At 41.8% G+C, this 262,191-nt stretch overlaps 6 protein-coding genes across 22 annotated transcripts; 3 read left to right on the forward strand and 3 right to left on the reverse strand.

Annotated features, from left to right (window-relative positions):
- The first annotated feature begins 716 nt into the window (after positions 1-716).
- Positions 717-8,059, forward strand: LOC133367773 (transmembrane protein 14C-like). 3 transcript variants are annotated; one of them, XM_061591878.1, is made up of 5 exons: positions 717-834; positions 3,558-3,634; positions 5,214-5,315; positions 6,026-6,113; positions 6,495-8,059. In XM_061591878.1, the coding sequence occupies exons 2-5, from the start codon at positions 3,559-3,561 to the stop codon at positions 6,550-6,552; spliced, it is 324 nt and encodes a 107-aa protein (XP_061447862.1). In that variant the 5' UTR covers positions 717-834; position 3,558; the 3' UTR covers positions 6,553-8,059. The 3 variants fall into 3 exon arrangements, with proteins under 3 accessions (XP_061447862.1, XP_061447876.1, XP_061447869.1); XM_061591892.1 differs by lacking the exon at positions 717-834 and adding an exon at positions 1,257-1,558; XM_061591885.1 differs by lacking the exon at positions 717-834 and adding an exon at positions 2,045-2,068.
- Positions 8,060-8,360: 301 nt separating this feature from the next.
- On the reverse strand, positions 8,361-59,986 carry MAK (male germ cell associated kinase). Of its 7 annotated transcripts, XM_061591847.1 has the most exons (15): positions 59,754-59,986; positions 52,178-52,486; positions 51,154-51,208; positions 50,037-50,158; positions 48,475-48,554; positions 47,965-48,097; positions 47,635-47,806; positions 45,156-45,323; positions 43,325-43,618; positions 39,586-39,776; positions 38,724-38,854; positions 36,803-36,931; positions 17,140-17,265; positions 15,717-15,809; positions 12,165-12,246 (listed from the first exon to the last, which is right to left on the reverse strand). In XM_061591847.1, the coding sequence occupies exons 2-14, from the start codon at positions 52,276-52,278 to the stop codon at positions 15,718-15,720; spliced, it is 1,794 nt and encodes a 597-aa protein (XP_061447831.1). In that variant the 5' UTR covers positions 52,279-52,486; positions 59,754-59,986; the 3' UTR covers positions 12,165-12,246; position 15,717. The 7 variants fall into 7 exon arrangements, with proteins under 7 accessions (XP_061447836.1, XP_061447844.1, XP_061447824.1 ...); XM_061591852.1 differs by lacking the exons at positions 15,717-15,809; positions 50,037-50,158 and adding an exon at positions 49,951-49,985 and having other exon boundaries at positions 8,361-12,246; XM_061591860.1 differs by lacking the exon at positions 15,717-15,809 and having other exon boundaries at positions 8,361-12,246; positions 50,037-50,065.
- An 11,276-nt stretch (positions 59,987-71,262) lies between these two features.
- Positions 71,263-81,808, reverse strand: GCM2 (glial cells missing transcription factor 2). The gene is made up of 6 exons (XM_061586804.1): positions 81,701-81,808; positions 80,509-80,611; positions 78,546-78,798; positions 77,162-77,274; positions 75,761-75,886; positions 71,263-72,357 (listed from the first exon to the last, which is right to left on the reverse strand). The coding sequence occupies exons 2-6, from the start codon at positions 80,605-80,607 to the stop codon at positions 71,470-71,472; spliced, it is 1,479 nt and encodes a 492-aa protein (XP_061442788.1). The 5' UTR covers positions 80,608-80,611; positions 81,701-81,808; the 3' UTR covers positions 71,263-71,469.
- A 10,275-nt stretch (positions 81,809-92,083) lies between these two features.
- SYCP2L (synaptonemal complex protein 2 like) lies at positions 92,084-137,793 on the forward strand. Of its 5 annotated transcripts, none has more exons than XM_061591914.1 (36): positions 92,084-92,378; positions 93,794-93,847; positions 94,438-94,575; positions 94,751-94,870; positions 96,351-96,455; positions 97,568-97,592; positions 98,424-98,509; positions 98,617-98,705; positions 102,250-102,284; positions 104,571-104,713; positions 104,810-104,862; positions 107,305-107,350; positions 109,321-109,413; positions 109,495-109,555; positions 109,903-110,051; positions 112,231-112,288; positions 113,986-114,089; positions 115,490-115,562; positions 115,841-115,943; positions 117,673-117,730; positions 119,444-119,505; positions 120,574-120,625; positions 121,620-121,669; positions 123,392-123,440; positions 124,047-124,206; positions 125,505-125,554; positions 127,457-127,571; positions 129,247-129,326; positions 129,793-129,862; positions 130,247-130,381; positions 131,754-131,878; positions 131,983-132,077; positions 134,984-135,083; positions 135,173-135,243; positions 136,428-136,494; positions 137,584-137,793. In XM_061591914.1, exons 1-36 carry the CDS (start codon positions 92,367-92,369, stop codon positions 137,644-137,646), a joined length of 2,949 nt encoding a protein of 982 aa, XP_061447898.1. In that variant the 5' UTR covers positions 92,084-92,366; the 3' UTR covers positions 137,647-137,793. The 5 variants fall into 5 exon arrangements, with proteins under 5 accessions (XP_061447898.1, XP_061447885.1, XP_061447891.1 ...); XM_061591901.1 differs by lacking the exon at positions 92,084-92,378 and adding an exon at positions 92,451-92,584; XM_061591907.1 differs by lacking the exon at positions 92,084-92,378 and adding an exon at positions 92,451-92,584 and having other exon boundaries at positions 113,989-114,089.
- Positions 137,794-142,684: 4,891 nt separating this feature from the next.
- On the reverse strand, positions 142,685-204,692 carry ELOVL2 (ELOVL fatty acid elongase 2). Of its 2 annotated transcripts, none has more exons than XM_061591933.1 (8): positions 204,344-204,692; positions 170,665-170,728; positions 165,557-165,744; positions 157,798-157,875; positions 150,926-151,097; positions 148,467-148,591; positions 145,902-146,036; positions 142,685-143,128 (listed from the first exon to the last, which is right to left on the reverse strand). In XM_061591933.1, exons 1-8 carry the CDS (start codon positions 204,344-204,346, stop codon positions 143,003-143,005), a joined length of 891 nt encoding a protein of 296 aa, XP_061447917.1. In that variant the 5' UTR covers positions 204,347-204,692; the 3' UTR covers positions 142,685-143,002. The 2 variants fall into 2 exon arrangements, with proteins under 2 accessions (XP_061447917.1, XP_061447919.1); XM_061591935.1 differs by lacking the exon at positions 204,344-204,692 and adding an exon at positions 173,918-174,072.
- On the forward strand, positions 174,574-237,247 carry SMIM13 (small integral membrane protein 13). Of its 4 annotated transcripts, none has more exons than XM_061591962.1 (3): positions 174,574-174,592; positions 224,601-224,811; positions 231,550-237,247. In XM_061591962.1, exons 2-3 carry the CDS (start codon positions 224,736-224,738, stop codon positions 231,720-231,722), a joined length of 249 nt encoding a protein of 82 aa, XP_061447946.1. In that variant the 5' UTR covers positions 174,574-174,592; positions 224,601-224,735; the 3' UTR covers positions 231,723-237,247. The 4 variants fall into 4 exon arrangements, with proteins under 4 accessions (XP_061447946.1, XP_061447941.1, XP_061447933.1 ...); XM_061591957.1 differs by lacking the exon at positions 174,574-174,592 and adding an exon at positions 224,033-224,100; XM_061591949.1 differs by lacking the exon at positions 174,574-174,592 and adding an exon at positions 224,069-224,250.
- The last annotated feature ends 24,944 nt before the right edge of the window (positions 237,248-262,191 follow it).

Below are 262,191 nucleotides of genomic sequence, written 5' to 3' on the forward strand. Positions count from 1 at the left end.
TTAAAACCCGAGAAGAAGAAGCCTTGTTCCCTAAAAGTGGGTGTGGTGAAGAACTTGCACTCTGCACATCCTCCCAAGCACTCTTAACATTTCACCGAACTTCAGAGAGCTGAACCCTACCATTCAAAGCAGACTCTGCAGACATGTGTGCTTTGATGGTTTTCTTAAAAAACAAATACAAGGAAAGAAATCCAGCTTCAAAAGCCCTTCCTCTTGGCGGCTGTGTTGCGATGGCTACGCGGGGGCCGCAGGTGGGGCTATTTGCTAAAAGATTTCCAATTTCGTCATAAATTATTCTGGACCTGCGATATCAGCGCTCTCGCTTTCTCTCTCGAGAAAAATAATTAACCATACAAGCCCGTTTTGCTGAATCGCACAATCCCAGCAAAAAGTCTGATCACGTAATATTAGAGGCCGTTTCACAAGACCGGCACTCAAATATAACGTTTCCGTAGTAGTAACAACAGAGAGCAATCCTCTCCGATCCCCAAGACTATCTGCTCGGAAAACGACACGTCCCGTCGGTTTTTAAGGAATTTATTTCCAAACCGGCATGTTTAGGGATTGCAGCCCAATGGGCCGTTAAGCACAAGCATAACCGCGTTGACGGAGCGGGGGTCTGCCCAATGGCTGAAAGGAACTCCGAGCAAAGTGCCGCTCGTCCTTCACTCTCGCTGCAGAAACCTTCGAGCGCGTGTCTGGTCGTCCAACCTTACGCGCTCCCTATTGCAGGAGGAGTCGACTTTGGGACGTTGAGTTCATCGGCGGGTGTTTTTTTGGGGGGGGGAGGGGGAAGAATTCCAGGCGCTCCCGGTGGCGTGACCTTGGCGAAAGGTCAGTCAGCGCAATGCCCTGCTCTTTGTCGGCGGAATCCTTTGACGGTGTAGCTGTTTCTTTCCTCCAAGTTAGAACTTAGCCGGGGCCCCGGAAGGAATCATTTCCTTCCGCCTCGTGCAGCGTCCGCGGCTGCTGCAAATGTGGGGCGCTCGCATCAGAGTGGATCGATTTCCTTTGGGAAAACAGATCCCCCTCCTTTTCAGGAACATTCGGGAGGGTGGGGAGGTGCATGCTGCCCTCGTTTGTAGCAACGAACCGATCACAAAGGTTATGCTGACTCGCTCGACAGGCCTCCTCCGCCCCTCTCCAGGCAGGCACATGTCATATTAAGAGGCTGCGTTACCGTTCTAGCTCTGGGATACAGTTTCTTCCTCGCCGGGACACTGTTTCCTTAAGGGCTGCTACATAGTTTTAGAATCTAGTTTCCCAGCATGGAGAACGGGTGCACGGGAAGCTCTGCGCCGGTTGAATGTTCCCCTTAAGGCACTTTCCAGGGGATGGATCACCTAGTGCCTGCTGGTTAGGGAGATCCTCGTACTTGCTCTAGGCAAGTCTTGCTCGATCTAAGCCGAGAAGGCCCTTCTTGCCTTCTGAATTGCTTAACACGGATTAGCCATGCTTGCCGCTAGAGCCCGAACAGGCGTTGTACATGTTAAAGCAGACCTTGGGGGTTCTAGGATAGCAGGAAGAAGACCGGTCAGCTCACCGACAACAAAATAATGTAATCGCCTTTTTTGCTGTTTGGTATCCTCTTGGTGCCTTTCCCCTGATATAATTAAAAAGAAAGGAGAAAAGTGGTTTGGTTGCTTTTCTTCTGTCAGCTCATTCCAGGGGCAGGCAAGCTACCGTTTACATGACCTTCATTTTCTTGGTAGAGAGGCTCGTTCACTGGCACTGTTGGTATCTTGCCTGCCTTCCTCCAAGGGAATCAAAACAGAGTTTAAGCCACAACACCACCATCCTCCAAACTCTGTGATTCTCTGAACTTAGGCATGGCCTCACGCTGACTGTTGCTCACATGTTAGGGTGAAGAAACAAGGCATTGTGCTACTTGGAAGTTTTTCAGTGTGCAGGTTAAACCCAAGGGTAAAAAAAAAAAGTATGTGTATGTTTTACTTGCTCAATACATTGAATGTGTACATTTTTCACCTCGTGCCTTTGGCTCCCTTTGGTGCAACATCACCTCCAAGAGAGAAGAGGGGAGAAGCATACGAGTCCAGAAATATTGCTGGTAAAGAACGGTGCAAGAGTGGAAAGTGGAACAGTGTCCCCTGGCAAACTAACAGACGAGATGTTGGGCTCAAGTTGCAGGAAGCTAGATTTTGACTGAACATCAGAAAAAACTTTCTGTTAGAGCCACACCACGATGGAACCAATTACATAGAGAGGTGGTGGGCTCTCCGACACTGGAGGCATTCAAGAGGCAGCTGGACAGCCATCTGTTGGGAATGCTTTGATTTGGATTCCTGCATTGAGCAGGGGGTTGCACTTGATGGCCTTATAGGCCCCTTCCAACTCTACTATTCTATGAGAGTCAGAGGAAGATGAGAGGTAACTTTTGTTCAAAGTTACCTTTCACCACCCCTTGCAAGAAGATAGGTGTATAGTCTTTAGGCTTGCCTCTCATACTATCATGTGCACATGTATTGCACTAAGGAATGCATGCTAAATGAGGGCCTGTTTACAGTAGGGTTGCCTGCTTTCCACCTGGAGATTCCCTTTTCTGCTTTGATCTGCTGCTGTATCAGCAGAAGTAGCAGCTGTAGTTCCTTCTCTCTTTTTCACCTTGTCCTTTGGGGAGGCCGCCCTGAGGACCTGCTTGGGACAACAGGTGAAATGCGGGGAGAAAGGGATGGTGGGACCTGAGGAGGACTGAGTAGGAGAAGCTGCAGCTCTCTCATCTCTCAGTTAAGCAGGGATGGGAAAATTGTGGCCCTCCAGATGTTCAACTCCCATCGAGCCAATGGTTAGGGATGATGGGAGCTGGAATCCAACAACATCTAGAGAACCCCAGGTTCCCCATCCGTACTGCAAAGGGGAAATTTCTGATTCACTGTCAGGTGATCCGTCACACGCACACGTATCTCATGTCTCTTGATTACTCAACAATTTGATGGTTTGTGGTAGGCTGACTTTGCTGTGTTGTTTAAGGTGGTATTAAGCTTCTGTGTTTACTTTCTTTTTTGCAACATCAAGTGATGACTTCTGGGAGGAAAGGCAGGATATAAATTTAACAAATAAAACAAATAAAATGTTTGATTCACTGAGTGATGAATGTGCATGCGTGAACAGGGCCATAGATGGCACAGCAGTGATAGGTGTATGCTTGAGTCAAACGCATTCAGAGACACCAGGTAGTGAAGTTGCCTTTGATTTCCTAATCCATTAAAGGTGAACTTACCTTTTATTTCTTTGCCAAGATTTTAATTCAAATTATCCTTTGTGATTTAATAATAATTTCCCATCTGTCAAGGTGACATCTCTTTCAGAACTCAAACAAACAAATTTTGGGCACTCTTTTTCATATTTCAGAGAGCTTAAATCAATCAGTTTGATTAATTAGGCATTGCAGCCTCTTCCCTTTTGTAAGGTTTGTTATTATGGAATCCCTCCCAATCAGTTAGTTGTTCACCTGAAAAAAGATATTTGAGCATTAAGAAAAAAACCATTCCTGGATCTGGCATGTGCATAATGCTCCATGTCTTTTTTTTATTTTCCAGAATGAGCATGGACTGGCTTGGCTATAGCTACGCAGCATTGGTTGCTTCAGGTGGAATAATTGGCTATGCAAAAGCAGGTATAGTATTAAAACCCCAGTCCCTTCTTCTGTTTTCTCCATCCTTCTCCATTCAGCATTATGGTATGAATGTTTGTTTGTGCTTTGTAGCCTTCGCTGGTACTACACATTCAAATTTTGTTGGTAGATACTTCGTATGAGCCAGTAAAGACATGCAGTCCTCACTGTGCCAAAGGTACAGGGCAGATATCAGCAATATATCAATTCAAGTAATTTAGAAAATAAAAAGCTGCAGCTTGCTTTCTTCATGGTTCACAATCCACGTTAACTTGTAGGAGGAGCAACAACAAATATCACAAAACTCAGAAATCACTTCATTCATTGCATCTCATGATTGCTGAATGTTGGGGGATTCAAGTCAGGCCAAAAGAAAGCACTTCTTCACACAGCACATTATTTAAATGAAGGTTTTGAAAGTATCATGAGTATGTGATCTGTATTTTAATGAACTTATGTTCAATATCTTCACTTGGTGAAGGACGCATTATAAATTTTACCACCAAGTGAACAGTTGAACTGTGTCATTTGCTACCACAAGTCGGAGGGATGGCCACCAGTATGGACATCCCTTTAAAAGAGGATTAGACAATTTCATGGAGGATTAGGCCGTTAGGGGCTATTGGTCATGATGGCTATGTGCTACCTGCAGGGTTGAGTCAATATGCCTCTGAATACCTGTTGCTGGAGATCATGCACAGGAATGTTTAGCCTTCTGTCCTGTTTGTGGGCTTTCCATAGGCATCTGGGAGAACAGGTTGCTGGACTAGATGGGCTTGATTTGATCCAGTAGGGGGAGGAGAGGGGTCTTATGTTCTTAGAACTCCATAGTTCATTTAATCTCACTTAAAACAAATAAAAACACAGCTTTTCTAAATGTTTGCATCCCTTAATAATATTCTGGTGATTAGGAAAAAGTGAAATGGAATGGTAGGCGGCAGGGCATGACTCTTCTGTGGTATGAATGGAACTGAGTAGCAAAATGAGAGATACCATTAAAAGATGTCCATGAAAAAGACATGCCCAGAGAACTATATAACATATTGCAGATATCATCTCGGAACTGATATTGCTATGTCACGCCATTTCTAGCAAGTCATTCATCATGTGTCTTTAATTGTTCTGTTTTACTAAATTTTCCCTCTTCCTGTTGTGCCTGTACCCAAGTTCTTTTTTCACTAAAAGGAAGGCTAGTTGATAGCTTTAATAATGGTACCTACTTTCCAAAGAATCTTATTAGGCCACCTTGGCTCTTCCTTTTAGAAAAAATATTTTTCTGATCCAATAGACTCTTGGCCTTGGAAAGTGGCATGTTCTTAATAATCTGAGCATCTTTTGATTTGCTGTTGATGTACTGTTTTTATACTTTTAGGATCCTGGTTTAACGGTCATGTTATTTTGTCTGTTGGGATATGTGGTGGGGTAGAAATTTAAGCAGAAGCTGAATGGTAGGGCCCCCAACATATATCTGTGACTTCCCCCACTTTAGGAAGCCTTTGAATACTGAATAAATGTGAGGCGATTGAAGTTTTGCTGCTGCTACTAACTAACTTTACGCATTCATCTTGTTCATTTACTCCAGGTAGTGTTCCCTCCTTAGCTGCTGGTCTCTTGTTTGGTGGTTTAGCAGGAGTGGGTGCTTATCAGCAGTCTCAGGATCCAAAAAATGTTTGGCTTTCTCTGAGTAAGTATTTTATTTAGATTTCTTTGACCAAAACATACAAAATTCCTTCTTCCACCATCTCCTCTTCCCCAAAGCACAAGCTTATGGTTAGCTATTGCACTTATAAAGTTAGCGCTTGCTGGGATGGAGAGGCATGGTGCAAGGTCATGGAACCCACCTGTGAAGCACTGCAGCCACTCTGCCATTCCTCTGCCATTCTATTTTCCTAAGCTGCATTCAAAATTCAAATTCTAGCGCTCGGGCACAATGCAGAACCAGAAATGGCAGAATTTGGAGTTTTGAAGTAAAGAATTCAAGACCCTTGACTCTAAAGCCATGGCTATGGTCTCAACGTTACAGCAGGGATTCTTTCTTTGCAGCCTCAGTTTGAATTTTCAATGACCTGATGTCTTATAATGTCAGATGATTTGACAGGTAGGCCACCCCACCCATCTCTTAAAGTGTCCCATGGAGGGATGGCCACCCCTGGTTCCAATTTCCCTCCCCTGGTCTAAGGCACTCGATGTAACAACTTGGTTGAGGCTAGACAGCTCTGGCTGCATGGTAGACCACCTGGGAAACTTACAGCTGCTGTCTTGAACTCTGTTGAACAAAAGGCAGGAAATAATGTTAACATTTTAAAAAAACTTTAGCTAGCTCTAAGCCTTACAGGTAATACGGACTAAAATATATTTTATCTCCCTTCAATCATTGCGATTTCCCCTCCTTAGTTGCTTCTGGAACCTTAACTGGTGTGATGGGAATGAGATTCTATAACTCCAGGAAATTCATGCCTGCAGGGTTAATTGCTGGAGCCAGGTACAAAGTTCTACTCTTGTTCTCCATTTGTTAAGTTCTGAACTATTGTTTGTTTTAAGTAAATAGAGAACGTGGGTATACAATAGGGCCCCGCTCATACGGCTGGTTACGTTCCAGACCCTCGCCTAAAAACGGAACTCCTTCAATAAAATGGTGCCCAACGCCTGAAAAACGCCATAAAAGCAGAACAAGCACCGTATGAGTGGGGCCTTACTCTTAATTTTAGCCGCTGTATTAGCGGAACGCTGAAAAGCAGGCCCCTACTGTACTTAAGATATGGATAATCTTGAGTCCATGGAATGACAGTGTTATTGTAAATTACAGTAATTTAGCTTTTAGTATTGTTTACTGAAATTCTGACTTGTATTTGAATTTAAACAGTCTCTTAATGATGGGCAAACTTGGACTCCAGCTGATGGAGAAACCCCTTCAGCCATAAGCCTGCAACAGAGAAAAAGCAAGTAAGATGCCTGGAGACAACTTTCAGAACAAGAAGCTTTGAAGCAACAGACACTAGAGAAGTTCTTGAAGTTGTTTTTTTTTTTAAAGTATTAGCATCTGCAAAGATACGTAACTGCAGCAACAGTGCATTTTAGTGTAACCAGCATATCTTTATTGGCACCTTTCACACAATTCTAAAGAGTCATAGAATTACAGCTTTCATGTCTCATTTTTTGCAAATGTACCAATTTCTTCCCATAGCTCTGCACACTTGAGAATAATGAATGGGGTGAACTGATAGTGATAACCAATGCTGCTGGTGACTTGTCATAAACGCTTGCCTAATTCATATTTTATTTTCCCATCCTTGTCTATCTCTTTGTCTTGACAAACTGAAAGTTGGGATGCTGACTACGGGGATTTCTTTGAATAAATTTGTATCTGTACTTACAAGGCTGCTATCAACGTAAAGAGTTTTTTAAAAGTTTATGAACAGTAGTTCTTTTTAAAATCAGGTAAATGTTTGCTAAATCTGTTTTTAAACAGCACAATTGGACTAATGGCTTATTTACTAATTAAAAACAGTGAGTTCCCAAATACCTTTCAGGGCTGAAAGCAGATTTTGTTTCGTACAATTTCTGTGTGGATATTTACGTTTTCTCTTGGCCAATAGCACCTGAAAAAAGGCAAAAAGTTTTCACTGGTATTCCTTGATGGCTAACTGACTTTAAGGAGGTGATGGTTCTGATCCAGAGATTATGTAGGTGCTATGATATATACACACAGTTATTAAATGGAAAGTTCACTTCAGGGAAGAAATACTTAATTAGACAGTAAGCATTTATATAGCTCTGAAGAGCGTACAAAACATTTCACATATATCATCATAGTAGTATTTGGACCCCACTGAAATGGTTGATTCTTTTGATGAGGATGGTGTTTTGCCACCAGGCAAGAAAATTCAAGAGAGGCAATGAGCACTCAAGTGGAAAAAAAGACTTACAATGCTTTAATTGAAAGATTTAGTGTTTTATTACAGGCAAGACACTTAAACAGATAAAAGCTGCTCTTGAGCATAGTTTTTATCTCACATCTCCTTTGTGTTGTCCGGGAACCCCGGATAAGAACAGAGAGATCCCAGTTAGCCATGCTTACACAACACCGCAGCGATGGTCTGTGTTGAAGCCCCTGAGCAGGAGTTAGGGACCCTTATTTATACCCAAAAGAGCCCCTGGATTTGGGTGCAGGTTTGCACCTGTGCCTTTAACCAGCTAGACCAGTGGGGATTTTTTTGAGTCTTGCGCTTCTGCGTTCATCCTTTTTTTGGTCAGTGTCCTTGCTTTGTACAGTCTTAGTCATTGCAGCTGCCATTGAAGGCCAAGTTCCCAGCGCTTACCAGTGCATGTGAAAACATCTTTCCTAATGATGTAGGCATCCACTATCTATTTTTGCCAATTAAGAGCCTCTCTTACCTCATCTGCGTTAAATAAACAAAGCTTCTCAGAGTTTTGTATGTACTTTTGTATTCTACATAGGCCGGGTGAGAAAGCATGCCCAAGGCTGACCTGGCTGGGATGAGAGCATGGGACAGGGGAATTGAGCATGCTATCCTACACTTCTTCACTATATCAAGATGTCTTGCAGTCATTTTCCTGTACAGATGGGTATTCTGTTTGAGACTATTAAATGTTACACACTGAGAGCTGGTTTGGGGCATTTCCAAGGGCATTCCCCTTTCCAAGAATCTTTCGTGATGAAGGGTGTTTTTAAACAAAGTGTACAGTGCTGACTCTCTTTTGACTACTGAACAAAATTCTCAACACAGCATTTTTTATTATGAAAAAATTTAATGTTTTTAGCATTAAAAAAGCAATCGTTTCTAGGAAAATGCAGTTGTTCACCCCACCCCCACCCTGTTGCCTCAAACTGGCTCAACAGCAAGCAGTGTGGTAGTACAAGAGTCACTGGTACATATTTTATAGAATGATGATGAATAAAAGCTCCTCATGCCATTCTGTTAAAATGTTTTCAAACAGTTCAAACAACTTTCCATTGGACTACTCATGGGCAGGAGCATATTTTGCAAATAAAAAGCCAATGCTGTCCAAACAAGGCTACAATTTGCCCCCTATAGCACTGAATCTTCTTTAAAAAAAAACACTCTAGCCAAAATTAAGCACTTAAATCGCAATGGGAAACATTTAAGCACATCCTTAACATTCCCATTTACTGCAGAGGAACTTAAATGCTTTGAACTTTGGCTGGATTGTAGCCACATTTTTGCAATTGCTATGTGTTTTCCAGCATCAGCATCTTGTTCCCCAGATATTTAAAAAATGACAGAAGCATGTACTTCTCTGCTACAGCAAAGCAATGCCCCTTCTCCCAATATTGCATGAAGACTGAACTGCACTGCAGTCACTGAGGCAAAGGGAAAACATTGTTTTCATAATTAACTGGAAAGACCCTCTCGACAGATACAGAAGAACACTGAAGCAGCCCTAAATGACTTCACTGAATATGTAACGCTTACTGCTGAAGTAGCAAGAAATATGTTTCTGTACCCTTGATCTGATTCAGTCAATTTTAATAACACCCTCAAACATATTTGGGAAGTTCTAGCTACAGTCAGGAAATTAAGTAATCACAATTACAGCTGTTCTGAGTTTTTAGAATTTTCTGCCAGAACCAACATTTCCAATTTGAACTCATGTACCCTGTTAATTTCTGGGAAATGGTACAGGCACAATATTCTAAAAGACACTGTCAACCTCCCCATCCCCAGCTTTTCATAACATTAATTTGCTCCATGCATTGAGGTCAATTAGAATTACCCATTCCACTCTACACCATTGGCAGGTAGGGGTGGCAGCAACACATGTGAGAATGATATCAAGATACAAAACTGAAGTGTGAGAATACAACTGTGAAGGCCCGGGGGGGGGGAAGGAGGGGGGTTTCTGAGCTTTTTCCAGAAAAAAAAGGGGGAGGGAAACCAGCTTTTTTCTAGGCCATCACATCTGCATGTGGGGCTGCCAATTTTGGCAGCAGTTCTTTGTAATGTGTAGCTCCAGCCTAAAATTGGGACCTAATGTAAAAACTGTGGTTTTTTTAATAATGGAAAACTATTATAGTCTTGTGTTCCTGAGAAGTTAGCTTTATTATAAAACAAATGATTTTCAGCTGAAGAACAGGCCAGTCAGAAAGGCAAGTTTCTTGCTGTTTACGTATACGTGAAACTTGTGAAAACTTGGAGAGACTGCAACAAAAGTATTCAACAGGGAATGAAAACCTTCAACCAGTAGCACAGTATTAGACTGATATTTCTTCAACTCGGCATAGGACCATAATATTGCCTGAATAACAGCAGCTTAGAAAAATTATTGAATTAAAATCACTTGCCCCTTATGCTACTAGTTAAATCAAGGTTTTAGTGTTAAAACACATCTAACACATCAGTAAACCCTACTGAAATAATGAAAATGTATTCAAATGAGTTATAGGTTCAGTCCTAATTCAAGCTTCAAACCAACCAATAAATATTCTACAACAGAACTGTACATTAGAAAATACATAACAATACTTGTTAGCCTACAAATAACTCTTAACATTTTATAATTCTAAAATATGTAATAACAATATATGCTAGTTTTAAAACTTTGGATTGTCAGATTTAATATAACATTACATATCACAACATTTATCAATTAAAGCAGTATATCTTATAGATCTCTAGAGTTTGGATCACTTGTCTGCTATTATTAGTAAAGCTACTAAAAATAAATATTGAAATAGGACATAGATTTTGGGCCACTGTGTAATTTATGGCATCCAAAAGGGGAAAGAAAGTTGTAATTGTGTCCCAGGCAAGATAACGCAACTAACTCTATGCTACAAGAATGAGATTTTAATAAACACATTTCAGGAACTGGTAGGAAATTCTGTAGTTGTTCAACTTTGGTTACCAAAAGAAGGCACTACAGTGAGTGGAACTAACTGAAGCTACTAATTCAAACAGATTAGCAAAGAGTCAAAAAACACAGTGGCTTAGACTTCCTGCAAACGATTTGTGACACAACACCAGAACTCTGATTCCATAAAGGAAGGGAGGTTATAGGGGAAAATGCATGGGGCAGGTAGGGATAAAAGGAGTATCCTACAGAGAATAAAGATTAAAGAGCTACTTCCAGCAATTACAATTAAAATATCTGTCTATTTCCTGGCTTAGCAATTATGCTAACTGGCTTTCTGGGTAGGAAACGATGCTTCCTCAACACCATTCACGGGTTATATTTCCCAGTCATAGGATCAGCCCTGCAAGTGATCTCCAAGAAAACTTTAATCATGATCCAGGGGCTCCTTGGGTTTCCAGTGCTCATGTTCACATATGTCTTGTACAATGAAAGGCTTCTTTCATTTCAGTGTCAAGCAAAGATGAGCCACCTACAATTTGTTCAGAAAATACATGTATCCAGTTTACTATCACATGAGGGTCTGTGGATCAGGGCCAAAGTGCTTACAGATTAATCTCTTCCCTACTCACTCAAAAGTCAGACCTACAGACAAGCTATACATGGGTTACCAGCTAAATAGTTTACATGTATCATAGCCTTCACAATACTTCCACAGGATTTACATGCAAGAAGTGATCCCGTGCCCACAAAATGTAACATGAAATTAGCTCTTAGCGATACATCACCTTTGTAAAACACTTATTTTAGTTGGCTCATTGACTACAGATGACATATGTAGGGAACCTGTGGCCCTCCAGATGTTGTTGGTCTACAACTCCCTTCAGCCCAAGTCAGCATAGCCAATGGTCAGGTTGATGGGAGTTGTAGTCTAGCAACATTCAGAGGGCTACAGGTTCTCCACCCTGACCTGTGGATTCACTCATGGCAATCAAAAGGTAGTAAGGACATAGGCCAAACTGAAACAATGTCAAATAAGTGTAGTTTAGTTCTGAATCCTTTGACGCTAGCAACAGTGTCAAATAGAGTGCGATAGATAATTCCTCTCCATCAATTGTTTTTGTTTTGCTTTCATTGTTCAAATCTGATTTTTTTAAAAATCTTCTGGTAGCAAATCTGCTTGAAAGTCACCCTTTACTCCTCATTTTGCCCATTCATTACTCTTCATATATAAATTACTCATCATTGTTGAATGGCCAACATGCGCATTTTAGATTTTATGCCATTTAAAAATATTTTATAGGAAAACAAAGGGATCCAATAAGACTTACCATCCATCTAGAAAGAGTTCAAATACTCATTAGCTTTGGCAAGATACTTTGTAGAATACTTGGTAATGTAAACAAAATAAAAACCCTATCTTAGAGACACTATTTTGAAGAATGCTTGCTAAATAAAATGTATTTATTATATTATTTTTTCCCCTAGAGATAATAAAATACAGGCTCTTGGTTCTTTCCAGAATTGGTATTCTATTAGTAGAAATGTGTTTTAAACCGTCCCAGAATAAAATGAAGGAAAGTATGTAACAGTCACAGTAAGCACAAGTGGGGTGATAAAGCCCTTTTATCGATGCCCTCCATACTTGGCCACCCAGTCAATCCTTCCGTGCACTGGTTGTACTGGAGGTGGACGAGTTAAAACGCTCATGCCTTTTGCTGCTGGGTTGTATGTAGGTCCTGGTAACTGAGCACGAGCAGCTTTTGTTTTCCAAGCATATTCTGAAGGAAAAAATCACAAAAATCAACATAAGCCAGAGTCCAGGGACTAAAAGATTACTTCTCTCACTACTGAACAGAATAATGTTTTTAAAATCTCACTGCATTTATAATACATGATACTGAATAATGCTATTGACCTCAAAGGGGGGGGGAGTCTACTCTAGTTGTAATAGCAAATATTAGTAATGGGTGGGGAAAGGAAAGGGGCACTTTATGTCATTTTTTGCGAAAACAATGACATGTGCTTCATTTCCAAAGCCACTCAACTAAGTATGCCAAAACCACACCGTTATATACAGCAGTAAAAGGACAGACACACAATAAAACTGCCTCAGGATGAGCACTTTCATCCCGAGACAGCTTGGCTGCAGGTAACATAACTGCCATAATAGGAATGTCTCTGGAACTTTTAATCTAGCCTTCCCCCAGCAGTACTGAGGCATCTACCTCAAAATATACGACTGATTTACTTGTTGTCACTCACAACTGCCCAAACACCTACACATCTCTATAAAGACGGTGAACAAACATACACAGCTCATGTAAATGCCATGAAAATAAACCTTTAATAGCATCAACATGCTAAATACTACACTGTACAAGTTGTAAAACTTTCATATTTTACCTCCCATCTTATTGAACAAAAATAAATACATCTAATGCCCAGCCACACAACCAAAAGACATAGATGAATACAAACAAGGGATTCCTTTCTAAGTTAACTTTAAAAATTCTTCAAGTATACAAATAGGACTAAAAATAAGCACATTAAAAATATTTATGACTCCTCTCTGTGGCTATTAAATATCTCTGGTTTTTACTCTTTCGAATAAGTTTGATCCAACTTGACATATGCTATGGGCTAATCTGACTGTTTATGTGAAGAGGACTTTCAGCATAGTCCTAACAGGTCTACTCAGAAGAAAGCACCACTGAGTATAATGGGGCTTACTTTCTGGTAAGTGTGTACAGAAGTGGCACGTAACCTGTCCTTTTCTAAAGAAGTACTGCCCAGCTTGTAAAGACTGTTGTGCTGTGAAGGTATTTGAAACAAAAAGTTGATGGAGAGCCACATCAGGTGGCAGGGGTGATGTTGGTAGGAGTGGTTCTTAATGACAGAGCAAGGTAAAGCATGTTTGAACTTCCCTAATCCAAAAACCTCCCAGAAGATGGAGAAATCCAAACTATCCCCAGTTGTACGCCCGAGAACTGCACTCCTGTGCCTTCAGCCTGTTGATCTTGATACTCCCCAGAGATCACCACGATAAAGCTTGAGGCTGATAAATATGATTTTGCTTCTTCATTCCTTGAGAAGTGCAAATGTTGGCACTCAGCTCCAAAGAAGCAAAAAGCCTCAGTTGGTCAGTATTTGACACTTCTCATCTGTGATCATTCATATTAGTCAGGGGCTCCAGGGATGGGAAGAGAGAAAGATGTGGCAGGTGATGTGGTCAGACTCAGCAAATGCAGTTGCAACTGGTACTTGTCGCTTGTGGCAATGACAGACAAACGCATATAATGAAGGTGTTCCAGGAAGCGATCCACTCTACGCATTTCAGCCAGCATTTGTATGAGCAGCTGTGCCAGAAAAGTGGTTTCCATATACTAACCCCAAAACTTGCTTTCATGAGGATATGCTGGAACCCTTGCTTTCATTGCTATTCATTACATCAGCAACATGTCTAAGCAATAAGTTTACAGCTTAGCTTCATAATTTACTTTTCTTTCTGTCACAGATAGCAGGAAGATCTGACAGGCAAAGTGATAAAAAAGGATGAGAGCATGACAAAGAAATGTACATAAACATGTTTGCTCTGAAAAATAGAAAGAAAAAGCTGGAATACAATAGAAAAGTTGAATGTTTACACTGGTTGTTAAAGATGAACAGTTTGATCTTCAGCTTTTTCCTGACAGAGCTTCTGTTCAATTAATAGCAGTACTACGGCAGAAATTCCAATGGCAAAGTTTTCTATATTGTGGAAATGTGATGGGAAAACTGTACCTGTTGGAATTTCTGAATCAGGTAAGACCAACATCTCCATCAGCAGGGCCGGCTCCAGTAATGCCAGGGCCCTTGGGCATCAGCTTGCCCTGGGCCCCAGCGTGTATGTGTGTGTGCGCGCACACACATGCACGCGGTCCCCCCACCTACCTATCTGCTGTCTTTTACCATTGCTCTTAACGAAGATGGTGGCTGCAGTTTCCCTAAGGGGATGATGCCTCCGCCACCATCTTTGTTGATGGCGGCAGGGGCTTCAGTACCTTAGGGAAACCACGGCCGCTATTTTCGTTAAGGGCAATGGTAAAAGACAGCAGATAGGTAGGTGGGGGCGTGGATCAAGGAAGGGGATCGGAGGGGCAGCTGAGGGGCCCCTTGTAGCTCCAGGGGCTGTCGGGCCAGTGCCCCACCTGGCAGCCCTTTTGAACCAGCCCTGTCCATCAGAAAAAAAAAGCTGGTGGACAAAAAAACCCCAGGCAATTTTAGCTATGAGGCAAGGGATCCCACTGGTAACTGTGTTCCTAAATGTTATGGAGTCAAATATCAGTTTTGTCTATCAGACGAACAGCTACCTCTAGTCTGTGCATCGAAACAAACGGGCACTAAACCATTGCGTTGAGGATGTTAAAATGTGACTAGATATGGTACTGGCCAAATAACACATCTTTTGGACTATTGTGTGTGTGTGTCATGGGCCTTCAAGTCGATTACGACTTATGGCGACCCTATGAATCAGCGACCTCCAATAGCATCGGTTATAAATCATCCTGTTCAGATCTTGTAAGTTCAGGTCTGTGGCTTCCTTTATAGATTTTGTGGCTTCCTTTATGGAATCAATCCATCTCTTCTTTGGCCTTCCTCTTTTTCTACTCCCTTCTGGTTTTCCCAGCATTACTGTCTTTTCTAGTGAATCATGTCTTCACATTATGTGTCCAAAATATGATAACAGTTTCATCATTTTAGCTTCTAGTGATAGTTCTGGTTTAGTTTGTTCTAACACCCAATTATTTGTCTTTTTCACAGTCCATGGTATCCATAAAGCTCTCCTCCGACACCACATTTCAAATAAGTTGATTTTTCTCTTACCCACTTTTTTCACTGTCCAACTTTCACATCCATACATAGAGTTTGGGAATACCATGGTCTGAATAATCCTGACGTTGGTGTTCAGTGATACATCTTTGCATTTGAGGACCTTTTTTAGTTCTCTCATAGCTACCCTCCCCATTCCGAGCATTCTTCTGATTTCTTGATTATTATCTCTCTTTTGGACTATACAGAAACTGACATGCCACACATACACTAGACTGGTATGTCAACTAGTTTGGGGTGGGGAACCCACCTCTGTCATTCTACCCTTGATGTCTAAGTTTTAAGGTGTGTGTTTTTTCCTTATTGCACGTATCCAGGACCAAGCAAAATAAGGAAGTCAGGCCTTTTCACCCAGTATGGCAGCTCCTAAGTTTCCTACCTCAAGACTGTTCTGCCCTCACCCTGGGTCCGCTCTCTCTCTCTAAAAAGCCACTTCCACAGCCCTTACATCCAGGTGGAGATAACGAGCCACCTGCAATAGCGAGTCAGTAAAACACACAAAGTTCCACATCACCTTCCAAAACATGAACTATATTCCTAGTTCATTCCTCTGTAAAGTTAAAGCCTTGTCAAAATAAAACTACACTTACATTATGTAACACTGAAAAGCATAACATAAAAGTGTGGGTTCAGAATCTATATGATATTCATTACTACGAATATGTATAGTGGCCAAGTGGTCCAGACATTTCACTATAATCCTGAAAGGTGAAGTAAGAGGTGCCATACTCTTCAATCTACCGTTATAGGTTGTGGCTTGAACAGCAGCAGTTAACAAATGATAAGTTTTATCTCTATACTGTGAAAAGCTTACTCTGCTAATTTCTGCACATCAAGCTGCTTTTAAAAAGTGACAGCTACACAGGCTGACTGAAGAGTTGGCAATGCTAGGGGGAAGACTCCAAGTCTTATATAGCATGACTGCACTGCTGTACTCTACACATCTATCACCACCCACTTGCTCAAATAATTGCTGAATACTTCTACCCGATTATTGTTTTTATTCTTTAAAATACACTATAATTAATCTATAGTTCTCTGGCAAAGGGGATTAAGGTATTTATGGCTTATCACAGACCATAAAGTAATAAGTTATTAGTCAGACTTTGATATGGAGCCAAATTTGTATGTCATTACAAAAAAAAACCCAATCATACATTTAACAGAAATCAAAAGTTAATGTATGGTTGCACTTCTGGAATTTACTGTTAACAAAATAATGTTATTTTGGTCCCCCACCCACCCACCCAATAATTGGAAATCTTAGGAATATATTTTGCTAGCTCCTACATAATGAGATAAATAGGAATTTTATATGATTGCAAAACAGAGTCAAAACTAAAGATACCAAGCTGAAGTGTTTATATGAAGGTGAAGGAAATTATAGTTGAGAACAGCTTTTCCACTGAAGGTCAATTAAATTGTTTATTCACTTATGAGTGGTATGTGTATGGTGTCTTATAACATTAAGTTCTTTGTGCCTTACAATAAAGAAAACAACTTATATACATAATAAGACCTAAAACTATCAAATCCAAAGCAAAACAAATGCAACAAAAACAAAACACATACACCTCCCAAATTAAAAAAATCTTTGCACTGTTATTACTACTGTTAGGGGAGCTTAAGTCTCCAATTAACGTCCAGTCTGATATTTTAGATAAAATGCATTACATCAGTAAGTACAGCTTTAGCAATCCAGCCCAAACCTTTCAAGAAAGCCCAAGAGACAAAGACTTCAGAAACATGTAACAGTTCCCCCCCCCCACTATACTATAGGTTACACTATCATGCAATCTTACCAGTAGCTGATGGACCAAGAGGTGCTAGTTGTATCCTTTGACCTGCTGAACCCACCTCTTTTTTATGAAAGGAAGGAATATATCCTCCAGGAGCATTGTAAGCAGCACCTACAAAGCCAGGATTTCCTGTGGATATAAAGTTTTAAAAAAATAAATCAGAGCGGAGGGGGAATTCAAGCAGCCAGCACATTTCTTCTAAACATTTGAATGACAATTTTAGGACCGTAGTAGTCATACAGAGGCATCATAAGATATTTTCATTGTTCATAATTTCATATAAGTTAGTATATTCTTCCTGCCTAGAAAATGTCGGGAAGAAGTTTCCTATGTGCGGGAATTTTTTTGTATGGAAGAGCATTCAGTCATAAGTGTCCCCAGCTCTAGTGGTACATACATAAGCATACAAAGAATTACCAGCTTGTTAAGAAATAGACATATGTGTTACATTTTACATAAACCGTAGGCAAACCATAAAGTAGTAGAAATGCTGTGACAGAACACTGTTAGATACAAAGCCCAAGAAGCAGCTCACCAAGCGTACACAAAAATTGCAAGCATTTGCTGCAGCTTTCCACTCTTCAGGTATGTCTAATTGTTTCGTTTTTTTAGCATCAGTGTGTACACACACAAAAAATGCAATCCACTGTAAAGCTTGTATTGACAAGACATGGCAAGTTCCAAGGTAAGTAGCACCGTTCCCAGAGGAGGAAATGCTGCTCCCTATATGAAGCTTTCATCCCAACATTATCCAGGCAGTCCTGGTGTGTGATGCCATATTAGACCCATCATTATAACCATGTCAACTATTTATAGGCTGCTTAGTATAAGAAGTATCTCAAAGCATAAGAGAAAACTCTAATTATAAGACATACACTAAAACACAATACAGATTGTGTTGACCACAGAGGTGGCACCTTCGCCTTTTCTTGGTGCCAGCAGTAGTAGACTACTAATTCTAAAGCTGCCTCTCACAACGTCCCAAGGATGCTGGCTAGATTCAACCCAAAGGATGATCAGCTCTAGACCAGGTCCAATAAGAGGCATTATTTGAGATATTCATTTCATTGTGGGTTTTTCAACTGCCAAACAATGAAAGGCATTTGAAGAGGAAATGTTCATTAAAGAAAAAAGCCATGACTGCTTGTCATTTGATCATGCTTTTGGAAGTGCATTTGGAGACAATCTGGTCACAGGTGTCCACACCACCTTTGATTTCATTATCATAAAGAATGATCTCAGGCTTGAAATTCAAGGCTAAGATTGCTGCATTGTTATGCTTTGGAGAAAGGAATCACTGTCCTTTTCTTTAGCACAAAACTTACCAGTGTCAAATGTTTTCAAAAATAAAAAATTGTGGGCCAGGAACTGTGGAGAAATACCTGGCTTGTCAACCAGAATCAAGTTTTCTTTTACTAATCCCAGCCAGTGGCACACTGGTGAAGAAGTTATCAGTTGCTATATTCCATCCAGAACCTGTAAATGTTTTGTTAAGTTTCTCAACCACAGGTTGGCCTAGATTTCTTGCTGATGGGGCACCTGCTTCCTTCTCTACATGTGTGTCTGCCTCATAAACATACTATGGGCTTATCCACACAGGAGCCTAACTTCATACTAAAGGTGCTGCTTTTACCATCGTAATAGATTTTTAAGGTCCACACTTCTTGCTCAATGGTAGCTTCCAATCTGCTGTTTTCCATTCATACAAGTAGGCATTCCTCTGGGAAAGATTAGTGTTGCTGTTTCCTTGTGGCCCCACCCCAATTTTACATGTGTATTCCCTCAGGAGTATCTATATGGAAGGCAACAATTCCCTCAGTTGCAATCCCCATGACTGTTTGGGCTTCAAGACTGAAGTCGGGAGAGTGCCTTGGTGGGCAACTGATAAGAAACAATGAAACTGACTAGACCCCTCCTCCCCTTCTCCATTGACCAAGCCTGAGTAAAAGGGGGACTGGGGGGGATGAGTGACAGGCAAAGTAGGCAGTGGCTGCGGCAGCTGGGAACCACTGAAGTAAGGATTCACCAGCCCACTAAAAAACATTGAAGCAAAGCACCTACAAGAAGGAGAGCAGCGCAGCTGAGACAGTGTTTCCATGAGCGGATTGGATTAATACGGATTTAAAGGGGGAAACTGTGTGATAGCTTCTGCTTGCCTGCAACATCATGTGAACCATGTGAATTAAAAGGGGATGCAAGTAGCACCAGACACACAGTAAATAGCCATGTGGATAAGCCCTATGTTTAAGAATTGCAGCATATGAGGTTTGGGAATTTTACATCATACTTTTTGGGTTTGGCTGGCATATACTGCCTCATTAGACATTGTCCTTTGAATAGCATAAATTGATCATCTGCTGCTAAATTCTCATATGCCATGAACCACTAGGAGAAAGTGATGATAAACATATTCTCTAGGTTATCTGCAGGAGAAAGTATGTTTCTCTCATTGGTAGTCTGTTGTTGAAGCCAATCCTGAGAACTTAATTTTTTGAAGGAGGCGAGTGACATTGTGCCCTGGAAGTGTTGAGAGCAATCCTCAAGAATATTTGCCATAATCTTTCTAAGAACAGAGAAAAGTGGTGATCTAAAGGTCCTTGATCAAGAGTTGCTATTAAATCTTGCCACCTGCTGCTGCAAGTTGCTTGTAAACACTTGCAGATTCAGTTGGAGTTTCAATGAACCCCAATGCTGGATTAAGCGTTGTGCAAAATGATAGCTATTTTGACAGAGGGGAAAGTGTTTAAACAATCCAGTTTGCAAAGGTGTTTTATAAACCTGTGGGTTACTACTGGCCCCAATACCATTTGTGATTATGTTAAGGAAAGTGAGTGATCCATCTATCATTTTTTTTTCCCTCTACACTTCTTTCCCATACAGAATAGATGGAACAAATTCTGGGCTAAATATTAATTATTCATTATGTCTACAGATAACTTTAAAACATGTTGTGGGGTCACTTTGACCCCTAGAATCTTACATGTAAGTTCTTTCCCCATTTTCTCAGCCATTCTAATAGGGGGAGAATTGATCTCAAAAGTCAAAAGAATAAAAACATTTTATTTTTCACAAAGTTAAGGAGTGGGGGCCCTGAAACACAGCACAGCAATTCACACCACACCTCAGTTGGGGACTACTTGGAACATGATGTTGTGAAAGACTGAAACAAGCATTTTATGAATATTTTTCAGTGCTGTCTGGTTGTGTTTAGCTTCACCTGTCAACAACAGGTTAAAGTCTTTTGAATAAACACAGCATTTACAAGATAAGAGAACAGGTTGTCTTATGGTTTAATAACTGGATTAAAAAAACCAGGAAACAGAGAGTAGGCATAAACAGGCAGTTTTTACATTAGAGGAAAGTAAGAAGTGAATTTCCCAAAGATTTGGAGCTTGTTCATAAATGATGTGGAGTAAGTGGGTGAGCAGGGAAGTTGCTGGCTTTTTGCCCAATTATTCAGGATGGTGAAAATCCATGCAAACTGTTAAGAGCTTCAAAAGAATCTCTCTCACCAGGATGAGTGGGCTACAAATTGGCATATGAGGTTCAAAGTAAGTATAAAATAATTAGGACACAAATGCCAACTTCACACATACATTGGCAGGGTCTGAACTGGTGGGGAATAACTAGGAGAGGGATCTTGAGGTTGTAATAGAATTAAATCATCAGTTCAGAGTGCAGAAGCTGTGAAAAATGTCAATTTCCATGCTAGGAATTATGAATAGACTGAAAATTTGAAAACAGCCAATACTGTTTATAAATCTATGGTGCACCACATATGGCATACAATTTGAATAACTCCTTTTCAAAAACAATATAATAGAGCTGGGAAACCGGCAGAAAAGAGCAAGTAAAACAATTGGGGGCTAGAATACACTGTCGATGTGGAAAGATTAAATCATTTGGGGCTGTTAAATTTAGAAAAAACAAACAGGGGGTGATGATAGAGGTTAATAAAATGATAAACTTACAGACCTATAGCACTCTTGAACCAAGATTTCAAAATCTGGACCATCTTGGATTTATTAAAAAAAGAAAACTATATTCAGACATGGGGCTTGTAAATGTAATTAATACAATTAGTAAAATAAAACAGCCATATGAGACAATATTTTTGGATTCTGAAAAAGCTTTTAACCGTTTAGAGGTGAGGGGGTTATATCAGATCTCAAAAAATATTTGATTGTGCAGGGAATTTTTAGCTTGGATTCGGTTACTCTATAACAATTCAACAGCTTTTGTGTCACTGAATGGAATAAATTTAGACACCCAACATGGGAGGTCATCTCTCCCATTATTTGTGCTATCCATCAGGCCACTAGCAGAAACTATAAGATCTAACAGATCTATTAAAAGCCAAGAAGAATTTAAGATCAACCTCCACACAGATGATGTGGTTTTATTTGTGAAAGACCCAGAAAATACATTTGGAGAATTACCAGCTTTAATTCAGTAAGGTATAAGGCTTTAAAATAAGCCTAAAAAACTGGAGTGGACAGGCCTTAATATAGATAAATCTATAAAGGGGGGGGCATAACAATACAAAATACTATGGACAGACTCCCCAATAAAATATTTAGGAATTTAGACAATGCAAAACTTAAGAAAACTTCACAAAATATAACCATGAAAAACTAATACAAGTAAAAAATGCATTGAATCATTAGATACAAGTTTTAATAGATCAAAAATATTCTTTGGCATTGTACCCCATTTGATTGGATTTAATCAAATCATGTTCTTGCACTTAAACCTTTTAAAAGTTTGGATTAAAATTAAGCCCAGTTTTATTACCTGTAACCGTTGTACATTATAATAAGGAAATGGAAGAAGAAATTTTATTGGGTAATCTTTATTTCTGGAAAAAATATGAATTAACAGAATGCAGAAAGCTATTTAAAGATGGTATGTTTAAAAAGTATAATGATGAAATGCAACAGATTTGCCCACTTTCCCCCCTAATATTTGCAATTAAGAAATATAGCCCTGGTATAACCAAACATACTCTTATTATAAAGCATAGTCCCCTTCAAAAAATGTCAGAAATTAAAATCTGATAATGAATGCTAATTTTTGTGAGCTATTAAGCAAATTATACAAAATTATTATGAATACAGAAATAATAGTTAATACTTACCAAGATAAATGAGAAAGAGATCTTGGATATAACATACTACTTAATACTTGGAAATGGCTTTGTCAAACGGTCTCTCAAGAAAAATGTTAATTCTGAAGAAAGCTTTTACAAATTTAGTTTTCAATGGCATTTGACACCATCACAACTATTAATTAATTACATTTACATCCCCCTGCTTCCTCGAAAAGGAGCCCAGGGTGGCAAACACACAAGTGATAAAACATCTAAAAATTGTTTCCAACACAGAAACAGACTGGGAAAGATCTCTACTTAAAAGGCTTGTTGAAAGAGGAAGTTGTTCAGTAGGCACCAAAAGATAAGAGAGATAGCGATTTAGTCACATTTATGGATAATAAGGGATGTATGAGAAATGTAGACATACAAAGTATTTGCTGGACATGCCCTAAAATCAATTCTGAGATAATGTAATAAAAGAAATAGAAATAATATCTGGATATATATTCCAAACAAATCCATTAGTTATCTTATTTGGATATATTAAAGACTTGGTCTTGGTGGAAGATAGAGAAATGGTTTTAAACTTATTAACAGCTACTCAATTATCTGTCATAACTGAAAAGAGGCAAGCACTATGTTCAGAGTTAGAGAGAGATTACAGCCATACAATAATTTTATTGAAAAATGGAAAATTAGAATGTATTGGAGCAACAAAGCACATAAAAATGTAAATCCATATACACTACTAGGTATCTGTGAAGTATTTTTTGTGTATATAAATTTATATTCTCTTTAATTTTGTATATGCCCCTCACTGGATCGTCACCTTGTAGTGGTGAGTGGGCTTGCGTGTTCCAATGTATCCTGTGAGCGATGCTGTCGGGAGTCATGTACTCCCAGCAGGGTCTCCCATGGCGGTAAGGTCAAGGAAGAGGAACCAGACAAAGAACGATCCAAGAAAGTCCTCAACGGCAGAACAGGTGGAGGATAACAATGTGTATGTTACAACGGCTATGAATGTGGATGAAGGCTGCAGCAGATAAAAGACTTCCAACTGTCATGGTATCCATGCCATTGGATCAAAGCCTTTTTCTGTCAAGATTGTGTTGATCGTCATGCGCCAATCTCCCCACATAAAACAAATTCACACACAGGTGTCTTCTAACCAAACCAAACCAAAAGTCCCATGGTGATCGGTGAATGGTGATAGGGGCAGGACTGTGCAATCCAGAAGCCCCTAGGCATGGACCAGCACATGGGCAGTGGATACAGACTCAGTCGTCCTGGCTCAAGGACTGAGGCAGATGAGTAGTTTGGCAGCTATATCCACGACTGAGCAGTCCTATTCAGGATCCACTCTGCTCACCCCGTATGGGGAGGGGGCTAGAAATGGTGCCCTAAACATAGTCAGCCTCATCTCTCTCCCTGACTGGATTACCGCGTCCAGTGGGGTCACCACTTAGCGGTCACAAAAGACAATTGAACTTTGGAACATGGAATATATGGACATTGCTGGACAATACAGGTAGTGAACATCCTGAACGCAGGACTGTCGTCATCACAAGGGAGTTGAAACGTTTTAATATTGACATAGCAGCACTCCAAGAAACTCAAAGAGCAGGAGGACAACTGAAGGAAGAAAAAGGAGGTTATACCTTCTTTTGAAAGGACTGCCAGAACAAGAATGACAAATACATGGAGTAGGCTTTGCTATTAAAAATAATCTTGTGAAGCTCTTGTCAGAAGTTCCTATTGGCATTAATGAACGACTCTCAACTCTCCGGTTAAAACTTGCCAAAAACCAGCAGGCAACTATTCTAAGTGCTTATGCACCAACGTTAGATGCTGATGAAGACATCATGGAAATTTTTTATAACCAGCTGGACACCATCATATCAGAGATACCTAAAGAGGATAAAATTATCCTCTTGGGCAATTTCAATGCAAGAGCTGGGCGTGATTTCGATTTATGGCCAGAAACCATTGGGAAAGAAGAAGTTGGCAATAGCAACCTGAAGGGCATTCTACTTCTGACTATATGTGCAGAGCATAATCTTGTTATCACAAACACACTCTTTCACCAGAAAAATAAATTTAAAACATCATGGAAGCACCCTCAGTCAAAACACTGGCATCTCCTGGATTACGTAATTGTCCGTGCCAGAGATTGTCGTGATGTACTCCTCACTAGGGCCATGACAAGTGGAGATGACTGCTGGACAGATCACCAATTAATTTGATCCACTATGGCCATTCATATTGTTCCTCAATGTAGGCTCCAAGGAAGAAAACCAAGGTGTAAAATGAACATCCATGCCCTTCAAGATCCTATTAAGTGACCCTGCTTTCAAACAACTCTCACAAAACATCTACCTATGGAACTCCCTGAAAATATTGAGGAACACTGGATTAAACTGAAGACTTCCATTATTGCAGCATGTGAACAAACTATTGGATACCAAATTAAGAAACATCAGGATTGGTTTGATGAGAATGATAGTGAGATTGAACATATCATCGACAAGAAAAGGAAAGCCTTCCAGATATGGCAGAAAGACATTAACTGTGCTGCTAAGAAAAAAAATCTATGCCAGTGCAAAGGCTGAAGTCCAAAGAAGAACTAGAGAACTTAAGAACACCTGGTGGATAAAGAAAGCTCAAGAAATCCAGCACTTTGCAGATGCTCACGATGCCGGGGGCTTTTTTAATGCCACAAAGGCCATCTATGGACCAACAAATCACAGTACAAATCCCTTACGTTCAATGGATGGTACCATACTTCTTAAGGATAAAGAGTCTATTGCACTGCAAAGAGCATTACCACAGACCTCCTTAATCGTAACTCTGTTGTGGCTGGTGAGGTCTTCTCGCAAATTCCACAACAAACTAGAGACGAACTTGTAGTATCCCCTAATTTGGATGAAGTCAGTAAAGCCATCAATCAAATAAAGAACAACATTGCTAGTGGACCTGATGGGATTCCTGCTGAAGTCTTTAAAGAAGGTGGGCATGAACTTACACAACAACTTCATAAGCTCATCGAAAAAATCTGGATGAGGGAGGAGATCCCAGAAGACTTTAGGGATGCCACAATTATCACCCTTTTTAAGAAGGGTGATAGAACAGATTGTGGGAACTATCGAGGTATCTCTCTTCTTGCTAACGCAGGTAAAATCCTTGCAAGGATCCTCGCAAATTGCCTCTTACCGATCTCAGAGGATGTCTTCCCAGAATCTCAAAATGGTTTCCACCCTTCCAGGGGGACAGTGGACATGATCTTCACTGCACAACAGCTTCAAGAAAAATGCTGGGAGCAGAATCGACCTTTATATATGGCGTTTATTGATCTAAGGCCTTTGATACTGTGAATCGAACAGCTCTCTGGACCATCCTTCTACAAACTGGATGCCCTGATAAACTGGTGAATATTTTGCGAGTCCTTCATGACAATATTACAGCAACAGTTTTGGATAACAATGACTTTCAGAGCAATCCATTCAGAGTCGGATCAGGCGTAAAACAGGGATGCATCATTGCTCCGACCTTATTTGCTATCTTTATTGGTATGATTCTACACCTTATTGAGAGGAAACTTCCTACTGGTGTGGAAATCATATATCAAACAGATGGAAAGCTTTTTAATCTCAGTAGGCTGAAAATAAAAAGTAAGGTAATGTCAACCTCTGTCGTAGAACTTCAATATGCTGATGATAATGTGGTCTCCGCAAATGCAGAGAAAGATCTTCAAACTATCCTAAATGTCTTTGCAGAAGCATATGGAAAGCTTGGGCTCTCACTTAATATTAAAAAAAACCAACAGGTGCATCAACAGGTGTGAACTAGTCCCTCTGAAGCACCATCAATCCAGCTTAATGGTGTGATGCTGGAGAACGTTGATCGCTTCCCTTATCTTGGCAGCCATCTCTCTGTAAAAGCTGACATCGATGCTGAAATTCAACATCGTCTGAGCTCTGCTAGTGCTGCATTCTGCCGAATGAAGCATAGAGTGTTGGAGGATATTCGCAGGGAGACCAAAATGATTATTTACAAAGCCATTGTACTACTGACCTTACTGTACGTCTGTGAAACATGGACCAGCTATAAACACCACTCCCAACTTCTTGAAAGATTCCACCAATGCTGCCTCTGGAAAATTCTGCAAATTACTTGGGAAGACAGATGGACTAATGTTAGCACTTTGGAAGAAGCAAAGACTACCAGTGTTGAAACAATGATCCTTCAACATCAACTTCACTGGACTGGCCATGTCGTTCGAATGCCTGATCACTGTCTTCCAAAGCAGCTACTTTACTCCCAACTTAAGGATGGAAAAAGGAACATCAGTGGACAGCAAAAGAGGTTTAAAGATGTTCTTAAGGTGAATCTAAAAAAAATGTAACATGAACATCGAGAACTTGGCAAAGCCAAACAAATCCTCATTGCAACCATCTTCCATCTGGAAACCTATGTCCTCACTGTGGGAGGCTGTGTGGATCCAGAATTGGCCTCCACGGTTACTTACGGACCCACTGTTAAAGATCTTATCTTGTAAGACAATGTTACTCGGCCACGAGTGATCGCCAATGAAATGAATGAATTTTGTATAAACCGATAGGTTTATTGTTTACAACAACTACAACAACAAACTACATGGGGAAAAATAATGTATGGTTTAGAGAAAGAAGATAGAAAGATTTTCTCACTCACAATACAAGTACTTGGATTCACTGAATGATGTCAATTAGCAGCAGATTCAGGGCAAAGCAAAGGAAGCATTTCTTCACATAATTAATGTAGGATTTCAAAGAAGTGGTGACAGCACCAGTTTCACAGATTTTTAAAGTTGGCCAAAGTTGGGGAAAACAGGATGCTGAATGAATGGACTTGTGGTCTGATCCAGCAGGTCTCTTATGTTCTTATCTTTGACCAGTGTGTCAAATGGACTCCAGCTAGGACAGGGAAGAGTTTGTGATTTTCTTGTGGCGTTGTACAAAAATGCAATAGAAACAGAAATACACTGTTTAGCAAGTCTCAGCCTCACCAACCTTTCTTTCAAGCAGCTGTCTAAATAGTTGATTTGACTTCTCCTACTGTCCTTACTGAAAACCTGTGTCCAGACAGTTAAGTAACACAATGGTAAAGATTAAAACACACCTTTAATGAAGCATGCATGCAAAATGTACATTTTTTTAATTCTTTCCCTCAGAGACTACCCCAAAAACCAATATAAAAAGGCAGAATTTTTTTTAACAGTGAACACATCTCAGAAAGGATATTATAGAGTTGGAAAAGGTTCAGAAGAGGGCAACCAGAATGATCAAGGGGATGGAGCGACTCCCTTACGAGGAAAGGTTGCAGCATTTGGGGCTTTTTAGTTTAGAGAAAAGGCGGGTCAGAGGAGACATGATAGAAGTGTATAAAATTATGCATGGCATTGAGAAAGTGGATAGAGAAAAGTTCTTCTCCCTCTCTCATAATACTAGAACTCGTGGACATTCAAAGAAGCTGAATGTTGGAAGATTCAGGACAGACAAAAGGAAGTACTTCTTTACTCAGCGCATAGTTAAACTATGGAATTTGCTCCCACAAGATGCAGTAATGGCCACCAGCTTGGACGGCTTTAAAAGAAGATTAGACAAATTCATGGAGGACAGGGCTATCAATGGCTACTAGCCATGATGGCTGTGCTCTGCCACCCTAGTCAGAGGCAGCATGCTTCTGAAGACCAGTTGCCGGAAGCCTCAGGAGGGGAGAGTGTTCTTGCACTCGGGTCCTGCTTGCGGGCTTCCCCCAGGCACCTGGTTGGCCACTGTGAGAACAGGATGCTGGACTAGATGGGCCACTGGCCTGATCCAGCAGGCTCTTCTTATGTTCTTATGTTCTTAAATTCACATTTTAAAACATATTTACTTCATTAGGAATATTAGGAAGGAGGGTGGACAGTTTGTCAGCTTATCCTGCAGATCTAAATCTGAAAAAGAAGAATATAAGAGGGCGGTTAATTAACTGAAAACCAGGTATATCTCTATTTTACCAGCTTTATTTAGGACACTAAACAAAATAGCAACCTCAATATATTCTCCACCATAATTTGGTACCTTTGAATCCTTATTGCAGAAGGGAAAGCACAGAGATCAAAGGAAAGCAGTCGAATCTCTTGCAAGAACACAGAACACCTCCATCTCTGGCTTCTAGACAGAAACACAAGGAAGAAACAGACCGTCAGTGTATTGAAAAGGAAAAGCAATAATAATAATATAGGAAAGAAAATTAGAAAATATTAAATCTAAACCTACAAAGTGTATGGAAAAAAATAGAAAAGTGAATCCCTACCTCTTCAAGCACTGCAATTCAAAGGCTTACATGGCCCCCAAACCTACAGGTAGTCTGGAAGTAGATGCAGAGGGAACTGCTTACTCTCCGTAATGATGCCAGCAAAAGTTAAGGGTGCAACCCTTCCCATCCTAAATTAGGCAATATTCTTCTTGCATGAAAGAGCCATCATTATAAGAAACAGAAGATGGAACAATTCAGATGTTTGAAAAGATACACATTATGCCAGATACCCTGCAGTTGATGTACCTTCAAAAATAACTGCTAAGGATCCACAGATTTGCATCAAGTACTGTGTTTAGACACACACAAACACGCACATGTAAAACATGCTGCCTTCATTTCTGACAGGACAGGAAACCAAAGTGGTGTGTGTTACACTTTGTAATTATCAGGACACGTTTGCATGAACATAAAGTCTCTCACATTAGTGTAAGTGCTTCAGCATCCCAACCTCAACCTTCTAGCATTGGAAAAACTACAGAAGGAAACAATACAGCCTACTAGAAGTAAACAGATGTCTACCGTGGTCTGGTAGTCACTGTCATACAGCAGAGTGTATTATTAAAATGAATGGCATGAAGCCATGCATCCCCTTTGTCCAGAGCGTATTAAAACAAACCAGCGGGAAATAAGTAAAGGACTCCTTAAAGTCTCACATACAAAACAAGTCTGTGTACACAACCAGGAAACTCTTGCACGCTTCCCATACATTTGTGGTAGATTGTGCCCTTTGCAGATTCAACAAAATAATATCCTGTCTCAGTCACAAATGTGGATTGGAGTGCAGCCCTAGTTACAGTAAATTATAACCTTTCCCAAGAACTCCAGAAATCCTGGCTTATATGTGTTAGGGAATTACAGGATTCATATACTTATGTTTTTATAAAACTAATCAATACAAGAATTACATTGGCAATTGTTATCCTTGGTTTTAAATAAAAACTGCTCAGATGGCTGATGTCAGACCTGCCCTAGATGGGGTTACACTCCCCCTAAAGGAACAGGTCCGTAGTTTGGGGATCTTATTAGATCCGCTTCTGTCACTTGAGGCTCAGGTAGCCTCGGTGGCACGAAATGCGTTCTACCAGCTTCGGCTGGTAGCCCAACTACGACCCTATCTGGACAGGGAGAACCTAGCCTCAGTTATTCACGCTCTGGTAACCTCTAGATTGGATTACTGTAATGCTCTCTACGTAGGGTTACCTTTGAAAATGATTCGGAAACTTCAGCTAGTGCAGAATGCTGCGGCCAGAGTTCTTACTGGGACGAAGAAATTCGACCACATAACACCTATTCTGGCCCAACTGCACTGGCTTCCAATATGTTTCCGGACCAGATTCAAAGTGTTGGTCCTTACCTATAAAGCCCTTAACGGCACTGGACTGCAATATCTGATGGAACGCCTCTCTCGCTATGTTCCTACCCGTTCACTCCGCTCGACGTCTAAGGCCCTTCTCCGGGTCCCAACCCATACAGAGGCCCGGAGAACAGTAACAAGATCTAGGGCCTTTTCGGTGGTGGCCCCCGAATTATGGAATGCCCTCCCAGATGAGATACACCTGGCGCCTTCCCTGTCATCTTTCCGGCGCCAGGTAAAAACCCACCTCTTCACCCAGGCATTTTAATGTATTTTATGCTTTTTAATCTTTTTTATTTTATTTCTAGTTTTTTTTACTTTGTTTATATAATGTTTTATACTGTTTGCGCAATACACACTTGCTGTATTTTAAATATTGTGGTTTTATCATGTTGTACACCGCCCTGAGAGCTGCTAGCTATAGGGCGGTTTAGAAATGCAACTAAATAAATAAATAAATAATAATAACAAAATTATTGTAAATAATTGTTTATTCATTTGAAGTGTCTACCTGGAGCCTTAGGAGGGCTGTTTTGATTTAGTTTTCTTTCATTTTGATAATATATAATTTATGTTGTTCTTGAAATATAAGAAAAGTTCTTAAAAAAATAAACCTAAACAAAACAATTTTTACTTGACTTATAATGCGTGATGCAAAGTTATAGAAGACCAAGTTCATCTTGGAACATATTATTTACATTGCATGATGACCGACTGCAATTCTATATGCATTTACCAGTGAGTAATCCTTACTTACTTCTAAGTAGATTCACTAATCAGCAAAAAACCTTGCGGTTTAAGAACATACCTATAGCCCACAGACATTTCTATCAAACTTTAAAAAGCAGGCAAATTGGGCAGCTATAGTGAATGCACCAGGGGAGCAGGAGACCTGACCTCCTCTCTGAGATATTGGACTGCCCTACAAATTTGTCAAAATGCAAACACAATTTGGGTTGGTCTTTCAGTCTAATCCACTTCCTGTGTAGCTTAGAAGAATTTGGTAGCATGTGCCTCTAAGCATATGGTGAGTGATGGCAACACCTGCCATCTCCAAAGATGGAGAATTACATTTTTGTATGTTTGTTGGTATTCTTTTTACTTTGCTTTTCTGTGTTACTACCGTTTCTACAGAGAATATAACCTAGAAAATTATATTTCTCTCATCATTCATCATAGAAATCTGTTAAATTTATTTTTATTAATTTCAAAGCCTTTTTATTGGTCAGTGCTGTATGGTGGTGAAGACAGCCTTTTGCATTTCAAACTGGAGGTTATGCTCTATTTCTATTTGGGTGCATTAACAGTTGAATCTGAACCTGCAGTTTGATGTAAAAGATGGATTATAAAATGTTACTACTTAAGCAATGACTCTAGCTATTGGAAAAAACAAACTTAGCCTGCCCAAGATGCATGTTTTCAGCCTGCTATGCTTAAACTACTCCACTTAAGGAAAGGTGGGCATGGTCAATTAAAACATAAAGCACAACTAGAATTTTGCTAGAATATATTTCACCTCCCACTGTTTTATCTTGTGCAAACTGAGATACTCCTCATGTCCATTGGAGACTATTCTGCAGAACAGTCAGTGCCATTATTCCACAATTGTTTTTGGAGCTTTTTTTTAGTGTTACAATGTGTTGCTGTTGTTCACATATTCATAGAAACAGAAGCAAAATAGAATGATTTACTATAGGAAACTTCACTAAAATTGCAAAGTCAATCAAACATATTTAAAGTGACTATCTGAAGTATATAAACTGTTTCAATATAGTTGCTTCCTCCCTGCTAAAACAAGATCAGCACAGGACTTCTTGTTTCTGTTATTTGAGCTGATTGCAGGTGTTGCCATCACTCACCATATGCTCAGAGGCGCATGTTACCAAATTCTTCCAAGCCACACAAGCAAGTGGATTGGACTGTGAAAGACCAACCGAAATTGTGTTTGCATTTTGACAAATTTGTAGGGCAGTACAGTATCTCAGAGAGGAGCATTCTCTATAGCTGCCCAATCCCCCTGCTTTTTAAAGTTTGATAAGAAATGTCTGTGGGCTATAGGTATGTTCTTAAACTGCAAGGTTTTTTGCCTGTTAGTGAATTTCCCTGCTTTTTAGTCCAGGAGGTATTGTGCAAGATTATTTTAATCTAGACTCTGTATGTTTTAATTATATTTTTTTATCTGGAAGCCGCCACGAGTTCCAGTTTTGGAAGGATGGCAGGGTATAAATAAAGACAATAATAATAATAATACTAACGTTTGCTGAGAATGGAATGATCATTTGCATGCTTATTGAGTTCAGTGGGATTTACTCCCCTGCAATCATGCTTAGGATAGGTGAAACTGACCACAGGGGATGGGGAGGGAAGGAAGGGGAGGGGAACAGGCAGGAGGAGGAAGAGGAGAGTAGGTTTGATCATTTGCATGTGTATTGAGTTCAGTGGGATTTACTCCCATGCAATTATGCTTAGGATAGGTAAAACTGACCATGGGGGGTGGAGGGAGGGCTGGAGTGGGCAGGGGAGGAGGAAGAAGAAGGAGGAGGGGAGGAGGAGGAAGAAGGGAGGGGAGGGGAGGAAGAAGGGAGGAGGAAGGGAGAGGAGAGGGGAAAGGCAGGTCTGATCATTTGCTTATTTGCATAGTTCTGGCAGTTCTGATCATTTGCACATAGTTCTGTGCAATCATGCTTAGGATTGGTAAAACTAACCATGAGGGAGGAGGAGAGGAAGGGGAGAGTAGAGACAAGGAAGAAGGGGGAGAGGTGAGCAGAAGGAGTGGGAGGGGAAGGAAGGAATTGGAAGGTGAGGGTTTGTCAGGTCCAGGATGAGACTGAGGAACCAGACCAGTGGGTGAAAGCAGTTCAGTTTTTATTAGAGTGACATCCACACGAACGCTGCGCCTTCTCATAAAGCGCCACTGACTCACAGATCCTGCGACATGGAAAGATAGTTGACAGAGCGAAGTGCACTTTCCCGCCCAACTCTTAAGTAGGACCCAAACGGGCGCGAAGCCTTTCACTCCGCCTCAATCCACCCTCAGGGGCCACCTGTCTCCCCCTCCCCCTTTCTTGTCTCTTCACTCGTCGTCGAGTACGCGGTGAGGGGGGAAGCGCCGGCCCCTCCCCTTCTGAAGATTCCGACTCCGGTATGGGCGTAAGGGGAGGTCCGGGCGCAGGGGGAGGCGTGTGAACTTTCAAGGTTGGCTCCGAGACTCTGGCGCTCCCAGGATCTCCGTTGCTGGGCAACCCTATCTCTGGACATTCCTCTCCTTCTCCTTTGCTCAAGTCTGACAGGGGGCTCCCCTCCCCCTCGTCTTCTGACTCTAACTCCACGGGACCCCAATTCCGCGTCCCGACAGGGTTCAAGGGAGAGGGAAGGGGCAAAAGGGAGGTGATGGGCGTGAGGAGGAGGAGGGGAGGGCAGGTTTGATCATTTGCATGCTTTTTGAGTTAAGTGGGATTTACTCCTGTGCAATCATGCTTAGAACAGGTGAAACTGACCTGAAGGAGGGGCGGGGAGGAGGAGATTGGGTGAGTGGGCACCGGGCAGAAGGAAAGCTCCTTTCCTTTACAAAAGAAAACACTGTGAACAGTACCATTCTTTTTCAGGGTTTCCCCCACCTTTTTACTCTACAGTAGGCACATGTAGCCTCCCACACAAATTTAAACTAAAGCTGTCCCTGGCCACATCCACACCAGACCTTTATTTCACTTTGGACAGTCATGGCTTCTCCCAAAGAATCCTGGGAAGTGTAGTTAGTGAAGGGTGCCGTGAGTTGCTAGGAGACGCCCTGTTCCCCTCACAGATCTTCAGTCAGAGCAACTGACTGTTAAACCACTCTGGCCACTGGAGCTCCATCAGGGGAATAGGAGTCTTCTCTCAGCACCCTTCACAAACTACACTTCCCAGGATTCTTTGGGGAAAGCCATGACTGTCTCAAGTGAAATCAAAGTCTGATGTGGGAGTGGCCCCGATTAGCCAAGCCAAGCAGTTGTGAGTCTGGCTTTTCGAATACTGACAGTTGGTTCTTACTGAGCATGCCTGTGCTCGTCAACTCCAATGTTAAATTTCTTAATTAAAAATCAGCCAGGCATTTTTTAACTTTTAAACTGCAGAAGATGAAGGTCAGATTATGGGGCAAGGTCAGTAACAGAATTACAGGTACGCTGTGAACATGGCTGATTTTTAATGAATTTCAATAGATGAGAACTCTGACAGAAAAAAGTCCAAAAGGGGTCAGTTTCCCCCCCTCTCTTTTTACACTTTGAACTCTCTATTCTCTCTGACTGTTTTGCGTATCACCATGAAAATTTAGAGGGTTGTTAAGCAAGCGTTTCTGAGTTCAGGACTATAAGTTTTGTAAGGTTTTCTTTTGAGATGAGTTTATGGGAAGGATCAGAATGGCAGGGGGGGATATTTTCAATTTAACATTGCGGAATGCAAAAAATCCATGCTGACTATAGTATACAGTCACTCTTGTGGCTGTATAATATGTATAGCATTGCACTGTCAAGCTTCAATTCTATGTACATGTACCCAAGATTAAGTCCCATTTTACACACATAGGATTGCTCTGTAAAGAATAATCGGGCCTCCTATCTGTTTTTCAATTACAACTCACCTTTCAGCAGAGAAAATGCATGATTCTGATTCTATCTCAATGTTCAAAGGATTCTGATTCTGTCTTCCATAGCCTTGGGACAATCCATTTCTCTACATGCTCAGGTACCTCCTATTCGTACACAACAAGTCTGGCTTGGTTGGACTGATTGAATAATCTGGACCTACTTAACTTGGAAACATTTTCTCTGTGCTTGTGGCCCACTGTGATCCAGATTGGATGGACTGGTGATGGTTGTTGATTTTTCATTTTTGGAGCAAGTGTTTTGATCAGATGGCCCTTTAGAAGCTTCCAAATCGAAGACCCTCTTATGATCTTGTTCATAAAAGGAGTCAAGGAACCTGCACACACAACATTCTCTGTGTATGTTAGAGATGCTAGACTAAAGCTGTAGCATATGTCAAACTAAAATACTAAGGACCAAATGCTACAATAATGCCTTTTCAAAATAAAATAAAGATGTAGGATTTGAATGGTAAAAAAACCCCTAAACCTGCACAAGATTAAGTGCTACCAAACATAATTGCCATGAATTACCTTTCGGATCCTCTAATTTTTCATTCACTCTTTCTTTGCATGACAGTTTTGCAATTGTCTTAATTAAGTTTTCTTCTTCAGGGGAGGCAGTAAAAAGGAGGAAAAGAAAAGGATGAAAATAAATACCTTAGGAAAACAGAATGAATGGATGAAATTAATGGAAGACACACAAATATTAAAGAAGTAATCTGGAAAGAAAGCATGTGTGAGTCTCAAGGATGCTGTATTAGTTTCATATCTGTTGAAAGAATCAACTCTAAAACAGGAGCTAGAGCTGTAAATACTTATTACCAAGAATCAAACAAGCAAAGCAAAAGGTAATTTATGTCTATTAAGATCATATGCAATAATGCAGCAAACAGGACACTGTAAGATTGAAATACCTTTATTAATCCTAGGAAGAGAAAACTACAGAATTCTAACAACTTTATATTTGAAAGCATAGTGTACCTTTCTCGTACAAAAATGGTTACAGCACAATCCTACACGTCTTACTCCCATGTAAGTGTATATAGGAGAGCAGCCTTAATATCATGTGTAGCTAGCTAATAATCAACACAATAAAATTAATATTAGTTACTAATGGAATACTTAAAATAGGTTAAAGAAGACACTGGGCAAAGCTGATTTATCTGCCTCTGAAGCCTATACACAGTTATTTACAGTATTTTGATATGCATTTTAACCTCCTATTTATACAGAAAAATAAAGCAAAAAATATACAGAAAAATAAAGCAAATCACGCCCTACGTAGGGTCATAGCAAGATCAGCTATACTTGGTGCTGAAAAGGCATATAGTGAATGATTCAGAGGAAAAAACAAACAGAACTTCACTTACCAGAAAACCCTTATCCTTCAATTTCACACTATATACCATGACACTGTAACTCTGCACAAAGAAGCAGTCTGCTTTATTTGGATTTTTGATTATCTTAATATTTGGGATATTATGCAAGGGTATAAAATAAACTGTCATGTAATTGTAATCATAACTGTAAAAATCTGATAAAATTTTTCTGGACAGAAATAGAATATAAATTGTTCATGTTATTTTCAATAATTTAAAATGTTTTAAGAATTAGTATGATCTATAATTCTATAGTTTTAATTTTGAAGTAATTTTGTTTCTTCTGTTAACCTTTATAAAAATCCTGTTTAAAATCAATGGAAGAATAATGGAGGTCAAATTACTTGCTTAAATTAACACAGGGTAAAAATGAAAACTTTCCAGGCCATGTTCCAGCATTATACTTAGTACATACCTCTTTCACACAATAAAATGGAATTTTTAATGTATGCCGCTTGGAATGCAATAAATCAAGCAGGGCAGAAATACTCCCAGTTAAATATCTTACTGTATCAATATGGAATCCACTCACCACATCTGGTTTGAGAACCACTCATTCACACCAATGTGTTTGGACACATCTATATTACAATGTGCGTTCAGATAAGATGCATCTGACACAGACTCTTTTTGCACTATAAGATGCAATGCCGATAATAGATAGACACCCTCAACCACTGTCTCTGGCCGCACGCTTCTTGTTGTGCACATCTATAGCTCAATCAGGTCCACTATTCAAAATTATGCATGTTAAAACAGTGAAAACGCACTGTGTTCAAAAACACACAAAAGTAACATTGTAAACTAATTTCATGAACTCTGTCAAAAGCATCTGGGGTGCACAGGTTTTTAACAGTATAAGTTTTATTAATTACCTGCATTGACTCTGCTGAAAGACAGACCTCCAACTGGTGCTATCGGTTTTGAAAACAAGTGATTATTCCAGGCACCATGGGCTCCTTCTTTATTGGCTGCTCCTGAGGAGACATTCTTAGGGTTTACACCTTGGAAAAATAATCATTTCAAAGGTTAATAAATAACTTTCAGTTCAGGGCACAGCCTACCAAAAGAACTGGAGTCACAACATGCTTTTCAACATCTTTCACTGAATGCTGTGCCTATGGGCTGTCTGCACGCATGACTGAGTACCACTGACAAACAATAGCCACTATTTCCTTTAAAAACCCATTTTAGATCCTTATATGAAAATTATTACTTAACATTCCAATTTTTATACATACATGTGTGGCAATCCACAAGATATTAAGTTGGATTCCTGCAGTGAGCAGGGGGTTGGATTTGATGGCCTTATTGACCCTTTATAATGATTCTATTTATGTGTCTGACTCTCTTCACTATTCTTCTACAGAGGTACCTACTCAACAAACCCTCATCCTCCCCCCCAAGATCCTTTACTTTATAAAGAAAATTTTGGTGTTGGGAACTATTGTGAAACCCCCCACCCTGAAAATAAAGTTATATTACATCATTTCAGATTCCTAGATGTCAAGAAACATCAAGCTCTTCAACACTAAGAGGTTTATGAAGGAGATTGTAGTTGGGACTATTCTAATGCCTTAAATTGGTCAGTATAACTGGCTAAGAAATAAGAACCTTACAATGGCTTTATCCTTTGACGTATGTGTTTCAAAAATAAACAACAAGAATCACATATACGAAGCCAGCATACACAATCAGACTGCTGATGCATCTAGGCCAGTATGTGTGGGCAGTTCACAGCCTGAGGGCCACTTGTGGCCAACTGGGGTCTTCCCTGTAGTCTCCCATGTCCCCCCATCAAAAACAGATTGGAGCTGGATGGTGCTCTTCCCACTTATTCCCTTCCCTCTATAAGACTTTTCCGTGCCAAGGATCAGCAGCAAATTGAGGAAGGCGGGAGTAGAGCTGGCGGGCAGGCAGCCAGGGGAGGGTATGGATCCCAATGTGAGAGAGGGAGTGAGTTTGTGAATGAAGTGGGGGCTGCAGAGAGAGAGGAAGGGAGATCCCCATCCGCTTGCCCCCCCCACTGGTACATACAGGAAAGTGGCCCTCAACCCTGAACTATACCTGATCTGTAGCTCTACTACTAGTAGAAGGTCTCCAAGATCTTTCTTACCAACTATTAAGTTCCATTTAAACAAGCAATGCCAGAGGTTGAAACTGGGACCTTCTGCATGAAAAGCACGTGCTCTACCATGGAACTACGGCCACTATCCCATGCAGCTACTTCAGACACTGTTGGCTTTTCTTCTTTGAATAGCAAGCCCTTGTGCCATGTTACAAACTGGTTCTGATATATGTATGAGATTCAAGAATAATGCACCATGCAGAAGGGGACTGCTCTTTGAGAAGCAGACACAATTCTAAAAAATTTTTTTTCTAGACATAAGGAACAAATTGCCTAGCTCTCTGAACTGCGGCTAAAAGCCCATGCTGCCTGAGATCTGGCACAGTTTCACCACTTCTGGTCATGAGAAAAATGACTTGCCAAAGGACTACCCGATATGGAGGGTACTACTTTAATCTATACCTATATATTCTTCTGAAAAACCAACCATAAAACCAGGGCAATACTGATGGCAAGCAAAAGGAGAGAAAAATTCCATGTGCTCCAAATTAAATTTATTCCAGGCCCTGGTTTTCCTCTGCTTTTTAACCCTCACATTCTTCTGACCTATGTATGTTAGCAGGAAAAAAAAGGCACAAAAAGCTTCAGAATGTAAAGTTTCTGTCAAACAGAATAAAAAACAAACAAACCCCAAAGTAATCGAAAGCATTAAAGAATTGCCCCCTTACCAGGTAGATATCTTGATTGTTTTAAGTAGTACTGTTTTGCTGATGTTGTTGATACTCCAGAGTCATTTCTCTTCAGAACCCTGTTTTCTCCTTCTAATTGGCCAGACTGGGGGGGCATAGACACAGGAACACTAAAAGTAAGGATACCCCATAACACAAATTATCTCTTGATCCAGAACAATACAGTTTTCTAGTGTCTTAGGGATGCTGCATTATCACATTCAGTGGAGAGTTGAAGCAGACTTAAAATACAGATGACATGTTGTGTGTACACTGAAAAAATGTGTGGGCAAGAATGTTAGGAAATTGAGTGGGAACAATTCAAAGTGTACCACTTTTGAAATTAAAACTAGTCAAGATTCAAAGAAATATGCAGGCAGTAATTTCACAACAACCCTGCAGACAAAGTGTATGAATAGGGCCAGTCTGCCTTTCAGTCCTCTCTTGCCTTTGCTGCTTTTGTACAAGAGGCTCTCTAGATAAAATTGCTCATCCTGTAATAAAACTGCTTCTAGTCAGTGTGATTTCACACTGCAAATATTACAGGCTTACTTCCTCATCATCACACATAAAAGTTATAAACTAAGGGTGGTATTCAACTAAATTCTTGCACTAGCACAAGGCATAGTGCAGGCACAAAGGATTTCCCCCTTCTCCCCCATGGTCATCCCATGCCATTCCTAAATCTGCTCCAGAGGGTTGGGGGAACCCCCAGAGCAGATTTAGGGGGCACGCAGGGAGAAATAAGGGGGACATGATTTCATTGCACAAGAAGAAATCTTTCTGCTAACAGAACATTCACTTTAGTGCGACGCTGCATTCAACCCTATCTGTGAAAGTAGTAGGAAATATAATGCCTTACCTAAAAAGAGATTCCTTTGTTGTCTTTTCATTTAACATGGTAATGCTAGGCTTTTTAGAATATGAGATTCCAAATTCTGAGTCATCAAAATCATCCCAACTATCCATAGCCTTTAATATAGTCTGGCCCCATCGGCGCCGACAGTTTTTTAGGCCTACTGCACCATTGGAAGGTCCTATGGTTGTTTGTTTCTGTTTTGATGACACAAAAAAGGCTACATTATTTCTGACACATCTAACAACTTGTACATTACTACCTTAGATCGAAAAGTGGTTGAAAATACTTATAGGTTTTAGGAGGTCTGATTCTGTAGTAAATCATACCTGGAGCAAATGGAATTGTTGGGTTACAGAAAAGATCAACTAATGAGGGATATAGTTAATTTATAGAAATGTGAAATCTGTAGATGAAAATGTGTAAAGTAACTGAGAAGTTACATGGTGTTAGGAAATCAGAAGGGAGGTGTGCACACTGTTTGATTGGCTATGGAGATTACAGAACTTCAATATGATAGGGTTTCTTTTGTCAGATGAGATTGGGCAGTGGGGTTCTGTGAGAAATTGAGGGCAAATAGAAGATTCACCTAGGACAGTAGGAAGCTGAGTTCTGAAAAAAAGGGAGGACTCACTGGAAAGGAAACAAGGGTGTACATTGTTATATAATTGGGTGGCACCTAGGTGTAGCATCCTGTTTGCACAATGGACATCTGCTTATACAAATAGAACCTGCCCTTCCTCTCCTCCCCCTGCAGTCCCACACGCACCTCCACATTTTGGTTTGGAAGGTTTGGAGATGTTGGAGAACAAACTGAGGGGGGTACAGAGAGTTGCAAGCTAGAAGGGGAAGGAAGGAGAATTCAATTGTTTCCACTGGTATGATGCTGAATCTTGCCCTGTGATAACAAGGTCTGGGTCTTGTAGTTTAAAGAGGGAAAGTAATAGAAGGAAGTTAGGCTTAGTGTATTTTGTGCCAAATTATATCAAATTGTTACTGTTATTTTAAAAGAGAATTAATTTTTTATTACTTATCCATTGTGCCTTGTACAAATTCAATTCCCATATCATTCGTCTGAAGGTTGCTCTGAATTTTTCAGAGCAATAGTCAAGTTTATCTGTGTATAATTGAGGGTATAGAGTAATGGAAGGAAATTCTTCAAGTTGTGGAAACAGGCTGGTAATACCAGCAATAAACCTCTCTCACCCGACTAGGGTTCGGTGTCCTAATACTCTGAACTGACCCTAAGAGAAGTGTAATATAAGAATTGCTGTAATTAAAGCTACTCAAAGCATGAAAGACAGAAAAATTGCTGAGGACAGAGATGGAATTCCAGATTTGGGCAAACTGCTCCTCTGCTCCACCACTGTGTCAAGCAGGAAAAGGGGTGTTTGTTAGGATGGGATGTGTTGATTATTTGGCGCTGAGTAGGGAGTCCTGCTGGACTGGCAGAGAAGGATGGATTGCAAGAAGCAGCTCTAGTATGAAAGAATGGGATGTTTGCTTTTCTGTCTTGCATTTTGCTTCTCCTCCCTAATATTGTGTCCAGAGAAGATTATGAGACCTTCAGAAAGGAACAGTTCCTCCAACGAAAGGTAATTTTCTCTGGAAAAGTGACATATAAAAACCTGAAGCCATAGCACAGATTGGTTTTTCCCCAGATGAGCTCCTCCATTCTTTTTTGAGGAATTTTTCTTTAGAAGCTGTAGATGGTTCAGAATGCATCAGCAAGGATGTTAGGACCATGTTACACCAACTCTGTGAAATGTCAGCACTGGTTGCCAATTTGCTTCCAGACCCAATTCAAAGAGTTGGCTTGGGTCCAGGATACCGGAGGGATTATCTCCACTCATACCATCCTGCCTACTCTGTAAGATCCAAAGGAGAGAGCCTTCAACTCTAAGTGGGATGCAAAGGAGGCATGACTGAGGACGATAAGAAACAGGGCCTTTTCAGGGGCTGCACCAATACAGGGAAACACTTTGTGCTGTGAAGCATGGGGCGACCACCCTCTCTGGCTGCCTTTCATCAGCCAGTAAAAAACATTTTATTCTGGTACGCTTTTGCCTGCTAAGGTCATTTTTACTTGTGATCTGTGCGGTTGTTGCTTTTAAATGGACGTGAATGTTATTTCATGCATTTTTATTGCTGTATTTTGTATTCTAATATATTTTTATTGTATTGTGAATTTACAGTGCTGTAGCTGCACTGCATGATGTATGGACACTACAAGGGTGGGATATACATTGATATATTACGTTTGCTTTGAGTCTTTGCCGCTTCCCTGGGGTTCTCATGTACCAACACAAGGATGGACAAGCAAGCATGGCTAATGGCCAGGGGGAGCTGTAGTCCAGTACTATTTGGAGGGCAACAGATTCCCCATCCCTGCCTAACAATTCCAAATGCCAATTATATGTGTCCTTTTCCCCACCTCTTTGAAACAATCTTGGCAGCATACCCAGGCCAATCAGCAGTGGGAGGCAAGGATAGAAAAATGCTTGCATAATATTCTGCACTGCTCCTCTTCTGCCTGGATTCAGAAACATGTGGTGTTGTTGAACATAACAATATAAGAAGAGCCTGCTGGATCAGGCCAATGGCCCATCCTGTTTTCCCAGTGGCCAACCAGATGCCCATGGGAAGCCTGCAAGCAGGACCTAAGTAGAAGAGCACTCTTCCCCCTGCGGTTCCCAGCAACTGGTATTTGGAAGCATACTGCTTCAGACTGTGGAGGCAGAGTATAGCCATCATGGTTAGTAGCCACTGATAGCCTTATCCTCCATGATAAGATTGGCACCAGTTTTTCAGCCTATTGCAGCCAGCCAACTACAATTAATTATCCACTTTTATCAGAAATTCCCTCCGTGTGTGAATTGTTGGGAAAGCAAAACCCAAGTCTGCGGCTGCTCCGAAGGTTAACAAGGAGCAGACATTGGGAAGTCAGGGATGGGAAACAAACCTTAGAGTGGAAAGAGGGTCTGAATAAAGTTTTAAAAGGGAGGGGGATGAGGGGTGGGAGTACAGAGAGATCAACAGGTAGGAAAACACAAAAAAAGGAGAAACAGAACATGTGCAGAGATAGTGCATGCTATAGGCCAGGAGACAGAGAAAACACGATGGAGTGGATAGGGAAAAGGGGATATCAGAGAAATGTGTAGTAGTGGGTGGGGGGAAAGAGTATTATGGGGCATGGGGGAAAGGGGGCTTTATAAAGAATGGGTTTAAGAAGAGAATACCCAGTTGCAATTGTTAACAAAATGCTTTTCTTTCATTAAGTGATGTAGCCTTCTTGAATTAGTAAGAATGTAAAACTGGCTGTCAGAGTAATTTGACTTGTACACCCATGGTGTAGCTGTACTTTTGATTTGTTCATAGGTAAATAGTTACTTGACAACAACTTATTATTATTATTAAAATTTATTACCCACCCTTCACCCAGGCGGGTTACAACCATTTTAAAACATATAATTAAAACAATTAAAAACAACCTAAACAACACAACAGAAAATAGGGTGGGTCCTAAAAATATACATCTCAGGTGTCAAAGGCCAGGGTGTGTATTTAATATTGGCCAAAAGTTGCACAATAAAATTGCCAGACGCACCTCGGTGTGGAGGGAGTTCCACAGCTTAGGGACTGCCACAGAGAATGCCCTCTCCCAGGGCCACCACCACCCCCACCCCAAGTTTCCGAAGGTGGCGGAACTAGCAAAAGGGCCCCCTCTGCTGATCTCAGCACTTACTGGTGTTGAATTTTTATTGATGGATGGACGGAATGATTGTGGCAGCTGAATTGGCTGGAGCGGCTGTTGGTTATTCTTTGAGAGACACTGCAGCTGAAACTTATCAAGTGCATCTGATGAAGACTGAGATTCTGGCTTAGATACAGATTCTAATTTTGATACAGGGTCTAGCTTGGGTAGAGATGGCTTTGGCTCTGTTGCTTGAATCGGCTTGGGATGAGACTGTTTGTCACCCAAATATTGTGGAGGTGGTCCTAAAATCTGGCCCACTTGAAAGTAAGGATACTTCAATGCCTGAAGAAAGAGACAACAGTGTTTACTGTAATACAGATAAAGTGTCTAACAGCATTCTAGTGACAGGCTGTTAAACAAATCTCCATAAGTACAATACAATCTTATAATGCTAGGTTTTGTGGTGTGGGCAATATCATGCACAGGACTGAACAGCCCAGCATTTATTGGAGTAAAGAAGGAATTTTAACTCCATATAAAACAGAGGAACTGGTGTTGCACTGCAGCTAAGAGTCCAAGCAAGAAAGTTCCTAATTCAATTATCATATTAACCATGCACTCATTAGACCCTGGAAAAGCCACAATTTCTCAACTTCTTTACAACATGGGAACAATAATAATACTGGTGTATCTCACAAGGGTGACACTGCTATGGTATACAGAAAGTGCATTGTTTGCTTGAAATGTTTTATGCATTTAACCTGTTTTTTTAAATCCCCCCTTTCTGTAAACGCCCTAAACAGCTTGCAATATCATAAAGATAGGAAGCAAAACTAATCCAATACAGAACAAAATATCACAACCAAGTACAGCTGTGAGAAATCATCCAGGGGTTCAATTTTTTTCTCCCTTTCCTTTTGGTTCAAGGCTTTGATCAACAGGTTAAATCTTATATGGGTTTCAACCTAGCAGGGAAGGACATAAAAATGCCTCTTGGAGGATATCAGTCCACAAAGTTGGAGTAACCTCTACAAACGATCTGCTCCTTATTGATTACCATCAAATTTCCATGGAAGGAAGGAGTCTGGCGCATGACTCGAAAAGAGGAATTTAGAAGTCAAATACTTTGTAATGGTGTGGTGCTTTCTAATTTAGATCATTCCAGGCCATTAAACAGAGATGGGGAATCTGTAGTCTTCCAGACATTGCTGGACTACAATTCCCATAATCCCTGATGATTGGCCATGTTGACTGGTGCTGATGGATCAGGAGTCCAACTACGCTGGCTTTGAAGAACTACGTAACTTTGGGCCTTGAAGCTCACTGGAAACCAGAGCAATTGCTAAAGAAAGTTGCTAAAGAACTGCTTGAAAGTGTTCTTGTTGGCCTTCACCTTTCAGACAGGCAGACCATGTCATTTTGCACCATGTTCAGCTTCAAAATTGTTTGCAAAGGGAATCCTATGTACAGTACAGTACAGTAATCAACCTTTGAAGTTATTGCTCACTGTTAAGGATTAGGGTGATATATCCAATGACCTAATTAATAAACAGCACTCCTGGCCACCACTACCACCAGTTTCCAACAAAAGAAGCAGAACCCAGAAGAACCTATGCTGCATTCCTGTTCTGGCTAGACACACACACACTCCAGCAACAGCAGGTTGATCACATTGTCCTAAACCTCTGGCCTCCCAAGAAGCATCATTTGGATTTAACCATAGCTGTAAATTATTGGAGGCAAAAACTTTACAATGAGTCTTATCAAGAGGGGTTTTTTGGGGGGGGAGTGAAGATGTTTCATCTCCTTTTACATATAGCTTGGCCTGCATCCTTAGTTACCTGGAGAATTTTGCAAAATTATTTCATATATTACATACCTGACTTGCTGTAGGCCGTTTCTTTGGATCCCAGTTCAGCATTTCACTCATAAGTTGTATTGCCTCATTACTGGCATTTGGAATTAGAGTCTTTAGGTTTAGGCAAATGCATTGAGGGAAGCGAAAATTCATTGCAGCAGCAAGTTGGTATCCTTCTGGCCAATCACTCTGTTAAAAAGACATACAAAAGCAGTCTTAAAGCATAAAACAAAAAGTTATTTTATGTTTTGAAAAACTGGAAAAAAATAAATCTTCTAAACAAGGAGAAGGATGACTTCAGGTTTGTAGGATCTACTTTATTTTTTACTAAAATCTGACATCCACCTAGAGCCTGGCACAAAAGACATACATTCAGAACTAAAAAATTATGAGCCCAGAAATGTGTTTTGAGCACCAGAACTGAATGGCGCTCACAGTCCTTCCACACAAATATCCACTCCTCCTTATCCCTCACCTCCAGCTTTCTTCATTTCAGCAGTATAATATGGGGCGAGGCAGAGTCATTTTGCTATTGCCATTGTCCAAGAGGGAATAAGAAATCCTTGTCAACCTACTTCAAAGCTCCTAGATATCAACTAGTAGATCCCAATCTACCTTCTGCCTACCCCTGTTCTAGATTGCTGCTGCTGCTGTTATTTTTATAGCTGCTGTTTTTATAGTTGCTAGTTTCTTGTGTTCTGTGATGGCAAGATTAGCTTCAGAGGGTGTTGAATTCATCTTTGGCAGAGGTTGCACCTGATTCTTGCCAGATTCATGCGATACCAGAATGAGATGGAGGTTTCACCTTTTTAAGATTCTGTGAACTAAGTGGGCTTATATCCAAGGAGACATGACTTGAGTGCACTGTTAGACACAGACTTATTTAGTATAAGAAAATGAAAACACACTGCGCATTTGCTGAACAAGTTGAAGACTGTGAAAAAGAAGCCTTTATCATGTCTCTGCACCCTTACAACCAGCAGTGCAAACACATACATCCTATGGACTAAAAATGGAAGAAGGAATTAGGCAATGGATTTTTTTTAAAGGAGACATGTTGAAGCTCAGGCCCACAGGACCTCCCCATCCAGGCCACAGTCCTCCCCTTTTAGTGCCAATGGAAGCTGGTTTTTAAGCCTAATTGCTACACCTGGGGGGGGGCAAAGAGAGGTGGCAACTGAGAAGGGGAGAAAGCAAGGCAAGTAAAGAGAGTGAGAGAAAGGCAGGGGAGAAAATAGAAAGGAATGAATGGGTATGAGAGGATGGGTCTGGGCTTGCCCACTTTTGTCATCAATGCTGCTGGCATGAGACCCTAAAAGATTTCCTCTGAGGTAATATTGCCCTTTGGGGGGCGTATGGGGAAGAAAGGTTTCCCATCTCTGCTCCGTTATCTGTGCTTCCTTAAAAAGGGGGAGATTGCTGGATAGCAATTTTGAACTCACTGCATTTCTGCATGTTTATTATTCCTGCTTGCTCCTTGTCAAATGCTGACATTTGAATTACATTATTGAAGGGGTCTTTCCTATATTAGGTTTCTCACTAAAAATACAAAACATAATTGTACTTAGAAAAAATGTTCATCTTCTCTTTTTTCTTTTACCCAAATAATAATTTCATGTTCAAATAATTATTTGACAAAGCACACATTTGACAAAATAAATTTTATGGTCCAAGGCAGACTGGATCTTGGAAGCTTGATTCAAACTGTAACAATGTTTATGGTGAATTGCCAACACATTCTTTTTCATTGCTTCTATAGCAGCATGACAACAAAGTTTTTCCTATATCAATCTGTGTCCAACTACATATTAAGGAATATATTTCTATTATGACACCACTTCATTCACAAGAAGATGAATTCACACTCCCAAGTAAGGACGAAGAGCAAGAGTGGTGCTAGATGTACACACTTTTCTATACAAAAGCCACAAGGAAATCCTTCTTTAAAAGTGTGTTTTAACTTTCATGCAGCTTTCATTATCATGGTTAAGTACAAAACAAGTCACAGCAAACAGGAGTGGTTAATATTCAGAGCCAATAAGCCTTGAAGGCACATAACACACACATTAATTTTATTCTGACTAACTGTTGGGCTTGAATCCTAAAATAAACTAATTTAAACAAGCTTGTGGAATGAAAGCTTTATGCCTCTTCCTACTTCAATAGAACCCTGCATCCTCAAAAAGCTTCTCTGGAGAGTCAGGCAGGCCTTCCTCAACAACATAGGGTGGAGTTGGGGGCATGGAGAGAAATAACTTTAGATTCAACCATGATTTTAGGTTAGGTTAACAGAAGGAAAGCTTCCCATTTCTTTCTTCCCCAACAGCTCCCCACATCCCATTCCACATTAATCAGGAGCCGCCCCCCCACAACCCCGTGAAGAGGCTTTTGGGAGCTTCACAGGTGGCTGCAGGGCAGAGGGGGAGTTGACAAACTTTCTTTTTGTGAAGTTGCTTAAGTTACCTTATTCAAGCTAGTATGTGTTTTCAAAATAGCTTACCTTCTTTGGGGTTCCTAACACTTGGCAAATTTTGAAGATTTCATCAACTTCACTCGTTCCTGGAAAAAGTGGTCTTAGTGTGTATAGTTCGGCCATTATGCTGCCAACAGCCCATAAGTCAATGGGAGAACTATAAATAGAAGATCGCAGTAAAACCTCAGGAGCACGGTACCTGTGATGGGGAAGAAAAGTAACTGACTACGTTCAATATAGAGACCCAAAATGTAAGTGAAGACCAATTCTAACCATGCCTACTCAGAAGTAAGTCCTACTGAATTCAATGGGTCTTACTCCCAAGGTAAGTGGGGTCAGAATTACAGCTGTACTTACCATCTGGTGGAAACATAATCTGTATATGGAGGCTGAGATCTTAGTTCTCTAGCCAATCCAAAATCAGCTATTTTAACAAGTTCAGGACCCATACAGAGAAGGTTTTCAGGTTTCATATCCCGGTGGAAAAATCCTGTGAATGTGAATAGAGACAAGGAAATAACAACAACAACCACCACCTATTATCTAATAGCCTCATGGTAGGCATGAAGTCTTATCTGGTTTTAAACAAAACACTCTTTCAGTGGAAAAATAAGAACTGCCAAAACTTGGAAGCTACTGTAATTTAATTATCAATACACAGCTATAGCTTTATTTCAGATGACAGTATGAAATCTGTATCAGTCAGAAACTTTGTTTTCCATTTTATCCAATGGCACTACAAAATAAAAATATGCACCAATTATACTCTTAACAGATCATGAAGCATTTTTCTAGTTACAAATATACCTCTTATCACTGTACATTTACTTCTTTAAATAGATAAAGCAGAGTAGCAAAAGGACTCACCATGTTTATGAATAAAAGCTAACCCTTGTAATATCTGATACATGATGTTCCTGATGACAGACTCAGGGAACAACTTATTTCTGTGAAGAAACAAATCAATGTCAAGAGATTTTCATAACACTGAGTTTTTTTGTGTTTATGAAGCAGAATTGTTCAGTTAAAAACAAACTATGACTTTATATTGTATCTTAAATTTGTATCTTATGTTTTATGTATGCCAGCCAGAGAACAATACTGTTTGGCAGCCTTATATAAATATATTAAATAAATAAATCAAACAAAGATCCTTGATTTAACCAAAAGGAATGGTATTCAATTTTTATTTACTTAGCCAGTTAATTCATACCCATCTTTAAAACCTAAGATTGCCCAAGATGGCTAACAGTATATCCATAAAAAAATAACAGTTACTGATGCTCACAATTATCCTCAACTTTTCTGTAACTCTTCCTACATGTAATCAGTTAAGAACAATGCAGTGTTTTCACTGATCTTTATGGATGATATTGGAGCAAGCTGAAATTCCACACACCCCAAATCATATTCAGATATACCAGTCCTGCCAGACATCCACAAATACACGTTAACATTAGAATACAATTATATGTGAATAAAATCCAATATGTGTAGGCTTGAACAGTGCAATCAATATCCATGAACAATCTGGAAATTGTACAATCTGTATCTACTATGTGTACTGGAATTTGAGCTCTATTCAGATACATGGATGGATGTCTGACAGTCTTGGATACAGGCAAATAGGCCTGATGGGCAGGGCAGAAGCTACAATCTTACAACTCTGCTGGTCCTCTCAACTGATCCTGTGGTTCTGATAACCATTTCATCTGAAAGCTCCTGGGCTAAAAATTAAATTTTATTTCATATCTGCCATAGGGCACAACTGAATATAGTTTAATACAAAATAGTATAACATCATATCATACCAACTATAACAATGTTAAAAGGTCAACTGATAAATCTGTGCTATAGGCATCTTGATGGCAATTCATGGTGTGCAACTCAATAAAAGCAACACAAGATTTAGGTAACGTGAAAGCACGTTACTGACATAAATGAACTCTGACACTTATTGGCTAGTAAGAAAACCTCTCGAAGAGTTTGCTAGTTTTCTTACTCCAACAGAAACTGGGAGAGAAATTTGTCTCAGCTTGACATATAGATAGGATGCCAAAGATGTCAAGCAGAAAACATATAAGTGTCTCAATTTGTAGTGCCACATAAACAGGCATAATGAGACACCAGTAAGTCTCCCTTCTAAAACAATATAAAGAGCATCAAATTAAACCTGAGTAACATAAGGGCTCTTCTCAGAGGAAAATAATTGAACTGGGTAAGATAGCTGAGCTTACAAGAATATTCCAGTGGTCAACAGGACTGCTGAAAATGAACAAACTAGGCCAGTATCTTAGACACAGAGAAACGTTGACATGTTTACTTTATAAAAATATCAATTACCTTTCTGTGCTGTACAAAGAACTGCAAACAGAGCTCTATGAAAAAAGCAAACAGGATGTTGTACTAAGTTACAAAAGCATACATACCTGTCTTTCATCAGCTGATAGAGATTTTCCTTCATATATTCAAATACAAAATAAAGATGGTCATTTTCTCGAATAACTTCTTTCAGCTTTATCACATTGGCATGATTAAGTTTTTTCAGAGACTGCAATACACCAAAGTGAATAACGTTGACCTTGTCTTTGGTTCCAACATAGGCCTAAACAGAGTTTTTCACTAAAAATAGAAATAACTGCCCATAGAAATCAGTGGCAACAAAAGGCTGGGAATTATTCAGATTTCAGTTTTAGCAAAGGAAGGGTTTGGAGCAAGCAGGTTTTGAAGGCCAGACATGGAGTTATCTGATTCCAAGGGCTTGTGTATATGAAAACACACTAAATAACTTATTTTCACATTTCCCTGTTTGATATCATTGTGTGGGCAGGCATCTTGTAATGCAGACAGATTCCATATCCTTTATGATCTGGGACACAGACTAAAGCTCATACTAGTCATTAGAATTTTACAAAGACCAAAGATCCAAATGAATGCCATATATGACCATCATAAAATCTGCATATTAGTTAAACTGGCTCTCATGCCTTTCCTTGGTGTTATTCAGCAGCTTTGCTCGTGTAGCCTACATAGTGTCTAGATTCAAGACAAGCCCATTTTTCATAGCTATCCTTTCTGTGCAGACAATATCTCACTACAATTCCATCATTCGTATTACAAAATTATACACATTTTCTTATTTTTCAAAATGTAAAACACAGCAATCAATAAACAGTGGTGACAGACTAACTTAACCTACCGACAGATTTTTTTTAAAAAAGGCAACACTAACAAGGCTGGGGAGGGCTACATTCTGACACAAGATAGCCCACTTTTGTAAGCAATAGTATAGGCCCCTGGTCAGCAACTAATTTGACCACTTTGACAACAAAGAGAAAAGCATCAAGGCGGCAACCCACGAGTAGACAGCTAGCAACTCCTATTGCCACAAACATCACTCCCTTCACAACTTACTTTTCCTTTTACATTGGCAAGAGTGCAGAGTGGGAGGTACTCCTTCAGAGGGCCAGATTTCAGGTCTCCACACAGAGCAGAAGCTGCCTAATCTAAACACTCTTTGTAAAATTAGCATACCATGAACATTACCTTGACTTCTCTAAGATTCATACATTCATCCCAGGAGTAGAACTTTCTTTTCATTCTGAAACAGAAGTCACAAGGAATCCATGCTTATTGGGTGATAAAAGTGAAACACAAAGAAAAAAGAAAGCCGAGTAAATTATGCCCAGCACTGAAATAGTACTCCCCAATTTAAAAGTTTCATTCTGCTCTACTTAATATCAGAACAAATAAATAAATAAATAAATAAATATTTTTAATGTTCACCGCGCAGAGAGCTGTTGCTAGTCGGGCAGTATATAAGCTTAATTAAATAATTAAATAAATAAATAATAAGTGTCGGCAACAATATCAATGCAAGCTACTGCAAAAAAAATTATTAAAGGGAAGAAATGAAAGGGCAGTACAGACTCCGTAACAGGTTTTTTCAGATAGTTCTATAGTGGTTAGAGTGTTGGACTACGACCTGGGAGACCAGGATTCGAAACCCCACACAGCCATGAAGTGCACTGGGTGACCTTGGACTAGTCACTGCCTCTCAGTCTCAGAGGAAGGCAATGGTAAACCCCCTCTGAATACTGCTTACCATGAAAACCCTATTCATGGGGTCACCACAAGTTGGGATTGACTTGGAGGCAGTCCATTTCATTTTGCCTAAATTACAATAAAGTAGCTCAGAAAGGGTTCCATTACTGCAGTTCAACCAGCCAGAGGCAGCAGCTCTGCAAAAGGTAACTGGCAATCTCAAACAGTAAATATTTAAGGAAAGCAAAATGGGAGAAAGACAAATGTGACCCACAGAGCACAAGCCACAAGGAAATAAATTACACAAAATGTCTACCACTGCTTAAAGAGCATAGAGAATATTGATTCTTCAATCATTTGCATATTCTTATTATTTATATTTTATTAGTCCTTCTCTAACATCAGCCAACATTATATGCACATTCTTACTTAGGAGTAATTCCCACTGACCTCAGTGGGGCTTACTTCCAAATAGACATGTACAGGTTTGCACTGTTCAGCATTAAAGAGCGTTAGATTACCATACCTTTTGATGGCCACAAGCTCCCCTGATTCATTGCTCTTCCCCATCAGGACACTGCCGTATGTTCCATCCCCAAGTTGCCGCATGGTTGTGTAACGATTCATTTCTAAAGGCAGGTTAGCCAAATTCTTTAAAATATTGAAAATGCTTCTTTTTCAAATATGGATTTTCCAGAATGTTGCTGTTACATGAGTGAGGAATCTGTCATAGTAGTTGCTTAAGTCATCAGTCTTCTTTTCCAGTATTCATAACCACTCTATCCGGAAATAACGTAGTAGTGAAGAGAATAATGCTGCCATTCTTACAAGCATCCTTAAAAAAACCAAGTATTTTAGTTAAGCGTTTTAAGAAAAAGTACATTACTATCATGCAACAGCTAAACTTAGTATATTTTCTCCCTCCCTCCCCCTGTATGAGTGGGGGAGGACAGAGAGAGAGAGAACTAAATCCATGCTGTATAGAAGGTGGGTAAGCAGAATGCCAGGCTAGGTTCCAAAGTATGTAAATTCCCCCCTAGGGTTTTTGGTTTTTTTAAGAAATGAGAGTGCATAAGAAGAGCTAATAATAAAGTAGAGTCCAGTGAAATGACACTGTAGTTTCTAACTATTATGGATCATGACAGCTAATTAATACTACCGCAATATGTTATTTCAGGCCAACACACAAGTTGAGATATTAACAGTGCAATTCCATACATGCCTACTCACTATTAAGTCCTATTGTGTTCAATGGGACTTACTTCCACGTGTGTATAGGATTGCAGCTTTAGACCAGAGAGTAAACACTACTGAACTTAGTGGAACCTACTTCCATCATTTACTCACTTAGCGGGACTTACTTCCTGCATAGGACTGTGCTCAATGTCACCAAGGTGATCAAAGTTTCTCTTTCCAGACTGCCAAAACACTAGGAACCATCCCGATAGCCTGCAATTCCATTTTTAAAGATAGGTTTCTAGCTCTCATGGAGATAAAGAAAGCTCCAAAAACAAGACCATGCTGGGCATGTGAGAGTAGTTCGCACATTGAGGCACTATAGTAGCACACTACCTATAGGGAATGCTGTCAACCTTATAGTGACAGGAAAATTCCTAAAGTACAAAAGAGGATCTTCCATGACAAAGTTACTGTTTATGTGAAAAGTGATGCTCTGGTGGTGCTGAGAAAGATGAAGCAAATACAAGACCTGCAAAAGGATACTTAATGTGTGGTGTAATATAATGAAAAACTGGAAACACATGAAACTTCTACCTGGCTATACCTGAAGACCACAAAGGAAACAGTGTCAGAATGAAATTAAATGAGTAGTAGAGCATTAGAGCAGGGGTTCCCCAAATGTGCTTCATGGACCACCGGTGGTCCATGGCATGTCTGCATTAAATATTCATATTAATTTTTAATTGTATGTTTATTGCTTCTTGTAATTGTAATACAATAAAATACAATATAAAAAACAAAAGATGCAATAAAAATACAATTAAAAACCATCCAGCATCTATCAAAGCACATTATAATTGCTACAACAGACAGAAACATTATTAAGACCATCAGCGATTTTCAAGTGGTCTGGGGGGGGGGGAGTTTTTTGAGGAACCACTGTGTTATAGGATGGAAACTAAGAGGCATGTATGGCATTATCACTGTAAGTGGAGCACAACTGGATGGTTTTGCCGCATTTCACTGCTACAGTACTACTGCTGTTTAATGGCTTTCAGGGGAGGTATGCAAGATGAGATAAGGACCAGATGAAGTCCTGCTGTTTATACCTCTGTGAGATTTTTGTAATGATTATTCTTAAGGGCAATCGGATGAGGCCCACAGTGTATTCTATACAGGCCCCACAGGGTATTCTATACAGCCACATCTTCTGAATCTTACGCAGAACTTGGAGACAAAAGTGACATCACATTCCCCTGGGAGAAGGAGAGGAAAAAAACCCCTATTGTAAACAACAGATTGTTCCTTATTATTCAGGACATTCTGCCATTAATCTCTTCAAGATGGATTAAGGAAGGATTAAAGGAGAGGTCATAGAAAGGACAAGTTGCCGTTATTCAAAAGTTCCCAACAGTATCAGAAACATCACAGAAATAAAGAGATATGTATGAATCAAAGCAACGCTGATTAGAAATGATGGCAATCCAACACATAAGCAAATTTCAATGAAAAAATAATTACCAGAAATGCCATCTTTATTTCAAAGGACCACAATTGATACTGAGTCTGCAGGAGCTCTGACGCACATATATTTTTCCACTGATTTGGATGCCTATACTTTTAAACAAAAGCCACTAAAGATAAAGCCATTCAAAGCTAATGAGACCATTTGTAAAAAAAAAAGTTATGCAAAACATAACAAAACAGTAAGACTGGCAGAACTGAAACCTAAGAGGTCAGTGCTTATCGATTGACCATGGCCATTACCAGTTTTTTTAAAAAACCATTCTAAATAGCCATCTGTGCAAATGGACCATCCCACAGGTAATTAAAGTCATTAGCAACAGCAATAAAATATCTTCATATAGCCTATGAACTAACATCTTGATGTGGTTATTCTGAATCAAGAGAACTAGCAAAAGCCATTTCTAATTGTGAATCTACCAGAGCAATCCCATGCTTGTCTACTCAGAAGTAAATCCCACTAAATTCAACTAGGCTTATTCCCACATTAGTGGGTAAAAGATTATATAACATACTTAACTCACAACATAATGCCATTATTTTCAATAATATTCACTGTTAAAATTAGGGAATGACAGCCAGATCCAAAAGGTTTAATGCAACTTCAATGGTTTGTGAAGACACCAGAAATAAGGAGAAGGTTTAGAGAACAGAAACATAAGTACTAGCAAAATGGGAGAACTGTGGGGGAAAGTATATGGATTTTGCCCAAATATTTGGAATTTTTAGACAGCTCGACTGAGCATATGAAGAGACACTAATCAGGACACTGACACTGTGCTCTGTGGCACAGCTTCTACTGTGTAGGAAAGTGTGAGACCAGACTTGCATGCTTTGTACAAAAACAGAAATCATGTAGTATGGGATTGCACTAACATAGAAAGGCTGTTGCTGTTATGATTATTATAAAACTTAATGAGCTGGCATCATTTTTCTCTACAAGGTAGTCAGAAATAGGACAGAGTTATGGTGAGTCTTGTATATATACACATACAGAGTTGCCATTAGTTCCTGTTGGTCAGACGTGGATAATTTCTTTCCTGTTAAGGACAGCTGATCCACAGGAAAACTCACGTGGAGGCAACATGGTGGGAAGAGCCAGATCCAACATTGAACAGAACCACAGCCATTAGTAGGTAGAGATTACATCTTTCCCTCTCTCTCCCTTCCATTCCATCCCATCCCATCCCCCCCTCTCCCCCCCATCAGCTTTGGCTTTTCACCCTCTTTTCCCCCTCCATCAACACAGGTTTGATCACCTGTAGAGGGCCTGTACTAATTGCTTACAGAAGGCCACATGAAATTATACTAAGGGCCACAAGTTGCCCACTCCAGTAGCAAAGCGTGGCAAATCCATCCAGCTCTACCGTAACTGCAATGAAAACCCTACATAAGCTACAGCACAGAGTTAAATTAACAGCTAAGATCCTGTGGAGGGGAGAGCACAATTGCAACCTTGCTCAAAGCAAACACGTTGCACTGCACAGCACCATCATAAACCGGCTAGGGGAAAGCCAGCAGCTTAGCAGGGCTGATAGTTCACAGTCACACCCGTGGGTCTCTGCACTGGAAATAAGAAAACAAGAAAATAACTGACATTTTTATTGTGTTTTAAAACTGGGGCTCAAACACTTTGTACCCTCAGGGCCCACTTGTGGTACCTGAAAATTACTGAGGCCCACCAGTCACAAAATGGTGGCATAGAGGAAGAGCCAGTCAGAAAATGGTGGCAAACGCAAGAAGATTTTGGAATAATCAGCTGGCATTTCTTGACATTGTATCTAATCCTTTTTTGGAAAATGCAAAATTCTGTGTCATAACATTTTCTTTGGGGCAAGGAGTTCCATAGTTCAGCACTCCTCAACTAACATGTATTGTGACAGTCTCCCCATTTTAGGCAGAATTTGCTGATTCAGAGAGTTTTTTCTTTCTTTCTTTTTCACTTTTCTCCCCACATATCTCTCAGAGTATTTTGACCCACTCCAACAATTTCTTCTGCCATTATCTTTTCACATTCAGCTTGCCACCCCCACCCCACAACTGCCACTTTCTTTCATCCTTCTGACCTGGTCCTATTACAGTGCCTTCCCCCACAACAACATTTCTTTCTTGTCCCCTTCCTTTCTATTCCCAGTTGATTGACCGATTGGTGCATAATAAAAATATTAACCTTTTATCTCTTTTTCTCATTTCCTTCAATTTCCTTTGGCCCTTTTCCCTCAGAGGGAGACCTTCCTTCCCTCTTGAACGTTTTTGTCTCCCGGCCGCTTTTTCTCAACATGCAAGGAGTTATTGGTGCCGGCATCAGTCCAACCAAAAATCAGGGCAGACAAGCAAGGAGGCACTGGATTGGCTCAACAGAAAGTGGTGGGGCCTGGCAGGACTGTCAAGCAGCACAGTTTCAGAATATTCCAAATGTTTCACATAAAGTTACTGCTGGTTCTGGGGTGCTAATGCTTGCTCCTATAAACTTCTGGACACATCAGCTCATAGGACTGTGCTTTAACCCTCAGTTCTTCTAGGTCTATACATGGTGGTCACTAATTCAAGGAAGCTCTATGTGTATATTTATACTACACCCTCTGGATGCTGAATGTGTTTTTTACAAGAAAAGAATGGAAGACACTGGTCACTGCATTGTTCAGGGAGGGAGTGGTTCCAGCTACCTTGAAAGAGGCGGTGATCTGACCGCTCCTGAAAAAGCCCACCCTGGACGCATTGGTTTGTGACAACTAGCGACCAGTCCTTTTTAGGGAAGGTGATTGCGAGGGTTGTGGCGCTCTCACTAAAAAGCAGGTCACACTGATCACCTTCCAGGAAACTGCAACTTTTCTAACTTGGGACCTTCATCTTAGTTCTCACAGATAAAATCAAAGCTAGACCTCATGAATACTAAGCAACTAAAGGCCTGATCATGTTCACCTTGCAAGCAATTTTTGCAACAGCTTCACAAGAACTAAACAATTGTTGCACAGTTCATTATTATTATTTTTTAAAATCTGGAGAGAATTTTTAATCTTTCTCAAAAGATTAAAATACATAAAACCTGGATAAGTTTTGTCTCCTGTAGAATAAATTAATAACAACTCCACAGGTATTTTAAAAAATGCAGGAGACCAGAGAATTTGTTTCTTTCAACATAATGTGATAACCAACACTGACAGAAAATTCTGAAAATGTTCAGAGAAGCAGCTGGTACACAGTCAAACCTCTTCCTCCCATTAGCAATGGGAAGAGATGGTATTTACACTGGGAAGACAGGGAGAAAGAAGGAATGTATGATCAACATCTTGAAGAGAATTCATCTTGCTTTATTTTTCTTTCCTTGTTTACTTTTAGAGGACAAACTGCTACTGTTGCTAAACAGTGACAAGTTGTAGTCAAGGTAATAAATGTTGGATGTTGTATCTGGCGCAAGCAGATGCCCAGGATGTAGAACAGTATAGTGACAGGCTAGATGCCAGTTGAAGCAATGAGCCAGACAAGTAATAAGTTTTAAGAGTCACTTTACTGACAATAGAATATATCACAAGCTCTCTCTCTGTACAAACTCCTCGACCCCCACACCGACTGGCCAGATCTGCTAAGTCTTATAGATAAGGCCAGCTGGTTGCCTTGGCTACTTGTCCTTGAGATCTGCACGGACTCTGTGCTTCTTGGCCTTGTAACTCTGCTGTGGAAAAATACATTCAGGCACTCTTTCTTTGCCAACAATAAAACAGGCGTTTTGCATATTTTCATTCATGTGAAAGCTGCAGACTCCCATTTTTGACTAAAACCACGACTAATCTTCTCTCCTTGGCATATGTGCATCTGTCATCATCCCCACAGTTAAGAGAAAATGTTGTCCCCACCCTGCTACATTTTTATTCAGCACACCTAGAAACAAGATCCATTTGAGATTCTTTCCCTAATTTTCTAAAAGTCCAATTGTAATTATATTTACTTCAAAATGTGTATAAGTTATTTCAGTGGAAGGTACTTCCAAGTAACAGTCCAGTCCTATGCAGCATTAGGCCCACCCATTAAAATCAACACACAATTTCTCTGCCTAGGATTAGTCTCAAAGTATATTTAGGGTTGCATCCATCACACTGAATTGTTTTAGGATAAGTGAAATTTTTAGATTTCTGAAATGTTAGTTCATTATGTGTCTTTAAAAATATTTCCCCCCCTAAGGAAAAATTTTAAACATGTCCTGACAGGTTGGTATGCATTTTATTTTGGCAACTTCTGGAAGGGAATACCAATCCCTCCCACCTTGAAATCATTCCATTTCAGTCCACACACACCAATACCAACATCTAACTCTCCAACAATCCTATCATTGCAAGCCAATAGAACATATCTAATTTTGTGTGCTGAAGGTAACAGCTGTGATAGGTCAATCAAAACCTGCTGTTCAGAAAAGAAAACTTGTTTTGAGGAGCAGAGTAGGGAGGAGAAATGTAGGTCACTTCAAACACCCACCTCACACCCATACATAAATTTTTACATACCTACAAAATATAGATTGGATGGCATAGATTTTAAAGAAATATATTTTAAAGAAATATACTTTAGAGTACACTCCTATACACAGTAACTTGACAGCAACTCCCCATGACATCAAGGGGACTTCCTTCTGACCAGACATGTTTAGGACTACACTGTCACTTTGGGAAATTTGAACACACATATCATTAAAAGGTACAATCCACCCCAAATTAAGTACAGTTAAGAGCCACTGTCACATAGTGATAGAAAGCCAGACGAGAGCCTGGGAAGCTTAGGCTCAAATCCACACACAGCCATGAAGATCAGTAGGTGCCCGGGGGCCAATCACTAAGCCTCGCCCATACCTACCTCACAAGGTTGTTATGAGAATAACATGGGTAGACAGCCATGATTGCCACCACGAGCTCCTTGGAGAAAGAGTGGGATATAAGCAATACATAACTAAAAAGTGGAATGCTACTCATACGTTAAGGGTATAAGTCCCTTAGCTGCTTCCCACTGAAATCAATGAGATTTACTTTGGCTAGATTGTGCCCGAGCCTGCGTGCAGACGGACTCGCAGGCTTAAATCCCACTGTGCGAAGCAAGGCTTATTCCAAACGTTAAGATTGAATACAATGTCAGTCTTAAAAGTAAATGCTATTTCATTCGATGGGCTGAGTCTTGCTTCGAAGCAGTCATGCACAGAATCAGCTTGTAAGGCTCCGATCCGCCTCTTACTCCGGAGTAAAAGACCGATCTAGAGGGACCTTTAGTGAGTGACTGTAAAGTGTGGGATCTGGCACCGCAGGAGAACCCACCACGCCTCTCTGCCAGGCTTCTGTCCAACCCACCTTCTCTTCGCCTCGTCACCATTAATCCACCCTCTCTGCCTTTGCCGCCACCCCTCGCCATCCACTCACCGCTGAACTCCTGGCCGCCGGTGGAGGGTCCGGGGCCTCCCCCTCCGGATCCTTCGTCTCTTGGCCGCCTCATCCCAACCTCCGAACCGCCGGCAGCTCTCTCGACTCTACCCGGCCCGGGGTCTGCGCCGGCGGCGAACCGTCTCCTAAGCAACAGACCGCCTAGCGAATCACCGGGCGGGCGCGAGGGAGGGACGCAACGAGCTGGCGGGCCTAAGAGCAGTAGAGAAGGTCGAAGTACTGTAGTAACAGAGAGGGCGCTCGAGCCCACGCCCTTGAGAGGTTCTGATTGGCTGGCTCGGCGGCGATTCAAGAACCGCCGTCTCAGACGGGCAAGCTGTGGGCGGGAGCGGTCAGCATGTGGCGTATCCCTAAGCTAAGAGAACAAGCGAAGAGAGTGCATGGGGAAAGCTGCAGTTTTTGCCTTTCAGGCATGCGAAAATTCTTTTTGTACGCACGTGAATGAGACACCAGGTGCACTCCCCTATCCAAACGCAATAGACTTTAGGTTGCAATCCTATGCAGGCTTAGCTGGAAGTAAGCCACACGTTCAGTGGGGCGTCCCGGTGAGTAAATGTGTCTAGCACTGCCTTGTCAGTCTTGTCCACGGCTGCGAGTCTTAAGCAAAATCATTCATCACGAGAGAGTGCAGAATGGCTGGAAAAGGGGCTGTGGGTTTTCCGTCCTCTGAAGCTATTGTTGCTGCCTCAGTTGGGAGAGCCTTTCGTTCCATGTGCGCTCCCTAAAAGGGGTATGTCTAAAATACCATATAGTGGTATTTATGCATGGGGTGGGGGAGAGAAAAAGAAATCCCCATTGCATATTTTGGGTAGCTGAGAGTCACTAATAAGGGAAAGGCATAATGCATCTGCATGTGTGAGAGAATAGAGAGTGTTTTAATTTATTTATAAAGTTTTAAAATTCTTTATCATTAAAAATACTCAGTGTAACAGGTACAGTTCTGTCAAGCAAGTTAATATAACATTTCCAGTGGAGACTGGTCCATTAGCCACAAACCTCTGGCTGCCCCCAACTAACCCCCACTTGCCTACTTAAATATTTACAACCAGTCCGGGAGTGGCACTGCCTGTCAGCTTCCTCTTCCTTAGTGACAGTGTTGCCTTTGCATAACTCAATATGGCACCAGCCACCGCTGATTACATTTCAAAAGAACTGCCTGCCATGTACTGATTTGCTATGCTTGACACAACTTGTAAGCATCAATTACTTTGCTTCTTTAAATAACAGACTATAGAAGGGCTAGTGTAGGACTCCACTAGCAAAATATTAAAATCTTCACATATTTATTATATTTTTATTTATTTGATTTATTATTTGATTTATATCCCGCCCTTCCTCCCAGCCGGAGCCCAGGGCGGCAAAGAAACGCTAAAAACACTTTAAAACATAAAAACAGACCTTAAAATACATTAAAACAAAACATTTTTTAAAGCTTTAAAAACATCTTTAAAAATATTGAATTATTAGGTAGCTGATCTGACATGTCTTTAAACACGACTTGATGTTATGGATATAAATGCATATATTTATCGAGTATAATGAAGATATTTATTGCAGAATGAATTTAATAAATTCATCATCATTATTAATAATAATAAATATCTTCACACCAGTTTCCTGTGGATCATGCTGGCCCCTTCCCCTAAAAAAGTGTGTGTGTCTACCCACACAAATCTATATGTTGTTGTGACAAAATCCAATATTAATTTATGTCATCCTTCTTAGGCATAATCTTAACATCAAAAAAAATTATAATCTTAAGCCATTACATTATACAGCACAAGCCATTACATTGTACAGCACACTTTCTCACCCACACACTGAAAACAACCCAGTTTAGGAAGCCATATTAATCCATTAGAATATTTTCAGAATTCACAGCCAGGCAATATCTTTAGTAGGAAGAATCAAAATGTCACATAATAGCAGGCAAGCTTGCAAGTTTTCCAGAATTTTTAAATTTTTCAGAACTGTGTGTAACAGTCATTTGCATATACACATTTGTATATATACATTTTGTTATATTGTTTCAATGTGTTTGATATATGTTTTTAATTGTATACTGGATGTTTTTATGCTGTAAACCTCCCAGAGAGCTTCGGCTATTGGGCGGTATAGAAATATAATTAATAAAATAAATAAATAAATAAATAAATGGACTGCCGTGAAGTCGATTCCAACTTATGGCGATCTTATGAATGGGGTTTTAATAGTGAGCGGTATTCAGAGGTGGTTTACCATTGCATTCCTCTGAGGCTGAGAGGCAGTTATTGGCCCAAGGTCACCCAGTGAGCTTCATGGCTGCGTGGGGATTCAAACCCTGGTCTCCCAGGTTTTAGTCCAACATTCTAACCACTATGCCACACTGACTCTCATATACATAAGTAAATGAAAAATTGTTCCCTTTGGTGCCAAAATCTTTCTCACGGTAGGGTCACTAGCTGGCAGCTCTTTTTCATGGTGCTTACCCTGCTTTTCCATTAACAGCATAAAATAGGTTACATCTCCCTGTTTGCACAACCCAACAGTCCTCAACCCAAGGGGCTGAGCTAGCATCATAAATGACCATACTCTGGATGTGGTCAGACAAATGATAAAGGGAACAACTGAATTGTTAGCTCAGACACTGTGACTATATGTTCTGATCATCTCAGGAGAATGGTGTGGTCCATATTTGTACTGCTAAGAGGTCAAATGAGACCATCATAGAGATACTCCCCAGTTAGCTCCATACTTAGATCATCCACAGGATAATTCAAACCATCTCCATCTTATAACCAGGCTGGAATTCTGATTGAAGAGTCAAGGGTGTATGGTTCATCCATGTGTGCCAGAATGATTACAGCATGTTGTCTTCCTTAACAAGGAAGACTATAGATTGGCTTAAAGCAAGATGCTTTCATCTCAAACTGGACCTTACTTCATAATCCTACTTCAAATCTCTCATTTATTTTAAACACATTGTATCATATATTTTGTGAATATGAATACAGTAGTGCACTTTCAGTCTTAGAGTGGGGAGGAAATCTGAGCATGCAGTTCTAAAGAAGATGAAAATCAGTCATGGAAAAAGTAGATAGAAATGAGATTTATTTATTTATTTATTATTTGATTTGTATCCCGCCCTTCCTCCCAGCAGGAGCCCAGGGCGGCTATGTAAATTGAAATGTAAAAGATGAAATGGACAAGAAAATATTGTTACAGACAACCTCTTTTAGGGGTGATGGTACTGAGAAGGAAGAAAAGTGTTATTTCAATGCAGAGTACAACTCTATCAGCTCTTTTTGTATAAAGCTGAAAATTAAGGCTATAATTCTATGCATGTTTACTCCTAATGGGCTTTATTTCTGAGTAAGCAGATGCATATGATTATGCTGCATAGTACAGTTCTGTATGCTCTTTGTTTGGAGGTAGTCCCATTGAACTCAGTAGGACTCAACTTCTAAATACAGCTACATCGGATTGGGTTCTTGTTTCCCTGTCCAGGACAGATTAGAAGTGAAAATTCACTTGACTTACACCTATTGTTGTGCCCTTTCTTGCTCTAGATTTAGATTTAAGTTGACAGACAAATTGATTCCACAGCAAGTCAACTGTGTGGAAAATCAGGGTAACAAGAGTCAGTTTTCTGGAATCCAAAGGATAAGCTGTTGAAAACATCAGATCTTCCGAGGAGAAAAGAGGTTCAAAAGAAGTGTTAATAACTAGTGCCATAAACCAAATTAGGCGTTGAGCCTTATTGTTATTGTTTACATAGTACCAGATTTAATTCCTGATTTAATGAGCAACTTGAATAAGGAAGAAAAGTTGAAAAATCAGCTATTTGGAATTCAAGTACTTCAAAACACATTGCCAGTTAAATATCACTAACAAAACACAATATCCTGACACGAAGATTTCAATCAGAAATTAGACTAAATCAGCAGCTTTATACTTCTGGATAACAACAGCATGCCTTCCATGTTCTTTACATCAACAAGATAAGAATTTCCAGGAAACGTGCATTTTTAAAGTCTTATCTTATCCTTCCACCGCTAATTATTAGATAGGTTCACTTATTTGATGCCGAGAGCTGGCTCAGTTTTATGCTTCAAGACCTTCTCCAAATAACAATTTTATTGTAGTAAAGATTCAATACTGCTATTGTTGTTTCATCCATTCCTTCATCAATATTATCTAGAAAGCATATTCATTAGAATAAAATGTTAACAGAATTTCCAGATACCAATCCTGACAACAGAAGAAATTATATTTGTTTTGTTAATCAAATTTCCAAATATTGAGTGCTAGCTAAAACATCCCTATCTATTGAGATTGGGATTGTTCATAAAGTAACCCTTTAATGACACAAATTTATATATGTCTACTCAAGAGTACCATTATTGTTAAGGAGTGTAGAATTTTAGCCTTAAAGGCCTTTCCTCCTCCTTCCTTCCTCTCTCACACCACATAACATCCAATTTTAACCAATATCTCTGCTTTGTTACAACTTTCCTAACCTCTTTATAGATTGCTCCATTGTAGATTAGAATTAAATTCATATTTCTAATTTTTCTATTACACTCTTTCATTTTGCATTGTGTTGTGCCGTACATGTGTCAAATTTTTCATATTCTAAATCACTTCTCAATAAGAAACCTGTGAAACTTAGGGCATGTGTTGATACAGGGAACCAACAGCTAGTCACAGCTTGCCAGTGCATGTAAATACAATGAAATAAATGCTTGTATGGCTGCACTCTCTCTCCCACATTTTGAATCCTTCAGGCAGCACCATTATAAATAATCCATTTTGCGTTTCCGTCAATGAACCTTGGTTTCAAAAGTATTTAAGCATGCATGGCTATATATTGTATTCCACCATCATATATATGTATATTAAGAAGCACAGTCCTATGGAAGTTTACTGAGAAGTGAGTTTTACAGTGGCCAATGGACCCTGCTTCCTAGTATGTGTGCTTTAATATACACTTTCAGCGCAAGCCTTTGCATGTCTACATAAATGTACGTATCCCTGAATTCAGTTAGATTTACTCCCAGGTATGTAGCCTCAATCTATGACATTGCAGTTTCATCTATAACTAGCAGAGGCACTGGGCAGTAGTTCTTTAGAAAGCTCAGCATTAAGCTTAACTTATCTATGATACCGGTGTATTCAAGCTTATGTATTTGTGTTTGTTTGCACATGCCTGTGTTGCTCTTCATGGATTACCTATCATGCTGTTCTTTTTTGTTGTTATTCTTTGGTACAGGTTCTTAGGTTTCATAGATAATAGGTCAGTTTGACCTCAGAAGAGCAACCTCTTGTTGTTTATATCAAACGACAATGTTTCCCAAAGCAATGGGATGAACATGATGTGCCAATCAGTTAGCACATCATTTTGTGCTTCAGACATAACAGAAGCAGTGTACCTTGCTCTTGCTATGAACCAGGAAACTAAATGGAAGATAATAGGCAAGAGCTAAAAGATCCATGAAGAGCAGCATAGTTTGCATTTTTTTGCAAAAGAAACTGGAAACAACATCCTACTGCACCTGTTCCCTTACTCATTTTACACTTTGGCACATCTGCATTGTAGGATACCTTACTTTGTTGCAGATGGGTTCCAAATTTAATTGGATATAGCTTGCTTGCTTTTTAAAAATTGACTTCAAGCCATTCTCAAGAGAGTTAATAAATTAAATATTTATAATATTTAGTCTGAATTTATTTCATATCCCACTTTTCAGCCAAAGAACTCCAGGAGCTGTATGTTCTGCCCTTCCTTTATTCTCACAACAAATCTGTGAAGTAAGTTAGGCTGAGAGAGAGTGACCAGCTCAAGGTTGCCCAGTGAACTTCAGTGGCTGAGGGAGTGTTTGAACCTGGGTCTTCCTTACTCCCATCTAGAGATGGGGAGCCTTTTTCAGACTGAGGGCCACACTCCCTTCTGGGCAACATTCCAAGGGCCACATGCCAGTGCTGGGGAGGGCCAGCGGCAGAAGTGGGTAAAGCAGTGAACGTGAATTTTACCTTTGTACGGTTGGCCAGTTTTTACACATCCCTCTCTGTCCTCCATTCAGGCAAGAAAGAGGGCAATCCTCAAAGTTCAAAGGCACATTCTAGCCAGGACAAAATACTCAGGGTGCGAAGCAGGGCCTGCTAGTGGTGTGGCCTGGAGAGAGGCCTGGAAAGTGGGATTTGGCCCCTGGGCCTGAGGATGGTCACCCCTGCACAAACCATGAGACCCCATCAGCTAGTTAACCAATCAATTTGGTTAACCAGTTTTCTGAGCATAGCATTCTTTTGGTTGACTGTTGGTGGGTCCTTATTGTTGGAGAGTCGCAATGCTGGGAATGGAGAGTTTTGAGCGAGCTTTTGTGTGTGTGTTTGAATCTTTGCTAAAGATTATACCTTCCCTGCAAATTAGTCAGACAGAGACTTTAAGCTTTAAAATAAGAAATAACTACTCTTTATTCTGGAAGTACATGCTTGATAGGAAAGAGTCCTATATCTAGCTAGCTAGTTAAGTTGGAGGCACAAACACTGAGCCCAGTGCTTGCCCTCATGCTTGGAGGAGAGGGAGAGACAAAGGAATATGTCTGCTCCCTTCTCAAGAGAAAGAAGAAGACTGGGAAGGAGGGAAGGAACTGGGATCAACATCCTCTGCATATCAGTCTAGCAGGAAGGAAGAGACAGCAGGAGATCAAAGGACAGGTATAGCCTAGCAACCAAGAGGTCTCCTCTCTAGCTACCCTTTTTAACCCCATGCAGCCTCAACCCCTTGGAGGTTGGAGTTGAACCCCTTATATTCCAACACTTATAGTAAAGTGTTTGAGAAGTCCTGGAATATCATTATTATGGCTTTTACAGTAATAAGGTGCATTGCATAACCCTATATGTGAAATGGGTTCTTTAATTTTGTTAACTTTTTGCTTTTTTTGTTATCGTTCGAATTGTTATAGGGGGTCAGGATGACCACGTGCTTTTTGTTGTATATGTTCTCATTTCTACGGCTTGCAGTGTAGAAAGGTGGTATAAAAATGAAACAAAAAGCCAGCATACAGTTGTCTTCCTGGCTGGAACGCTAGTTCAGCTTTCTTTTAGGGTGGGGAATGCCACATCAAGGCTTGTAGTGCAATCCTGTGCATGTTTGTTTAAGAGTAAGACCCCTTGAGTTCAGTGGTCCTTGCTCCCCAATAAGTGGGTATATAGGCTCAGTGGGGAATTCTGAGCAAAAATGTATAAGGTTGCACTGATGAAGAGGCCTACCCTTGGATATACTTAAAATTAAGTCTACAAGCCTAATATACTTATTAGGGAGGGAGTAAGCCCCATTGAACATGGTGGGGTTTGCTTCTGAGTAAACATACACAGGATGGCACTGTATATGTACGGTTACAATCCTGTGCACACTTGCTAGAAAGGTAATCCCACTGAACTCAGTGGCATTTGCTTCTGAATAAATTCTGCACATGCAAAATTACCGGCATATTTTAAGAGCATTTCTTGCGGTTACTTGGCATATATCATAACATCCAGGAATATCTATGCTACTGAGATATAATTGCACATGGCCTGAAATATATGAAGAGAGGACAGAACCTTATTTTCCCTAAGTTGCATACCCTTGCTTGTTGGGTCCAGTGGGCTCCAGGCATGCTTAAGTATGTACTGGATTGTGCCCTGTAAGCTTTTACTGTGAGTGTTACAAGACATTACAGTCTATATTAAACCTTGAGCTGAAAGGATCATCGTCTAGTCCAGGGATGGAGAATCTGTGACCCTCCAGATGTTGGACTATAACTCCCATCATCCCTAACAATTGGCCATACTAGCTGGGGCTGTTTTAGATAATTCTTAGTTAAATAAAGTGGTGGGTTTTTTCTTTTATTTTGGAAAAATAACAAACAGAAGTGTTACCAAAGTTCTACTTTGGTTAAAAAAAATACGATACTTCCACCTCTCCAAGGCCCTGGGCATGGCTGGCTCTATGTGTGAGGTTCATCAAACCTCTGGTGTGCCCCTCCTGTGCCAGTGGGCTCCAGTGATGGTGGTAGCAGTGGGGTGGAGCCTCAATGCTAGCTTCCTGGCAGCAGCGTTGCTGCCACTTACTGGGAAGGAGAGGGATGCGGGAAGTTGGTATGAACGTGCACCCACACTGTGCCAGCCTCCCTGCCACCTTGCCCCTCTCCTTCCCAGTAAGCAGCAGTGGCCCCACTGCCATGAAGCTAGCATTACAGCTGTGCCCTACCAGATAAGCCACTTCTGGATGGCACACAGCAACAATGCTGCAATCAACAGCAGGCAGTTGGGAGCTGCCATTTTAATTTTCTAGCATGCTGCTGACTTAGCGTTATTCCATGCCACTGTGGCTGTTAGAATGGTGAGCAGCTCCCACATCCAGCTGCTTAGCATGGGCAATACAGGGCACTGGGAGGTGTCCAAGGCTGCTGCATGCTGACAGGAGGCCTTCCCCTGGGCCAATTAAAACTGGGACAGATATGAATCACATTGTGTGCCAGAGCTGGCTAGTCACTTCTGCTCCAGGTAACAATTATATTGTTTCAGGAGTTGTAGGCAGATTAGACAAAATAAACACGTCTGAGGAAGTCAATGTCAGGCTGAATATTGTCTTCTCTGATGGGTGTCAGGCAAATATTGTTTTCCCCCACCCCTGCTGCCTGAGATCCTTTTAGCTCAAGGGTAGGGAACCAGTGGCCCTCCAGATGTTGTTGCACTCCAATGCCTGTTAGCCCCAGTCAGCACGGCATATGGTATGGAATGATGGGAGCTATAAGGCCATAGGTTCACTACTGCTGTTTTAGCTGGAAATGGTGTGGATTAAACTCAAGATCATCCACATGTAAAGCATGTACTGATCCAACTTTCTTGTGGCCCCATCCCATTGTGCAACAGTCAAGATGCAGCTGCACCCATACAGAACCAGCATTTTAGATATTGGGAAGCTGCACCATTCATGGTCAATCACAGTGTTATTAATTAACACCCAAGATCAGGGATCTTCATCCAAATAAAAGAAGTCTTATTTTAGTTCCATTTGAAATGGGTGGAAGTTTCATTATGACTTGCTTCTTAACTTTATATCAAATGGGAATTAAGTACAACAAAATGTATTTAGATTTGGATCAAAAAGTCAAAGCCCTCTCTATTACCATGATAATTTCAAACTGATCTGTGCTACCCCTTACAAATGAGACACATTTAAATTAAATTTTAAGGATTTTAGTTTTATTTTGAGAGCCTCTTGACTACATAGTGGCTGCTGCTGAGCAATTCTGATATTGCACTTAACTGTATTAAAAAAGAAAACAAACAAAGAAAAATATTTCAATGAATACACTAAGGATAAAGGCTGATGTAAGTAATCAATTTGTTGTTGTTGTTGTTGTTAACATTTATATACCACCCTTCCTCCAAGGAGTTCAAAGTGGTGTACATGGTTTTCCTCTCTCCATTTTATCCTCACAACAACTCTGTAAGGTAAGTTAGGCTGAGAGGCAGTGACTGGCCCAAGGTCACCCAGTGACCTTCATGGCTGAGTGTGGATTTGAACCCTGGTCTCCCAGATCCTAATCTGACACTAACTGTTGTGAATGCAGTATTGATGATATCAGTATATTATTTTTCTCACATTTATATTCCACCCTTCTTCCAAGGAGCTCAGGGTGGTAAATGAATATAATTCCATTTTATCCTCATAATGTGATATAAGTCAGTTTGTTATAGGTTATAGGAAATTTGTGACAGGCCTAGAGAGCTTCATGACAAGTGGGGACTTGAGGTCAAGTCTCTCCAGTTTAAGTTTGACTAACCACCAAGATTCTAACCACTACATGACTCTGGGTCTCTGCATCAATAGATCTCGTAATAGTTATTGGTTGAGGGAGAAAGTCAACCCAGTGATGATCAATAGGAATATCTTTCAGGTGCTCTGCAAAGAAAGCCTCTCCCCATTTCATATTTCAGTATGCACAAGAGTGAGCACACTTCATTTAATGTTTAAATCTCACCTGATAAGCATATTTTCCGTTCATGAGTATTGTGTGGACCAAGGAGGTTGGATACCTGTTTTTTCTACAACCAAGCTTTCTTATGAGAAATATGTCCATGTTAGCCAACCTTGAGACCTATATGATACTTGCATAAGTACTAAAGAGTTCCATTGTCACCATTGTTGCTATTTTATTAATTTATGTAAAGGTGCTTTTGAAAGGTGTGGGGGAACCTGTGAGTTGTTGTTGGGATTATTTCTCTCATAATCCCAGACCATTGGTCATAATGGCTGGGGCTGATGCGAGTTGGAGTCTAAGAATGTCTGGAGGACCACAGGTTATTGAAATGGATACTATATGCCTTGCAATCTTCCTTCCTTCATTGTGTTTAATTTTTCAATTGACTGACAGTGCAAAACTGTATGCATCAGTGGGAGGTGACTCCCAGCGAATATGCATATGATTGCTGCTATATGTGTCCTTTTATTTTGATTTTGTTTTGTATCTTTCATTGACAAAATTGATTGGAAGAGTCAGTGTTGCAGTGAAATATAGTCCTCCAGAAATGTAAAATCTGTTCCATGAAAACTGTTATGATATGTGATTAGAACAAACTTACTCAGCTTAAAAAAATGTAATCAGATATTGGGATGAGGGGTGGTATGAAATGCAGTAAATAAATAACATAAATAAAATTGTTCAATTCCCTTGTTTAGCGTCAAATTAGTGTTTGACTTAACAACTTAATAAAACAGACTTCACGAAGATTACAAAATTTTGTTTGATTTTATTTATTTATTTTGGCTATTGGTTTTAGCTATTTAGTTTCTGAACCTTTAAGGAATCACATTTTGAAAGTGTTTTATGCTGCCATACAGAATGAACAGATGCTTTTAACAGGGAAGAGAAACCTGTGGCCCTCAAAACTATGTTGGACTATAGCTCCCTTAATCACAGACCATTGGCCATGCTGGCTGGGGCTGATGGGAGTTGGAGACCGACAACGTCTGGTCATAGGTTCCCCATCCATGCTTCAAAATGTCACCATAACAACACTAGAAACTAATGTGAAATAATGTAGTAACAAAGGACACAGAGTACTTAGAATTTCTTCTGTACATGACCCATTAAAATGAATGGAGGTCCATTATACACTCATGAAGCATCGGTGTATTTCTGTGGAGCACACACAGCTGATGTTCCCAGTGATTTGTGCTCACAGTCCTTTAAGCTGGAGTGATTTTAATATCAGCTCCTACAAAGTTTAGGATAAATCAGGAAAGTTTCCAATAGCACTTTTTGTATTTCTAACAGCAATGTAATATTGTTATGTATTTTATGCTTGAACAGGTTGAATGCTAATCTCCCAGATCTTTTGAGAGTCCTTCTCCCAAACTAAGCCATTCTCAGTGTAGACCCATTGAAATCGGTGGACGTAAGTCCTTTGATTTCAATGTGTCTTCTCTTGGTGCAATTAACATTGGAACTTATCCTTTAACTTTGCCATGCCTTTATTACTGTGTGGTTTTTATATTATCATGTTACATTATAATTAGAATGAATAACATGAGTCCCAGTGTTGTTCAAATATCCCAGAGTCAACAGGTTTCCAGTAAAATATTGTACAATCTATTAGTAAAAATCTGTATACATTGTGTTTTATATATAAAAATAATATCTAATATTGTCACACCTGAGGCTTAGTATTCAGTATTCTCAAGCCTGAATGTTTGTCCTTCATATCCAGTATAACTTTTTTCTGTGTTAGGACTATCCTGGCATGTATTCACTGATGCTACATGTTCTGCCTTACTAGTTGTCAGAAAATGCTCACCATTCAAATTTGGTTTGTCCATTCCCCAATTGTCCTGAAGATTTAAGTCTGGGCAGACATTTCTTGAAATGTTCTCTGCCAGGGAACAGCTGAGAAGATCCTTTGCATCATATAAATTGTCACCATACTTCACTGCAGGAGGCTTATAGCCTTCAAGGGACATCTTAGTACTTGTAGTTATAACAGTTTGCAAAGCTGGGCCTTCCAAAGAAGAATGACTACTATATCTACAAGCATGTTCTTCACTGTAATGAGGATGATTAACATTGGGTTGACTTGATCCATAACCAATCCTTTCTCCATAGTTAGTTTCACTTAAGGTCTGTTTCAGTCCATGATACTTTAGGGTGCCACTGAAGTTCTTCTCATGGACATTTGCTGAGTTTACTTGGTATTGAAGTCCATTGAGCATGATATGGTCAGTGTCCATGGGAATAGCCACTGGATCTTTGTGAAATGCTGTATACAAACTGGAACCAATGTAACCAGGAAATGCACATTCATATCCACAAGTTGGTTTAGATGTATAGATTTTGGGGCTTGGGTACTTCTGAAGTGGTGATATCACATCCTCTTGAAAGCTGGCTGCATCATAAGTAACGTTATAAGGTTCTGTGTTTTGAAATAAATGGTTAGGCTGATCTAGAAGTGGTAAGGTGGTGTCTGTAATTATGTCGATTTTTTCTAATCCTTCTTCACATCCCAGATGATGAATGTAATGAAAGTGATTGCTGTTCTCATTACACATGCCTGTCTAAAGAGAATATTAATAAAAAGACTAGAATAAATGTATGCATGCATATATGTAACAATATGGCAAACAGCTTTTTCAATTGTTGCTGATAGTGGTTTAAACTAATTTTGTTCATGTTTTTTTCAAATGAAGTGTCAGAGATGGTTTCAAATGGACATCAGAAACAAGTTTGGGAGTTTGGAATGTCCATGACACTTGTTAAATAATTTTGTTTGTATTTGTTTATTTCAAGGATGTGTTAGTTTCTTTCCCAAGGATGTGTTAGCTTCTTTCCCACTAAAATTCTCCAAAGTGATAGTGCTCATTATGAATGACCATATCATATATCCAGTTGGGGTGGGAGGGAATAATGCCCTTTCACATTAGATTGAATGGAGATGATGAAATTAACATGCAATCTTGTAACAAGAAATTTAGGGGTCAGTTCAGAAATGCATATACATCAATTTATTTAGTCATGCCTCAGCATTTGATGATTCACAGCTGAACGTGTGAACTGATTAAGTTGAAAACCATTGTGTCTTGGTTTATGTGAAAGATGTTTGGCCCATTCATGCATTCAAGTAATGACTTTGTTGCTACAGCCATATCTGGACAGGGAGAACCTAGCCTCAGTTATTCATGCTCTGTTAACCTCTAGATTGGATTACTGTAATGCTCTCTACGTAGGGTTACCTTTGAAAACGATTTGGAAACCTCAGCTAGTGCAGAATGCTGCGGCCAGAGTTCTTACTGGGACGAAGAAATTCGACCACATAACACCTATTCTGGCCCAACTGCACTGGCTTCCAATATGTTTCCGGGCCAGATTCAAAGTGTTGGTCCTTACCTATAAAGCCCTTAACGGCACTGGACCGCAATATCTGATGGAACGCCTCTCTCGCTATGTTCCTACCCGTTCACTCCGCTCGACGTCTAAGGCCCTTCTCCGGGTCCCAACCCATACAGAGGCCCGGAGAACAGTAACAAGATCTAGGGCCTTTTCGGTGGTGGCCCCCGAATTATGGAATGCCCTCCCAGATGAGATACGCCTGGCGCCTTCCCTGTCATCTTTCCGGCGCCAGGTAAAAACCCACCTCTTCACCCAGGCATTTTAATGTATTTTATGCTTTTAATCTTACTTATTTTATTTCTAGTTTTCTTTTACTTTGTTTATATAATGTTTTATATTGTTTGCGCAATACACACTTGCTGTATTTTAAATATTGTGGTTTTATCATGTTGTACATCGCCCTGGGAGCTGCTAGCTATAGGGCGGTTTAGAAATGCAACTAAATAATAAATAATAATAAATAAAATGATGAACATCACGCTTCTGAATTTCAGCATGCCATCATGTTCACAAACCCATGAACATGCATTTGGCTGGCAGCCATCACTATAATTGCCACTGTACTTTTTCCAGCAGCTTCAATCACTGGGATGGTTACTGGGCTTTGCAGTATACAGCTCAGCTTCCGCTTAGCTGTCTCCAAGTAACACTTACATGTAGTAATACTATGTGGAAAAGCTCAGCAGTGTTAACAAGACTCTTCCTTACTAAAATTAGGTTATGTAACTTCCAGTGCCACAACATCTACATCTTCTGTCATTATATCTGGATAATCAGACACTGCACCATACACACATACACAAACACACAGATATTCTAAAAATCTGATGTGAAGCTTGGTGAACTTTCCCACAATTTCTTTTCCTCTGCCCAAAATTACACTGAATCAGTATTCTTCACCCCTACAAAAGCTTGATCTAAGGGACCTTTATGACATTTTGTTAAACAATATTTGTGTGAACTACCTCTGACTTCCCTGCAGGGTTGATGAAAATCAATTATTTTTTTAAATTTTTATTTAAATCGGATTTTTAAAATTTAAATCAGATTTCAAAATTTTCCTAAAACAATTAGTAAAAATATGAGCCTAGGTTAAAGATATCATCATGAATACTAATTATACAACTTCTAATTATATTCTATGAATATGTTAACAGAACTTAGACCTGAATCAGTCCTATTCTACAGGTGGTATACATGAAGTACCAGCTGTCTGTCTGTCAAGACCTTGCTTCTCTCTAAGTGCAAAGACAGAGAAGGTCAAAGAGTAGAGAATTTGGGGAGATGAAGTAAATCTGAACAATTAGGAGACCACTGAAGTGGTAATCCAGCAGAAGCCTCTTTTGCAGGTGTAAAGAGATGTTTTTCTTCCTTGGGACTAATTCATTCTAAATTGAGAAATAAGTTACGAACTGAAAAAAGCAGGAAAGCTTGCATTTCTTTTCCAGACAATGAACAAGGAAGGTAAAGGTGAAGAAGAAGAAAACTGAGTTAACCGTACCACCCAATATTTTAAGTTTCTCCTGCTGACTTGGTTGAAATTGCCTAAATTTATTTTTAAAAGAACCTCACATTTATCTAAAAATTGAAATAATTAACCATTCAAAAATCTATGTGCATGTTTTGTTAATGTTGTTGTTTGTTAAAGAAGAAAACTAACCAGAAGAATAAACAATCTTATTAGTACAATTTAAAAGCCTCTATTTGGTTCAGCACATCATGGCAAAAATATGATTAATTGAACAGTTGGGGCTGGTTCATCTCCTGAATTACTTCACAAGTTCACTCTGCTTTAGTACTAAAATGACCAAAATTATCATCCCATTTTTCATGAAAATTAATCTGAAAACAATTCAGAATAATTGCTTAGGGTGTACCTACCTTCTAATGAAACCTACATCTCTGAATATGTATTAAGGGTATATTAAACAATAATGTACTTCTACTAAAAATTATGATTAAATAGAATCTGCCTCACTAGTGATTTAAACTGATTTAAATCATTAAAACTGAGTCCTTCAGAGAAGTGATTTAAATCATTATTTAAATCAATTTGATTTAAATCAAATCAACCCTGCTTCCTTGGCAATAAAAAATATTAATGTTGGAAATATTAGGAATTCTTTGGGTAGGAATTGTCTTGCCAGAAACATACCTTGTAAATAAGATGGTCTCGGTGTCAATTTGGTATCTCTGGCATTTGCTTTTCCTGATGCCTCTTGCAATCATTAGTATGATCATCATAGACTGACATTTTACATTTATAAATAGGTATGTAGTGTAGTGTATAGTGTATATTTATATAGTAGTTCACATTTGCATTTACTTCCTGTATTTCACTTCAGTATTTCTGACAATTTCCCCATCATTAATATGCACACACATACTGACAATACCCCCTTACTCACTATCTAGCTATCTGTCTATATACACTCGCACACCTGCAACTCAGGAAAACACTTCACGCATCTGAAGAAGTGTACTGTAGCCTAGAAAAGTGTATGCCAAGATCAATGTATTAGTCTTTAAGGTGCCACAAGACTCTTTGTTGTTTTGCAAATCTAAGGTTACCTGAAAATCTAGAAGCCTTTTTTTCTGGGATGAGTGTGAAGATGGTGTTTGCTTTTTAAGCGCACTTCTTCTGGCCTCTGTTTCGGATTTACTCTCAGGTCTTGGGTGATCATGTATTCCCTTGGCCTGGAGTGATATTGAGATATGAACAATGTCGTTCATTACAGAAAATATATGAGCACAGAGTCACCTCAACCCATCCATAAACTAGTTAATTTGGAGTGCTTGGGCATAAGTCAGATTGATTTATAACCAAAATACCCAGTTTGATTGGTTTGAAGGTCACAATCATTTTCTTCTGTTGAAAGCCATAGTCAGGAGGACTTATAAGTCTAATTTTGTAACAAGAAATTGCTGTTTTATTTATTTGGGGTTTTGTTAAATACTATGAATTAAAGTTTATATTATTCATAAAAATGAAGTAAACTTTTTGACAACGAGTTCTCTTGTGCAAGCCTCATTGACACAAACTAGAGAAACTGATGAAAGTGAGTGTTAGTGATCCCCCTTGGCTCATATGCACAGCTCGTATCCACTAGGAGCCATGCATTCAGTATTGACTCTGTGGAACTCCATCCCAGCTGAGATCAGACAGGCCCCTTCGCTGTTGAACTTCAGGCACTTGAGGAAGACCGTTCTATTTCAGCAGGCAAGTTGTATTAGGCCTATTATATATTTTTTCCTATGGTTTTTATTGTTGTAAACACCTACTATTTGATGGATGCATTGTTTTATTGATTAGTTTGTACACCACCTTGATATCATTTATGGTGAAAAGCACCGTATAAATAATGGAAATAAATAATTAAAACAAATAAGTGGTAAATGCTGGATCAAAGATAGAAAAGGAAACAGTAGCCAGGTTCCAGAGAGGTACTTTGGACATGTCAAAGGGTTTGGAGATGCCCAACGGGACTTTTGATTTTCATCTTCCATGCCATATGATGACAAACTCTCTTTGAAATGCCCTATTTCAAAACAAGTTACCATGAAACTTTGGAGCTACGGTTTGAAGTTCAAAGCCCCTTGGGCATAATTAGTCATATGGTTCTTTGCATCCAGGCCGATACATTTTAGAGCCTTGAAATCAATGGCTTGAAATGAAGTCTGTTATGCAATCAATTGAAGAACCATATAAATTACAAGGCCTTCAATCTCATTGTTGTCAGACTATCATTGAGCATAACAATTTATTTAATTCACAAGTGGTTTTTTAAAGTCAGAATGGGTGATTATCATAAGCAAAGATATCACCTTGTATTTCCAACATTAATTCCAGCTATGATGTATATAGACATGATGTTACACATTCTATTTTTATCAATAAAATCGAAAGCACTGAAGGAGAAGCTTAACCTGCTCAAAATCCAAAGCACTCACAATGAAATATTTGTCTTTTACCTGGAAAAATATTGCCTTGCCTTCATGTCTCCAGAAGTTAGTTACTGGGTAGCCACTGTGTCCCCGGCAAGGAATTAATTCAAGAGCTGAACTGCAGTTTGGACAATGTTTTTCTGCAAGACAGATAATTTCATGGTCTAGGTTAAAGTGATTAACTTGAAGGTAAGCCAGATTCAAGAATTCTGTATTCTGAAATCTAAACCACAAAGCAGAAGAATTTTTGAAGGAGATTCTGAGACATGATGGAATTTATTTAATTACAACTTCAAAGTTGCAGACCTCTTCACAATTCATATTGCTCATAACTAGAAACTATGTGTTTGATAGTCTTTCCCATTCTATGTAGTTTAAAACTGAATCCACCAGCAGCTGCTCCCCTATGTAGCATTCACTGGGCTTCCTACCAGTTCTTTGTGTGCTAACCATTCCCATTCTGGCATCATTGCCTACCCGCCCCCCCAAAAAAAACCCAGAAGAGGAAGGTCTTCAGGCAGAACAACTGGACCATACATTTACTTTGCTTAGTAATATATCAGCAAGATGGTGTATAACAACAGCTGAGCCTTTGATCCTATTGACGGCAAGTATTCTCACAGGATGAAAGACAGGGGTCCTGGTGCTGGTTTAAATATTCAGGATGATTCAGTAATTGCCACTTAAAACATAACTTTTTGCACCCATGAGACAAAAGTGATCCTATAGGCAGAAGGAAAAGTTTAATTAGGATCAGTTATGCATATAGTTTTTTTAGGGATGGTCCTGAAAGCAGATCCTAGATTCCTGTTGGGTGTTACTCAGAGATTCAAGATTTCTGTTGTGTCCTCTCCATAAATTCATTACTTGGAAAGTGATGGAAATTCCAGGGTAATTTTTTCATAGGAAAACTGTTTGCAGTTACAGGATCACTTCAAACATCACCCCATGAGTATCAACACATTATTCTGTAAGAGGACTCTACTTTTAAAAACACCAATTCAACAGAGCTGGGTTGAGGTTTGAAATCTCCTGGTCAGATTTTCCTTTTATTTATTTCATTTTCCTTTTTAAAAATGTATTAAACTGTTCTTCATCCAAAAATGGATTCTAAAGCAATATACAGATACATTTAAAATTACATAAACATTATAACAAAAACCAATACAATAAAATTAAGAGGAATGAAACCATTCAGCTAGCTAAAAATCTAATAACCTAAAATGCTTGGGCCAATAAAAAGGTTTTAATCTGGCATTGAATATCATGTCAGTGCCAGCTGTACCTCCCTGGGGAGACCATTCCACTGAACTCTCGGCTAGAAAGGAAACTCTGCAAAGATCCCATATCGCCCAAATCAGACCAGAATGGTACAGCCATTTAGTGGTTTCCCCCATCACATTACTCTCACTTTGCTGCTTTTGGCGAGCCTTATCACATATGGCAGGCCGGAGCTGCAGTTTGGTCCCATCCAGCAGGGCACAGCTTCTGGCACAAACCACCACACCGAGGCAGGACTTCTTGAGGATTTGACAGTTGTGGTTGTTGGTGTTGCGCATGGCCCACCCACTGAGATGACGCTGTGCATTTTTATCCTCATTGGAGTAGATGAACCGCAAATAGCCATCTGGCCACTCCTGGAAGGAATCAAAGTGCTTGGGCTCCTGCATCAGATGCAAAGGGATGAAAGGAAGAGGGGGAAAAGAAGAGTAGATGAAGGATATATTAACATATAATATATGCAAATGAGGCAAAAACCAGCCAATCCTTTATAATTTTGCCAAAAAGAGGATATAACAACAATCGTATCTCCCTACATGAACCTGTCCGGGATTTGAGATCTTCAGGTGAGGCCCTTCTTGTGTTCCCCACACCTTCGCAAGCACATATGACGCGGACACGAGATAGGGCCTTTTCGGTGGCCGCCCCTAGGCTGTGGAACTCCCTTCCGAGTGAGGTGCGATCAGCTCCCTCCTTGCCGTCTTTCCGGCGACAAGTAAAGACTGTTTTATTTCAACGGGCATTTGGGATAGAGAACGACCAGGATTAAGTGTCATAGGTTTGGTGATTACATTATATGATTTTATTATTTTAAATTGTCCGCTGTTTTTAACCTATATTTTATGGTTTTAATTTTTCTCATGGTTTAATTCTTTTTTAATAATATACTCTGTATGTTTTAATGGTGTTGTTTTTAGTTGTAAGCCACTCTGAGTCCTATTGGGAAAAGGGTGGGGTAGAAATAAAGTTTATTATTATTATTATTATTATTAATATGCATGGTTTTCTCACACAAATGGGAGCTCCAATGCACACATGGAGCTCTTTCATGATGGTATTTTTATTTATTTATTTATTTATTTATTTATTTATTTATTTATTTATTAGATGTATTAGTCGCCCATCTGGCTGGTTGTCCAGCCACTCTGGGCGATGTACAGAATAAAAACATACAAAGACATTAAAACATTAAAATCTCAACAGCAGTAATAAACCTAACCCACCCCAAAAGCCTGCCTGAAGAGCCAGGTCTTCAAGGCCCATCGGAAGCTCATCATAGCAGGGGCATGACGGAGATCGTTTGGGAGGGAATTCCACAGAGTGGGAGCCACAATAGAAAAAGCCCTCTCCCTAGTCCTCACCAGTCTAGCTGTTTTAACTGGTGGGATAGAGAGGAGGTAACTTCCCAGTTTCACACATACATCCCAGATGAATGCTGTCAGTCTGTATACTGAGTTGCAGAATCCATTGAAATCAATTAGATTTATAATTGTGGGCTTGTGATTGTGCAAATGTCACAGGCTCATGCATCTAATGGTATTGCCTTCTGGCATTATTAGTTATGAACAATGCAATTCTCTCAGATCCTCTCTGAGCTTTAATTGTAAAGCTGTATTCTTTCAAAATTTGTTTGGTGGTTCATCGGAAAATATTTTTAAGTAGAAAAGAGCAGCTAATATAACACTCATGTGTGCACACACATACACATTCTGTACTATCATTTTGTAGTCCTTTGTTTTTATTTTTGGCATTCCTTTGCTTTTAATTTTTGGCATTGCTTTGTTCCTCTTCCCTGCTGGAGCAGATATACGGCTGGGTATTTAAAATAGGAGGAGGGTAAAAACAAACACCTTCCCACTCTTAACAATTGCACATAGGCTAGATATCATCTTGCAAAGATACAGGGTAGTTGGGGTGTGCTTTGTCTTAGAAGACCCTTACAGCGCAATCCTTTACATGCCTACTAGAAATAAACCCTATTGAGCTTTGCTAGGATTGACTTCCAAGTGTGTATTGCAGCCTGGAAAACTAGTCCACAAATCCATTCTAGTAGGTCTATCCCTTTCTTCCAAATCTCCCTCCTTGCAGTGTACCTGTGGTAACTTGGGGTCATTGATATCCCAGGTTAACTTCATCCCGTAGGAGCAGATATAGCTTGAGTCCTCAGGGAAGTCCTTTGACATGTTAACCATGGATCTAGGTGAATAAGATGACAAAACAATAGTAAAAGACATCAGGAACTGACCCTTTCCCCTTCTGCTGGAGATAAATATTAATCACAAATTATAAGGTAGGCCAGAATTATCTTTTATGTATTTTATTTTTATTTAACAGAATGTATATACCATGTAATTACCGAAACTTCTAAGCAGTTTACATAAAATATAAAATATACATTAAAATTATGGATAAAACCAGATTACTAAACAAATTTGCCCAAATCAAAATAAAACCAGCAGTTTTAAAAAAACACATTATAAAATAAAATTGCATGTTAAAATGTATGCCAAATTTGCACATCTGGATAGACTTGCTTAAACAAAAATGTTTTTAGCAGGGGCCAAAGCCAGTACGGTAATGTCAATGGGCAGAGTTCTAAAGTACAGGTGCTGCCACACTAAGGATTGATTCCTTGCTACGGAGGGACAAACATTATGTGGCACTTGTAAAAGAGTCAGTTCCACACATCAGAGCAGTTGACTGGGCATACAGAGGGTAAGGCAAATCTTCAGGTCCTGGTGTTACAGCTAAGAGGAGGGGAGCATATGAGAGACTCATGGTTCATGGTGGATGTGTGATTTTATCTAGGTGGCTTCAGTTCCCAGGTCACATTCTTACCTACACTGTACCAGTCCTCAGACAGAGTACAAGACTAGGGCAGCAATCCAATACATATCTACTTGGAAGTAAGTTCCATTGGGTTCAATGTCACTTACTCCCAGGTAAGTACATATTGGATTGCAGCCTAGGACTGGGGATACCCAGCTTCAAATACCTACTCGGCCATTAAGCTTATTGAGTGTCCCTGCGCCAGTTCCTATTTCTCAGACTACCTCACAGGGTTGCTGTGAGGGTCTATTTCAGCTGGTGCGGTAGGGAGACAAACGCGCAAGCAGCCTCGAGGTCCTTGGAGAATAGGCGGACACAAATATCCCAGCAACTCTCCTTTTAACATATCCATGTCTCTGCAGTGGTGGCAAGGAGAGTACAAACATACAGGGAGGAAGAAAGAAAGTAAGAGCGAAAGGGCGAGGGCTGGAAAGAGATCCAGCGGCTTTGTACGACCTGCCTCCCAGAGCGTGGCCTCTGTCCGCGGTGCTGAAATCTGCCCGAAGTTGCTCTTTCCTTCTCGGGCTCTCTTCTGATCTGCTCTTCGCGCCGCGAAGGGGATCTTTTCTCTCCCCGACCGTCACCCGCCCACACACCTGATCTCCGCCGTGTTAAAAGCACGTGGGTGACGTTCGACTCCTCCCTCTCCTTTAGCCCCAAAGTCTAAGGCGCAGGAATCAATCCTCCGGCCCCGCGAAAGTTCAGCACCTCACTCGAGTGCCGCTTCCCAAGCAGGCAAAGGGGTCCTCCCAAAGGGAGGCTGCGATCCTAAGTTTGCCTTACTCGGATGTCACTTCCCCTGATGTTTATTTGGACTGGCTTCACAATGAATGCATCTTGAGTTGAGGTGCCGAAAGGTCACCTCAACCTATGTTTTATTATTCTTGGCATTCTTGTCTCACGCTTCAGCCGAAAAAGGCTTCCAACGGCATCCACAGATGGCTTGACCTCTATAGTGGGTCGACCTGAGCGTCAAAATAGATTTAAGATACTGAAAGAGTCCATGTACTTAACCCACTAGTGTTTACACTACAGCAGTCTTCACCAACCTGGTGCCCTTCAGATGTTTTGGACAACTCCAGATGTTTCAGACGCAGCCCTGCTGGCTGAAGCTGATGGGAGTTAGATTTCAAAACATCTGGAGGGCACCAGGTTGGCAAAGGCTGCTGTACAGAAAGCAGTGCACAATCCCACTGAAATTGTTAGATATAAAGGAGCTTAACTACAAGGAAGTCAGCTCAAGGTCGGCATCCAGCTCAACTTAGTAGCTAGTGACTAAGGGTGCAACCCAATACACAGTTACCTGGGAGTAAGTCCCAATGAAACTAATGGCACTTACTTTTGAGTAGATATGTATTGGTTTGCAGCCTAACAGCGCAATCTTAACCAGATCTACTAAGAGGTAAGTCATTGAATTCAATGGAGTGTACTTTATTTATTTATAGCTCAGTTTTCCACCAAGGCGCTCAAGGTAGCATACATGGTTCTTCCCCTCCCAACAACCCTATGAGGTAGGTTAGACTGAGAGGCAGCAACTGGCCCAAGGTCACCCAGTGAGCTTCATGGCTGAGTGGAGATTTGAACCGCAGTCTTCTAGGCCTAGCCCAACACTCTAACCCAGTCTTTCCCAACCTTTGGGTCCCCAGATGTTGCTGGACTACAACTCCCATCAGCCCCACCCAGCATGGCCAATGCTCAGGAATGATGGGAACTGTAGTCCAGCAACATCTGGGGACCCAAAGTTGGGAAAGACTGCTCTAACCACTAAACCTCCCTGGGATCCTGCTGAGAGGAAGGGTGGGATATAAATCAAATAATAAACAAACAACCCAGTCTGGCTCCCATGTACATAGGGTTAGGAATGCAGCCTAAGTTAGACCGCTAGTCCATCTAGCTCAGTATTGTCTATATCAGGGGTGGGGGACCTCAGGCACAGGAGCAGAATGTGGCCCTCCAGGCCTCTTATCTCACCCTCAGGACTCTGTCCAGACCCCCCCCCCATTGTGCCTCTAAATGGCCCTTATCTGCACCCTTCTCTATTTATTTATTTATTTATTTATTTGATTTATATCCCACACTTCCTCCCAGCAGGAGCCCAGGGTGGCAAACAAAAGCACTAAAATCACATCAAAACATCATATAAACAGACCTTAAAATACATTAAAATAAAACAACTTTAAAAACATTTTTAAAAGCTTTTAAAAACATCTTTTAAAAGGGGTTAAAAACGGTGTTTTTTTTATAAAAAACATATTAAAAGCAATTCCAACACAGACGCAGACTGAGATAGGTCTCAACTTAAAAGGCTTGTTGAAAGAGGAAAGTCTTCAAAATGTTGTTGTGTAAATTTGTATAAATGTTAAGCAGAGATTGTCAACCATCTGAAATGTGTGTGTGCCAGTGTGTGTACCCAAGAAGCAGGCTTTTACCCTGCACTGAGATCACTGAGACTTAAGACTTAGTAAAATAAGAAAAGCTACCTTATTTATAGAAATACATAGTAGATAGAAAGGCATACCTAGTTCTAACTAACTAACTAAGTTGGAGGAGCAACTCCCAGGCTTGGGGGTTCCCTCATGGCTCAGGAGAGAAAGAGCAGAGACAAAGGTGTCTCCTCTCTCTCACACAGTCGAAGAAGAGAAGAGAAGAAAGGGCGGAAGGAGGAAGAGCAGATAAGCTTCCTTAATGAGGAAGGAAGTCAGTCAGAGCATCACAGGAAAAGGTAATCAAGCCTATCCATCTGGAGGACCCTAACTATATTTCCCTTCTGGAACATAAAAAAAAGAACAAAACAGGAGTTGCTCTTGCCTCACTTTCAACAAAAAAGGTGCCGAAAAGATAGCAGAGATGGCGCCTGTCTAATATTTAAGGGGATTCCACAGGGTAGGTGCCGCCACACTAAAGGTCTGTTTCCTATGTTGTACAGAACAGACATCCTGATAAGGTGGTATCTGCAGGAGGCCCTCACCTGCAGAGCGCAGTGATCGGCTACGTATATAAAGGATAAGATGGTCTTTCAGGTATCCTGGTCCCGAGCTGTATAGGGCTTTGTACACCAAAACTAGAACCTTGAACTTGGCCTGGTAGCAAATGGGCAGCCAGTGCAATTCTTTCAGCAGCAGGGTGATATGTTGGTGATACCCTGCCCCAGTAAGCAGTCACACCACAGCATTTTGCACCAGCTGCAGCTTCCGGACCAACCTCAAGGGCAGCCCCACATAGAGCGCATTACAGTAATCCAACATGGAAGTTACCAGTGCAGTGATCAGGCTATCCCAGTCCAGAAACAGCCACAGCTGTCTTACCAGCTGAAGCTGGTAAAAGGCACTCCTAGCCACTCCTAGCAACAAAGATGGATCCAGGAGCACCCCCAGAATACAAACCTGCTCTTTCAGAAGGAGTACGACCCCATCCAAAGCAGGTAACTGACCAATTATCCGAACTAGGGAACCACCAATCCACAGCACCTCCATCTTCAAGGATTCAGACTCAGTTTATTGGCCTTCATCCAGCCCACCACCAAGTCCAGGCAACGGTCCAGGGCTTGTACGGCCTCTCCTGATTCAGATGTTACAGAGAAATAGAGCTGGGTATCATCAGCATACTGCTGACACCTTGCCCCAAAGCTCCTGATGACTGCTCCCAAGGGCTTCATATAGATGTTAAACAGCATGGGGGACAAGATGGTACCCTGTGGCACCCCACAGCACAACTGCCAGGGGAAGACAGTCACCCAATGATCTTCTCTGAGAGGGACTCTGGAGATAGGATCAGAATCACTGTAAAACAGTGCCTCCAATACCCGTCTCGCCAAGTCAGCCCAGAAAGATACCATGGTCAATGGTATCAAAAGCCACTGAGAGATCAAGTAAGAATAACAGGATCGTACTCTCCGTGTCCTTCTCCCAATAAAGGTCATTCATCAGGGCGACCAAAGCTGATTAGTCCTATAACCAGGCCTGAACCCAGACTGGGATGGGTCAAGATAATCTGTTTCATCCAAGAATACTTGCAATTGCTGTGCCACAACCCTCTCAATCATCTCCCTTAAAAAGGGGGTATTTGCAACTGGTCAGTAGTTGTCACAAACCAATGGGTCCAGGGTGGGCTTTTTCAGGAGTGGTCGGATCACCACCTCTTTCACTAGTGACTTTACCTGGCTGGAATTGTGGCCTTGAACTGTGATAATACCCCTTGCTTGACTGGAAGGAAACTGAGGCATAGGTCTGGCCCCGCTCACTTCTGCCACACCCACCCCTGGAATGCCCCCCCAAGGGAATGTGGCTGTCAGCTGAGAAAGGTTCCCACCCTCTACACTGACTGCAGCAGGCCTTCAGGATTTCAGGCAGGGGACATTCCTTTCCTTGGAGATGCTCCTGATGCCCCTCCCCCTGGCTCTCACTCCAGCTGTTTCCATTGTGTCACCTCCACGGTTTCTTTTTATTAACCAATCATGAACACAAGGGGGGGGTCTTCTTCACACTCATATTTTCAGCGCCAGGTCAAGACTTTCCTCTTCTCCCAGGCATTTTAGCATGTGTTTTAAATTGTTTTTAAAAGATGTGTTTTTAAATTTGTGTTTGTTTTTAATGTTTTTAGTTATTGTAAACCTCCCAGAGAGCTTCGGCTATGGGGCGGTAATATAAATACAATAAATAAATATTATCAGTGCTACTAATTTCCAGGCAAATGAGATTGGGTTCACCACCGGTTGACCTAATCAGTAAACTCAAGACAAAACAAGGCTGCAGTCCTCAAGATACTAAATAACGAGCGTGACTAATACGCACTAATAAATGGCACGAGACTTGCAGCTTCAGTCACCAGCGAACGAAAAATAAAATTATGTGTACAAATATTTTCTTGGAGGTTTGTCTTTACGCCTGTCCCGAGTGTTTTTTATATAGCTGAATAAGCAGATTTGCATCCTTATTCTGACGCAATCGGTCTCGTGAAATTTAAAAGAGCACTACAGTACGTTGCAAGAATGTCCATTGGACGCCGTGGGAACTATAGGAAGGTCCGAAGGCGGTAACGGGAGGGACGAATGCCACCTGAGTTCCGTTGAAATAAATGCAAGCTACATAAAGCAAGGAATGGATCGTGCAAGGGAATGGAGTGGATCACGGGCACAGACCACATCCACCACGTTGAGCGGGGAAAATCGACCACTACTGGGGAGAAAGGATGCGGAATACCAACGGCAATCCTTGAGAAACGGGAAGGGCGGCTTCTTTGCCTTATTTGTAGCTTGCGTTTATTTCCGGGGGGAAGCCCAGTCAGTCGGCATTCACAGCTCCCGTTACTTCTTAGCGGGCTGCCACAGTTTCCAACGGTCAGTTTTGTCATGTGTTGTTCTCTTGGATGCTCTAAAGAAGTTCGCGCATTTATTGGTTGCTCGAAAAACATTCAGCAGTCTCAAATACGGAAGTTTCCCAAAGTTCTTGTTTGTTTCATTTGCAACAAGACAAACTCCCTTTAAATATTTTATGATGAATTCTGTAATATGTCAATATTCCATCACACCAATAATAAGTGCGGAGGAATCGAACTCCGGCCGTGAGCAGGTTGCCATTAAGTCGTAATCGACTTGAAGGCACATAACACAGAGGTGGATAATGCATACCTAAATGAATGAATTAAATAAATATCGACTGCATTCTGAGATTCAAATGTCTCTGCTCCTGAACACGCTGAATACTCTCTCGCCCCGGTTATTACTGTTGGCTGATTGATTGATTTATATCCCGCGCTTCCTCCCAGCAGGAACGTGATGTGCTTGCAGTGTTGTAAATTCGCCGATACCATCCTGAACACATTTAAGCCAGCTTGCTCGCACTTCAGGTTGCAATCCTAAACACAGTTACTTGGGGGTATGACCCATAGAACTCAATGGGGCTTACTTTTGAGTACCTTGAGAAAAGGTACCGCCAGGGCCAAGAAGATGCCAGCATGGTTAACGAGCAAAGTCAAGGAAGCTCTTAGAGGCAAAAAGTCTTCCTTCAAAAAATGGAAGTCTTGTCCAAATGAAGAAAATAAAAAAGAACACAAACTCTGGCAAAAGAAATGCAAGAAGACAATAAGGGATGCTAAAAAAGAATTTGAGGAGCACATTGCTAAGAACATAAAAACCAACAACAAAAAATTCTATAAATACATTCAAAGCAGGAGACCATCTAGAGAGACAATTGGACCCTTGGATGATAAGGGAGTCAAAGGTGTACTAAAGAACGATAAGGAGATTGCAGAGAAGCTAAATGAATTCTTTGCATCTGTCTTCACAGTGGAAGATATAGGGCAGATCCCTGAACCTGAACTAACATTTGCAGGAAGGGATTCTGAGGAACTGAGACAAATAGTGGTAACGAGAGAGGAAGTTCTAAGCTTAATGGACAATATAAAAACTGACAAATCACCGGGCCCAGATGGCATCCACCCGAGAGTTCTCAAAGAACTCAAAGGTGAAATTGCTGATCTGCTAACTAAAATATGTAACTTGTCCCTTGGGTCCTCCTCCGTGCCTGAGGACTGGAAAGTGGCAAACGTAACGCCAATCTTCAAAAAGGGATCCAGGGGGGATCCTGGAAATTACAGGCCAGTTAGCTTAACTTCTGTCCCTGGAAAACTGGTAGAAAGTATTATTAAATCTAGATTAACTAAGCACATAGAAGAAGAAGCCTTGCTGAAGCAGAGCCAGCATGGCTTCTGCAAGGGAAAGTCCTGTCTCAGTAACCTATTAGAATTCTTTGAGAGTGTCAACAAGCATATAGATAGAGGTGATCCAGTGGACATAGTGTACTTAGACTTTCAAAAAGCGTTTGACAAGGTACCTCACCAAAGGCTTCTGAGGAAGCTTAGCAGTCATGGAATAAGAGGAGAGGTCCTCTTGTGGATAAGAAATTGGTTAAGAAGCAGAAAGCAGAGAGTAGGAATAAATGGACAGTTCTCCCAATGGAGGGCTGTAGAAAGTGGAGTCCCTCAAGGATCGGTATTGGGACCTGTACTTTTCAACTTGTTCATTAATGACCTAGAATTAGGAGTGAGCAGTGAAGTGGCCAAGTTTGCTGACGACACTAAATTGTTCAGGGTTGTTAAAACAAAAAGGGATTGCGAAGAGCTCCAAAAAGACCTCTCCAAACTGAGTGAATGGGCAGAAAAATGGCAAATGCAATTCAATATAAACAAGTGTAAAATTATGCATATTGGAGCAAAAAATCTGAATTTCACATATACGCTCATGGGGTCTGAACTGGCGGTGACCGACCAGGAGAGAGACCTCGGGGTTGTAGCGGACAGCACGATGAAAATGTCGACCCAGTGTGCGGCAGCTGTGAAAAAGGCAAATTCCATGCTAGTGATAATTAGGAAAGGTATTGAAAATAAAACAGCCGATATCATAATGCCATTGTATAAATCTATGGTGCAGCCGCATTTGGAATACTGTGTACAGTTCTGGTCGCCTCATCTCAAAAAGGATATTCTAGAGTTGGAAAAGGTTCAGAAGAGGGCAACCAGAATGATCAAGGGGATGGAGCGACTCCCTTACGAGGAAAGGTTGCAGCATTTGGGGCTTTTTAGTTTAGAGAAAAGGCGGGTCAGAGGAGACATGATAGAAGTGTATAAAATTATGCATGGCATTGAGAAAGTGGATAGAGAAAAGTTCTTCTCCCTCTCTCATAATACTAGAACTCATGGACATTCAAAGAAGCTGAATGTTGGAAGATTCAGGACAGACAAAAGGAAGTACTTCTTTACTCAGCGCATAGTTAAACTATGGAATTTGCTCCCACAAGATGCAGTAATGGCCACCAGCTTAGACGGCTTTAAAAGAAGATTAGACAAATTCATGGAGGACAGGGCTATCAATGGCTACTAGCCATGATGGCTGTGCTCTGCCACCCTAGTCAGAGGCAGCATGCTTCTGAAAACCAGTTGCCGGAAGCCTCAGGAGGGGAGAGTGTTCTTGCACTCGGGTCCTGCTTGCGGGCTTCCCCCAGGCACCTGGTTGGCCACTGTGAGAACAGGATGCTGGACTAGATGGGCCACTGGCCTGATCCAGCAGGCTCTTCTTATGTTCTTATGTTCTTATGTTCTTAGACCTGCATAGAACTGTAGGCTAAAAGCAACTGATGCTCAGTATTGTGTAGTACACGGCTGCAATGCTTCCTTGCAGGAGAGCAAACAATTCAGCGGGACTAGTTCTCAGTAATGAATACTCAGGCTAGAGTAAACACGGATAGGACCACCTCACATTACAAAGGTTTGAGCTATTTTAGCAAGCGCTGACTACACCCACCCTAGCGGTCTGCAATTTACGATGCGTTTATTCCTCAGCAGCCCGATGAACAAACCATATCCGCGGTGGTGCTACTTGACAGTTTAGGTCGCTGAAATGAGCATTCTAAGTAATTTTGCATGAGAGTTGCAATCCCGAGTTTGTTCTAAATTTATCCGCTGCTAGGATCTGTTTTGTGGCTGATTCTTTTAAAAAATCGCCTCCTGTTGATGACTGGCAACAGCAAATATATTCAATGATGAAAGCTCAGAGTAGACCCACTGGCTAATCTTGGCATCACCTTATGTTAGGACCGGAGAAAGAACTGGTGGGGAACTTTACATATTCTAATTTTGTTCTCTAATACAATGAATAAAATGCCAATTATTTGTTGATTACTGAAACCGGAAACGTATTGACAATGTTCATATTTTCTCTTTATTTCCCTTGTTTTGCACTGCCATCTTTCTCATTTAAACATATATAAATGTACTGCCTTCAAGTCAATTCTGACTTATGGCAATCCTATGAATAGGGTTTTAATGACGCTGAGAGGCAGTGACTGCCCCAAGGTCACCCAATGAGCTTCATGGCTATGTGGGGATTTGAACCCTGGTCTCCCAGGTTGTATTCCAACACCTTAACCACTATACCACACTGGCTCTCTCATTTATTGAAGTAAAAAAACAACCTGCTAGACTTGATTTATGAGTGCATGTTTTTATTTTAAAGTATTTAATACGCCACTCTTCTTATGTATGCATTTATTTTTAAAACGCAGCTAACAGGGGCCTTCCCTCGGCTAAGCCTGTAGGTCACAACCCAATGTATTTTCTGAAATATGCTTACAGAGACATTTTAAAACATAGCACTTTTTTGGTTCTTGTCTGTTTAAGGTCAACTTCCACAGTTACTGTGAAGCAAAACTAAATAAATGGTACTTGTTGAACTGCCTTCACAACACTGTACATTTAAACCACATCACCCCTCACAGAGCAACAAGTCTCCGCTCACTTAAACTACAGTTCACTGGAATCTGGGGGAAGGGGGAAATGTGCTCTTTAAGTTTTGGTGTGTATGCAGAGTTCAATAGAGCTTACTCCTAGGGAAAGATACAGGATTGCTGTACCTCCCACTTGCAGTCAGGATGGCTAATGGCGAAAAAACAGTTGCAATGATAGGGGGCTCTTAAGGTTTTCTTGGAGTAAATCCAATAGTACTCTGTGGGACTTACATCTGAGTAGGCATGCCTAGGCTTGCGCTGTAAACTGCTTTATTGGCAAGTATGTTATTTGTGTGTGTGCCTGTGTGGGATTACAGATTACAAAATCAAGGTTATTAGTGTCACATTTTCTTACAAGGGAGGGCAAAAGTTTTAAATCCCGATTTTCAGTATGCGTTCCTGTCTGGTAACTTGAATCTGCCTTTCGTTGTTGTTATGTGCCTTCAAGTCGATTATGACTTATGACGACCCTATGAATCAGTGACCTCCAAGAGCATCTGTTGTGAACCAGCCTGTTCAGATCTTGTAAGTTCAAGTCTGTGGCTTCCTTTATGGAATCAATCCATCTCTTGTTTGGCCTTCCTCTTTTTCTACACCCCTCTGTTTTCCCCAAAATTATTGTCTTTTCTAGTGAATCAGGTCTTCTCATGATGTGTCCAAAGTAGAATAACCTCAGTTTCATCATTTTAGCTTCTAGTGACAGTTCTGGTTTAATTTGTTCTAACACCCAATTATTGGTCTTTTTTGCAGTCCATGCTATGCGCAAAGCTCTCCTCCAACACCACATTTCAAATGTGTTTATTTTTCTCTTATCTGCTTTTTTCACTGTCCAACTTTCACATCCATACATAGAGATGGGGAATACCATGGTCTGAATGATCCTGACTTTGGTGTTCAGTGATACATCTTTGCATTTGAGGACCTTTTCTAGTTCTCTCATAGCTGCCCTCCCCAGTCCTAGCCTTCTTCTGATTTCTTGATTATTGTCTCCATTTTGGTTGATGACTGTGACGAGGTATTGATAATCCTTGACAAATTTAATGTTCTCATTGTCAACTTTAAAGTTACATAAATCTTCTGTTGTCATTACTTTAGTCTTCTTGGCGTTCAGCTGTAGTCCTGCTTGAATCTGCCTTAGATATACAAAATATTAACCTTTGGGCTTCAATCATATATAGGCACGCCTTCACGTGGGAGTGTTCACTAGGGCTGCCTAAACATACTGCAAGATTATATTCCTTTTTAAAGCCCGTTAAGAGTGCATCTTCAAACTCTTTCCTCGTCTACCAGAGACTCGCAACCAGGACGGGGAACTTTGAAAGGCACAAAGCTCTTTTCAGAACAGGGTCGCTTTCTTCCTCTCCCCTATTGTCCGGGAAAAAAATAAGACCCTTTCTACAGGTCTTAAAACATGCGCCGGACGGCAACCTCAAGTTCAACTCGCTCCATCAGCACGGGCTGTCCTAGTTCCGCCTACTTACAAAGTAATGTTGCCATCCTAAACATACAGTTTACAGGCCCACCCTATAGACAGCAGGAAACACTCTCCTCCCCTCCCCCCGAATCGATGCGAAGGAAAGGATATATCGGGTTGCGGCTTTATTTTTAGGGAAAGCTCCTTTTAAAGCAACTTGCAGTGTGGGACTTACTCCCAAGTAAGATAGAGCTGTAAGTGGATCGGGCTTTGAGCGCGCCCCGGCAGGCCGGTCTCAAGCGGTTGGGTTCAGATGCCTGCCGCAGCAGCTGCACGTGGAAAAGGCGCCAGGCGTCGCCGGAACGCTCATTAAGGCTCCACGTGGCGCTAGAGCCGCCTCGGCCCTGGCCTAGAGGGTTTGGAATCGGCCATGCAGTACCAGGTCAGTAGACATTTTGCAGGCCTGTGGACTGTGTGATTTATTTAAGGGTGTTCGCGCCACGGGGCTCCTGCCCCTAGGGTTGCAAGCCCCTGGCCAGTTCCTGGAGAATATGCCCCGTAGAACTCTATGGGGGTTATCCCCGAGTAAACATGCGTCTGATTGCGCCGCGGCCGCTTGATTTGAAGAGAACCGCTTGGCGAGCACGGGTAGTAGATATTATTAAACCTCGCTCCATCTGGGAACTCTTAAATGGGTCTCAAAGGGTTTCCCCTCTCCCGGGACTTTTGGCGAGCTTTTATAGGCTCCAAGGGTTTTTTCCCCGGGGACACTTGGAAGATCCATGTCCTCCCTCTAAATCAAATAATATCGGAGGAGGCTTACAAACAGATTAAATGCCCGGCTGTCCCTTACAGAGGGTAGAGGCTACGAAAGTATCCCTTCCCTAGCTTCTGTAGTCTTACTGTAGGGTATGTGGCAGTTGAGACAGAGGTCTGGGGATGGGCGGAAAGCTTTCAACCGGCTGCTGGCTTTTCCTTTACTGTATTGTTTCCCTCTTTGGTAAGAGAATTCTAGCAAGTGAACTCCATTGTTACTTTACTTCTCTCCGCCGCCCTCCGCACCCCCAGTGTGAAGAAGACCAGAAATGCCTCTTAATTCTGGACGAAGGGTGGGATAAATAATAATAATATCCCCGAGCTTTAACTTTCCTACTTTGCCTATAAGCTTGTGTTCCTTGACTGTGCTACCAGGAATGGTTTAGGACGGGAGTGATCTTTACTGCACTTAAAATGCAGCGATGGACACCTTGCTGGAATTATTTGGGAGGTGTTGTGGAAAGGGCCATTGCCTCTACTTTTCCTGATGGCTCTCACAATTATTGATTGCTGTTTTTAGATGGTTATGGGGTGGGGGCACAGTGGGTAAAATTGTTGGGTATGAGAGACTGGGCTAGCTGATTTCAGTAAGGTTCCCTCTACCTTTCAGCCTGCAATTTGAGTATTGGATGGATATTGCTAATCAAAATTATTTTTTTCTTTAATTAAGCATCATTAGAATACTAATCTATTCTTTAAAAGAGAAAATAGTCTGTAAGTATACAGTTATTAAATGAGTTTGCCATTATAATCTAATATTTAAATATAAAAATTCAGAGCTATAAACAAATATTTTATAAACATTAAATACGTGCTGTGCAAAATCGTTCAACCGTATTCAATATAAAATATCACAGCCATTCGTTTTAAATTGCATATAATTGGATTTTAAAAAAATTACTTAAAGCTAATATAATTGCATAAAAGGTAAACCTCAGATATATTTGTCCATATCTCCCCCAATAAGGTAATCAAAATTATTTTCTTGGGTCTTCTGTTTTTAAATGATTGATTTTTATTTGTTATTTTTCTTATGTAAAGGAAGAAGAAAGTAGAGAGAAAGAAGGTGATCTGCCGGACAGAAATGAATACTATGTAAATATCGCTTGATGCACACTAAATTGTTTAGTCAACTTAAAATAAAATCTCATTATTTTAACGTATGTCATTTTTTAACATAGCTTCCGAAGTCAGTATGGGCCAAGGGTGCTTCCAGAGGACCTCTGTTTCTTGAGCATTCATCCTGATTGTTTGCAGGACAGTTAGATGATGATGTGTCAAAACAAGTGTTATCCTACACTTTCCAGCAGACCACAGTGTAGGATCTCCTAGAACTTGTTTTAGGAGCTCAGATAGCAGCACTCTGATGAAATGTTTGGGTTTAGCATTACGATATCAAGAATTAGCTCCAAGGGGATATAGAGCGTAGGTGAGAGCCGCTTAACTATACACTTTGGTACAAAGAGCATCAGGGTTTAAATCCTGCAGTTGTAGACCCAGGTTGTCATGGTGGCTGTAGAATTAATTCACAGTACCTTCATTCTTCTATTTGTCACAGTTCATGCAGACGTCGAGGGAGAAATTAAATTGTGTAAATCCTGTTTGACCAATGGACGAATGGCGGGAAGGTTAATTTGTCAATAATCAACAGACTAAAAATGTTGCTTTTGCATGTTTTGTTCTAGCTAGAGTCATTAATAAGTGATGCCTTTAAGGGAAAAGGATTTCAGAAAATAAATGAAATAATACAAGAAAAGGATATTTATCCTCCTCAGAAGTACAGCAAACAACTATTAAACCAACTGGACAAAGTTCTAAAAAAGGCAAGTACTTTGTTGATTAGGCAGCAATCCAATGCCTACTTACCAAGGAGTAAGCCCCACTCTACTCAGCTTGCTTGTGAGTAGACATTTATAGGATTGCACTGTCAATCTCTTAACATTCAATCCACTGAATTGCTTGCTTACACAATAACATATGTGAGATTTCCTCCCCTAGGAATTGGACAAAAATGAGTTCCCAAATGTATCCCTGTTGTTGAAGTGCATTCAGCAGTACTGTAGAAGTGATCCTCAAGAAGGTGTAAATTTGCTTCTTCAGCAAGGATTAATAGCAAAGATAAGTAACCCTATACTTACTGTGTAACTAGTCTACCGTATGAAACATAATAATACTCTGTGGAACGGACTTGCCTTGTTCTAAGAACTGGTGATCTTGGCCTAAAGATAGGTAAACCAGATTTTTGATATTTATTTATTATTTGATTTATATCCTGCCCTTTCTCTCAGCAGGAGCCCAGGGTGGCTAACAGAAGCGCTAAAAACACTTTAAAACATCATAAAAACAGATCTTAAAGTACATTAAAACAAAACAAAGTTAAAAATATTTTAAAAGCTTTAAAAACATCTTTTAAAAGGGTTAAAAACATTTAAAAAATATTAACAAACAATTATAACACAGACACAAACTCCTTGTTTCAACTGAGGATCGATTCCCAAAAAAAGCACTTAAAAGTTTTTGCAAACAGTTTCTTTGACTTCATTTTGCCACTTACGAACACTTATTGCAAGTTTCCTTTTTGCCATATATGGTTTTTCAGGGTTCTAAGAAGATCTATGCTATGTTACTGCAAGAGGAAATAAATTTTATAAATTGGGAATAAGCAACACAAAACTGGCAGGCAAATATCCATGGGAAAGGTCCAGTCCTTTTTTCTCCCAGAGCAACTACCCTGAGAGTGTTACCACACAGAAGCAGCAACCCAGGTTAAAATATGGTCTTGGTCAAGTGTGGGAAACCTTTGACCCTCCAGATGTTGCTCCCATCATTCCTGGCTATTGTCAACGCTTGCTGGGGTTGATGGGAATTGTAGTTCAGCAACACCTAGAGGGCCAAAGTTTTCCCACACTTGGTAATGGGTTTTGGCCTTATGCGACCTACCTCTCATATAGTGGAAGGAAACCGTGACTTTGAACAGAGCTTGCAGGACAATTCACAGTTAAATCACTTAACAGCAGAGGGTAGTCCATAGGCCAACAGGGCACTGCTCCACCAACCTCAGCCAGCCCTTAGCTGTCTGCCTTCTTATTCACAGCCTGATCAGAGGGTGGCCCTGGCTGTCAGCTTCTTCCTCCTACGTCTTGGTGCTGCATTTGTAGAACTCAGCAGGGAGGAAAACAGGGAGAGCTCAAGAATGAGTTGGCTCTGCCTGCCATTGGCTCTGGCGCCACCTACTGTTGGGCTCCCTGCCTACCAGTCCCAATGAGCGCCAGCCGCCACTGCTTACATAGTGCACGCTGCTTGTGTCTGTACCCCCACCATCTTCAGGCGTCTAAAGAAATGGGTGGGAATTCTCCTCTCCACTCGGTGCTTTGGCTAACAAATCTCCTCTTTGGCAGCTGCTTGTGGGGGCATCAGAAAGTATAAGAGAGAGGAACGATCCTTTGTTTTCCTTTTCTCCCCTCCCTGTACAAGAAAAAACTCACAGGTCCCCATTCATGTACTTGCCTTTTCTTAACTGCATCTCACTGTAGGTAGAAAACTAACTTTGAGACATTCCTTGACTTTGTTTGTGTGTGTGGTTTTTTCCTTTTTTTACATGGTCACTTGGTTTGAAAGAACAAGAGATTTTTTGAGCCTGATAGAACCAAAGGAAAGTAAATTCTTGGTAAATCTTGTTGAAGACTTCTTTGACACAGCTTTGGTAAGCACATGGAACAAACGGGTTGTGGCCTTTTCACAATAACATTTGTGCACTTTGAAGCAGCTGACGGTGAGCCCACAAAACTCCCTCTATAGCAATGCCAACTTGTGACCTTTTTGTTTGTTTATTTTAAAAAGCCATCTGGCTTGCTTGTTTCCCATGCGGGTGAAGGAATGGGGAATCTGTGGTCCTCCAGAGGTTGTAGGAGTCCACCTCCCATCAGCCACAGTCAGCATGGACAGCGGTTGGGGATGATGGGAGTTGTAGTCCAACAACATCTGGAGGGCCACAGGTTTCCCAGCCTTGCATTTAGGTGATGCTTCTTGTGCATCCATAATGGACTGAATGTAGCTTTGCACGCTGGCACTACATCATAGTAATGTGGAAAAACATCCTGAGAACCTGTTAAGATGCAAAGATGCATGTTTACGTGTGAAAGCTAAGACTGATCTTTATACAAACACCCAGTGGCATATTGGCCATTGAAAGTTGCTTCCCAGTGTTCCGCCATGCGGCTGCAGAAATATTCTATTACTTTCCCATGTGGCTCATCTGGATTGCGTGTTAAGTACCCATGCCAGTGTCACAGGCACACTGCTAGCGTGGTCAGTATCCATGACTTCTGATCAACCAATGTGGAAACCTCATTCAGATTTTTCTGCAGTTTTGTGGAAACCCAACCATGTGGAAGCAATATTTATTGGCAGCTAAGTTGGCTAAAAGTACAGAACAATAGGCTCTAACTTGTGATAGTACCACATAGTATATTTACAAAACTTGTGTGGAAAAATAGGACCATAGATAATACATGTAAAAATCTACATATGATTGAAATCTATTACATAAATGACAATGATAATAATTTAGGACAAATCTGAGTTTGAAGTCAATCTCAGCATTACTGAGAAATCTCAGTTTTGCAGAGCAGGAATTTGTTCTGTTTGGACCCAGTGGGTATTATGGGTAAGCATATTTTACAATTCTTTTATATATTAGTGTTGGTATGTAAGCTTTAAATAACTGGACAGTATTTTTGATACATATAGTTAGGTATTAACTTTGGATTATCTCCATTCTGCTTCTCTTCCCCCAAAAAAACATTTTGCGTTCAGATCATTGGCAAAAGCAACACCGAAGGTGAGTTGCTAAATACCTTTAATTATCAGATGATGATGATTTATTACATTTATTCATTGCCTTATGCAGAACAGTCCCAAGGCAACATGCAGTGAAAAGATAAAATACATGCACAAAAATTACTTTTTATACATAGTAACTTTTATGTCTTTTTAATGAATGTTTGTGACTACAATCCTATGCATACTTATCAAGGAACAAGTCCCACTGAACACAGTGATAAACGCATGTAGGTATATTATTGTTGGGCTTTATTTGTAAATTGCTTTGAGACCTTGTGGAGAAAAGGAGTAAAGAAAAGAGGTGGGCCTGCAAAATTTATTTGGACTTAATGCAAAGATGCATGTTTAACTGGTGTTACTTTAGTTAATACCAGAGGATCCCCTTCAGTTAATCAGCTGAGAGATGAGGATGCTACTGTCAGTTTGACATTTTGCTTCTGATGTGCTACTATAATAAGGAATGGGGCAGGCAGGATGGGATGACTGGCAATGGCCTTTGCCTTGTCTTCAGTCTTCAGTAACTTGAAAGTCACATGCCCTTTGCTAATACATAAATACATTTAATTGGTTAAAAAGTGAATGATTGATCAGCTAAATAAAATTTTAATTTGTAAACAGCTCTAGTGAAAATGCAGTAATTAATTACACTTTAACAATTCTTCTAAAATGAAAGAGTGAAAAGCAAACCTCTTGTACAATATTATAAAAATTGCATCACACTGATTTGGAAAGATGGCAATTCCAATGAGAGAAATGGTAGCACGGCTAATTTAAATTGTTACCTGCCTAGTAATAGCGGTGTTTTCCCCCTCCCATGTCTTTATTGCAGGGAAAAAACAGTTGCTGGAGTCTTTCATACCATATTTGGGACATCTAGCTACTGACAATAATGTCAACTGTGCCGTTCGACAGGAGGTTAGTTTCAAGCTAGGAATATGTAGAATAAGTTCAAAGAAGTACTGTACAGCCACATGTTAGTGACTTCTTCCTGTCCTGCATTTCTTCCACTTCCGGCAACAAAGGCTCTGAGAACTTTAAACACTCTGTTGAACAACGTTGCACGAGAAGAGAGAAAAAAGTTTGCTCTGTCCGAAGAGATGTGTCTGCTTACGTAAGTAGGTTTGTCACGTGAGGACTTGATCCCTCGCGTGTCTTCTGCTCGCTTTTCGGTGCCAGGGAGGAGTCTTTTGCCTCCCATCTTCTCCAGAATTTCTTTGACTCTTTGCTAAGGTACAAAAGGAGGGGGCAGCCAAAGGAAGTAGCGGTCAGTGGGGTGGCAAAAGTGGGCAGCGCACTTGGTGTGTGAAAGGCAAACGCCACTGTCGCTTACTGAGAGGAGTGGGGGCAAGGCATGGGGACCAAAGCAGCAGTCCTGATCTGAGACTCCTGCTGCTGCCCTGCGGCCGTGTTGGTGCTTGCCCCTAGGAACTGAGGCGTACAACACCAAGTGCTGCTGGATATTTTTTTTTAAGTACATGCCACTTGAATGTAAAGACTTCTAGTGGTTTTCAGAACATTAAAATTGTCAGCAAAACGCTTGAAAACGTATTTAAGACGCTTAAAACAGCTGCTAAAAGATTAAAACAGATCAGCATCTATGTGTCTGGATAGGCTTGCCTAAACAGAAAAGTTTTCAGCAAGAGCGGAAAGGAATACCACGAAGGCACCTGCCTAATGTCAATAGGCAGGGCGTTTCAAAGAGTCGGTGGGGACACACTAAAAAGGACAGTGCCTGTTCCGTAGAGGGACGCACTCGAGTGGGCACACATGGGGTAAGGTGATCTCGCAAGTAAACTAGTACCGAGCTGTTAAGGGCTTTATATACCAGTGGTAACAGCTTGAACTTGGCCTGGTAACAAACTCGCGACCAGTGCCAATGTCTGAGCAGAGGTGTTGTATGCTGACAGTGTCACTCCCGTCAACAATCTGGCTGCAGCATTCTGCACTAATAGCAGTTTCTGGGTCAAGTGCAAGGGAAGCCCCACATAGAGTGCATTGTGGTAACCCAGTCTTGAAGTCACCCATGCCTGAACTACTGTGGCCAAGTTTACCTGGTCTAGGAATGGCTGTCACCTGGTAGTTGTCTTACCAGGTGCAGCTGATAAAAGGCACTTCTAGCTGCTGAGACTACCTGAGCCTCAAGTGACAGAACTGGATCCAGAAGCACGCCCAGACTACATACCTGTAACCCTGTCCAGGACAGGCAATTCACCAAGTTCATGGACACGGGAACCACTCACCCACAACTCCTCCATCTTGCCAGGATACAAGCTTAGCTGCTTTTCCTTCGTCCATCCCACCACTGCATCCAGGCACCAGTCCAGGGCCTGCACAGCCTCCCCTGATTCTGCTGTTATGGAGAGGTAGAGTTGAGTGTCATCAGCACACTGATGACACCTTGCTCCAAAATCCCTAATGACCACTCTCAGTGGCTTCATATAGATGTTAAACAGCATGAGGGACAAGATGATACCGTGCGGCACCCCATAGCACAACTGCCAGGGCCTGAAAAACAGTCACCCAATGCTACTCTCCAGACTTGGTGCTGTAAGTAAGAACGATCCAAGAAAGTCCTCAGTGGCAGAACAGGCGGAGGATAACAATGTGAAGGCGGATGAAGGCTGTGAAGGCGGATGAAGGCTGCAGCAGATAAGACTTCCAATCGTCGTGGTATCCATGCCATTGGATCAAAGCCTTTTTCTGTCAAGATTGTGTGTTGATCGTCGTACGCCGATCTCCCCACATAAAACAAATTCACACAGAGGCATCTTCCAAGCAAAGACCTTATCTTGGCAGACAATCTTACTCGACCACGAGTGATCGCCAATGAATGAATGATAATACAGTGCTTCCAATTCCCATTCCACAGAGCTGGTCCAGGAGGATACTGTGGTTAACGGTATCAAAGGCAACAGAGAGATCGAGAAGCAGGAACAAGGTCTCGCTCCCCCTGTCCCGCTCTTATAGAGGGCATCCACCAGGGCAACCAACTCAGTCCCATGGCCAGGCCATAACCCAGATTAGAACAGATCTAGGTAATCCATGTCATCCAAGAATGCCTACAGCCACCCCACCACTGCTCTCTCCATCACCTTCCCTAAGAAGGAAATATTTGTGACTGGCTGATAGTTATTCCAATCCAAGGGGTCCAGGGCCAGTTTCTTTAGGAGTCGCCTCACCACCACCACTTTCAAGGCTGTAGGGACCATTCCCTCCCGCAGTGAAGCGTTAAACCACACTCTGGACCCAAACAGTCAGACCCCCTCTGCTAGATTGAATAAGAGGGACAGGTCAAGAGGGCATGTGGTCGGGCATGTAGCTGCCAGCACCTTGTCCACATCAGCTCACTACATAATCTGAAATTGATCCCATCAATTTCACATCACCGACTGCAACACTGGGTACTTCATCTGAAACGGCAACAACAGCAGAGTCAAGGTCATTCCTAAATTGAGCGACTTTATCCTCAAAATGTATAGCCAGTTGGTCACAGCAGGTCCTCAATTGCTCCAGAGGCCCCTCCCCTTCAGTGGGAGTCAGTATTCTCCGGACCATTCAGAATAACTGTTGGCCAGCTATTGGAGGATGCAACGCAAGTTGCAGAGTGAGCCTTCTTCGCAGCCCTCACTGCCACATGGTAGGCACGATTACGTGCACTAACCAGGGTTTGATGGGCTTTGGAGTGAGACTAGCGCTCTAGCCTTCGTCTGGCTTGCTCTACAGCCCAAAGCTTCCCAGAGTACTAAGGAGCCACTCAAACTCCACAATGCCGGAGAGGACACACAGGAGTGATCGTATCAACCCCCCTCTTCATCTCACCATTCCATAGCAAGACCAGGGCTTTGACAGGATTGTCAGCTTTCTCTGCTGGAAAATTCCCCAGAGCATTCAGGAACACATCAGGTTCCATCAGTCTCTGAGGGTGGGCCATCTGAACAGTTTAAGGGGCTCCTACTGGGAGGAAGGGTGGATATAAATCAAATAAATAAATGGCGGGTGGCCCGTCAGAACTACAGCTCCATAATCCCTGGTGATTGGCCATGCTGGCTGGGGCTGATGGGAGCTGTAGTCCAACAGCACCTGCAGAACCATAGCTTGGCCACCCCTGCACAATCTGCTTTATCTCATGCAGACATTGATGTTGTTTCCTGTAGTGTTCCGGAACTGCTACTTCCCCCCACCCAAACCACTGGAGCAGCTTTTTGGAGAGGATAGGGGGCTGCAAGAAGTGAGGGATCTGTAAAAATCAGGTGTCCCACCGTGCATAGCTGGAAATACTTCTGGTAGCATAGCGCAAATCCACCACCACTCACTGCAATCCATATCCATAAGTAATTACTGGAAAACCTAAGAGGGAAATTAAGTTACAATTACATGGATTCTTGTGTGCAACAACTGAATTTTATTACCCCTGTGCATTTATAGGTGTTAATTTATGTGACTGTGTGCAGAAGTGCCCTTTATTACTATTGTGTTTGAAACATAAGGACATTTGGTTGTGGTGGCCCTAAACTGCCTTGGCAAAAGTTCCCTTTATTATGCATGTTTTGTTTTCAGTTTTGATTCATTGTAGCTTATGTCTAAACATTTATCCCAAGTTATTTCTCTCTCTCTCTCCAAGGCATAAGGCTCATTAATGGGTTATGTTGTTTCAGGAAAGAACTTGCGAAAGCAATTCTGGATGTTGGTGGTAAGAAATACTTAGCATCTTGGTCAGGGCAGGGGAATTTCTGTGTACCTGTTTTGACAAGGCATTAGAAATCTGAAGCTAGAATTCAGGGATGTGAAAACTTCAGAATCCGTCGAAGGCTGGGGCTTTTACACTGACGCTAGCTATCTCCCAGCAAACCTAGGCTGCTACCTTGGAGCTAGAAGTATTTTTCCAGCTCTGGCTGTGATACTATTCTGAGATGCTTCTTTTTTAATTGCATGGTTGTGAATTTTGAAAAATAGTTCCACACAAGCAATGCTTATATCAATTTGTTTACTTGTAGGTGGTGTAGTTAAGAGTATGAACTGGGAAGTTCTGATTAAAAAATGAAGTTGTCCATGAACTCGCATGCCTGAGGCCAGGGGTGGAGAATCTGTGGCTCTCCAGATAGGGTTGGACTCCAGCTTCCATAAACCCCAGCTGGCATGACCATTGGTCACCTGCAGGCCACAGGTTCCCCCCATCCCTGCATTAACTAAATGTGATCTTTCAGCCTCTGTATGTAGCAATAACAATACTGGCCTGTCACTGGGTGGCTGGCAGGATTACTGAGATAATGTATGTAAAGTACGTTCAGCATTTAGGGAAAGCACTAGGGGCTTTGTCCAATGGTGGCATTACGGTAGTGAGTGCAAGGTAGGGCACCTGGTTTGCCAATTGCCTTTTCCTATTGCAGCCTTCTCCGGCTCACCCTGTGTGGTTCTGGAGGTTTCCCCAACCCTCAGGATTTTTTTATTTTATTTTTTGCGGGGATGAGGGGCCGCAGAAGATAGGAGGGATTGGCAGAAATGGGTGCCCTACAGCGCACACAGCCACTGCTGAGTACAACCATAAGAACATACGAAGAGCCTGCTCATCAGGCCAGTGGCCCATCCTGTGCTCACAGTGGCCGACCAGATGCCTATGAGAAGCCCAGGAGCAGGACCTGAGGGCAAGAGCACTCTTCCCTCCTGTGGCTTCTGGCAACTGGTTTTCAGAAGCGTGCTGCTTCTGACTATGGAGGCAGAACATAGCCAACGTGGGTAGTAGCCATTGATAGCCTTGTCCTCCATGAATTTGTCTGATCCTCTTTTAAAGCCATTCAAGTTGGTGGCCATCGCTACCTCTTGTGGGAGCAAATTCCATAGCTTAACTATGAGCTGTGTGTGCATACATATATACATACATATGCAATGCTTCTAATGCTGTTGGAAGTAAACGCTGGCCAGAGCAAGGGTGAGATTTTTTATAGCCCCCCTGCCTTTGCTAGTTGCTTCTATTATTTTTACTATTGTTTATCTGTTTATTTCATTTGTTGGTTGCCTCATACCCTGTGGTCCCTGGCAACAACAGATTTAAAAGCATGCAATATAAAAACTTAAAACCCAAAGGAAAGAAACTAACTAAGATAGGACACCTCAAGGACTAAAGGCCCTGAGTGAAAAAGGAAGGTCTTTGCCTGACATCTAAAAATGAATAAAGAAGGCACCAGGCACGTCTTGCTTGGGAGAGCATCCACCGCTGGGGCCCCCAGGGCAGGGCCCGGGTTGGTTCATATGGGGAGAGGTGGTCCTTGAGATATTGAGGTCCTGAACCTCATAAGGCTTTATAGGTCAAAACCAGTACTAATTGGTAGCCAGTGCATCTGTGCCAGAATTAATGTTATATGTACCGACCGACTTATCCCAGTCAGCAGTATGGTCACCAAATTCTGCACTTTCTGAACCGTCTTCAGAGGCAGCCCTGCATAATGCATTGCAGTAGGAAAAACATCTTGTAAAATGCAGCACTCTATTAATAAACCACTTTTTAAAACAAGACAAAGAAATAGTGTAGCAATAGTATTGAATTGTTTTATTTTCTCTTTGGTAAAACGGTGTCTTTAAACACAGGACTAATGGACTCGCAGGAAAGCCAAACATAAAGGCTGAATATAAAGTGGAATAGTTGTTAGGAACCTAGGAAGCTGCCTTATATTGTGGCAGACCTAGTGGTCCATCTAGGCCAGTGTTGTTCACACTGAGTGGCAGCAGCTCTCCAGGATTTCAGACAGGGAGTCTCTCCCAACCCTACCTCGAGTGCCAGAGATTGAACCTGGGTCCTTCTGCAGTCAAAGCAGATGCTCTACCGCTGAGCTGTGGCTCTTCCCCAAGCTAACAAATTAGTCTGCTGATCTAAACTTGTAGCGCTGGGAAGGAAATAACTTTCTCACAGCTTGCAAAAGATTCTTTGCATGTGCAGGAGCCGTGATCATTATTCAGAAGAACTCTTCTCTTTGTCCTGCAGACTACGACATCCAGGTTGCTATTGTGGAAGCCTTGTTCAGGCTGATGTTGAAAAAGTGGAGAGATGATCTTGTTCACAATTGGTTTGAAGATCAACACCTTGCGAAGGCTTTTAGAGAAATCAAGGATAGAGAATTTGAGACAGTAAGGCGGAGTATGTGATTTTACAAAAAATTTAAATTAACATTGGAAGTATTTTTGAAAACTACTGTCATATTCTATTTTTTCTCTCTCTTAAAGGATTCCAGGAAATTTCTTAATGAATTAAATGAAAGGCTTGGGGATGACAGACGGTAAGGGCTTGCGATGAACCTGCTGTCTTGAGAAACTTTGGAAACCCAATTTTCACAGGCCCTTGCAGGTTTTATTTATGTTCTTCCTCTATATATATATCAACAGAAGTATTTAGGTACCACCAGACTTCTCAACAGCCATTTCTTCTACAATGTAGGCGTGTTCCATTTTGAGAGACTACTGAGGCAGACTTACTCGGAGTGCAAGTTCTCTTGTTCAGTAATGTGTACCCCACTGTGTAGGCATGTTGAAGTTACATCTGAAGTTACACAGTTACACCCGTCTTGAGCACTGGAAGGTAGAAAGACATAGCAGAACAGATCATGCCAGAGATAAATTCAGCTGCTATGTTTGGCTCAGTGTGGATGGTAGTTTGCTCAGTTGATCTTAAAAATGTCAATAGTTACTAAGCTAAGAATCAGACACCTTTCTGTTGATATTTAAATGATGAAGAACCTTGTCCTGGTTGGATAGTGAGTCTTTCCGTTGGTCTCTCTTGCATGTGTGCACACATATGTGCACTGAAAGCATCCCTCTTTCAAAGAGGCATTGGGGTGAAATTTTCCTGTGAGCGTCTTTTCCAATCAGACTCAATGGCACAGGCTTAGTCATGTACAAATATGGGGTCAGCTGAGGGGGGGTAATCATCTTTGAAGCTGGCCCTGCCAAACTTTGATTTTAACTAATCATGCAAAGGTAGAAATGAAATTTCCTAATTTCAGCATTGGGCATTTTGGATAGGTCTTCTTACAGGAGTATTTTTTAATGACTAATAATTACGCTGTTCAACATCCAGCTGCATTTTCACATTAAGTCATGCATTTGGCATACTTGGAATGATTTCTCAAATTTGAAGATAGGTTATGGCTATCGATAAGAAAGAAATTTACTTTTGAATTCCATTTGTTTCTCAGCATACATTCAAGCTTCTAAACACCTTGAAAGGGTAAACTCTATTTTAAAGGAGGTGGGAGATGTTTTTTTCATCTATTCCCACCCCCCAAAGAATCATACTTAGGTTTCAAAAGAAGTTTCAGTGTTGTTAAGACCAGATGGCTGTTACCCCAGCAGCGTGATGCAAGAGCCAGCGCCACAATAGCATGAAAAGAGGTGTGCGGTGCTGTTGGAAGCTGAAAGGCATGTGTCAATGTCTGCTTCCCGTGCCAGTGTTGCACCTCCTCCCCCCAACACTGGTGCAGAAAGTGACCATATTGGCAACCTCTCTCACTTGATATCCTGATATTGCCTTAGCAGTGTGGAAAGGAAAGCACCTTTCTTAATGGAGTGTGAATTGCTGATGTGGCATGGGATGAGATGCGGGCTCACCTTGTTTTCCATAACAGATTGTGTTGACGTGAGCTGGTGCTGACCTACCCTAAGGTTCTCCAAACAGATGGGCTACCTAGGATAAATCACCACTTCTCATGTTCAGTCTTGCTGCATGTCATTATGTACTTGGATGCCTGCAACTGCGCTTGTACATTAATTGGCCTGAAACGTCATTAGAGAACAGCATGTCTAATGCTGTGTGTAGACCGGGGATAGTCAATGTGGTACCATCCAGTATTGTTGGACTCCTTCTCCCACCAGCTCTAGCTAGCGTGGCCATGGTCAGGGATTATTATTATGTATTATTCTTCTATCCCAGCCTTCCTCCCAGAAGGAGCCCAGGTCAGCAAACAAGAGGCAGAACACTAAAAACATCTTAAAAGCAATTCCAAAACAGACACAGACTGGGATAGTCTCTACTTAAAAGGCTTGCTGAAAGAGGAAGGCCTTCATTTGGTGCCAAAAAGGTAACGGAGATGACACTAGTCTGATATTTAAGGGGAAGGAATTCCAAAGGGGGATGATGGGAGTCTTAGTCCAACATCATCTGGAGGGCACCACGTTGGCTACCCCTGTCATAGGCAAAATGTTGTGGCTGTATCTGTGCGTATGGTAACACGTTTGGTGCACATTTGCATGCTTCACTTGAACCTGCTGGTGCTGCTACTTGGGAACTTTTCACCAGTTTGTGGTGTTGGTATTTCCTGTTTAAATAGGAACATTGTGAAATTCATTTCTGAAGCTACCTGGATGGAACATTGGTTCAGAATACTATGTTTGAATCGGGCTCAGTTTCTTGGTAGAAGTGTAGGATTAAAATGTAACAATGATATTCTTCCCTACATCGCCCATCATCCCTAGTTGTGGTAATGAGTACACTGAAATCTGAAGATTCCCCCTCCCCCTCTGGAGTTTCAAAAAGTGCAGGATGGAAGCACCATTTACTGGGGGGCCAACAGGTTGCTATGCTGTTAGGGATGCACTTCAGTGGAGGTGTGGACCTCTAGAAATCTGTGCAAGTAGGCATTGCTGTAGCTATTCAAGAGAGACAGGTAGGATCAGGGATTGTGGTTAAGATTGATATCCTAGGATTGGATTTGCTTCTTTTGCAGGGTCTGTTCAATTCCATGTAAAGCTGCTCATGCTGATATGAATAAGGTAATTTTAAAAATACATTGACACTGTAAAGCTCAAGAATGCTTAATAGGGCTGCTATAGTGCTCTTCAGGAGTTCTACATCCGAGAGCCGGTGTGGTGTAGTGGTTAGAGTGTTGGACTGCGACCTGGGAGACCAGAGTTCGAATCCCCACACAGCCATGAAGCATAAATATGGGAGGGGAGTGGGGATGAGCATGCTAGCTGGGTGCCCCTTATGTACCCAATCGATCACTGCGCTCTGCTGGTGAGGGCCTCCTGCAGATACCATCTCATCAGGAGGTCTGTTCCACAAAACATAGGAAGTGGACCTTTAGTGCTGTGGCACCTACCCTTCGGAATTCCCACCCTTAAATTTAAAAGACGCCATCTCTGTTATCTTTTTGGCACCTACTGAAGACCTTCCTCTTTCAACCAGACTTTTAAGTAGAGTCGTTATCCCAGTCTGCTTCTGTGTTGGAATTGCTTTTTAATGTGTTTTTAAATCTTTTTTAAAAAAGAGGTTTTCAAAGATGTTTTGTTTTAATATATTTTAATGTTTGTTTTTATGATGTTTAAGGGTTTTTGTTTGCTGCCCTGGGCTCCTACTCAGAGGAAGGGATAGAAATATAATAAATAATAGCTCCGTCATCCTGGTTGTCCTCCAGAAGTTGGAGGACAAAGTTCTGAAGCTGAAAGCTTCTTGGACTCGTGGAGACTCCCCAAGGCTTTTTAGAATGTGACCACAACAATGAAGGTGTGGAGCTAGTGCACTCATCCTTGCTGCCTCAGCCCCTCATGCTTTTACCTTTCTTGTATGTAGAATGTCTGAAAGGAGTTTGTGTTCTAGATATCTATTCTCAACTAGTTTGCTGTGCAAAACATTCGTTTTTCATGACTTATAGGTGGAAGTGTGTGGAAGAGGAATGTGAAATATGTGCAGTGGAGATGTTTATATGTAGCTTTCAAATCGCTTTGGAGTAAGATCATCCCACAACTGTACTGTATTGTGCTTCACTGCATTGCTGTGCTTGTTGCCCGTATGTTACTTTTTTGAAAAATCATCTGTATGCCAAAGCATAAGCAGAGTTTTTTTTTCTTTAGTTTTAAAGAGCAAGCAACTCCCAGGATGAACCAAACATATATAATGCCACACATTATTGAATGCTGGCAAAATTAAATTGAAGTGATAGAAAATAACTTGCACTCCTGTTGGAGAAGCGCTTCCCCATGTTTAGTTTTGTAAGCGTGGAAGAAATAAAGTGGGTCATAGTGAGTGCATGTACAGTACCTTTTCATTAGCAGGCTGTTTTCCAGGGCGCAGTTTTAGAAACATGTTAGAAGATGGTGTCATTTGTTTTGAGCGTGTCTTTTGTTGTTATGTAACGTATTTTGTAGCCAGTCTGTCTGCCCACCCGATCCCACTTGATTCTAAAGTGATGGTGATAAAAATACTTTCTTAGAATCTTCCTGGGAACAGCTTAAAGAAACATCAGTTGCTGGATTGTTAATGTTGTTATTCTTCTAGGCAGCTCACTCTTTAACTATATTAAATCTGGCTAACTTGGGCAATCCACACTTTACTCCACAGCTGTCCATATGTAACAACAGCCAGGTGGCTCCTTTTCCCTTGCAAAAGTGCTTCTGGGGAGGGATGATTTGTGTTGGAGAAGGGAAGGCTTAACCATCCCCCTGCCACTTGCCTGGTGTCTGGAACCCCTTTGGGATAAAAACAGTACTCCTGCAAGGGAGAAGGGCAGTCAAGGCTTCGTAACATGTTTGCCCTTTGTTTCTCCTGAATCGGTGAGCAAGATACCGTAGTTACAATTGCTAGAGGGGCAGCCACGTTTGTTGCAGCAAAAGCTACAGTCTTATGACACCTTAAAAATGAACAAATGTCCTGTGGCATAAACTTTTCTGGACTGCAACAGGTTATTGTGCTGTGTTTTTGTTTTCCTGGAAATGAACGGAAAAGTTTCCATTTTCTTTCCAAGTTGAAGAAACCACCTGATGACAAACTGGAGGAGTTTTGGATTGACTTCAATTTTGGAAGCGAGAGCATTACCTTCTACTTGGAGAGCCCTGAGGTAACAAATTACAATTTTGGGGCTCTTTGCCCTTAAGCTGCTCTTAGCTGCGCTAAAGTAACGGACAAAATTTTACTTTAGGGTGCTCTTTGGGAGTCGGCGCGGTTGACAAAGGAAGATGTCAGTAGCTACTATCTCACAGGTAAGATTCTGTCATTGTATTGACCCTCAAAGAAAGTATATATGTTTAACCTGAGCTGCTGTGAGTTGAGAGAAGTCCTGGTTGCAAGTGTTAACTACTGTCAGGAGACGAATACTTGCTCTGAAACCAGATGCGAAATAGGAAATGTGTTTTAGATTCTTAAAGCATTTTGTTGGGAAACATGAGCAGATTCAGATTTTAAAAGAGCTTTTTTATACAACTTTCCTTTGTGGGCCGCAGAGGGAGAGCAAAGTATGTGTAGCATCTTGCTTGTGCCTTTCTAGCAAAGTGAGTAGTATTGGGAACTTCACAAAAAAGTGTGTTTGTCTCTCTTTCTTTTCCTAAAGAGGAAGGGGGAGAAAAGGTTCTTAAAATGCTCATGAAGAACCCTACAGTCATCAACAAAAAAGAAGTAACAAAGATAAAAATTCACTTTGATAGCCAGTTTGATGTCTCAACACCACTCTTTAAAGTAATGGGAAAAGATAAAATGATGGCAAGTATTTTTTTTGTCCTTTAACCCTTATTCAGAAGCCCTCTTTTATTATTTATTGGTGTGTGGTTTTTTTTGTTTGTGTGTATGTAATATATAGTATTTATTTCACTGACTGCCTGGCTGTAATTTTAGGAAGAAAGATTATAATGGTTATGTGCCTTCAAGTTGATTACAACTTATGGTGACCCTATATGAATCGGTGATCTCCGTCACTGTTCAGATCTTGTAAGTTCAGGCCTGTGGCTTCCTTTATGGAATCAATCCATCTCTTGTTTGGTCTTCCTCTTTTTCTATTCCCTTCTGTTTTCCCCAGCATTATTGTCTTTTCTAGTGAATCATGTCTTCTCATGATGTGCCCAAAGTAGGATAACCTCAGTTTCATCATTTTAGCTGATAGTTCTGGTTTAATTTGTTCTAACGCTCAATTATTTGTCTTTTTCGTGGCCCATGGTATCTGCAAAGCTATCCTCCTCTCCTAGGTACATTTAAAGTACCAATCACCATTCCAGTTTTTTTAAATACTTGTGTGCTTGCCTATTGTTCTTTAACTGTTCAGCTGTATGGTATTAGTTTAGAAATATTCACTTTAACATGAAAATGACATGCTGTTTTTGCACCTTGACTGAACTTGTCATCTTAATGCAAATTTCTTACTCTAAATTCTTCTAATTGTTTGGGTGAGAAATAACTGGCTTTTTAAAGTTATGAAAAGATAGCAGTTTTTTTTAAAAGGCTAGCTTATCCCAACCAAAAAGTCTAACCGTTTTTTGTATAGCATCTGCTCAGTGGTGACTATAACTATGGCCCACCTTCTTCTAGTTTTAACCTCATTCATGTATTTAAGAGAAAGCAGTTGGTCTATCTTGGACTATGCTGGTAGATAGCAAAAGATTTAGGGTTGTGTTCAACTAAGTCCTGCTCAGAGTAGACCCATTCATATTAATGAACCTAATTATGCTTCAGTGGGTCTATTCTGAGTAGGATTAGTGTTGAATACCACTCTCACTCTCTAAATGTGCTTCCAAAATCTGGATCAAACACAAACTGAGCAGAAAGCCCCATTTTGGGGCACAATCTAGGGTCTGGATTTGGATTTTGGATCTGGTCAGTGGATCTTCTCTATGGGCCAGAGGTGGGCCACCCACCTATCATGACATCGCTGACATCGCAGTGATGTTAGTTGACCAACTTTTGCCTGCCGATCAGGGCGTGCATATCTCCATGTAATCAGTTGCAAACCCTCATTGGGCCAGCCAAATCTATACCTGTGCCGCACCTGATATCATAATATAACATCAGGTGTAGGGCAGGTGGGCATAGCTTGCCCAAAATGGCCCAGTGGGCCAAATGGAAAAGCCTAGTGGGGCAAATTACACCCATGGCCCAAAGGTTCCCCACCCCTGATCTGGAGGCAGCTAACTGTGTCCAAAACATGCCTCTCCCAGGCACACTTGTCTTATCCGTGTAAACTTAGAAGGGAGAGCTGAAGGACCTTGAAAGACTATGCTGGGCATGTGTGTGACATGCAAGCTTCCTGTCAGAGCTGTGCTCTAGGTTGACACCATCTCTTCCAAGGAAGCCTGCTCGCAGTGCGCAAGACTCTTCCTTGGTGGTGCCTGCTGCTGCTGCTGCAGGTGGCCTTCCTGGTCTGGGAAGAAGCAGCAGTATCAAAGATGGGCCAAGCACTGGTGATTTCCCAACATCACAGTTTTTTTGAGGTGGTTGAAAATGTGCTTGGCTACAGCCTGAGGAAAGCCAAGCGAGTGTCTGAGCACAAACCCTGTTCTACAGCAGGGGAGCCAGTGGAAAGCGCCACATGGTCCCTCATCCAATCAGGCAGCTGATCCCTGAATTAAAGCAGGAGAAGTGTTTGGGTGGGGCACTCTCCTGCCACAGTGTTCACAGAGTAGCAAAATCTGTGCTTCCGTTTTACGGGAGGTGCAGGTTGACATCCATAACTCGAGAACCGAGTTATACCCAAGTGCTCAGGTTGTTTTTTTTACTAGTATCTCTTTTCCTCGACTCGTTTTATATAGTGGTCACTGATGATAATAAGTTGATGACTAGAGGGCTACAGACCCTGAACGTGGCAGACTTTTGTCATTACGTACAACTTTTATCCTTAAGAGAGTGATTTTCCTGGAGTCAACTCTGCTTTTTCAATAACTTCATTGGACAGATAACGTTCGACAAAGATAATTACTACAGTGGGAATCAGCCACCGCAAAATGCATCAGGTGAGTGTCTTTTGAGTGTGGCAGTAACCCTAATCTGGCCTACCTGCACCCTTTGTCCAGCATTGGAATCCCGCCTCCAGGTCCTCCTGCCCTCTGACATGAAATGGATGGTGACCAGGGAGAGGATGCTCTTGATTGTGGCACTCTGAGCATGTAATGCCTGGAACATCACAGAGAAGATCACCTGGAGCCAACCTTGTTGACTTTTGGACACCATGGCAGCAAAGGTTTCTTTACATGCCCAGACAATTCTGCATGTTTTATAGCTGGTCAGTTGTGCGTGTTAAGAATGTACTGATTTTTATTGGGTTTTGGCTGCTTCTTCTATGACTTGTACTGAATTGGGTTTTTTTATTTCTCACCATGGAAAACTGCACCAGAGTGCAGCCTATAAATTTTTTATTAGTGTAGTACTCCATAAACTGGTTTCAACTATTTAGGTACATGCCTTCACCCTACACTTTGCTATATTCTGTATATTGATTCCCATCTATCAAAGAGCAGCTGTTTTTTTAAAAAAATCCCTTTCTAACACGCACATGCACACACCCTTTGCTTGTGCTGGCTTCATTTCACAGCTGTTGTGTGCTGCTTTCTTGCACCTCATGGCTGTTGCTTCAGGATAATGAAGTGTGGATGCATCATTCTTCAGTCCTTGTTTTTCCATGACCGATATTTACTGAGATTGAGAAGGCAGGGCTGTACTGCAGCCCCTTTGTGATTTCTACAGCTGGCATTCCAGAAACATTCCTTTGTAATGTTTTGATTCCCCACCTTCACAGAGGGAATTAAACGAAGGGTAAAATGAGATTTGAGTTGAGGGGGTTTTTTTTGTCTTAGCCTCACGCTTCATTTGTGCTAAGAGCTATCTCTTTTCATTAGGTGAAAGGTGCTTTTTTTTTTTAACATGTGGGTTGTACTAATGTTTTCGATGAGAGAAATGGTTTGTGCGTATGAAACACTGAACAGCCCGTGCCCTGCTGAGCCAGTTTTCTCAATAAAGAGGTAATTGACAAATCAAGATGGACCATGGCAAAGAAGTGTCAAATGTGTGGCATGTCGGTGTGGTTGGAGACTTCACGTCTCTTTTGCTTACATCCTAGATATGTTTACTTCGGGGGCTGCATGCTAGTGATGGGTGGAACCAGAGCTGATCATGGTTGGAACTGGAGGGGGGGAAATCTTCTAGGTTAATTACTCCAGAATAATGACTTCCCTGTTTCAGAAGTTAGCCCCATGTAGTTCTCAAGTATTTATTTTTCTTGACCGCAACAGAATTATACAGCTGCTGTTCTGGAGAGCGAGTGAAATCAATCCTTTGTGGCTGCAGTGACACACATGCATGTATCACACTCTACCATGCAAATGGCAGAAGTCTAACACTTTGTTTTCTTATTTTCCCCAAGCCATGCAACAAGGAAAGAGTTTTTAACAACCAGTTGTATTTTTTCAAAAAGCAATTTCCAATTGTACTGAAACTACATAGAAAGGGGGAAGCTCTTTTTTAAAAGCCAGAAAAAATAAGGAAGAAACTTAATGGGAAGGAAGGAACTCTGATACAAGGGAAGAACGGGGCAGCTTCAGGAGACAATGTGGGGCGTAGGGGAGATAAAATGAGCTTGCATCGCTAGACTGCAGGTTGCCCATCTTAGAAGATTTGTCTGCACTGTTGATTTTTTTAAAAAAATGTTTTACAGTAGCAAGCAGCCATCTGGAGAGTGGAAAAGATCTTGCGGGTGCAGATTCCTTATTGGACATTTTGACATCACAGCTGAGCGATCAGTCTGTTACGACTACATCAGTAAGCATATTTGTGGGGAACATCATCTGGAAGGGGTTGCTACTGTTGCTGGCTGCTCAGCTTTCTGTTCCTTTGTTGCTGAATACATGTGCCTATAGGAAAGCAATGCCCCCAAACTTTTCTTAACTCGCATGTAAGAGAGAAAGGACAACTACCTTAAGACTGCCAACTAGGCAGCCATGTATGACAGAGAGAGGTAAAAGGTGGGAACCAAGAATATAAAATCAAGGCATATGAAAACATTATAATGGGCAGTTGGGGGGAGCTCAGAAGGAGCACTGTGACAAGGTGACCTAAATGGGTGGAGTGTGTGTGGAGGGATATTACTATAGGAAGAGGTATTTTTAAAAGCTCTCACCAATAATGTATTGCTGTAAAGAGGCTGATGGAAACAACATCAGGATTTGTTGTGGTGGATGGGGAAGGGAGGAAAATTTTGATAACTAATCTACTCTATATTTTGGAAAGCTGTTTGTTTGCTCTGCTTTGGGCTCCTGTTAAGATAGCATAACCAAATTTTGTGTAATGATTCCTGAGATTAAGGAGCAGGTTTTTGTCTGTTTGGATATCGTTGGATGCCATTTTGAATCCAGAAGATGGACGGAACCTTTCAAAACTGCACTGATTTCTTTTGGTTTCTTAGAATTCCCAAGTGGTTCTGGATACAAGGCTGCCAGTACTGTAATACTTGCTCCTCCCACGTAGCTTTCTCGAGAAGTCCATAAAAATGTTAGCTTACAACATAATTTGCCTAGCCTACCTGCAAATGCCGATAATAATAATGCCTATTATTATTATTATTATTATTATTATTATTATTATTATTATTACAGTAGGGCCACACTTATATGGCGGGTTAGGGACCAGGCCCCCACCATAAAGCGGAACCCATTGACTGTAATGGGTTGCGTCGCGCAAAAATGCCGCAAAATGCCGCAGAAGCGCAAAATTGGCTTTAAAACGGGGAATTTCCCCTAATTGAAAGCCGCTGCATCAGTGGAACACCGTAAAACGGAGCCCTACTGTAGTAGTAGTAGTAGTAGTAGTAGTAGTAGTAGTAGTAGTAGTAGTAGTAGTAGTAGTAGTGAATAATGCCTGTATTAAGAATAACAGTTGTGGTGGTAGTAGCAATAATCATAATTAGTTCCTTGTCACCTAAAGGAGGGTAAGGACCAAGTGATGCAAGGCTTTACTGATTTGGTTGTCGGAAGACCGTTCTTACTTGGCTGTAGCTGAGCATCTGTTTAAAAGCCTGTTTCCAGATGTAGCCTGGGAAGAAATAGTGACTTCTAACTTTTGTTGTGAAGAAAGATTTTTATGATCTCCCCCAAGCTGACTTTTATAAATTCTGTGGGTGACACATGCACTGTGTTGATGATTATTCCCTCCCCCCCTTGCAGCCAACCATTACTCCTGCAGATCCCACGGCGGCTATAGAGAGCCAACCGACAGAAGAGCAACATGGCAGTCAAGGTCAGAATGGTTCTTACTGTATCCTCTTCTGCTGCTGCAATCCTAACCATGTTTACTCAGACACAAGTCCCACTGAATGCAGTGGGGCCTACTCCCAGTTAAGTGAGGTTAGGATTGGAGCCTTAGTATGCTGGCTTAGCAAGTAAACAATTCTTTAAATCAATGGGACTTGCTTCAAAAAGTAAATGAATTTAGGACAGCCTGTTAGTCTTTTTGTGACATTTTAATGTTTATAAACTCTGCTTATATAGATTTGTCTCTCTATTTTTAATTAAAAGCTTCCAGTGATGTAGTTGCACTTTCTCTAACAAATGCAGTGAAAACTCCTGCACCACTGAACACACTGAAAGCCTCTCCACTGAGACCAAAGGACAACACTGCGTGAGTGTAGCTATCCAAATCTCTCCTAAAATACAATTTCATTATGGAGGGGATCAGGTCAACCAAGCAACATTCATTTCATAAGGGAGAGAGAGATCGCCCTATGTCTGTATTGTAGGAACCTGTACACAAGGGCCATTTTTAGATGCTGCCACCCCTCTCCTCAAGTGTGCCATCTGAAGGCCCTCTCCCTATGGCAGAAGTAATAAAACTTTACAGCAGCAGTGGGGGACTTGCAGTCTTCTAGATGTTGTTAGACTCCCAACTCCATCAACCAACGGTTAAAGATTATGAGAGTTGTAGTTCAGCATCTGGAGGGTTGCAGTTTAGCAACACCTACTTTACATGATCCTCCCAATCACATATGCTGCACGTGATTGGAATGCTGCACCTTGGTATAGAATATTTAAATCTTTCCATTCTGTGTGGTATAGTGCCCCAGGGAAGAACTGTTTGATAGCAATTGTGCAGGGGCAGTTAACATCTAAAGTGGATCAGAAACATTTAAAGCAGGAAAGAATGTTCAGTGGTCCTGTGGGCCATCTGCCTACCTTGTAGCACCATCAGTTTATATAGAAAGTGTCACTCTGTCTGTGCATGTAGCTCTGCAGCAGAGCTTGAGACCTGGATTTGAAGTCGCACTTGAGGCATGAAAGGCCATGAGGCAATCTTGCGGTGGTCACTCCCAGCTTATTAAAAAGGACATCCATGTATGGCACCTTGAGCAACTTGACAGCACAGTTTTCTCTTCTATGGGTCATGTTCATCAATGAGGGGCACGTGGGAGAGTCTGGTGGTAGATTGTGACCCACGCATGTTTCTTGGTGGAAAGGGGCACACCATTTCGATTTTCTGCTTTCAGCCCAAAAATGTCTTGGGCCAGACATGCTTCTAAAACTTCTCCACTTTGCTCAACTCCTGTAAAGCATAGAGACCAAAACTGAATAATCTGAGAAAAGGCTAGTGTGTGGCAGAATTAAACAAACACAAATTAATACTGCTTGTGTAAATTGGTTAGTGGATCTAGGTTCTGAGCTACTCCAATTCTTCCCTATTATGGGAGAGAAGGAATTTGGAAAAAGAGAAGTTGAACGTTGCGATCCAGAGTGCCAGCTTTAGTTCTGCTAATGAATCTTGTATATTAGTACTGGGTTAACTTTTTAGCCCCTTCTCAGTTTGAACATCTGAAGAACAAGTCATGTGCTTTTGGGAAGTAATGGATAAACCTTTTTATAGCTATTTGTTTCATTTTAAAGCTATAACATCTTAGTTCCTGGTAACTACCTTCTCCCTCTCCTGTCTGTTACCAAGGATAGCCTATTTATACTGATGTAATAAATTACCATTCCTTTGCTTGGGAGGTATAGTTAATTCATTGCAGATCAGTCTCTTGATGTCAAATAAAGCCCAATTCATAAATATGCTCGCAGGCACAGAAATATTCATAATTTCAGTGGGACCTGCAAATAGCTGTGTAGTGGTATGCACTGTGTGTAAGTTAGTACGCTGCTGAAATGCCTAGATTATGAAGGCATTTTACTTGGAAGTAAATACCACTGATCCTAAACATCCTTAACAGAAAAATTGGAACCAGGGGGCTTGCTTCCCAGCAAACGTGTGTTAGAATTAACATGTAACCTACCTTGCCACAGACCTGATTTGTTTCTGTTGGCTTTCGGATTATGGCACTGAAGGATCATTCTTACCCATCTTCTTTCTACTGCAATAGGGAGCCAACCACGGAAGGAGATTCTGACGTCCAGAGTAGAGAAGAACTCCCTTTAGTGGTAGGCTTAAGTTTTGCATCTTATCTCAGCATTACTGATTTAGTGAAGGTAATGCAACTCTTTAGTAGGGTTCAAACATTCTAATTCTGGCTTGCTTTTTGATTCACTTGATGTATTTTATTTAAGGGACTTGAAGCTCTCCTTCGACAGGTTTCCAGGGGACTTAATGTGGTTGGTCATCCTGTAAATGTGCAATGGAATGGAGGAAATGATAGATCATTGATTTCTGAAAGTTAAAGCACTGTTAATTCCTTTGACAACCGGGCATAGGTTTCCTTGGAAGAATACTCGTTTCTAAAATGGAGCCAAATAGACTTTTCTTTACCGGCATAGAGTAGTGGTGGTTGTTTCCTCTTGTTTGGTTACACCCTCTATTCTATGTTGGTTTTATTTGCCCAGTTTTCTTAAGGTGGAGCTTGGAGGATTTACTACCAAGCCCCGACTTGATCGCTGCTCGGAAGCAGCAGCAGCCACGGCAGCCTCTTTGCTCACCTGCCTTCTTTTGAGGTAGTGATGGAGGAGATTTAAGGAAAGGCTCATGGCCCTGTGGTAGACCACATGCTTTGCATGCGGAAGGTCCCAGGTTCCATCTCCGTCATCTCGAGGGAACGACTCCTGTCTGAAATCTTGGACAGCCGCTGCCAGTCAATGTTGAGAATACTGAGCTAGGTGGGCCGACCGCGTGACTTGGTATAAGGCTGCTTCCTGTGTTCCTATTGGACCTCACTTACTTGCCGCCCAGAGGGAAAGGGCAGGGGACGGCTGCTGTTCCCTGCCTCTGTTGCCCATCGCTCGCTCATGCCATCATGCAAAGCAAGCGGTGATGGTGCCAAGGAAGAGCTGGCCCGACCAGCTTTCTCTCCAATGTACTGAGATAACAGCCGCTGCTCCTGGTTGGTCTTCACTCTCCCACCTGGGTAGTAGACGAGCAACGATGGCAGCAACTGCTGCTCAGCCTGTGCTCTCCACCTGCATGGTGCTGGGATTGAACATGCTTCGTCTGATCCCCACCACTGTTCAGAGCACAGGGCGGGCAAGCAAATAGAGAAGCTGCATGTCGCTGCTGAGGGGAAGGGCTGTAGCTCAGTGGCTGAGCATCTCCTTTGCATGCAAAAGGCCCCAAGTTCAATTGCTGGCATTTCCAGGTAGAGTTCATGGAATAGTAGAGCTGGAAGGGGCCTATAAGGCCATCAAGTCCAACCCCCTGCGCAGTGCAGGAATCCAAATCAAAGCATTCCCAACAGATGGCTGTCCAGCTGCCTCTTGAAGCCCCTGTCTGAAATCCTGGAGAGCTGCTGACAGTCAGTGTAGACCATACTGAGTTAGAAGGACCAATGGTCTGACTGTATAGGCATCTCCCTATATTCCTAAGCCAAGCATTGGGATGGACAAGCAGTTACCAGCATGGAGACTCCATTACTTGCTCTCTAGATCTGGGTGGTGAGATAGGTGTGGTGAGATTAGCAACTGAAACCACTTGAAAGTACACTGCCAACCGCCCCCCCTTCAAAAAAATCCCAGGAGCGGACCCTGCACAGAAAGGACTGATGGCTCATAGGTTAGAACTGGAGCCAGACAGTATCCCCAGAGGGCTAGATTCAGTTTAGATGCTGGTTCGTTTAAGGTGGTCCAGAACTCTGTATTAAAGCGAAGCAGGTAAATCGCGACTCGTCTGGAATTTGTAGATGTACATCCCCCATGTTTGCTTTCCAGGATGATGCACTAGAGAAGACAAATGCAAGGAAAAGTTCAACCAAACACAGTATAGAGACAAAGTAAGGAGTTTTTGTTTGGTACTTTTTAAACAGATAGTGCAAATATTTAAGGCTAACATAGAATGCACTGATTAAAGCTGCAATATTTGGTATAGCTATAAGGATGTAAATTCCACTGGACTTGGAGGGAATTTACTTCCAAGACATGTAAACATGCATAGGATTAGGCTATCAGATTGATTGCCATTACCAGCACAGGAAAAACTATAAAGTGACAAAAGCCATAATCCTGGTGTGTATGTGAATAACCTTTTTGGGGGGGGGGGAGTATTTTAGAAATGGAGTTATGCGTATGCTTGTTAACATAAAGGATGGGACAGGTTGACCTTTTCTAGATACACATAGCTCTATTTCACTCATCCACTGTACTCTGTTCATGGCAGAAGTATGATGTCTTCTAATGCAGTTTCTAAGGATCAGAAGTTGTCGTCTTGACATATGTATGTATTGAGATGATGCATAACCTTCATTTTGCATGTGAAAAATTGTATTCATATTAATTATCTGCAAAGTGAGAACAGGCATTTTCCACAGGAGGGAAACCCACTGAAACCTACCATGTCCTGATGTAATTAGTACCCTCTCTTGCCACAAGAAGAACTGAACTGGTATACATTGACTATGTGGCAATATTACCCCATTAAAATGGAATACAAGAATTGTGACTGAGTCAGCTGGATAAGTGGAGGGAAGAATCCTACTTAAAAGGACAGTCCATTGAGAGTCCTAAGGGGAAAAGTTGCAAAACCCATGCTTTGCAAGCAGAAGATGAGTCTCAGGCACCTCCATTTAAACCAGATAGCAAGTCTTCCTGCCAGAAATCCTGGGAAACCACTGTGTAGACAATATTGGACTAATGGTCTGCTAATATGCACCTTACCTGTGCTTGTCAGAGGTTACCAAATGATAGGGGGAAGAGCTGAACTAAGTGCCATTGATTTGGAAAGCTGTGACTGCAACTTCTTGGAGGTGGCTGTCTGAATTTTTACAATAGCTACGAAAGTGTGTCCTATTTAGGTATCTCCACAAGAGTGAAAGTATGTTGATGGGTAAATGTTTGTTTTTCAGTAAGGATGCATATGAATTTGAACACTCATCCGATCCTGTGGCACATGAGATGGTAAAACACTTAATTAGAGAAACCTTTTGAGTTGAATTTTTGGTGAAACAATATCAGGAATGGTTAATATAGTGCCATTCTCTGTCTTCCCCACACATCTATGAATTAGTGATGTTTCTCGGTCATCTTGATTTTGTTATCCCCCCCCCAAAGTGTTGTGGCATGAGTAGACTTGGTGTCAGTAGTAACTTAGAAATGGGTTTATAGTCAAAATGTCCAACACAGTTTTGCAGGAAACTTTGAGAGATCACTGCAGGACCTAGTGGCATTACTGCTCTAGGGATGAGAGTGTTTTCTAAGAATTTTCAAAAACATGTATACATTCAAGATTTTGTGCACAAATTCTCTGATGTTTCCAATCTCATATTAACATAATTTGTTGCAAGAAACAGTTGGTTCATCTAAACTGCTGTTCTTCAGCTCGTGGGCTGAGACTGATTTCTGGTTCATAGCCTGATCAAAGATGAGTTTCAAGAGCAGCACTGCCACTATGCAAATATATGGCAAAAAAACAAGAAATGGGTTCCCAAATGCATGTTTGGGTTAAAGGTGAGTCTTGGGTGGGAAAAGTTGGATGCTGCTGCTCTAGACCATGGTTGGATGCTGCTGTTCTAGACCATGGTTGGGGAATCTTGCCAATGTTGTTGGACTCCATCTCTCATCAGCCCCAGCCAGCATGGCCAGTATTCAGGGATGATGGGGATTGCAGTCCAGCAACCTCTGGAGGGCCACAGTCCCCCATCCCTGTTCTAGATTTTTAAAACAGCTTTGATAGGATATACTTGGAACTTTTGAAGGAAACCTCATAGAGATGCCTTCCGTAACAAGTGTTTACACATTTTGAAAAAGTAGACAGGAATTATTAGGTACAGACTTGGCTTATAACCTGATCTGGTTGAGTCTTCTAGAAAGAACCAAGTCTTGGTCTTTAAGAATGACTTTCTATCTTCTACTTTGTCCTGTGAATCGTTGCACTTGTCCTATTCTTACTTAGGTCTCCGAAATGAAGCAGAAAGTATTTGTCCAGAAGGCTACTTCACACAGGTATAGTAGGAATCTTGCAATGAAATTCTCTTAAACTGTTGCACAGATTTAATTGTGAAGTGCCAGAAAGTGGAAGAGAAATTGGAGAGGTGATCTCCTAGAAATGGAATGAATGGGGGATGACATAATTCAGAATACTTTGGTTGTGAGCCAGTTTGAGTAGTGTGAAATCTACCAGTGAGTAGCAAGCCACTATTACATTGAGGAGCTCTTGGTCTGAGAAACACTGGAATTGTGGGAAACGGTTTTGGGGTGAGCACATGTAGTCATGTCTGAATTTGGTTTTAGATGATGTTTAAATTTATTACAGTCTGCTCAGAGCCTCTAGGCTGAGTGACCTAAACAAACAATCCCCCCAAAAAAACTTCACTTACCTGAATAAAGAACAGAAGCTATTTGAATATCTGGCACCAGTGTGTGTGTGAGAGAGAATAACTGACATTAACTATTGATTGCCAATGAAATCCTAGTTAGAGGATGTGCCATCATCTTCTGATTTTATTTAAAAAATGTTCTTGCTCTTGAATCTCAGGGGAATTTCAAAAGCAGAATAGGGGCCTGGTGCTCATCAGAAGTTTTTTTTTTAAAAAAAACAGCAACCACCCTGTAGCTCCTTTGATCTCGCTCCATATTTGCAGGCGTGGTTGGTGAGGAAGGGAGGTGCTGCCTATCTGGCCGTCTGGCAAGGGAGTCTCTACCGCTTACCAGAAGGTGCTGTGGGGGTGAGGCAGCAGGAAGGCACGTGCTAAATGGGCACATCAGTGAGAGCACTGGCTTGGCTCCTCTGATGGGCCTGCCCAGTGCTTGACCTCCTTGCCCTGCTCCCTTCCAGTAAGCCAGAGTGATTCTGTTGCCAGGAGGTCAGGAGTGTTGATCCGCCATCCTCACTGGCCGTTCCTGTAGTTTAATGAATTATATTCTGCCTTTTAAAAAAAAACTAGTTTGCTCCAAGGAGCTCAAGGCAGAGCGCATGGTTATTCCCCTCCTCTTTTATCCTGACAACAACCTTGTGGGGTAGGTTAGGCAGAGAGAGTGACCAGCCCAAGGTTGTGAAATCTGGATTTTTGAATCCTAGTCTGATGCTTTAAGTCAGGTGGTTAATTTTTGGGGGGAGGGCAAGGGACCCATTCACTCTTGATCATCCCTCTGCGGGCTACATGCCAGATGGGACCAAAAGTGGGTGGGGCCACCCCAAGCACTCACATGCACACGCCTCTCACACCTATACAGGACACACATGTAAAGATTCAACAGCCTCCCCTCCCTGTTCATTAAATGATCAATCTGATGACTGGGGAGGGGGCAGTCTGCATCCCCACCAGATTGCATGGAGAGGTTTAAACCTCTCTCCCCATTCCAGTGCTGTGTCTACTTTATTATTAGTTTTGACTGGTGCTCCCCGACTTTGTGTTGTCTTGGGGCGGGGGGAGAGAAAAATTGATTAGAAGGGCAGGATCACGTCCAAGGCTGAGGGTTAACCACCCCTTCTCTAACCAGTATAGAGACTCGTTGGCTGTCAGCCATGATATTTTAATGCCTGAAGTAAAAATTAATGTAGCTGGCAGGAAAGTGGGGGTGGGAACAGAGTCCGGGAGATTTTTGGAATAGCAGCCTTTGATATCTAAGTAGTTCTTGTATGGGCTTCTGTGGAAGAGTCCTATATCTTCTGTGCAAGGGTCTGCTGCCAGCTCTTTAATTCGGTGGTTTGTGTGTTGTGTACAGGAGCTCCAGCAAACGAAACCTTGACCTGAGCAAGTCTGAGAGAAGGCTGGTAATGTGCCTGCTTTTTAAGTCTTTATTTATTATGGGCGTTTCAACAGTTTGTGATGCGTAATTGTCCAGAAATTAATTAACCCATGAAATGGGAACACATTTTAAATCTCCACGAATTTGGGCTGCTGTAAACACTACACCTTTGCCACAGGGAATATCACACTTGCCGAGAGGCAAATAAAGCTTATTTGTGTAGCCCACCTCTCTGTTTCTCTGCCTTCTTTATGGTGATGGTTGTCTTAAGTCCTGCGTAACTAGATTACATTATTATAAAGGTGTTCCTTGTCACCGCTGAATTGCATGTGTGTGTGTATGTTGTGTGTCCTGGGGAGAGTTCTGTGAAGTTGTTTTAATTGTTTTAATGGTTCAGAAATCTTGTCCGTTGGCTCAAACATTCGGCTTCTGAGCTGGAAGGGGTCCCCCCCCCCTGTGGAAAACTATGCTTGTGAAATAAGAGCGGCTGACATGGCTTTCCCCCCCGCTAGCCTTGTGTTGAATGTTGACTTTAAGATAACTGGCACATTTGAAATGCTTCTTGGATGTGACATCGCCATTCATTATGGCAAGATTGCTGATTGCTGTCTTCACCTTTTTTTTAAAAAAGTCTACTAGCTACAAGAATCATCTGTTCTCAGAAAGCAACCAAGAAACTCCAAGCAACAGTGCCAGTGAGAAAAGTTGGATTCTCGACTCTCAGAAAAAGTCAACGCCCAAAACTGCTGACTATACTCGGAAAAGGCTGAGGGTCAAAAGCAATTTAAAAGGTAAAATTGGGGTGTTCAGCTCAGTACGGTATGATTTTAAATTAGCCGTCTGTTAAAAAATCTTGCAGAGGAAATGAGAGATGCAGCCGTATTCTTTGTTGGTTTGGAAATGAGCTCTACTGAGTTTAGCGGGACTTACTCCCAAGCAAGTGGGGGTAGGGTTATAGCTGGAGTTGATAAGGTAAGACTCTTGTGGCTTTCTTTAGCCTTCATATTAGTTTCTATTTAGGTGCGGCTTGCTCTTGGGGAGGCTAAAATAGCTCATTTGCTATATTAAGGGGGGAGGAAAGCAAGAGCAATGCAAGGTCATGTGTATCTATTGTTGAAATGTGTAACTATCACAACATGTTGACTGATAGTTGGCATTCCAGTTAGTGACAGGTTGGGAGATTTGGAGTTGTGCTTTACTTATAAAGTATTGCCGCATCTTCTGGGTGTGGAACAGGACTATCCAATCAAATGTTTCAGAAACGGGGAAGCATCTCAAGTTGTGGTTTCTTAAATTGGGTGCTTCCATTATGATCTCCAGAGCAGATGCCTATATACATAACAAATTCCAGTGTGCAGATGAGCAGATGTAGGAAGCTGTCTTACACAGAGTCAGACCATTGGTCCATCTAGCTCAGTATTGTTTACAATGACTGACTTCAGGGCTTCAGATTAGGGACATTTCCAGCCCTTCCGGGAAAAGCTGGGGATTGAACCTGGGACCTTCTGTATACAAAACAGATGTTCCTCTATTGAGCTGCAATCCTTTCCTAGTATTCTACGTGGCTAGTGACTATCTGTCTCATTAGGACTCCTAAAGCTTTCCTTTCTGTAGAAAAATACAGGGATCCAAACGCCCAGGGGAACCAAAAGGAGCAGCTATAATGAATGGTGATAGCTGGTGGAAGTTCTGGATCATGATCCAGTGCATGTGTGAGCTCAGATGTATTTTCATTCGTAGATTTACAGTTGTATAATGGGGTATAGTGTGTGTCATGGATTGTTTTAAACTAGCAGAGTTGTAAAGATGAAACATCCTTTGCCTGCATTTTACTTTTATGTTTGGGTGGATGGGTTGTGTTCTTTTTCTTTTGCTTGACTGAGACAACTCTGTGTTAATCTAAAACTGATGATCGCCAAAATTATCCCAGAAAATCAAGGCTTTTGAGCTACTGAAATACAGAAAGCCTTACCATATCATCAGGAGCAGCTTATAAGAATTATTTCTACTTGGTTGCATTAACAAATAAGTAAAGCTATATTGCGGTTCCAGGAGTTTCTAGTGAATGCCTGCTGTCTCCCCCCCCCAGTATTGCCATTGTCTTCTCCAAGTAGTGGCAGTGATCGTCATACAAAAAAGGTAAGCAAATGCAGAACATTTACTATTTATTTATACATTCATTCATTCATTATTAGATTTCTATCCCACAAAAGCACTAAAAACACTAAAACATAAAAACAGACTTTAAAATATATTAAAGCAAAACATCCTTAAAAACATATTTTTAAAAAAGCTTTAAGAAAGTATTAAAAAGCAATTCCAACACAGAAGCAGACTGCGATAAGGTCTCAACTTAAAAGTCTTGTTGAAAGAGGAAGGTCTTCAGTAGGCACTGAAAAGATAACAGAGATGGCGCCTGTCTAATACTTAATGGGAGGGAAATCCAAAGGGTAGGTGCCACTACACTAAAGGTCTGCTTTCTATGTTGTGCGGAATGGACCTCCTGATAAGATGGTATCTGCAGGAGGCCCTCACCTGCAGAGTGCAGTGATTGACTGGGTATATAAGGGGTATGACGGTCTTTCAGGTATCCTGTTCCCAAGCTGTATAGAGCTTTGTACCCCAAAACCAGCACCTTGAACTTAGCCCGGTAACTAATGCAATTCATTCAGCAGCAGGGTGACATGTTGGCGATACCCTGCTCCAGTGAGCTATCTCGCCACTGCATTTTGCACCAGCTGCAGCTTCAGGACCAAACCTAAGGGCAGCCACACATAGACCACAATACAGTAATCCAGCCTGGAGGTTACCAGTGCATGGACAACAATGGTCAGGCTATCCCTATCCTGAAACAGCCGCAGCTGAAGCTGATAAAAAGCACTCGTGGCCACTGAGGTCACCTGGGCCTCCAGCGACAAAGATGGATCCAGGACCTGCTCTTTTAGAGGGAGTACGACCCCATCCAAAACAGGCAACTGACCAATTGTGTGAATTCGGGAACCACCAACCCACAACGCCTCCATCTTGCTAGGATTCAGACTCTTATTGGCCCTCATCCAGCCCACCACCGAGTTCAGGCAGTGGTCCGGGGCTTTCATGGCCTCTCCCGATTCAGATGTTACAGAGAAATATTTTATTTATTTAATTAAGCTTATATACCGCCCGACTAGCAACAGCTCTCTGGGTGGTGAACATTAAAAAAATAGAGCTGGGTATCATCAGCGTACTGCTGTCACTTCGCCCCAAATCTGATGATAGCTCCCAAGGGCTTTATATAGATGTTAAACAGTATGGGGGACAAAATGGTACCCTGTGGCACTCCACAGCACAACAGCCAGAGGGCCGAAAGACAATCACCTAACGATATTCTCTGAAAACGACCCTGGAGATATAAGATCAGAACCACGTAAAACAGTGCCTCCGATACCCATCTCACCAAGTCAGCCCAGAAGGATACCATGGTCAATGGCATCAAAAACTGCCGAGAGATCACGTAAAAATAACAAGGTTGCACTCTCCCTATCTTTCTCCCAACAGAGGTCATCTGTCAGGGCGACCAAGGCCAATTCAGTCCCATAACCAGGCTTGAAACCAGACTGGGTCAAGATAATCTGTTTCATCCAAGAGTAGTTGCAATTGCTGCACCACAACCATCTCAATCACTTACCCTAAAAAGGGGGTATTTGCGACCGATTGGTAGTTGTCACAAACTAATGGGTCCAGGGTGGGCTGCCTCTTTTTAATTCACTATTGCTCTTTCAAGCTCAGCATCGTCTAAACAGATGAGCAGCAGCTCTCCGAGTTTCAGACCAGGGGACTATCCCCAGCCCTACCTGGAGAGGAGAGCAATTAAATCGGGAAGATTTGGCATGCAAAGCATGTGCTCTGCCAGTGAGTTATGCCCCTTCCCAATCTGCAATATTTCATGAGATCTGTACGTAGATAAATATTGTTCCTTTAAGGGCCTGGATTGGGTATACAGTACTCTACTGCTAGATATCTCTACTGGAGCAAACTTGAAGCCTCTGCCTTCTCTTCCAGGTGGAGAGTTCAGCAAAGGCAAAGAGAAGATTGAAACCAAGCACAGAGATGCGCAGCTCCACAACAGTGCAGCCAGTTCGTGTTTCTTCAACTCCTTTGTCACATATTAGACAAAGTATGTGGTCTCCCCAATATGTATTTTGCACCAGTGGCCTGTGGTGATGAGACTTCACTCAATTTTTTTCCAGGTTTGGTTTTGAGAGGAAAAACGTCCGTCCATGGATCTCTACAAAGAATAACCTCCACTCTATATTCTCTCTGAGCATTTCTTGACTCAGTTGGGAGCTGCAGTAGCCCTTGTCAGGCATTACTAAGTGTGGAGGAGATGGGGCGCTCTGTTGAATGGCAAAGTCTGAAGGGGGCTTGTACGTGCACAAACTTGAATGGGCTTAAAGGCCTCCTTGCAATTGGGAACCTGGTCATCTCCAGTGACTAAGAATTTTACCGCCTTCATCTGTATAGCACCTTCCTGAGTTCTATTTCGAAGGCCTATGTCTTGATTTGCATCTGGAGCTTTGGGGGTTCATAAAATGGGATGCGTCTCTATGCAAAAAATAAAGTAAGAATCCCTGCAGATAGAAAAAAGGATGTCAAGACACGATTTCTTTAGTTCAGAAAAATGGTTCCTTTAGTCAGACTTCTGGGTAGAGAAATTGGCCTTTGTGAACCTAATTAGATAGGTGCTCATCCTTGCACCTGGGTTATCTAGTACGAGCGAGGCTTCAAGGCTGCTGTGGCAGGTTTTGCTAATTGGAAGAAATGCGTCAGTGGTGAGATCTCATGTACATCCAGGTCCCGGCAAGTTGCAGCCAGCTAGCTCTATGATTGGCTGAGAGAGGTGGTCTGCTGTTGCTACCCATTGTTCTACAAAAGTGATTTGGTTTCTTTGTTCTATGTCTTACATCTTGCATCCTGATGCATGTGGGCATCCCTATGTGACTTGCTGATTTCCGGTGGGGTCATTTTGCTCTATGTGGCTTGTATGAGAATTAGGCAAGTTAGCTTTGTTTTATTTCTTCTAAAAGTACTTCTGTACTCCTAATGTCTTGTATAAATCTTACTGGTATAGGGGTACTTTTATGCTGCTATTTTTAAACAATAATTAATAATTTTACCACTTGTATTTTGACGTGGTTTCTTGGATGAGAGTTTGGTACTAAATACACTCCTAACCAATGGGTCAAACTGCTACTGAAGAACATGGAGGCTTTAAGACCCATGCAGCAGAGAATCTGGTTTTCAGCTCTTGTTCCTTTGAATCTCAAGGGATGTTGAGTGTACAGTTTGGGAGACTCCTGACCCATGTTGGAGTGGACTTAAGGCGTGATGGCAGCATGCAACCTTGCAGGGTTGGTTTTACCCTGGTCATTTGGCACCTACTACACCAGCAAGGCTCTGTCCCCAAGGCTTTTGGGACCAGCAGTCCTCGACAAAAGAGAAGGGTTATAACCAAGCCTTCATCTTGACATGCTAGCATTCTATTGTAGGAATGCTTTCTTCACAAGGAGAATCATACAAGTCCTCAGCCCCCACCCTGGTAGTGCAAAGGAGTGCTATGCAGAACAAATTTTATCATCTTGTCGGTTGTTTTAGGCTGTGGTCACAGTAAAATGTGACAGAATGTTGGGGGACCTTTGGGAACTGGCTTGTCTGTCTAGATATATAGACTGATAGGCAGAAAGAACAGCACTACTTAGGAATATCTCTGTTTGCATTTTGTGTTTTGATAAGATTCTGTTGGCTTCAAGGACCTGCAAATGTGTCTTACAGATAAATTTGTTTCTTTTTAGGTGGCATGGAAATGGTGGATGCCACTTTGCCATTAAGCAGTAATTTTTCGCCGGATAACTCAGATGCTGGAGTGAACAAGGTATATTCCTTGTGTGTGTGTAATACTGTCACCTGCTCACATAATAAATATATGTGCGTAAGATTTATTGCAGCTCAATGTGTTTTGGGAACACAGGTTTCTTCTTCAGGAGCAATCTCAAATTTTCATCAAATTCTATAGGGTAGCTGAAGCAGCTTGCACAAATAGTGCTCCGCGTCTGGCGCCAAGACCACGGTAGCAGTATTAGCCCAAATATACCTGCCTATCTGGCAGTCTGCTTCAGTGATCCTGTAGAATTGGATGGAAGTTTTAAGATTGTTCCTGAAAAGGAGATCTATGTCCCCAAACACAGAGAGCTGTAATAAATCATATTAGCTGGCACCCTTGAGGACAAGCATCTCCCTTTTTTTTGCATTCTTTCCTACTGTGTAATTCCCTGTTACAATATGGCTTTTTCAAACACACTGCAATCAGTACATTTTCTTGTTGTGTTTGCTCTTCCTAGGAATACGAAGCTGCGTCTAGTACTCTAGCCCTGGAAGATGAAGTCTCTAGATCCAAGCGGAAGCTTTCAGGTAGAGAGTGCCGGCAAAACACAATGGAAAGAAGTTTAGAAACAGATAAACAAGATGAAGTTTGCTGACTTTCTGATTTATTTAAGGGGGGGAGTGGCCCCTCTCTCTTCATTCCCTTGGCATGTGAGCATCCCAGGCCCATATTATGAGCAGTGAACATGACTGCGAGGCAGGTGACATGGGCTTCCTGGTGGATCATGTCAAGGTGAAAGTTTGGAACGTCTTCACTATGTGAACCTAACTTTGCTTAACTTAGCCGTTTCATTGAAATCCAGTAGGACTTCATTCAAAGGAAATGTGTGTTAGCATTTGGGTTTAAGAAAACTGAGCCTTATGAGAATCTCCAGTAACAAGCAAAATGGTGTGGAATTTTATTTTTGTTAGACTTCACAGCTGGTTTTGATAGGAAGCGTTCAAAACTGACGGAGAGGAGCCCCAGTGACGAGCAGTCTCCCAGCATTCCTTTTGTACCTAGAAAACTCTTTAACTCTGTGGAGACAGAAAAAGAGAGTCACAGAGGTAATTAGTTTAAACGTCAACATGAACAAATCATAAGCCTTTGCCGTAACTGGAATGAATTGAATTGCTTTCAAAGTTCCTAGCCCCCTTATTACTTGTGACGTGTCGAAGATGAAGATTTACCTCTTTTCCAAAGCTTTCCTCTGTGGATGCTTCTCCTTTGCTTTTAGTAGCCCTGGCCAGTAACAGCGATTGCTGCTGTTTCATATGGTCTGTAATTGGCTTTTCTTTGTCTTGTAACTTTATTATCCATCACTCTCTAGAAAGGTGCGATGTGTTGTGGTTTTGCATTCACTGCGTGCACTGAGAGTAGCTCCCATGGTAAATAGGTAGAGGGGAGGGATGTGAGAGAGAAAGAAAGATGAAGATTGGGTCCTGAGGGAGGGGGTTTAACCCTTTCTTACTGTGCCACAACCCTGATGGCAGATGTGCACACAACCCTATTCCTGAAGGAGGACACTCCCATTGGTGCCAGGTGAAGCTTCCTTTGTGGAGCCAATAGCAGCTTCGGGTGGGTGGGTGTGGCAGGGGAGTGTGACTTGAGACAGGACGGCAAAATGTAAACATTACCATGAACAAATCATAAGCCTTTGCTGTAAGTGAAAAGAATTAAATTCCTTTCACGTGTCCTAGACAGGATTTTAGACAGGGCTGTTAACCTCCCCCCCCCCCTTGCGTGCCATGCAGTTTTGATTGGGCCCCCTACATGGTTGCTGTATATAGTTTTTTTTCCCAAATAATGTGTCACTTGTAGTTTAGCCCTAAGAAATGATTTAAGTGAAATAAATGCTTTGCTTTGAGAAATCGGCTTCTTTGCAAATGGAATGTAAAATGAGACATTCAGCTGCAAAATGACTCTTGGGCATAAAAGAGAGAGAAAAAATAAAATGGGACTGCAGAGATACACTAGGCCTACTCCATCTTGCAGGATCCCAGACCAGAGGTAACACCAAAGAATGTACATTTGAGTTTCTATCAGTAATAACTGTGTAATGAGCATGCAGTTCTTATATTTTAACTAATAGCAAGAAGGATTGTGTATCAACTTACTCCTCGATTTCCTATGTTTAAAACAAAAGGATTGTGGTGTACATAACAGTGATATTTGTTCAAAGGCTGTTGCACAAATTGAGGCAATAATGAATTAGGTTTGATGCATCATATTTACAGATAAGTGCTTCCAGATTTTTCCTTCCAAAAAGGCTGCTGTTTGGTAGTGGTTTCTCCAAGATACTGTGCATACACAAAGCTTTTAAGTTTTTACTTGTTAAACTAAACACCAGCTTGTTAGCTTCTGTGTCTGCAAGGCTGAACTGGCCAGTGGCCTTTGGGATGATGTGAAATACACTGTGGAGGGTCACCTTTCTTGCAGGCGAGAGCTCAGATGAATTAGAGGATGACGTATTTGTCTCCAAAATACTTGAGGAAGGAATTGGTGACTCAGGGGTCATTGCTGCATTTGAAAACTTCACAAGTGAATTGAAGAAAACCTTTTGGGTAACTATTATCTTTTTTTTAAATTTGCAACAAAATGCTTATTTTGTACACATCAACAGATACCTTCCAAAAACTCCATTCTAATTTGCTGGTATTGTGACTAGTCTAGGTACAAGAGGATGGAGATTTACACCCAAAATATTCTGAGGGCACCTGAGCAGAATATTTCAGCGTTGTTCAATCGGATCCATCAGAGGCGGTACGTGTGGCAGCTCTTCTGCAGTAATTGCTGCTGAGCAGAAGTGAAGGCCTTGCGTCTTATTGCCTACTTGCTTTTGGCATACTTGCTGATAATTCATAAGAGGCTACTGTACACCATTGCCCACTTGGGGTGAATATTGCTCTTTCTTTGGTAAGGGTTTTCCTTGAGCCCATGAAGCAGGGCAGAAGTAATGTTCTCTAAGCAGTTTGCTTCCTGTTATCGTAGTCAAAGAAAACTGTTCTCCAGCTTGTATCTTGCATCTGAAGTGCAATTCTGAGCCTTTATTAGTCAAGTCCATTTGCACACCTGTCAAACAGATTGAGAAGAGAGCAGGCCTCCTTTTTCGGGAGTTGCGATGGTTTGCATGTAGAAGGCCCCAGATTCAATTCCTGACATCTCAACGGATCTGCTGCCTGGTGCGGTAGACGGACTTGGCTTGATAGACTAGAACAGCCTTTCCTAACCTTTGGATCCCCAGATGTTGCATGACCATTGGCCATGCTCGGGCTGATGGGAGTTGGAGTCCAACCACATCTGGGGATCTGGGAGTTGGGAAAGACTGGACTGGACTAATGGTTTGACAGCTTTTATCTTTATCTCCATGTCATTTTTGCAGCCCTGTTGGTTCACATGAGTGGTGTGCATACTTGCATGTTAAAATGATTTAAGCTGATGCAGCCAATCCCGCAATCTGTTTCCTGATGCAGTCAAGACACAGTCAGGTGCAGCAGAACAGAGGCAAAAAAAAGAGTAATCTGTTCTGTTTGCATGCAATATTGGAAGTAGGCAGCTTATACAGAATGTTGTGTCACATTGAACATTTGTAGAAGGAAAACCTATTGGTTTTCCGAGAGAGAGAAATCTTTTGTCTTAAGCTTAGGCCAGTGGTTTTTGAAGTTGAAACTTTTGGGGGGCATAGCTTCCACACTGACCAGTTGGTAGAGAATTCTGGGGAATGTTCTAGAGTGCACAGTAGCTGTGTTTGGATGATCTTACTTTGGCTTAATAAGCCAAGGTACGAGTGAATCTTTTGGCTACATGTGCACTCTCTTCACTCCACCCTTTATGCAACCCTGCCTGGTTCTTGAGATCTTCCATCAGAGGCTTTCCTCCACCTCATGAATTGAAATGGCTGCCCACTGGATAGGGAGCCTTCTTGGTGGTGGTACTCCAATTATGGAATGCCCTCCGCAGAGAGACTCACTTAGTGCCTACATTGGGTTGGGGGGGGGTCGACATCGTATGAAGACTTCTTTATTCTGCCAGACCTTTTCATCTTTATTTTCAGTGTTTTTTAAATTTGTGGCCCTTAATGTTCCCCACCACCACCCCTTGCTGGTGTTCAGGCTGGTTTAATGCTGCTGTGCTGCTTTTATGCTCCCTCCCCCCACCAATTTGATTTTGGTAGCACAGCTGTTCTAGTTCATTCTTGATTTTTATTACATGTGTTTTACTAATTGTTAATCTTTGTAACAGCCCAAAATACCCAGTTGTTTGTATGGCATAAAATGTAAAGATCAATAATAATAATAATAAACGAGGAAGCCTTGTTTGCTGCCTTGGGCTTCTACTGGGGGGATGGGGTGGGCGGGTGGCAGGTTACGTTCCAGGCCCCCACCAGAAAGTGGGGCCCTACTGTATTCCAGCCACCGCACTCCAGCTGACCGTGATCAGCTATAGCGTGCGAGCTCCCCACGCTCCAGCTGGTTGCTGTCAGCTGGAGCGCAGCGGCTAGAGCTCCCCGCGCTCCAACTGATCTCCCCACTGGCGCTGCCTAGGAGTCTATTAGCGGAACACCGAAAAGCAGGGCCCTACTGTATATGTGTGTGTATATGGACTTTATTTTATATCATAAATAAATAAAGTTTCATCCATGGTTGGCTTAAAAACTGCTTTCAAACAAGCCAGGCAGGGGTGTTGTCATCTAGGGTTGCAGGAGGTTGTAGACCTGTTACTTTTTGGGGAGCAGGGTCCAGCTAGGTCCCTATATATGAGCCAATCAACATGAAAAGGGAGCATGTTAGCCACTGAGAAGAGTCCTTGTCTTTTTGTGCTGATTAGAACAAGCCAGAGTGAAAGAAGGTGAGTCAGCCACTGAAAGACTCTTTTCAGTAGCTAACACACAGCCTACCCTTTCATGCCGATAGACTCCTAGGTACATCTATTGTAGCAGAGTATGGAGTTGCAAGACAACACAGAGGGCAAGTGAGACAAGTGAAATTAGAAAGCGGGCTATGAGTGGATGTGGTGTGACTATCATGAAGGGACCCTGCACTTCTCAATTTGCCACTACGCTACTGAACCATCTTCCTTTGCAACCTTAAAAAGAAATGTTGGATGTGCTAGGTTGCCTAGGTTAGGTGAAACAGGAAACTAGTTGGTGTGCTGGCTTGCATGAAAGGGCTGCATGCACAGCCAAAACATACGTTCATATGTCAGCTTTATATTAAGCTTGAAATATGGTCACCTGACCATGGCCGCTCAGTTTATAAGGAGAGTATTTGGCTGTTTATAGGGAGAGCTATCTCTGTTAGCTTGCACGGAGTGAACTTGCAACCTAGAACACAGCCAACATTTCTTTTTAAGGTTGCAAAGGAAGATGGTACCTTGGGCAAATTATCCTTTTGGGAAGTCTGTCCACCATTATTGCACTTAGCATGATTTCACCAATAAGAAGCTTTGAAGGAAATTATGGTTTGAAAACCACTGGGAGGCAGATGATGTGTTCAGTGGCATTTGACATAAGGTTGACTTGACTAGAAACCAACTAATGTAGAAGGAGCATATGACAAACGAGAGAGCTGATGGCCTGGCTGACGTGCTGCACATTTGCAGCCATAGATGGCAATGTCATATGCTACTTTCCTGAAGGGATAAAAGGGCTTGTGTTTTGTCCACAACAGGCTGAATGAACTGGAACATTTCCAGACTATTGTTGTCCAGGAACTTGCCGCTCTTGAGAAGAGAATTCAGTTTCTCGCAAGCCTTGAGAAGGATACTGTGGTGTGTGTATTTCTTTTCCACTTTATCTGTTGTCTGTAGATTGATTTAATGATTCAGTATCTGACTGATATTGAGAATGTTTGTTTCAGGAATTTTGGACTAAACAATCCAACAAACTGAACAGTAAACTGAACACTTTTTGCATTCATCAAATGCAGAGGTATTTATTATCTTGCTCTCTGTCCAGCATGCACCACTTTAACACTCTTGCACACTTTCCTTCTGTTGCTTGGGCTCACTCTCCTCTGTGTACTTTAGCGTGTTTCTCTTTCTACTGCTGACGGTGTCTTCAAATGACACACTTGTAGATAGCAAGTCGACTGGCTGTTCCTTCTGATGTCCTTTTTTCTTTTCACACGGGTGTGTGGATGGCTCTGCCTCTTTGCATGCCTTTCGAGATCAGTTTATTCCAGGAACACTGCATTTCCCATACTCAAAACTGCAGTGAGCTGCCAGGGTGGGGAAGCTGAACTCTCCTCCCCAGGCCTGTAGCACAGCTCCCATGTAACGTGCAGATGTGCATTTCACTGTCTGTCAATTTGGATAGTGTCTATGACATCAGCAATGTGTTGTTTCTTTGAAAGGGTCATATTTTCTTTTTTTGACCTTGGTGCTTTTCCCCTCTTTTGCCCACCTGCAGTAACAGCCGTGACGAGCCCCAGTATGGATTGGGACTTGTGAAGGGGGCTAGCCCCTTCCCTCATGCTGTGGTCCTATCCCCATCCCTTAGTGATGAGGGGTGTATGCGTTTTGTTTTGTTAGGACTGTGATGCAGGAGGAATGGGTTAAACCATCTCTCTACCATCCCTCCCCCAAACCCTTGGGCCAGTGTAGCTGCAGAGGTGAGGATCCCATCATTGCATTCCTTGAGAACTGTTGGGAAGAGGAGGAGACAACCAGAGAAGAGATTTAGGAGCAATCAGCCTGAGATGTTTTGGACCCTCTCTGTAGACTACCCTGAGATCCTGCTGGGAGGAAAGGCAGGATATAAGTCAAATAATAAATAGACCACGATGAAATGCTTACCCATGATGGCCCTTCATGCGCTGGGCATAATGCTTCAAAAAGACTATTGCCCACTATGGTAGCTCATAACTGGCTGGGTGCCAGGGTTGTACGTCCCAGGTTTCAGTTATTTCCTTAGGGCACCAGCATATAAGAAATCAGGCAACACTGTTGTCAACCAACAATGACAGCATTGTGAGTTACAGAAGAACTGTTTGTCCCGTATCGTCCTCTTTCCGCTTTGGCTATCACCTTGGCTTGTGACTGACTGCAGCTGGAGGATCTTGCATGATAACTCTAGATAAACTGTATCTAGTTTGGCTTTTTTTTTTTTTGCAGGATACAGTCCATGGATTCAGAGCTGGATGAAACAACAAAGAATCATGATGTCCTCCAAAATGTTGCGGTATGGGTTATAGCTAGGCTGGTTTCTAGACTTTGTGAACAGAGTGCCCAACTGTCATGACTGGTGGCTCCATGTTAGTGGAGATGCTTCAGGTGTTTCACCTTGGACAGCTCCTTGAAAGTTCAGACTAAAACCCAGAGCAGATTCCACTGTCCCACTGACAAGGATCCACCAGCCGCCACTGGTGCCAATGTGAATCTTAGGAAACATAAGGATGAGCAAAGGCTCTCACTGAACAGCAGGACAACAGTGTTTTATCTAAATATTTAATGCCTGAAAGCAATGTACATAGAGCAGTATATTCAAGAAATGGCCTGGTTTCATATCAAGCTGAGACAAGGCCAGGCTCCCTGGGAGGAGATCACAGCCTCTTTGCTCCACCCCAGGCACATTGGTGCTCTGTCACACTTAGCTAAGCTATGGCTTGGCTTAGCATGTTGTCTGAAATTTGGCTCATGATTGCTACATAGCCAAGGCTTATTCTTGCTTTATAGTTTATAGTTTGTCCAAGAGAGCTAAACAGTGATCCTGGGTTTGGATAGCACACTAAGTCAAGCAATGACTTAGCTTAGTGTGATACAGCCTCAGAATGACCAGAAAGGAGCGAAGCAGCCACAACTTCCTCTCGCAAAGCTTGCATGTTACCCTAAGCCATGATTCAGTTTAGTGTGATGTGCAAACCAGGCCAGTGTCAAAAATCACAAATCTCATTGATCTCTAATATATTTGTATGTACGTTTGAGAGAACTACCATTACCACCTTTTTGTAAAGGATTTCCTACTTCCTTATAATGTGCAGGAAATCTAATATTTCATAATGACTGTTCCTTGTTCACGTGATGTGTTGATCCCCAATATATAAAAGTATAGGTAACTTGGTGTAGAACAAGGGTGTATTATGAAACTCTACACCAAGCCAACCAATATGACTTGTGGCTTTGACTAGTCTCCCTTGTCCACTTCTTCTGCTTTCTCATGAATTAGTCTCAGTGCTCACTTCAGTGTATGAAATCCTAGCAAAACATACAAAACTGCGGAACTGTACTATAAAATGTTAACAGATTTCACATCCTGTTTTTCCTCCCACAGTTTGGAAAAGCAGTAGACCACGAGGAAGAGAGAAGCAAGGTTTTTGTGATTGCTTCTGACTGATTAAAAATTAATCTAAGCTGACCTGAAGAGCCCTCATTAAATGCTGATGTGTCTGGATCATTGTTGAGAATACATTGGACAAATGCCTTTGGTTCATAGCTACTGTATCTCTGTTGCACTTAGTGCTACTAAAGGCTTAAATGGATATTGCTTTTGCCTTTTTTTGTCCACAAGGGGATGGTATGGAGGCGTTCCCAGTGCTGGCGATTTCTAAAATGCAGAGCATTTCAGTTGATATCCACATTATTTTCCATCTTTACAGCAGTAATAGTTTATACCCCAATCACCTATTATGTTAGAAAATTTGTAAACCAATTAAAGAGAAGCTCCTCCAAACAAGAAGCAATTGTGTCTGGGTGTTTCCCCCAATTCCTTTTTAGACAAGCCATGTGAGAGTTTTCATCTAAGGGATTACCAGTTTAAAACCTGTATTTTAAGTGTGTTATCCTTTTTGGTTGCAGTTGCTTCCATCTAACAGTGCTTTGTGTGGTCCAAATTGCAACTCAGTTTTGCCTGCCTCAAGTACCCATGAAAGGGAGAGGGTTAGAAAAGGCACCCCTCAACCTTTGGCATAAGGATACTCTCTCCCTTCCTAAATGGGCCACTATCTCCTTCTAGCTCTTGAGACAGGAGCAACTGGTTCCCCACTCAGAAGAGGGAGCATCCCACATGTGGAGAGGTGACTCTTTTAGCCCCCTCTCCTCCCACACACCATCTCTTCTATCAAATATTTCAGAACAAAGCAAGAAACCTTTTTATAATGGGGCTGCCCTTCTTGAACAGAAGAAGAGGATGCCCTGTCTTTTCCCTTCTCTAGTGAAGGCGGATTGTTGATTGTTGTAGCCAGGTGGGTGCTAAGGGGCAGCAGTTGAGTTGCCCTATGTAACTCAGTGGAGGGGAAAGGGCCATCACTCGGTGGTGGGGTGGAGCATATACTTCGTATAAAAAAGCAACCCAGGTTGAGCCCCTGCCAGCCAGTATAGGTTATTGTAGATAGGCCAATGGTCTGACTTAGGGTGACAGATTGCTGCCTTATCCCAAGATAATTGCTTATGGAAACCAAAGGTATGCTGCCTAAACATAATATAAAAGAAATGCTAGGTTTTAATGTAACTAGCAGAATTGCTAGAAATGGAGAGTACAGAGCCCTAAAGACATTAAATGTCATCAGCACCTCAAAAGAAAATTTGGGGTTAATAGGTAAGAGTTGGCTTGGACTTCCACTTGATAAGAGTACAGGGTCCATGTTTGGAATGTAATGGGGGATAATACTGTGGTATATATTTTTATGGAACTGAAAAAACTAATCTTCTGTTAGGCAAAAGTGACAGTCCTGTTTGCATCTTCCAAGCTATTGTACTGCCACAAAGCAGAAACAGAAGACTGTAGAATGTATTGGTTGTAAACTGTTTATTTTCAATGGCAAACGTTTGTACAGGAAAATAATTTTAAAATTTGGTCAGAATAGCAGCACTTAATTTTTGAGTATTCAGATGTGTACCTCATTACCATTTTATCAACTGATTTAAAATCTACAGTATACTTTTCAGCCCTTTGAAAGATTAATTAAGGCAGTGTTCCTTTTTAAAAAAAACCTTATCCTTCAAAAACAAAAGTCTCCAAACCATAGATTTGGGGGAGGGGGGGCTTGTAACCCTTCAGTAGTTGTGAGACTCCCACCTCCTTTCACCTCCAGCCAGCATAGTCTGTGGGCAGGTATGATGGGAGTTGGGATTCCAGCAGCACCTGGAAGGCCAAAGGCTATCCACCCCTGCTCTGAATGCTCACTGCTGTCTAGACTCTCAGACCTGAACGAACAAATACTGAGAGTTCTGAGAGCTGCTTAGAATGGCTTGTGAATATCCTTCTTGATGAGTTTCACATCCTCCAGTACAATCAAAGATTTGCAGACTTTGGATTTTAACCAGAGATACATTTTAATCCAAACAGCTCCTTTCTCCAATTGTTGTTTTCTGCAGTCAAGTGTTGGATGTCAGGTAGAACCAAGTTTTCTGGAAAGGAAGTCTAATGACAAAAGAATCAAGCAACTCTTGTGGTTTCAGCAGGCTACATATTTGCAGATTATTGAACATGGGATCTGTGTGTCTCAGTTTTTCATACAAATTGAGGCTGCTTCAATCATAACAATGCTGGTGAATTTTTTTTATAGTGGAACTCTAAATTCAAGTAAATTTTTGTTGGGGGGGGGAATTAAAGTCACTCCAAAGATCTTCCCTGTAAAACTCATGTGGTTATTTGGTGTTAACAGTGTTGATATACTCCTGTGTTGATATAATCCCTTGCTGGATCGTCACCTTGTAGTGGTGAGTGGGCTTGCGTGTTCCAGTGAACCCTGTGAGCAATGCTGTCGGGAGTCATGTACTCCCAGCAGAGTCACCCATGGCCATAAGGTCAAGGGAGAGGAACCAGACAAAGAACGATCCAAGAAAGTCCTCAACGGCAGAACAGGCGGAGGATAACAATGTGTATGTTACAACGGCTGTGGATGAAGGCTGCAGCAGATAAAAGACTTCCAATCGTCATGGTACCCATGCCATTGGATCAAAGCCTTTTTCTGTCAAGATTGTGTGTTGATCGTCATGCACCGATCTCCCCATATAAATTCACGCACAGGCGTCTTCCAAGCAAGTTATCTTGGAAGACAATCTTACTCGGCCACGAGTGATCGCCAATGAATGACGTGTACAATAAAAAAAATTGCCATTGCTTCCTGGATTCCATTTGAATTCGCACAAGGTGGTGATTGTAAGAATCAAATGCTTATTTGTTGACTGAATCGATTGGTGCAGAACCTCCTTTCTGCATTGCTTATTAAATAGTGTGCCCCTAAATTGTTGGTAACTGTTTTACAATCACATAGAGATTTTTTGTTGTGCTTCCCATCTGTGATAACATTCTACCTTCATAAAAACATGATGCATGTATATTTGGTGCCAGACTTCTAAAAACATTTTTCCATAAGTAAATCCCACTACCTTCACTGAGATTCATTTGCAAGTAAATGTGCTGAGGATCATGGCCCTGGTCCTAACATTGTGCTTTTAGGTTTCAACGGTGTCTGGTAGTTGACACCTGGACTCTAGCCCTAATTGCTTCTTCCTATTCTATATGTTACTACCTCCTCAGCCTCCAGGTTTTTTTTATTTGTGCTCATTACAGCAAGAGCTGTCAGTCATGCAAAATCTACACATGCAGGGCTTTTCTGAGCTTAATCTAAATAGAAAAAATTGCTTCCTGAGAGTATAGTCAGAACTGAAGAGCTGAATGGGGTAACCTGGGTTGAAGTCCCTCCTCTATACTGGCCTTGGCCAAGTCACTGTCTCTTAATCTGTCCTCTCTATCTGATGAAATAAAGACCTCATGATGACTGTGAGGTCAAATACAGAGACTAGAAAACACTTTCAAAATTAAAAATATACGAAGGATGGAAAGTAGTATCTGAACCAGCTGAACACTGACTGATCTACTATTTTACATCTCACTATGCAATTTCCTTGAGACTTGCATGTAACTTAGCCTGTCTGTAGGAGCCATGTTGAATTAGTAGCCCAGCAAGCACTTTTCTGCACCTGCTCTCCACTATAAGGTATCGCATTGCTAAGCTTGACTTGACAGTCCAATATTGATTGAATAGAAGATACTGAGAATAGATGGCCTCTTCCCATTACAAAGGGTTGGCATTTTTGCTTCATGTCTAGGATGTCAAATTGTCTAAAGTAGCTGACCTTGCTTTTTCACCAACCAGGAGCAAGATAGTAACATGGGAATTGAATAATAGCTGAGGAATGGTATGCTTTGTGTTTTTCTTACTCTGAGGGCAGCAAGACAGCTGTTTTGGCTGCAGTACTACCTGCTGGTAATGTTTTGTTACAGAATAGAATCAAACAGCTGTTTGGTTAGCAGAATTTCTTAGGCTCCTCATGGGAATAAACGCTCCACCAAAAACAAGATCTGTCACTGCTAATTTCCAGAGTGATCATACATAGACGGGAAATGAATCCCTGCCCTGTTAAGTATCTCACTAATGAGGCCACAAGATAAACTGTTTAAAAGGGGACTGTATGCTATGATGACATTTATTGAATGTGGGGCAGAATGCAACTTTTTAACACTGCAACAATAGGCCATGGCACCCAAGGTGTTGTAAATAGGCTTTATGTGCTGGTAACAGACCAACCCTAAAATAGCTACTGTGGTTGCTAGACAAGGGCAGAGAGAGAAGCACTTAAAAGTCAGATCTCAAGAAAGTATGTTTCAGGTTGGTTTTATGGTGAAGCATACATGGATCACATGGACCTATAGCAAGAAAGTAAGAAGGCAAAGCTCATGCACCAGGAATTAAGCTGCAGAATAGGGGGCTGTTGTTAAATAGTCCAATGGTTTGATTTTAATCTGAAAGGGTGGCTAAGGTTGCAATCCTGTGCACCTCTAGCTGGGGAGTAAGTTCCATTTGTATTTGGGTGGATTTACTTCTGAGTAAACAGGATTGTGCTACAGGTTTCATCAGCTATATCCTTTCATACTGCAATAATGCTGTTAAATAGCACTCTTCATATTTCCCATGTTACTTCTGAACATAAAGCATGTTGTGGTTCATCTAGTAAACTTACATTCTACCACATTTTTAAAGGGTGGCAGATATACCAAGGTTCAGATGGTTTCATGGCAGACAATGCAGCTCAGATGTTTTAGTTGGCACATGAGGGTGGAATAAAGCCTAGTGCTCCTGAGCTTTACTCAGGGTCTATTGTCTCCTGCTAGAACTATGGGTAAGAGTAGTGTCTCCCCGCACCCAGCCCCACAAAAGCAATAGCAAAATGTTTGAGGATGTAAGTCACTTTTTTTCCTGGAAATAGGTTCCATAAAAGGGGAAGAAAAATGAAACGGGTTTTGTGTTGCTATGCAAACATAAATAAAACACACTTTTCCAACACAGAGATTATGCTGCATGTCAGTACAACTAGTATATGTGAAGCTGCCTGGAGTCTGCTGTTAGTTTTCAAAAAACAGGATTCCATTCCAAGCATACTTGTACTTTAATTGTCCCAAGGAACAACTCTTGTCAGACATTCTGCCCATGTTTAAAATTACAAAGTGTGGCTTTGTTTTGGCTTACTTATCCTCACTGTTTGGATGGAGATATTTATCAAAATATTAAAACCTACATTGTTAAAAAAAAGTAATCAATTATGAGTTAAACTGGAAGTAAAAGAACTGCTAAATGTAACCAAACTGAGTCAGACCTTGTACTAAAGCTGAGTATAATTGTCTAGTCAATTCATGTGTTTTTTTAGCAAAAGAAGTAATTTTGTATACTACAATATAATAAAATATATTATTGTGCTTTTTTATTTAAAGCACCATTAGCTGCTATTATGTAATCTTTATGGAATCCGTTCTTGATTTCTGGCACCAGAGGGGCCTCTTTCTTACTAGTCCTTGAAGGTCTTTTCTGATACGTCTGAAAGGAAAAATAGAGGACATCAAAATCAGGACCTCTTCTAAATATACTTGAATGTTTTTAGTCATATCCAAAGGGTCTTTTTCTACAGTTAAAATGCCTATCTATAAACAATTGTCATATTGTTTGTGTCTCTTGCCTATGTATCCTGCACCAGTTTTTATTCCAAAGGTTTTTGTATAATGTGTTGCTAATGTCACAGCACAAAATAAAATACTTAGAATTGTCTCCAACTAAGTTTTATACAGAGTAGACCTATCAAATGCCCCTTAAATTTTAATACATCTGCTCTGAGTAGGACTAACATTAGATACGGCCTTCATTTACTATAGTAGCCTTTGCAAATATTAACATAAACAAATTTTGGATACAATCTGCAATGAGTTTCTCCCCGTAAGCCCAATTGATGAGTGCATGTTTGCTTTTAACTGTCATTCAGTTTCTGGGTTTCTATCATTATGTGAGGCCCATCCTTTTTTGGTAATAAATAGACACGAGGAGCCTGTACACATATTGATCAAAGTGCCATGGGTGCTAGCACAAAATTCCTGGCATGGGCAGCAAAAAAAAGGTGCCACAAAAAAGAGGTTCTGTCACAGACAAAAAAAAAGCCCTGTACAGCAGGGCACTACTTCTCGGTGCCCACTTCTCAGCGTTCTGCTAATACGGTGCCAGCGGGGTCATCAGCTGGGGGGGGGGCTGGAGCAGGGGAAGATCAGCTGTAGAGAGCTACAGCTGATCTCCTCGTCTGGTGCGATCAGACTCCTGTGCTCAATCTGCTTGTGCCGGAGGGGAAGATCAGCTGAACAGCACTACAGCTAATCTCTTCTGGAGCAATCAGACTCCCACGCTTGATCTGATCACTCCAGAGAAGGGGAAGATCAGATGTAGCGCACTACAGCTGATCTCCGGCAGGATCAGCGAGTTAGGTTCCAGACCCCTGTGCTACAGCTGATCCACTTTTCAGCGCTTTTTGCTTTTCGGCGGGGGTCTGGAACCTAACCTGCTGTATGAGTGGAGCCCTACTGTATGTGGCATTTTAAGTACCAACAGAGAACTATTTTATCTACATCTAATAGGGGGAATCTTTAGTTCTCCAGTTGTTGCTGAGCTACAGCTCCCATAATCCCAGGCCATTTGCCATGCTTACTTGGGGCTGAGGGGAACTGTAGTTCAACAAAATATTTTACATTTCTTATGTTATAATTACATTATACCACACCAATCATTTCAATGTGAAAGAAACAATGCAAATGGGAGGGGGGATTCATCCATTACTTATAACGCCATGGTGTGTGCACAAATAAGTGAGCATTGGCCATTTCTGTTCCCATTTTCATTGGAATTCTCCAATATCCCTCGATTCAAAGGGTTAGCCAGGCTGCTGTTCATTCACCCCACCTTTATGAAAAATGATGCATGTAGGTATGCATGTGGGAGGACTTTCTATGAGGTTCATGAAATGATGCTGGGGGGGCGGGCAGTGAGTTGCCTTATTGTGCTTTGTCACTATCTTTTTTGAAAATGCAAAGGTAGGCATGCCAGTGCTAGATTTGCTGAGATGTGAACAGCACAGTTCTTATCAGGAGCACTGAGTGTACTACCATTTCAAAGAATAGCATCTTCCTAGATATAACTGTGTAACTTTTGAGTATCACAAGAATGAATTATCTCCTACAGCAGAAGCACAGCCTTGAAAAAAAAATGAGTGGAGAGTGTGAAACAAGTTAATAACAAGGCACATTTATTTGTGAAGAAAACTGATGTGGAAAGGCGCTCCTGCTTTCACTTAAGAATCTGTTGCTGGAACTAAAGTGGGTACAGTTGTGGCCCCTTCTGTACTTGGAGAAGGGATAAGAGCCAGTGTGGTATAGTGGTTAGAGCATTTGGACTAGGACCTGGGAGACCAAGGTTCAAATCCCCACTCTGCCATAAAGCTCGCTGGGTGACTTTGGACCAGTCACATTCAGGGTGGTTGTGAGGATAAAAATGGGAAGGATGAGGATAAAAATGGGAAGGAGTAGAGTCATGTTACCTTGTGCTCCTTGGAAGAAAGGTGGGATGTAAATATACTGGATTAAATATATTAACTCTGATTCAACAAGGAAGGTCTGCCCACAGAAGCAGTTTCCACCCATACAGCTGATGCACCTGCACTGTGATGCTCAACCAGGCCTGGCTCTGGGTGAAGTGGCCAAATTCTTTTGATGAGGATGACAATACACATTGCCATCTTGGCCTGCTCATCATCTGCAAGTAGGACTGGATTGCAGCCAGCCAAGTTACTGTTTTTCCCAATAGTCACCACCCGCTTGCTAAACCTTTGTTACTTGCATTTGCATGGAGTTTGCTGAATTATGTTGACTTGGTAAACGCTTGTGCTCTTATCTAGCTTAGTGACTGTTCAATTTGATTTTGCTGTCATATTTGCTTTCTCCACATGGTGTAGGAGCAGGAGGCAAGCAAGAAGCCTGCAACAAAGGCCCTTACCATTGCAGAATTGGACACGCCAATAAGAAACATTAGATCACACTGCAGTGAATGCTGCATAATTGCTGATGGCATGACTGTGTTTCCTTTAACGGCAGTTCTGTGCCCCCTTCAAGTTCAACTCAATGAGCAATTCAAGTAAAATACTTAGTATTTTTTAAAAATCTACATAGGGGAAAAGCAACAAGCCTGATTCCATTAAAGCTAGAAACGTGATTTTCAAGACACCTCATTACTACTGTCATTACATTTAAATACACGATTCTCTTCCTGTTCAACTTACCCGAACATAAAAATTAACAAATAGAATGACCAGTGTGGCCATATATGAGGACTGGAAGATGAGGCAACCAAATGGAAATCCGCATGGCTTCACAACTGCACTCAGTGTGTGTGTAATAGTGAGCAAAAACTGAATCTGTTGAAAAAAGAAAAGTTATGAGTATTGTTTTCAGGGTTAGGCCTTGCCCAGGTGACATTGGCCCTCCCTTCTCACAGATTATAAAAGGTGTCATCTGCAAGTTCTGCTCTGTCACCACTGACATGCATTTAATACTCAGGTTGTTAATGAATATTAAAACGGCGGTGTCCCTTATACCAAAGAGGTTGGAATAGCTGTTTTGCTAGAGGGAAATGTTATTCAGTGTGAATAATAATTTGAAGGTGGCTCTACATAAATGCTATTTAGAAAGTCGCATAACTAGTGTTGACTAGTCACACCTGTTGACGCTTCTGTCAAGACCAACAAAAGCATGGCTGTGAATGTTTTAGGGACTGCTACATGTGCTGTTCACCGGGGAGGTTGCTTCAGAGAGCCGTGCCATACTCTGGCTTTAATATCTTGAGCGTTTCCCCAAGGAAAGGATGCGCTATTTGGGGTTTTTTAGTTTACAGTAAAGGTGAGTAAGAGGTGACATGATAGAAGTGTATAAAATTATGCATGGCATGAAGAAAGCGAATAGAGAAGAGTTTTTCTTCCTTTCTCATAACTTTATAGCTCAGGGACATCCAATGAAGCTGATTGTTGGAAGATTCAGGACAGATAAAAGAAAGTATTCACACAGCGCATAGTTAAGCAATGACCACCAACTTGGATGACTTGAAAAGAGGATTAGACAAATTCATGAAGGATAAGGCTATCAATGGCTGCTAGGCAAGATGGCTAAGCTCCATCTCCTAGTTGGAGACAGTATGTTTCTGAATATGTTGCTGGAAACTGCAGGAGGGGAGAGTGGGTTTCCCACAGGCATCTGATTGGCTACTGTGAGGATGCAGGACTAGATAGGCCACTGGCCTGACCATCAGGCTCTTCTTATGTTCTTCCAGCCCTTGCCATTGCTCCAGAATAGTAAAGCCTAACCCCCTCAGTTCTCATTAGGTCGTTATAGCTGTTCCCACTGACTTTTATCACACTCCTCAAAGTGCTGGCCAATTGAGTGATTCATTGCCTGGCTGCACACTTCTTACTCCCTACTCCCAGGACAGGAAGCCTCTTTGCTGTCAAGGGCAAAGAGGGAGGAGCCAGTTGGAACAACTACGCTGAGATGGTACCCGTTATTAGCCTGATCCTACGTAGAATTAGGCCTATTCACCTCAGAAGATTTGTGTTGCATACAAATTGGGGGATCAAATGGGCCAGGGCTGATTCACACACTCCTTTTGCAGGACTGCACATTACTGGGTTTGTCATCTGCTACATCACATTGATTCTCATCATATACAGTAGGTACACTTGTTTGGAAGACAGGATTGGCTGTGGGTCCTTGTCATTGTACATTAGATGGCAATGCACAAAGTCAGGGAGCACTAGCCAATGCCACCTTCCTGACAAGTGTATAGAGTGCTTGAATTGGGCCATACAGAGCTGGGTTCAAATCTCTAGCCACTGCCTCATACCTTCACTGAAGAGTTTGGCTGATAAAATGGCATAACCTCTACCCCATGAATGCTGCTGATTATCTATAGTCACCTTAAAGGTGAACATAACTATTGAACAAGCCACTGAGTCATCTTTCCTAACTGTTTCTTCTTGTCCAATCTCCACTTCCATTCTTAAAATGACAGTCATACTTATATGGCATAACTTGGGATAAGCAAGCTTGCATGCTTTGGTAGGGAGATGTCAGAGTTTGAGGACATCTCTATGCTTGTTTACTGTGATGTAACTTCCTGTTGACAGGTGTTACTTCCTTCTTCTCTTCCTCTTCTTTGTTAAGAGTTGTTCTCTTATGCATATCCTCCAGTAAGCCCCAGGAGGGAGAAACCTCCACAGGCTCCCTTGGCCAGATGATCCTAATCATGGACTAAAATCTGTTACTAACTTCTATCTTTTCTCTCCAAGCTAGAGCCTATGTTTCCTGAACATATAAAAGGTTGTGAGTAAACATTCTTAATACTTTTTATCAAAGAAAACTGTCTCTGTTGCTTTTATTCAGCTAGTCTGTATGAGGGGGTGGACTGGTTAATTCTCATTCCACTTTGCAAAATATACTCTGTTAAGAGATAGAAACAGTTTAGGAGTTCTATCTCATTTAAATCCAATATACCTCTGTATCAGGACACTAAAGCCCCTAACCCCAAACTTTAGAAGAAAGGGATCCAAATGTAAGTAGTCCTAAATTCCATTTTTAGGTGTACATATAAAGCATCTCAAAAGTACATAAAAGAAAACCAATGTGTGAAGTATTGTTTGATAAAGAAGGAAACAAATCTGCTATTAAATATTAAAGGGTTTTTCTTCTCCTCAGCTTTGTCTTCATTTCAAAGTGGCTTTGCTACAAGCTTGACCTAGGATTTTAAATTTTTTTGAAACTATGATCAATAAGAATGAGCAAAGATATAAGAGTACCAGTTGTGCTTGAGTGAGGTACTTCTTCCACCATAGATACTTGTGCATGGATGGAATGACCGACAGCCCATAGTAGGAGTACATGAGGACATGGATAAAACTATTCAAGGTGGGTCCAAAGAAACCTGTGATGATTTAAAATAAACACATCATGATTCATTGCAAAATGTTGTTTCTGAGAATTAATGCTGTAGTTCACTGACAATATAACGAACTGTAGAATTTTGTGGGGGTTTCCCTTAGCATCAAAATTTACAGCCTATATTACTAGGACATGGAACTATTACATAATTATGGTTCTATGAGTTGATGCTGTTTCCCTCTTTGTAGCCCATATAGCTTTCTTTATAACTGGGTCAGGGACGGGAAATTCCCAGAAAGGAAAACCCTAAAGCCTGTTTGACTCACAATTGCTGCTGGGGTAGCAAGGCTGGATTAAGGGGCAGATGACCTGGGCAGTAGCTTGAGGCACTGGCCTGGGAAGGCAATAGGCTCGGGAGGGATGTGTGAGCTTCACAGGCTATCTACACTGTTTATCTACTCACCAGCTGGAACAAATAGTACAAACAATCTTCATGTGTAATGCTGACAACACTGACCTACGTGGCTTGCATTGAGTTAACATTCATTTTGTTTTTATTGGACAGGAAAATGTATAACATCAGTGTCCATTCAACATATGGCATGAATGATTATGATCAGATCCATGGGCACAGGACATGCTCAGTAGACATCTTCCTGTATCCCAGGGATAAGGAACCACTTGCCTATGGGCCTAGGTAGGCCCACCAACCCTTCCCATTTGGCCCATGAGACCTTTCTGGTCAAGCCATGCCCACCAGCCCTGCACCTGATGTCATATACAACATCCGGTGTGGGGCAGGTAAAGATGGTTTGCAAGCACAGATGATTGACTGGTAGTGCCTCCAAAGCCCTAAGTAACCACTGATGATCAGCTCATCAGGACTGTGCCTTTACCTTCATGGTTTGATTTCAGACTTTGTGGACAAAAACTTTGCAGACATCATTGGGATGTCAAGTGACTGACAGGTGGTCAGCTGTCAAACCTGACCTGAGGGTGATGGGAATAGCTAAAGTGGCCTTGGTGGCTAGGAGTGCCTTTTTCCAGCTACAGCTGGTTTGCCAGCTATGGCCCCTTTGGACAGAAATTATTTATTTATTTAGAAACGACTTAGCCATTGCACTACATGCTCTGGTAACTTCCAGTCTGGATTATTGCAGTGCACTGTATGTGAGGCTGCCCTTGAAGACAATTCGGAAGTTTCATCTGGTCCAAAATACAGCAGCCAGATCACTGGCTGGGGTTCCTTTCAGAACTCCTATAACACCGCTTTTAAAACAGCTGCATTGGGTGCCAGTTTGTTTCTGGGTCCAATCCAAGGTGCTCACGTTAGCGTTTAAAGCGCCAAATATCTGAAAGACTGCCTCCTTCCCTACTGACCCTCTCAGGTGTTAAGATCAGCAGAAGGGGCCCTATTGGTAGTTCTGACACCCTCAGAAGCTCAGGGGGAGGTTGTCTGGGAGACGGCATTCTCTGTGGCAGCCCCTAAGTTGTGGAACTCCCTCTCCATAGAGGTGTGCCTAGCATCCACTGTGCAGTTTTCATCAAATCCTGAAGATGCACCTTTTTAACCCTGGCCTTTGAGACTTGAGATGTATATTTTTCAGACCTGCCTTATTCCTGTGTTTGTAATTTGTTTTAATTTAAACTGTTTAATATTGTATTTTAAATTGTTGTGACCCACCCTGAGAACTTAGGGTGAAAGCCGGGTAAACAATCAAATTAACAACAATAACAACTCGCTTTTTCTTTGGAAAAGTTTCTCCCCACTTACTCCGTCATTTAAAAACTGCAACCAGTAAGGCTCTGTATGTGTGGTATGTCTGTGCATTAATATACCCATAACCCAAAATCATCTTTACTTCATTGTTACCCTTGGGAAAGCAGATTTATGACTGCCCTCCAACCTTTACTATAGGAGAGGATTACGTAAATCCCTGCAATCTTTTGCTTTGCACAAATAAACTGAAAAGAAAGTACAATGCTCACCATCCAAGATTGGGAAGGATTCATGCGGAATTTTAATCTGCAATTTCAAGGGATGTGCTGAAATACTCTAGCTGTTCTGTGTACTTTTATCCATCACAACCTCTGCTGAATACAGGGGATGTCTGAAGTTGAGTCTATAATATATTAAATGCTGCAGAACATTTCAGCAGAGCAAACTGGCAATTGAGTTGTTGCAGGTAGGTGTTTCCTTCAGACTGAGAGTGAGCTTAATTGTTTACTCAACATTTTGTCCATGTTTACTAAATAGATCCACCTTCCCATTCTCCAAAGTGGCAGAACAGAGATCTGCAGTTAGATCTATCACAAATGAAGTCACTCTAGGTATGCTGTCTTGTTATATTTTAAGTCTACATCTCCAAATACTCACTTTGTCCACAAGGTATCCAGTTCATGACGCACCACCAGATGTTAAACATAGTGGCATGATGATAAACATGAAGGAAAGTAATTTGACTGTTTTTCTTCCGCAACACAAAGAAAATAGTGTCGGCAAATTCAATGACTTTAGAGAAGTAATACCACCACAACACCTTGGCCACCTGCAGGAACAAGACAGACAAATCAATATCTCTTCTTGGAGGAACATGTTCTGCTGTCCTTGAAGAATCTTTTAGTTAGGCAAAGCTCATAAGATTTTTTTTTGCTTTTGCTTAAAACAGGGATGGTGAACCTGTGGTCTTCCAACTGTTGTTGGACTGCAACTTCCATCATCCGTGACCATTGGCCATCCTGGATGCACCGTGAAGAGTTGCCTGCTCTCAAGTAAGTGTGGATTAGACTTCAGCTGTAGTTTCTAGAGGCAGTCTTAAACACATGTCATTAGCAGCAAGCCCTGTCGATTTCAGTGGGATTCAATTCTGAGCAACTGTATTTAGAATTTCTGTGTTACAAAATGAACCTACTTAGTATGCAATGCAGACCAAGCAGCTGCTGTTTATAAATGCCTTCCCCTTTACATTTTCCCAGCAAGGCTTCTAGTTTACTCTTCAACATCACAATCTAGCAAAACTATACAATTCATGAGGAGCTTTGCAGCAGAATAGCAAACTCTAATAATGGATAGTGAATTGAAAGAAGGCAGGCATTTCACATGGCCCTGGCCTGGACAATGTGGAGCAATTCTTACATATGATGGTGGGAGTAAATACAATGCTTTTCATTTACAAGCAGCACACTTGCTACAAACAGATGCCCCTTAAATTGGAGTACATTATTTGTGTAATACTTACAGTGTCTCCCTATTCTGCCAGACTAAATCAATTTCAGTGGTATAGGAGTGCTGTGTGTCATATTTTAAAGGGTGGTGTATCTCAACTGTGACTATTTATTTATTTATTACTACATTTATATTCCACCTTTTCCCAAAGGAGCACAATGGTTCTCCCCCTCCTCATTTAATCTCCACAACAACCCTGTGAGGTAGATTAGGCTGACAGACAGTGACAGTCCCAAGGTCAGCCAACGAGGCTCAGGGCTGAGTGAGGATTTGAATCCTGGTCTCCCAGGTCCTGGTTGGACACTCTTAAGATTTCACAGAGGATAATAGGGACTCTCCTGTGTATGAATGAGGCAGAGTCCAGTAGTAGGGCCCACACAATCAACACAATTGTGTGTGCCACAAGCAGAAAGCAGGAATTTAAATTGCATGCAAGAAAATAGCTCCACAGATAAGGAGAAAAACAGCTAGGAAGCCATGACCTACAAGACAAGTCAAACACATATAGGGTTGTAGCCAGTGCTAGTTCTACTCAGAGTTGTTGTTGTTGTTATGTGCCTCCAAGTCGACTACGACTTATGGCGACCCTATGAATCAGCAACCTCCAAGAGCATCTGTCATGAACCACCCTGTTCAGATCTTGTAAGTTCAGGTCTGTGGCTTCCTTTATGGAATCAATCCATCTCTTGTTTGGCCTTCCTCTTTTTCTACTCCCTGCTGTTTTCCCCAGCATTGTTATCTTTTCTAATGAATCATGTCTTCTCATGATGTGTGTCCAAAGTATGATAACCTCAGTTTCATCATTTTAGCTGATAGTTCTGGTTTAATTTGTTCTAACACCCAATTATTTGTCTTTTTTGCATTCCATGGTATCTGCAAAGCTCTCCTCCAACACCACATTTCAAATGAGTTGATTTTATTTTTAATTGCTTTTTTCACTGTCCAACTTTCAGATCCATGCATAGAGATCGGAAATACCATGGTCTGAATGATCCTGACTTTAGTGTTCAGTGATACATCTTTGCATTTGAGGACCTTTTCTAGTTCTCTCACAGCTGCCCTCCCCAGTCCCAGCCTTCCTCTGATTTCTTGAGTATTGTCTCCATTTTGGTTAATGACTGTGCCAAGGTATTGATAATCCTTGACAAGTTCAATGTCCTCATTGTCAACTGTAAAGTTACATAAATCTTCTGTTGTCATTACTTTAGTCTTCTTGACGTTGAGCTGTAGCCCTGCTGTTGTGCTTTCCGCTAGTAGTATGGTATCGTCTGCATATCTTAAATTATTGATATTTCTCCCTCCAATTTTCACCTCCTTCATCTTGGTCCAATCCTACTTTCCATATGATATGTTCTGCATATAGATTAAATAAATAGGGTGATAAAATACACCCCTGTCTCACACCCTTTCCGATGGGGAACCAATCAGTTTCTCCATATTCTGTCCTTCCAGTAGCCTCTTGTGCAGAGTATAGGTTGCGCATCAGGACAATCATGTGCTGTGGCACCCCCATTTCTTTTAAAGCATTCCATAGTTTTTCATGATCTACACAGTCAAAGGCTTTGCTGTAATCTATAAAGCACAGGGTGATTTTCTTCTGAAATTCCTTGGTCCGTTCCATTATCCAACATATGTTTGTAATATGATCTCTGGTGCCTCTTCCCTTTCTAAATCCAGCTTGGACGTCTGGCATTTCTCACTCCATATATGGTAAGAGCCTTTGCCTATTGAAATTAATGGACATGGCTAAGTTGGATACAAGTCATTGCATTTATAGTACTTCATGGAGGAAGATCCATCTATCAACAACTGTTAGTTATTATAAGTGAATGGAACCTCTATGTTCAGAGGCAATCTACCTCTAAATAACAGGCAAAAACAGGAGCCTCTTAAGAGAAGTGAAAAACCAGAGTAGTATGACTTCATAACCCACATATTTTTAACTCCATTCTAGTTCAGATAAGCCTGTGGTTCCTCCTCTGCAAGGAGGAATGTACCAACATAAAGAATCTCAGATGGCATTAAAAAACGTATCAACTGTGCTCCTACTACTTAACAGCACCAGCAGGCAATGGTGTGGTTAATTCATTTTAGACTCTGGATGGAACAGTCTTACAGGAGTAAGAGTCTCACAGTTTGGTAATGTGTATTACTTTTTTCACTTCAAAATGTGGCAAGTCAGCCAGTAGTGGTTGTTAGCTCCATGTTAGTGGGACAGTGGTAGGTTGGACAAAAACCCAGAGCAGATTTCACTGCCCCACTGACATGGAGCCAACAACCACTACTGAAGCCAGCCCTGCTATATTTGGGTGCTCTCCTGCTCATTCTGCTGTGCTTCTGTTCCAAAGCCCTGTCCTGACAGCACCATGCCAGTAAGAGGGAGAGAGATTAATTTTGCAACTGACTGCTCAACAGAGGGATGTAGTACCTCATGGGGAAAATGTCTCTGGTTGCTATGGCTATTTCTACAGTCAACACAAATTCCATGTCTGAGTTTTTCCTAAGAACCCATAAGGATCAGACCAAAAAGCCTATCTAGTCCATTATCCTGTTCCTCCCCAGTGGCCAACCAGATGCCAATGGGAAGCCTACAGGCAGGACATGAGGCCAATAGCGCTCTCCTACTCTTGTTCCTCATTAACTGGTGTTTCAGTACAGAGGCATCGTGCCTTCGACTATCCTGACTAGAAGCCATTGACATCCTTATTCTCCATGAATCGGCCTAATCCCCTTTTAACGCCATCTAAGGGTACATCAAGTGGGGACGTAATCTGCAAACAGACAGTTGGCAACAGTTCTGCTTTTGTTTTTTACTTATTAGATTTCCCCCAGAAAGGGTAAATACAGATTTACCCTTTGGGGGTGGGGGGAGGAATGGCATTTTAAAACTTGTATGCATGCAGAGCACTGACCCTGCCTCGTCTGCCTCCTTGCGCATGTGCATTGTAGAGGGGGAGGAATGGTAGTAGCCACCAGCCTCATCACCATCTGCATCACTGTTGTGGCTGGGCACTCTGCCCTCCATGAAGCTGAATGAGCAGGGGGAATGATAATTTGCCACCTGAGGTGAACACCTCATTTTACCTTCTTATGGGGCCAGCCCTAACCCCACTTCAATTGTCAGAAAACTACAATTAGAGAATCCATAGGAAGCTGCCTTCTTACTGAATCAGGCCACAGATCTACAGGGTTTCAGGCAGGAGCCTCTCCCAATCCTATCTGAAGATGCCGGGGATTGAACTTGAGGCCTTCTGCATGCAAGACAGATGCACTACTTACTGTTGAAAAATTCCAGTGGTGATGAACTCTCTCCCACCAAGAGAGCTTGTGTTGGGAATTGTTAAAGCCCAGTGCAGTGCAATCGCACTGTGTTCATTGTGGGGCTTGTTCCCAGGTAAGTGTGGATAGGATTGCAGCCTTAGAAAGTGGGATGATACTGAAGCAGCAAGGAGGACAAATGCATAGTGGGAGGGAGGTCTTCATTTCTTCTCTGTCTTGGATTAAAATCCAAACCTGAGAATTCATAGTGCTGTAATGCTCACTTCATATTTGAGGGAGGCATTGCAAATGCTGAAATTTGAGCTGGGAAATGCACACTTTGGTTGACATCACATAATTCTGGTGGATGGGAACATGCACTTCCTGTCCCTCCAAGGGAAGAAGACCAGCAGGTAGATGTTTCTATAGATGTTGCCCTGCTCCCCTCCACGCAACAGTCCACTCTTAGTTTCCCCCCTCATTTTCCCTCAGACAAATCTTTACACAAATGTTTTTCTCCCTGACAATTCTGCTCCCTTCTTGTTATAAACAAATTCTACCCTTCTCCTACAACTTAGTTTGTGCCAAGATTCATAAGGGCTCAGCCTAAAAGTGTGTCTTCAGTACTAAGGCTGTGTCTAAAAATATGCAAGTTAAAGTACCTCTGAGTATGTGAATAGTGCCTTTCCATAATCATTTTCCTGCCTTCCTACACATTTAGATAGTAGGAGTCTCAAGCACATACTTAGTCAAGGGTTTTCAGTATGAAAGCTGACCCCATAATTCAGGAGTGGAAAAGTAGATCCAGATGGCAGGCTGGATCTTTACCTTCCTACATCCTCTGCGGACCAAGTTTGCCAGATGGGTCAATCATCTGATGTCACCATGACATCAGGTGACCCATTTTTGCTCACACAGATGATCAGCTGATAATGTATTTGTAGGGCAGGTGGTCGTGGCTTGCTCAAAATGGCCTCATGAGTCAAATGGGCAGGCCAATGGGCTGGAGGTTCCCCACTCCTGCCATAACCTTTTTCCTCTACACACAAAAAAATCCACTCCTGGGGTTCTCTTCCCCCCATTCCCTGTTCCAGCTGCCTGATTTACAGAATAAAGATAAATCAAACAATGGTCCTGCTCTTTCTGCCTTCCATTCCCCACCCCTGCAAACTTCTATTGCAGCTCCAGCTGACACTCCAGCTGGCCTCAGCAGCTTGGGAGAAGCAGAAAGAGCAAGCCAGTACTAAAACCATATAATTTGCATTCAGCACCAAGCCTTTGGGGAGGGAAGTGGAATCAGCAACTGCATTTAAAATAATACCTTTCATGTCAGTTTCTTTTCTTTCCTCACTTACAACTCTAAGGTTAAAGATATAAAGAATACAGATATATATACAGACACACCCACACACGTTTGATAGGCAGTTTCTTTATTAGAGCTACTCTATGGTTTCAGCTTTGCTATGAGACACATACAAAAAACAAAAAGAAAATAAACATACTTCTCTAAAACTGAGACAATTGGAGGAAGCATTTTCCTCGAGGACATGGCTGTGAAAACTATGGCTGTCCTGCCTGGATCCAGACTGTTTAAGAGAAGGCATGGCATGAGAATAGATACTAAGAGACAAATATTTAGGTCAAAGAAAGGAAGCACAAGAGTGTGCAGGTTGAAGCCGCGGAACAGAGAAAACAGGAATCTGCTGCTGGGAATCAGAACTGATATCAAGCTGTAAGGAATCCATAGGGATGAGGGTATCTTCCAAGTCTGATAGCTGAATCCCAGAAACCTCATAATTTCTATGACTAGCATCCTAGCAAGTTTAAAATAAAAATGGTTATATTTTTCAGTGTCTTTTGCTTCATACAGAATTTGTGCATTTCTGGCCAGTTATGTGCTCTATTATACAGCTTATCCAGGTGTAAAAGTAGCTTTTTTATCCAATATGAATACTTTAGAAGCTATGCAAGCTCCCTTCATGTAGGTATTATGTGAGCAGGCTCTGCGATCGTGCAGGGATCCAGAAATGCATGGAAAGCCAAGGCTTTCCATTGCAGATGTCCATATCTATTGCATGAAGATCAGGGGAAGAGTAGGCACTACTTGGACCTAGCCCCATTCTCTGTATGATGCAGGTCCTTCAACAATGCACATGTGAAGTTACTGCAATTGTAACATGAACGGAATACAGATTCTCATTACACATGAGTGAGATTTGAACTTCAGATTTAAAACATCCAGTGGCATGTTTTATTTTGTTTTTAAAAGTAAAGGTATGTTCCTGCAGCTCTTTCTGAAATGTGTAGTAAAGTTTTCTTAGTTGTGAAAAATTGTGCATACCTTACTGCAGAACTTTATTTTTAAGAAAGTTTTATTAAACTTTTACAAGCATAAGCAAGCTACACAATGAAGAGATAATAATGAGAAAAAAACAGAACCTGAAATAAACCCCAATGGAACAATTTTAAAAGGCAGAGATAAGGGTGAGCAAAATAATAGTAAACACAGTTTTCTATTGCTAAAAGCTACATATATTTGTGACAAAGGTGCTGTTCTCTACATGTCTGTCCAGAAGTAAGCCCAATTGAGTTCAATTGGACTTCCTCCCAGCTAAGTGTGTGTATACATGATCGCAGCCTCAGAAAGAATTGTGAGGCATTCACAGTAGCTTTTGTCAACCTGGTTGCGTCCCTATGTTTTGGACTATGGCTCCCATCAGTCCCACAGCCATCTTTTCATTCTTGGGTTGCTTTTTGTGTCTTACCCGGATGTCGGCTTCTCCTGCACTGGTCAGGTTTTGACACTGTAAGTTATAACCTCCTTCCCAAGTGGCAAGAATTAGCTAGAGAAGAAAACAGATTCTATTACTCTCAATAGAAATTCCCATTGTTAATAACTATTAATTACTGCATACACATGAGTTTTTGAAGAAAGGGTTGATATTCTTCAGGTCTAACAAATTTAAATCCTTCTTCTCTTAGATGAAACATGTCTAAGCATCTAAAATTTCAAGTGTTAGAAAAAAGAATACAAAATCATGAAACAGCAAAAACTTCACCAGTAACAAAATGGCAGGACTCTAAAAATATCATGTGCAATTTCACTGGTATCACCAAAAATAAATAAATAAATAAAAATTCACATAGGGTTGCATGCAGACTAAATAAGTTGAACTTGGATCCCACTGAAATCAATGTGATGAGTTGTTCATGACTTAAGTCCCACTGATTGCAGGGACAACTATGGGCAACTTAATCTGGAAGCAACCCACTGTAAATTGCCAGAAAATATTTGTATACCATTATTTCGTTAAAAATATCAAAGCGGTTTACAACACATTAAAAAATAATAACAACAGTAACAACCATAGAATAAAAACATTAAAAATACAATAAAAAGTCAACTGTTTTGAAAAAAGCATCATCTTAATTGCCTGTATAAGCCTGATGGAACAGAAAGATTCTCAGCAGGCACTTAAAAGTTAAAACAGAAGGTGCCTGCTGAATCTCTGTTGGCAGAGCATTCCAGAAAACTGGGCCGATGACACTGAAGGCTCAATTTCATGTCTATGTTAAATGAGCCCCACCAACTTGGGGAACTTGTGAAGCTTCTCCTGCAGATGATCTCAATGACTGAGCTGGGATATAAGGGTTCAGGTAGTTCCTAAGATACCCTGGACTTAAATTGCTCAGGGTTTTGTAAATTAATACAAGGCCCTTGAACCTGGTTCAGTAGTGGATGGGCAGCCAGTGCAGATGTTTTAAAAGTGGTGTCACACGTTGTTAGCCATGTGCTCTCCTTCAGCAATCTGGCCATTGCATTTTGCACCAGCTGAAGCTTATGAACCAGAGCCAAGGACAGCCCCACATAGAGCGCATTGCAGTAATCTAGCCGCAGAGGTCCAACGCATGGACCAGAGGTCAGGCTACCTCTGTCCAGGAATGGCTGTAGCTGATGAACCAGACAAAGCTGGAAAAAGGCACTCTTAGCCACAGAGGATTCCTGGGCCTTTAGTGACAAAGATGAATCCAGGAATGCACCTAGGCTACAGACCTGGTCCTTCAGAGGGAGCGCGACCTCATCCAGAACAAGTAACCTGCCTATCTTCCGGACATGGGGACCACCTATCCAAAGAGTCTCTGTCTTCCCAAGAATCAGGCACAGTTTATTGGCCCTATCCTGTCCACTACAGCATTCAGACAGTGGTCCAGAGTGTTCACAGCCTCTCCTGATTCAGGTGTTATGGAGAAATAGAGCTGCATGTTATCAGCATATTGCTGACACCTTGCTCCAAAACTCCTAATGAGCTTCATACAGATGTTGAATAGCACTGGGGAGAAAATAGCACCCTGTGGAACCTTGTAGCCAGCAGCCCAAGGAACATTCACCCAGGGTTACACTCTGGACACAACCCTGAAGGTAAGAGTGGAACCACCGTAATACAGTGCCTCCGATACCCATCCCACTGAGTTGGTCCAGGAGGATATTATGGTCAATGGTATCAAATTCTGCTGAGAAATCGAGCAGAAGTAACAGGGTTGGACTCCCCGCGTCTCACTCATGACAAAGGTCATGAAATCAGGGCAACCAAAGCTGATTCTGTTCCAAAACCAGGTCTGAAGCTAGATTATGATGGATCTAGGTAATTAGTCTCATCCAGGAATACCTGCAGCTGCTCTACAACCACCTTCTCCACCACCTTTGCCAAGAAAGGTGTGTTGGTAACTGGTCTACAGTTTTACACTCCATTGGGTCCAACATGGGCTTTTAAAGAAGTGGACACACCATCGCCTCTTTAAAAGCAGTGGGCATCACACCATCACACAAAGATGCATTTACTACACCTGTGACCCATTCAGTCACCCCACTCTAGCTAGCTTTAATAGGCAAAGATGAACAAGGATCTAATGAGCACATGGTTGGGCACATCACTGCAAGCATCTTGTCCTCATCATCAGGCCGCATTAACTGGAATTGATCTCACAACACTGGGGCCTTAATTGCATTGGATACCTCAGCTGGAACTGCCACAATATCACTATAGAGCTGAGAACCTTTGTCCTCAAAGTGTTTAGCCAGCTGCCTACAGCTGGACACCATGTGCTCCAGAAGTGCATCCCCCTAGTCAGAAGTGACCAGCCTCCAGACCACATGGAACAACTCAGCCAGATAGCTCCTTGAGGACCCAATAGAGGCACTAAAGTAGGATCTCTTTGCTGCCTCTACCACCATGTGGTAGGCCTGATTGTGAGCCTGAACACATGCTTGGTCGGCTCTGAAGCAAGATCTACGCCACTTACACTCTAGTTCCAATCTAATTCAACCCTCTGACTACAACGTTTCAAACTATTCCCTGTCAGCATATTACTAATCACTCAAATAAAGGTACTGATTTAGAGATCCTTGCATATAACCATGGTTCTGAATGATCATATATATATATCAATGGCTATGTATCAGTGGGCTGAATGGGGCCACATGCCAGTGGTGGGCGGAGACAGAGGCAAAAGTGGACAGAGAAACAAATGTGCATTTTTACCTTTGTACTCTGTAATGGGAAAAACCGCAAGGTGAAATTCTCCCTTTGCCCTGCACAACTTTTAAAGATACAGAAGACTTATTGGAGGCCGGGCCTGGCAACCAAGAGGTCTTCTGTATCTTTAAAAGTTGTGCAGGGGGAAGGGAGAATTCCACCTTGTGATTTTTCCCACTACAGGGTTGCAAGAACACTTGCACTTGGCTGACTTTCTCTTCTCCTAAAGATACAGGATCAGTCTCAGGCCAGGAACCTGGCAACTCTAATCAAGGAGGATGCAAAGCAGGACTCGCAAGGGGTGTGACTCAGAAGGGTGTGGCACCCGGGGAGAGTCCCTAGGGTCAGAAAGAGAGGCCTGGAAGGCTGCATTTGGGCCCCAGGCCTGAGGCTTCCCCTGTTCTAAAGCTTGAACTTGGCTTGCTGTAGTGGCCACCTTGTCCCCTGTGTGTTGCTGTTATCGCTAAGATAGCCCAGGTAGCCCTATTATAACATACTTTAATCAAGTCCATTCGTATCTGTGTAGAGATGTATTACTGGTGACTCTGGCAGCAATCCTACACACACTTACCTGGGAGTAAGCCCCACTGAAAAGAATGGGACTTACTTCTGAGCAGGCATGTATAGGATTGCACTGGTAACTCTTGTTTTGCTCAAGCAAGTTTTTGAAGCCCATAGGCAGAGCTTGGAAAAGTTACTTTTTTGAACTACAACTCCCATCAGCCCAGCCAGCATGGCCACTGGATTTGGCTGATGGGAGTTGTAGTTCAAAAAAGTAACTTTTCCAAGCTCTGCCCATAGGGCTCTTGAGAACCAGGTTCTTGATGCTCATTGCCAAGTGCTTGTAATCATTTCCAACTTTCATCAGCTTTTTAGCCTGACGGTGCAGTTTGTGAACTCCAGTAGGTAAAGGCATGACAAACACAACTGAGCACCATATTTACTTTGTTGCCAGACCTGTAACTGATATTGCCTATTAGTAATTCCTTACGCTAGCTATTTGCATGGACAGCTTTTCACTTGTCCTCTCCTTGGAATCATAGGACAAATATCCTTATTCAGAGGTACGCTATATGTCTGTTTAAAGGCAGAAAAGGTTTCTAAAACATGTCAGGAATTTTCATTTAATAAAATGAAGTGGTGTGACCTTCCACAACACTGTCTCTCTTGCCCTTCATCAGCATCCTGCATTGTTGTAGACTTTATTTTTATTTTGTAGACAATCAAACATTTAGCTTCTTTACTAACACTTGATCTTAGCCAAAAGGCTGAGAAGTGACAAACATTTAGCTTTTTAAAGGCTACATGCTCAGAGAACAGTGGCAAGGTGAATATGTGGGATTTTTATTGTCTGGGAAAGCCCTAAGATGTCTGTTTCAGGAATTAAAAGGCAAATAGGCCTATTTTCTTTACAAGAGAAACTCATTGATGGTCCAACCTAGCAGTTGAATATTTAGAGACAGGACAAAACAATCCACCAAGCATTGCTGTGGTGGAAACACTATCCATTTCAATGGAAGTTGCCGACTTTGACCCTCTGGGTGAAGGTGGACTGGACTGTGGCAGTTTTTAGGAATTAACTTTACTAATCCAAGGAGTTGATTGAATGGGTCAGTATCTGATACTGTCTCTTTAATTCTGAAATGTCAAATGTCTGCAGTCAGAATACTGCAGAGAGTAGCTGCTTGTATCCAGATGAATGAAGGAGAGGCTGATGGGAAGAGCAATGTGACCACTGCATACTGACAATTGTATTTGCAGGAAAATGAAGGAGCGTGGATTTCTTATTCATTAGAGTAGCCTGCATATCATTTGACTTGGTTACAGGTGGTGTGAGGTCATGAAGGCAGGCAAGGAACCTCAAGGTTCTGTCTAGAAAACAAGTGGCGGTTGGTGGCTCCATGTCAGTGGGGCAGTGGAATCCGCTCCAGGTTTTAGTCTGAACTTTGAAGGGGCTGTCCAAGGTGCTCAGCACCATGAAAGTTCATATTCTAAAACCTGGAGTGGATTCTACCGCCCCACTGACATGGAGCCACTACATGCCACTGCTAGAAACGGGAGATACCACAAGGAGCCCATTATGCATCTCTAACCCAGCCAGGCTATATATGCTTCCAGGTTAGAGATTGGGCTTCAGGCACCAGCTATCTTCTAGTTCTCCGGTCTCATTCTCTGCTTGCCTCCTTACTAGTCTTTCCATTGTTGTGCTGCATCCTTACTAAACCCTCCCAGGCCAGATTCCTTAGTTGTGACCCTGTGGGTGATCTTGTCTTCTGTATTTCCTTTCCAGCATGGTATGGATTTTGTTTCCACCTAGACGCTCTTGTGAGACTGTTACCCGGTGCCAGGCCTGATCCTGCCAGGTGCCTGCAGTACCTATGGCCTGGTGCTGACAGGAGCAAGCTGTATGTGAGTAACAGCTTTCCATCTTAGTATTGAAATCATCAGAAAATACATCAAGTCTGTTTCTGAAGAACTATCATAATATCCCTTCAATACTAGAGCAGTGTTTTGTTTTGTGACATCTTCCCATTACAGTAGGTGTGGGGAACCTTTAGCCTTCCAGATGTTGCTGAATGGGAACTTCTATAATCTCTGGCCATTGGCCATGCTTGCTGGGACTGATGGAAGTTGTAGTTCAGAAACATCTGGAGGGCCAAGTGTTCTCCAAGTCTGCATTATAGCTTGTAGCACACAAACCTAAGCATGTATGCAACAGTGTAGCACATGTTAATTCTACATCATGATAGTTGGGATATGTTTTTTCATTAGCTTCTGAATAATAAAATACTACAAAATTCTGCCTAGGAGCTAAACATCTAGATATTTCATTTTAGGGAACAAATATCTCCACTTAGATAACCTAATTAACAAGTGTCCACTGTGATACGAGTAAATGGCCTTTGTTCTAAAATTTAAGTATGAATAGACTCAACTCACAGTGACAGCTTTGTGATAAGCATAATTATCTTCCCTGTTTGAATATGTGTGAGAAAATGGGGAAGAGAACACTCCTAATTTGAAGTCGCTTCTGAATACTGACTTGGTGAAGTCAGACCATGCCAATCTGCTGAAGATGGCATTATATATACTTTTATTGGCTTAAGAGAAGGCCTGGCAAAGCTAGCTGAAAGAGAAGACCAAGCAAACTGAACAGGCCAAAAGTAGCCACTGCAATTCAGCAAGAAATCTGTGACAACAGTCTAAGTATGCAACCCAAGTACCATATATGAATACAAACACTCAAACCTATAAGGGAAGATCTGCACATACAGTAGAAGCAGAAATAGATTGATGTACAACCAGATGGCAATTTGTTCATCTACTGAATTTGAGTACTTCCCACTGAATTTGAGGTTAGTGTCCAGTTATTTAAATGGAACTTCACATCCATCCATACCTCCACTAAGATAACCTAACTAACAAGCATCCATTGTGATATGAGTAAATGACCTCTGGAGACGCTAGAGACCATGAGTCATATGCAACAGGTGTGTCTTGAGTTGGTTCAGTGGCATAGGAAAGTTGGGGAGATATTCTTAGGGTTTCCTCATCAGCTCTATTACTCCTTTGTTAAGGTCTGCCTCAGAACCTGAATCTCCTGTGGATGATGCAAGACTTTTCTATTGCAGTACAAAATAGGATAAGCATCCTTTGGGATAAGCAAAGGCATTACGAAACTAAAGCAATGATTTTGGCTAAGAAGAGAGATTTGTTTCTTTTCAGTTGAGTTAAGAGGGATCTGTGGAGAGAACCAATCATCTAACAAGCAAAAGCAGTGAGTGAGGTGCAGGGAAAGAGGTGGATTTCTGCTTTGTTCAGCACTCCAGAGTTCCTGCTTCATTGAAGCCCTGCTTTCTATGTAGGTTGCCTATTTTTAGATTATCTTCAAAGAGCCACAGGTTAATCCACGGTTTTAGATGGGCTGCTAAGATATAATGCAGCCAGTACTTAAAGACTGCAGCTTGTGTGCCTCAGATAAGGATGGAAAGATCTGTCTGTTTCGGTTCTCTCAGTTTCACATTTTTCCAATGTTAAACTTGGTTCTCTACATTTTTACAGTGATCTGTGAATTTTATTTTTAAAAAAATCCTCATGAAAATTCTCCACCATTTTTATGTGAATTTCTTCAAATAAACACATTTTTGTAGGCAGTTTTGACAAAGGTACGCATTTTTGCAAGCCGTTTCTCATGATGTCATGCCTTTTTGCATGTTATTTTCACTCATGTATTCATTTTTATGCATACTTTCCCCTAATATATGCATTTTTGTAAATGTTGTTTAGTTGGCAAACTGCATCCCAAAATTCTAATAAAGGCGAATTTCGAAGGATGGCTGTGTTCTGGTTCTCATATTGTTTCAGAAACTGCGAGTTTGATCAATTTTGCTTGAAATGCGAACTGAATCGAAATTCTCACCCATCCCTAGCCTCAGAGACCTCAAATATTTGAATATGGCAGAAGATACATGCTGCAATGAATACCCAAAATGGGGCTGACTGTCTAACACTGACAATGTGGTAAATGTCAAACACAGTCTATCCCACACAAAGATCAGTAGCATATGGCATGACTCAGTTGTTTGAGCTATCCAGCCAAGTATAGTTTGAATTATTCCTTGCTCTACATTCACGGTGGATCTATTGCTCCTGCTTCCAGTGGTAATATTTTGTCATCTCAGTGACCTTATAGGAGCTTTGTGAATCACTTTGCATCAGTGGCAGTGCAAAGGATTGGACTGGATGACCTTCAGGTGGATTTCAGGACCGAGTGTATAATAATCTATATTATGAACCATGCTTATAAGGGGGTTCTGACATTACCACTTTTGAACCAGTCAGGTTTTTTTTTTAAAGTGGGGTCTGTAGCATTGTCTCCAAAGAACACGTGTCATACATAAATTACCTGTGAAAAACAATTCTTGCCAAATCCCAATCATTTCAAACCAAAGTATGATAACAAAATTAGGATTAAATTAAAAAGACTCACCTCTATAAGCATGTAAAATGAAAGCATTGTGACTCCAAGGTTATATATAATAAGAAGACCCCTGAGTGACAAAGCAGGCCTGTTCTTCATAAATGTGGTGCCCAGCCATATGAAGAGCAGATATGCAACAGTGAGGGAACAAGTGGGTAAGTAAGAATCCAGCATGAGCCATCCTCTTACCCTGGGATCTGAAGAAACAAAACAAAAAGCCCCAAGGAATTAGCACATATAAATATTTCTTGTTCAATGCAGTCATTTGTTGGGTGACCAATTCCTCTTCAATCTCCCAATAAGGCTCCCCTCTAATCTTTACAACTGTCTCCTAGGATGTGCTTGTAATCCATCCATATTAGAGCTGTCAACCCATTAAATAATTATTGACTAATTATCTGCAGTGGAATGCAAACAGTGGTGATTGTGATAAAGACTGGTTGAAATGGAAATCACTGCCTTCTTACATCCTTATGCACCTCTTTACCCTAACCTTGGAACCTGAGATATATATTTTAGGACCCACCTCTCACTTGATTGTAATCTGTTTTAACTGTTTTAATACTGTATTTTTAAATTGTTCTAAACTGCCCTAAAGGTGAAGGTTGGTTAAGAAATCCAATAAACAATAATAATGTCCTTACAACAAGAGATAAGAAATTGATAACCATCAGATTTAACACCTGTGTGAAATGGTTCAGTTAGAAGTTACTCTTAGAGAACAAGAAAAAAGTTTAGAATCTGAAAAACAAAGTCTTGCCTTATTTGACCAAAGGGAGGCTCTTTTTATAGATTCTATTACAAATGGACAACTTGATGAATCACCCTTCAAGGTGGTCACATGGCAAATGTTTGATCCTTTATTTATTGGCTCAAACTACAAACATAGTCTTCACAACCTGGCTAGGTAAAGAAAAGGACCAGTTCATTTACAGTCTAAGGTATAACCTTAGACTTTCACACATCAGTCTGTATATGTTTCCCTGTAAAGTTATACATTGATCTAGATTTATCAACTAAATACTACTTTTAGTGCTTTCATCAGGTGACCTTACCTGCAGGTGTAAACTTTTAGCTGACCTGAAATGGATGCTTTTGCATAAGTTAAGTTTTTTATCACATGGGGATTTTTTAAAAAAACATGAATCATCCCTTCCAACTAACTATGCTGCATATGCCTAAAGTTTTTTCCTTCTCAGACCCTGATTAATGCCATGCATAACTACCTCCCAGAATGGCTAACTGTATGAGGCTAACAAACTATACCAGCAATCACTCTTGGCTGTCACCAGGCTACCATGTTTGCCAGTGCTGGGACTTAATTAACTACAGTGCCACAAACATCTTTTGCTGCACTTGTAAACCTGCTGTGCAATTGCTCTGGGTAAAATCATCCATAAGGAAGCATCCTTTGAAAAAAAAACCACACATTTTCTGCTATGATTTCTTAATTTGACACTAGCCTATTTATGAGTAAGAGGAGAAAACAGAACTAACAATGTTGCAAAGTGAAGTGCTGTGCTTTCAGAAAGTGTACTAAAATAGAACCCCCATGTTCAGAGGAAGTTTACCTCTCCTCAACAGATGCTAAAGACAAACAACACTGGAGGGCTACCGCTTTCAAGCCCTGCTTTTGAGCTTCTTAGGAGCATCTGAATTGCCAGTGTTAAAAACACAGTAGATGGACCTTTAATTCTGACCCAGTAATGCAGTTCTTCTCTTCTAGCTTTACACCATATTATACTATAGCCAGTGTGGATTTTTCACATTCCGCAATGTTAAATTGAAAATACCTCCCATGCCATTCTGATGCTTCCCATAAGCTCATTTCAAACCAAACCTTACAAAACTTACAATCCTGAACTCAGAAACACTTGCTTAACAACCCTGTCAATTTTCATGGCGATACACAAAACAGGCAGAGAGAATAGACAGTTCAAAGTGTAAAAAGAGAGAAAAACCTCAGAGCCCTTTTGGACTTTTTTCTCTGAGATTTCTCATAATCTGTTGAAATTCATTAAAAATCAGCCATGTTCACAGAGTACCTGTAATCCTAATACTGACCTTCCCCCATACTCTGACCTTCATCTTCTGCAGTTTAAAAGTTAAAAAAAATGCCTGTCTGATTTTTCATTATTTAAGAAATGTTGGCTGGAACCCAATGATAATGCGGGGCATGCTCAGTAAGAACCAACTGTCAGTGTCCTAAAAGCCTCACAGCTGCTGGGCTTGGCTAATCAGGGGGCCACACCCACACCAGACTTTGATTTCACTTCAGGCAGTCATGGCTTCCCCCAAAGAATCCTGGGAAGTGTAGTTTGTGAAGGGCGAGAGGAGACTCCTATTCCCCTGAGAGAATGGTTTAACAGTCAGCCACTCTGATGGAAGGCCTGTGAGAGGAATAGGGCATCTCCTAGCAACTCTCAGCACCCTTCACTAACTACACTTCCCAGGATTCTTTGAGAGAAGCCATGACTCAAAGTGACTCACATGTTACCAAATTCTTCCAAGCTACACAGCAAGTGGATTGGACTGTGAAAGACCAACCCAAATGGTGTTTGCATTTTGACAAATTTGTAGGGCAGTCCAATATCTCAGAGAGGAGGTCAGGTCTCCTGCTCCCCTGGTGCATTCACTATAGCTGCCCAATTTCCCTGCTTTTTAACGTTTGATAGAAATATTTGTGAGCTATAGGTACATTCTTAAACCGCAAGGTTTTTTGCCTATTAGTGAATTCTGTTTAAGCATTTGTCTAAAAAACAGCAAGAACATGGATTTCTCAAAAGTCAACATGCACAATGTTCTCTCTGTCCTTGACTAGTCAATAGCTAGCATGGCTGAATATGTAATCATTTCTCTTTCCACAGTTGAATCCTGATGGTTCTACTAAATATGTTCTGGATAATTTTGATAGCTTTCCTTTTTGTTGTAGTCCACAAAGCAAAGGTTTTCACAATTATATCCCCCTGTGACCAGATACAGGCTATTTATATCAGCTTCCTTTCACTGGAAACTGGTTTCTCTCCATCAAGCAAGTTTTCCTTTCAAATGGGCATTCATTTGACTAAAGTACCTTTAGAGGACCCTTGAGAGCTATTATATTTACCAAGTGGCTTTTATTAGCAATCACTCCGGCTGTGTTTCTGGACATAATTTGTTTTTTTTAAAGCACTGAAATTTTGGAGAGAAAAAGTACCTCTGTATTTAATGTAAGGGTCAGTTTTCAAATCTTTAATTGAAATATTCACATTGCAAAATCAGAGTTGTTGTTTTGTTTTGTTTTTAAAAAGCCAGTGTGAAGATGTGAAGGCCTGGGAAAAAACGGGAAAAATGGGGGGGGGACAGTTTCCTCTGTTTTTCCCCATTTTTCCAGGGGGGACAGGATGGGTTTTTTTTAAAAAAGGGAGAAACTTTTTTTCAACTTTTCAATTTTTTTCGCTTCACATCTCTGGTTTCTAGCCCTTATGCTTGAAAGTGTGTGGAGTGACATGAAAGGGGATTCCCGGGGAGTAATTAGATGAGATATCCTCTTACATATTCAACTGGTAGTTCTCCAAAGGGTTGTCAGGACCAACTATATATTCTTTTTGTTTTAAAAGCATTTATCTCCCAGTTTTCCCACCCTCCCCCCACAAAAATTAGTGTGATCCTCCAGCAGAACTGGTGCTGATTTCATCAGTTCTTTCCTTTTTTCTCTTATATGTGATCATGTTAAAGAGACGTCAGGGCATATCTTTACAATTAAAATATAGGGCTACTGAACTGAAGAAAGATTTATACTTGGGTCAGTGGCTCGGATATAAGAGGTTTGCACAGTGTGTGTGATATATTTAATGACAAAATTGCTGCTAGATGGACTATAATGGGATAGGATGGAGGTAGAGAATAAACGTACTGATTTTGGTATTCTCAGGCTGGAACCTGAAACACACTTGATAGAGAGTAAGTCCACTGAATTCAAAAGCACCTATTTCTGAGTAAATAGGTTTTAGATTACCCTGTCGGTCCTGGAGTGCCCAAACATATATAAGTATAGAAACAAGATAAAACTGGTGTGGCACAGTGATTGAGAAAATGACCCGAGAAAAAATCTGTTGGAAGGCCAGATTGGCCCCTCAGCAGGAGCCCAGTGTGCACACTTATATATTATCATCTAGAAACGGCAATTCCACCTTAAGCTGACAGATATCAAATTCCTCTTCCTGATTCCCACCCCATCCACATGTTTTTCACTGTCTGGAGTATATCTAAGGAAAGGAAATATATGGGACCTGGGGAACACACAGAAGAGGGAAGAGAGAGTCCGCAGGTAAAGATCTACTGATCTCTGTCTAAGTAGAATTGGAAGAGACTGAGGCATTTCACCACGCACACAATTAACTCTTCTTTTTAAAAAATCTATGCCAAGAGAACACTTGCAGCACAAGATGCAAAGAAATGGAGCAAGGAGTTATCATGTGTAAATGCAATTTTATCAAATTTCATACTATATTATTATACTACTATTATATATAATAATATATATTGTTACTATTACTACTATTATATATAATAATATATATATTACTACTCAGCACTGTTGAGGTTAAAAGGAATAGGTGATACCATGACAGCTTTCAAAAGAACATGACATTTCAGATTTGAAGGATTTCTCAGGCTCTCCAAAATTTTCTAACAGTTACTATACAAGGTTGGAAATACAGAAAGCTGCCTTTACTGAGTGAGACTATGCCATCTAGCTCAGTATTGTCTGCACCAGAGACAGGCAATGTGGTGCTGTCCAGATGATGTTAAACTTCAACTTCCATTTGCCCTAGCCAGCATGGCCAGTGGTCAGGGAAGATGGGAGTTGTAGTCCAGCATTTGGAGGTCACCACATTAGAGGCTACCCCTTAGTTCTATGCTGACTGGCAGTAGCTCTCAGGGTTTCAGACAAGGGCCTTTCGCAGCCCTGCCTGAGGATGCCAAGGACTGAACCTGGAAATTTCTGCATTTAAAGCAGGTGCTCTATGGCCTTTCTCACATATCACATTCACAGCCATACAGATTTTAGCTAAACTTATATGAAGACACTGGAGGGGAGAGAGGTCTGATAGCGCTAGGGAAAACACACCTACCTCTAGCTCCAAACATATAGTCCACAAACTCATTTACTTCCTGGTCAAAAGCCTTGAGATGCTCCTAAAAGAAAGCAGAAGAAAACAGGTCAGATTTGTTAAGTCATCAGTTACCCATACGTACATTGATGATGACAGCTAAATTGACCTCCATGTAGAGAAGCAGCATATGTATGGTTACCTAGAACTGGAGACAAATGGGAAAGTTGGTGTTCCTGACCTGCTTTGTGTGGTTCCAAGAAACATCTGGTTGGCCACTGTTGGAAAAACAGTGCCAGACAAGATGGATCCTTCAGCTGATCCAAGAGGGCTCTTCTTCATATGGGCTTAATCGGGGTATAGTCATCCAGGGTCATGGGGAATGGTAGACCTCTTACTTTTTTGGGTGCAGGGTCCCAAGCAGGATCCATATGTACAAGCCAATTAGCATGAAAGGGGAGCATATTAGCCCCTGAGAAGAGTCTTCTCATTTATCAAACAACAAGTGTCCTTGTCCTTTCATGCTCACTGGAGCCAATCAGAGTGAAAGGCGGTGAGTCAATCACTCAGAAGACTCTTCTCAGTAGCTTACATAAACCTCCCCTTTCATGCTGACTGGCTCCTAGGGTAAATGAAAAGTGAGCTTAATAGCAAAGCACCTTCGTCTCCCAAATCCTAGTCCCACACTTGGTTTCATTTCAGAATTCTTAAAATCAAAATGTTTCTGGCACCGTTTAGCTCCCAGATAGAAAGATTGAGCGTGGGGAAACTTATGCTTGAAGATCTGCACTGGTTACCAGTTGTTTACCGAGCCCAATTCAAGGTGTTGGTGTTAACCTTTAAAGCCCTACACGGTTTCAGTCCAGTGTATCTAAAGGAGCACCTCCAGCATCACCAAGTATGCCGCCTGACGAGATCAGCCTCTCAAGACCTTCTCTCGGTCCCACCAGTTAAAACAGCTAGACTGGTGCGGACCAGAGAGAGGGCATTCTCGGTTGTGGCCCCCACCCTCTGGAACTCTCTGCCATGTGACCTACGCCATGTCCCCTCCTTGGTAGGCTTCCTCCAAGGACTAAAAACATGGCTCTTTCAGCGGGCATACAGAATCCCTGGTTAATTTTAATTCTACAGTGTACAGATGTGGGTAAATTGAATATGTTATAATTGTATTTATATGTGTATTTTAAATTTTAATTATGTACGCCACCTAGAGTGGCTGTTCATTCAGCCAGATAGGCGGCCTAAAAATAAAATTTTATTATTATTATTATTATGCACATAGGAGTTTTAGTCTAGTTCTATAATTCTGTAATTGCAGAAGAGACTGAATCCTGGGGACGTGGCTGTGAGGGGGCGTGGTGTGACTATCATAAAAGGACCCTGCACTTCTGAATTTGCCGCTACCCTATTGGGTTTAATGCAAACATAAGAATGGGGAAAAGAGTCTTGTGGACTTTAAAGACTAACACATTTATTATGACATAAACTTTCGGTCTAGAATCCACTTAATGTTATGCATGTTGTCCTTAGTTAACAGGTATATGTGGGTCCATTGGTATAGGGGGAGGAACTGTAAACAGTGAGGTTGTGGCAAAGAAATGCAAAATATACTATTTGTGACAATTAAATTAAAGCTCCAATGTTTGCAAAATAAGCACTGTGACCACAAAAGTAGTAATTGGTGGTATCACAATAATCTTAGCATTACTAAGTAAATTAATAGAAAACCATTTTCTCTATCCAAGCCCAAATGAATAGAACCAAATTTAGCTTTAAGTGCTTTTAACACATGCATAAGTGCTAATTCAGCTATTTCATGCTGAAGTCTCCCTTTGAAATTCTTTTGCAGGAGAATGGCAACTTTCAAGTGAGCATAAAAATATCTGGGGAGCTTGAAATGTTCTTCTAGTGGTTTCAAAAAGCTGCCTTTTCTGATGTCAGATATGATTGGCAGATATTCTTTTCTGTAAGAGTGCCTCATGGTACCTGACAACAACAGTCCTTAACAGCCTAACACTATGGACTGTCTGAATAGGCAAATAAGAATATAGGCTCAGATGTGTGTTCTGCTGTGGCAACTGAAAGTTACAACTGGTTGGTAACAGGAGCTAACCCAGGACATTGCATCAATGTCATATTGATACTTCAAACCAGATTAGCCAATGTGCTGCTGCAGTGATTTGCAAAATAATTATGCAACACAAAAATGGACCTAGAATAGACAGAGCAGGAGAAGATGGGGGCAAAGCTGAAGAGGATTTCCTATCACATCATCTGACAGGCCCTTCTGCTTCTAGTCCAGGAGCATATGTAGAAAAATCATGCCCTGTGGCAGAATTAGTGAAAAGAAAGTGCGGTTGGTTTTATTTGATCAGAAACTACCTGTAGGCACCTAATTTCCATGGTGTAATTCTACAGTGTGTGGTGTATAGTTTTGATGACATCATCAAGATGGCCATCATCAAAGTTCACAGAATCATCAATATCTTCATAACTAGTTGATGGGTTTTAATTTTTAAGGTCTCAATTTAAAGGTAACCCAGAGAGCTACAAACTAATAAGTGTAACCCCAAAGTCAATGATTTTCACTGTACCTTTGTTATTATATCCACAATTCTTGATTTGTAAGCATATGCTGTAGTGTCATATTGATTGTGTTGTAATGTTTTCTGTGTATGTTTCAGGAAAACAAATATAATTGAACTATGGATGGAGTTGTGCAGATTGATCAGCCTTCACCATCCAAATGTAAACATGTGACTGGTATATTTATTTATTTATTTATTATTTCATTTATATCCCACCCTTCCTCCCAGCAGGAGCCCAGGGCATTAGGTTCCAGTCATTGCTGCTAAAGGTGACTTAACCAGGTTTTCAGTAAGAGGGCATTTACTTTTTCGCACAGGGGCACTGGGTGTTGCTTAACATTCTTTAATAAATAAATGAAATAAGTATCAAAATTTTGTGTTATTTGTTCACTCAGGTTCCCTTTTCAGACAGGGGGCAAATACTTTTTTATGGCACTGTATCACTAGAAAGGGAGGGGGGGAGGCCCCAAGATGCTGGTAAAGAAGAATTGCTTATTGAAGGATTCCAAATGGATTTATTAAAAAGAGGAACAGAGCCCAACGCATTTCGGCCACATAGGGATTGGCCGTCAGGGGCTAAACATTAAAACAGACAGAGATACATTCAGTGATTCATTCACATCAACTCATATAGTACAATGTAATACCAAATGGCATCTGGGGGGAAAACAGACATACTCACATACCGAATATAAAGTGTGTCTCTGGAATCGTATTGTAGGCAAAATATACAATTAGTACAAATAGTATTTATGCCAATTCTATGCAATGTAAGATTAACCATGTAGCAGCTATAGCTGAAAGCCTGGAATTATATACACTCATTCAATTGCCTGTTAGCTCTGGGACAGAGGAAACGACCACAGCTGTGTCTAAGGGATCGTCAGTAAAGTGTAAGATTCATAAAAGAGGAAGAAACTCCAACTCTTCATTTAACCCATTGGGGATAAGCGTTTTAAGTTCTAAGATCCACGCCAGTTCTCTTCTCAATACAGTCTGAGTACCCTGCACACCTTTTTCTAGTACCCAGAAATTGAAATCTGTTAAAGAATGTCCACATCTGACAAAATGCTCGACCAGGGGAGATCCTGATTGGCTGTTTCTTATGTTGCTAACATATTCACCTACACGCTTTTTGAGGACTCTACTTGTCTGACCTACATACATCTTGGGACAGCTGCATTGAATGATGTAAACGACATTGGATGTATTACATGTGGAAAAGTGTTTCAGAGTATATTGTTTCTGATTAATAGGGTTGGTAAATCCTATCTTTTTCTGCGTGTACTTGCAGTAGACACAATGGCCACAAGGGTGGTGCCCCATGGAGGCATTTGTGCCTACTACAGCCCTGGGATGATGTGAGTTTTCTCTGAATTTACTCTGTTCTGTAGCTTGTTACTGATGTGGTCAAAAGTCAAGTTGCACTGCAATCGTTCAGAAGCTGTTTTTGGTGTAAGTTTTAAAAGGTCTGAATGTTTTTTGTGTAAGGCTTTCCTATAGTTGTCCTCTATTATCTTTTGTGGGTAGCCCCTCTCTGATAGATTCTTCTTCAGGATCAAAGGTTGATGTCTAAAGTCCCTGTTAGAAGTGCAGTTTCGTTTCACTCTAAGGAACTGACTGTAGGGTAGGTTTTGTCTTAATGTCCTAGGATGTGAACTATCATATCTTAAATACGTATTCCTGTCAGTGGGTTTTTTGTATAATGATGTACACAGATGGACTCATTGTTTAATAATTCTAAGATCTAAAAGGTTGATTTCAACTGGACTGAAATCCGAATCAAACTGGATTTGGCCGTTCTTACCATTGACCCATACAAAAATTTCTTGTAGACGATCAACCCCACCTCTCCAGATAAGGAAAACATCATCTATGTATTGTAACCAGCATATACGTTGTTCAGAAAAAGGGCTGGAAGGGGTAGTGAGCTCTTTCTCAAAGTGTTCCATGTATAGATTGGCCACTTCTGGGGCCATGGGGCACCCCATGGCTACCCCTTTAATTTGCCAATAAAAAGAGTTTCCAAATTTGAAGTAGTTCTTGCACATCGCTATCTCTGCTAAAGAGCAGAGAAAATGGGTCGCGGGTTGTCTAAATGTCCTTCTGTCCAATGTGTGTCGAATGACGTCTATGGCTTGTTCTTGTGGTATATTGGTGTATAAGGATCGCACATCTATGGTGACCAAAATATCCTGAGGCTCTACATGAATAGCCTGTGTCTTATTAATGAAGTCAGTGGAGTCTCATATATATGATGGAATAGATGGTATGAAAGGCTTCAAATAATGGTCCACAAACTGCGATAATGGTTCTAGGATGGAATTGCAGCCCGAGACTATGGGTCTTCCTGGAGGAGGTATAATACCTTTATGGATCTTAGGCAAGGTGTAAAAAAACGGTGTCCTGGGATTTTGAGTATGCAAAACTTTTTGCTCCTCCACAGTTATGTAACCCAAATTAAAGCCTTCCTCAAGAGCGATAAGGATTTCATGTGCAAACCAGCCAAAGGGTCATTAGGACATATTTGGTATGCTGTGGTGTCAGACAGTTGTGAGGAAATTTCATCTTTGTCATCCTGAGTGTTCTGAATGACTATGGCACCCCCTTTATCGGCTTGTTTGATGGTGATGGAGGTATCACCTGATAATTGTCTTAAAACGTGATTTTCTTCCTTACTCAAGTTGTGCCATGGGTCTTGTGGTGAAGTTTCCATTCTTTCTAGATCTTGTGAAATAAGTCTTTCAAAAGTAATTATCGAGGGATCTGTGGGCGCTGGAGGCATGAACCTCGACTGTGTTTCAAACTTGCTGTCAGTTCCACAGGTTTAGACATGGTCCCCCCAAAGTAGTGCCACAATTTAATTCTCCTGAAAAAGCAGAAGAGGTCTAATCTAACTTGGACGGGATCGTGCTGAGCGGTGGGTGCAAATGAAAGTCCTTTTTCCAGTACGTGTGTTTCTAAAGCACTTAAATGTCTCTTAGAAAGGTTGATAACTAGCATTTTTTCCGAAGACGGTAAGGGGGGGGACTTGTTGTTCTTGAAACGTTTCAGATTGTTCTCGTGAGGTGTGGTCCTTCTGTATTTGCCTCTGTCTTCCAAAAAAGTAGGCATGTTGTAGTTAGAGCTGTCGGCATCACTGCTGTCTGTGGTGGTAGTGTCCCAATCTGTGTAAGATCTGTTTGAAGTTTCATGTGTGGAGAAAGTGACCCTCTTTTGTTGCTTATATAACCAAGGGTATACTCTGTGGTTCTTGTACTCATTGTCATCTCTCATGAATTTCTTGTATTTGAATGTCTTTACTTCCTCATAAAATCTTTTTAGTTCTGTATCTAGCGAGGATAGTTTTTGATCTATATTTGGGGCGTTCTGTTTCTTGTATTTGTCTATTGTTTCATTAAGAGATAGTTTTAGCTCAGAATTGATTTGAGAAGAGGTGTCCACTAATAGGATCATAAGGTCTTGAGAACATTTATTAAGAATGGCACACCATTTGTTCATAAACTCCTCATCATCTTGAAACATACCAGGCACTTTAAGGATCCTTAAACCCCTCGGTATGCGTTGGACGCGACAATACTCTAACAAGGATGAAGCGTGTAGTTTGCTTCTTATCATGTTCTTGTGCTGCTTAATGATATCTTCTCAATCTATGTTTTGGTCCCCATTATGCTCTGCGAAAATAGATGGTTGTAACAACAGTTGGTCCAGGTGTTCTTTGGAGTAACTATAAACATTTTCCCAGGCCATGGAAACCACAAGGCAGACGACTAAAGGCAGCAAAAGTGGATGGCATCCAAAACAATGGAAGGGAGGGGGAGAAGGCCCCAAGATGCTGGTGAAGAAGAATTGCTTATTGAAGGATTCCAAATGGATTTATTAAAAAGAGGAATAGAGCCCAAAGTGTTTCGGCCACATAGGGATTGCCCTTCGTCAGGGGCTAAAAATTAAAACATACAGAGATACATTCAGTGATTCATTCACATCAACTCATATAGTACAATGTAATACCAAATGGCATCTGGGGGGGAAAACCAGACATAATACTCGCATACCGAATATGGAGAATTATATTTTTGTATGTTTGTTGGTGTTCTTCTTACTTTGCTTCTTTCCTGTGTTACTAATGTTTCTACAGAGAATCTAAAGCAGAAAATTTTATTTCTCTCATTATTCATCCTAGAAATCTGTGTCAAATTTATTTTTATTAATTTCAAAGTCTTTTTATTGGTCAATGTCATATGATGGTGAAGACAGCCTTTTGTGTTTCAAATTGGAGGTTATGTTCTATTTCTATTTTGGGTGCGTTAACAGTTGAATCTGAAACTGCAGTTTGATGTAAAATCAGACTGGTTACAATAGGTTGCTACTTCAGCAATGCCTCTAGCGGTTGGAACAAAGAGGATGCATGTTTTCAATCTGCTATGTTTAAACCACTTTATTTAAGGCAAGGTGTTCATGATCAATTAAAAACATAGAGTATACCTAGAATTTTGCTAGAATATATTTCACTTCCCACTGTTTTATCTGTGCAAATTGAGACACTTCTGAGGTCCACTGGAGACTATTCTGCAGAAGTCAGTGCCATTATTCCACAATTATGTTTGAAGTTTTTTAGTGTAAATTTTGCAAAGTGTTGCTGTACTTCACATATTCATAGAAATAAAAGCAAAAGAAAATGATTTCCTATAGGAAACTTCACTAAAATTGCAAAGTAAATCAGACATATTTAAAGTGACCATCTGAACTATATCAACTGTCTTAATAATGTTGCTTCCTCCCGGCTAAAACAAGATCAGCACAGCACATGTCTTCTTTCTATTATTTGGACTGATTGCAGGTGTTGCCACCACTCACCATATGATCAGAGGCACATGTTACCAAATTCTTCCAAGCTACACAGCAAGTGGATTGGAGTGTGAAAGACCAACCCAAATGGTGTTTGCATTTTGACAAATTTGTAGGGCAGTCCAATATCTCAGAGAGGAGGTCAGGTGTCCTGCACCCCTGATGCATTCACTATAGCTGCCCAATTTCCCTGCTTTTTAAAGTTGGATAGAAATATCTGTGGGCTATAGGTACATTCTTAAACTGCAAGGGTTTTTTGCCTATTAGTGAATTTCCCTGCTTTTTAATCCGGGAGGTAAGAAATGGGATCCTGTGCAAGTTTGCTGAGAAAGGATTGCTCATTTGCATGCTTATTGAGTTCAGTGGGATTTACTCCCCTGCAATCATGCTTAGAATAGGTGAAACTGACCAGAGGGGATGGGGAAGGGAGGAGGAGGAAGATGGAGGGGTGGAAAGGCAGAGGAGAGGACTGGGATGGAAGCAGGGAGGAGGGGGAGGGGAGGATAGATGTGATCATTTGCATGTTTATTGAGTTCAGTGGGATTTACTCCCATGCAATCATGCTTAGGATAGGTAAAACTGACCGGGGGGGAAGGATGGAGGGCTGAAGTGGGCAGGGGAGGAGGAAGGAGGAAGAGGGGAGGGGAGGAGAGAGAGGAAAGGAGAAGGAGGGGAAAGGCAGGTCTGATCATTTGCATGATTATTTTCAATGGAATTTACTCCTATGCAATCATGATTAGGATAGGTAAAACTAACCATGTGGGAGGGGGAGAGGGAGGGGGGAGGGGAAGGAGCATATTGGAGGGGGGCAAAGGAAGGGGGAGGGGAGGGCAGGATTGATCCTTTGCATCCTATAGAGTTCAATGGCATTTACTTCTGTGCAATCCATGGGGAAGAGGAAGGGGAAGGATGGGATTGGGAGGGGAGGGGGAGGGGCAAAGGAAGGGGGAAGGAAGGGGAAAGAGGGAGGGGATAGGAGGGAGAAGGGAGGGTAGGTTTGGTTATTTGCATACTTTTTGAGTTCAGTGGGATTTATTTCTGTGCAATCATGTTTGAAAATGGAAATGGACTGCCTTCAAGTCGACCGGTCTTATGGCGACCCTTTGAATAGGGTTTTCATGGTAAATGGTATTCAGATGTGGTTTTACCATTGCCTTCCTCTGAGGCTGAGAGGCAGTGACTGGCCCAAGGTCACCCAGTGAGCTTCATGGCTGTGTGGAGATTTGAACCCTGGTCTTCCAGGTCGTAGTCCAACACTGAGCTGGGGGAGGGGCAGGGAGGGGGAGGGGAGGAGATTGGGTGGGTGGGCACTGCACAGTAGGGAAGCCCCTTTCCTTTCTTAAAGGAAAACATTGTGAACAGTATCATTGCTTTTCAGCATTTCCTCCACCTTTTGCTGGTCATGGACCAAAATAAATTTATTCATTCATTCATTCCTCCACCTTTTTATTCTACAGCAGACACATGTAGCCTCCCACTAGGGTTGCCAGTTCAGGGCCTGAGACTGATCCTGTATTTTTAGGAGAAGAGAATGTCAGCTAAGTGTAGGTGTTCTTGAAACACTGCAATGGGAAAAACCACAAGGTGGAATTCTCCCTTCCCCCTGCACAACTTTTAAAGATACATAAGACCTCTTGGAGGCTGGGCCTGGCAACCAAGAGGTCTTCTGTATCTTTAAAAGTTGTGCAGGGGCAAGGGAGAATTCCACCTTGTGGTTTTTCCCATTACAATGTTGCAATAACACCTGCATTTGGCTGACTTTCTCTTCTCTTAAAATACAAGATCAGTCTCAGGTCCTGAACCTGGCAACCCTACCTCCCACCCAAATTTAAAACAAAGCTGTCCCTGGCCACATCCACACCAGGCCTCTATTACACTTTGGACAATCATTATTTATTTATTTATTGTATTTATATACTGCCCCATAGCTGAAGCTCTCTGGGCAGTTTACAATAACTAAAAACATTAAAACCAAATAAACAAATTTAAAAACACATCTTTTAAAAAGTTAAAACACAATTTAAAACAATTTCTAATGGCTTCTCTCAAAGAATCCTGGGAAGTGTAGTTAGTGAAGGGTGCTGAGAGTTGCTAGGAGACACCCTGTTCCCCTCACAGACCTTACATCAGAGTGCCTGACTGTTAAACCATTCTCTCAGGGGAATAGAAGTCTCCTCTCAGCACCCTTCACAAACTACACTTCCCAGGATTCTTTAAGGGAAGCCATGACTGTCTCAAGTGAAATCAAAGTCTGGTGTGGGTGTGGCCTCCTGATTAGCCAAGCCCAGCAGCTGTGAGGTGTTTAGAACACTGACCGTTGATTTTTACTGAGCATGCCCCGTGTTATCATTTGCTTCACGCCAACATTCCTTAAATTAATTAAAAATCAGACAGGCATTTTTTTTAACTTTTAAACTGCAGAAGATGAAGGTCAGAGTATGGGGGAAGGTCAGTAGGATTACAGGTACTCTGTGAACATGGCTGATTTTTAATGAATTTCAACAGATTATGAGAACTCTGGCAGAAAAAAGTCCAAAAGGGCTCTGGAATTTTTTTCTCTTTTTAGATTTTGAACTCTCTATTCTCTCTGACTGTTTTGTGTATCACCATGAAAATTGAGAGGGTTGTTAAGCAAGCGTTTCTGAGTCCAGGACTGTAAGTTTGGTAATGTTTTATTTTGAAATGAGCTTATGGGAAGCATCAGAATGGCATGGAGGGTATTTTCAATTTAACATTGCGGAATGTGAAAAATCCACGCTGGCTATAGTATACAGCCACTCTTGTGGCTGTATAATATTTTGTTCAGGTCTGCATGGCTTACAATGCATGGCTTATAATGCATGACTTACCAAAGTACAAAAGCTGCTTAAATTTATGATTAGGTGATATAAGTGGTGTTTACACAAAATAGGCATAGTGTCATTTTATTAAAATTCATTCTAGTATTGGTGGACAAATCTATGCAAGCACCCTAGGCTGAATTTGAATGAGTATGAGTGACATGTTGATTCATTGTTATTGCTGGATGAAGGTTAAGAAATGCAAAAGGAGAACTGATTGGGAAGGGGAAAAAACCTTCTACATCTAAGTGTCTTTCCTATCAGTTGCTGTTTTCATTCATTGTACTCAAATGTTTAGGCCATCATTCTTATACCTGAGATATCATCTGTCTCCTCATGTACATTAAGATATTTCCTGGAAAACTTCTTGTGGGTGGCTCTCACCACATGAAATGAAGTGTCTGAACTGAAGTGAGGAGAGGGTCTTCTTGGTGGTGGTGCCTCAGTTGTGGAACACACTCCACAGAGAAATTGTCCTGGCACCTGGCTTATTATCTTTTAGTGCCAGGCACAGTCCTTTATATTTTCCTGTTTTTTAATGTATTAATTTAATCTCTGGCAGTTTTGTAGTACTTTTATGATTTTCTGTTGTTTTAGTTTATGGAGAATGTTTAAATGAATTAATTCTTGTAAACTGCTCTGGGAATGTGAAGGGCAGTAAAAAAATACCTTTTAAAATAAATAAATTATATGGGATAGGGTTGCCACTTGCTCATTGTTTAAAATCATTCCTATTTCAGAATTTTTGCCTATAATTAGCATAGAACTTATTATGGGCACTGTTTGTCCATGTTTGTGTATGATGGATGAACTGTTGTATCCAAACAAACGTTTCTTTTAGCTCCAATAACATCTATAGGATATTTGCTGGAAAAACAGCAAGTATGCTTCAAAAACATGTAATAAGGTTAGTTTTTCTGTGGAAATACAATGCCTACTGTTATTTTCTGATATGTTTGAAAACTGACAAATTGTTTTTTCATGCCCATTTTTAAAAGTTGTTTTGTTGGATGCTTTGGAAATATAATGACAATTAGACATTTGGCCTTCAACTTTATTTTTAATAATAATTACTAACTGTATGATGTGACCAGATCATATAACATTGGTTCACACATGCACACTTGCTTGCATGTGTGAATAGACCATCACAGATCTTATAAAATACCACATATAGAATTTTCTTGTCATCCAATGTCACTTCAAATGTAATACTTTCAGATGGAGTCAGTTCATACATTAAACTTCAGCTGCATAAAGTGTTGAGTAATCAAATAATGGGAAATCAAGCAATAGACATGCACTTATGAATACGACTGTAGTATTCACAAGAAGACCTCTGATATTTTGGTTCAGTGATAGAGTGGCTAAATTTTCGATAACTTGCAAAGTTAAAAGTGCAAACAATTTGGAAATCGAGACAAAAAACCCAACTTCTACTATTCTACAAGGTCATTTTACTGAGCTCCTTCTCTAATCAGTCATTCAGAAAATGCGCTTTTCTTGTTCATCCTGAATAAGAGTTGGAATTCCAACATACTAGCCGCATAATGGACTCATGTCATTCATGTTGCCGGACTGATCTGCATGACTGATACACATAAACTGCAATTTACCTAAAAACATCCTGATGTAACCATACATAAAGCGAGGCTTGGGTTTGACTCTTCCCTACCCATTATTTCAGTCTCATTGTCTGCTCTCTTCCCATCTGCTATAATGAAAAGAGCTCCAGGTCTGCCACACAGCAGATGGGCTGGGGAATGAACTGGTCTGAGAAGCTGCAGCTGCCTTCTCTCCTGGTGCATAAGGAAATATTAAGACCCAATTGCAAATTTCAGGATTAGCTTGCAACTTGGCAACCTTACAAGCTGATACTTCAGCTTAACAACCTTCATCTCTGCTGGTGAAGTAGGCTGTGTTTTTAGGGTTAGAGACTTTGATGCTGCGTCCAGCAATATTCTATACTAGTGAAAATCCTCCAAAGAATTCCCTACTCCATCTATAGCAGCTTTCAGACAGTATAAAGCATGAATCTTAGCATAGGTGGGGTTCAGGGAGATATATCCTCCATTCTGGAATACTCCGGTCTCTTCATTGTGTATAAATGTGTATAAAATTATGCATGGCATTGAGAAAGTGGATAGAGAAAAGTTTTTCTCCCTCTCTCATAATACTAGAACTCGTGGACATTCAAAGAAGCTGAATGTTGGAAGATTCAGGACAGACAAAAGGAAGTACTTCTTTACTCAGCGCATAGTTAAACTATGGAATTTGCTCCCACAAGACGTAGTAATGGCCACCAGCTTGGATGGCTTTAAAAGAAGATTAGACAAATTCATGGAGGACAGGGCTATCAATGGCTACTAGCCAGTTGGCTGTGCTCTGCCACCCTAGTCAGAGGCAGCATGCTTCTGAAAACCAGTTGCCGGAAGCCCCAGGAGGGGAGAGTGTTCTTCCACTCAGGTCCTGCTTGTGGGCTTCCCCCAGGCACCTGGTTGGCCACTGTGAGAACAGGATGCTGGCCTAGATGAGCCACTGGCCTGATCCAGCAGGCTCTTCTTATGTTCTTATGTTCATCAATTTCATCAATGCCATTTAAGTAGATATGATTCCAGTCTGTATCTGTATTGTAACTGTTTTTAAAGATACTTCATTTCAAAGATTTTTAAAAGGGTTTTTTTAGTGTTTTGTCACTGTTGCTTACTGCACTGGGCTCCCTTTAGGAGGAAGGATGGGATATAAATTTAATAATAAATAATATTTCAGAGCTGAAGACTTACAATACAGGTTTTCCCTCTTTCTCTCTCTCTCACACACACAGAGGAACAAAACATTATGTAACAGCAGAACAATTTTCTACATGACTGAGCATATAAAATCTCCCGAGATGTGCATGGGGAAAAGACAGAGGACTTTATAAGGAGAAAGGTTATTTTAAAAAATATTTATCTAACTCAAAATATGTCACACACAATTAAGATCAAACTATGAAGACTTCTAAATTTGTTTGCACTACAAGGAGCTTTTCTTAAACTTTTTTTAAAAAAGCAAACTCTTTTCTGCCTAAGTTTTTTCTTCGTGCCATATATATTTTTGCTTAGTGCTTAGTGCCATTTCTTCAAATTCTCACCTCTTTTTGAACCTAAAAGGAAACCAAATTTCTTTAGGCTGAATACAGCAAAATGGAGTTACATCCTCATTGGTGTAAAAAATGTTAGCGTTTAATCAGAGCTCAAACAAGTAGGACTTGGGTATTTTTTTCTGTTGGAATAATTCCTAATTCTGTGGTCCAACCCTCTGTCCATCTGCTGTGCATAGGGCCGACCTGTTACATACAACTAAGTGTATTCAAGTCCTGATGGCCATATCACCCAATATATCTTGTTGCCTGAGCTGAAGAACAAGATAGCACCACACACACAATTTTCAGCATACAAAAACTGACTAGACTGGCAGCTCAATCTAAATTCAACACCGGTGACAGGACAGTATCACCCACCACATGGGGGCATGGGAGAAGCAAGGTAGCTTGGGGGGTGTAGGCCAGGCCAGGCCATGTGGCACACACAGGTCTGTCCTCCAATTCCTCACTGCTGTTCACTCATTGTTCCACCTGGTGCCCACTCAAACAACAATGCAGCAGTGGTGGCACTAGCATGCACCACATAAGCAGAGCAATGCATGCATACAGGTGATGCCTGCTGGAGAGTGTAACCTGAGCTTGCTTCTCTGTCTGCTCACTCAGTGACAGATCTTTCCCAATGCTACTGTCTCTGAGCAATGAGAAATTTGGGGGCACAGTATTTACTCATGGTTAGTTTTCCTTTGGAGGCTTATGACATTCTGTAATATTTGAGTTTAATTCCAAATATACAGGTTAAGCATAGGTGAAGACCCAGGTTAAAAACTCAATCAGAGAGAGAGTGAGCTGTTAGTTTATAGAGCACAAAAGCTGAGTTTTCTCTAGGTTTGTTCACATATTGCACTAAACAAAGGTACAAGCTGTCTGTACACACATACAAGTGTTTGTGTGAAAAAGTGTACACTTGCTGATATGTACAGCTCAACTATTGTGTGCATAGGTACAGACTGTACACTCATTGAATGTAAACATTTGAATAACTGAACAAGTGTGCACCTTAACTGTTCGTGTACACAGGATCACAAATTGCACACTTGTTTAATGTAACATGTGAAAGCCCCTTCTGTGTGTTCCTCTGTGAGCCACTCCAAAATTGTAGTCTATATTTCCCCACATACTGATATGGGTTACTTCATCCTTATCTATAAGTTGGGGGATAAAGGCATGCCAGGTGTCTCCTAACCAATCAGAAGACTTGAAGAGGATCCTGCTACTGAAAACAATCAACCAATCTTTCTAACATAAGACGTATTCAGCAACTTTGCCAGGACAGTTAAGGGAGTATGTCTTGCTCCATTAACCCTCTCCTGTACATTCCCTTCCTAAAAACAACAGGTTTTTTTGCAAGACAGAGTGGTTGGAGAATTCATGTGAATCAAAAGGAGATTTGTATACAGTAGGGCTCCGCTTACCGGTGCTTCGCTTCCCGGTGTTCCGCTAATGCGGCGGCTTTCATTCCCCATTTTAAAGCCGCTTTTGCTGCTTTTGCAGCATTTTCAAGTCATTTTCGCGCAATGTACCCCATTATACTCAATGGGGTTCCACTTTACGGCGGGGGTCCGGAATGGAACCTGCTGTATAAGCAGGGCCCGCCTGTACATAATTTAGTATAATTCATTTGATTCAAAAAAAATTCTGCACTGAAAGTTCTTAGTACAGAATAAATTAAAATCCCAATCTTCATCTATTATGAATAGTCCTCTTCCAGCCAAAATGGGGAAGGGGCAGAGCTTGGAAAAGTTACTTTTTTGAACTACAACTCCCATCAGCCCCAGGCAGCATGGCCACTGGATTGGGCTGATGGGAGTTGTAGTTCAAAAAAGTAACTTTTCCAAGCTCTGGGAAGGGGCTAGTAGATTAGTGGCTTCATATGTCCATTACTACTTCAGAGGGCTATTGCTTCAGAGGACAGATGGATTGGCAGGGAGGCAGGGCTGCTAACATTTTGCACATTGCAATTCTGAAAATACTGAATTTAGAGTGGGGTGATGGTGAAATTGTGGCCTTCCCGGTTGGGGATATTGGCCATCCCTAGACCAGTTGGTTGAACACAAAAGCCTATGAATCTACATTGATACGCTTGCCCACTTGTGCATGCCCACTATTAGGTTGCATATCTGTATCCTTGCTTCCAAATTCAGATTACAATTGCAAGACTCTAATTTAAGCTCGAGAAACAGAAAATACAAAGTGCTTGTTTGTTCTTTTCCATTAGCACACATTTGCTTAGTTTTGCTGACTCTAGTTCCTGCCCAGATGGTGCAATTTATGAATCACCTGGTAGAATATACTGGTCCAATGTTTTATTAATGAGGGGAATGCACCTGGAAAGCTTGAGTGGAAGGTGGCCCTGAAGGTATACCTACAGATCCCAGGTTTTTCACAAAAGCATTCCGCACATCATCTCTGTTTTACAGATCTGGAAAGAATGAAAGAGTCATCAACCAAAATCTATTAGCAGAAGGGTAAGAAATGAAACTTGATATATTTGAGCCCCAAGTCCCAATACTGCAGTCTTTTCTTTAAAATAAATAAAAACAGAGTTGATGTGAACCCTTTATTTTATTCTTATTTAAATATATGTTTGTTAAATGATTATCGGAGGAATTTTTTGTAAAAAGTTGCAATAAAGAGGTGCAGTCATACATATCACACACAAAATATGGTCTAATTAAGAAAATGTTAAGTTTGCAGCATTGGTATCTCTGGAATTTCCTGCTAACTCTAGGGTTGCAAAATGAGCCTGCCTGGAAGGAGATCAATGAAATCAATGTATAAGTAATCCTGTTCTATTCTACCTACTTCATACAGAAACATCAGCTTAACTTGTAATTAAGGAAGATTTATCTGAGGAGGAATATCTCAAGTGGCCTTTCTCAACCTGGGGCCCTCCAGATATTTTGGACTACAACTTTCAACAGCTGCAGCTATGCTGACTGGGGCTGATGGGAGTTATAGTACAAAACCTCTGGAGGACACCAGGTTAGGGAAAGCTGGCTTTAACATAAGACATGGGTGTTCCCAGGGAAATGGCAGTGTCATCTCTGATTTTTGGTGGGCCCTCGGGTAAGATGCCTTCAGTGGGCCCCTCCCACACTCTTGATACGTGCCTTTTTCATCTGGGCTCAATCAACACCACTACCCAGTGGAAAAGGTAAATGAAAATAGAAGCTATTTCTTATTTTCCTTGCTCCTTTTCATTCACTCAGAGAGGGCAGGTGAGCTGGCAGTGACAGCAAGGAGGAGCACTGCAGGAGGAGGGCCCTCTGCTAGGGTCTGGTCCTTTCTTAGCAAGTGCTCAGTGATGTCAACCTGACACCAGCCCAGAAATGGCCATCAATAATTATCCTTCCCTACCCTTTTTCTATTAAACAATCTTTGGGTCCTGAAAAGTGCTATAGTCTCAGACTATGTGTCTGTGAGAATCTGAGGTTGCACTAGGTTCAGATTGGAGGGGAGAGAACTAACTGTCTGAAAGAATCAGAATGGATGGATATCCTATGTTTGTACAGTATTACAGTATTTTAGATTATTGGATTTTATTATTATTCACACAAGCTTACCCCGGAGTATGAGCCAGCCATATCTTATCTGTGTAATATTTTCTGAATGAATTGCATCATATATTGGATTGATATTGTTCTTATGAGAATTTATTTTGTTCACTGTTAAATATTCTCTGTTTAAGTGCTATATAAATTTGTAAACACATACATAAATAAAATACTTCTCTTGTTTATTCTTATCATTTTAAATATTGGCTTTCTACTTTTAAAATACTCACGGTGACTAATAAAATGTTTAAAATAACTTGAAAAGTAAGGCCCTAGCACAATTCTATGACTTGTTCTACCAGGATATCAATACTTAAGATGGACCACACTAATAGTTACAGCTGACTGCTTCAAAGTATTATAGGTCTGGGCATCTGACCAGATTAAAAAGATGCGGTCAATTGACTAGTCCAATATTGACATTTCTCAATGAAATTAAGGTCCTTTTGACATATCTCCTGGCTAATAGTGCAACTGAATGAAAATTTCTTGCATGAACAATGAAAACTATTATGTCATAGGACTTATTCACACAACCAGCAGGCACATGGTGACTATGGAACAAGCACATGAAAAGCATGCTTGTGGTGGTTGCCAGCCTGTAGTGAGCTACTTGTGTGCACTTATTACCTGTCCCATCCAGAATCGAACCCAAGAGGCTGAGAGGTTGGTGCAAGTAAATCTTGTTTTATTAGAGTAATGGAAACATCAAAAGCAGTGCGCTTCATAGATTCCTACAATAACTCACTATAATTCCCTAACAACACTTTAGACCTGCTCTGCAACGTAAAAGAGAGTTGATGCAACACCCCCTCCCAACTCAGCAGACTTATATAGGGGAAGTTTTGGAGCGCAATCTCCCACTCCTTCGTACCCCCACCCTCTGACCAGTACGCTTTTCCCGCCGTCGAGAACGAGGTGAAGGGGGGCGAACTTCCAAGGGCTCGTCTGACAAAACAGGGTCCTTATCAACAGACAGGGAAGTAGAAGGCGGGGAAGCCTCAGACATCTCAAGTTACGGGTGGACAAAGGGGGAGTTACGACTCTTTCACCGCTTGGCAAAGGAGGAGTTACTGCTCTTTCGGAATCCTCCCCCAACGGCTCCGAGAGGGCGTTTGGCGGCTGAGCATTATCCTGAAAGGGGGAGGGTTCACCCGTGGGAATTGACGGACCATCTAACACACTCCCTTCCCCCAAGGCTGGAAAAGACACAACAACAGCTGGACCTTCCGCGCCTTCTGGCCGTGGAGGCGCCTGCAATTCATGCCTTCCCCCTCCCTGCTCGTCGAGAGAGAGCGGAGGCTCGACATCATCCCCCTCTCCATGCCTTAACTCTTCCCTCCCCTGAGGTCTGGGTTTTGCAGGATAGGTTTCATGGAAGTCTCTCACCAAGTCCGGGGCGTGCACATCTTCCACTGCTTCCCACGAACGTTCTGATGGACCATATCCCTTCCAATGAATGAGATATTGGAGGCGCCCGCATCTCTTCCTCGCATCCAATATCTCCTGTACTTCGTATTCTTCCTCCCCCTCAATTAACAATGGGGCACTGGCTGGACCCGCGGGCGGTGCGGGTCAGAAGGAGAGTCTTTCATCAGTAATGCCCGATGAAAAATGGGATGCATTTTGAAAGTGACAAGGAGTTTCAGTCTATAAGCGACGGGATTTATTTGTGCATCCACTTCGAAAGGTCCTATACGCCTGTCCTGCAACTTCTGGCACCGGTCAGGCATAGATAGATACCGGGTAGACACCCAAACTTGGTCTCCCACTTGAATGGGGGGCCCCTCTTGACGATGTTGATCAGTGGTTCTCTTGTAATCCGCTTTAGCGTGCTCCAACTGCTCCTGAAGTAACTGCTGCATAGCGTGAAGTTCTTGCATGTAATCCTCTGCAGCAGGAATGGAGAGAGTGTCCTGTGGGGCAGGGAATGCCTTGGGGTGGTAGCCGAAGTTGAAAAAGAACGGGGTCTGTTGTGTGTTCGAATGCACCGCATTATTGTAGGCAAACTCGGCTAAAGGCAAATAAGACAACCAATAGTCCTGCTGATAACCCACATAACAGCGTAAATACTGTTCCAAAACCGCATTTAGTCTCTCAGTTTGTCCATCGGTTTGAGGATGATGAGCAGATGACAGTCTTAATTCACTTTGTAGTAATTTCCACAGTGCTTTCCAAAAACGCGCAGTAAATTGCGTTCCTCTATCGGAGACCAGACTATCGGGTAGTCCATGTAACCTGTACACGTGTTGGATGTATAGCTTGGCTGTGTCTTGAGCGTTTGGAAGTCCAGCGCATGGAATGAAGTGAGCCATTTTTGAGAAGGCATCAACCACCACCAAAACTGTGGTCTTTCCCTGAGAAGGGGGGAGATCTGTAATAAAGTCCATAGTGATCATTCACCATGAAGCAGAAGGAGTAGGAAGGGGCTCCAACAAACCCGCTGGCTTCCCTGTGGCATGTTTTGCTCTCATGCACGTAGGGCAGGAACAGACGTAATGCTCTACGTCCTTCCTCACCTTGGGCCACCAGAAGTCCCGGGTGACGACTTGGATAGTTTTGAAGACCCCAAAGTGTCCTGCCGTGGGGGAATCATGGCATTGACGTAGCACTCTGGCTCTCAAGTCTCCGGGGGGCACGTAAATCGCCTCCTGATGGTGCAATATATCTCCCTTCCACATGAAATCCTTCTGTTCTGTCTCGTCCAGTGTGGTCGCTCCAGCCCGCTGCGCCTGGGCGAAAGGGTCCTGCTTTTGCGCCTCCCTCACCTCATTCTCCCAAGAGTCTTGACACGCACCGACTACCCCCTTCTCAGGAGGAATCACAAACTGTAAGGGTCGTGGGGTGGAGTTCTCCAAAAATTCAGGCTTCCTGGACAAGGCGTCCGCCCTCTTATTTTTTGCTTGGGAGATGTAATGGATCTTGAAATTAAACCATGCAAAAAACTGGGACCAGTGCACTTGTCGCTGAATGAACTTACGAGCGATGTGTAGGCTCTCTAGATTACGATGGTCCGTGCACACCTCGATTTCATGCTGCGCCCCTTCTAAGTGATGCCTCCAAGCTTCAAAAGCATCCCGGATGGCTAATAGCTCTTTCTCCCACACCGTGTAGTTTTGTTCTGAGTCTGTCAGCTTTCTTGAGAAATATGCACAAGGCTTCATTCCCCCTCCCTTCTGCACTGGTTGCAAAATAACTCCTCCGATTGCCATGTCCAATGCGTCAGTCTCTACCACAAATGGAAGTGTGGGGTCTGCGTGTTGTAAAATTGGCTCTGTTGCAAATCTCCGTTTCAAACTCTCAAACGCCTCCTGAGTGGCTTCCGTCCAACGGAAAGGTCCTGAGCCCTTGAGGCAGTCCGTAAGCGGTGCAGTCTGCTTGGAGTAATTGGCTATAAACCGATGGTAGTAATTTGCAAACCCCAGAAAGCGCTGCAAATCTTTCTTTGTCTTGTGGGGATGCCACGTGAGCACGCAACGAACCTTCTCCGGATCCATTTCTACCCCCACTGGGGGGACATGGTACCCCAAAAAGTCAAGAGTGGTCAGGTCAAACCCACATTTTTCCAGCTTAGCGTACAGGCGGTGCTCTCTCAACTTCTGTAGCACCGCGCGCACATGTGCGTCGTGTTCTTCGGGGGTGTCCGAGTAAACCAAGATATCGTCCAGATACACAATCATAAAACGGTCCACAAAGTCCCTGAAGATGTCATTCATGAAATTTTGGAACACTTCGGGCCCGCCCGACAATCCAAATGGCATTACTAAGTACTCAAACTGACCGCAACAGGTCTTAAAAGCGGTCTTCCATTCATCGCCTTCTTTTATTCGCACCAAATTGTAAGCGCCCCTCAAGTCTAATTTTGTGTAAATTTTCGCGGATCGCAGTCACTCCAGCATCTCCCTGATGAGCGGCAAGGGGTAGCTGTTGGGGATTGTTATCTGGTTGAGGGCCCGGTAATCATTACATGGGCAGAGCTCCCCCCCTTTTTCTTGCCAAACAGCAGGGGCACCCCGGCTGGGGACTGCGAAGGACAAATGAAGCCTTTCTTCAAATTGGTGTCCAGAAACTCTCTTAGTGCGGCTAGCTCCGGCTCGGAGAGAGAGTAGATTCGCCCAGTGGGTATGCGTGCCCCTGGCATCAATTCAATTGAACAATCATAGGGCCGGTGAGGAGGGAGTTGATCTGCTTCCTTTTTGTCAAAAACATCCCGTTAGGCACAGTACTTGTCAGGCAAGGTTATTTCCCCAAGTCCAGGCACTCCTGCCAAAACCTCCGGCTCCCCCACTGGCTGGCAATGTTGGTGGCAATACTTGGAGGTAAACACCACCACAGCTTCATCCCAGAATATGGTGTGGGGGGGGTGTCGTACCAACCAAGGCATACCCAGCACCACTGGGAAGCAGGGCAAGGAAGCCACATAGAATGACAGGTCTTCTTGATGCCCAGGAACCGACACCACCAAACCCGACACCAATTGACGGAACATCTAACACACTCCCTTCCCCCAAGGCTGGAAAAGACACAACAACAGCTGGACCTTCCGCGCCTTCTGGCTGTGGAGGCGCCTACAATTCATGCCTTCCCCCTCCCTGCTCGTCGAGAGAGAGCGGAGGCTCGACATTACCACACACAACATTCAACATTCAGCATGTCTGGGGAAGAATCGGGAATGGGGGGAAGTTTCCCAATGTGTGCTGGAATCTAAATCCCACACTTGGTCACACAATATGGGGCTACCACATAGAGGCTTTCTTGTGACCGTCTTGTGATTAGATGGTTGTGTGAGTTGATTCCATAGACCTAGCAATCTTTACACATGGAGAACAATTTGCTAGCTTTAACTGATCAAGTTCAGCTCTGTACATTCAATTCTAACAGCAGATTATGTATGCATTGTTGGAAGTGGGGCAAGAGCATCTCCTGTTTGGGTTCGTTTCTATTCCAGAATGAAGATAGAGTTAGGGTCCTCCAGCTGGCTAGGCTTGCCTACCTTTACCTGTGCTCTTCTCTTCCTAACTTCCTTCAGTTGTAGACTGATATGCTCAGGGAAGCTTATCTGCCCCTCCTTCCTTTGTCTTCTTCTTCGACTGTCTGAGGAGAGAGGAGACATCTCTGTCTTTGTTCTCTCTCCTGAGCCATGAGGGCAATACCCAAGTCTGGGCATTGCGCCTCCAACTTAGTTAGTTAGAACAAATATCCCTTTCCTATCTACTCTGCACAGTATTTCTATAAATAAAGTAGCTTTTTCTTATTTTACTCTTAAGTCTCAGTGATCTAAATACAGGGTAAAAGCCTGCTTCTTAGGTAAATACACACACACTGGCACATGCAGCTCAGATGGCTGAGTTACTCTGCATATTTCCATAACATGCATATCTAAATTGATATCAATTCCTGCACTTCCTATGGGAGTATAAATAACCATACAAGAATAACTGAGTATTTCTAAGTAGCTGGGCTTAATGACAACATAGAACTGGCTAATGACAGAAGTGATGCTTTAAAATATTTCCTTTTTATGAAAACTAAAAAAGAGCACAGAAAAAAATATGAGAAATAATTCAGTCAATGTGATTCAGGGTAGTTATCCCTTTAGGAGCTGTAAATATCACAAATCAGATTAACTGGATTTGGAACGCAGAAAAATCTGCTCTTTAACAGCGCAAAGCTATGGAAGTAAGCCCCATAGAGTTCAGTAGGGCTTACTCTCATGTAAGTGTGTAAAGGATTGCAGCCTAATAATCATGTTTATTATTTCTTCATTTATTTTATTTATACAATTTATATCCTACTCCTCATCATATGCAATCCTAGGGGAGGGGTGTAAAACCATTTAAAACACAATAACAACAAAATAGAACATACTTTTAAATATGTCACCCAGAATAGCCATATAACCTCTCAGTGCAGTTTAGTCAAAGATACCAAAAGTGGGTGAGAAATGCTTTGTGTACAAATGCTACATGAACAGAAGCAACAGTGTCCCCCCCAAAGAGATAATCTAAAACGCACATCAAGAAGGAATTTTAACCAATGATAGAGAAGATAGAAAGGGGGACAAGGTCTACAACAGGAATGGGGGCCTCAGGTTCGGGGGCTGAATGTGGCCCTTCAGGTCTGTCTCTCTATCTGGTCCTTGGACCTCTCCCCAGTCCACACCTCATTGGCCTTGCTTTGCACCCTGAGTGTTTTTGCCAGGCTGGAATGTGATCCCACCTGGATGGAGGATAGAGGGGTGTGTGACTGTGTGTAGAAATTAGCCTACTGCACAAAGGTAAAAAATTACATTTGTTGCTTTTCCTGCGTTTGCCTCCGGTCCTGCCCACCACTGGCATGTGGCCGTCGGAAGGTTGTCCAGAAGGGATTGTGGCCCTCGGGCTGAAAAAGATTCCTCACCCTTGGTCTACAACAAGACTGTGAGGTTAGTTAGATTTCAGTATATGACTCATCACATCAGATATGACAAACCATTTTCCATTAGGGCTCCTGCCCTTCCCTGGCCTCTCACCACTTGACAAGTACTATTCACTCCGTATGTTTTCACAGAGGTTTTGGATCCTTAGAGCTTATCAGAAAAAAAGAGTGTGTCGGAAGCCCTGGAACAACTCATCATCTGGGGCAGTTGACCCAACCCTTGTTATGCTATTGAACAAAGGACAGTGGAAATTTTGCTGCCTATACCCAAGTTTTTCCACCCCAAGTCACTGCTGACTTTCCTAAAGGATAGCACCACTCCTGATTATATGCAGCATACTACCGTATATCTTAATACATATGGATAGGATTCAATCTCCAGTACAATTCTGTTTATTTCAGTACTGACATACGGGTTTACATTCACAACAGCCAGTGATTCACCTTCAAACTTATGCTACTATTGATCTTATTTACAAATGTTAGTTCCCCCCCCTTTTGGTGCTTGTTCCTGATAAATCAATGCTTCTATTTTGTCCCTAATTTTTTTGTGTGAGAGATTTTGGGATGCCTAAGCTTTTTGTTAGTGTGAGTTGTCAGAATTGCCATTCTTCACGTTACAGCGCCACCCTCTGAGACTCTAGAAGTTAAATCTCTCTCCCTCTCTGTGGGAGGCACATACATCTTCACTTTAGTCTAATGTATGCACAAAGAAGTAGAAGTAGCTGCAACTGGTACAGAATGCGGCGGCTTGCCTGATTAAAGGCAGCCGCCGGCAAGATCACATCACTCCAGTGCTGAAGGAGTTGCACTGGTTACAGGTTGTTTTCCGGGCCCAATTCAAGGTGTTGGTTCTGACCTTTAAAACCCTATACGGTTTTGGCCCAGTCTATCTGAAGGAGCGCCTCCAACATCATCAGGGATGCCGCTCAACAAGATCAGCCTCAAAAGGCCTTCTCTCTATCCCACCAGTTAAAACAGCTAGACTGGTGAGAACTAGGGAGAGGGCTTTTCAATTGTGGAATTCCCTCCCAAATGATCTCCGCCATGCCCCCTCTATGATGAGCTTCCGCCAGGCCTTGAAGACCTGGCTCTTCAGGCAGGCTTTTGGGGTGGGTTAAGTTTTATTATTGTTGTTGAGATTTTTAATGTTTTAATGTATTTGTATGTTTTTATTTTGTACGTCGCCCAGAGTGGCTGGACAGCCAGTCAGATGGGCGACTAATAAATTTAATAAATAAAATAAAATAAAGTACACCATGGCCACAAAGTGCCAGTGTACCAAGTTCCTTCTGGCCTCCCTTAGCTCCATCTCCAGACAGCAAATGTTGCTGAATGTGTTCGCTTCTATAATAAGTACACCCAGATCCACTGTGAGCTTTAAACATTCTATTAAATATTCTTTTGAAAAGAAATAGATTGTGTTGTGGTCAATTAGCTAACGCTGCTTCAGAAGCCAGTACAGAGCAGATTATTACACAGAGTAAAACTGAAAACTCATGAGTATTTTCGAGCACAGGAAAGCTGGCCAGCCCCAAATCTTCCACTCCACACATTCATTTGCCCCCAAATTAATGTCTGAATAGGAATATAGTGTATTCTAGGGCTTTCAAGTGTGAGCTATGATCCAGGAAGTGTCTAGTTGAAAATCTTTTCTCAGCTACATGCTCTCTAAGTGATGGTGGCTTTAGGCAAGCTCCATTGTGACACTACAGTCTCCTATCCTCAATATGGAGATGATAGGAATATTGATCTACTTCATAAATTTACTGAAAGAATGCATAGGTGTATTTGAGCACTACAAAATGCTACATAAATACGTGCATTTTTATGAGTTAAACAATGCAAATTTTATGGGAAAAGTATTGAACAAACATGTCATAATGTGCTGCATGCATTTTTTATTTCAAGAGATGAAGGTATTGTTTTTTATAGCTTCCTGTTAAATGAAGGCATAAGAATGAGATAGCTGGATAAATCTATCTGAAACAGAATGAGATGCTATTACTATCTGACACAGATCTCTTAGGAGAATGGGAACGAGATGGGGGGGAGATAGAAACATTCTATCCCAATAAGGAACTTTTTTCGTCCTTCATTTTATCACATTTCAGACACTGGGTGCACAGCTTGTGCACAGGATATCTGTGCTAGTTTCACAATGGCCCTTTTTAAATAGAAAGAGGGGCAGGGGGTGGGAGAGAATGTCTTAAATTTTACAACAGTTCCCAGTCTAGTCTTGAGACAAAGGGGGCTCTTTGTTTATGAAGGAGGTTTCTTGGTTGCTGTCCCAGTTGCCTGCAATGTAACACTGAGTCCCCACGATTGGGATTAATATACAAGGGACTCCTTTTCCTGTTCCTGCTATGGAGGATCATAAAGGATTTTCTGTCACACATCTCCCTAACTGCAGCTCTGCCGTAACATGCAGTATTGCCATCTTACAGGGCTTGCTCTATATACAAATGTAATCCTTTCTTTGCTTGCAAATGTAAACATTTGGCAAAAATGTCAGGTTTCAAATAGACCAATAGCCCCAAAACAGAAGGCCATCAATTAAGCTCTATGCACAAACATGCTTTCAAGTCCCCAGTTCCAACAGCAGCCTTCCACACTGCTCACCAGGCATGTTTCCTAGAAACTTGGATGAGCCTTGGAACGAACTTCCAATGTATCAGGAAGAATTGCTGTCAGTTAGGCTGCTAAGGCATACTGCCCTGTCCAAGACAGACAGTCTCATAACTAAGACGAGATTGGAATGCTCACATATTGGTCTAGTTCTCACATAATGCTAAACCAAACCCAGACATACCATGAGCCATAAACCATAAAGACAAGCCTTGGCTACAGCTCTTGGTTAGTTTGCAAAGCTACACCACAAGTCCAGTATAGTGGAGGCTGGTTTGTTAGGGTGAATGGGGCAGTACCTGACCAACCTCAGTCTGCCCAGTCAGCCCTCACCTTCTTGCTTACAAACAGTCCACTGGCTGTCAACTTCCTCCTCCTCAGTCTTCATGTGGCCCTTGCAGAAATCAGCAGGGAGGAGAATGGGGATATCACTAAAACTAATTGGCTTTGCCTGTCATTGGCTTTGGCTCCACCTACTGTTGGCCTCCCTGCCTTCTGCCCTACCAATTCCAATGGGCACCACCCACCACTGACAGTGCCCATCTGCCCCACCCAGTATGGCCGATGGACAGGGATGATGGGAACTGCAGTGAGAACACATGGAAGGCACCAGGTTGGGGAAAGCTGGTCTAGAATTAGAACCATCTGCTTGTCTCTACAATGCTCCTCTATTATTTAAAAGCAATTTCACAGCCCATTCAGACAATGCCCTAACAAACGACTCAATGATTTCTCCAATCTTCTGTGTTCTTTGCTAAAAGCATGGCCTCTCATAAACCATATACCTCTTCAGGGTGAAATGGGTATCTAATTTGGCCAGAACAGTCTCATAGTTGTGTTGCCCTCTTTAACAACAACTTTATTTTTGTTATCTACCTCTCACCCGGAATTAGCAAAGATAAAGGATTTATAAACATTGGGTGAAATCCAACACTAGTGATACTCAAGAGTACACCCACTAAAATCAATCAACCAACTTATTTCAGTTGATCTACGCTGAGTACAGCTTAGTTGGATTTCACTCATTGCTGGCTTCTTTCTCCATAGCATAAAGGAGTGAACATACTTACACTATTTCTTTGAGGCCAGGTAAAAGCAAGCAAATTTTTCCTTCCATTCACACCAAACTTCATGATTATTAATATTGAAGGCTTCTGATGCAGCAAACTGTGTTATTGTCCTTGTCTTGATAAGAATCTGTGAGTTTAAACTTCTGACCCTATGCTGTGGTCTTCCATTTATGTGCAGTATATTAAGATGTGCATCCATGAAGACAATGACTCATGTCTCTGATGAGCTTTGTCAACTTTAATGGAATCACTCTGGAATAATTTGTTACAAGAGTGAATGTTAAAAGTTTAAATGTGAATAAGCACTAGAGGTCTAAAGCTTTGCACATATATTCAGAGATATCCCATTGACTTTATTTCATGGATTGTGAACTACTGCCCAAGGTTACAATTGTTGTTGTATCTGAATCTGGAGATCTAGTAACATCAATGGGATTATGGTGGAGTAAATGCTGTCAAAATTCTACCTGGCTGTCTTTTTTAACTTCTCAAATACTACCTCAGGCTCAACAAAAATAGCCAAATGAAACATCCTTTTGAATCAGCAAATGCTTATTAAAGACATTGCCATAAGGCATTTAATCAAGCACTATAATTTATTTGGCTTGCTACACAACTAACTAAGAAAACTATTACACAACAAGCAACTGGAAAGTAAATGTGGTATGATGCCATTATTTGGAACTTGTATCCGGATGAAGGGAATACCAATTCCTTGAAACAGTATTTTTCCCACCCCCTTTTTAAGGTTTGTGCCAGTAATTCATTTGCTGCCAGCATGCTGCTCTTTGGAAGGATTTTGAAAACTAGCCCAGTGTAGAATGGGGGGGGGTTTAGAGGGAAGGAATAGGAACAGAGAGAGAATCTGAAGTTGCTTTTTATTTTATAAATTTAATCACTGATATTTCACTATTAATGTGCAAAAGGCTTTACAGGCTTCATCATGCTAATAAGTTGCAACAACTATCCCTGTCAAGTGGAATGCTATTATTCCCACTTTGGTGACGGGAAAGGTGAAGCCAACAAATTCTATCTCAAGGCAACAAGGTGAGTCTTTTGGGGAAGTAGAACTTGAACCCAAATCTCCTACTCAATGCCAGTCAATGTTGACAATAGTGAGTTAAATGGACCGTGATCTGAGTCAGTATAAGGCAGCTCCCTATGTTCCAATGTCAAGGGTGAAGGACATTTTTCTGCATGAGGGTGATATTCCCTCCTGGGCAACATTCCGTGGGCCACATGCAAGTGGTGAGCAGGGCCAGATGCAAAAGTGGGCAGAGCAACAGATGCAGCTTCTACCTTAATGACAGTAGGCTACATTGTAGCCACAGAAAAAGTCAGAGGTTTCTGCTACACTCGCAGCCAATACCTCCATCCAGGCACCCAAGAGGCATGATCACAGTTCAAGGAAACATTCCATGCATGCAGAAGCTCTCCGGAAAGGCATGAAGCAGGGCCAGTGGGGATGTGTGGCCTGGGGAGGGGTGTGGCCTGGGGAGAGTCCTAAGGGCCAGACAGAGAGATGTGAAGGGCTGCATTTGTCCCCCAGGCCTATGTAATTGTGAATAATCACTATGTAGTAGGGAAAACTGGTAGTGCAAATTATCCTCAGTCACTTTTGCCACAGATAGGAAAAGAATGCTCATGGTACATCTAGTGTAGCATCACAGTTTACAATTGCTGCAGAAAACAGTAGTAGTTCCTGCAATCTATAAGCATATGGGGTAACATCCAATGGTGTCAGTGCACCTGTGCAACACATTTCTGCTTGCAGAAATGGAACTTCCCTTCCTTTTCTCCCCCTGCAGCCCCCTGGCACCAAAAACATCTGCTCTCCAGAGGAAGGGAAAGTTCAGTTGGGTCTACTGGTCAATCTATCCCAGTAATGTCTGTTCTCACTGGCAGTGCCTCTCCGATATGTTTCTGTGCCTGTCTACCAGAGATGCTTTAAGTTTTAACTGGAGATCCGGCGTGAGGGGTGGGGGGAGAAATCAGGCTCATGGCTCAGAATAAGCATATGTCTGCAGCTGAAAACTGTAGTTATACAGGGAGGGATATTGTGCAAACACAGCAAAAACCCATTTCTTCAAAATGATTCTCATGATTGGGTGGGACCACACATCATACTCTAATACACACAAATGTCTTGCATGCTAATATCAAAATGTGTGAAAGCATTGCTAATCAATTCCACTGTGTAATTAAAATGTAATCCATGAGACACGTTTGCTACAGAAACTGCTTACAACTTTCAAACTAACAGTTTCCTAAATAAAGTACAATTACTGGAACCTTGACCCTAAAATTACTACTTGAACATAACGATGACATTTCAGTCAATGGCACTTGCTTCAAAATTATAGGATCAGTGTGTAAGATGACCCATATAATTAGTATTTATATATGATTCTAGGTTTATGGAATTCTGCAACATGGAAAGCTGTTTTCCATCTCAGAATTATGATTACTAAGAATATCTTTTGTCATGAGATGTCTCAGTGTGAAAAGTGGGTCCATCTCACTTCCTGCACTGATTTTCTCAAATGGGTTACTGACTAGAATCAAAACTTGCAAAGAATGAAACCATGCTGCCATTTATGGATATTTTTTGGACATAATGAATTTCCTGCCTTGGCAGGGCATTGGACTAGATGACCTTTGAAGTTTCATATAGCTCTGTGGTTCTATAAAATATTTCCAGGATAAATCATAAGTATGGGCTATACTAATTCCTAAAGACTATTTGGGTGTACAGAGAATGCAGAGTAACGGCTGCAAGCCCAAGTTTTCATGTTTGGCTTAAGAAGAAAAACTCAATTGCAGCTATGTAACCTGATTCACAGTTTATGCACACCAAGTTGTTAATGATATCATACATCATTAACCTCATCTTATCATTAGTGTACTCTTTGGGATCCTCTGGGATACAGGCTCACTTGTTGTAACTACAAACATATACATGAACACATTATTGATAATTGGTTTAGCTACTGAACCATCTTGAACCTCAATTTTTTATCTGTAAATTTACTGAGATCCAGCTAAGAGCACTAACATAAGACTTACAATCTTTGAATGCAGTTCCCTTTTGTGGTTCGCTGAAATGTGTAAATTTGCTACTTTGCTCTTATATCCAAAGATACATGCTTGACAGGGTTTTTTATTCATAGACTATAAGCAGGGGAAAAAGATGAATAAGGTTGCAGTTTCATTAATGCAGTAACCCACACTTGTGAAACCTGCCTTCATTAAAAATGATTTGAACCCTCAAAAACATCTGCTTAAAGCTAATAATGATGCAGAACTGGGGTTGTTTCTTGCCAAAGTGGAATCAGTATGGTCAGAAATGAATATAATAACCTTTAAGGGGCTTCCAAAGCTTGATTCTCTCTTGTTGAATGTCATTCTAGTTAAGGAACAAAATATATTAGGAATAATTCTATGTGCAACTTGAATTTTTCATCCACTACTACCTTCTTTGTCTATTCTTATTGTGGGTTTTCTGTGATGTGACAGTATATCTGTTGCAACATTCATTAATGTAGCTTTTAGCTCATTGTCAGGAACAGGTATTGCAGATCTCTGAGTACTCATTATTTCTCTCTCATTTTGTACAGGTTGTACTCTTTTAGATAGCTAAGAAAAAAACTAAAATCCATTTCAGCTGTATTATTGTCAAAGGTGAAAAGCTGTGTAAGGGTCATCTAGCTACAATGCTACTTTGGTCTGATAATTAACATTCCAATTAGTAACTAAGGGCTTTCCACACAGTAAGATCCAAATTTTCACCCAAAGGTCACAATGTTAAATTTGTTCTTACTGACTCATTTTGATTTACATACTGAAAACATTCCTTGAGCTGATATCCTAACATGAATTTTTCATTTTGCCTAGGCAGCCTACAACAGCTACCCTACATTTCATACACAATTTGAACACTTAAGTAAAAGTAAGATCTAATGCAAAACTCATCACAAAAAATCCAACTGAATAGTGGTGAACTTACAAGATCTGAACAGGGTGGTTCATGACAGATGCTCTTGGAGGTCACTGATTCATAGGGTCACCTCAAGTCGTAATCGACTTGAAGGCACATAACAACAATAAATATTAGATTCATAGGAATTTGTTTCCAAAGTTAGCAGCTAAATCTGAACTTCCTAGGATTTTTAAAATAGCCTGGATCTGCAGTTTTAGAAGTTTTTCTGTGATGGTGTTTAAGAAGGGTGCCCTTCATATTACTCAGTTCTGAATGAACTGGAAATTGGGCTGACCCTTTGAGCAGGATGAAAGTGACCAGAGGTGAGGAAGGAGCAGAGCGCTCCTTTTAAAATGCAAAATCCACAGTCAGGCAATACTTTTATTGGAACCAATGAAAATGTTACAAAAGTGTGCCAAGCTTTTGTGACATTTTGGTTGGTCCCAATAAGAATACTGCGTAACTGTGAAGTTTGGAGTTTCTTTTTCTTATGAATCAACGTAAGAGCCAGTGAGATGTAGTGGTTGGAGTGTTGGACTGAGAGCTGGGAGACCAGGCTTCACATCCCCGCTTTGTGATGATGCTCACTGGGTGACCTTGGGCCAGTCACAGTCTCTCAGTCTAACCTAGCTCACTGAGTTGTTGGGAGGATAAAATCAGGAGGGGAAGAATCATGTTTGTATGCCACCTTGTACTCCTTGGGGGACAGGTGGGATATCAATGTAATAATAAATAATTAAACATGGCTATCATTGTTTTTTATGTCCTCTTAAGCTGGTCTTTCTTCTTTAATTTGACTACTACTAAGGCAGGTGGGGAAAGAGTAATTTGGAAGTACTATTGCCAATCAATGATTCCTCCTAGAATTCTTCAAGCCCTCTCTAAGCTGGTTTTAGGGCTAGTTTGTGACAATGGAGTGGTAAAAACCATCTGTCTGTAATAGTATTATGTCAAAAATGATTTTCTTTCTTTTTACTCTTACTATAGTGATGCCTTGAATTATTGTGTGCATGCACGCACACAAGGAGAGAACCTATGCAAGGTTGGAATCCCATAAACCCACTTACCTGGGAGTAAGAACATTGAACTTAATGGCACTTACTTCCAAGCAGACTTGTATAGGATTGTACTGCAAAGGAAGCAAGTGTGTGTGTGAGTGCAGGAGGGTCTTTTGCATGTAGCGTAAAATGGAACTAGACTCTGATTCCTTGTGGGATTTGTTTGCTTTTCAAAATGCTGTAGGGCAGAAAAGAGGGAAGGAGGGGTCTCAGTGTCTCTTGTTGGTGAACTCAGTATGTAAAGGAAGGCTTCCATGAGGTCCTGAATGTGCCCCTGTTAAGGGGTCTGACAGTGAGAAAGGAACAATTGAGAGCCAGTGTGGCTAGGACCTGGGAGGCCAAGGTTCAAATCCCCACTTGGCCATAAAGCTCACTGGGTGACCGTGGGGCAGTCATTGCCTCTCAGCCTAACCTACCTCACAAGGTTGTTGTGAGGATAAAAAGGAGAAGTGGAGAAATATGTACACCACTTTCAGCTCCTTGGAGGAAAGGCGGGATGTGAATGCAATAATGTAATATTGTAAATCTGTGTTGTGTGTGTTGAGAAACAAACACCTATATATGGATAAGAATGTGTTTTTCTATGTGTGAGCAAGCTATGGTTGGGGGCCAGCAGCAGGGTGGGGAAGAGATGTTAGAGTAACATGGGTGTGTGAGAATTGGAACATTTGTTGCCCATAGACAGACAGTGATCTGTGTGCATGTGTGAGAGAAATTTATGGTGTTTGCACATGTGAACCATGTAGGACTGCGTGGGTGTGTTAATGAGAAGAGTGTGTATATGTAGGAGACATGGTGCATATATTGTGTGAAGTGTGTTGTCTTGCATATGTGAGTATGAAAAAGAAAGAACAAGTGGCATTTGTGTGTGAAAAAAAAAGATGCAAAGCAAAATGTGGGTTTGTGCTGAGGTGAGAAAAAGAATAAAGAATAAAGACAGAAAAATGGGGTACATGAGTGTGAGGCAGCATGTCTTGTGCAGGTGTGAGAAACAGCATGTGGCATTTCCATATGGGAGGAAGACAGAGAATGTGTATGTGTAGAATAGTGTGTAGTTTGTGTGTGAGGGAGAAAACAAAGAAATGAGGTGGAGTGTTGGAAAAAGAGGACTGTATGTGTTTGAGAAAGAGAGAAGCTTGTGTGTTAAAGAGAATGAGTGGAGTGTGTGCACCAGTGTGTGCAAGAGAGAGAGAGAAAGACGGGGAGAGGCGGCAGTGCATCCTTCGCATTGTAAGCGGACATGAAAAGGCATGAATGGCCTGCGTGAGAGATCGTGTGTGCATGCGTGTGCAACCAAGCAAAGGTTATGGCAAATGGTTGGGTGAAAAAGGCACTAATGTGGGTAGGCGCCAGTGAGGAGAGGGGCTGGGGAAAGGCTGCCGTCTCTGCCGGCGGAGACTCATCACTTTCCCCTCCTTTCTCAGTCCCCTTCCCTCACAACGGAGGAAAGCAGCTTTGGCTGGAGAGCGAGAGACAGCTCTCCTCCTCCTCGAAGGGATTTCGCGCCTCGAGTCCGAAGAAACGCGGATGTCATCGTCAGGCGAGCCAGAAACAGGCTGGTCCCTTCACTCACCATGCTGCCGCCACGGAAGGGGGTCGCTTAGCGGGAGGGCCACCGGGCGCGCTCGGCTTGCTGGTGCTGCTGCTCAGGGCGAGGAGTGGCAGAGGAAAAAGCGCGGCGGGGCGCTGTCCAGGGTATCCCGGCGCTCCTCAGCTCGGCAGGTGCTTGAGCGAGTAGCGGCCGGCTCCTTCCCGGCCCGCGCGCTCGCCTGCTCTCGCTCGCTCGCTCGCTCGCTCGTCCTTCTCCGCCTATCTTTCTGTGGCTTAAGCCAAGCTCTAGCCTCCCCATGTTCCTCAGCCCTGCCTCCTCCTCCCCCTTAGCCAGTGCTTTGCGAGGAGCCGCTGGTGACTTCAGAGAGGGGGCGGGGCGAAATGAGGCGGGGAGGTTCCCGCGCGAGCCTCCACAGCGCGGTGAGGGTAGAGCCGAGAGGTTGCATTGAAAGGTGCTGACAGCATCTCCTTTCTGCAGCGTTTAATCCTGCAGAGCGGCCTTTGGAGCGCGGGTCTCCGCTGGCTACCTTTGCCCGACTTGGCTCCGGGATTGCTTCCAGGTTGCCAATCCGTTTCTCTGCACCACTGGCAAGTTTAGCAGCAGCAGCCAGGTCAAAGACCCCTAGTACCCCCAAACTGGAACACTCTGGATCGAAATCTTGGAGCTGCGAGCAAGCAGTGACTTCGTGAGTCCCAATCCGGGCTGCAACTGCTATACACACTTACTTGGGACTAAGCCGGCCTTTTTATTGTGCTTTCATGAGGATTGGAGCTCATGATGGTATGGTGGTAGGGGATCCACTTTCAATACTGTTTGTGCCTGCAAACATTTTGGGGCGGGCATACTGCTGCTTTGTTTCTAATCCGGGCATGTCTTGTAGCTTCCTGTTGAAATCCTGTATAGTATTATACCACAAATATTTCAGGGTTGATTTTTGCTTAAGCTGTGCTGTAATGCAAGAATGCCCCTCCAGACCGCAAGAATGCAGTAACATTGTGGAAGCACCCCAGCTCAACTAATACTGTGTGGACAGCCCAGTATAAGTCCACTACTAATGCATTATAGTTGCATCAGTGACATGTTGCAGAACACACCCACAAAATATATGACCCTGGAGGGGCCCTCAGTGGGACTTCTGAGTAGTAGGCATGTTGGGATAAGCAAGCTTGCATGCCTTTTAATAGGGAGATGTTCCTTCTAGCCAGAACTTGGGGACACCTCTATGCTCCTTTACTGTGATGCAACTTCCTACTGGTGGGGTTATTTCACTTCTTCCTCTTCTTTGTTAAGAGGTACTCTTATCTTATTAGCATAATTCTCCATTAAGCCACAGGAGAGAGAAGCATCCATTAATTCTCCATTAAGCCACAGGAGAGAGAAGCATCCACAGGCTTCTCTCCAGATGATCCCAATCATGGACTAAATCTACAACCTACTTTTATCTTTTCTCTCCAAGCTAGAGCCTATGTTTTCCTGAACATATGAAAGGTTGCGAGTAAACATTCTTAATACTTTTTACCAAAGAAGACTGTCTCTGTTGTTCTTTTATTCAGCTAGTCTGTATGAGGGCTGGTTAATTCTCATTCCACTTTTGTGAAATATATACTCTGCTAAGAAATAGAACTACTAAACTGTTTCTATTTCACTCAAACCAAATAAGACATACGTAGGGTTGCATTGTAAGAGGAACTGCATTCACCTGTCCCATAAAGATGTAAAACAAGGGTGGGCAATGTGTGGCCCTCCAGATATTGCTGGACTAGAATTCTCATCATCCCTGACGACTGGCCATGCGGACTGGTGCTGAAGAGCCACAGGTTTTCTGCTACCTCTGGTGTAAAAGAAAGGTGAGAGAGAATTTTGTTGTGTTTTGTTTTTAAAGCTACTTTTTTAAGAGTGGCCGTTAATTCGGCCAGATAGGCGACTCAAAAATAAAATTTTATTATTATTATTTCCAGTTCTCAGGAAACAGGGGAAGGGCCGTAAATCAGTGGTGGAGCATCTGCCTTGCACGCAGAAGGTCCCAGGTTCAGTCTCGTATCTCCAGGTCGGGCTGGGAGAGACTCCTGCCTGAAACCCTGGAGAGCTGCTGCCAATCAGTGTAGACAATACTGAGTTAGATGGACCGATGGTCTGACTCAGGAACATAGGAAGCTGCCTAATACTAACACTCGATAATTTTAACGTACACACAAAACTGATTATATATAAAACCTATCTTGCTGTGGGCTGCCTTTGATGAGAAATTATTCCCAGGCTTGGATGTGGTTCCTCCCACCCTTGGATGGTAGCGTAATTGTCCACCTTGTTGCAGACTGCCCTTTAATTGCACCACCCCTTTTAATCCTAGTGGGAAATGCAAAATATTGTATTGTTACACAAATTGATAGTGCAGATTTGTGAAGTTGTCCATGGATTCCCCCCCCCGCCAACTTTTTATTTATTCATCTTGCCCTTCAAAAAAACCTGCCAGGACAATTTACACACAATCAATCCAATACAAATCCAATACAAATAAAATAAAATATAACTCAGCAAAATTAAAACAGCTGGTAAAGGTAAGATAAACACTCTTTTTTAAAGAAAGGCCAGGGAAATAAAACAATCTTTGCCTGGTGCAGAAAAAATAACTCTGTGGATCCAGGTGATCCTCTCTGGAAGAGCATTCCACCACCACCACAATGAAGGCTTTCTCCCTGGTTATCACCTACTGTGCCTCTGTTGGCAAGGAGAGGAATGCCTTTTATTATGACCTCATTGAACAAGCAGACTGGCATGGGGACAGGTGATCCTTAACCAACAAGGCGTAAGTTTCCACATGGCAGTTTACAGTGGACTCGGTAGTGCTCATGCATGCAGGTTTTTTGCAGTATTCACACGACATTGTCGTCATCAAAATGCCATCCCATATCCCCCCACCCGTAATCCAGATTTACTTAAAAAAAAACACTGGATTTTCTGCAGAAATTGTAAATTCAGATTAAATGGAAAAATAATATGGGGTGGCACTTTGATGAGGATAATGGCAAAATTTGCACGCATGAGCAGCACCCGAGTCCACAAACCATTGTGCAGAAGCACCTATAGATTCACCTGGTACACCATTGCCCTTTATGCCAGATGGAATGTTCAAAGGCAGCTGTGGGAAAGCCAAGTAAGGCTACATAGGAAGAGACGAGTTGAACCAATCCTGATGGGCTAAGTACAAAAGCACTTAGTATAACTTGCACAGATTGTTATACTAAACTTTTAAATATATATATATATATCAGTGGGAACATTGGGTCCTTTTCACAGTAATGTGACTTCTGTTATATAAAGACAGCTTTTGGTACTATACCAATGAGATATTTTATAAGTATTAAATTATATTCAATGAAGTGTCTGTGCAAATATTCTGTGTTAGCTGATGGAGGTCAGTGTGTCACTGGCTCATTACAAGTGTACTGCAGGGTTTGGTATCTCTGGCATGCGGTCCTGATTAAGTCTGTCAGCCCTCTGAATTTGGCCCACGAGTCCATTTGGGGCAAACCATGGCCACTTGCTAGTCATCTGATTAAAATTCAACAAACAGAGCAAAACAGAAGAAATCTTAAATTTACGTTTACATATTTTGGGTTTGTCATGTAATTTAGGAATCCAATCTGAACAAATGTGCATATTGCAACCCCCCTTACTATCTACTAATTATAAAGAAATCAACAGCTATTAGTAACTTACTACAGATAAGCAAGAAATGGCCAGAGGGGTGTGTAGGGTTTGTGTAGGGGTGAGAAATAACTGCACAAAAAATAATGAGGGCAGATGGCAACAGAATACAGCTGCAGGAATGTTTTGCAAATAGCTTTTCTTAGGGCCTTCAAGTAAGCTTTGGTACTGAGAACGGGGCACTCTAGGATTTTTGTTGTGTTTCTCTGATCATAAAGGATAAGGGTCACAACATGTCAGATAAAACTGAGTACACATCAACAAAGCAAGGTCCAAGGCTGCAGTCAACGTAGCCTGTATTGCTGGATTATAGGAAAGCAAAATACCAGACCCAGTGAGTACAATCTTCATCTGTCACACCTTGTTCACTATCAGTTGCTGGATGTTAATAGACCCTGGTCACGCGCCTCCTCTCTGTGCTCACTGTATATTGTAGCTAGGTGATCTTAATAGACATATTTTTGAGAATATTATCAGGTCAAATCAAGAACTGGGTCTGGATTTAGGGACAGATGACCTAGCAGGCTATCTGGGGTGCAGGATTTGTCACAGTCTGTTTGAGAGGTAACCATCAAGATGCCTCCAGATGTTGTGGACTACAACTCCCATCAGCCCTAGCTAGCATGGCCAATGGTCAGGGATGATTGTAGTTGAAAAACATCTGGGGGACACCACCTTGGCAATCTCTGATCTACTTACTCAGCTATTCAACAGTGGACACACAGAATACAAATTTCACTTTGAGCAAAACAATGGTGGCAACAGTGGGTAAAACTCTCATCTGGAGCTCCAAGCTACATCTGGAGCTGTGTGAAAACTGCAAAGTACCACATTGCCTCCGATGTTGGACAGCTCCAAGTATGTAGTGACTGTGGTCCCATCAATACCAGTGGCAAGCATCTATTTGCCTTTCATATGGACTTTCCTCACCCTGTCTCTATCTCTTTTTTTGTAACAGCAAAGGGCCTGTTTACTTCCCCAAAGATTAAAGTACAAAGATGATTATAACGCTCCCAATTCTTCTGAGTCAGCAGTTTTAGAGAAATCCATAAAATCTACAGTGTTTAAAGCAGGGATATTTTAAACATATATATTTCATTGCCATGTTAATAACTTGACCAGACATCACCTCTGAAAACAAGCTCCAGTAATAACATCTAGTTTGGGAGATAAATCCCAAATATTTTAACTTGTAAGCTTCTGCCTCAGATCCAATGGTGGGAAACTTGTGACCCTCCAGATGTTGCTGAACTGCAACTCCCATGAGTCCCAGAAAGCATCGTCCATGGCCAGTGATTATGGGAGTTGTAGTTCAACAAAATCTGGCGGGCCAAATGTTCCCCATGTCTACTCTAGAGAGGTTCAGGGCTGGTGAAAAAATGTTGGTTGATTGGAGAAGTGCTTCTCTGCCACCACTTGCCAAACAGAGGACAGGGACAATTCTCTCTGAATTTTAAACAGTGGGCTTGTGTGTGATTGACCCAGCTGGGTTTCAGTCAAAGCAATAATGTGGTAAGTGTATTGGCTTTGTTGCAGTCGACCTCTGCCTGTCAATTGCTGCCAGGTTGTGTGCTTTGCTGATCTTCCTTGAGCTTTTTATTTGGCCTTATTTTTAGATTCTGCAATAACAGAACTCTCCTCCTCCCTTTTCTCCTAGCATTTTTTCTTCTGTGACTGGAAAAAGATACTAAGTTTCTCCATTGCCTTGGCAGACTCTTGCGCACACACCTTTCATGGTTTGTGCTGCAAGGTAGCAGGCCTTCAGATTTCATTGATACTACAAGTATACAGTATTCAAGGGTTCAAGGGTTTTTCAAAATAGCCAGTGGACAGCTGATTAAGGACCTTCAGATTTGGGGTAGGGGAAGCAACCTTGACGGAGGTTCATTGGGATCATAACGCCAGTGGCTGTTTTCAACACCCATGCCGGTTAGTTCAGGGACAAACAGATTTTTGGGGAAATGACAAGATCAAGACTTTTGAACATGGTTAGTATAAGGCCTGGTCTAGACATACAACAGAATGAGGTGGTAATATGCTGAACCAGTGGGAGGGACTGTACCATTTCAGGCCACAGGTAGGAAGTGCCAATTCTGAATGCTCCCCTATCTAATAAACTCCATGCAATGAGACATCTAGCACAGCAGGGTGAAAGGTTTCCTTCTAACCCTTTGTATGTTGTGTTGGTTTTCTATTTGCTTAGGGTTTTTAACATAGGGAACCATTCTGAAATAGTAATGCCCTCCTTCAATCTGAAATGGTACAGTCCATTCAGCTATTTCAGAGCTTGACCACCTTATTATTATACAGTTGTAGAAATGTGTACAAAAGCTTTAAAGTGGCTGAAATCTTGCCATTTGTGGCATTCTGTTTTCAGAACATCCCACCCTTTCTGCAACACAAAACAGGCACCCTGCAAAAACTGTTCTAAGGAATGAACACACGGCAAATTGGACCCACTGTCTGCAGATTCCAAGTGTGGGCCAGCAGCCTTTAAAGCCCTCCAGACCAGAAGGTTATGGTAAATCCACACATCACACTGAAGATATCTATCAATAGTGTTACACCATAGGCAGGCTTTGTAATACAGAAAATAGATGCTGCTAATAATAAAAGCAGCCTGGATGGTACTGTTCAAATGTGTATGGAAGGCAAAGGTGGGGAACCTCTCACCTTTTGTTTTGCCAGCCCTTTTCCCCAAACCTTATCAATCCATTGGCATCACTTGTGATGTCAGCTGATGTGCGGGAGGGTTGGGTACTATTGTGCTGTTGTGGAAGGGAGTAGGCATGTGCCACAAAAGCAACAGGATTTAACCTGCAGTCAACAGCTGACAAGCAGGGGTTAAATCCTGCTCACTTTGGATGTGCACTCCTGTTCTCTCCTGGGAACGGATGCACACAGGAAAAGGAAGCATTGGGGAAAAACAGGTCTGCTTGCTTTCACCATAGGTGCCTGTTCCATGGGGCCACAATGTGCAAGTTGACGCTAAAGTTTCTGATGTGCCCACAAACCTATGTATTAAAGATGTGGAAGCAGCGCAGGCCCTTATAGCTGTCTTTCAAAAGAGGTTTAGGGTGCTTCCAGATGGCCAATTTATTGAGCATTCATCCTGATTTGTTTGCAGGGAGATTAGATTGCTTTGGCTATTTAATAAGCATTCATCCTGATCTGTGAGATGGTTGCATCAAAGCAAGTATTATCCCACACTTTCTAGGGCATTTCCCCATTGCTTCCCTTACTGCAAAAAGTCCACCCTTTTAGGGGAAGCAGGTTTATTGTACAAAATGTCCCAATCACCTATAATTACAGAATCTAAATTTGCTGGTATGTGCTTGAATACCACTCAAAATAGCAACTGTTTGGAAATGCACTTAGTGCTTCTGGAAGGGAACTATGCATAGGAAAGGGATGGCAAGAACCCAGGCAAAGCGGAACAGGGTGGCTCAAGGGGATCCAGGATTCACACAGTGGGAAAAGCTATTCAAAAAGTAAATGCACAAGGAGATTGACACTGAGAATACAGAACCACTCCCACCCCACCTATACATATTTTGTTCTGATCCTGCCACTAAGGCTAAATCTGGACATTCAGAAACCACAGCAGCTGCTAAGGGTTTCCTACTGGAACCTGATCTCTATAATAATCACCCTGTAGAGGAGTAACATTGAAACATCATTGCTTACTTTCAAGTTGCATCTTTTAGCATGTTACACAAAAGAGCTTAGTGGGATCTCCCTCCACCCATCTGGAGACAGCATGACATAACCATCAACTGTTCTGCTCTCCTGCAGGACTGGGTACTATGAATGACCCTACAGTGCCCAACACTTGGGGACAGGAGGTAACATACAGACAGCCACTCTATATTCTAAGCCCTTTCCAGCCTTTTATAACTTCTTAGCTGAATGTACATAAATCTATGCTGCCACTTAGCGGCCCATTGAATTATAGCACTCATTTTCATAAGGGACATACCAAAGAGGCACACAAACGTTAGCCCTGGTCAATGTCTAGCGCAGGGATGGGGAAGCTCTGGCCCTCCAGATATTGTAGGACTCCACCTTCCATCAGTTCCATTCAGCATTCAGTTGTTTAATGCTGTTTAATTTTAATTATTATATTTTTGGTTAAATTGTATTTTATCATGATATTGTACATCGCCTAGAGTGGCCGTTTATTCGGCCAGATAGGCGACTCAAAAATAAAATTTTATTATTATTATTATTATTATTATTATTATTATTATTATTATTATTATTATTATTATTATTATTCAGCATGGCCAGTGGCTAAGGATGATGGTAGCTGTAGTCCAACAACATCTGGAGGGCCACAGCTTTCCCATCCCTGCTCAAATGCCTCTAATATGAATTTTTCCAACATGTTTTATGCATGCTTCAAGGACCTTACTCAATTCTCACATGACTACATGTCAGGGGGAGACTTCAGTGAGATATTGGACCTGATTCTGATAGAAATGCATTACTCCCAATGGACAGTAACCACAGCCCAAACTGCACTTAAGCCACAGCCATCTAAGCTTAGCTGGGTAGATGTCTGGCTCCACCTCTGCTCAACCAAACAGGACTATACTTATCTCTTCCTGTATTTTATTTTTGTATTAATAGCCAGTTGACTACAAATACAGTTGTTGTTATATGTTACCTCTTCTTAGACTAAATTACTCCTTAATTTTTGCCTCTTTTTGACTTTCCAGACAATAAAATGCAAAACACACTATTTCTGATAATTTCTGATTATGCTAATATCTCAGCCTTTGGGGAAAAGGGCACAAACATGTTGATGGCCGATGCATCTCTTAGGACAGCTTTGGACATGGTACTGAGCAGTGAGTGTGAGGGAGTACTCATATTGGATGGGTAGTCATTACTGCTACGACACTTGTGTCTGGTGCATGGGAACTGCACAATGTTCTGGGGACATCAGTGACTTCAGGTATAGCTGCTGGGGGACAAATAGGCCATGCTGGGCAAGTGGGACATAACAGTGATGCATGGCTTGCGTCTATCTGGGTGCAGTGGAAGGTAACAACATGTTTCCTGGAGTAGTGAATGGATGAACCACATGGACAGCAACCAGCCTTGGCACTTTCCCACCAGAAGCGGGGGAGCCAGTACCCCAGCCTTTCCCAACCAGTGTGCCTCCAGATGCTGTTGGACCACAACTCCCATCAGCCTCAGCCAGCATTGCCAATGGTCAGGAAAGATGGGAATTGTGGTCCAACAACATCTGGAGGCACACTGGTTGGGAAAGGCTGCAGTAGCCCTTCCAGAGTGGTTTTGCCAAGGTTTCTGACACAATTAAGACCCATCTTCTGCCATCCATCAGAGAGAGGATTTGGAGGGACGAATATGGCAACCTATTATCTCCCCTGTTCTGAGAACTCGACCTCTAGGTGTTAGTAAAATATGGTATTTTGTTTATCCTAAAGAGATGGAAAAGTTCAAATGTCCCAAAATGAATAGGACCTGAAACAAATGGCTATCATCATTTACAGCAGGGGTGGTCAAAACACAGACCTAGTGTCCCCCAGCATTGTTTAAGTATCAGGACAGCTCATCTTTCTCAACCAGCACTATTCTGGCTGCACCATGTTGAACAATTTAGGAGAGTGGCCGTTCCCTAAGATGGAATGTTAAACATGGTGAATTGTGGTGGGACACTCTATCAGTGACTGGGAAATGTAGGGATTGTGGCCAAGTCTTGATTCCTGCCAATCTGAAAGGGGGACAAGCAAAGTTGGCATATATCAATGACAACAGCAGTTCCAATAGCAGGCTCCCTGTTTCTCTGGAAAACATGGACCAAAAGAGGCATACTGGTGCTTCCAGATGACCTGTTTATTGAGCATTCATCCTGATTTGTTCGCAGGGCGATTAGATGACATTGGCTATTTCAAGAGCACTCAATCTGATTTGTTTGCAGGAAGTAGCTCACACTTTCCAGTGCATCCTCCTGGCACTTTTCATATTGCAAAAGGTCTGATTTTGGGGAAGCGGGTTCATTGTCCAAGATCTCCCAATAAACTATAATTTCACAATCTGAATTTGCCGGTACGTGATTGAATCCCACTCAGAACTAGTGACAGTCGGGAAGCACCCTCTGTTTCTGGATCAATGTAGAATATACTACTTTTTCTTGCTCTGAGTGAGAAATTCAGCTTCTGCCATTAGATGCATGGCTCAATTTGGATCAACTTCCTGCAGTGCAGGCCAAATGATATACTGTGCCTTTATTAAGCTTCGCTATCCCTTAGATAACCAGGCTTCTAACAATCTGCTAATGGAATATGCTGAAAGGTCCTTACTCACTGGCTAGGACCCTAGGAGAATTAAGAGGCCCCACTCCCAAGGAGGAAAATACAAGAACTGTTGCCGTCTATTCATAGGTGCAGAAATGCAGATACTTCAAAGGAGAGTCTTATACTTGAAAGGATTGTCAGGACAAGCACTTATGAAAAGCAAGGGGAGGCAGATAAAGGAAAACTATAGTGAGATCCCTTTTCCCTTGACCTGGCAAAACAGTCAGGGTAAGGAAGGGTGGTGACGAAGATTCAAGGAGTGGGTGAGTTAGGAGTGGGCACACAATGCAAATATCCCCTTCAGGTTAACCATCCACTTAGGCCCTTTAAAGTTAGTTTCTTCCACACCACTGGCCTTCATCATTCATAGGAAATGTCAGCCACTGTCTGCTGAGCCTGTTGTGGCTCATACTGAGCATCTCTCTTTGCTTCCAGAGAATTGGCACACTCATTCTCAAACAGAGCTTCCCTGCATTTCAGTTGCTCTTTTGATGAAGCCTGTTGCAGGCCGCACAAGTGGGGCACTGAAGTTCCCCTTGGAGGGCTCCTGCTTCTGCTTAAATAACCAGGAATAAATCCCACCACGAATGTAGTCATCCAGGGTCTTGGGAGGCTTAGACCCCTTACTTTTGGGGGCATCCAGCAGGGTCCCTATGTCTCCAGAGTCCTATAAGCCAATCCACACTAAAGGGGAGTGTGTTAGCCACTGAAAAGAGTCTTCTAACTTGCTTCCTTGTCCTTTCCTGCTGATTGGAACCAATCAGAGAGAAAGGAGGTGAGTCTTCTCAGTAGCTAACACATACCTCCTCTTTCATGCTGACTGGCTCCTGGGACATCTGTTGTTGTGGGAGAAGGCACTGAAGGACTGAGGAGTGGGGAGAGAATGATGGAGAGCAAGTGAGTGACAGCGTTTGCACACAGCCAGGATGACAGGAGACAAGGGCAAGTGGAAAAGGAGGTAGGGGAGGGAAATACTTGGGCTGTCCTCTATAGAACCCCCAGCAAATTTTGATGTGGTATTCCAAGAACTGCTAGATACTTGATTTAAGAATGATGCCAGAGTGCTCCTACACAAAATGTAGTGAAATAATAATATTTCTTTCTTAGGATGATCAAGGAACCTTTAGGTACATTAGGGGTGGGGAACCTGTAGCTCTCCAAATATTGCTGGACTACAACCCCTGTCATACCTGACCACTGGCCATGCTGTCTGGGGTTGATGGGAGCTGGGAGTCCAACAGGTCAATAGAAACATAGGAAGCTGCCTTATACTGTGTCAGGAAGTCTGCAGTTTGCAAGCAATCCAGCAGGTCTCATATGCAGCCCTGACTCCCCTTTGCAGATATTTTTGACAAAGACCTGAAAGCATTCCAGAATTTGGTAGCCCAAAGGTTGACAAGGACAACAAAGATACATCAAAAGTAGATGTTGTTGTATCAACAGGGGATTAGCATATGTGAACAGATATTAATTGACAAAGAGTTAAAACTAGTCAGGTAGTGGCTGTCTGCCCACAGTGACTGAGAGAAATGGTTCTAAAACATCAGCCTTAAAGGCCTAGCATACTACAAAGAAACGACAGATATGTGTGTGTATGTTTGGGAAAAGAAAGACACAATTTAGTGATTTGAATAAATGAGAGAGATGCTGGGGTGACATGCTTTAAGCAGCCAACAAAGTGAGCTATATTGGGCTTTCTTAACGGAAATAGAGAAAGAAGAATAGAAAAATAGCTTGTGGGGGATCCATTGGAGAGGCTTGAGGGGGCTTGTACCAAGCTTTGGGGAAGGGAATGGGAAGTGAGAGAAAAAAGGGGAATGAAATTTGGACAGAGAGAAGAGGAAAAGGCATTTTGAGAGGAGTAATCTGTTGCCAGCTTAAAAGTACTGGCATTGAATATTTGGGTAAGGGATGTAGAGGAGAGTTTGGTTGTGTTTCCCTGGAGCCATCCTGGTATAGCAAAAGTAACACGGCAAGGGGGGGGAGGAAAGTATGTATAAGGAAGGGGCAGATTCAATCTACGCTTTGAAGAGAGACAGTAATTCCTGGCAACTGCAAGGGGGGGGGAGGTCTGTGACCTTAGTGAGGATCCTTAGAGTCCTCCCCTTGGACGGAAGCTCTCTGATTCCAAGCTAACAAGTAGCAGCTTTTGTGGCCAAATCTGAGCTTCATATAATTATAACAAAAACAAAGGCTAAACATCTTCTCTTCCTAGTAGCTACTGGGTGTTAAAAGTTTTAAAATAACGCAAGCCATGAAGAGTTTGTCCTAAATTGCTGAGAAATGGCTTGTAAAAATGCATATTTGTACCATTGCCCTGGTGAGTGGGAGGAAAAGATTAACATACATTTTGAGCTTTTCTGATGGCAACCTCAGGCCATGGAAACATCCTGATTAGTTTAGTGGAGGTGTAGAGGAGAAGGAAGGAGTGACACTTTAGGTGATCATACCTTGGCATAACACTTCCAGAAGGAGTCTTGTAGTACAACAGTGTTTTCTCCAGTAACTGGTATTCAGATACTGGAGGCAGTATATGTTGTATAAATTTGTATATTTGTAAAGCAGAGAACAACAGCGGTCTGAAATGCATGTGTGCCAGTGTGTGTGCTTTTACCTAAAAAGCAGGCTTTTACCCTGCGTTGAGATCACTGAGACTTAAGACTTCGTAAAATAAGAAAAGCTACTTTATTTATAGAAATACATAGTAGATAGAAAGGCATACCTAGTTCTAACTAAGTTGGAGGTGCAATGCCCAGGCTTGGGAGTTACCCTCATGTCTTGGAGAGAGAGAGCAGAGACAAAGGTGTCTCCTCTCTCTCACATAGTCAAAGAAGAGAAGAGAAGGGAAAGGGCGGAAGGAGGAGGGGCAGATAAGCTTCCCTAAAGACGTATCAGTCTAACAATGGAAGGAAGTCAGTCAGAGCATCACAGGTAAAGGTAATCAATTATTATTATTAACATTATTTTTACCCCGCCCTTTTTCCAAAACTGGAACTCACGGCGGCTTCCAGATAAAAGCACACATATAATTAAAAACATACAAAAGTCTAGATTAAAATCAAATTAAACAATTTACAGTATTAAGACCATTCATACAGTTAAAATAATTCAAACTCAGTTTAAAATAATACAGTTAGGCAACAGCAATGCAGCACCCTTCAAGACCTGTCCTTAACAGCTTTCAGTTCCAAAGGCTTGTTGAAATAAAAAAGTCTTTGCTTGCCGACAGAAGGAGTGCAAAGAGGGGGCCATTCTTGCTTCCCTAGGACGGGAGTTCCAAAGCCTCGGGGCAGACACCGAAAAGGCCCTATCTCGCATCCCCACTAGTCATGCTTGTGAGGACGTAGGTATTGAGAGAAGGGCCTCTCCTGAGGATCTCAGGGCCCGGGCAGGCTCATATAGGGAGATACGGTCTGACAGATAGCCTGGACCTAAGCCATATAGGGCTTTATAGGTCATCACCAGCACTTTGAATTGTGTCCGGAAACAGAGTGGCAACCAGTGGAGCTTTGGTAACGGGAGTCATATGGTCCCTGTAACCAGCCCCAGTTAACATTCTGGCTGCAGCACGTTGCACCAACTGAAGTTTCCGAACAGTCTTCAGAGGCAGCCCCATGTAGAGCGTGTTACAGTAATCTAAACGGGATGTAACTAAGGCATGTGTCACCGTGGCCAGATCAGATGGCTCAAGGAACGGGCGCAGTTGGCACACTAATCTTAATTGTACAAAAGCACTCCTGGCCACCGCAGAAACCTGGGCCTCCAAATTTAAAGCTGAGTCCAGGAGCATACCCAAACTGCGAACCTGCGTCTTCAGGGGGAGTGTAACCCCATCCAGCACAGGCTGAATCCCTATTCCCTGATTTGCCTTTCGACTGACCAGGAGCACCTCTGTCTTGTCTGGATTAAGCTTCAATTTGTTCGCCCTCATCCAGTTCACCACTGATGACAGACACCGGTTTAAAACCAAGACAGCTTCCTTGGAGTTAGGTGGAAAGGAGAAGTAGAGTTGGGTGTCAACAGCATACTGATGGCACCAACCCCAAACCCCCGGACAACCTCTCCCAGTGGTTTCATGTAGATGTTAAATAGCATGGGGGACAAAACTGAGCCCTGAGGGACCCCACAGACCAATGGCCAAGGAGTCGAACAGGAATCCACCAGCACCACTTTCTGGGTTCGTCCCTCCAGGAAGGAACGGAGCCACTGTAAAACAGTGCCCCCAAGTCCCATCCCAGCAAGGCGGCCCAGAAGGATACCATGGTCAATGGTATCAAAAGCCGCTGAGAGGTCCAGCAGAACCAACAGGGACACATTCCCCCTGTCCATTTCTCTGCGTAGGTCGTCCACCAAGGCGACCAAAGCCGTCTCCGTCCCATAACCAGGCCTGAAACCAGACTGAAATGGATCTAGATACTCCGTTTCATCCAGGAATCCCTGGAGCTGGGAGGCCACCACACGCTCTATTACCTTGCCCAAAAATGGGATATTGGACACTGGCCGATAATTATCCTATCCATCTGGAGGACCCTAACTCTATCTCCCGTCTTGCCCCACTTCCAACAGTATATAGCCATCATGACTAGTAGCCACTGATAGTCTTATCTTCAGAAATTTGCTACTGTGTCAAAAATGGACAGAAGCCAAACTGCAAATGCCATGCAACTTGAATTCTTCTCTCAGGGCAGAGAAATAAAAGCTTGAGGTCATGCAGAGTTAGTATGCACCTGCTGCCACATTATATGCTAAACAAACATAGGGCACTGAGATTGAGGACAACGACAAATGAGTGGGAAATTATTAATCAGTGACCAGGTTGCTGCTGTCCTTAGCTATCCTTGTATGAGTCACAATACACTGTTGACTGAAAAAAAAATGACTCTGTCTGTCCTATATGATGGGATATATTAACAGCTGGAAGGGAGGAGGGGAGGCCCCAAGATGCCGGTGAAGAAGAATTGCTTATTGAAGGATTCCAAATGGCCTTATTAAAAAGAGGAATAGAGCCCAAAGCATTCAATTGCCTGTTAGCTCTAGGACAGAGGAAACGACCACAGCTGGACAGAAGGACATTTAGACAACCCTGACCCATTTTCTCTGCTCTTTAGCAGAGATAGCAATGTGCAAGAACTTCAAATTTGGAAACTCTTTTTATTGGCAAATTAAAGGGGCAGACATGGGGTGCCCCATGGCCCCAGAAGTGGCCAATCTATACATGGAACACTTTGAGAAAGAGATCACTACCCCTTCCAGCCCTTTTTCTGAGCAACGTCTATGCTGGTTACGATACATAGATGATGTTTTCCTTATCTGGAGACAAAAGATAATAGATGTCTGTTTTAATTTTTAGCCCCTGACGAAGGCCAATCCCCATGTGGCCGAAACGTGTTGGGCTCTGTTCCTCTTTTTAATAAATCCATTTGGAATCCTTCAATAAGCAATTCTTCTTCACCGGCATCTTTGGGCCTCCCCCGCCTTCCATTGTTTTGGACGCCATCCACTTTTGCTGCCTTTAGTAGATTAACAGCTGCCTTCCTATCATATCATTTTTCCTTTTACAGTATGATTATAATCATATATGTGCCTACTACCATGAATGTTTTCGGCTATCTGTTGCGTTTCATTGTCTTGTGCAGTGTGAGCCTATATGCATGTCTACCCAGAAGTGAGCCCCATTTTGTTCAGTGGGACATTCACAGGTAACCGAGTAAAGTATCAGCAGCCTTACTCCCAATAGTTAAAGACGTGTTTACTTTTACTCATTTATAGTGCATCTGCCAACTGAGGATAGCACTTCATGTATTTGAAAAGGGGGGGGGTCAAGTCTGTGAAAGCTTATTCCACAGGAAATGTATTAAAGTACCACAAGACTCAGAAGTTTTTGCTGTCCTGACCTAGGGGTGGACCACACAGTTCATTTCCTCATAAAACTCTACCTTTGTTTCTTACATCCGATTCCATGCCACAAAACCGTTAAGGTGATGGCAATTTTTTCCCATTCTATCCTACCTCTTGCTTAATTCTGTGTGGTGGGCCTAGTTGTGGAATGATCTCCCCATGAAGATCAGGTGGGCCCTATCTGTAGGTTCTTTCCCTCAACAATTGAAAACATACCTGTTTATTCAGACATTTCCCTGACCGTTAATACCAGTCCTAGTGTGTTTGATGCTTCATCACTGTGACTATAAGAATAATGCAGTACATAAAATCTACCAAAACCAATAATTAAGATCCAATAAAACAAGGGGAGCCAACATGGTGCCCTACAGGTAGACTCCAACTCTCATCAGCCCTAGGTAGCTTGGCCAATGGTCAGAGAGATGGGAGTTGTAGTCCAACAGCTGGAGGATTCCACGTTGGCTACCATGCAATAAAGCAACTCGTCAGCCCATTATCATAGTAAATACAAAGCCAGCAATAATATGCCTACCCATATCCAAAGCCATTCAGCTAATCATTTGCTCCCTATAGATCCCAGGAAACTGTCTTATTCCAAGTTAGACCATCTTGACCAGTATTGTCTATTCTGACTGACAGTGCTGGCACACTCACATAATATATTTAAAGCACATGGCTTCCCCTAAAGAATCCTGGAAACTTGTTTGTAAGAGTGCTGGGAAGTGTAGCTCTGTCAGGGGTAAGCTACAGTTGCCAGGATTCTTTGGGGGAAACCACATGCTTTAAAGGTATGGTGAATGCTCAATCTAAAATATTAATATGGCTGAAATGATTATTTCTGCACATCACTGCATCATGTTGCAGTTATTACATTAAGTATTTGTTGGGTTAAGAAGTACTTTATCTGTCCTGAATCTAGTGCCAATCCATTTCATTCCAATGCCAAGTTCCAGTATTATGAGAGAGTTCTATCCATTTTCTCTACACCGTACGTAATTTTAGAAACCTCTACCACATTCCTCCTTGGTCTCATCTTTCTTCTAAGCTGAAAAGCCTCCAACGCTTCAGCCTTTCTCTGCACGAAAACGCTCCAGTCTCTTGATCATTTTAGTTGCTCTTCTCTGCAACTTGGCCAACAATATCTTTTTTTGTGTGAAATGGACAACCAGACCTGCTCAACATATTCCAAATGTGCCCACACCATAGGTTTGGGGAAGGGCATAAGAATGACTGGGGTTTTTCCCCAGTCCCTTTACTAAGAAACCACTGAATGGAATTTGCCTTCTTCCCATCTGCCATACATTGAGTTGATGTTTTTACAACTATAATATCAAGATCTCTTTCTGGTTCACTGATTTTGTAAATGGCAATTTAATTAATTTTTTTACAATAATTTTTATTCAAATTTTCATAAAACAAACAAAACAAAATAAAAAAAACATAACACAATAAGATTAAAAATAAAAATAAAAAATTTGACTTCCGATTTGTCACAGATCAGCTATAAATATATAATATATATCAAACCTGTCCCTTAATACATACAAAATCACTGTTCTCCATAGTCTATCTTAATTAATCGTCAAATCCCATTATCATCATTTCATTTTTATCTTTCAACAAAACGTCTAAGAGAGGCTTCCATTCCTTAAGAAATGTATCTGTCGATTTTTCTCTAAGTAAACATGTCAATTTATCCATCTCTACTAAGTCCATTAATTTCAATAGCCATTCTTTCGTTGTTGGTGTTGATTCCATTTTCCACTTTTGTGCATATAATAATCTTGCTGCCGTAATCATATATAATATTATTCTTCCATATTTCTTTTCTATTTGTTTATCTATAAAACCCAATAAAAAAAATTCTGGTTTTGACTGAATATTTATCTTTAGGATTTTTTGCATCATCCTACCTATCTGTGCCCAGAATGATTTTGCCTGTTTACACAACCACCACACATGATAAAATGATCCTTCTTGTTGTTTACATTTCCAACAAGCATTAGAAACATTACTATACATTTTTGACAACTTTTCTGGAGTCATGTACCAACGATACATCATTTTATAAAAGTTTTCTTTAAGATTATAGCATAGTGTAAATCTCAAGCCTTTTTTCCACATATTTTCCCATTGATCCATTTGTATATTATAACCAAAAATTTTTGCCCACTTTACCATACACTCTTTTACTTGTTTAATTTAATTAAGAAGAAAAGGCAGGGAAGAGGAAAAAAAGAATGAGAGGGGAAACCCTGTCAACCCATATTAACAGAACATTCAAATATCTATACATCTATTATAGTGTACAATTCTTACAGGGATCCAGAGCAAGCTTGAGTGAAGTTCTGTTTGTTGCTTTCAAAACTGTCATATCTATTATAGTGTACACATATAGATCAATATATGCCATCCAAATGTCCAAATATGTATCCAGACAAAGTTAAGTGTTTATAGAAGGTACACTCTAATGTAGCAAGGGAGTTTAGGCCATCAAACTACTACATAATAGTTGGTGGGTATTTATCCTTCCAGGCTTGACGTATAAGTCTCTTAGCGACATTTAGGGCAGGTAAAATCCATCTCTTTCCTGGTTAATCACAGCCAACTCAGACCCCATGCCTGTGTATGAGTACGTAGGTGTTCAAATAAACATCCCTCACCTTCTGGCCACACTTCCCAATTGGCTGTGTGTTCACATGAAGATGTATGCCTGTAGAGAAATATCCTCCACTAGAGGCAAAATCCTGCTTGGCTCAGATTTCAACTTTCCATGGAGGATCCCTATGTGCGTGCATCTGTACTCCCTTCACAAGTGACACCAAGCACATGATCATTGGGGATGTGGCCGTTGCACAACACAGAAAGGGTGTGATCCACCAGTGCAACCCTTTCCCTCATATTCATTCATGAATGCACGAAGGGGATCATCAAGGGGCCGGAGACCATCTTATCTGTGTGACTCCTGGAAGACCTGCTTCCTGCATTGCTGGCTAATTTCCACCTGGCCTAGGAGGACGGGGCCCTGACTCATTCCAAGTACAAAAGCAGATACTGATGAAGGGGCCAGAGACCACCTTGCTGCTAGTGCAGAAAGACCCATTGCTCAGGATGTCTAGAGACTATCTAGGAGGTGGTTGTTTAGGTGTTCTTGTTGGGGGTCAAGATTTAATTTTAGAGATGCATTGTTTTTGCTGTTATTGGGATTATGGCTTTGCATGGTATGCACAGGGATATTTTTGGATAGCACTTGTAGGGCCTGCCTCCATGACACTACTTTCCTTTAGTGTGCACCTGTGAAAGAGACTATAATCTCAGGGCACATTGTAGCCAATTCAACAGAGATAACCTTTCCTGCATTATACAAAGTGGGCTCTGGCCAACAAACACTTGTGTGCCCCACTCCGCTCCCCCCCCCAACACTTACGTTAAGCTTTAAGGTGCGACCAGCCTCTTGCTATTCTAGTCAATGTATATTTTTGATCAAGATTGCATACGAGGAAGAAAGAAGATATTTTTTAAAATGTAAATTTTTATGTTTAGAAAAAATTAAAATGTAAATTTTTATATATAAAAAAAATGCTCCCCACAGTCGCCTGAACTGATTTGGACAACTACTGCCCTGATTTGGATCTGTGACAATTCTGCCCCCTCCCATCGGCTTCTACCTAGCGGGGAAGGCGGGCATTAATTTATGAGGCATTATGGGAATTGAAGTCCTTCTCGTGCTCGTTTTCCAGCGCTTGCCGGGCTATTCTCCCATGTTAAACTACACTTCCCATAGATGTCTTCGATGAAGAGGCTGGAGAAAAGAGAGAAACAGAGAGAAAAAAGAGCCATGTCCGGGTAATGAGAGGCTAAGCTTTTTTCCTCTCCCCACTCGGCTCTTTTTGCGGCTGCCGTATTTCGGGGAGGAGGAGAAACCACTGTAGCTTGAGGAGGGGAGTTTGCGTCCTTCTCTCCCCCCCTCCAGTGCAAGGAATGATGGAACTGCCGGTGCGTAGGCTCGGGGCCGGGAGGAAGTAGTGAGGGTCTTCTCTCTGCCCATTCTTAATTGCAGTCTAGAGACATTCCTCGCACCGAAGCCGCCGCATCTTGGGTTTCTTAAGCCTTGGAGCCTTTTCCTTGCCTTGATTTATATATTTATTTGGGCTTTTTAATATCATCTCTGGCTTTTTAACCCTTGGAGCTCCCTTTACGGTCTTCTTAACCGTAATCCTTTGGAACTCCCTGCCTCTTGACTACCAGGGTGAAGCCCTTGGAAGGGAGGGAGAGAGCAGTTGCGCGTATCTGTGCCCTCCTCTCTCGGAATCCCGCTCCAGTCCAGCAGTTTTTTTCTATTGCAGGGAATTCTCCTCTTTCCTCCGGCCACTCGCTCCTCCGTGGCGGGCAGTGATGTTGCTGCCGCCTCGCTCCTCCTTCCTGCTGATAACTAAATGGAACGGTAAAGATCAAAACAGCCCCAGCTCTTAACTTCGAAAATGTGGCAAAATATTGGCCTGGCATTGTTGGTATTCGTGGCCACGCTGGCTTGCTTCCTGCTGTTCATGATTATTGGTGAGTATGTTCATCTTCCAAGGCCAGAAGTGTTGACCTTCTTTCTGCCCCCTCCCCAGCCCCCTTCCTGTGTTCTAACAAGGAATACAAAGGTGCCATACCTTGACAAATGTCTAACTTTCCCAGATTTTCCTTGCCCACTTCTCTGATTTTGAGCTATATTGAATTGTCCTGTTTATCTCTAATCTCTGGCTGAAGCACTGCAAAAACCTGTCTGGCTAGGATGATAGTGGGATGAGAATGCGCACCGCCGGTGTTGCATGTTTTCCTAGCAGATGGTTCCAGGCTCAGTCCCTGGCATCGCTGATTAAAAGGATCAGGTAGCAGGGAATGGGGAAAGACCCTCTGTCTGAGACCCTGGAGAGCCATGGCCAGTCAGAATAGACAGTCCATGGCTAAATGGAAGGTGTGACCTGGCATAAAACAGCTTCCTATATTCCTGCCACGGGCAACCATATTTCTAGCATGGCACCTTCAGCACTGTGTTTTGAAATGAGGGAGCATTCGGACAATCTTCTGTGGGTGTCAATTAGCAAGCGAGGCTGAAACACTCCACCCAAATGTGGTAGCTTGCCATGTGCAAGAGACTGTGTATGGGGAAGCACTCCCATGTGATGCAAGAGTTGTATCACATGACTTTCCAGATTGTGTAGCTTGGTTCTAAGACTGGAAAGGATCAAAGAAGCAATGAAGGTCTCTAGAATAAAGGAAAGGGAAGGAGAGGCAGTGGAGAAGTGGGACAAACCCTGCATTATTTCCCTCTTTTCTTGCTACCCAAGCCCACTGTCTTTGTTTTGGGAAAGAGAGGAGAATGACCAGTGTGTGCCAGAGTGCTTTGGGTCATTGGTATTGGCAAAGAGATCAGTCTAAGCAGGGGTGGGGAACCTCTGGCCCAGTGACTGAATGTGGAACTCTCTGTCTGGCCCTCGGAAATGTCCCCAGGCCACTTGGCATTTCCTTTGCAAAACAGCATTGCCCAGGATCGCACTTCCTGCACCATGCCATTTTGCAAAACAGCAAAGGATAAATTGACCATGCTCTTGGTCGAACCAGTGTGGCGTAGTGGTTAGAGTGTTGGACTATGAGCTGGGAGACCAGGGTTCGAATCCCCACACAGCCATGAAGCTCACTTGGTGACCTTGGGCCAGTCACTTCCTCTCAACCTCAGAGCAAGGCAATGGTAAAACCACCTCTGAATACCGCTTACCATGAACACCCTATTCATAGGGTCACCATAAGTCAGAATCGACTTCAAGGCAGTCCATTTCCATTTTCCTTGGTGGGGGACGGGACGGAGGGAGGAGATACAACTTCTCCTTCCCCCTCCCCACCATATGTTTAATTAGTTTTTTTGCCTTGATTAAACATGACCCACGCCCCCAAACTTATTTGGGAGTGGCTCCAAGCCGGAATGGGTGGTCCCCAGGTTGACCCAGGGCAAGTCAGCTTGATGGCACCCCTCCAGATTGGAGCCACAGGACAGATGGGGGGGGTAATCTGTGCATAGCCCTAGTACAGGGGCACCTACTGTTTTGTTTTTTAACCGAACCTCCCTGCCTTTGCAACCCTGTCCTATTCCCAAAACACAGGGTTCAAAACCCAGCAAAATCCCATCACTCTGGCTTTTGAGGCAACCAAAATTCTCATACAAAAAACGCCACCGGTATTATCTGGGTATCCCATCATTCTGGCCTGTGAAGGCCATAGGTGTGATGTGGAGCAGGAGGGAGAAACAAGGCCCACAACTGCAAGAAAGGAGTAAATGACTATCAAATAAAACTTTCTTTTAAGATAGCATTTACCTGGCATTTGACCGTAAAAGGAAGAAAATAGTTCTAAAACTGACAATAAGTGCAAATAGAAAAATACAAGATTAGGCAAATACTTCTCTGGCACCAGGTGTTATACCCAGCAAATGAACCCAAAGCTTAACGTGGTTCCAAGTGTCCTTTGTTTTGAAGCCATTTCAAAGAGTTTGGGGGTTCAAGGTACCTGCCATTGCCCCGGGGTATATGTTTTCTCAGAACATAGAAGTTAAGAAAAAAACAAAGTGTCTAGTCCATGGTAAGCCAGATACAACCAGAATTCTCCTTTAAACCCTCCAAGGACTGTATAGGGTTTAAACACTTGTAGGGTGGTGGTATACTTAGTTATGGATGGTCTTCTTTATAGGAAGAAGAGCCATTTGATCTGGACATCCCGGCCCTGCTCTCTGAGCCCTGAGCCCTCCTCCTCTCTTCAGGGGTAGAGTCTCCATCGCCTATATATATAGGCTCCCAATCTGAGGCTGTTTCATTGCTGAGCTAACAGCTTTCTTACAACTCCTAGCAGCCTGACCCAAGGAAATGGACTTGGTTATCACTGTTGCCCTCCCCACCTCCTTATTGCTGGTGAGGGTGTGGCATGGTGGCAGAACTTAGTGAGCCCTAGAGGATTTTTAACAATGATGTCAAAACATCTGGTGCATTAAAACAATTTGCAGAAGTTTGGCCTGCATGCTACATGGCAGGGGGTGTTTGTGATTTGCACTTTTACAAGTGCCATGTAATGTTTATTCCACATCTGTTAGGATACAATCTTTCAGCACAGCAGCACAAACACTTTGGAACTCGCTGCTTATTAATCTTAACGTTGGGCAGGCATCCTCATTATATTGTTTTAGATGCCTGCTAAAAAGAGATAACTCTTGTCTATACTGCCTGAGTTCTTTGGAGGAAGTGTATATATGAATGCTAGAAATAAGTAAGTACTATGGAATCTCCCATCCCTGTTAATCGAACACTGTTTGCTCTACTAATCTAGATTTGCAGAATATGATTTGATTTTGCCTGACTTTATATGAAAAGGTCAGGCCCAGAGGGGCTATATGGAAATAGTTACCTATTTGCATATGTGGTAGGAGCACCAAGAAATCAACGGTTCTGGGCAACAGTTTCAGGAGAAATAGGACAGATAGTACGGCAGCAGATTAATTTATCCCCAAAAATGATGCTATTGAACCTGTTCCTGAATGAAGATTCAGAATTACAGAATAAGAAATTAATCAGTTTTTTATTATTGGTGGCACGAATCACCATAGCTCGATTATGGAAGGCTCTGACAGGTGTTAGTGTAGAGTACTGGTATCGTATGGTATGGGACACAGCATTACTGGAAAAGCTTAGAAATAAATTAAGGATGGCATGGGAGGCCAATGGCATATTCTCGGATATGGAACAGTTGACGGATAGTTAACAAGGAAGTTGTTCCCTGAAATGATCCTGTGAAGGCAAAAGAGAAAGTATTATAAATTAATAAATATGTAAGTGATTTAATATATAGCATAAACGGAGGCCCAACTTTACACCTGAATGTAAGGAATTGATGTATGAGAATGTAATGATGAAGTCTTAATTTTTTGTTTATATGAAGTCTGTGATGGGATTGCATCACTTGGTAACTACACCAAGCCAAGGCTGGTGAGTGGCGCAGCCATAGTCTGGGTGCCTTAGCACAGGGTCTCCCTATTCCTTATGTGGTAGCTAGGGCAAACCTTGCCAAGCATGCCAGTTTGGAAGATGCAGGAAACATGTAGATTTTTTTCCTTTTAAGACTGGAAACATTTATTTTCCCTGCCTGCAGTCTGAACTGGCACAGTCTAAGAAAGCTTTTTAACCCCTTAAACAGTGTATTAGTGTTCAACCTTGGGTCCCCAGATGTTGTTGGAGCACGACTCCTGTCATCCTCAACCAGCTTGGCCAATGGTCAGGGATGATGGGAACTGTAGTGCAATAACTGGGTACCCACAGCTAAGGAATACTGAACTAGATGACCTCCAAGGTTCCTTCCAAAGCTTTGGTTCTAGGAACGGCAGACAAAATTGGCAAGGGAGTTCTATTCTATTGTCCTGCTACTCGTTCTCTCTCTGCATCACTCAAGTCTTGCTGTGGCCAAGATTGATACAGCTGCTTATCCTCATGCTAAGATAAGGTGTTCTGGATTCTTTCTGTGCCAATAACGCCTTTCACATAAAGCTTGTGCTCCTGAAGGCATTTGGCAGCAGCAGTACAACGCACCTGTTGGTTTTTCAAGATGCAGGGTTTTTTTGCTTTACTGCAACAAATAACATGTGAGAGCTTCACTCTTATAGCAATTGGGTGTAGATTAGGGGGACATCTTTCATCTTTCCACTGTATCATTAAATGCTTTGAACATTTGATAATGTCTTGTGTCGATATAGTATTTGCTTCCTACAGAAGGTAATCTGTGGCATAGTTTGTTAATGCAGCAGCCAGGAGGTGCAACTAGATAGAGAGGGAAAAGGGGATTGTAAAACCACAAAAATTAACATAAGCATTTAGTCAGCAGGTGTAGAAGCACCTGAAATCATTTAACAACTAGCCTTCAGGTTTGCTTACTTTAGCTGTCATTACGTTGGCTTGACCAGTAAGGCTGTCCGTTCTGACCAAGTGATATTTAAATCTGGCTTTCAATTTATTTTATCTCTGGGCTGAAATCTATGAGTTTTACATTCTTGACCTTTACAACTTTAATTAATTAATTAAAGTTATGTTTAACCGTCTCTCCAAAGAGCTCAAAGTTTTTCCCCTTCCATGTCAGGTAGGTTAGGCTGAGAGACAGTGACTGACCTAAGATCACCCAGTGAGCCTCGTGGCTGAGTAGGGATTTGATTCCTGATCTTCCATGTCCTAGTCTGACACCACCTTGGCTCTCAACTGTGGAGCCTATACTACAGTAGTATAAGTCCAGTTAAACAAGTTGGCATCTTCTCATTGACTTTGTTGTCTTGGAAGGAAAAGGGTTTCAGTCTATGTATTTCATTTTAAATAGTGTCTGCCCTGTTTTTCAATCCCCCAAAGAGCTGCCAAACTGACATTCAGATTAAAAACCCAAAAAGCCCAATGTAAATAATGAAAAGAAATAAATTCAAAGCATGAATTAAATCATTAAAACAGCACTGAGAGATGGGGCTAAAACCAACTGGGCTTATGTAAAAATGCAGTGCCTCAGGAGAAGGTTAAGACAAATTAAAGGAGTAGCAGATTTTTAAAAAGCTTTTTCCATCCTTGTAAAACATGAGCAAGAGGGGGACAACCAAACTTCCGAAGGTGGGAACATGGATCAGGGCATCAGATGTTGAATGCACAGAGTGATCAAGCTCATGCAGGAGGAAGTGTTCTTTCAGATAACCTTTCTCCAAGCCATTCTGGGCTGTATGGGTAATAACTGGAACTTTGGATTGTGCCTGTAAACACATCTGAAGCTAGTTGAAATGGGGAAAAAATGCACTGGTGTAATATGTTCTGAGATCCCACACTAGAAAGCACTGTGGCTGCTGCATTTTGTACCAGCTAGAATTTCCAAACACTCTTCAAGGGCAGCTCCACATAGAGCGCTTTGCAGTAGTTCAGTCTGGAACTGACAGGGCACTGGTGACAGTGATCGATCTGCATGAACCAGGAGAGGGCGCAGTTGGAAGCTGCACAAGGCATTCCAGACATATTAAAGCAATGATTTTTGGCACAATCTAGGCACCATTAAGAACTTCTAAATCCCCTTGATTTCAGTGGGAACGATTTACATAAGTGCTTTTATTCTGTTGAAATCAAAGAGACTTAAAAGTGCTTAACTGGCAGGATCATGCCCTTAGTATTTTGTTAAGTTGTTACTGTATCAGAAAAATGAATGAATGCAAGTCTTTATTTACTAGGTCTTGTTCTTGCCTTTCTGTTTCTATTACCATGGGTCTACATATATTGGCTACACTTACTAGGCAGCCTTTGTGTACACTTGCAGCCATACACCCCTGCATGTTTTGTATGAGTAGAGAATTTGTGGGAGAGGCAGAAATTTCTCTCACTTGTTCCTGTTTTCATATTATACGAACCTAAGTGCAGGTAAGACAAGAGCCCACTACTCTTAACAATAATAATAGAAATGTATTATTCATTATCATCTTGCCTTTCCTCCAGGGAGCTAAAGGTAGCACACATTGCTCCTGCCTCTGTCTTTTATCCTTACAATAATCATGTGAAGTTAGTTGGACTGAGAGAGCTCCCTGGGTGATTATTAGTTTGTAAAATGAAGATGGGCTTTTTCACTTGTGGCACTAGTACTGTAGAATGCCTGCTGAACTACAAGGGCCCCCATCAGTTCTGGCATTCCGCTGGCTCCTGAAAACACATCTGTTTAGACAAGCATTCTCCTGACCCAAACCTCCTGCTTTAATTCTTTTACTTATTTAACTGTTTTAACTGAATTGTGCTGTTTTAGTGGGCTTGTTTTATTGCACATTTTAGTTGGGGATGCTTATTTTAATGTTTTGGTGGAATTGTTTTATTATGTATTTTAAATTATGGGTGTTTATATACTGCATTTTGTTTATACTTGCAAACCACTTAGAAGCCATTTTGGTAATTAAGCAGTGTATGAAATTATAATAATTGTAATGCTGATTATGATATTGTGCCATGTTTGAAGTGGGGACTTGATCCTTGGTCTCCCCAGTCATAGCCCATAACGCTAACCACTACACCACACAGGCTCTTATGCTTTCTGAGTGTGCCAAATAGGAGTGCTCTTTTGCAAAATGTATACTTCTATGTAAATATGGGAATCCCTCAGAGGTTGCTGGGGTTTAATTGTCCTCTTGTGGATTGGGCTCTGTTTCTGTGTAGATGTGGGCACACACCTTAATGTTCAGAAAGTTAACTTTTTCTTTTCTGGCACCTTCTGTAGGTTGGTACGTTGTCTGGCACCTCTTCTTATCCAGGTTCCGGTTCTTACGAGAGCTGATAGGAGACACGGGGAATAATGCAGTTGTTGAGCCAGAAGCTGAACAGGATATTCCACCCATGCCACAGAGAAGATCTGCACGGCAGCGAAGGGCACCTGCTGAAGAAGCAACTTAAGAAAGGCTTACTGGACAGTCCTCAAGAGATTGGTGGACGACCCTTTTGTGGCTCATTAGTTTGGTTCTACCGATATGCTGAACGAGAACGACATAGTAATTGTGAATTCCTTTACTCCTGGAATTTAACTATACATTACTTCAGAAGAGAGTCAGACAAGCTTTTAATGGAAAGCAGGATTAAACTAGGAAAAAGGGGGCTAGCAGAGCGGAAATGGTTCCTACCTGTTGTGGAGCACAGTTGGCAGGATGGCGTGCCTGGATCTGTCCCGCAGTGGTTATGCCTAGCTTTTGCCCCAGTGTGAATGTGTTGATAAGCTTTTCAAAGTTGAAAATGGTTACTGGCTGCTTTTATATAGGACTGCAACTAATTGCAGCTTGTCTCTATTGTGATTCTTCATTTATACATTTTATAAAGAGAAAGCATATATCCCTTTGGCCTTATCAGTGGACACAAGGGTGTTCTGCTTTAGTCAATGACCTAAAAGGGTGCCTCTTTCCATAAGCTAAATTCATTATTAGGCTCATGAAGAGACTTTAACAACTGACTTAAAGATAATTAGGTGATGAAACCTGGGATTTTAGTTTCAGTGCAGGACAGTTTCCAGATTTGTTTTTTAAACCTTAATGTGTCACCAAATCCTTTTTATTTCCCTAAGAGGACAGGAGCATATGTTACAAACCTCTATCCAATGTCATTTTTTTTAAAAAAAGGAACTAACTAGTTGGCTTTAAAATGGATATTTGGGGGTAGGGGAGGGGGCTTGTTTGTTTTTTGCATTCTTTGCACCAAAATCAACTGTAGTTAGTTACAGAATTCTGACAAAGCAAATGTTTTTAACCATAATTTCACCATATTCCTAAATGCTGTGACTGGGACCTTTGCATTTTTTGTTCTTCAGATAAATGATCAGTTTAGCAAATACTTATACTTTGCCTTTGGGTGAACAGTAGCTTCCACTTGTTTGATGCTGCATTCAGTCCTGCTCAATGCATAAACCTACAACTGTAACTGTAGTAGGAGATAACTGATACTGACTGAACCAGTGGTAGGTAAGAGATGATGATGATGCCTCCAGGACACTCAACTCCAGGGTGCAACCTGTTGAGTTGTGTTGATTTTCACCTAGTTCAGCATCTTGCAGTTCTGCTCAGCAAAGACTACAGAAAAGTGTCTTAATGCTTCATAGCAGCTAAAAGCAAGCCTTCCTGCTGTCTAAAGCTATAGACTGGTCATCTTGAAAAGCAACATTGAGTGACCTCATTCAGGATCTGACATATGGGTCAAGAGCCTTTTGTTCATTTTGGATTTTTGTTATTGTTGTTCCTTGTCTGGTTATCTGTGGACACTCTTTGGGAAAGCCAAATGGGTCTTTGAGTTTTGAAGATGACAGTATTTACAAACTCATCAATGGCTGATATCTTTCCACCGTCCAAAGAAATTTTTATCATTCAAATACACACCTTGGTTGCTCTATTCTTTTGTTGTTAGATGTTCCTCCTTGTTCGATTTTTTAATTAATATATATTGGAGCATGTAATGAACATGGCATTACAGGCCTGTTACTGCACGACAACAAACCTGGCTTTGTACACCTAAAAAAGTAACATTCTTAAATCTGAAGATGTTGCAAATGAGAACCCAAGTTAACAAACAGATTTCCTTAACTGGCTTCTTGTAGGTGGATGGAGTGGAAGGAAATTAAATAATGCCAGTTGTTTTCAGACTAACCTGCCTCATTTCTGTCCCCCCAACCCTTTCCGCAAATGGTTGCCTTACAGGATTTATATGATGACAGTCCACTTGATGATACCAGCTTTTTTCAGTGCCACTTTTTTTTTTTACGGACATTCTGTGTTCTTGAAAGCCAATGACCAGTCCCTGCTTCCCGCTGGACTGTGTTGCGCCCGTTGATTTTCAGGGGTTGCCAATCTTTTGGGGCCTATGGGCACATTTTCAAACCAGAGAAACTGTTGTGGGCACCACACCTCCACATACTGCATACGAGCACACACCAGCTTGTTCTATTGGCTCCTGTAAAATGCTTCTTTCATGCCTAACTTCAGTGGAGGCAAGGGGAGGAGTCCCTGAAAAGGCCTTTGTGGGCACATGGGGGCCATGTTGGCAACCCTGTCTGAAGTGTTAATCCCATTTCTGAGCACTGATTTTTCTCCATAATAGATCTTCTGAAAAAGCCTCACTTAAGGAGGAATTAAAACATTGATGTGGAAGGGCTCCATACAACTGTGTCCATCCCTGCTGCAGCTTGGTGAAATGTCTGTATCAAATAACTGCAGAGCTGGGAAACTACTGCTTGTTGTCTTTGCCTGCTGAATGTAGGAATGACTTCCACTGGCCAGTATCAAGAGCTAGTGAAATTGCAGCACTACAGACCTGTAGCAAGGTTATGTTCAAAACAGAAGCCTGAGCTTGAGACTAAGCTATCAAGGACTTCTTGACTGTGGGTTTTCTTTTGATACAGCGTTCAGTAACATGGCATAGAGGGTTCAGTTTGTTTACTCAAGACCCTTCTGACTAGATTGGTTTCCTTTGTTGTGCTGCTCCTTGAGAGGGACACCTGGAATTGCTTCCTTTTGACATTTTGAAAAGTAACCAATGCTGAGTAATGCTGTTGCGCCTATTGTTTTGATACCAATAACACTGTATTTGCCAACAATGTAGCACTTTTACAGCTATGTTTGCACATCATCTGCTTGGTCCAGTACCAAGCAGCTTCTGTCTTATACCACATCCAATCAGTTGTAGATCTAGTATCCTCTCTTCCCACCAAGACCCCTCTGGCGTCCCAGTAACATTTGGCCATTTTGAAAGGTTTATTAAAATGCTTTGCAAATTAGCCATGTACTGAAGTCATAAACATTTTCTACTAAAACAGAGATGGATGTTGCTGGACTCCCATCTCCCATAATCCCTGACCATTGGCTGTGCTGACTGGGGTTGATGGGAACTGGAGTCCAACAACATCAGAAGGGCCACAGGTTCCCCAGCCTGTGCTAAAAGGTTCTTAGTTGAACCATGATGCTATTTAGAGCCCCTAAAATGGCTGAGGAAAGATCCCTGGAGGCCTGCTTTGGGGGACAAGGTGTTATCTTTGGGCTAGAAGCATCCCCTTCTTTATGGAAGAATCGGGTGGATGGGCTGTGTCACCATTTCCTTTACATTGGATCATGCGGAGCTGGGATGTAAGTACATAGCTGTAACTTCCCAGTCCCATAAATATCCCAAAAGCAGAGAGTGAGGAGCTTTCAGGGACAATGGATTGAGGCAGTGGAGCTGGTGGAAGCCAATTATCTTTCCTGGTGCCAAATTGGGCAAAAAGGTGCCAGTCTGATACATTTCAAATCAGTTTTTCCTTAACACAGTCTTGCATTTAATTTAAAAAAACCCTACAAAAAATACATTCTTGCTCATGAACCTGTACCAATGTGCCACAGTTTTAACATGCCCCAAAGGCTAACGGTAGGTGTGACATTCCTGTGTCTCTGGGATTACCACCTTCTGATTCCCAAATGCCTGGATCAGGAAATCCCCAGAAAGTCTGCCTCAGCCTGAGTTAGATATGCCCTCTGAACCACAAGCTTCAGCCCAACTACCTTTTCTCCAAAAGGTGCCCACTGGTGTAATCTGTCTGTAAAATTGGTGTAGGTACAGTATGGTAGCACTCTTGACCAAGCTGACAGGTGGGATGTTGAATCAAAGAAATAAACTATTGTATACAAGATGTTGTGATAATAAATGAATGATTGTCCCTATCCTACCTACCTATCCTGCCCAACTAATCTCAATGAAATCCTCCCCCCAAACCCTAGCCCTTTTAATTAGATGTTCTCTTCTTGATCTGTAATCCTATTTAACGCTGACAAACCCCAACATTTTTTCTCTTCAAAACTCCCCTTGGAATTCTCACTCACATGCCCCCTTCCACCTGTCAGTCATACCTCATTTGCACCTATTTACATTCTATTAACGCTTTCTTACCCGAACACAATTTCAAAACAGTTTTAAACATACAAATAATTCTGATTTCATTACAGTAGGGTTGCCTAATTGCAGCTATTCCTTAATTGACAAACTAGTTGGAGTTGGACAAATCCTGTAAAGACAGATCTTAGCAACAAGACTAGTTAGAATAGATTGAAGTTGTACAATTGGGTTAAAATGTTACACCTTTAGAATGTTTTTTCTGCTGGTGTTCTGAGTAGACGTTTGCATCTTTGAAACTTAGAGCAAGTTGCACTTCCCAAGGCATTACTTTTTTTGTGAAAGTTGTATGATAGGCATTGCAGTCCTGTACAAGTTTACTTGGGAATTTACCACTGGGCTCATTTGTGATTAGTCCTTGATAAGTGTGCAGAGAGTTGCAGCCTTAGGCCACTACAAGTGTGGCAAGCTACTACACTGAAAGTACTTCCATGGGGAAAATGACATGGAATGCGTAGATAGATTGTTGCTTGCACGAGTGGCATTATGTGTGTGTCACTTTGCACGTTGTGAAAGACGTGCACTGTCATTACACGTGTTTTACAAGAAGGAGTCTTGCCTTTTTTAACATGGCTCTTTGTCCTAGGTTTCACCAAAATGCAACAAATTTCATCTGGAACCCTTACAAATCTCTCTCTCTCTCTCTCTCTCACCCACCCACCCACCCACCACTCACTCACTCTTTATATATAGATAGATAGATAGATCTCCATGTAGCAAAAACATCTTAGCTGTTGCCAAGCTTTTCTTCATATTTTAAATTATGGAATTTTAATATATGTTGGGACTTTTATGGTTGTAGTTGTTGTTTCCTTTTTAGTAGTGCAACCATTTTAATGAATATGGGATTTAATACTTTTACCTGCTAGCTGCATATGTCCATATCACTTCTATAGATAGGTTGGCTAAACACTGAGCATGCAGACATATATTGTATATGACATAAAAAGGGAAAACTGTTGAGAATGCTTGAAGATTAAAAGGTCAATTACAGTTAAAATTAACAGAAGAATGAGGTTAACTGTATTCTAGTAGATACTGTTTTTTCCCTATGAAGATCTCATTTAAGATCCATTTGCCTGCAGAATGCTCCTTTGTCTTTGCTCCAGTGAAACCAGTGGACATCACATTGCAGAAATGCCAGGTAGATTTGTTAAATAACAAATTCTGTATCATTTATTCACAGAATGCTGCTATTGCAATCATCTATACGAAATGGCACATGATGCATCACAGCTGATGTGATGTTTTACTACTTATGGTGGCATTTGCTTTGAGTTACCTTACACCTGTATATATTCCAACATTAGTCATGCCCAGCATTACTTGTAGATGGCAACAGTAACACATGAGGCCTCCTGTTTTCATCTGTGTTCATTGCTTAAAAATACATGTACCAAATGCTTTTGTGTGTTCTGTGATCCATTATGTTAACTATTTTCTTTCTCTTTTACTTCTAACTTAAATTGACTCCACAAATAATTTGACAAATAAAATGTAAATAACCCAGCTTGATATGAGTGCCCAGACATTTTGTATCCGATTTTTTTGGTATGCCAATTTTTTATAGCCTGCTCATTTCCAAAGGTTTCGATCAGGGGTGGGCAGAAGGTAAATCAGGATCTACTGGTAGATCTCTAGGTGGTTTGCAGCAGATTGGCAAGGCTTTCTGATTCCCAATTGTTTAATGATGGCAACAACAACACCCCCCCAAAAAAAGAAAAATTAGGCTAAGCTGAAATAAAGAAGGCTTGGGTTAACCAGGAGTGAACTTTTGTGTGAATGGACCATATGAGCTCAGTTCAGTTCTGTATTGAAAACAAATTCCTCATTTCAGAATATGCAGAGAGGCACTATGTTCTTAAAGTCTAGTTGTGCGTCTTTTGTACCTGGCTCTGGCTGGTAGATCTTGGGGGCTTTACTAAATAAAGAAACTAAATCCAAAAAGTTTGTAGTTTGACCGCTCCTGGTTTAGGGTAGATATAAAAAGACCCCAAGATAAAATCAATTGTTAAGATACTGAAAGTCTTCCCTCACCCCACTGACTTTTTAAATCTGAGCCAGTGTATCTTGGAAAGCATAGAAAATGTGCTAGGCTTGGAGTTTAGGTGTATCTCAGAAGTGAAATAGTAGCAATGTTTGTCAAAGTATTTTGTGCAGAGCGAAGAGAGGTCCTCAAGAGGTGCAAGGAAACAGTGTGGGGTTTTTTGGGAAAAGAATTAAAGTAACACTTTGAGACTTACAGCCAACAAAACTTTATATATATTATTTGTCTCTATTTGTTGTGACTGAAATCTGTTACCAGTCAGAAGCTATTGAGAAGTCAGCACATAAAATCTGGCCAGAGTAAAAGCCCTATGACACTTAACTCCATGCAAAGGTCCAAAATAAGCAGCGTAACAGAAAAGAAGCATCATAAGAAATGCCTAAGGAACAAGGTGAGCAGGTTGTGTACAGGCGAGCCAGAAGGTCCTGAAAAGAAATACTTTATAGTCTTTGCTTCACCAAGCTAATGCAGAGTCAAATCTCAATTGAAGGAAGTGACGTGACAATCCAATATAGCAAGCTTTTGGGGCAACAGATTTTATCCAAACACTTTAATAGCTTTCAGCAGGAAGATACAATTAACAATCCTGCTGCCATCCTAAAGACACGAATCTTATGTTAAAGCTTCAGGGCTGTCAGCCAGGCTATTGTCTCAAAGATGCCCTGATTCCAATAGTACAGCTGTGATAGGAACACATTTTGGAATATGTAAAAAGGCCTGTAAGAAACTAACTTGAAAACCATTTAGATCTGAAGATGTTCTCTTGGTCCAAATGGTGAATAATCTTCAAAGGCAGTCCCACAAACAACATATTGCAGTAATCCAAACATTATGTAACAGGAGAATGAATAGCTGTGGCCAGGCCCTCTCAATCTAGCAGGGGCCACAGCATTCATTTCTCCTCTTTAATACTAACCAACTCCAGTAGTTCAGTATAATAGAGGAGAATTTAGATCTGTACGCGTTTTTCAGCAAACTGACATGTAATTCACACCTGAACGCTACATGGAGGTGGCATGTACGTTTGCTTTTGATTTTGCACTTCTCTGAATTTTGTGACACCATTCTCTGCTCAAAAACGTGGCAAGATGCACTAAAAATGCATATTTTAGGATAAAACACACTTAGAAATATGTACATTGTGAAAATGAAAATTACATATTTTGTGATAAAATACATATTTTCAGAATTTTTTTTTTTTTTTTTTTAAACAGTTTACTGAAGAAATGGGACAGAATGGATGTAGGAATGAACACAGGTGAAGCTGACACAGCCTGGAAATAGTCTGATCTGTCTGTCCATTCTTACAGTAACAGCCAAATTAGCAGAGGGCACCTCCTCTACAACCTACAGTCTACACCAGTAGCACCCCATGCTGCAGTCCAAACACAGCTAACCTGAAGTAATAAAGAAAAAATAATATAAACTTCTTGATGACTCTTGCTGCAAACGCTCAAGAAAAAAGGATGTCATTTGATAATCTACAGTTTGATGTCCCACAGTTTAACTAGAAAAAACACTATAAAATTCAGGCTGCAACAAAATCATCCTTTGATAGAAGCATTCTTAAACTTGGAAGAAAGAATTGAATGAATTGAGATCTGTCCCCACTGACAGGGCTCTGTATTTTAGGTTGCAATCCTATACATACTTACCTGGGACTAAGTCCTATTGAACACAGAAGGAATTTCTTCTAGTTGACCAGCATAGCATTGCTCTGTTTGAGACATCATTAAGGAGGGGTAGTGGGTAACGGACGTTTGTGTAAAGCAAAATGTAAGGTAGTTGTAAATGGTCCTGCTTGGCCAAAACAGGAATTTTGAGGGAAGCATCTTGAATCACATTTTGTGGGGAAAGAGGGGAATCTGTACAATGTATAGTTTTATTCTTGGGCTTCTTTTGAGAGGATAGGGCGAGCAAAATCTATACAATGACAAGAGCAGGTTTTCTGTAGTGATTTACCACAAGATGGCAGCTCGCAACCAATCTTGCAATATTGCGGCTGCTGCCAGTTCTGAAACTTTTTAAAGCACGAAAATGAGGAAATGTAACAGCAGTGATCTATTTTAAAAACAAACAAGCCCTATACTAATTATAGGTATGCCATATCTCAGTTTGGCTGATAGAACAAATAACAACACGATGGAGAGGCCCTCAGTGTGAGCATCATGTCCTCTTCCTCACAAGGCCATTGGTTACGTTAGGATGCTGATGAGGCAATTGTTTAGCTGCTGTGGTCAAAGAAGTGCACAGAACAGGAACTCTTTTCCAGCTGTTCTCGCAATAGAAAAAATCACTGCCAAGGAGTTTCCAGCATTTTTGAAGTCGTACACCCTCATGCCATGTTATTACTGCACTTCCCTTCACAAACACCCTATATAAACTCAGAGGTTAATACAAACACTCCCTTCCTGAAGTGATGCAAGCTTCCTGTAGCCAAGATGCTGTGAGGTGGTTAGCTGCAAATTGGATCAGGGTTTTTTAAAAAAGGGGGAGGGAGGTTGTAAATGTAGCTTGAGACCCCAGTCTAAAATGCTTTGGCTTGGATTCAAGATGGTCATTTTTTGCCCATTTTCTGCTGCAGCCCTCTGGGCTACATCCCATGCTATTCCAGAGGGTGCCCTGGTGTGTAGGTACAGCTTTTCAGAGGGCTCAAGACAGGAAGGGAGAGACAAGAAACCCCCATTCCTGCTCACAGAAATTAGGGTCCAAGTCATTGTGTTTTCTTCAGGCACATTAGACCAGGGATAGGGAACTTGTGGCTCTCCAGATGTTGTTGGACTACGTCTCTCATCATCAGCTGGAACTGATGAGAGTTGGTGTCTATCACCATCTAAGGGGCTAGTGGTTCCTCGCCCTGCATTCAGCAAAAAAAAAAAAAAGTATCAAATTTAGAATGGAATAATTTTATTAAATTTCATTAAATCTAGTTGAAGCTCAAGTTGTTTGCCTACAATTCAGTCAAATATTTATTATCCCCTACCTTGATGTCTTTAAATCAGGAGGAGAGAAGTAACCCAAATAAGGTATCAAACCTACAATGAATATAGAAGGCCTCAATCCACAACACTCCTTACTCTCTTCACCCATGTTATCTAGACTGATGTCATGGCCCTGTCAGAGGACTCCTCAGATGAGGACGACTCGGGAGTAACAGCAGCAGACCCAGGAGCAGCAGGAGACACGGAGGAGCCTCCTGAGAATCCAGCTCCTTCTGCCCCTCAGCTGCAGAGCACCCCAGGGACAGCAGAGGCCCTGCAGCCAGACACAGACAGTGAACAGGATACTCCCCCCTCACCTGCAGAACGTAGACAGCAGAAGGTCAGGCAGAAGAGAGGGAGGCCTGTCTCCTTAAGGCCCAAACGCTGAGGGCTCACACCTGCTGTCCATCCTGCTCTTTATAAGGCACACCTTGGCTGCAGCTTGTTGCTGACTGCAACGTCAGGCATGGTTTTGTGTAGACCTAGTTTCCCTGCAGCATCTCTTTGACTGACCTCCTTGGCAATTGATCCCGGACCTCCACTGACCTCGCTTCTGGACTTCTGACTCGGCAAGTACGCTTCGGATAGGCCTGGCAGATTTACAACCCGACTGCTGGCTAAGGACTTTCCTTCCCTGCCAAAGACCCAGGAATTTCCAGCCCCCCCCTGACACTGCTGATGCAGTGTAGAGCTGACAACTGAGGATACTCTGGTAAAACTGCCTCAGAAAAAGCCATTTCAACTGTCATCACCCCAGCTTGAAAATTCTGCTCTCCCCACACCTCCTGTTGCAAAGAATGTTGGCTGCTTGCAGTGCCTTACACACTTAATGCCTTCTGGCTATATCACTTCAAATGTTGAGTGTGTGTATTTCTAGACTGAAAGTTCCATCATATGAAAACCACACCAAATGTGATTAGTTTATGGATTAAAGAGATCTAAAAGTTCAGCATAGCACATGTTTTGAATGCAGAAGGACCCAAGTTTAATCCCTGGCATCTCCAGGTGGGGCTGGGAAATACTCCTGCCTGAAACACTGGGGAGCCACTCCTAGAAAGTGTAGACAGTACTGAGCTAGATGTCCAATACAGTTGCCTCAAGCACCTCAACAAATGTCCTCCTAAACTGAAGAATTATTGATTTGTGGGTCTCTGAGTTATGAACAATTAATACACATTTTCTTCATCCAGACATAGAATCCTACATTGTGTCTGAGACTTGTTTCTTCCCTTCTCCCTGCTCCAGTTTTTTATTTGTGGCCTTTCTCCCTCCTCTTGTGGGTTTTCCTTGATCACAAAATGGAAATCTGAGAAGAGAAAGTTCTGGAATGTGCCTGCTGCTCTTTCTTTCTTTCTTTCTTTCTTTCTTATTCTTTCTTTCTTTCTTTCTTTCTTTCTTTCTTTCTTTCTTTCTTTCTTTCTTTCTTTCTTTCTTTCTTTCTTTCTTTCTTTCTTTCTTTCTTTCTTTCTTTCTTTCTTTCTTTCTTTCTTTCTTTCTTTCTTTCTTTATTATACTTGTATACCACCCCATAGCCAAAGCTCTCTGGGCGGTTTACAGTAACTAAAAACAAATACAATTTAAAATACATATTTTAAAAAACAATTTAAAACAATTTAAAAATTTAAAATAATATAAAACATGCTAAAATGCCTGGGAGAAGAGGAAAGTCTTGACCTGGCACTGAAAAGATAACAGTGTTTGCGCCAGGCGCACCTTGTCAGGCAGATCATTCCATAATTTGGGGGGCCACCACTGAGAAGGCCCTCTCCCTTGTTGCCACCCTCTGAGCTTCCCTTGGAGTAGGCACCCGGAGGAGGGCCTTTGATCTTGAACGTAGTGTATGGGTGGGTTCGTATTGGGAGAGGCGTTCCATCATGTATTGTAGTCCCAAGCCGTGTAAGGCTTTATAGGTCAAAACCAGCACCTTGAATCGAGCTTGGAAACATAAAGGCAGCCAGTGCAAGTGGGCCAGAATCGGTTTTATATGTTCAGACCGTCTGGTCCCTGTTACCAATCTGGCTGCTGCATTTTGCACAAGCTGCAGTTTCCGAACCGTCTTCAAAGGCAGCCCCACGTAGAGTGCATTGCAGTAATCTAATTTAGAGGTTACCAGAGCATGGACAACTGAAGCCAGGTTATCCCTGTCCGGATAGGGACGTAGTTGGGCCACCAACCAAAGTTGGTAGAAGGCACTCCATGCCACTGAGGCTACCTGAGCCTCAAGTGACAGAGGTGATTCTAGGAGAACCCCCAAGCTACGAACCTGCTCTTTCAGGGGGAGTGCAACCCCATCCAGGACATGTTGGACATCCACCATCCGGTCAGAAGAACCACCCTCTAGCAGCATCTCAGTCTTGTCTGGATTGAGCCTCAGTTTATTACCCCTCATCCAGTCCATTGTCGCAGCCAGGCACTGGTTCAGCACATTGACAGCCTCCCCTGAAGAAGATGAAAAGGAGAAATAGAGCTGCGTGTCATCAGCATACTGATGGCAACACACTCCAAAGCTCCGGATGACCGCACCCAGCGGTTTCATGTAGATGTTGAACAGCATGGGGGACAGAACTGACCCCTGCGGAATCCCATACTGGAGAGTCCAGGGTGCCGAGCAGTGTTCCTCAAGCACCACCTTCTGGAGGCGACCTGCCAAGTAGGAGCGGAACCACCGCAATGCAGTCCCTCCCACTCCCAACTCAGCCAGTCTCCCCAGAAGGATACCATTGTCGATGGTATCGAAAGCCGCTAAGCGATCAAGGAGAATCAACAGAGTCACACTCCCCCTGTCTCTCCCAACAAAGGTCATCATACAGGGCAACCAAGGCTGTTTCTGTGCCAGAACCAGGCCTGAAACCCGACTGAAATGGATCCAGATAATCGGTCTCATCCAAGAGTGTCTGGAGCTGGCCCGCAACCACTCGTTCAAGGACCTTGCCCAGGAATGGAACATTTGCTACCGGCCTATAGTTATTAAGGTTTTCTGGGTCCAGGGAGGGTTTCTTCAGGAGTGGTCTCACTACCGCCTCTTTCAGGCAGCCAGGGACCACCCCGTCTCGCAGAGAGGCATTAATCACTTCCCTGGCCCAGCCGGCTGTTCCATCCCTGCTAGCTTTTATTAGCCAAGAAGGGCAAGGATCCAGCACAGAAGTGGTTGCAATAACCTGTCCAAGCACCTTGTCAACATCCTCAAGCTGCACCAACTGAAACTCATCCAAGAAATTGGGACAAGGCTGTGCTCTGGATTCCTCGTTTGATTCACCTGCTATAACACTGGAGTCAAAGTCCTGGTGGATGCTAAAGATTTTATCCTGGAAGTGCCTAGCAAATTCATTACAGCGGGCCTCAGATGGTTCTACCATGTCCCTGGGGCCAGAGTATAATAGCCCCCGGACAATTCTGAAGAGCTCTGCTGGGTGGCAGATTGATGATTTGATAGTGGCAGCAAAATATTGTTTTTTTGCTGCCCTTACTGCCCCTAAATACAGCTTACCATAGGCACTTACCAGTGTATAATTGCATCCACCAGGAGTTCGTCTCCATCTGCACTCAAACCATCTCCGATATTGTTCCTCTATGGCCAGAGTATCCAACATGGTACATTCCAGATGCTGCCGCACTATGGCCACATTCACACCATACATTTATTCCACTATCGTTCCACTTTAAACAGTCATGGTTTCTCCCAAAGAATCCTGGGAAGTGTAGTTTGCTCATTTATTTTTTTATTTATAGAAAAAGAGAAAAAGAGAACAGTAGAATTTTTATCCTATAGTATTCCTCCTTCTACTTGCTCCGGTCTCATCAAACATGTTACATAGAGGATTATTATCCTTCATTAATGTTCAAATTCCAAGAGTTGCAAATACAAACTTATATCTTCAGGAAAATGATAAATGGATTAATGCCTGTGGCGGAGAGCCACTATTTTCAGCTAAGTTTATCAACTCAAGTTTGTCCTATTTTTCCCCTGCCAGTTTCTTTGTCAGCTTTCCCTGGAGTGCTAATTGCCAAACCTTCTGATGCCAAGGGTCAGTCGTGGCTTCTGTAAAATATTCCCAAAATCGAGTTATGACCTGTCTAGCCACTGTTAGTAGATACTGGATTTAGTCCGTATAGCAAAGTTTTTCATGTGGTCCTATAAAGATGTTCAGCAAAGCTGGATGTGGATGCTGGTACACCCATTGACCGGTAACTAAGCTGATGCTCAAAGACATTTGTTTCCATTGTGCTCCTTCTTGACTAATATTTGACCATACCTTGGAACAATTATAGTGATACAATCGGTTTACATTTTTGATAATCTGCACTCATAAGTACTGCACACTAGTATGGTTCAAAGGAATATGTAGAATTTCCAAAAAATGTTTCTGAATCACTGGAGGCACATGAAAACACATTGCTTCAGACATAGTATTTATTTATTTATTAAAGTTCACCACCCATCCAGCTACCTGCCAAAATTCCAACAAGACCTCTTTAAGTTTCAGAGCTGCAGCCACTGGATGCAAAGTAGTAACTAACATAGCATCGGCATAGCTGAGGAGGTGTTCTTCTTCTCTAACCTTAACTCCAGAAAAATCTTTATGACTCCTCCTCCTCCTTATGGGCTCCTGCTGGGAGGAAGGGCGGGATATAAATCAAATAATAAATAAATAAATAAATAAATCATGAGTGCCAATGGTTCCAAAGCTAAAATATTAAAGGGGAAAGGGGACAGTCCTGTTTCATTCCTTGCTGCAGGTTAAATTGGGATGAATTTAAATTATTACCTCTAAGACAGGCTTTAGACAAATCTTAGATTTTAGCCAAGGTCTGAATAAATTTAGGGTTGAATTTCATTTTTTGGAGAACTGCCAGTAGGTAGGGCCACTCTAGACAATCCAAAGCCTTGAAAATATCAAGAAACAAAACAAGAGGGGATTTTTGAACCTTCAAATAATACATCACATTTAAAAGTTTCTGAATAGGGTCCATTGTCTGTTGACAAGGAATGAAACTGAACTGGGCAGCGTGCACGTACTTCCTGACAATCAGCTTTAATCTGTTGGCCAAAATAGCAAAAATCTTGCAATTCAAGTTGAGCAATGAGATAGGATGGTATGACTCCAACCTGGGGGATCTTTTCCCGGCTTTGGGATGACCACTATTCTAGATTCCCTCCAGACTGAAGGCATAGGAGCACCCTCCATCATGTCGCTGAACAAACCTGACCAAGTAAGATAGCAGTACATCTTGAAACCATGGCTGTTAGCACTTCTTCTGGGGAAATTTTACCACCCTTCCTTGCTAAGTGGATTCCAGAGGAATCCAGAAATTCCTCTGTTTCATCCATCAATGGTTGAATAGAGGAATACAGCTTGGAATAATATTGAGCAAAGCTGTTACAAACCAAATAAGGATCATAGACCTTAGCCCCGTCTTCCTGCATCAGAAAATGGACCTTTTCCCCGCTTTTGTTTCCTCAGTCTGTTCACTATTAATCTAGAATTCCATCTCATCAGAGCTCTTCATACCAACACTTTTGCTCTGGTGAGAGAGGGCAGGACAGGAGCCTTATCTGACCCAATAAAGGTGGAGAAGGGTGTTAAACAAGGTTGCTTGTTGGCTCCCCTTCTCTTTAATTTATTTTTGAACAACGTCATTCCTGCTCTATCCGGCCCGCAATTTTTCCCACCGGCAATAGAAAAGTATCTGTGTTACTCTATGCTGACGACATGGTTCTCCTTTCCTTAACATCCCTAGGTCTACGGAGGTTACTTAGTAGTTTGCAAACTTATTGCACTAATGAAAAATTAAAAGTAAACTACGATAAAACAAATATCCTAGTCTTTGGAAAGCGATATAAAGGCCATCGCTGGCAGATGGCAGATATCCAGCTTGTGCAATCCCGAACATACAAATACTTGGGAATTCTGTTTTCAGATACCCTGTCCTGGAAACCTCATATACAACATATAAAAATCACGGTGGCCAAAACAATAGGAGCTATATTAAAATTCTACCGCACTTCAGGAGGTAATATGATTTTACCAATTTTGAAAATCTTCAAAGCTAAAGTGGTCCCTCAAATACTTTATGGTGTATTGGTCTGGGGATGGGAAAATAACAACATAAAGATTTTAGAATCCACTCAAAATGACTTCTTGAGGCGTATTTTGTCATTACCAAAAGGAACATCAGCTGCTATGTTGCGCTCGGAGACCGGTCTTCCAGCGATCTCCACTCGTATCCACCATGCACTTTTGAAGTTCCTTAGATCGTTTGATTCTTTTCCGGATGGAAATCTCCTAAAACTCTGCCTTGCCCACCCTTTGGCATCTAAACTGTGGTTTAGCAATCTAGGGGACCTGTTACATAATTACCATATTTCAACTCGGGAGTTCAATTCGATTTGTAACACAATCCGCCTTCAGGAAGCCATCTTTTACCATGCTCATTATGTAGACAGACTATCACTTATGAGCTCAAAGGCTGCTCCATGGTTCTGGAGATTTAAATCAGATACTGAATGTTCACTCTATCTTATATCTCCCCTTCCTCTAGCCCTAAGGCATGCCTTTACAGCCTTACGCTTTTTCTCGCTGCCTAATGCAGTTAGAGAAGGCTGGCTCTCTGATGTCCCCAATGTTCAGAGGACCTGCATATGCGGCTCCTCTGAGCCAGAAGATCTTCCCCATATTTTATTTTCTTGCCCAATATATATTAACGCTCGACTCAGATTTCTTAGGTTTGGGCTCTTTAATGACACATTGACCCCAACAGAGGATAAAATAAAAATACTATTGTCTGACTCTAACCCTGAGGTCACTTATAATGTATCATTGTTTACTTTAGCTGTTCGGAAGTTAAGGGCTAATTTTAAAAGATTACAGCTACTTGATGACGATAACAACTGTGTAACCCTATAGTCAATTTTAATACTCTGTTTTTAAACGTTATGTCTAGTCTCAAGCTTTATTTTGATTGTACCCTACTAGTTAGCATTTTAACTCTGTATGTTGGTCAGCACTGTGTTTATACCAACATTTTATCTTGGTTTTTGTTATTTTTGTATAATGCTGTTGGACTTTGGCCCTGGATTAAACTTACTATTACTACTAGAATTCCATCTTTCAAATTCTTCTTTTTTTCTTTTTCTTTTTGCTTAAGATAAAATAAATCAACAGTAGTACAATTTAGGTCAGGCAGTTCCAGTTCTCCTTGAATAAATGACAATCTTTTTTGGAACCAGAGTGTGCATATTTATGAAGCAGATCCTTAATCTCACCCTCCAAACATTTTTGATGGTACAAATTATTATGCTTAGAATTGCCCCTTCTTTCAAACACTGGCCTCTGAGGATGGCTTTCATAAAATGTTGCTAGGGTTTTCTTCCTCATCATTCTCAGCAAAATAATTGACCAATTTTTCCTGAAGTCTATTGCTCACCTCCCCATTAGGGATGTGGGAGTCTGATGTTGGCATGAAAAAAGAGCCTCTACTGGGGCATAATCAGAGATCCTAATAATGCCAACATCAGACTCTTTTAAGTATTGCAGGATAAAATCAATCTTTGTCTGAGAGAGGTATACCTTGGATGAAAAAGTATAGCTCATATCTTCAGGGTGTGATTTCCCCTCCCCTTTTGAAATATATGCAGCAAATCCAATTGCCTCGTTTTTAGTCAGTTTCTGTCCCCCTTGCCCCAGTGGCAAATCCCTTGAAGATAGCCCCCTAATATTTCAATTTCACTCCCCCCTACAGCAACAATTCCCTCTGAGAAAATTGTCTTGCCTTTTTAAATACTTTGTTAATGAATTGCAATTGCTTTTCATTTGGAGCATAACTAACCCCTAGCATAACCTATTTAGATTTAGTCCTTCAACAAAAAGAAAATGATCCTTGGTATCTCTAAGTACCTTGGCCACCTCAAAATCAAGACCCCCTAGAAGAATTATTGTCTCCATGTGAATTAGAGGTGCTGTGCACCCCAAATTGCTTTCCAAACCAGTTGTCTCAGAGGAGAGTAACTTTTTGCATTGTACCATGCGTTTCTCACAAAAAAGTAATTTGGGGCTTCATTGCCTTCAGATAAGCAGTTATGCGGGCTTTCTTTACAGTATTGCCTAACCCCTTCACATTAAGGGTAACTAGTTTAAGATTAGCCATTGTAAACATAATAAATAATACAATTCTTTTTTTCTCTTGGAATTAACTGAAAACATCTCCCCAACCAAGAAGGAGAAAATAGCAAAAAGGAGACCATAAACCCCAACTCTAAATTGAAATCACAAGCCCCTCAAGATCTGGATCCCCCCCTTTCCCCACCAACCCTCCCATAAGCAGACTTAATTGTTAGAAATACAGGTGCATGTCTGGGCCAACCAAACCCAGAACTACTCAGCAAGCTATAAGCATAAGAACAGAAATTTAGCACATACAAAGCAAACAATGCACTTATCAAGCAGGGGAAAGCCATGCCACCAGAGCCAGTAGCCAAAGCCACTTGCTCCTAGCCTTCCCTCAATAAAAACCCACAGTTAAAATACACCGCCATCAGTGCAGCAAATCTCCATTCCAGAATGCAGCATTCCAACTTTTCCAAAACAGTCCAAGCTTTAACAAAAGGAAAGTCAATCCCTAGGTTAAGATCTCAGAAACTTGCCATCCATAATGCACAGCAAACGTCCAGATAATCTGTTTTTCTCTGAAGTGGAACGCCATGCCCTCAAAGCTGACTGGATTGCTTTTTTTTATCAGAGGCTAGTTGGCACTTGCGGGAAGAGCAACTCCAATCCACCATCTCCCATCCAGTGTTCTTGTCTGTGTCTCCATCTGCTACATTATCCCATGGGCAAAATGAAGCCACTGAAGGTAGAGAAACATTTAGAACTACTAACAGCTCCAATATCTTGCTCTTGTTAACGGCTGTAAGGGTCGAGTTATCTCTCACGATGACCAGCCAGAAGGGAAAACCCCACTAGTAACAAATCCTGGCTTCCTGCAGACACTTGCTATAGGGCTGCAACTCCCATTGTCCAGGGAGGGTCTCAGCTGAGAGATCTTGTGGTATAAGAATGGGCTGATCATCGCAAGAAAGACCCGACACCACCCAGAGTGGTTTCTACACCTCCTCCTCCTTAGCGTATCTGGCAAAATTAACAATCACATTCCACAGCAGAGTATCTTCCTTTCCACATGGAGATGCGACCCTATGGATCTGCTCAAAGTCCTAGGTAGAGAGCTCCAGGGATGGTGACATTGTTTTAATCCACCCCACCAAAAGGGTGGACAAATCATTTGATTCCACCCCCTTCCTGAAGCCCCTAAAATGAAAGTTTTATAATATCAAGTGATTCTCCAGTTCTTTGAGTCTGTCCCGCAATTGGGAGTTATCCTTCTAGAGACCTTCCATAAGGTTTCTTATGAGTTGTTCCAAGATCAAAGGCCTCCAAGGCTATTACATTTTTGCTAGTCTCCTCTATCTTGATTTTGAGTGGTGACATTGGCTCTTTCCAAGCTTCCTTCATTAATGTCTTTATAGATTCCTGTTGCACTGCAAATTCTGCCCTCAGAGCTGTTACTTTCAGTGGGGAGTCTGCTGTCTTTTGTTGGGTAGGTGCCATGAAACATCCCCATGCAGGGCCCAAGACCTCTTCTAGCCCCTTATCTTTAGGCTTGAAAACAATTAGTAAAATCCACTAATTTGGGCCTTGGGGGGGGGGTTGCAGATCTCCCCTACAGTAGTAGCTGAGGTAGTTTTTTTATTTTGTTGATTTAGAAGCTGATGGTGATAGCTAGAAATCAGGCTAGGATTGGAACTGAAGATTATGCAGCCATCTTATGTCAAACCACACATTCATTTTACTTCGTGGTGGCCATCCAGGGGAAGCTGCTTATATGCACAAACCCTCACTGGCACCAAATGGGTACTGCCCAAGGCATCTTTGGGCACTTCCAGACGGTCATTATTTTTGGATGGGATTCAATCATATACCAGCAAATCCAGGTTGCACAATTAAAGCTGATTAGGAGGTCTTGTGCAACAAGCCAGCTTCCCCAAAAGATCAGACTTTTGCAATAAGGAGAGTGGTAGGGAAATCCACTGGAAAGTATGGAATAACTCTTGCTTTGATGCAACGTCATCTAACCTTCCCACAAACAAACCAGAGTAAATGCTCATTAAATAGCTGATGCTGTCTAATCTCCCTGATGATAAATCAGGATGAATATTCAATAAACAGGTCTTCTGGAAGCACCCTTTATTGGACCAGGAGAAAGAGTGCCATCCTTGATCAGGGCCTGACAATTCTGCTTGCCAGATTGCCAGGGGCAAGTACTCCTTTCCCCCAGATGAGAAGTACTCTTCACTGGCTCTCCCTTATGCAGCAGTCTGGATTTAAAAAAAACAGCAGGCACTTCTCCAGCTTATCCTGTCTGTATCTAAACCTCGGGGCAAATGTGATAAGAGTCCACCTCTCCTTCTAGCCCTCTGGCAACTGCAGAGGGCTAGGGAAAGAGGTGGGTCCCCCCCCCCATTTTATATTAGTTTTTCTTAAATCAGAAAATAAATTGCAGGCATTTTGCCTAATGCTTGTCTGATCATATCTTCCCCTTTGTGCAAGTGAAACAAGACTCTGCCTGTCTCTCAAGCCCTCTGTATTTGACAGCTAGTGAAATTGCAAACAAATCTATTAGGCACCAGACAGAGGAACAGAGCAACCTGCCTTATACCATTAGTTCATCCGTTAGACCATTCGTTCATCTAGCTCAGTATTGTCTACACTGACTAGAAGCTGCTCTCCAAGCTTCAGGCAGGAGTTCTTCTCAACCCTACCTGGAGATGCCAGCGATTGAACTTGCGACCTTCTGAATGCAAAGCAGAAGGTCTCCCACTGAGCTACAGCTCTTCATCATATTGGAGGCACCCTATGACATAGGGTGGCTGTGAGCTCTCAGGATCGCCTGCAACTTTAGGGCAGTCTGCTTTACCTGCCACTTTTTATTCTCTAGCTTCCTCGTGGAGGCCTTGCCATCCCTCTAACTTGGCAAAGGAAAAGATGAAAAGCCTAGAGCAGGAGTGGGGAACCTCAGGCCCGTGGGCCAAATGCAGCCCTCCAGGCCTCTCTATCTGGCCCCTCACTGACCCTACATTGCACCCTCCTTGAATGTTTTTGCCTGGCTGGCGTGTGTCCTGGAACTCTGATAGTTCCTGTTGCTTATTGAGATGGAGGATAGAGGGGGGTGAGTGTGTGTATAGAAACCAGCCTACAGTACAAAGGCAACATTTGCATTAATTGGCCCAGCTACTTTTGCCTGGTCCTGTTGAGCACTGGCATGCAGCCCCCAGAAGGTTGCCCAGAAAGGAAAGTGGCCTTGGACTGAAAATGTTTTCCCACCCCTGGTCTACAGAGTGTCTGTTCCCAATGGACTGCGCTTGTAGGGGGGGGAAAGGTGGTGCCATGTTCACAAACTGTTTGGCAATTCTGTTTTGATAATTCTGTTTTAGTGTTTCTCAATATGACAGATTCAAATGTTTTCCATATCACTGAAATATCTGTCAGTCTTTGTTTTTAAATTGCCAACTTTGAAAGAAACTGTAGTGGAATGTCACTAGATCACTCTCATTCATCTAGGAGCAAAATGACCAGATATAACCCTGCATTAGGGTTTTCACGTCAGAAGCATCCCAAACCCTGAAATTTAAAGGACAAGCCCTAGTGATGACACTGGACAAGCTCTGGTGATGTCATTAAGCATATGTTAAGCATCAACCACAGCTGCTTGGAGCATAATACTCAAACAAACAAAAATTATCTGATTGGAAATTAAGATAGAGAACTTATCTAAATGAGGATGTTCCCAGGTCCAGCTGAAGTGACAGGATCATTTCTTCTCACCTGCTTAGGGAGCTTGGGTAGCATTTAATCTAGCCTACCTGCTTCAAGCAAGGATTTAAATGTCCTCAGGCCAGGCTAGTAACCAGAACGCCATTGTAGGAAGAAGGGAGCCTAGTGTTGTGGAGATGTTAGATGGGAGCACTCGGGTAAAGATGGATGCCCCTGAAGGCTGAAATTCTAAGCACACAAACTAAGGGCCTAAGCCCCGTAGAACTCACTTCTGAGTAGGTGTGATTAGGATTGTGCTGTTGGTAAGGCTTGACTAGGAATTCTTTGCAAAGATACCAACATCAAAGCAGGGTGGGCAATCCTCTGCCTGCCTTTTAACGTGGCTGCTCCAAATTTCTTTACGGACTTGACCCTTCACTGCAGAGAGAGGTTTGAGAAATGAGTAAAAGATTCTCTACCCTTTTCTGCCTACCCTGTGGGCTGCTATAAACTCACTTTGGCAGCCAACCCAATTCCAGTGAGTAATAATTGACAGAGAGAAAACACACATGGTTTGGTCTACCTTCACAGGCAGTAGCTTGAGAACAGCAATTGAAGCCACACTTCCCAGTATGTGAATTCTCTTTTACCACTATTGGGCAAGAAACAAACAACAAGGTGCATCATCAGGGGGTTTCAGGGGGTTGAGCTGAGTGCATTTAACCACTGTTGTTGTTTCTATGGATGTAAGGGAGTGAGGTCAGAGGTAAATGAAATGCAAATAGAAAAACAAAAACAAAAGACAGTGATGATTTCCTAAATACCATACCAACCACAACAAGATTCCTATGAGTAAGGCAGAAAGCATCCCACAAGCAGTCAGGGTTCCTAACCAAAAAACGTAACTAAAAAATCCTGGCAGACAGTCAGCCAAGATCACAGAAATCCCCATGCCCCACAACCTGACCTGGGGCTGCAGTTAATGCGGATTGCTATGGCACGATTGCTGACATGAGTGAGACCCTGTCAGCACATAATATCTCTGCTCTGAAATCTTCATTGGTTGCTGATTTGCTATCAGGCCAAGTTCAAAGTGTGCTTTCCATGTTACAGGTGCCACATAGTACTTGTTCTGCTCTTATCAGAAATCGATCCTTTTATGTGGCAGCACCTACACTTTGGAACTCCCTGCGTATTGACATTAGGCAGGCACCTTCATCGTACTTTTTTTGACACCTGCTAAAAACATTTTTTGTTTAGGCAAGCCTACCCAGGCATGTAAAACCTATTATGCTTTTCATCTTTTTAAACTCATTGTTGGTTTTATTATTTTGAATGTTTTTAAATGCCTGTTTTGAACTGTTTTTAACATTAATTTTGTTTTAATTCCTTCTGTAAACCATTTTGAGTTTTGAGGTTTTTTTACAATAAAGTGGTATATAAATGTTGTAAGTAAAATACATAAATAAATTTCAGAGTCACTGTGGCCCTTGGGTCTCTTTCCTCTTTTAGGAGCAAAGGAGTCTGCCTTATACCAACTCGGGCCATTTGGTACTATCTAGCTCATTACTGATGACATGGACTAGCACTGATGCTTCAGGATTCCAGGCAATCATCTTTTCCATAGGTTGGATTGTGGACTTTCGCATGCAAAGCTCTTTTCAATTCACTAATGAATGCACAACATACCTAGGGCAGAGCCACACCATGCATTTAAAGAACATTCAACATACGTTTGAAGCACATGAATCCCACCACAGCACCATGGGAACTGTAGTTTGTTAAGGGTGGTGGGAATATAACTGAGCAGGAAACTACACCTCTGAGATTCTTTGGGGGAAGTCATGCACTTTAAATGCGAGTTGGATGTGCTTGAAATGTATTATGTGGATCTGCATTACTACATAAACTTTGCCTGCATATAAATCATTTTAATTATTTTTTTAAATGGAAATCAGCTACCAAGTTTACCGAGTGACCATGGGCTACTCAGCATCTCTCAGCCAAATCTGCCCCTCAGGATGAAAATGATGGAGGTGGACCACCCCAAGGAAGAAGGGCACATGTAAAATGTACAGAAAATAATATTGTACAACCATAGTGTGAAATTAGATACATATTGAGATGAAGTATGAAGAAAACTTTATATAAGCATGCATATCAAAAGATGTTTATTATTTACACAACCTGTAAAGATATTTCTGAGCATGTTTACTCAGAAGCAAGTCCCAATGTATTCAGTTGAGCTTACTCAAACAGGGAAGCATGCACAGGAATGCAACCTCAAATGATAACTTCACTCACCCAGCCCAAAGTTCAGAATCATGCCACTTTAAGCTGTTTTGCAACTGTTTTATGCTTGTTTTATGGTTATTGGATTTTAAATGGATTTATTTCTTGTTGTGAGCTGCCTTGATTTCCAACCCTACCTCACATAGTTGTTGGAACGATTCCATACACACACACACTGGAGATGTAAAAATACATACACCCTATATAATAAATTATTGTCAAAACCATTTGGTCATTGCAGAACATTTTTTTCAAAGAACACCAAGATAAGTTTCCTGCCGAATAAAAGCATTGACCTTTGGGTAAAGGGCAGGTAATAAATTTTGATTCTATTAATAATTCTAAGTAAGCCCTGCCTAGTTGCTTAAAAAAATATATATTAGAGGGGAAGAGAAAGGTTTACAGTAGAATCCTTTGCTATGTTCACTCAAAAGTCCTACTGATTTATAGGACAATCCTAACCATGTCTACTCAAAAGTAAGCCCTACTGAATTCAATGGGGTTTACTCCCAGGTAGACAGCTGACGTTTTGGTGTATACCTCTTGAACCAGACCACCTAGAAACTTATTTTTTTTTCAAATGAAAGCTAAGAGTCTGGAGTTTAAGGTGACTCACCTGGAGACCCAGAGAGGACCCCCAAAAACCAGAGTCTCTGGGTGAAAACCAGAGATATGCTAATCCTAGTCAACCAAGGTCACAGAAATCTCTATGGAACACAACCTCACCAGCTGGTCATCGCAGAACCTTTTTTTTTAAGTGTTAGTTTACCAGATAAAAGCAGTGACACCTAAGTAAGCCCTGCCTAATTGCTTTCCAGGTGAAAACTGGAGACTTGGCAACCCTATCCTGCATACTGCTTTGAAAATGTTATGGACTGACTTTTGATTCCAGCACTGCTTAATGCAGCAAAGTCAGAAACAAAACTCTTCAGGGTGAGACAATTCTTGACCTAGCAGAAGCTAGCTACTGCTTGGTGACACCATGAACCAATCTGTCTCAGTATTGCTGTTTGCACCCCAATGAAACCTAGTGCTTACAAGACATACTTGCAAGTATGCTGGCAACTGTAAAGTACAGACAAATTCTAGAGCTTGCCACCTTCTGTCAGGGGCACGGTTTTTATGACCCTTTAAGAGCTTGAAAGCTGAGAAGCATTTAGCAGATTATCCCCCCCCTCCCATCAGTGCTGGGGAAATATACTACAGAGAGATGTGCTTAGGAAACTTAAGAATATAAGAGCCCTTCTGGATTGGACCAAAGGCCCATCTAATCCTGCATCCTGTGGTCATAGTGGCCAGTCACACATGCCTAAAGGAAGCCCAGAAATGGGACATGAGCACAACAGCACTCTCCTCACTTGTGCTTCCCAGGAATTGGTTTTGAGAGGCATATTGTCTCTGATACTGGAGGTCGTATATAGCCAACATGACAAGGAGTCATTGGTAGCCTTGTGCGGCATTAATTTGTCTAATCTCCAGTTAAAGCCATCCCAGCTGATGGCCATCACTACCTCTTGTGGTAGCAGATTCCATAGTTCAGCTATGCACTGTGTAAATAACTACTTCCTTTTTGTCTATCCTGAATCTTTAGCTTCATTTGGATAACCCCAGATTTTATTATTTTGGGTGTGAAAGATAATCTTCTCTCCATCCATTTTCTCCACAGCATGCATAATTTTATACACCTCTATAATGCCCCCCACTCCTTTATCCACCTTTTTTGTAAACCAAACAGCCCCAAATGTTGTAACCTTTCCTCATATGGTTTGATCGTTTTGGTTGCCCTTTTCTGCGCTGCTCTCAGAGACCTAAAGGCACAGAGATCCGAAAATCACTTATCCACCTGTTGCTGTTGCTGTTAATCTGACTGGCTTCCTAGCAAATCCTGAAATAGCTTATGTTCTACATTTTTTCAGCACAGAAAGTAGGCAGGGTTGCTGCATCTACAGAGCTCCCGACTCTGGAAATTCACTGCTGAATCACTGACTATTTCCTCAGTCCCGAGGTCCTTCTCTCTCTCTCTCTGGCTTCCCCTCCCCCCAGCTAGAGCACTCTACCTGTACCTCACAGGAGGCAGAGGGAGGGCAGAGGTGAATGCAAGGACCGGCAAAAAGGACTCTCAGTTTCTCCCAGGATGTTGTACACAGGATGGTGTAGCAGTTACAGCAGGTGTGGGGAATCTTTGGCCCTCCAGATGTTGCTGAACTAGAGCTCCCAAAAGCCCTGGCAAGCATGGCCAATGTCCAAAGGTGTTGGGAGTTGTAGTTCAGCTGGAGGGACAAAGGTTCCCACCCCTGAGAGTATTAAAAGTAAAAAAGCGGATCCAGATTGGAATCATTGCTCCATCATGAAGCTCACTGGACAGTCATAGGACAGTCACTCTCTCTTTCTCAGACTAACCTACCTCATAGGCTTGTTGCAAAGATAAAATGAAGGTGGGGAGAACCATGTGTGCTACCTTACACAGGTGGATTATAAATGTAATTAATGAATAGCTCCCTAATAAGCTCCTTTGCCCAGCTTCAATTTCTGGTTGGTAACTATGAGAACAGGAGACTGGATTAGATGGGTCTTTGGCTTGATCCAGCAGTTGCATTATCAGCATCTTATTTTCAAAATGTACCGAAGGAGCATCTGTTGTCCCCTCCCCCATTTTCATGGCAGATTTAAAAGCATAAGGAGAATCAACAGGTATCATTTCCCTCAGAATGGAGCTGTAATAAAGAGGAAACTGCATCAGTTGGGTGGCAACTTGCTACCTGCTCTGACAGCTGTTGATGGTACCAGAGCCTTGCTTGAAAAAATGTGTCAGCCCTACAGGCCAAGAAGCTCTCCAACAGAGTGTGGTTCCAAAAAGAGGTGTCCCAACAATACCGAAGTACCTTGACTGTAATCAGAGCCACTGCAGCAAAGTACTTGGAGAATTCTGATCTGCCTGTAGTAGAAGGAGACTATTTGTTTCCTTTAAAAGCCAGCACACAACAGAGCACATAGGTTATTTTTAATTCCTGTCTGAAGGCACATTAATTACAGCTATTGATAGCCTGCTCAAATCTGCCTAAAAGATAAAAGCATTTGTGTGCAGACTGCTCTTAGGAATTTTATTGTCTTTCAAAAAGAAACAAAGTCTCTTGTCAGAGGAATAGGAGGTGAAAATCCATCTCTCTCTTTCATGTTCCTATCCACTCATCCTCCTGGGTTTTTCCACTTCCACATAGCTGGAGGCAGAGATTTTAGCTTTGATTCGGAAAAGAGCCCAGGATAAATTATCCAGCATCCACAAGCTGCAACAACATAATTCCTGACCCCTTTTTACAGAGCACAGAATACAAGCTGCTTTTTTTTTTTTTTGGCCTTTCACATTGGTTGCTCTGTCTTTGTTTTTTAAACATGTTTTTAATGCTCTCAGCTGCTACAACATTAAACAGAAAAGGTTCACCAAGAGTATTCTGATGCCAGTATTCCTTGCCTGAAAGAGTTAATAATCATGAGTTGAGTGCAGGAATGGAAAAAGATGTGAGGTTGCCCAAATGCTTACCATTTTTATCCTGGTGCCTAGGAATTTTGTAACCTTTACGCAGTTTAGTACAACAGTGGCACATAAAATCTGAAGTCAGTTTTCCAAAACCCAAAGCTGGTGCCTGACGCTTTGGCACTAGCCTACATCAAAGATATAAAACTCAGCCCCTCCCACACTCTGGAGCCAGACCCTTGACTCATTCAATTCCCTGCGGACTTTATATTTCACTGTGACAAATAATTCCAGTGCTCCTCCCTGCTTAAGTTATTATGCAAAGGGTCCCAGGGAACCATGTGTTAGGGAGCTATGGGCCCAGACAAAGGTCTCAGGTGCACAGGTGTTTAAAAGAGGCCTGCTTGTTGCACTCATCTGTGATCTGAGATAAAGGCATTGGTTAGCCTCCCATCTCACTTCTGTAAGTGGTGAGAGTTTCCAGAGGTGCAGCACTTACTCAGGCTTGGTTCCATTTGGAAGGAGGTCACTGGGGACTTACTGGTGTTTTTTGAATTTATTTACAAATATACAGGTTGAACATAGGTGAAGGAAGACACTCGGGTCACATCCGCGCCATACATTTAAAGCATTCCTATACCACTTTAACAGTCATGGCTTCCCCCAAAGAATCCTGAGACCTGTAGTTTGTTGAGGGTGCTCAGAGTTGTTAGGAGACCCCACAGAGAGCTACAATTCCCAACACCCTTAAACTACAGCTCCTGGGATTATTTGGAGGCAAGTCATGACTGTTGAAGTGGTATAAAAGTGATTTAACTGTAAGGTGTGGATGTGACCTTACCTTAAACTTGTTCTGTGCTGAAATCTGTCTTCCGATCTCTTGGAATGTTCATCCTGTCTGACAGAGTCTTCCATTTTTCTGCCTCATTCTCAGGACACTTTAGAATTTCTTTAGCTTTTCTGTGGCTGCAGGATTTTGAGCTCACCTTATAATTGCAAGGTGGCTAGGGGTGGTACATGTGTGCTTTTCTTTCTAGTGAAAATTCATCCAGCACTTTGCAGCCTCCCTGGTTTCCCACACTTCTTGATTTACCTCATGCTGTCTTCTCCTGGGCTTTTAATTGAAGTATGGGCACCTGGGAAGGCAGCAGAGTGCCGACCACTCCAGAGATAAGCAAGATAAGTGTAATAAAACTCCTTCACCACACCCACCCAGGAGAATTTCACCAGTTCTTCCCTTTGATAATTTTCATATGCAATTTCTTTTCTCACTGATGGAGAATAGTTGGGGAGAAAGAAGTGGGAGAAACTCCAACAGATAGCCAAAAGGCCACTGTTCCCACATTCGATCGCCAGGTAGATAGTCAATCTCCAAAAGTGGTGTTAGCTTAGAGTAAAGAAACTGAGCGCTGTTTGTCACTCTCAAAACTGAATTATATCCTTTTGTTCTTTTCACACATACACCTAGATTACATCATCCTTACCTGGGAGGAAGGAAAGTCTGACCCACTCGGTCTCTGATTGGTTTTTCCTACTCGGGAGATCCCAAAATGATTCTGTATTAGGAACAGAGCTTGGAAAAGTTACTTTTTTGAACTACAACTCCCATCAGCCCCAGCCAGCATGTGCTGCCTGGGGCTGATGGGAGTTGTAGTTCAAAAAAGTAATTTTTCCAAGCTCTGATTAGGAAGCAATTAGTTACCTATTTCATCACTATGGCAATACCTGAAGTTTCTTAACAAAGGACATGCCTGGCCATACTAGGAGAGCACAACCCTCTTTTGTCCAGCAGGCTTACAACATGTTGCTAAAAATGCCAACAAAGACAAATCTGCTTGAGACTGTGCTTAAATATAAAGCTGCCTATACAGAAGTGTATTCACAAGGAAGCTTTGCTATAGGACAACAAGCAGGGGCAGGGAGTTATCATGCACCTTTTGTATCATACAAAGATGCTGCAACCTGGACCTTTAAAAGTTCAGGAAACTGGAGGAAGGCAGAACAAAGGGGAGCAGTAGCCTTTTCCTTCCTAGCTCTATAAAACTTCCATGCAACTTTACACATTATACCAGGCCATGAGGAAGTAGAGGTGGAGACTAATTAAATGTTAGGATCCACTCCAGATGTGATTGTAATTTGTTAAAATTGTTTTTAATGTTGTATTTTACACTGTTGTGACCCACCCTAGGACCTTCTGGTGAAGGGTGGTGGTGGTAATAATAATAATACTAATAATTTAAACAAATTTGCATATATTTTGTTATTTTCCATAATTGATATGGAGTAGGGTAATAATGCAGGTCAGTTGAACCCTGACCCCTGAAAAGCCTGCTCAGGTCACCCTTTCCTTCTCTTCTATTTTTTTTACCGAGTGTTAGCCAAATGTTTGTGCAAAGTCTGCCTCTGCAACCTTAAGCTCTAGAAACTTTTTAAAAAAAAGAAAAACAGAGATTTTAAAGAGGATGAATTCTGCATCCAGTTCTAAATTCCACACTTACATGATGCAATCACAGAATGGTAGAATATTATCAGTCCTGGAAGACAGTGGTGAATTAAAAAAAAATCAGCATTAAGTTCTTTGTTAATGTAAATGTTGTATGTCATCCTCGGGAAACTTGATAACCAGTGAATGGATTCCTAGAAAAATGTTATTTTGCTACACTTACCTACACATCCCATATTACCTCTTTCTCTTCCTTAGCTCTTTCAAGCTTATGTTCACTATCATACGGGCTGGGAAGGTGCTTTTTCTTATACAACAACAACATGAATGAGATTGTCAGGAAACATTGGGCCAGTACTGTGTCCGCTGGGACAGGGAAAGTGCCAGACTTGCGGAGCAGCAGTGAAAAGCACTCCTGCATGCCCCCATCAGAGTCATCCTTAGTTCATGGATAGTAGTCAAATAAATGTTCTCTTCTGATCTTAATTGTTGTGACATGATACAGGAGAGCAGTAGTAGGTGAGCATGTAAAGACACAGACTATGATAATACTAAGCATGCTGTGTGCAAGAAAGACTAGATATCACGGGGCTTAAGTAACGTTTTGTTAACAGGAACCTGCAAGAATACTGCAGACTCATACCTTAGCCAAAATGATCACAGGGCAACAGAGACAGAAAACCATGCAACTTTCAATCATGATGGAGCTTGGCCTGTACACCTGCCCTTTAATTCTCTCTGCTACTGACTCCACAGTTACCGTGGCTGTTGGCTGTGCTATATGGCAACTGTTATTGTTAGAGATGAACTCTGTTTGAAACCAGAGATTGTTATAATTAGCAACCATCTTTCACTTTGTTCATCACCAAGATATCTATTGCAACTGTTCTCAGCCAGGAATTGCAACACTGTTGCCTTATCAAAAAGTCTGACATGGTGTTTTTTTCCAGATACGAGTATAAGTCTTTGCCTTCTATCATATGACCAGAGGCCCATCTAGCCAGCACTGTCTACTTTGATGCAAGCAGTGGTGCAGGCTCTCAGGCAGAGATCTTCCCTATTTTCTTCCTGAGAACCTCTAACTGTAGATACTGGGGACTGAACTCAGGTTCTCCAACATGCACTGGATCATGGCTGGTGTGTATTTGTATTACATATAATGCCAGAGGCTACATGCTACGACCCCCTTTAGGATGCACACCTTAACATGGTGAGGGAGTCTGAGAGTGTTGAAGAAGCTGAGAGCAAAGCCATCAGGAGTCTAGACCAAGAGGCTAGATTCCTAGCAGGCGCACCCGAGGCAGAATGGTCAAAGCTGAGACACTAGACTAAGATGCATCCAAACTCAGAGGAAGGCAATGGTAAACTACATGAATATCTCTTACCACGAAAACCCTAAGAACAGAGTATCCAAAATGCAACACGAGA

This window comes from Rhineura floridana, chromosome 1, assembly GCF_030035675.1.
Source record: "Rhineura floridana isolate rRhiFlo1 chromosome 1, rRhiFlo1.hap2, whole genome shotgun sequence".
NCBI classification, from domain to species: Eukaryota; Metazoa; Chordata; class Lepidosauria; order Squamata; family Rhineuridae; genus Rhineura; species Rhineura floridana.

Excerpts from the sequence above, each read along its gene's own strand:
- LOC133367773 (XM_061591878.1), top strand. The coding sequence starts at position 3,559 with ATGAGCATGGACTGGCTTGGCTATAGCTACGCAGCATTGGTTGCTTCA. Across the intron at positions 3,635-5,213 it reads AATTGGCTATGCAAAAGCAG|GTAGTGTTCCCTCCTTAGCT; the intron begins GTATAGTATTAA and ends CATTTACTCCAG. Across the intron at positions 5,316-6,025 it reads AAATGTTTGGCTTTCTCTGA|TTGCTTCTGGAACCTTAACT; the intron begins GTAAGTATTTTA and ends TCCCCTCCTTAG.
- MAK (XM_061591826.1), bottom strand. The coding sequence starts at position 52,278 with ATGAATCGTTACACAACCATGCGGCAACTTGGGGATGGAACATACGGC. Across the intron at positions 51,209-52,177 it reads GAGCTTGTGGCCATCAAAAG|AATGAAAAGAAAGTTCTACT; the intron begins GTATGGTAATCT and ends CTTCTGTTTCAG. Across the intron at positions 47,807-47,964 it reads GATTATGTTTCCACCAGATG|GTACCGTGCTCCTGAGGTTT; the intron begins GTAAGTACAGCT and ends TCCCCATCACAG.
- GCM2 (XM_061586804.1), bottom strand. The coding sequence starts at position 80,607 with ATGGTTAACATGTCAAAGGACTTCCCTGAGGACTCAAGCTATATCTGC. Across the intron at positions 78,799-80,508 it reads ATGACCCCAAGTTACCACAG|GAGCCCAAGCACTTTGATTC; the intron begins GTACACTGCAAG and ends CATCTGATGCAG. Across the intron at positions 77,275-78,545 it reads GGCTCGCCAAAAGCAGCAAA|AAAAACATTGTCCAAACTGC; the intron begins GTGAGAGTAATG and ends TCTGTCTTGCAG.
- SYCP2L (XM_061591901.1), top strand. The coding sequence starts at position 92,528 with ATGCGTCTGATTGCGCCGCGGCCGCTTGATTTGAAGAGAACCGCTTGG. Across the intron at positions 94,576-94,750 it reads TGGACAAAGTTCTAAAAAAG|GAATTGGACAAAAATGAGTT; the intron begins GCAAGTACTTTG and ends TTCCTCCCCTAG. Across the intron at positions 119,506-120,573 it reads AAACACAGTATAGAGACAAA|TAAGGATGCATATGAATTTG; the intron begins GTAAGGAGTTTT and ends TTTGTTTTTCAG.
- ELOVL2 (XM_061591933.1), bottom strand. Across the intron at positions 146,037-148,466 it reads ACCTCACTCAAGCACAACTG|ATTCAGTTTTTGCTCACTAT; the intron begins GTACTCTTATAT and ends TTTTTTCAACAG. Across the intron at positions 143,129-145,901 it reads TTGTTAATTTTTATGTTCGG|ACGTATCAGAAAAGACCTTC; the intron begins GTAAGTTGAACA and ends TTTTCCTTTCAG.
- SMIM13 (XM_061591962.1), top strand. The coding sequence starts at position 224,736 with ATGTGGCAAAATATTGGCCTGGCATTGTTGGTATTCGTGGCCACGCTG. Across the intron at positions 224,812-231,549 it reads CCTGCTGTTCATGATTATTG|GTTGGTACGTTGTCTGGCAC; the intron begins GTGAGTATGTTC and ends CACCTTCTGTAG.